This window comes from Zymoseptoria tritici, chromosome 2 (genome assembly GCF_000219625.1).
Source record: "Zymoseptoria tritici IPO323 chromosome 2, whole genome shotgun sequence".
NCBI classification, from domain to species: domain Eukaryota; kingdom Fungi; phylum Ascomycota; class Dothideomycetes; order Mycosphaerellales; family Mycosphaerellaceae; genus Zymoseptoria; species Zymoseptoria tritici.
In genome coordinates, this window is record NC_018217.1 from 1,260,270 (window position 1) to 1,494,273 (window position 234,004).

The 234,004-nt window shown below is 53.3% G+C and overlaps 79 protein-coding genes across 79 annotated transcripts; 37 read left to right on the plus strand and 42 right to left on the minus strand.

Annotated features, from left to right (window-relative positions):
- Positions 1 to 2,846: 2,846 nt before the first annotated feature.
- MYCGRDRAFT_103159 (uncharacterized protein) lies at positions 2,847 to 3,628 on the plus strand (the record flags this gene model as incomplete). The annotated part of the gene is made up of 2 exons (XM_003854820.1): positions 2,847 to 3,262; positions 3,356 to 3,628. 2 exons carry the CDS (start codon positions 2,932 to 2,934, stop codon positions 3,574 to 3,576), a joined length of 552 nt encoding a protein of 183 aa, XP_003854868.1.
- A 636-nt stretch (positions 3,629 to 4,264) lies between these two features.
- On the minus strand, positions 4,265 to 6,559 carry MYCGRDRAFT_90616 (uncharacterized protein; the record flags this gene model as incomplete). The annotated part of the gene is made up of 1 exon (XM_003855595.1): positions 4,265 to 6,559. One exon carries the CDS (start codon positions 6,557 to 6,559, stop codon positions 4,265 to 4,267), a length of 2,295 nt encoding a protein of 764 aa, XP_003855643.1.
- A 639-nt stretch (positions 6,560 to 7,198) lies between these two features.
- MYCGRDRAFT_30411 (uncharacterized protein) lies at positions 7,199 to 7,924 on the plus strand (the record flags this gene model as incomplete). Its single annotated transcript, XM_003854821.1, has 1 exon — positions 7,199 to 7,924. A coding segment is annotated over one exon (726 nt), but the record flags the coding sequence as incomplete, so codon positions are not given.
- A 494-nt stretch (positions 7,925 to 8,418) lies between these two features.
- Positions 8,419 to 9,251, plus strand: MYCGRDRAFT_68113 (uncharacterized protein; the record flags this gene model as incomplete). The annotated part of the gene is made up of 3 exons (XM_003854822.1): positions 8,419 to 8,476; positions 8,593 to 8,972; positions 9,104 to 9,251. Coding segments are annotated over 3 exons (586 nt in total), but the record flags the coding sequence as incomplete, so codon positions are not given.
- A 616-nt stretch (positions 9,252 to 9,867) lies between these two features.
- Positions 9,868 to 10,886, minus strand: MYCGRDRAFT_107972 (uncharacterized protein; the record flags this gene model as incomplete). Its single annotated transcript, XM_003855594.1, has 1 exon — positions 9,868 to 10,886. One exon carries the CDS (start codon positions 10,786 to 10,788, stop codon positions 9,868 to 9,870), a length of 921 nt encoding a protein of 306 aa, XP_003855642.1.
- A 241-nt stretch (positions 10,887 to 11,127) lies between these two features.
- MYCGRDRAFT_68116 (uncharacterized protein) lies at positions 11,128 to 13,002 on the plus strand (the record flags this gene model as incomplete). Its single annotated transcript, XM_003854823.1, has 1 exon — positions 11,128 to 13,002. The coding sequence occupies one exon, from the start codon at positions 11,161 to 11,163 to the stop codon at positions 13,000 to 13,002; it is 1,842 nt and encodes a 613-aa protein (XP_003854871.1).
- Positions 13,003 to 13,157: 155 nt separating this feature from the next.
- Positions 13,158 to 13,907, minus strand: MYCGRDRAFT_103162 (40S ribosomal protein S20; the record flags this gene model as incomplete). Its single annotated transcript, XM_003855593.1, has 3 exons — positions 13,158 to 13,414; positions 13,501 to 13,710; positions 13,835 to 13,907. 3 exons carry the CDS (start codon positions 13,890 to 13,892, stop codon positions 13,389 to 13,391), a joined length of 294 nt encoding a protein of 97 aa, XP_003855641.1.
- Positions 13,908 to 14,112: 205 nt separating this feature from the next.
- MYCGRDRAFT_37446 (uncharacterized protein) lies at positions 14,113 to 14,772 on the plus strand (the record flags this gene model as incomplete). Its single annotated transcript, XM_003854824.1, has 1 exon — positions 14,113 to 14,772. One exon carries the CDS (start codon positions 14,113 to 14,115, stop codon positions 14,770 to 14,772), a length of 660 nt encoding a protein of 219 aa, XP_003854872.1.
- A 945-nt stretch (positions 14,773 to 15,717) lies between these two features.
- On the plus strand, positions 15,718 to 19,863 carry MYCGRDRAFT_117732 (histidine kinase; the record flags this gene model as incomplete). Its single annotated transcript, XM_003854825.1, has 4 exons — positions 15,718 to 15,889; positions 16,108 to 17,897; positions 17,999 to 18,185; positions 18,242 to 19,863. Coding segments are annotated over 4 exons (3,771 nt in total), but the record flags the coding sequence as incomplete, so codon positions are not given.
- Positions 19,864 to 21,357: 1,494 nt separating this feature from the next.
- On the minus strand, positions 21,358 to 23,271 carry MYCGRDRAFT_107974 (uncharacterized protein; the record flags this gene model as incomplete). The annotated part of the gene is made up of 3 exons (XM_003855592.1): positions 21,358 to 21,431; positions 21,490 to 22,800; positions 22,853 to 23,271. 3 exons carry the CDS (start codon positions 23,202 to 23,204, stop codon positions 21,358 to 21,360), a joined length of 1,737 nt encoding a protein of 578 aa, XP_003855640.1.
- A 2,861-nt stretch (positions 23,272 to 26,132) lies between these two features.
- MYCGRDRAFT_90621 (uncharacterized protein) lies at positions 26,133 to 27,942 on the minus strand (the record flags this gene model as incomplete). Its single annotated transcript, XM_003855591.1, has 2 exons — positions 26,133 to 27,572; positions 27,625 to 27,942. The coding sequence occupies 2 exons, from the start codon at positions 27,940 to 27,942 to the stop codon at positions 26,133 to 26,135; spliced, it is 1,758 nt and encodes a 585-aa protein (XP_003855639.1).
- A 6,318-nt stretch (positions 27,943 to 34,260) lies between these two features.
- Positions 34,261 to 35,243, plus strand: MYCGRDRAFT_99059 (uncharacterized protein; the record flags this gene model as incomplete). The annotated part of the gene is made up of 3 exons (XM_003854826.1): positions 34,261 to 34,574; positions 34,634 to 34,954; positions 35,039 to 35,243. The coding sequence occupies 3 exons, from the start codon at positions 34,261 to 34,263 to the stop codon at positions 35,241 to 35,243; spliced, it is 840 nt and encodes a 279-aa protein (XP_003854874.1).
- A 151-nt stretch (positions 35,244 to 35,394) lies between these two features.
- CYP-32 (putative P450 monooxygenase) lies at positions 35,395 to 36,968 on the minus strand (the record flags this gene model as incomplete). Its single annotated transcript, XM_003855590.1, has 2 exons — positions 35,395 to 36,660; positions 36,723 to 36,968. 2 exons carry the CDS (start codon positions 36,960 to 36,962, stop codon positions 35,395 to 35,397), a joined length of 1,506 nt encoding a protein of 501 aa, XP_003855638.1.
- A 541-nt stretch (positions 36,969 to 37,509) lies between these two features.
- Positions 37,510 to 39,377, minus strand: MYCGRDRAFT_68129 (uncharacterized protein; the record flags this gene model as incomplete). Its single annotated transcript, XM_003855589.1, has 2 exons — positions 37,510 to 38,549; positions 38,603 to 39,377. 2 exons carry the CDS (start codon positions 39,051 to 39,053, stop codon positions 37,510 to 37,512), a joined length of 1,491 nt encoding a protein of 496 aa, XP_003855637.1.
- A 7,868-nt stretch (positions 39,378 to 47,245) lies between these two features.
- On the minus strand, positions 47,246 to 48,677 carry MYCGRDRAFT_35500 (uncharacterized protein; the record flags this gene model as incomplete). The annotated part of the gene is made up of 2 exons (XM_003855588.1): positions 47,246 to 48,508; positions 48,570 to 48,677. 2 exons carry the CDS (start codon positions 48,675 to 48,677, stop codon positions 47,246 to 47,248), a joined length of 1,371 nt encoding a protein of 456 aa, XP_003855636.1.
- Positions 48,678 to 48,871: 194 nt separating this feature from the next.
- MYCGRDRAFT_99061 (ABC transporter domain-containing protein) lies at positions 48,872 to 49,821 on the plus strand (the record flags this gene model as incomplete). The annotated part of the gene is made up of 2 exons (XM_003854827.1): positions 48,872 to 49,049; positions 49,103 to 49,821. The coding sequence occupies 2 exons, from the start codon at positions 48,923 to 48,925 to the stop codon at positions 49,819 to 49,821; spliced, it is 846 nt and encodes a 281-aa protein (XP_003854875.1).
- An 86-nt stretch (positions 49,822 to 49,907) lies between these two features.
- Positions 49,908 to 52,475, minus strand: MYCGRDRAFT_68137 (uncharacterized protein; the record flags this gene model as incomplete). Its single annotated transcript, XM_003855587.1, has 6 exons — positions 49,908 to 50,511; positions 50,564 to 50,876; positions 50,935 to 51,504; positions 52,053 to 52,163; positions 52,225 to 52,251; positions 52,348 to 52,475. 6 exons carry the CDS (start codon positions 52,351 to 52,353, stop codon positions 50,111 to 50,113), a joined length of 1,428 nt encoding a protein of 475 aa, XP_003855635.1.
- Positions 52,476 to 53,753: 1,278 nt separating this feature from the next.
- Positions 53,754 to 55,768, plus strand: MYCGRDRAFT_84542 (uncharacterized protein; the record flags this gene model as incomplete). The annotated part of the gene is made up of 10 exons (XM_003854828.1): positions 53,754 to 54,048; positions 54,110 to 54,199; positions 54,330 to 54,609; positions 54,663 to 54,803; positions 54,864 to 54,949; positions 55,000 to 55,098; positions 55,154 to 55,201; positions 55,256 to 55,324; positions 55,377 to 55,448; positions 55,506 to 55,768. 10 exons carry the CDS (start codon positions 53,754 to 53,756, stop codon positions 55,766 to 55,768), a joined length of 1,443 nt encoding a protein of 480 aa, XP_003854876.1.
- A 101-nt stretch (positions 55,769 to 55,869) lies between these two features.
- On the minus strand, positions 55,870 to 56,562 carry MYCGRDRAFT_36885 (uncharacterized protein; the record flags this gene model as incomplete). The annotated part of the gene is made up of 1 exon (XM_003855586.1): positions 55,870 to 56,562. One exon carries the CDS (start codon positions 56,560 to 56,562, stop codon positions 55,870 to 55,872), a length of 693 nt encoding a protein of 230 aa, XP_003855634.1.
- Positions 56,563 to 56,764: 202 nt separating this feature from the next.
- MYCGRDRAFT_107981 (uncharacterized protein) lies at positions 56,765 to 58,803 on the plus strand (the record flags this gene model as incomplete). Its single annotated transcript, XM_003854829.1, has 3 exons — positions 56,765 to 57,113; positions 57,168 to 58,633; positions 58,700 to 58,803. The coding sequence occupies 2 exons, from the start codon at positions 56,793 to 56,795 to the stop codon at positions 58,254 to 58,256; spliced, it is 1,410 nt and encodes a 469-aa protein (XP_003854877.1).
- A 528-nt stretch (positions 58,804 to 59,331) lies between these two features.
- MYCGRDRAFT_90629 (uncharacterized protein) lies at positions 59,332 to 61,482 on the minus strand (the record flags this gene model as incomplete). The annotated part of the gene is made up of 3 exons (XM_003855585.1): positions 59,332 to 60,368; positions 60,424 to 61,230; positions 61,473 to 61,482. 3 exons carry the CDS (start codon positions 61,480 to 61,482, stop codon positions 59,332 to 59,334), a joined length of 1,854 nt encoding a protein of 617 aa, XP_003855633.1.
- A 1,552-nt stretch (positions 61,483 to 63,034) lies between these two features.
- Positions 63,035 to 63,883, plus strand: MYCGRDRAFT_107982 (uncharacterized protein; the record flags this gene model as incomplete). Its single annotated transcript, XM_003854830.1, has 2 exons — positions 63,035 to 63,737; positions 63,796 to 63,883. 2 exons carry the CDS (start codon positions 63,205 to 63,207, stop codon positions 63,881 to 63,883), a joined length of 621 nt encoding a protein of 206 aa, XP_003854878.1.
- A 338-nt stretch (positions 63,884 to 64,221) lies between these two features.
- Positions 64,222 to 65,742, minus strand: MYCGRDRAFT_90631 (uncharacterized protein; the record flags this gene model as incomplete). The annotated part of the gene is made up of 1 exon (XM_003855584.1): positions 64,222 to 65,742. One exon carries the CDS (start codon positions 65,740 to 65,742, stop codon positions 64,222 to 64,224), a length of 1,521 nt encoding a protein of 506 aa, XP_003855632.1.
- Positions 65,743 to 66,478: 736 nt separating this feature from the next.
- On the plus strand, positions 66,479 to 67,796 carry MYCGRDRAFT_55061 (uncharacterized protein; the record flags this gene model as incomplete). Its single annotated transcript, XM_003854831.1, has 2 exons — positions 66,479 to 67,628; positions 67,689 to 67,796. The coding sequence occupies one exon, from the start codon at positions 66,720 to 66,722 to the stop codon at positions 67,500 to 67,502; it is 783 nt and encodes a 260-aa protein (XP_003854879.1).
- An 836-nt stretch (positions 67,797 to 68,632) lies between these two features.
- On the plus strand, positions 68,633 to 72,845 carry MYCGRDRAFT_90633 (uncharacterized protein; the record flags this gene model as incomplete). The annotated part of the gene is made up of 9 exons (XM_003854832.1): positions 68,633 to 68,974; positions 69,063 to 69,170; positions 69,226 to 69,571; positions 69,632 to 70,281; positions 70,334 to 70,668; positions 70,812 to 70,836; positions 71,167 to 71,317; positions 71,367 to 71,729; positions 71,782 to 72,845. 9 exons carry the CDS (start codon positions 68,633 to 68,635, stop codon positions 72,843 to 72,845), a joined length of 3,384 nt encoding a protein of 1,127 aa, XP_003854880.1.
- A 1,487-nt stretch (positions 72,846 to 74,332) lies between these two features.
- MYCGRDRAFT_68144 (uncharacterized protein) lies at positions 74,333 to 75,691 on the plus strand (the record flags this gene model as incomplete). The annotated part of the gene is made up of 2 exons (XM_003854833.1): positions 74,333 to 75,361; positions 75,425 to 75,691. 2 exons carry the CDS (start codon positions 74,333 to 74,335, stop codon positions 75,689 to 75,691), a joined length of 1,296 nt encoding a protein of 431 aa, XP_003854881.1.
- Positions 75,692 to 75,785: 94 nt separating this feature from the next.
- Positions 75,786 to 76,415, minus strand: MYCGRDRAFT_35653 (uncharacterized protein; the record flags this gene model as incomplete). Its single annotated transcript, XM_003855583.1, has 1 exon — positions 75,786 to 76,415. The coding sequence occupies one exon, from the start codon at positions 76,413 to 76,415 to the stop codon at positions 75,786 to 75,788; it is 630 nt and encodes a 209-aa protein (XP_003855631.1).
- Positions 76,416 to 77,207: 792 nt separating this feature from the next.
- On the plus strand, positions 77,208 to 77,826 carry MYCGRDRAFT_103183 (uncharacterized protein; the record flags this gene model as incomplete). Its single annotated transcript, XM_003854834.1, has 1 exon — positions 77,208 to 77,826. One exon carries the CDS (start codon positions 77,427 to 77,429, stop codon positions 77,610 to 77,612), a length of 186 nt encoding a protein of 61 aa, XP_003854882.1.
- Positions 77,827 to 78,729: 903 nt separating this feature from the next.
- On the minus strand, positions 78,730 to 80,670 carry MYCGRDRAFT_37261 (uncharacterized protein; the record flags this gene model as incomplete). The annotated part of the gene is made up of 2 exons (XM_003855582.1): positions 78,730 to 80,377; positions 80,492 to 80,670. 2 exons carry the CDS (start codon positions 80,668 to 80,670, stop codon positions 78,730 to 78,732), a joined length of 1,827 nt encoding a protein of 608 aa, XP_003855630.1.
- Positions 80,671 to 81,415: 745 nt separating this feature from the next.
- MYCGRDRAFT_55066 (uncharacterized protein) lies at positions 81,416 to 83,906 on the minus strand (the record flags this gene model as incomplete). Its single annotated transcript, XM_003855581.1, has 1 exon — positions 81,416 to 83,906. The coding sequence occupies one exon, from the start codon at positions 83,904 to 83,906 to the stop codon at positions 81,483 to 81,485; it is 2,424 nt and encodes an 807-aa protein (XP_003855629.1).
- Positions 83,907 to 84,081: 175 nt separating this feature from the next.
- Positions 84,082 to 84,911, plus strand: MYCGRDRAFT_103184 (uncharacterized protein; the record flags this gene model as incomplete). The annotated part of the gene is made up of 3 exons (XM_003854835.1): positions 84,082 to 84,138; positions 84,195 to 84,359; positions 84,410 to 84,911. 3 exons carry the CDS (start codon positions 84,104 to 84,106, stop codon positions 84,525 to 84,527), a joined length of 318 nt encoding a protein of 105 aa, XP_003854883.1.
- Positions 84,912 to 86,750: 1,839 nt separating this feature from the next.
- Positions 86,751 to 88,930, minus strand: MYCGRDRAFT_68153 (uncharacterized protein; the record flags this gene model as incomplete). Its single annotated transcript, XM_003855580.1, has 2 exons — positions 86,751 to 88,593; positions 88,644 to 88,930. 2 exons carry the CDS (start codon positions 88,928 to 88,930, stop codon positions 86,751 to 86,753), a joined length of 2,130 nt encoding a protein of 709 aa, XP_003855628.1.
- A 3,141-nt stretch (positions 88,931 to 92,071) lies between these two features.
- Positions 92,072 to 95,449, minus strand: MYCGRDRAFT_35747 (DNA polymerase delta catalytic subunit; the record flags this gene model as incomplete). The annotated part of the gene is made up of 2 exons (XM_003855579.1): positions 92,072 to 92,810; positions 92,865 to 95,449. The coding sequence occupies 2 exons, from the start codon at positions 95,447 to 95,449 to the stop codon at positions 92,072 to 92,074; spliced, it is 3,324 nt and encodes a 1,107-aa protein (XP_003855627.1).
- A 197-nt stretch (positions 95,450 to 95,646) lies between these two features.
- On the plus strand, positions 95,647 to 96,979 carry COP9/CSN5 (COP9 signalosome complex subunit 5; the record flags this gene model as incomplete). The annotated part of the gene is made up of 3 exons (XM_003854836.1): positions 95,647 to 95,882; positions 95,940 to 96,743; positions 96,801 to 96,979. 3 exons carry the CDS (start codon positions 95,861 to 95,863, stop codon positions 96,977 to 96,979), a joined length of 1,005 nt encoding a protein of 334 aa, XP_003854884.1.
- A 712-nt stretch (positions 96,980 to 97,691) lies between these two features.
- On the plus strand, positions 97,692 to 106,403 carry MYCGRDRAFT_68159 (uncharacterized protein; the record flags this gene model as incomplete). The annotated part of the gene is made up of 2 exons (XM_003854837.1): positions 97,692 to 105,541; positions 105,620 to 106,403. 2 exons carry the CDS (start codon positions 97,692 to 97,694, stop codon positions 106,401 to 106,403), a joined length of 8,634 nt encoding a protein of 2,877 aa, XP_003854885.1.
- A 1,522-nt stretch (positions 106,404 to 107,925) lies between these two features.
- On the plus strand, positions 107,926 to 109,920 carry MYCGRDRAFT_68164 (uncharacterized protein; the record flags this gene model as incomplete). The annotated part of the gene is made up of 2 exons (XM_003854838.1): positions 107,926 to 109,584; positions 109,750 to 109,920. 2 exons carry the CDS (start codon positions 107,926 to 107,928, stop codon positions 109,918 to 109,920), a joined length of 1,830 nt encoding a protein of 609 aa, XP_003854886.1.
- A 137-nt stretch (positions 109,921 to 110,057) lies between these two features.
- MYCGRDRAFT_30397 (uncharacterized protein) lies at positions 110,058 to 110,711 on the minus strand (the record flags this gene model as incomplete). Its single annotated transcript, XM_003855578.1, has 1 exon — positions 110,058 to 110,711. A coding segment is annotated over one exon (654 nt), but the record flags the coding sequence as incomplete, so codon positions are not given.
- A 385-nt stretch (positions 110,712 to 111,096) lies between these two features.
- Positions 111,097 to 112,495, plus strand: MYCGRDRAFT_68166 (uncharacterized protein; the record flags this gene model as incomplete). Its single annotated transcript, XM_003854839.1, has 2 exons — positions 111,097 to 111,659; positions 111,723 to 112,495. 2 exons carry the CDS (start codon positions 111,101 to 111,103, stop codon positions 112,493 to 112,495), a joined length of 1,332 nt encoding a protein of 443 aa, XP_003854887.1.
- A 50-nt stretch (positions 112,496 to 112,545) lies between these two features.
- MYCGRDRAFT_68169 (uncharacterized protein) lies at positions 112,546 to 114,416 on the minus strand (the record flags this gene model as incomplete). The annotated part of the gene is made up of 3 exons (XM_003855577.1): positions 112,546 to 114,098; positions 114,155 to 114,213; positions 114,290 to 114,416. 3 exons carry the CDS (start codon positions 114,315 to 114,317, stop codon positions 112,851 to 112,853), a joined length of 1,335 nt encoding a protein of 444 aa, XP_003855625.1.
- A 365-nt stretch (positions 114,417 to 114,781) lies between these two features.
- On the minus strand, positions 114,782 to 116,662 carry MYCGRDRAFT_99072 (uncharacterized protein; the record flags this gene model as incomplete). The annotated part of the gene is made up of 7 exons (XM_003855576.1): positions 114,782 to 114,822; positions 114,889 to 115,105; positions 115,158 to 115,595; positions 115,652 to 116,010; positions 116,070 to 116,287; positions 116,342 to 116,512; positions 116,571 to 116,662. The coding sequence occupies 7 exons, from the start codon at positions 116,660 to 116,662 to the stop codon at positions 114,782 to 114,784; spliced, it is 1,536 nt and encodes a 511-aa protein (XP_003855624.1).
- Positions 116,663 to 118,291: 1,629 nt separating this feature from the next.
- Positions 118,292 to 118,960, plus strand: MYCGRDRAFT_90647 (uncharacterized protein; the record flags this gene model as incomplete). The annotated part of the gene is made up of 2 exons (XM_003854840.1): positions 118,292 to 118,376; positions 118,440 to 118,960. 2 exons carry the CDS (start codon positions 118,292 to 118,294, stop codon positions 118,958 to 118,960), a joined length of 606 nt encoding a protein of 201 aa, XP_003854888.1.
- A 1,685-nt stretch (positions 118,961 to 120,645) lies between these two features.
- Positions 120,646 to 122,845, plus strand: MYCGRDRAFT_68176 (uncharacterized protein; the record flags this gene model as incomplete). Its single annotated transcript, XM_003854841.1, has 1 exon — positions 120,646 to 122,845. The coding sequence occupies one exon, from the start codon at positions 120,803 to 120,805 to the stop codon at positions 122,843 to 122,845; it is 2,043 nt and encodes a 680-aa protein (XP_003854889.1).
- Positions 122,846 to 129,592: 6,747 nt separating this feature from the next.
- On the plus strand, positions 129,593 to 133,096 carry MYCGRDRAFT_68179 (uncharacterized protein; the record flags this gene model as incomplete). The annotated part of the gene is made up of 1 exon (XM_003854842.1): positions 129,593 to 133,096. The coding sequence occupies one exon, from the start codon at positions 129,605 to 129,607 to the stop codon at positions 133,094 to 133,096; it is 3,492 nt and encodes a 1,163-aa protein (XP_003854890.1).
- A 983-nt stretch (positions 133,097 to 134,079) lies between these two features.
- Positions 134,080 to 135,657, minus strand: FBA1 (fructose-bisphosphate aldolase; the record flags this gene model as incomplete). Its single annotated transcript, XM_003855575.1, has 3 exons — positions 134,080 to 134,487; positions 134,547 to 135,480; positions 135,541 to 135,657. 3 exons carry the CDS (start codon positions 135,584 to 135,586, stop codon positions 134,388 to 134,390), a joined length of 1,080 nt encoding a protein of 359 aa, XP_003855623.1.
- A 569-nt stretch (positions 135,658 to 136,226) lies between these two features.
- MYCGRDRAFT_107996 (uncharacterized protein) lies at positions 136,227 to 141,156 on the plus strand (the record flags this gene model as incomplete). The annotated part of the gene is made up of 11 exons (XM_003854843.1): positions 136,227 to 136,239; positions 136,292 to 136,336; positions 136,390 to 137,301; positions 137,353 to 137,790; positions 138,010 to 138,083; positions 138,154 to 138,384; positions 138,483 to 139,622; positions 139,681 to 139,834; positions 140,325 to 140,612; positions 140,663 to 141,022; positions 141,080 to 141,156. The coding sequence occupies 11 exons, from the start codon at positions 136,227 to 136,229 to the stop codon at positions 141,154 to 141,156; spliced, it is 3,732 nt and encodes a 1,243-aa protein (XP_003854891.1).
- Positions 141,157 to 141,563: 407 nt separating this feature from the next.
- On the minus strand, positions 141,564 to 142,538 carry MYCGRDRAFT_17006 (uncharacterized protein; the record flags this gene model as incomplete). The annotated part of the gene is made up of 3 exons (XM_003855574.1): positions 141,564 to 141,636; positions 141,705 to 142,046; positions 142,102 to 142,538. Coding segments are annotated over 3 exons (852 nt in total), but the record flags the coding sequence as incomplete, so codon positions are not given.
- A 1,096-nt stretch (positions 142,539 to 143,634) lies between these two features.
- Positions 143,635 to 146,719, minus strand: MYCGRDRAFT_55107 (uncharacterized protein; the record flags this gene model as incomplete). The annotated part of the gene is made up of 2 exons (XM_003855573.1): positions 143,635 to 144,406; positions 144,468 to 146,719. Coding segments are annotated over 2 exons (2,985 nt in total), but the record flags the coding sequence as incomplete, so codon positions are not given.
- A 450-nt stretch (positions 146,720 to 147,169) lies between these two features.
- Positions 147,170 to 147,895, plus strand: MYCGRDRAFT_99074 (uncharacterized protein; the record flags this gene model as incomplete). Its single annotated transcript, XM_003854844.1, has 1 exon — positions 147,170 to 147,895. One exon carries the CDS (start codon positions 147,170 to 147,172, stop codon positions 147,893 to 147,895), a length of 726 nt encoding a protein of 241 aa, XP_003854892.1.
- Positions 147,896 to 147,943: 48 nt separating this feature from the next.
- Positions 147,944 to 148,860, minus strand: MYCGRDRAFT_103191 (60S ribosomal protein L32; the record flags this gene model as incomplete). Its single annotated transcript, XM_003855572.1, has 4 exons — positions 147,944 to 148,278; positions 148,335 to 148,456; positions 148,589 to 148,753; positions 148,819 to 148,860. 3 exons carry the CDS (start codon positions 148,751 to 148,753, stop codon positions 148,170 to 148,172), a joined length of 396 nt encoding a protein of 131 aa, XP_003855620.1.
- A 578-nt stretch (positions 148,861 to 149,438) lies between these two features.
- Positions 149,439 to 150,956, minus strand: MYCGRDRAFT_22011 (uncharacterized protein; the record flags this gene model as incomplete). Its single annotated transcript, XM_003855571.1, has 1 exon — positions 149,439 to 150,956. A coding segment is annotated over one exon (1,518 nt), but the record flags the coding sequence as incomplete, so codon positions are not given.
- A 219-nt stretch (positions 150,957 to 151,175) lies between these two features.
- On the plus strand, positions 151,176 to 151,908 carry MYCGRDRAFT_108001 (uncharacterized protein; the record flags this gene model as incomplete). The annotated part of the gene is made up of 2 exons (XM_003854845.1): positions 151,176 to 151,342; positions 151,397 to 151,908. The coding sequence occupies 2 exons, from the start codon at positions 151,312 to 151,314 to the stop codon at positions 151,906 to 151,908; spliced, it is 543 nt and encodes a 180-aa protein (XP_003854893.1).
- Positions 151,909 to 152,575: 667 nt separating this feature from the next.
- MYCGRDRAFT_29060 (uncharacterized protein) lies at positions 152,576 to 152,983 on the minus strand (the record flags this gene model as incomplete). The annotated part of the gene is made up of 2 exons (XM_003855570.1): positions 152,576 to 152,611; positions 152,666 to 152,983. Coding segments are annotated over 2 exons (354 nt in total), but the record flags the coding sequence as incomplete, so codon positions are not given.
- Positions 152,984 to 153,373: 390 nt separating this feature from the next.
- On the minus strand, positions 153,374 to 155,974 carry MYCGRDRAFT_68201 (uncharacterized protein; the record flags this gene model as incomplete). The annotated part of the gene is made up of 3 exons (XM_003855569.1): positions 153,374 to 153,622; positions 153,675 to 155,761; positions 155,808 to 155,974. 3 exons carry the CDS (start codon positions 155,944 to 155,946, stop codon positions 153,374 to 153,376), a joined length of 2,475 nt encoding a protein of 824 aa, XP_003855617.1.
- A 164-nt stretch (positions 155,975 to 156,138) lies between these two features.
- Positions 156,139 to 158,107, plus strand: MYCGRDRAFT_108003 (uncharacterized protein; the record flags this gene model as incomplete). Its single annotated transcript, XM_003854846.1, has 2 exons — positions 156,139 to 157,186; positions 157,629 to 158,107. 2 exons carry the CDS (start codon positions 156,217 to 156,219, stop codon positions 158,105 to 158,107), a joined length of 1,449 nt encoding a protein of 482 aa, XP_003854894.1.
- A 734-nt stretch (positions 158,108 to 158,841) lies between these two features.
- MYCGRDRAFT_36820 (uncharacterized protein) lies at positions 158,842 to 160,376 on the plus strand (the record flags this gene model as incomplete). Its single annotated transcript, XM_003854847.1, has 5 exons — positions 158,842 to 159,612; positions 159,676 to 159,746; positions 159,800 to 159,932; positions 160,091 to 160,234; positions 160,293 to 160,376. 5 exons carry the CDS (start codon positions 158,842 to 158,844, stop codon positions 160,374 to 160,376), a joined length of 1,203 nt encoding a protein of 400 aa, XP_003854895.1.
- A 126-nt stretch (positions 160,377 to 160,502) lies between these two features.
- MYCGRDRAFT_90661 (uncharacterized protein) lies at positions 160,503 to 161,866 on the minus strand (the record flags this gene model as incomplete). The annotated part of the gene is made up of 3 exons (XM_003855568.1): positions 160,503 to 160,716; positions 160,840 to 161,538; positions 161,811 to 161,866. 3 exons carry the CDS (start codon positions 161,864 to 161,866, stop codon positions 160,503 to 160,505), a joined length of 969 nt encoding a protein of 322 aa, XP_003855616.1.
- A 661-nt stretch (positions 161,867 to 162,527) lies between these two features.
- MYCGRDRAFT_55128 (AAA family ATPase CDC48) lies at positions 162,528 to 165,418 on the plus strand (the record flags this gene model as incomplete). The annotated part of the gene is made up of 2 exons (XM_003854848.1): positions 162,528 to 165,151; positions 165,203 to 165,418. 2 exons carry the CDS (start codon positions 162,712 to 162,714, stop codon positions 165,229 to 165,231), a joined length of 2,469 nt encoding a protein of 822 aa, XP_003854896.1.
- A 389-nt stretch (positions 165,419 to 165,807) lies between these two features.
- On the plus strand, positions 165,808 to 166,970 carry MYCGRDRAFT_68213 (uncharacterized protein; the record flags this gene model as incomplete). Its single annotated transcript, XM_003854849.1, has 2 exons — positions 165,808 to 166,112; positions 166,174 to 166,970. The coding sequence occupies 2 exons, from the start codon at positions 165,830 to 165,832 to the stop codon at positions 166,968 to 166,970; spliced, it is 1,080 nt and encodes a 359-aa protein (XP_003854897.1).
- Positions 166,971 to 167,146: 176 nt separating this feature from the next.
- Positions 167,147 to 170,779, minus strand: MYCGRDRAFT_90664 (uncharacterized protein; the record flags this gene model as incomplete). The annotated part of the gene is made up of 1 exon (XM_003855567.1): positions 167,147 to 170,779. The coding sequence occupies one exon, from the start codon at positions 170,777 to 170,779 to the stop codon at positions 167,147 to 167,149; it is 3,633 nt and encodes a 1,210-aa protein (XP_003855615.1).
- A 1,089-nt stretch (positions 170,780 to 171,868) lies between these two features.
- On the minus strand, positions 171,869 to 173,570 carry MYCGRDRAFT_90665 (uncharacterized protein; the record flags this gene model as incomplete). Its single annotated transcript, XM_003855566.1, has 7 exons — positions 171,869 to 172,147; positions 172,200 to 172,415; positions 172,465 to 172,866; positions 172,940 to 173,010; positions 173,075 to 173,241; positions 173,294 to 173,337; positions 173,526 to 173,570. The coding sequence occupies 7 exons, from the start codon at positions 173,568 to 173,570 to the stop codon at positions 171,869 to 171,871; spliced, it is 1,224 nt and encodes a 407-aa protein (XP_003855614.1).
- Positions 173,571 to 177,029: 3,459 nt separating this feature from the next.
- On the plus strand, positions 177,030 to 178,540 carry MYCGRDRAFT_68217 (uncharacterized protein; the record flags this gene model as incomplete). The annotated part of the gene is made up of 1 exon (XM_003854850.1): positions 177,030 to 178,540. The coding sequence occupies one exon, from the start codon at positions 177,078 to 177,080 to the stop codon at positions 178,254 to 178,256; it is 1,179 nt and encodes a 392-aa protein (XP_003854898.1).
- A 347-nt stretch (positions 178,541 to 178,887) lies between these two features.
- MYCGRDRAFT_108008 (uncharacterized protein) lies at positions 178,888 to 179,937 on the plus strand (the record flags this gene model as incomplete). The annotated part of the gene is made up of 1 exon (XM_003854851.1): positions 178,888 to 179,937. One exon carries the CDS (start codon positions 178,888 to 178,890, stop codon positions 179,935 to 179,937), a length of 1,050 nt encoding a protein of 349 aa, XP_003854899.1.
- Positions 179,938 to 180,596: 659 nt separating this feature from the next.
- MYCGRDRAFT_103199 (uncharacterized protein) lies at positions 180,597 to 181,114 on the minus strand (the record flags this gene model as incomplete). The annotated part of the gene is made up of 1 exon (XM_003855565.1): positions 180,597 to 181,114. A coding segment is annotated over one exon (493 nt), but the record flags the coding sequence as incomplete, so codon positions are not given.
- A 962-nt stretch (positions 181,115 to 182,076) lies between these two features.
- Positions 182,077 to 183,747, minus strand: MYCGRDRAFT_55137 (uncharacterized protein; the record flags this gene model as incomplete). Its single annotated transcript, XM_003855564.1, has 4 exons — positions 182,077 to 182,350; positions 182,418 to 182,499; positions 182,546 to 183,322; positions 183,374 to 183,747. 4 exons carry the CDS (start codon positions 183,709 to 183,711, stop codon positions 182,126 to 182,128), a joined length of 1,422 nt encoding a protein of 473 aa, XP_003855612.1.
- Positions 183,748 to 184,303: 556 nt separating this feature from the next.
- MYCGRDRAFT_68224 (uncharacterized protein) lies at positions 184,304 to 186,343 on the minus strand (the record flags this gene model as incomplete). The annotated part of the gene is made up of 1 exon (XM_003855563.1): positions 184,304 to 186,343. One exon carries the CDS (start codon positions 186,341 to 186,343, stop codon positions 184,304 to 184,306), a length of 2,040 nt encoding a protein of 679 aa, XP_003855611.1.
- A 5,755-nt stretch (positions 186,344 to 192,098) lies between these two features.
- MYCGRDRAFT_28674 (uncharacterized protein) lies at positions 192,099 to 192,575 on the minus strand (the record flags this gene model as incomplete). The annotated part of the gene is made up of 2 exons (XM_003855562.1): positions 192,099 to 192,206; positions 192,273 to 192,575. Coding segments are annotated over 2 exons (411 nt in total), but the record flags the coding sequence as incomplete, so codon positions are not given.
- Positions 192,576 to 193,860: 1,285 nt separating this feature from the next.
- Positions 193,861 to 195,212, plus strand: MYCGRDRAFT_90672 (uncharacterized protein; the record flags this gene model as incomplete). The annotated part of the gene is made up of 3 exons (XM_003854852.1): positions 193,861 to 193,950; positions 194,060 to 194,164; positions 194,217 to 195,212. The coding sequence occupies 3 exons, from the start codon at positions 193,861 to 193,863 to the stop codon at positions 195,210 to 195,212; spliced, it is 1,191 nt and encodes a 396-aa protein (XP_003854900.1).
- A 554-nt stretch (positions 195,213 to 195,766) lies between these two features.
- Positions 195,767 to 196,780, plus strand: MYCGRDRAFT_90673 (uncharacterized protein; the record flags this gene model as incomplete). Its single annotated transcript, XM_003854853.1, has 1 exon — positions 195,767 to 196,780. The coding sequence occupies one exon, from the start codon at positions 195,767 to 195,769 to the stop codon at positions 196,778 to 196,780; it is 1,014 nt and encodes a 337-aa protein (XP_003854901.1).
- Positions 196,781 to 197,541: 761 nt separating this feature from the next.
- Positions 197,542 to 198,485, plus strand: MYCGRDRAFT_37538 (phosphatidylinositol synthase; the record flags this gene model as incomplete). Its single annotated transcript, XM_003854854.1, has 3 exons — positions 197,542 to 197,605; positions 197,662 to 198,038; positions 198,096 to 198,485. The coding sequence occupies 3 exons, from the start codon at positions 197,542 to 197,544 to the stop codon at positions 198,483 to 198,485; spliced, it is 831 nt and encodes a 276-aa protein (XP_003854902.1).
- A 491-nt stretch (positions 198,486 to 198,976) lies between these two features.
- Positions 198,977 to 199,447, minus strand: MYCGRDRAFT_37523 (uncharacterized protein; the record flags this gene model as incomplete). The annotated part of the gene is made up of 3 exons (XM_003855561.1): positions 198,977 to 199,030; positions 199,120 to 199,235; positions 199,414 to 199,447. Coding segments are annotated over 3 exons (204 nt in total), but the record flags the coding sequence as incomplete, so codon positions are not given.
- A 555-nt stretch (positions 199,448 to 200,002) lies between these two features.
- MYCGRDRAFT_103202 (uncharacterized protein) lies at positions 200,003 to 201,402 on the plus strand (the record flags this gene model as incomplete). Its single annotated transcript, XM_003854855.1, has 6 exons — positions 200,003 to 200,111; positions 200,173 to 200,311; positions 200,427 to 200,493; positions 200,616 to 200,789; positions 200,860 to 201,171; positions 201,232 to 201,402. The coding sequence occupies 6 exons, from the start codon at positions 200,068 to 200,070 to the stop codon at positions 201,270 to 201,272; spliced, it is 777 nt and encodes a 258-aa protein (XP_003854903.1).
- A 441-nt stretch (positions 201,403 to 201,843) lies between these two features.
- MYCGRDRAFT_108013 (uncharacterized protein) lies at positions 201,844 to 203,659 on the minus strand (the record flags this gene model as incomplete). The annotated part of the gene is made up of 2 exons (XM_003855560.1): positions 201,844 to 202,266; positions 202,482 to 203,659. 2 exons carry the CDS (start codon positions 203,523 to 203,525, stop codon positions 201,844 to 201,846), a joined length of 1,467 nt encoding a protein of 488 aa, XP_003855608.1.
- A 547-nt stretch (positions 203,660 to 204,206) lies between these two features.
- MYCGRDRAFT_90676 (uncharacterized protein) lies at positions 204,207 to 205,532 on the minus strand (the record flags this gene model as incomplete). The annotated part of the gene is made up of 3 exons (XM_003855559.1): positions 204,207 to 204,371; positions 204,468 to 204,602; positions 205,368 to 205,532. The coding sequence occupies 3 exons, from the start codon at positions 205,530 to 205,532 to the stop codon at positions 204,207 to 204,209; spliced, it is 465 nt and encodes a 154-aa protein (XP_003855607.1).
- A 581-nt stretch (positions 205,533 to 206,113) lies between these two features.
- MYCGRDRAFT_108014 (uncharacterized protein) lies at positions 206,114 to 208,231 on the minus strand (the record flags this gene model as incomplete). The annotated part of the gene is made up of 8 exons (XM_003855558.1): positions 206,114 to 206,303; positions 206,403 to 206,776; positions 206,899 to 207,103; positions 207,353 to 207,623; positions 207,692 to 207,725; positions 207,788 to 207,939; positions 207,995 to 208,095; positions 208,181 to 208,231. 3 exons carry the CDS (start codon positions 207,037 to 207,039, stop codon positions 206,114 to 206,116), a joined length of 705 nt encoding a protein of 234 aa, XP_003855606.1.
- A 632-nt stretch (positions 208,232 to 208,863) lies between these two features.
- On the minus strand, positions 208,864 to 210,825 carry MYCGRDRAFT_68232 (uncharacterized protein; the record flags this gene model as incomplete). Its single annotated transcript, XM_003855557.1, has 2 exons — positions 208,864 to 210,608; positions 210,673 to 210,825. 2 exons carry the CDS (start codon positions 210,713 to 210,715, stop codon positions 209,077 to 209,079), a joined length of 1,575 nt encoding a protein of 524 aa, XP_003855605.1.
- A 415-nt stretch (positions 210,826 to 211,240) lies between these two features.
- On the minus strand, positions 211,241 to 213,133 carry MYCGRDRAFT_68234 (uncharacterized protein; the record flags this gene model as incomplete). The annotated part of the gene is made up of 4 exons (XM_003855556.1): positions 211,241 to 211,839; positions 211,896 to 212,605; positions 212,660 to 212,695; positions 212,757 to 213,133. 4 exons carry the CDS (start codon positions 212,957 to 212,959, stop codon positions 211,241 to 211,243), a joined length of 1,548 nt encoding a protein of 515 aa, XP_003855604.1.
- A 586-nt stretch (positions 213,134 to 213,719) lies between these two features.
- MYCGRDRAFT_36968 (uncharacterized protein) lies at positions 213,720 to 216,046 on the minus strand (the record flags this gene model as incomplete). The annotated part of the gene is made up of 2 exons (XM_003855555.1): positions 213,720 to 215,004; positions 215,061 to 216,046. The coding sequence occupies 2 exons, from the start codon at positions 216,044 to 216,046 to the stop codon at positions 213,720 to 213,722; spliced, it is 2,271 nt and encodes a 756-aa protein (XP_003855603.1).
- Positions 216,047 to 219,262: 3,216 nt separating this feature from the next.
- On the plus strand, positions 219,263 to 221,112 carry MYCGRDRAFT_90679 (uncharacterized protein; the record flags this gene model as incomplete). Its single annotated transcript, XM_003854856.1, has 5 exons — positions 219,263 to 219,331; positions 219,403 to 219,470; positions 219,531 to 219,573; positions 220,121 to 220,181; positions 220,235 to 221,112. 5 exons carry the CDS (start codon positions 219,263 to 219,265, stop codon positions 221,110 to 221,112), a joined length of 1,119 nt encoding a protein of 372 aa, XP_003854904.1.
- Positions 221,113 to 222,229: 1,117 nt separating this feature from the next.
- MYCGRDRAFT_68239 (uncharacterized protein) lies at positions 222,230 to 224,153 on the minus strand (the record flags this gene model as incomplete). Its single annotated transcript, XM_003855554.1, has 3 exons — positions 222,230 to 223,407; positions 223,460 to 223,990; positions 224,044 to 224,153. 3 exons carry the CDS (start codon positions 224,151 to 224,153, stop codon positions 222,396 to 222,398), a joined length of 1,653 nt encoding a protein of 550 aa, XP_003855602.1.
- Positions 224,154 to 234,004: the final 9,851 nt, after the last annotated feature.

Below are 234,004 nucleotides of genomic sequence, written 5' to 3' on the forward strand. Positions count from 1 at the left end.
ATCGTCTGTCCCTTCGTAGCCCTTCGATCCTTATCGTTAGGCATTAAGAGGCAAGCTAGATCGGACTGCCTTAATCCGTACGCTGTTGCGCTCTTCGTAACTAGGATAGCTCGTTGTTGTGTTCTTCGAAACTAGGTTAGCCTAGCTTAGGGGAGATGAGGCCAGACTGCGCTCACGTGAGGGGATCCTCACACTCTATATTATAAGCAATCTTAATGCAATCGCTCCTCTCCCCTTAGGCTTCCTAATGTCGTCTATAACTAGCTAGTATACAGGGTTATTAGCTACTAGATAAGGGTTGCAAGTCCGATTGTAATAGACTTCCGCCGGTACTAAGGGCGGACGCTTAACGCACTCGTTCTCTAATAAGAGGTTATCCTATGCTGCTCGCCTATACAGAGCGTTAATAATAGCGTGCAGGTCGGGGTCTATATACGCCCTCGATTTAGTTTAGCTCTTGTTAAAGAAGCGCGGAGGCTTAGGAATAAGCAATCTTTGCCGCGACGGTGCTAGTAAAGTAGGCTAGCTGCCCCCGTAGTTAGAGTCGCTAGCGTCGGTTTCGGGGTTAGAATTATTACCGTCGTCGTCGCTGCTATTACTCTCTACTAGCGGCGTAGTACACTCGTCGTAGTAGTAAGCGACTAGCCTACGCCGCTGCTAATACGTCCTACGCTTGCTTTTCGGGGTGCTTCCTAGCGCCGGATCTCCTAGTCTCTACTGCCCTTCTAAATCGAATACCTACGTAGGGAAAAAACCATAGCACTGCGTACGATGCCCTACCTGTAGATCTCGCCTACCCTGACCGAATCGCTAGTAAAGGTTTATAATATAGTGCTCTAGCAGCATCTTCTACTAGATAATGCAGTATATACGCGGGATGTTAATGCTTATATATAGCGCGGTAGTAGCTACGAAGATTCGAATAGTAGAATTATCCGTGTAGAATGCCTTGTACCGAAGGGTCTAGTTATAAGCGGATATACTAGACGAATACATCTGCACTACATTAACAACATAACGAGGGCTACCGGCAGAGTCCTAGACGTATCGGTCTCCTTTAGGGGAGGTAGCGGTTATAGCAACTAGCTACGCCCGGATGTAGTTTATTAATACTACGACTTTAATGCGACTGTCTGTAAAGATAATTGTGCATAGGATACCCTACGGCGTCGCTATGCTGTTAGTCTTATACCTAGTAATAGTAAAGTACAACTAGGCGAACTTAGAAGCCTTGCTACGGATAATTAGCTTAAAGATATAAGTATAGTCGGTGTAGTTAATCGAACTCCTATATAGCTAAGTCTGCCGTACGCTAGCCCCGAAAGGGCGGAAACCCCTATTAGTAATTACATAGTTCTAAGCCTTCTTTGTTAAGGTCCTAGTGCAACCGAACTACTAAGTATCGGGGGAAACAAGCTGTCTTAGCTAGCCTAGCTAAAGGAACTATAGCCGGAAGGACTCGCCCTACGAGTATAATAGATACACCTCGTCGATAGATACTAAGCCGATCTAGCTATAGATATAGTTATTCCGAAGCATAGCCTTAAAGTTATTAGAAACCGCCTATTTAGGCCTAAGCACGATATAGTTATACTTGCTAGCCTCTATATTAGAGAATAGGTTAGGGTTGTTACACTTCGTAATAGCCGTAATTAAGTAGGACTTTAGTAGGTCGGGGGTAATGCGAGTAACATCTAGGTGCTGCTCTTTACCGAGCTTACTAAGAGGCTCTACCTAGAAGGTAATGCAGCCGGTAAGTATAGTAAATGCTTAGAACACGAGGCTTTTGCTAATACTAGTGCGGGCTACGAACAGTATATCCTAAGACGCGAAGATTAAAGAATAGAGCACATTAACCTGCTCGCGATAAGGCTTTTAGGGCGGCGTAGTCGGATTTAAAGCAGCTAGTATCTAAGTAAGACCTGCTTTAATTACTTAACAGTAAAAAGCGTAGTATCTAGGCTTCCTTATATAGGCAACGAGGGTACGGAGCTCGACTAATGTTATCCCCGGCACTGCGGCAATATGTGCCCTAACGTCTGCTACCTCTTCTGCCCCGAGGGGGTTATCCTGCTCTTCTGCCCTAAGGGGGTTATCCTGCTCTTCTGCTACTAGTAGTAGTAGTTATAGGGAAGGGTTGTAGAAGTTGCCCTATAGACGCTACTTCGCCTACCTACGCTACTTCTTAGTAGTCGACTCGAAACGCCTAAAGATTCGAATCTGCTCGCTAGTACGACCTAGCTACGAGGAATAAGGGTTGCGTAGCCTAGGGCGGGGGGTCCCTTCGGGGTTAGCGGTTCCTAGGTTAGGGCAGCGACGAGAGCCGTTAGCTACAGCGGAGGAACGTAGAGGCAGTCGGCGGACGTTAGGATAGATAGTAGCAAAGGCTACGCGGGTGTTAGGGGTCGCTATAATATGCTAGTGTTACGTAGTCGTCGTCGTCGGGGGAAGGGTAGTAGCTTTCGGGGCAAAACGCGCTTAGATAGTAAATAAGGACTAGGTCGGGGCGCGACGAGCAAGAGGGCTAGCGCTATTAAACTTAGTATATACGTATATTAGCGTATTTTATAAGGACTTACTATAGGGTAGGATGTTACCTAGTTGTCGGAATAAGATATCGCGTATATAGTGTCGATTTTAGACGTGTTTAGGGCGCTTAGATAGTTAAAGTATGCAAAACTAGCTTAGACCCTATATAGAGTGTTCTCTCGTTAGTCCGTGCATCCTATCTATACTACTTTCGGGGCTAGGTTAGAGTCTATCGGGGCTAGCTATAACTTAAACCCTCCCTACTTACGTGCTGCTGTTGCACGTAACGACGACGAGAGAAAAACGCTCTGTATGGCGGTTCTGATCTACATAAGATAGGGCGTAGGCGGCAATGCCCCGACGTTTCGCCAATTCCAGGACACCCACAACGACTTCCGCACCATGCGCATCAATAGCAACGACTTCCTAGAGAAGCTGGACTTTATACTTCCGGAGCAGTACTATGACGATACTGGAACGCCCACGGAGGATCTTCCCATCGACAAATATGCCGACATTGAAAATCTCGTGAGGGATACATCTCCTACAGCGAGATGCGGGAAGCCAGAGAAGCCGCGAGAGCAATGGCTGTATCTGACAGACTATGGCTCTCGTTACTTCGAATGGGACGAGGACTTTCGCGACGCAGTACAGTTTGCACAGGGTGATCTTAAGCTCAATCAGACCGGGTTGTACTTTGCACAATGCGGGCGTAGTGCAAAGTTTCTCTGTGGTAAGTACAACAGCTCAGTAAGCATCCAATTTTCATGAGCGGACAGCCTAGTGGAATCACAACCAAGTCTATGCTAATTCGGGTGGCACTCAGGTGTTTGGAATACAAGGAAACCAGCTCTGGTCCATTTCCTCGTGGAAGACTACCCTCTCGATGCGTTGGAGACGGAGGAAAAGGGCTTCTCGTATGCAGGCGATATGCGCTATCTGCGGCCTGTCACTGTTCGCATCATCGAGTTTCCACTCGAAGGTCAATATACCGGTCTGCCCTGGACAACATTTCCCAGCAACGAACACAAATGCTATCCATCATGACTGGAGATCATTTGTACGAGCAATTCGAGCCATACGACCCCTTACAGCAGATGATTACACGATTCTCCGAGCACATGGACAAGGCGTACTGGAATAACAACTGGCACATCCTTCACTATCTGAACGAGCTCGAAGATCTCGTCCAAGAATATCTCGCGGCTCCGTTGGGCTTGAGCGGTGTTGTGACTTCGATATACCAATTGTCGTTCATTCTGACAGGTAATGCGGTCAGCCTGTGCATCATAGGACCGCTTGGACTCGTGAAGGAGATCATGGGCGCGTTCTTGGGCAAGCCGGCCAGAGGCGATGCGATCCTTGGCGACGCTGGACGAGACTATTCAGGAGAGCCCACGAACATACTCAACGACTGGTTCAGCGGTCTCCTCGGGGCATTCATTGCCAATGTGTCAGACGAGCTCGCTGCTGAGTCGAGCAAGAGTGTCATGCAAAGCGCTTCGATGACTGGACATTCCACTAGTGTAATGCCCAGGACGAGTTGAGAGGAAGTACTGGAGGATCACAGACCATGTACGAGATACTAACAGATTGAATTCAACAGCACAGATGTAGACGAGCCAGGGGATAAATAGCATGTAGAGAATAGACTGCACAAAGGAGACAGCACAGAAGACATGTCCGTGATCATGAAGATAGATTCGAGAGCTGACCTCTAAGGCCACGGATCAGCTCAATTACCCGCGTTACCTCTCTTACCACCCCTCTTCGAACGATCAACATGTGCCTTCAGAATCCTCTTATGCTCCACCAGACTTCGCTTGCCCTTCCTCTTCGCCTTTCCCAGCGTCATGAGGAAGTTCTTCTTCCGAGCCTTCTCCTTGTTCGTAGTACTCTTTCCTTCGCTCGCCTTCTTCTCCTGCCGTCTGGCCGCCGACGATCTGTGATCGTTCTTCTCCTCATCGTCGCCTTTGGCTTTGCGGATCTTCTCCTCCTTGGTCATCTTGTGGCTCATCTTGGCGAGACCTTCAATTTGATCCTTGGTTACTCCATCCTCAGCATGACGAGCATTCGCGGCGGCGATCTTTTGCAGTTCGAACTTGCGACGTTTCGCTGAAGGCATGTTGTTCGTGATGGCGGCCGTCGCACGCAGCTCATTCAGCTTGGCCAGATCGGCGGGCGTCAATATGCGCGTTGTGGCCAGCTTCGATACACGAGCTTCTTCGCGTTTGAGGGCAGCTTCGGGTTCCAGTGATGCCGTGTTGCGACCGTCGGACTTGGATTCATCCATTTCGGCATCTTCCTCATCCTTGTTCTCCTTGTCCGATTCCTTACGAGCCGCGGCTTCAGCTTTCGCCTTCTTCGCATTGGGCTTTTCATCCTCTGAGTCTGAAATCTCAATCTCCTCACCATCACTCTCTACAGCGACCCACCCTCCACTGCTTTCACTGTCGTCACTCTCGGCCTCCCACTTCCTCCAGGCCTCTTCATCATCATCACTTCCGATGCCCTGCTCCTCTCTCCACTTCTCCAACAGCTCGATACCCTCGATGCCACCATCGCCGACTACCTCTCCGAACTTTGCACCCTGCCTCTCGCCGATTCGTAGTCCCATCGCTGCATCGCGACCTCGATCCCGCTTCCTCAACATTTGTGCGCCAACCTCACGATAGAGCGATAGCAGTCCTCGTGCAGCCATTTGTACGCCCTTGTCCTTGCTCTTTCGATATTGCACCAAATCTTGCAGCAGTGTTTCCGACATGGCCAGCGGCTGACGCACGCAAACTTCGCGAATACCATTCAATCCAGCGGACGCCACTTCAGCGGCCGCAGCTTCCGACACAAACTCATTCGCAATCTTCTGCACCAGCGGCTCCAGGACATCCGGAGGCACAAGATTGTGCGTCGCCTGAGCTAATGATGCCAGAAAGCTCGTGACTGACGGCTGCTTCGGTGTGAGGAATTTGATGAAGTAGGAGTATAGCGGGATGAGAGTCAGCTTGTGCAAACCAACAAGTCGGCTGACGAGCTGCAACACGTAGAGCTTCTGCTCCAGCACCAGTCGCACCTTCGGTTGTGAAGGCTGTAAATGCTGCTGGAACATCTTCTCTGCGAACCCTTGGGGATCATTGAGCAGATGCAGCGCACTGAAGTTCAACGATGTCTGAGAACCCTTTTTGCGTTCTCTGCGCTTGAGCTTTGCGGCAGCCGCTCGCACTTCGTTGTCACGCTTCGCCGTCTTTTTGTTGATTCCAGCTTGATGCTTCAGCTTGCCCATATCGATCTTCTCTTCGTCACTGTCCTCGTCCGCCGCATCTTCACGTTCCTGATCGGCTCCTAGGAAAAATCGCACACCAGCCGTCACGACCTTGGCATCCTGGCTGAGTGCAGCAATCTCCATGACGCTCACTGCTTTCGCGTCTGTCCAAACCTGCCTCTTCCAAAGCTCTCTTGTCAATTTCACTGCCCACAACCCTTTCGGTGACGCCGGATCCGTCGCGATGAGATTGTAACATATCGTCTGAATATTGCGGTTCAGCTTGTGGTTCTTCGTCTTGCTGTTGGATGCCCGCAGCTCAGACACAATCTTTTGGAAAAGCAGTTGGCGAAGCGCTTTCGACGGTGTTGATATGAGAAGCGGCCAGAGTGTGTTGAGCAATGTGTTCGAGTCGATGACATCCTTCTTCTTCAACAAGACTAGACTGCCCACGATTTTGTCCCGTAGCTCAACGTTCAACGAGGCATGATGTTGCTCGATCAGCTTGATCAAGTCTTGCGGGAAGTCGGCCGTGAGCTTTGGATAGCAGTCGGATACATGAGCGATGAAGTCGATGAGGTCGCGTAGACGGACTACACCGGTATCGTCGGTAGTGGTGGGCGACTGGAGGAAGAGCTCGAGCATCGAGGCATATTGCGAAAATTGGCTGATGAAGTCGTCGCGGTAGGAGGATGGATCATTCTTGATCTTGTGTTGAAGATTGGGCAGATCGGCATCCACCTTCTCCAACGCTCCGATCTTTCGCTTCATCGTGGGCTGCGTGAATGAGATTTGATGTCTTGTCCGTCTGGTCAAAATGTCTGAGAATTCGTGAAGGCGAGCGCTCTTATCAGCCTATCTAGGTTCGGCCCGCTGCCGTTCGCCGTCGAGTTAGCAGGGGACTCCGTAATCGATCTGCGGTGCAGATCTGCTTCCATCGTTGACTACGGTCTTTGGAGATCAGGTGTCGAGCCGTTGTACTGCGACGTTGCGTGATGAGCAAGTCATAGGCCAGCATCCGAGGCCGAGACGACCGAGGTTTCCAGGAGAATTGGACTCCCAGAGGTAACATCAACACACGACAACACGCTCATGTACAGACGAATCCTGTCTCGACGACTCTTTTCCTGTCAGACAAATCTTCCCGGACATTCCATTACAAGTCCTGCTCGCTCTAGACCAGGCACCTCACCAAGACCAAGCCATTGCAAGCCATTGCAACGCAGCAGACCGATCTCGTTCTCTATCAAGCCTACGGAAGTCGCGTCCATCGGTCCCACATTCGTACATTCTATCGCCAAGATGTCCAGCACTTGCGCATCTGCCATTGATGGCTTCGATCGAATCACAGACTCCATATCTCTTCATCGACCCGAAGCGAGCTCGAAGCAACGCTCGATCTCGCACGAGCAGCCATCTTTGATCGTTATCTGCTCGTGGATGAATGCTGCAGAGAAGCACATTGCCAAGTATACTGCGGGCTATCGACGACTCTATCCCGACACGACGGTACTCCTCGTCCAGTGTTCTCTCGCCGGATTCTTCACCAGTAAAGCCAAGCAGGAAGTCCTTCTCAAACCAGCGTACGATATGATCATCAACCACAGATCCGATGGCAACCAAGGCGGACCTGTGGTCCTCCACGCTTTTTCGAACGGCGGTGGAACGTTAGCGAATTACATCGCAGGTTTCCTGAACGAACGCAGTCCTGGGAAGAAGGTCGTATTCAATAAAGTCATTCTCGACTGCTTGCCTGGCATCCCAACTATCGCAGGTGCGGTCAGGGCAGTTTCTTTCTCTCTGCCTCGCAATCCAATTCTGCGCTTCCTTGGCCAGTGGATATTCAGGATCTGGTTGGTGGCTTATTCCATATTCGCGTACGCCCTCCGTCGGCGCGAAGACAGAGTTACCCGACTACGACGACGGTTGAACGACCCCGAGAGATTCGATCTAGGCGCTCCACGGTTGTATCTGTACTCTAAAGCGGACGATCTCGTGGAGCATTGGGCCGTGGCTGAGCACGCCGAGGGTGCCAGGAAGAAGGGCTATCGTGTGAGAGAAGAACTGTTCATCAATGCGCCTCACTGCGCCATTGCGAAAGATGAGCCGGAGCGATATTGGAAGGCCGTGCAAGAGCATATCGCTGGCTCGAGCATTAAGTGAGTCTGAGATGGACACAGCGCTTAAGGGCGGAGCTCGCAATTCGCATATTAAGCAGAGCGGCTCTCAATCGTGAAGCGCATGAGTGCAACGGCACGAGAAATGCCGGTTCTCGGAATCTGTTGCCCTTGTCCCAGTGCAGAGCATTGACGTGTAGTCGCTGACCGGCTCTAGCTCAAGCCTTCAAGCTGGACCGTCAAGGCTGAGCCGCAAGGCTGTTTCAGGACATGTCCATGGCTAATCTCCAGCAAGTGGGGATTCAGATGGAGCTTGGTGAGCTTCGCTATTCTTGTCCCAAGCCCCAGATTTGGAAGTGCAGTACCAAGGAAGCTCCATGATTGTCCATAGCACCACCCACCTTCGTCATGTACAAACCTTACTTCTGACAGCATCTCTACCGATTTACATTATTCCTCGGTGAGGACCTTTCAACAAACGAGACACACAGCATAGATCACTAGATCAATCAAGATGTCCACTGCAATTCACTGGCCAGATCGCTACACTCCTGGCACCACGGACAACTACGTAAGAAATTGAAGTGCAGAAGGCCTCCAGTGCCCGAGACTGTCTCGGACGCCGGGGTCTTCGTGAATTCCACACTGTCTACGACATCCGCTGACCTTATACGCTTTGCTTTGCAGGTATCAAACGAAGTCATCGCAAAGGACGTAACCGCCGCACAAATCTGGGCACTTCTCGCGGACATCACGAAATGGGAAACCTACTACTGGAATTGCACTGAGATCACTCCACCCAAGTCCGGACCGAAACTCGAGGAAGGCAACGATTTCCAGTTCTCCACCTTTGGCTTCCCGCCTCTGCCCTGCACCATTCGCGAGTCAGTCGCGCCATCTGCGTCTCAGCCAGGCCGAATCGCATGGGAAGCAGTGACTGATGGAGAGGGCGGCAAGACCATATACGTCTATCATGCGTGGATCGTTGAGGATCTACCTGGAGGACGTGTCCGTATCCTTACGCAGGAGTCGCAAATCGGGGATGTGTTCAAAGATTTCGCAGGCAAGTAAACCAAAGGGCAGAAGGCCTGCAGCTGTCCGAGATTGTCTCTCGGGCTATGCTGCCGGGTCTCAGACTGCCCATATACCAACTGAGTCCGAACCACTGCTGACCCTTTCGTCCTTCTGTTTTAGGCAGGAAACCGAACCCCATGTTGAATGGTCACCAGGATTGGTTGGACGGATTGGTCAAGGCGGCGAGAGGGGAGAAACCTGACGAGCCTGGGGCTTGGAGCAGATTCTACCGCCGCAATGTTGATGATGATTTGACGATTGCTACGGATTGAAGTGGAAGGGCAGTCAAATACAGGGAGAATATCAGCTAGGATGAGAGAGGGCGGATATCCCATAGCAAGTCAGAGCATACAGACGCTTTCCGATGAGCACAGCTATAGCTTTCAGTCCGCCATCACTCAGATTGCTGCTAATGATACTTCTGCATCTCAGGGAGCCTGAGCTTGAGGATCTTTCAGGTCGCTCTTCCAGCGACCTCTCGCGCTCGCCCCCAGTCCAAAAGCGACATCTGTCTGATCGGTATCGAAATTAGGTCACCTATTAGACCAAATATATCAGTCCGGAAAGCATGTTTCCGTTGAGTGATATTTCTGTGCCAGAGTCAGCAGACTGGGCGGGAGCCAGGAGTATTCCAACTTCTGGCAGCTAAGTACCCTGATTCTGCGGCCTCGATTTCGATGGAAGAGCAAATACCGGCTCTAGACTACCGCCTGTGCTGCACATCGATATGTGGTCAGAAGCGCGTCCAACGCATGTGTATTCGCATGGGTCATGCTCCGCTATCGTTCCCATCGCCATTGGCACGTAAGTTGCTAAAACCCTCTAAGCGGCTTGAATATCTTGCTTGAGCAATGCGGTCTTGAAGAATTGTTCAGACCGCTTGCTCTCTCAAACTGCTTGCTCTCTCAAAACTGCCTCAAGAAGGCTGCCAATCTGGTGTGGCTTGATTCTACCAGTCGCATCGCCCTGGTTCGAAGCTCGATCGTAGACTTGCATCATGTCGTCTCTGCTGACTCGGATCACCCAGCCCGTGCTCGTGACTGTCGTAAGTGCGGACCCGTCATTACTCCAGCCGAGAATACCTCCCGCGTTCAGGATTCTTTCGACCCAAATTTCATCCGCATCGCCACCAACTCTACTGGCGACATCGAACAGATTGACCATTCTCATCTCTTCCAGTTCCCTCCGTGCGATCGAAAGAACCGTATCTCTCCGGCTAATCTCACCCTCGCGAGCCTTGCGCTCCTGCTCACGTCTTTGCTCCCTTTCCTTGGCTTTCTTTGCCTCCACCGTCGCTGCAGCTGCTTTGCGCCTTTCACGCTCCGCCTCCTGCTCGGCTTCACGTTCAGCTGCTCCCTCGGCGTCCTTCGCTCTCTGAGCTTCGCCCTGAGTCCGCATGAATTCGTTGTATGCGCGCTTTTGGTCACGTCGTGCCAGAGACTTTGCTTTCTTAGCTCCAACATTGCGCTGAGGTGGCATCATCGGGGCATGCGCTGGACCGGCCTCTCCTTCGTTGGGAACTCGTGGAGCTTCCTCGTTGTCAATGATATTATCTGCATCGTGCTGATCGTCGACATCGTCTGCTTCTGGTTGCACTCCCGCATCCGGTATTGGATCATCTTGAATCACTTGCGGCTGCTCTCCTTCGTGGCGCTGTTCAGGTAGCTGCTTTTGCAAGCGTTCTTGGATCTGTGGCGCAAAGTACAACAACGCGCATATTACTCCCAAATGGACCAAGTCTTGCAAGAGCGGAGTTCCCGGTGTAGCGAATGGTAGTAGCCGGTTCACGATGCGCATTAAAGACGCCATGCTCGCTGATCTTGGAATGAAAGCTCAAGTCGAGAATTGGGTCTCATGCATCGCACAGGTTGAACACTCCGGTTGCATAGGCTTGCAATATTCAGTCAACAGGGCGATATCCCTTTGATAGGTAGGTAGGCAGGTAGATTTACCATGTCATACGCTTTTGAGGAAACTGGAAGGCATATCTGCCCGGGGGATCATTTCTCCGATGCCAATCGATGACCAGCACCGGGATCGGCTGACACTTTCGGTCTCGACCGTAAGCTTGGTTTGGCAAACAGTTCAGTCAGGCGGGCGCCGGAGCATTTCTCATATGTGCTAGCACGTAGACACATTTCTCTCGGCCGCCATGTCATTCTCGTCATCTAATAGCTGCGGATGAAAGAGCGGATATTCCTGACGTCTCACGCACGATCACACGAGTCACGACACTCATCGAACGACCAGCACACCCTTGCCAAAATGGAGAAGCTCAAACACGAGATCGAGACCACGGAGCCGGACGTGCCATTCCGTGCGACCGACAAGCATGTTCACTACACCTGGGCGAAGACTTTCCAGTCCCGACCGGAGCTCTACATCCAACCGCGATCGCTCGAAGAAGTTCAGAAGATCGTACTGCTTGCACGCAGGTGTCGCAAGCGGATTGTAGTAGTAGGATGTGGACACTCGCCGAGCGACTTGACCTGCTCCTCGTCATGGATGGTCAATCTGGATCATTACAGCAAAGTGCTGAAGGTGGACAAGGCGAAGAAGACACTGCTGGTGGAGGGTGGCATCAGGCTCGCTCAGCTGAACGCAGAAGCGAATCGCCATGGCTTGACAATGCCGAACTTGGGCAGCATCGATGAGCAGAGCATCGTGGGGGCAATCGCAACGGCGACACATGGCAGCTCGTTGAGACATGGCCTGCTGAGCGACTCTGTGCGTAGTCTACGGATTGTGCTTGCAAACGGAGCTGCAGTCAGATGCTCCAAAGACCAGAACCAGGAGCTCTTCCGCGCTGCGCTTATATCTCTCGGCGCCCTGGGAATCATCGTGGAAGTGGAGTTCGAAATGACCGATGCATGCCACATTGAGTGGGAGCAAACCCTCCTCCCTCTGAAGGAGATCCTGGAAACCTGGGACAACACTTTGTGGACACAGAAGGAGTTCACCCGAGTGTGGTGGATGCCTTATACGAAGCGTGCAATCAAATGGTCCGCCGAGAAGACATCAAAGCCGCTTCGAGCTCCAATAGAATCCTGGTATGGTGGCTCTGTTGGTTTCCACACCTACCACAACCTTCTCTGGCTCTCAAACTACATTCCGTGGATCCTCCCAAGCATTGAATGGTTCGTTTTCGGGATGCAATACGGCTTCTCTCCGGGCATCAAGACCACCGCCGTGGAAGAGCTCAGAACAGGCTTGCTGATGAACTGCCTGTACTCTCAATTCGTCAATGAGTGGGCCCTCCCGCTTTTCAAAGGACCTGAAGCAATTACACGTCTCTCGGCCTGGCTTAATGGCGAGTCGGGTGGTGGTGGTATCCCTTTCAGCAGCAAAGGACTGTGGGTGCACTGTCCGATCGAAGTGCGAGTTTCCGACACAAGCACACGTCAGGGACCAAGACCGCTCCTGGACAACACCAACGAGGACGGTCCAACTTTGTATCTCAATGCCACTCTCTACAGAGCACATCTTCGAGACCCGCCATGTCGTGCTCGCTACTACGAAGCGTTCGAGTGGTTGATGCGCGATCTTGGCGGCAAGCCACACTACGCGAAGAACTTCGTAGCGACCGACATTGGCGAGTTTTTGGGTGACAACCTGACGCAGTGGCTCAAGGTCCGAAACGAGGCCGATCCAGACGGCATGTTCCTGGGCGAGTGGCATCGTCGGTCCCTGGGACTAAGAGATTCTCGCTTCTCACTTGAAGAAAAGGAGATCTCGCGCAGTCCTGCCCCCAATGGCGGACAGATTTGGGTTGGTGAGATTGCTGGTGGTGGTACCGCCGCTCGGTGTGAGGCTTCTACTGAACAGAAGCCGGCCAGTCCCAGTGCCAGCTCGAGTGCTAGCAGCTTCGACATGATGCACGGTTCCGAGGCGGAGAGGAGTACACTTTTCAACGGATCGGATTATGATTACGATGATGGCGAGGAGACCGACAGGGACCAGAGCAGATATCACGGTCACCCAAAGACTAGGCTCACAGGCACGGAGGTCTTTGATAAAATGTAGTGCTCCTACGAGTTGAATGTGACGGCAATTTGATGAAAGATCCGATATGAGAGCGATGGGTCCACACTTATGCTCCTTCTCTCGCTGGAAATAGCTTGCATGATTTGCACGAGGGCGATGGCTCAAGCCCGCGACGAACATGACCATGAGACAGACGCTGCTGGAAATGTGAAGATTGTTGGGTTCGTGAGGGCTTCGCATTCGTTGACTGCAGTCCGGAGAAGTATCGTATTGCACACTTCCGCCTTGAGTGGCAAGAAACAGTGGTCGTTCCGCTTTCCCGTGTGCTCCTTCGACCCTATGAGAACCAGTTGTACGCCATCAGATATTCATATCAATCGATTCCTGCAGAATGTCCCTGCTCCACCGCGCGCGAGGTTGTTCGTTTAATCGGCACCACCAACAGCACGAGCTGCGAAGAGGAAGTCCATGGTCAGCACACGGCTGCATCAAGAATATCACCGGACTTCGATCCGACTCTGGTATGGCTCCACTCACTGTAAATCTTGCATGCGTGGTGGTTGACCACCTGCTTGATCACACCCTTCTCCTCCAAATCGGCGAGGCACTTGCGCGCTAATGATCCGTTGATCTTCAGTCTGTCGACGAGAACGGCGACTGTGACGAGGCGGTAGGACTGGACATCCTTCTGGAGCTTATCGTTCGTGGCCTTGTCGAGGAGGACGTTGTGCTGGGCCTTGTCCTTGACTGTCGGAAGAAGATATGTTAGTATATGCTCGGTTGTCGCCGTCATATGGTGCTCGATGTGCGCGGTGGTGTGCGGTGAATTCGATCGGACGGATGCTGGGGGGTAGAAATGGAATTGGCATACCCTTTCCCTTTGACCACTTCTTCTTTTGCTTCTTGCCTCCGGTTGCTGCTGGTGCCATTTTTGCGGATTGTGGATGGTGAGGTGAGCGCTGAAGCTGCGGGTCAGCGAGGAGCAAAATGGTGTGTCCCGGCTTTCCTTGGCGCGGCAAGCACGGGAATGGTTCCTGCCTGAATGCCTGAGAAGATCGACGAGCGCGCGGCGTGCCGTGAGACTATTGATCAACAACCGCCCTTCTTTACTCCATAGGCAATGAGATTCGGCGATCACCGATAATACAAATGTACCATCTCGCGCAAGCTCTCTGGCTGCATGCTACAAGTAAGGAAGAGTACTCCATCCTCGTTCTTGGTCTCGACAACGCCGGAAAGACGACACTTCTCGAGCAGATCAAGAGTCTCTACAACGATGCACACCAGCCAAACTTGAAGACTGTTCCCACGGTGGGACAGAATGTCAGTCTCATCGATTTACCAGAGCTCTACTTGCGCATTTGGGACGTTGGCGGTCAGCATACCCTGCGTGGACTCTGGCAGTCCTACTACCGCAGCTGTCACGCCATTGTTTTCGTGATTGACAGCACAGACGTGGGCGACGCAGACATCGAGCGACTCGGCAAGGGACCTAGTAAGGAAGACGAGGAAGGACGCCTGGAAGAGTGCAGACTGGTACTGGAAGACGTGCTACAAAATGAAGAAACAGAAGGAGTGCCAGTGCTGGTGCTGGCCAACAAGCAGGATCGGGAAGATTGTGTCGAGGTGGTGAGGATCAAGGAGGGATTGGTACGAAAAGTGTTCGAGGGCGAGAAAGGTCAGAACGTGCGGGATAGCAGAGTGCTGCCTCTGAGTGCATTGACAGGGACGGGCGTCAAAGAGGCTGTTGAGTGGCTTTGCAGCAGAGTGAAGTGGAACAAGGAAGGCAGACCACCTGTCATGAGGTGATGCATTCGCGATGCAGTCGAGATGGACCACCTCAGATCGAGCCTACCTCCCGACGTTGACCTTGCCGAGGGAATGGCATTCGCCGAAATCCACACCGCTCCGTTGAAGCAGTTACAAACTAAAACTTCTCGACCGTGGGACGTTGCTTGCCGACTCCGCAAGTATCGGCCCGTCAAGTCACGGTTTCCGAGATCCACGAGGAGGAATAGGTGGAAGCAACAGGCCGGGCTGGGTGTGCCGCAATCATCCACACCTCGTGCTTCGCTTGTCGGTGACCGCACTGTGAACAGCACACACTGTTGTGTCCTCATTGTCTTGTCATCGCAGTATTCCTTACACTTGGCCAGAACAAGCACTGATTCCTAAGCACACAACCTATCTATATGGAGAAGGCTCTCCCCGCGAAAGCTATCGACCAAGCCTCTGGAGTCTCCGGCATCGCGCTCTGACCGGACGATTCCCTCGACGCGATGGCCGCTTCTCTCAGTGAAGCGGGCGATGCATATACTGAGCCCGAGGACGTTGGAGAAGAGAGGGCAAGGGAGCTATACCAATACTACCGACCACCGAAGGAAGTGAAGGACCAGTCACTCTACCTACCATACCCCGACACGGTACTCCAAGCGCACGCTCAGCTCGCTGCTTATCGCCTCAATGTCAGGCGGGCTTTGATCGGACTTGTGGACAGAGACAGCTCATACTTCGTGGCAGAGGCTACCAAAACGATGGACCTGGAGGATCACAAAGACTTTGAGCACGCCGACGATGACTTATAGTATGGCAATATCAGCGTGCCCAGCAAAGGTAGTCTGGTGGAATGGACGCTTGCACACGCACCACGCCTTGCTGACGACGGAAGCGAAATACCTGCATATTACGAGGTCAGCTTGTCCAATGTGTTGCCTCGAGCCACTCATGATACATTTGATCTGATCGGTCTTTCAGGTCCTTGACATGGCCACCGAAGCACGCTGGCAAAGCATCTACACTAGGTCCGAGCGACGCTTTCGCTACTATCTTGGAATTCCATTACGCACAGAGAACAACATCAACATCGGAGCATTGTTTTTGCTGGATTCCCGTCCGCGGCCTCATATGGACACGCGCCAAATGAAGGGTACGTCGAGGGACCATGCGGGCCATTGGCGCTTTGTTGACATGCCACAGTTCTGCACACATTGGCCAACAATATCGTCGCGCATATGAAAACAGTGAAAGAATCCCACGAAAAGCAGCGAGCCATTCGTATGAATTGGTGCGTGGCTGAATTCATCAGCCTTGAGCGAGGCTTCCGCACCCGGCGTAGTCACAGCTACAATGATGAGACTCGTGCAGGCCAAGGTTCGAATCTGGCAGGCTCTTCACAGCTGCTGACTCCTAATCTATCTCGTCAGTCATCTGCTGTCGAGTCCAGTGGCGGTTTGCCTTCAGGATCGATATCCACGCTCACGACCGGATGCAACCCCCGATTTGCTGCATATCAGACTGTGGATGTGTCCGTAGCTGGGCTTCACTCCAGCGCTGATCAAATTCAGAGCACACAGACCGACTCTGCATCCGTCAAACCAGGTCGTGAACAGACTTTCGAAGGTATAGCGCGCGGGCTTGGCAACGGCGCTGCGCCGTCTCAGGAGTTGGAGGAATCACGGGGGCGACAAGCTTCGCGTGAGGCGAGGTCATCTAGCTCGGGAATCAGTCCTTCGAAGCCAAGCGCCACGGAAGCAGGCCAACAGAGCGTGTTCGATCGAGCGGCGTACCTCTTGCGAGAAGCTCTCGATCTGGAGCCTCACGCAGGAGGCGGCGTAGTGCTCTTCGATACGAATGCACTCGCAGACAATGCACGACCGACTGTGCTCAGTGCTAGCTCGGACTATGGCGATCCACGTCGTATGGAACTGCCCCAGCGAAACTCATTCGAGTCTGTCACCGGCACAGGTGTCGGGGCAGCAAGATCTGCGTACAGCGGTGCTATACGAGAGCGTGTTGTTCTGGGCGCAGCGTCCATCAACCGATCCAGCGGTCGCCCGCCAGCCAACTTCGGCCGTGCAGACACTACCTTCAAGGTCACTTTGACCCCACCCGAACTGCAACGCATGTGCAGGAGACATCCACGAGGCCGCCTGTACAATATCCCAGACAACACAGGCACTACCTTGTTCGACTACGAAGGTCGCCACGTTTCCGGTGCACTTTCTGCTCAACTGTATGAAATGGTCCTCATCCGGCGCCAATTTCCGGATGCGAAACAAGTCATCTTCATTCCCATCTTCCACGCCAATGTCAACCGTTGGACTTCCTGTTTCGCCTTCACCACCTCTCGATATCGCGTTTTCTCGCATGAGATGGACTATCTTCCCATGCTATCATTCTGCAGTGTTGTCAAAGCCGAGATGGTCCGCCTCGGGACTTTCGTGGCCGACGAGCAGAGAGGCGATTTCATTGGATCCGTTTCTCATGAGTTGAGAAGTCCGCTGCACGGAATTTTGGCCTCCATCGAGTTATTGCAATCGACGGACTGCGATGGTTTTCAAAGGTCTTGTGTGGACACCATGGACGCCTGCGCCCACACACTGCTTGACACAATCTCAATGGTACTCGACTACAACAAAGTGAGCAACATACGACGAGCCTCTGCTTCTTCATCGAATGATTCTGCGCACCGGGACTCCAAGATGCCTACCACGACCAATCTACGCCAGGAGCCACTGTTTGTAACGGATCAGTCTGTTGATGTTGCTTTATTGACGGAAGAGGTTGTCGATGGATTAGCAATGGCCCACCTGGCCAAGGTCCGGACACACATGGACTTCGACGATACATCTCCATCGTTCAACGGAACATTGCATGATGTTGGGGTACGACCCAGCATGAAGCGAGTTCTGAACGCCATGAGACCGCAGGTCGAAATGATACTCGACATTCAAGGCACGACGGACTGGTACTATTCGACTCAGCCGGGAGCGATTCGGCGAATCGTGATGAATTTGTTCGGCAATTCGCTGAAGTACACCAAGCACGGGAACATCACTGTCTCGCTACGTACGTCTCGCGTTCAAAGATCTGCGGATCCGTCGGCCAGGTCTGCAGAGGAAACGCCGTCCATCATCAAGATCATTGTGAAAGACGTGAGTACCCAAGTATGCAAGGCATAGAGCATGTCTTGAAAGCCTTTGAACCCTCACGAATGTCTGAAACATCGGCTGACTTCTATACTTCGCCGTTGCAGACAGGGCATAGCATGTCCCCAGAATATCTCAAGACTAAATTGTTCACCCCCTTTGCCCAAGAGAACGCCAAAGCAGCAGGTACTGGGCTTGGCCTACCTATTGTCAAAGCGATTGTCAATATGCTTCACGGTGAGATTGACATCAAGTCCATCGTCAACGTTGGCACTGTCGTGGTGGTCACTATACGTGAGTAAGAAACGAAACGTCGTTTTTGACATCCATGATCTGACCCCGTCTCACAGCGATGAAGAAAACAACATCTGGCGTCACACGTGGTCGAACTGCCAGCCCCTCTTCTAGAGCTCAAACTGCTGGACATTTCACGAAGGACTCGATCATCTCTGAGCTTCAATCCCTAGAGGCCCCACCGCAGACTGCCATTTACGAACCTGCTATGGAATTTGACAGCTTTGGTCAGACACAAGGCGCCGCCGCCGTTCACTCCGCTCTTGCCCAATACTTGACCGGATGGTTCGGCTGGCCTGTAATGCAGACATGGGACTTCGACATTCCGGCTCAGATCCTTTTAGTGGATGAGATGCACTTAGCTACGTTACTCGCCCAGCGACCGCTCTTCCTGGAAACGCTCTCCCGACAAAGCATCATCATTCTTTGCGCCAATCCCTCTCGACAAGCCATCATGTCGAGAGATATCCGCAGTAGTCAAGTCGAGGCGGTTTGCAAGCCGTTTGGTCCCCACAAACTCGCCAAAGCGCTCAGCCGGGCACTTGAGAAGTCTTTGAACCAGCCTACGGATGCACAACGTGCGCTCTCGCCGCATTGTAGATACTTTTCCGCAAGAAACAGCGAGCAGAGCCCAGGCAATTCCCGAGCATCCTCACGAGCCAGTGCAAACACCGACTATTCTGGTGTAGCTGGCAGTATAAATGACACTCAGCACCGACATCTTCAACAAAGTCGACGTGGTTCATCGTCTCAGCGAATACCATTCAGGAGCTCTTTGGAAGCCTCCAAGCAACATTTCAAGGAAGTAAGCGCTGGAACAGATGGTGGCTTCCCGTTCCCAAACAGCAGTGAGGGTAGAGGTCAGCCTCAGGAGACTCGTCAGGACGAGTCTCCTATTTCGCCGAATACCCAACCTCTGCAGAAGAAGTATGAGGATAGGCCGGCATTCTTATCGCCTCCATCATTTACCTGGACTTTGGAAAGAGAACAGAACAAAGGCAAGACCGAGGATAGCCGTGCTTCTCGAGATGCTCCAGGGACAGAATCAGCTTTGAGTTCCAGACATCTGGTGAGCACCTCCGGCCATAGTGAAGAACTCGCTACCAGTCTTGTTTCGCTGCCGCGCGAGAAAAAGAAATCCGAAATGGAGATCTTTAACTCAGCGTCCCAAGCAGCCCCTTTCCACAGCACGACCACTGGATCCACGGATCTCTGGACCGCGCCCTCGTCTCCTCAAACCCGCAGGCCACGGCTTCTTCTTGTCGACGACAATAAGCTGAACCTTCAATTGCTTCACACGTTTGTTAAGCAACGCCATTACGGAGAAGATCTCTGCCAACTCGCGGAAGACGGCTCGCAAGCCGTCACGGTGTTTGACTCCTTCGCGCCCGATATTGTGTTCATGGACATATCCATGCCCGTCATGGATGGCATTGAAGCCACACGCTGCATCCGCCGGATCGAAGCCAGCCGGAGGGACAGTGACAAAACTCCGGTTGACGAAAGTGGGCCTCGGCCTCCCAAACCTGCGCTTGTGGTGGCCTTGACGGGGAATGCGAAGGGCAGCGATCAGGCAGAGGCTTTGAAGTCTGGAGTTGATGTGTACATGACGAAGCCATGCTCTTTCAAGCGCGTCGGGCAACTGTTGGACAACTGGAGGGAGGAAGACAGGCCTTGATGAACGCGTCGAAGTGTGGCGCACCAAAATGAGGCTGCAGAATCGCGGTACACTGCGGTCGAGCTTGAGATGTGTCCTAGATTCAATACGTGTATATACCTACGAGAGATGGCCTGCACCCTGCTCACTCCTCTTTGGTATTTGTGCGCCGGGCCCCCGAAAGTCTTTCAGTCAACTTCGTCGACAGAGCGTTTCCAGGACATTCAGAGGCCATCGGCTACATCCCTCCGTGCTTCCGCTCAAAGTACACCGTCCAAGCCAAGCGAGCGAAGCCTATAGGGTTCAGAATGCGCGCAAGGTCGGGGAGAGAGGCATCGCAATCCGTCCTACAACGACGATAGAGTCCTTCCAATAAGACGTTTCCTTTTGGTGGCTTACATTCCACTGGATCAAGTGTAACCTCCGTGAAGCTGCTCGTACGTCTCGCCTGTAAGTAGGACGTTCTTCACTTGCCTCCTCCAGATACACAAAGATACACATCTTGGACATTGTTCAGCTTCATCTGCGCCGTACCTTCCCAATTCGGCCATGGGATTCAACCTCAGCCGAACCGAGGCTCGACATCAGAGACTTGACTAGACTCCAGACCACTTGTACATTGCATGTCCATCCTACCGTTGATCGAATGAGACCAAGCGTGCCTTGATTGTGCAAAGTCTGACTTTACAAATGCCTCCTCCGCACGATGGAAACGAGTACATTCCCTTTGACGGCGTATAACCGTGGTCTGCATCCTCTCGACAAGCGGCAACTGGTTTTCTACCGCTCCATCGGCACCATGTCCAAGGATGATCCCAATATGCATCTCTGTGCACAGCTGTACGCTTCAGATCGGAATAGTCTATTTCACGTGGGGAATGCGTACGGTATTGGAGATCTGTACACGGGACTGGGGAGTCTGGTGCATCAGGTCATTTTTCACTCGGGAGCGGAGGAACTGATGTTCGCTGAGGATGTCGGACCGGAAGAAGCGAAGTGGTTTTGTAAGGAGGACTGGACGACGAGGTATACGAACGGGAGAGGGCTGTTCGTGAGTCGGGTCTGGAATCCGGAAGGGGGGCATGTGGCTACGATTACACAGGATGGGTTGATCAGGCTGCCGAGAGATGCAGATGCGCAAGCGAAGGAGATCGAGAGGGAATGGGGAAGCATACCGCAAGAAGACACGGAGGTTATTCGGCGGCGAAAGGGGAGACTTTAGGCGTTCGGCATAGATAGACAGGTACCAGGGACACTCCTCAAAGATGACTTCAGCAGCAGTCAGCAACTCGACTCGAGAGTATTGCATTGCTAAAACTTCAATCCTGTCCCGCTACTCAAACAGATCTATCGCTTCGTCGCGTGTTCGGTGTATCACTCGTCGTCCTCCGTCCTATCGCCCAGGACCAACGCCGCTCGTTGACATCCCCAGTTAATGTATCAGGTCTCAATCAGGTCTCAATCAGGTATGTATGGGCTGCCAGCATATGCATGGCACATGTGGAAGGCTGGCGTTTACTCTCGTGACACATCGCGGCCAAAGAGGTAGGACTTGAACCAGTCCACGAAGACCAGAATCCTGTTGCGAGCTGCGAAAGAAATGTCAGTTTGTGTACCATCTCGCAGCCATCGCGACGTCGAACTTACAGCTGAAGCACATGCTCAAATACGCCGATCTCCAGAACAAGTACGTGAGCTGACCACCACTGGCGAGGTTTCCAGTCAACCAGCTGATGTCGGCCACAGCCTTTTCACTTCCAATGTACGCCATGGAACCCTGATGAGAGTACTCGAATGGGCCCATCTGCTTGACGCGGCGCAACCGTTTCTGCAGGTCCTTGATGTCCTCAAAAGCCTGTTGGCGGGCCTCCTTATTGGGAGCATTGCCTTGAGCTTCAGACAGTGATAGTAGCTGAGATTCAATCTCCTCGGTCTTGGCCATTTGGTTGAACAGACGTGCAAGGAAAGCGCCCTCCTGACTGGCGACTTGAGCAGTGGGTGCATAATTGGCTATTGCGCAGTCACCGACCGCCCAGATGTTCTCAGTGCCCTTGACGACCAGATATTCGTTCACGGCCAGTCCACGGCGGGACTCCTTTTGAGCAGGAATCTGCGACATCAGGTCCTTGACGAGAGGTCGGAGAGCATTTCCGGTGGCCCACACGAGCAGGCCGTATGGGATCTTCTCGAGCACCTTCTGTCCGTTCGCATCCACATACTCGGCCTCGATGTACTTCTCAGTCACGTTCTTGACCATTGTCTTTGTCCGGATATCGATGGTCTCCTCTTTGAAAGTTTGCTCGGTGTAATCGATCAGGCTCTTGGAAAAGGATGGCAGAACGTTGGGAAGTGCCTCGACGAGTGTAACGTGGAAGTTGTCCTTGATTTCAGGAATCCACTTGCGAAGGTCGTTCTCGAAGAAATCCTGCAGCTCACCGGCAAACTCCACACCAGTCGGACCGCCACCGACTACAACGGTGTGCAGCAGACGCTTGACTTCATCCGGTGATTGATCCTTGAAAGTAGCAGTCTCGCAGCAGTCCATGATCTTCTTGCGAATCTTCTGTGCGTCACCCACCTCTTTCAAGAAGCAACCGTGCTCGCGAACGCCAGGAATACCAAAGGTCGCGTTCTCGGCGCCGACACCAACCACCAGCATGTCGAATGGAACCTCGCTGATAGATGTTGAGCCCTTGACGTCGGAGTCATCGCTGAAGTAGACCATCTTTTTCTCTGCATCAATCTTGGTCACCTCGGCTTCGTAGTACTTGACGGCGGTCTTCTTGTGTCGTAGGAAGTTGCGGATCGGTTCCATGATACTGCGGTGTTCGATCGTTCCAGTCGTGCATGACGGTAGGAGAGGCGTGAAGAGGAAATAGTTTCGCGGCGAGATGACGATGACGTTGTAGTTTTCGGTGTCGAGTTTCTTCAGCAGAGAGACAGAGCCCCAGCCAGTGCCTGTCTGTGAGTTAGCATCTCGTCGTTGCATTGCGCAAACCTCGTGTCCTACCGAGCACAACCAGAGTCTTCTTGGACGGATCAGGTTCAGCCTGCTCAACAGGATTCCGGTTGATGTAGATTCCGTAACCAACATATCCCAGCCCACCCAACAGCGACAAGTATGTCAATCGCCACGTCCATCGGAAGAATCGAAATCTGCGCTTCTTGACCGGCGCTGCAGTGTCGGCAACACCTCTTCGGAAGCTGGTCTGTAGCTGTGACTTGTTGAATTGCGCTCTCGCAGGTCGCAATGGCCATGAGGCTGATCGTGAAGCTGTCACGAAACCACGGCTTCCCGTCTGCTTGAGCCCAATGGCGGCAGTCAGCTGCGCGAGCGGTCGGACGGCAGCTCTGGACGCCATGACGGGTCGAAGAGAGGAGGATGGAGAGGGTGATCGCGAGGGCGAAGAGGAAGGCGAGGTCGAAGTTCTCCTGGCTGATAACGAGAAAAAGAAGCCGGACCGATGCGTGAGATGTTGTGTCGCTTGATTCGTGATTTAAGGTTTTTAGCGTCAGATCTGCTTCAGAGCTTGGGCTTGCCGGATTGGAGACTGATCTGAGTCTTTGGGTGTTGTCTGGATGGATGAATGTGACGGAGGATTGATATTCGCACACGCGTAGAGACAGTGATCAATTCGAGACCCGTCCTCCGTGGTTCCTGTTACGAGCCTCAACAACTCTTATCGTGACGACAATGTCTCCAGCTGAATCGCTGACGAGACGCCTCGGCAGGATGGGGCTGGCAAACAAGAATTGCCCAAGACACACTAGCTGGCGTCGAGAGCAAGCAGGTGTCAACGCACTCGAAGGCTATGCAAATGATTGAGAGTGTCGATGTCTGTCGACTGATACGGATACTCGTTGTTATGTACATCAAGCTTCTCAAAAGGAATGCCCTTCGACCGGATGAGCTCCCTTTACGCCGCACCCGGACCATATTCGTACAAGGTCCTGATATACACGTTCCTGCCCGACACGGCAGTCACTTTCTGCTGGCCTTCCCACGCGCCAATAATCTTGTGAATGTTCCCTCCCTGCGGTACTGATACTGTCGGTTCATCGGTCCGTGCGATGACAGCTCGCTAAAACGCTGTTGAAACATTCCCCTCCCTGGTTGTCTGATCATTCACTGCGCCTGGATGCTTTCAAACACGGCTTGGCTCTGCTTCCCTCCGCCACTGCTCATGACTACCGCGCCATCGCAGCAAATACCAGCAGTATGAAAATCCCTGTCGCCGTGGGCATGGAGACTCTCATGCCACATGCTTCGGAACCGGCTGGGGTATCGAATGGACTGCCTCCGCCGCTGTCGCTCTTTCGACTTGATGTGCTCGTAGTTGATGAAGTAGTCGAGCTGGCGGTGCTCGATGAGTCCGTTAGAAGATCGCTAGTTGTGGATGCTTGCGTCGAATGTGAAGAGCTTGCGGAAGTGGTTTCGCTGTCCGTTGATGCCGTCGCCGATGCTTCTGAGCTTGATGTGCTGGTTACTTGTGCGCTTGTGCCTTCGCTCTCGATGTCACTGTTACTTGAAGGTGCTGCCGACGAGGTGGCAGGCTGTGTCGCCGGCTCCGATATCGAGGCGATGAGTGAATTGTAGTTTTTGCACAAAGTCTGCGGCCCAGTACCTTGGATGAATAGCTTAACCAGATTCGGACCATCGCCGAAGTCTTCGCTCGCACAAGCTGCGCGTACTGTCGGAATCAGTGTCTGCAGACCTTCCAGACAGTCTGCACTACATCCGAATCCGTTGGGGTCAAAATCCGTCTTCGAGCATGAGCTGACCTCCTGGTTGTATGCAGCATTGCATTGAGGTCCAAGGGAGGTGATCCTGGGCTGGAAATCTTGTAGTTTGGCTGCCAGGAGTGCCGGCGGCAGCACGAAGAGGATTGTTCTTGAGTATCGCATGCTTGAGATATGGTGTTGTTGATTTTCCTTGTGGTTCGTTGTGTTGAAAATGTCCCGGCTTCGTTGTCACGGCAAGCGTGTTGGGATGGCAGCCCGGTCGCCTGGTCGCCGATCCGCAAAGAGAGAGTCCTTTCCAAAGCGAAGAATCCGTGTCTGGGGAGCGTATCTCGATGCCTTCCTCGATTGAACCAGACCCGTGAGGCGAATGGAAAGGACGACTATTACGGACCAGCCGCGATCCCAATATTATGCCGGGGTGGACAAATTAGGCAGGTTTCCTTCCGGGAGAGAAGCCGTATACGCAGTCCGAAGGAACGATGATGGCCTCTGTCGTCGAAACACGAAGCAGAGAGCAGCAAAGGAATTACGCGACCTGCGTTATTCCCTCCTTGTGACCCGATATAGCGACTCAACGCTGACCCTGCATGCGTCGACGATAACGCGATGTGATCCGACAGTTAATATCAGCAGCAGTCAACGTACACCTCTCCCTGCGCCACGATACAAACATCAAGCAATGTGAAAGAGCGGGAAAGAAGATAGGCGTGTATAGATCTCACCTTCTCGAACTTTTGGGCCTCCGACCACTCAACCTATCACTGTCATCGCGTGAGCGGCGACCACTCCGTGGCGACGCGGAGCACCTGAGACCGCCATAGGCCACCCGCATGGGAAGAGCACGACGGTGGAACGATCGAGGAGCGAATGAAGTGCACCGGTGAGGTATCGCAGGTGGAAAGGGTTCTCCGGCCTAACCACAAGTGGGCTTTGAAACGTGGAGGGTCCGTTTCAGAGCCGAGCTTTGGGCGGCTGTGATCCAACAGCGTCACACTGCATGCACCTCGCGTTGCTAAGAATGGACATCATGCGGTTGAAGGGGTGGCTTTCTTGTTAAGATTCGGCAGATTCTCAGTGGTCAGAACATAAGAGAGGGGAGAGAGATGTCATGTCAATACTCCGTGAACCTTAAAGACTACCCTCGTCTTAGTCATGCTGTCGTTTTAAACACGCTCATGCATTGTGTGTGTGATAACGAAACGAGACGTTGCGACTGAAGGCACTTGGACAGGAGATATGAGTCTCTTCACATTCAATGTCGAGAGGACTTCCACTGCTTTGACAGGGTGAAATGTCTTCCGTGCCTTAGCTATAGGCCTTTCGCTCGTCACAATCATGTTCTCCGCCATTCTTCGCGTAGCCTCGCCGGGCTCACTTCTCATCATACGCCGGTCATGATGCAAAATTCGTTCCTCATTGCCTGGCTGCAGCTCTCTGTGAAAGCCCGCTACGCCAGCAAACGCCAGTGTACCCCCGCTATAACGCAAACAAAATCAGAAGAAAGAGTCGAAATGTGGATTCCAATCGGGTAGTGATCACCAGCAATTCTATTGCGGTGAAATCACGTGCTGCTGATGAGCACTTGGAAGCCATCGGTGAATCGGCGTCATTTCTTGTGGGTGATTGCCATCGAGCCATAGGTTCTGGCCCACGTATGGGAGGCGACCGGTGTGTTGAGTCGGCTTGCCCAGCGGTTGGTAGTGCATCTGATTCAGCTCAATGTTCATCGGACGACTCTGAATTGAGCCCGATGGTGGCGGGTATAACAAGGTTGACACATTGTGCACTGGTCGGTATGGGGAATTCCGCTGTTGAAGAAAGTACGATGGTGAGATCTGAGTGGGTGCCTGAAGAGATGAAGCCGAGTGTGGCAAAGTGCCAGAGGGCGACGTTCCATTCGTGTCGGCGTATGGACTCGTATGCCGTGATGTGTTCTGCGAGTGTGGCGGTGGCGGTTGCTGGTGGGAGGACGAAGCATACGATGTAGGCGTCTGAGAGCTCTGTGCCTGAGCATTCGTGGGAGGATAGACCATCGCCATCGCTCTGGCAGGCACGTTCAACGGAGGGAGTTGGTGACTCTGCGAGAGATGTGGAGGTCCACTGTTGGACGACTGAGGAGGCGGTATGGAAAGACTGGGCAGCGTGAGACGGGGAACGGGCTGTCCAGGATATTGCTGCGGCGCCATTGTCGAATAGCGGTGCGGTGAGGTATAATTTTGGTATCCATGCATCATCCTCTTCGCGGGCAGGTCAGTCGTCGACTCGTCACGGCTTCGTTTCCTGGACGCTTGTTGTGACGGTGCGTGAATGACCTCACCGAACGGACCAAGAGGAGATGGAGCTGGAGTCGGTCCATGCTGTCCTACCATGCTTTGAGCCACTGGATGCGGTGCAGGGTCCGGGTTGTACGGAGGCGAGGCGTGGTTCGATACTGGCGGTGAAGGGAGGGCCATCGGAACATGGAGAGAAGACGCCGGTGGTAGAATTGGCACTGGCAGGTTTGCTTGTTGTGGTCGAGCGGCTTCGTCGAAGAATGCGGCGAATTTGCCCAGCAGTGCAAGCCAGCTTGTCCAGTCTTGCTCGGATGTGAATAGGCAGTACTTCATATTGCTCAAGAACTCCACCTCCATGATGTGCACTTCACCAACGTTGATGCCAGATACCTCGGCCCAGGTCTTGTTGGTGTAAGTATTGTCGTCCAAGAATTTGTTGCCGAGCATCAACGCCACCGTCAACAGCCTGTATTCACTTCCAGGCTTGCCGCGGACAGTTGGATTTTGCTTCTTCAGCCGGTAAATGAACAACAGAGCAAGTAGGACCACATTTTGTGCTACGCATGTTGTGGAGAGTATTGTCGTCACCCATTTCCGGAACCCAGTGGTAGGCTTCGCATCCGCGGATAGCGGTTTCGTCGGGTGAATCGCAACAGGTGAGTCCGCGACTCTTTGGAGGACGTCAGAGGATTCAAACCAGAACAAACAAGTGATCTGCTGCCAATTAGAGCTGATCCAATTCTCGAGCCTCTGGACTGACACTCACCTGAGCGGCTAGTTCAGCCAGGCTTCCACCGCTGTCGTTCACATCACGAGGGATCTGAAAGTTGGACGCAATTGCATTGGCGTGTGATCGTCTTCTCTCCTCAACAAACACTGGTCTCGCAGGTGACGTTCGAGCAGTGGATGTGCCTGACACCACAGGTCGTATGTTCTCCTGTGTATGAAAGCTCATATCGACAGGCGGGTATGGCGGCAGTACTTGTGAACGTTGTGTCTGCTGAGTGCTGGTGATATCTCCATTGAAGTTTCCATGCTCTTGACGTTGATAGTTTGATATGTGGGTCTGAGGAGCAGTGTTCATGTCGGGTGAGGGCGTTCTGTGCCTGGCGAAAGCGAGTTGGCCAGTTGATCGATGTGAGAGGTGGTGGAAGCTCTTTGAGGAGGGAGGAGAGGAGAGCTTTTTGGAGATGCGAAAAGGATCTCTAAAACGAATGGGCTCGTTATATGCCGTGGTGGTCATACTGCTGTCGTAGTGAAGTGAACCGCAGCTGAGTTGCTCATGTGTTCATGATCCAGGTGTGTCTTGCACTGGAAGAAAGCCAGGCGCAGATGACGGGGGGAAGGGAAGGTCGATGATGAGAGGAAGTGGTGAGTCGAAGTGAAGTGAGCTGATGGAAGAGGACAGCGAAGTCGAGGTGAGTGTAGCGAGGTCGAGGAGGCAGAAGTGGTGGGAAGGTTGTCGGCGCCAGTGAGGTGGAGTGAATGAGAAGGACAATAACGGAGCAAGAGCAATACCAAGGAAAGAGCGAGAGAGACAGTTACCGAAGAGGCATCAACCCAACGGAAGCGGCGGCGACAGCCGTTGTTGATTGATTGCTCGCTCGCTCCAGCTCCACGCAAGGGCGGCGGCAGTGAAGTGCAGAGGCATGCGCGAGGGCGGGCAAAACTTACGATACGATGCGGTAAGATAGTCAGGTATGGGAAGGGAAAGTGGCACCTCCACCAAGCAACGCAACCTTGGAGTTTGGAGCTAGCCTGACTGATGATTTGCACTGACCCGAGCCACCCAAGACCATCGCATCGGACCAAGGACGGGATCGACCGACACAAGGCAAATGGGCAAGGAAAGGACGAGACAAGACACGGACCGGAGATGGAAGGGTACGAGGGCGGAAAAGAGGAGTAACAACGGCAGCAGGCGCAGACCCAGACCCAGATCAGACCAGACCAGACGCAGGACCAGGCTTTCCGGCTGAGGCTCCGGCTCAGGCTTCATCGCCGTCGTGAGCATGAGCCTCTCACATCACATCATCGCGAATCCGACCCGACGAGACGAGACGCAGCAGCAGCAGCAGCGGCGGCACGATGAGGATGGACGCCGCGCCGGTGCATGATGATGCTAGCGGCCAAGTGGTCCCCCGGACTAGGTTGGCAAGTGTCAGGTATCAGGTATGGAGCAGCAAATGGCAGTAATAATAGCGAGCCAGCCATGCGACCGATGGCGTCGGAGGTACGAAGCAAAGCACCAACGCTTGGGCGCAGCCTGAAGCGTGACAAGAGCCAACGGCCGGCCGGCCAGCCCGCCTGTCTGCCAGGAGTCCGCCATTCTTGGGTGATGAGATTATTGAAAATGCTGGCTGGATGGATATGCGGATGCGGATGCGGATGGCAAGGAAGGAGGGAACGAAGGAAGGGGGGGAACATGCTTCTGGCTCTAGACGCTAGTGATTAAAATCTACTGGCGCTGGTTCCATGCGTCGTCCATGGAGCTGTGCCTTTCTTTGGCTCGCTCGGGGCTCGGGCTGGGCGAGAGCCTGCGGGCTGGCCAAGTCAGTGCACATCTCGGTCAGCCAGTCCTACCACTGCCATTAAATTGTTGTGGTGTCTCGACTGCGGTCACGCCGTTTTATTGAATACGCACACGCATTGCGGCAGGGTGGCCACAAGATTATCGCGACTGGTACTGTGCCAGAGTTCAGACTTGTCCAGGGCTAGCATAGGGGAGGCCAGACATACTACAAACACGACCGCAGACGAGCTCACGGTGGCCGGCAGAATTATACTCGCCGACCGCTGGGGTGTGTCGATCAGCATCCGTCCGATCCATACCACCCCTTCCATTCCCATTCATCGCACATACCATGCATCCATTACTCACTCCGTCCACTGTCTGGGCTGAGTAGAACGCGCATGCAGACGGTCAAGGCTTAACCTTGCTGAAACGCTGACAAGTAGTACCCATATGTATCGTAATGGGACAGTCGTGACTGGGTTGGACAGCCTGGCCGCAGCAGTTGGGACGTACCTCATCAATCCGTGCCGTACACGAAGGAGTCGGAAAAGCCATCTTCGCCTCGTGACGCTGACGAATTCTCGTTGATCGTCGGCAAGGGGAGACATTTCCGTCCTCTCTCATGATGGAAGGCAGCTCCACCGCGGAGCACATGCACCCACTGCGCTTGCACAAGAGCGGTCTGCGATGTTCCTAGCCGCTTAAAGTGCAAGGTATCGCGGGTCTACAACGTCGACGATGGGCCGGCAAACTGCAGGTGACGACGACATGCGATCCAAAGACAAAATGGGAACGGGGAAGCTTTCGCGTCGCAGGCTCAGCGCCGACGAATGATGGATCGCCAAGGGAGACCCGGCCGAGGATGGACGACTCAGCTTTCGCCAACCTACTGCAAGCGGCACTCTCGGCGCCAGCTATTTCTCGCACGCCTCCGCGCCCATCTCACACTACCTGACCGGTGGATTCTTTGAACCTTCATCATCCCACAACCTTCTCATCACTCGCATCAGACCAGGGGCGAAGGGAAATTTCTGAATCTCACACGAACCCGCGATCGCCGGCATTTTGGCAGCTTCACCAACCCCTCCACGGCGCAATCTCGAATCTTGTTACCCACGCGCCATGCTCTGCTCGAGACGTCCCACAAAAGTCTCGACGGACGCAGACAGGGTGTGTGGTGGTCGGTCGTAACAGGCATCCGATGGACTATCACTAGCGAGACGTGAGACCCAGCATCGCTTGCGTCGAACACTGCACACCACGTCGTGTTGGTCGTACTGGTCTCCTTCGCAGGAATACACTTCCCGCCCAGCCATGGGTATCACAGCCCATGTTCTCCCGATACTGACAACGTAGCAAGTTGATGATGATCAGTACATCCACTTTACAGCCTTGTTTGCATGAGACGCAGGAGGGTTTCGGCCTTTCACCCGCCAAATACAGCTTCAGCTCCAGACATGCGCCACTAAGCGAACTATCCAGAAGAAAATACTTCACGTTCAGCAGGATCGAGATTTGAGCGTTCCGCGCCCGGATGCACGTTGTCCTCACTTGATCGTGGTTTTGTGGAATGCTTGTCCAGAATGTGAATGCCAATTGGTGGCTCATAATTGAATGTCTTAAGACCGGATCACTTTGCCTTGTCTCGAAGCCAGCCTGGCCCAGCCAGCAGAAACAGCGGCGTGGGTGTATAGTACCTCCGACTGATCCACCTTGCCAGTCAAAAATAAGCGATGGCCCACTGGCTTGCTCCATTTGATTTGCTGGCGGTGGTACTAAATCCTGTGTCAGACGCGCAGCGTGCCGAAGCAGGTTGAATGCATGATCGCGGTGTGAGAAAACTCCGCGAGAGTCCTGGCATCCAGCGGAATGCGATCCCTTGTCAAGCGGCAAGCCCATTCTTGTTCATCTCAGTAATCCCGAGGCTGTGGAGCGTTGATTGGCGGAGTAGGTACAATCTGTACATTCTATCAAGGCTCTGGTGGCGCTGTGCACGCATGTTCAAAGTCAAATGAGTCAAATGGTGAACAGGTCCAGGCCGGTCAAATGCCTGCTCCGCTACTGGAATCATGGAATGCCACCTGATGAGATGATTTCGACAAGCGAGGAGATCGCCGCTCCCAAGGTCCTTGTCAGACATGATTACGATAGTCGCGGAGCTGTGCTTGCCAGTTTGCCCGCATTTGCTGTGGACTTGCGCGTCTTAGAAAGGTCTGCTCAGGCTCTGGCCAGGCCAACGACAACCTAGCTCTTTCACCATGCACGCAGCGGATGATGAGAGTTCGCGCAACAGCGGCGCTCCGCCTTTGCGGTACCATGCCAGACTTTCCGACCAATCAACGGTAAGCCGTAGCAAGCACTTGTGGACCGCCCAAGATCTTCCTGGAGCTAGGGCACAACGGCATAACCTCGCGTCCTCAAAAGCAACATGAGCGTGACGTGCGCCCTCCCGTCTTGGGAATTTCGAGATGATCAGGAGAGTGCGCGGCAGAGTCGCAGTGCGCTGGGTTCTACTTCCTAGCTCACCCACATGGACCACATTGCATCGCATCACATCGTATCGCACCGCAACAAGCTTTCCACGATGGAGCCTGCATGTCGTCCCAGGCTCCCAGCTGTGGGCTAGCACGCCGCAGGCATATCCGGCCGCATGTTCGACCATCGATTGGCTATCCGCATTGCGTTTGACGTGTGCATGCTCGTCTGATCATCATCATCTTCGTGCAAACTTCGAAAGCAGTGTTGTTGAGTCCAGGAAGCATGGCGCCACGCCGGCGAGGCGCAATGTCCACATTTGAAAGTTTCGGCGGAACCAGGCAGGAAAGACCTGGATTTCACTGCGCACTGGTACTGTACAGTAGTCAAGATCGCTCGGCGGAATGTGGGAGGCGGACTAGCTACCTAGCTCTTCAGTTTGTCCTGCACAAGTGAAACTGCATGGTCTGAGAGAAAGTTGATTCTGACACCCTTCCTTGAATGTCATTGACATCAGCCTATTGGGAATGGCTCTCCTGGGGCAGGAGGCACTCGGAAGCGATCATGATCACAGCGTCACCAAACGTGACGGCTTTGGAATCACGGCGCATTCTCGTTAGAGTCCATGCATCTTGCTTGCTCATTATTGCTAGGTGAGGACCTGGTGCTTGCCACGGATAGCCGTGGAAAATTGAGTTGGTGTCGCCGGAAATGTCCCATTTCGGGACTGAACTTGTTCCTTTTCAGCACGGTGATGGGTGAGATGATCGATGACAACAAGCTGCACTTGTAAACGAGCTGCCACTGTGGTGATGAGCATGGATGCAAGGGCATCGGTTGCATGGGCTGACACGAGCAATATCGGGGAACGTTGTCTCATCACTCTCGTGTTCTTTTATCATTGACGACGAGTTGGTCCGCACATCAACGCCGGCATGAGCGGGTACCGGTCAACCGGTCTGGGGTCCAGCAATGTGCTTCGCGACTCGCGCCTGAAATAGTGACAAGGCCTCTCTTGTGCTACCCTCCGAGCGGGCAAGATTCGCATCATAGCCGTGAGGGGTTTCTGGACTTACTGCGGGGACGAGGCCGGCGAGGACCGAGTGTCTTACCACTCTCCGCCACGATCACCCATCTCTGATCAACTTCGCACTGCTAGCCGCACACATATTCGCATGGCGCAGGTGTTGCACGCCCGCCTGCAGGTGAATCTCTCCGGCAAGCGACTAGGATGTGCCAGCCGGCCTCCCCCGAGAAAGAACAACGCAGCCAGACATCTAATGGATTGTCCGTCCAGCGTCCCTGCAGGCCGCCTCGATTCGTGTCCTTGTGCCCCTCGGCCATCTCTTCGCAATGCGAGGTTGGCAGCAAACCTGCCGACCCACGCATTATGCCTTCAGAGGTGGAGTATTCACTATGACAGCCGTCTCCATCCGGCCAGCCGCTTATCACTTGTGTCTTCCTCGGCGGACTATGGACAGGAACATGGAGGAACGGCATCCCAGCTGGTGCTCCCTTGTGAGAGCTAGCCGCTGGTGACCACGCCTATTCAAGAGCCTTGAACATGCTAGTGCAAGTAAGCCGCGCCAGCTTGAGCGCATGTGACACGACGCATTGCAGCTCCTCGACCGACACTCCAGGTCGTGGGTCACGAGATTTCACCAGCTCTCCCATATCTCATGCTTCCCACCGCGATTGCTCGAATCGTTCACCAGATCAGGCTACATGGCATGTTGGGACCTCCTCGAGCTTCACCTTTGCAAAGACAACCGGTCTTGGGTCTACAGCGTCGTCGTAGTAGGTGACGAGAGCAGGGCATACTAGGTAGAACAGACAGTGACAAAGCCTTCGCGAGGGTGATCCGCCAAATGGTCTCGACGACATGCCTCACGGTGTCCCTGTACATGCTGCTAAGCTGTTCTTGCAACATCACTGGATCTCCTAAGAGATCCTGCTACCTTGTCCACAAGCCTCATTCAGCTTTCTCGTTGAGGTATCTGCACATCTTGTTCACACGTCGCGCTTGGTCACTGGAACGCTTCAAGAAGGTGTCCTGCTCAAGTTCCTTGAGTATAACAGCTCGGCTTCGATTCTCAAGGTGTGTTATGTCCGGCAATCAGAACATTACTGCTTTTGTAACCTTCTGTGCACAAACAATGAAGCAGCCTTGCTATCGAGCTGGGCTTTCGGCGGTCAAGGCAGCCGGATATGGTATCGCAGGCGTGAACCCACTAAGCACCGAGTTGTTGTAGTTTTTCGAGAACTGCAGGAGTGGATTGATATTCAGCATGGAGCGTGAAGTTCAAAAGCCGGCAGTCGAAAAGAAACGCCGATGTTCTTCCGCCCTGCTGCGACTTTCACAGCTCGTCGTTGATCAGAGCACACGCCGCACTCATCACCACATCACACACCATGCCTCCCCGATTACAGCTCCTTCGACGGGCATGCGTCGCACTGCCGACGCAACAATCCTATCAACCTCTGGCGCCGTTCCTGTATCCTTTCATCACCCAGCAGCGCTCCGCATCAATCCTGTCCTCCTTGTCCGATACCAAGGGAGCATACAATAAGAAGATCCGACGTGGTCGCGGACCAGCAAGCGGCAAGGGAAAGACATCTGGGCGTGGTATGAACGGTCAGAAGCAGCATGGCAAAGTTCCGGCAGGGTTCAATGGAGGACAAACACCAGACTGGGTGGTCTCGGGCTCGAGAGGATTCGAGAACCAGTAAGTCGACGACGAACGTTCTATGACCGTAAAATGCTGGGCGCTGACAGTCGTGTTAGCTTCTCCGTGGACATGAGCAAGGTCAACCTAAACCGCATACAATACTGGATCAATCAAGGCCGATTGGACCCGTCAAAGCCCATCACATTGAGAGAGCTGAACAAATCGCGCTGCACACATGGCATCAAGGATGGGATCAAACTACTAGCGCGTGGAAAAGAGGAGCTCACAACACCCATCAACATTGTCGTATCTCGTGCCAGCGCCGATGCGATTGCTGCTGTTGAGAAATTGGGAGGAACCGTTACGACCCGATACTACACCAACTTCGCCATCAGCAAAATTCTGAAGGGAGAGATGGACCCTATCAACAGCTTGCAGTCCCGCGCAAGCACAGCGGCTGCGACTGGCGTAGTGGAGGAGGATGCTGCGCAGGTGTTGGAGCAGGACAAGAAGGTCTACAGATATAGGCTGCCCGACCCAACCAGCCGAAAGCACCTGGAATACTACCGCGATTCCGCGCATCGTGGATACCTGAGCCATCTCGTGGAGGCTGGTCAAGGACCAAGTTTGTTCTTCAAGACGCCTGGCTCTGGGAAGAAGGATGGGAAGAAGACACCAGGCAAAGCGACCAAGACGCAGCAAAGGGCCGAGAACAGATTATGGTAACTGTGTTGTGTATGAGACGTGTATACTGGTCTGATTGAGACACTTTCATATCAAGTCCGTTTTGACATTGACTTGTGTAGAGCGGACCCAGTTCAGGTCAGCAGAAAGCTTCGCCGAGACATGGAACAAAGCTTTTGCTGGTCCGGCCGATCTACGAAACTACAGGTTTGCAGAACGCACGCGTGTGACTTGCGTTGAAATGCGGCAAGAAGCATTCCCTCCAAGCGAGACTGTCCGTTGAGGCTTCATCGAGCTGAATGTCAAATCGACGGAACAGTCCCGCAAATGCAACTTGCAGTTCACACATCGCAAGAGTCTGACCCAGGCAAGCTCTTGGCCCTCGAGAAAACGGTACAAGCCACCTCTCCAGCGAAGAAGCCTCCCTTCCCAGCCAACGTTCGGGGTCGAACTTTTCAGGAGAAACGAATATGTCAGGGTTCGAGTGCACCATCACCTGAGCCACGCCTACGATTGCTCCAGGAGGAATGTGGCGACCGCTGATGGTTGCGCCGCTTGAGGGTACGACTCGTGGCAGAGGTGCCGTGACCCCAGGAGCTAGGCGGAGACTCTCTTTGATGACTGCGGCAAGGAAAGGCAGCTTCTCGAACACTTCCACTCGAGGCTGGCTCTGTAGGTCTGGCCAGACACTCAGCAGCTCCGCCTTCAGCCGAGATATCATCTTCGGGCTCTGCAGTACATGATAAAGGCCAATGGTGACCGTGTTCCCGACCGAGTCCGCTCCGCCGAAGAGAAGCGCTTGGGTCTCTTCATATAGACTCTGCTGACTAGGCACGCCTGCTGCTTCATTGGCCTCGGGATCAAGCAGTCGGTGATAGATTGTCGGATGCGATGTCTGCTTGAGTAGCTGCGGATTGCTCGCGACCTCCTTCACCTGCGCGCCTAGCAATTGCTGTAGATCGACTAGACCACCCAATCCCGGCGCTGTCATCTTCGTCAGCCATCCAGGGAAGCTAAAGACCAGCTTCCTCACGGCGGAAAAGTGCTTGAAGACAACGAACGTAGGAAGACTGGCGTCCATCGCAACCACGACTGGAGCTTGGAAGTCCTTCGCCTCCGTAGCGTGGATGTCCTGCGCGAAGCAATACGTGACAATCGTATCCAGAGTGAAACAGCGTAGCGCGAACAGCATATCCGAAGACTTTCCCTCTGCATTCTCCTTGGCGAGGTGAACACAGAGGCGGTCCATGATGCCTCTCACGACTCTCTGGAGGTCCAAGATCGCACGACGGGAGAAGAGCGGGGCGAGCACGTCTCTGCGTTGCTTGGCTTCGCGGTAGTGGAGGAACCCAAAGGAGGATGCATCTTCGCCGAAGGATTGGTAAAGAGTCGCTTCTTTTGACCAACGGTTGGATGCATTGTAGATGTCTAGGTACGCTTCCGGGTCGGCGAATTGAAGCTGTATAGACGGTGTCAGTGTTCGATTCAGCAACGAACTCATGTCACTATGTGTTCGCATGCCTCGTTCGGTCCGACGCGGACGACTTCGCCGTACTGTGCGTGCAGCTCTCGCAGTACATCGATCCAATTGCGTCCACGAAACACCTCCTGCCAGGTCTTGTACCAGCCGGTCGATGCGAGAAGTGGTCCTGGAAATTGTGCAAGCGGATGGCGGAAGACATTCGTTAGGAAGGTCCAGGCGAGTTGAGTGACCGCGGCGGCCACAAGACCGGACAGTAGAAGCGTGATACTCACAGCCATGGACGAGCTGTGTAGCAGTGGCTGTATTGCTCTCGAGGCATCCGGGGTGGCGATGCGCTCTCTATAAATACACTGAGGTACCCACCCGATGAGCATGCACTGAGGTCACAGGAGAACTGGCTCTCGACGAATCATACTGAAATCCCCTGTGTCAACTCGCACTGTGACGTGAAGTTCGAACCGCTCCTTCAGTCGCTGGTGGTGGCCTAATATGGTCAGCGGCATACATGCTGCACCGCGACATGGATGCCAGCAGACTGCATGACAAGCGTGTTTGGAGAGTTGAGACGTGTTGTTGGCAGAGTGTTTTTCTGACCAAGTTCTGACTCTGTTTCTCGATGCTACCAACCATCTCATGCAAGTCATCATTATGTATGCTGTGCTGTAGCAGTCTGTCCCTTTACTTCGGGAGGGAAGTCCATCTTCCAAATTCAATCGCTGATCGCCTCGCTAAATGGCAAAATTTCCAATGCATTAATTGTAAACTCCTCGCCAGCTGTTGCTGTGCGTAATTTCAAGCGTGCTCCATGGCCTGCCCGGCAGGCTCCTACAGCTCGCGCTTAGACGTGGTAGGCGAGAAGTTGAGGTTGCCGATAGAACACCAATTCGAGCCTCCGACCTTGATGGGCAAGCATGACAAGTACTTGCACCACGAACAGGTGTTCTTCCAAACGTAGAAGTTCTTCAACAGCAGAATGAAAGCAATCAAGGCGCCCAGTAAAGCAGCGCCGCGGATCGCAATCCAGAGCCACCATACTCCTCGGCGTTTCTGGAAAAAACCAAGTGGTGACTTGGCGAATCTGCGAAGCCCGTCGCCGCGCTTTTCCTGACGAGCCACAGAGGTGTATGCAACATCGTCTACGTCGTCCTTGCGACGTGCAATCTCACTGGGTGATCGCAGTAAGCACACTCCCAAGACTAATCCCATAAGGAACCCGCCGATGTGGGAAAAGTTGTCCAATCCCGGGAGGAGTCCAAGCGCAAATGCGATGACCATATCAACCAAGATGAACATGAGATCCTTGACAGGGCTGGTACGCTCTTTCCAGGTGTAGAGGAGGTCAAGCAACGTGATTGCCAGGATTCCAAACAAGCTGCCGGAGCAGCCTGTAGATGCGATGCCCGTCGCGGCGAAGTTGCCGCCGAGTACGAAGCCAAATATGCCGGCCGCGAAGTAGAGGATAGCAAATCGAATGCTTCCAACCAATTTCTCCACATCTCTTCCGAGAGTGAGCTGCAGAAGCAGATTAAAGGCGATGTGGATGATTCCGGCATGCAGGAAAATTGGCACAATGAAGCGCCACCATTGATCCGGCGCAGGCTGATCGTCAAGGCTGCCTCCCACTCGAGGGTTTTTGTCGGCGCTGAAACCGCAGAGGTCTGAGAGCTGACAGGAGACGCTGTCGCCGGTGGTGGAAGTGGCATTCGGGCAAGGCCATGATATCTGAACATTATTGTCTTGCACATTATGCATCGTGTGCATGCACGGCTGCCATCTCGCTCCCATGTTGATGAGCAGGTATTGTGACGGTCCGATCATCGGATTGAACGACGGCTTGATCTGGATAGGGGTGCCCGTGAGTACAGCTGCCAGATATTGTCAGTCAAGGTCCACTCAATAAATGTGCTCCCAAACCCACCATTCCTTGCTATCTCCGCGATGAAGACGATCAATTGCACCGCCGAAAGCACGTAGACTACCCATGTAATCTTCCCTCTGAACCACCCATCCTTGCTCTTGCGCCGCTTCTTCCTCCTCGGGTCAGCATCTCTTACAAATGGGTCGTCCTGGTCGGCCGGCTCAATGGGCGACACAATGTTTGTGGAATTGTCCTTAGCCTTTCGACCGTTCAGCGGTATCGCATTGTGGTCTTCAAAGGGATCTGCATGATCGTGTATCCTCCCACTGGCTCCTGAATATGAGTGTGAAGGCAGCTCGTGGTGGTACGGATGTGCGCGGTCGTCGAACGGCGACGTCGGAGAAGAAAGATTCGGTAACGGAGCGTCGTTTCGGGAGGAGTAGTCGTAGTATGGCGAGGGGTATGCTGGAGGATGCGAGCTTTGAGCGTGGTAGTAGTCGTTGGCGGCCATGCTAGGCGAGGACGCAGGTCGTCGGTCTGTTGTCGTGGTGGCGCTCCCGGTCTGCGGATTGATCGAGCGGCGTCTGTGAAGGAAGGATGCTCGAGAGAGTACGTCGAATGAGCTGCTGCTGGGTATCTTTCTGCGCCGCCGATGCCAACGTCTGTTTCAGGTGCTGGATCCCGTGGCTGGTGGATTAATGGAGACGCGCGCCGATCTCCAAGCGAAAGAAGGGTCCTCCGGGGCTCTGGGCTCCGCTGGGCTCGACAATAGGGAAAGAAATCAAGATGAACAAGAACGAGAACGCGAGGCCGTGAGAAAGAAAGGAGAAACTGGTCAAATTATGAGAAGATGCGTGTAGAGCTTAAGGTACGTGAAGCCGTGACTTGTCGCAGGTCGACTTCGACGATGATGTAAAAGCGGGCGTGATTGTCGCCAGGAATAGAGCGGCAGCAAGTGGGTCGACTACAAGGACAAGGCGACAAGGAGCCCGCCGGTGGTGACGAAGCTCGTTACGCATTTTCAAACCTCCATCGGTCTGTTCTTTCTCTTCTGAACATGCATTCGATCGATCATCGTGGCCTACGAAAGCACCACGTCAACGCTCTGGCATCTAACGGCACCGCAGACAGCTCTATAATTTAACAGGATCAAAATCGCCTCCGCCTCTTCTGGCATCACACCTGGAAGAGCAATTCGCTCGACATGTCATGCTCGCAGTTGGCCGCAATGACCGATGAAGGCACTTTCACGGCACTTCTTACTGAGATCGTCAATAAGATTCATGTACTCCAGCTCTTGGTAGCCTGAACTCCGAGGATGTCTACATGTCCGAACAACATGCTTTCCAACGCATCTGTACTGAATATGAGCCGTTTTGTCTGGCATCTTGAGGAGGGCCAGCGCGAACGGAACCCAACGTCTGCCGAGATGAAGCCCGTCGATGGACTCTAGGACGTCTTTGTCTCGACAATCAGGACTATCTTAGGTTCTTGTCATGTTGTCGAGCAAAGACAAGAGCTGAACAACGGAGCTTTGAACAATGATCCTCGAAAGCACAAGGAGCAAAGCTGGCAGTTCGACTTGCAATCTTAAGGCTTTAAAGTATTGATTGTCCATCTTTCGCGCTCCTCGCTCTACGCGCAAGTCTTTTCGAGGATCTTCATCACTCACGTTTGTACAGTTTCATCGACGAAGGCACGAGTAGCTCCGGAAGCACTTGTCACATCACACGAATTCACCTCCATCAGTAAACATGTCAGACAAACAACAAACAGCTGCGGTCTTGTCGCCGACGACTCCTCCTCCTGGACTCAGTTACATGGACTTCTATACCGCCAAAGCTCAGGCAAAGTTCAAGGCTCATCCTGAGCTCATCGAGACCGTTCAGCTTCGGCAACCAACGCAGTCAGACCTCGCACGGCAGCAACACTCCGACAATCGTCTCGATCAGGTTATTGAGACTTCTAACATCCTCACTCAGGAGGCTCTTGCCCAGCTCGCCGAGCCTTGCACGACGACTCCTGAGCCCACGTTACACGAGATAGTCGAGATGACCAAAGCCGGAAGATGGATGACTGGTTACCGTGCGGCCGAGCAGGTCAATCGCGACTGGCTCGACCGCAACCAAGACGATTTCGAGCAAGTCATGGCCTCTATTGACGATCTAGATGCACTTGGCGTCGATCTGGCCAGTCTCGACGTCGCTACCACTCCTACCATGGCTTGCGGCCCGACGATACCTACCGACCAAGTTGCCCAGGATTGGTTTGCGGGTACATCGAACTTTCGCGAGGCCACGGATGAAGAGTTTGAGACTGGCCGTCCAACCGAGCTCGGTCTCCTCAGGACTTTAGCCGTGTCCCAGATCGAGAGACCCGCGTCTAGTAACAGCACAGTCATCCGTCGCGACAGCCTCATGAAGCCGAGTCAGCCACGATCAAGCTCAGTGCCCTCGCTTCGGTCAGCTTCCTCCAAATCATCGCGGAAACGACGGACGTTCCCAGCGCCCAAGAAGACAAACCTCTTGAGTTTTCAGGCGACGTTCTCGTGGTAGGTCTTCTCCGATCTCTCGCTGTACAAATGAAAAGTTGGTGCGTTTCCATGATATCCACTCTTCAATCCTATTCCCAACATCAATATCAACGTTTCCGGTGTACACCTCTTCTCGTGGCGTGCTTCTGTCTTTCATTCGATTGTTCCTTGTGCGCTAATTAATCTCGTAACTTCCAAATCCGGCACAAGCGTCGTTTGTTCGCTTTAGCCTCGAGAGCCTTCAGAAACATTCCTTTGTGATCGATTTCCACTCCCCAACATCGAGCAGCCAGTCGAGCATTCTTCGAATACACTCCAACATGGCTCCGACCAAGAAGAACCGCGCCGCTTCGCAGCGCAACGTGTTGAACACTCTCTCGACATTCAACAGCAAACAGGCGATGTAAGAGAACAATGTCTCGCCACCTCACAAGCCCAGTGCTGACAGATCGACAGCACCGATAGGAACTCGAACGAGTCCGCCTTGCTCCGTTTGGCCCCAGAGCTACGGAATCGAATTGCGGAATTCGTTCTCCAGCCAGGAAGCATCCATGTATATCCTACCGAATCCGGAAAACCCTCCTTCCAAGTCGCAATCTGCAGGCACGGCGTTCCTGAGCCTGAATTCTTCGCAGACTCCAAGCTCCGGGATTCCGAAATTATCGAAGACCATGACGATCGCCACAGCCTATGCATAGGCCAAGAGTCTTTCGCTGACGTCCCGCGCGAAGTGAGCACCCTGAAGTCTGGTTTTGGATATTACCAGAAGCCACGGATCGAAACCCCTGAGAGACCGTCCCTAGCACTACTCCAGACCTGCAGACAGTTGAACTTGGAAATGCGCTTGCTGCCATTTACTGGAAACAACTTCGTCTTCGCCACCGACACTAGCAGCACATTCAAGGCCTTCATGCCGAAGCTGACCAGGCCACAGAGGAGGGCCATCAGGTCGATCTCCATTATCACCGAGTCCTGTTGGCCTGCTCGGAACGAGTTCTCGAGCACCCTTCTGCCAGAGCTGACGTCCGTGGAATCCCTGACAGTGCGCATCAGGAATAACGTGGGTCAACGGTGGAGGGGACAGGATATCACGGCGTTCAAGGCGCTGGAAGATCTGGCACGTCTACCGCTCCGATCTGTGTCTGTCGTGTACTGGAATGTTTTCGGAGAACAGGAGGAGCTACAGGCCGATCGCACTGCTCAAGAGCTGCGGACGTTCCTGCTGCGCGATTGGGCTGACATCAGCGCGGAGAGGAAGCAAGCGGACCGAGACGCCAAGCTGGCGGTCCAGCAGAGAGAGACGATGGAGATCCTGCGCAAAGCGACAGAGCAGGGTCGCAAGCTTCGCAGTGAGAAGTCGAAGAATCTGGTTGGAGGCAAGTTCACTCCAAGGCTTGCCGGGCGTTAGCACGAGCTGAGATCTTTGCGATTGCTTTGCGTACCTGTCCTGCTAGCTTGTCTGTACTTTCGGCTCACGCATGTACTTGTATTATTTGAAACGCCTGTGCCAGTCGATAAGGGCACGTTCGGAGAATCCTCACGCCTTATTCAACCTTATATATATAAGGTTACCGAACGCCAAATTGCAGCTAATTGATATAGCGTTAGTTAAATGTAGTTACCGAACGGTTGTGAGCATGTAAGGCTGGCGTGAATAAGGCTATCTTACCGCTGTATATTATGTAGAGTTTGATTTACTTCGGCTTGCCCTTTTAGGCAATCCGGAGCTAATATAAGGCAGTTGCGTGAACTGGACCTTAACACCTCTATTTCGCAGTAATTTATGGCTATTCGGCTATATTGTAGGCCCTTGCAGGGCTATATATTACCTTATGTTACTACTACTACTACCACTACCTTCTAACACTAACAACACTACGCACACCCGCTTTCTTACCCTTACCGGTAGTAGCCGCCCCTCCCCCCCCCTTTAGCCGCCGACGACGAGAACGACGAGAACGACGAGAATCGCTTAATTGTGCGTCTACGGCAGGGCTCTTAGCTGTATATATATTATTACTACTACTACTACTACCCTCTAACAACAATAACACCACGCACACCCGCTTTCTTACCCTTACCGGTGGTAGGGTGGTAGTCCGGCCGACGCACTCTTACTCTACACCGGTAGTAGTAGTCCGGCCGACGCACTCTTACTCTACACCGGTAGTAGTGCTGCCGCCCCCCTCCCCCTCGACGAGAACGACGAGAACGACAAGTTGAAGGGGTTTCTAGCGCTCTTATTAGCCAGCCGTTTAACACCGGATTCGGCGTTTCTAGCGTTCGTACGAGTCGTTTGCGCGAGTAAGAGATATCCGGCGGTCGTACTAGTAGATACTACGAGAAATGGATAAGATAGCTCGTTTAACCGGTATCGATAAGGTAGTGTTAGAAGCGGCTATTACCGCGGCTGTGCACGTTGTTAACTACTATAGCTATAACTATCTTAACTTCGCTAGTAACAGGGCTGCATATAAACAACAGACGTACGCCGGTACAAGGATTACGAGCTATCTGTTAAACAACAAGGTGGACTTGTTTAAGACCTGTCGAATTAGTACGGCTACATTCTATACGTTGCTATAGAAGCTCGTCGACGCCGGTAGACTAGATTCGAGCTGTTATCTAACTACCGCAGAGCGCTTAGTGCACTTCTTATATATCGTCGGCTATAGCATTACGTATTACAGCGTCTACCTTATATTTAAACGGTCGACTTTTACTGTTAGTAAGAGCTTCTATATAGTCCTTAAAGCAATCCTTTAGCTGTACGACGAATACGTAAAGGAGCCGGATTACTAGCAGCCTGTGCCGGAGCGTTTAAGGGCGGCTAAATATACCGAATTCCGGTCGGCAGTTAGAGCCCTTAATAGCACGCACATTACTGCTCGTGTGCCGGCAGCAGAGGCTATAGCATAGCGCAATCGTAAGGGTGCCTTAACGCAGAATGTCCTCGCTGTCGTCGACTTTAACATACTGTTTACGTATGTCCTTACAGGCTAGGAGGGCTCTGCGAACGACTAGCGTATAATAAACGAGGCTCGATAGAGTAACTCGTTTAGTAAGGAACTGCTGGCTAACAAGTACTACCTTGCGGACGCTAGATACAACAACACCGGACTTACCTTAACGCTATATCGCGGCACACGTTATTACTTAAAGGAGTAGCTTATAGGTAACTAGCGGCCGACGTCTAAAGAGGAGCTGTTTAATCTCCGCTATTCGTCGTTAAGGAACATCGTTAAGCGAGCGTTTAGTATATTTAAGATAAGGTAGGGGATTATAAGAAGAGCCGGTAGCCCTTACTTCGATATAGACTACTAAGTAGACCTGTTCTTAGCCTTAGTAGTGCTTTATAACTTTATCCGGCTTTACAACCCCTCGGACGAGCTGTTCGCGGACGAGGAGCGTCGTATAGCTACGAGACAACCGCTAAGGGCAGGAGCACCGCACTACAATTAGATAGCTAATATCGATAATAATACGGATAAGGGCTTAATAGACGACCGGCGTAAGACTATTGCGAAGGCTATGTAGGAGCAATACAAGGAGGAATTAGCAAGGCGTGGTCATTCGATCTAAGAATTGCCGCTCTAAGGGGGCTCTCGTCGTCCGAAATTCGAGCATTAGGAGGAATCTGCTAATTATTAAGAACATTACTAATATACAACCGTTTATTACGATTTCTTTATCTGCGCGTAGCCCTTAATGTACATAACAATCGCCGTCGTGCAAATGTGTCGTAGCGGTAGCCGTATAGTGTTTAATATACAGGGGGAGGTTGTTATTGTTATTAGAAGATTTTTTAATAATTATTAAAGATAAAGTTCGGCCGCCCGGAGCTCGCTCCGGTGGAGGATAACCCTACGAAGTCGATAGATTTTAGTACGCGACGGGCGCAATATGGATTTTAGCTACGGGGCGGGGAAACCTTGGCTTAGCTGGAGCTAATAAGAGCACTAGAAATCTTCAAAAACTAACAACACCCTTACTAAAACCATTAGTATAGCCCTACTTTAATCTAGCTTCAAAATTCGTCGAATCTAGCAGAATCTCAGCTGTATTTACTACATTTCTAGTCCTCTCGACGACCTTTTAATAATGCGGGAGCACCCGCGTAGTCGACAACAGAGATATATTAATAAACTATAAACACTTTACGGCCTAATTGCTTAACAACTATACGGTAGAATGTTTCTATATTAATATCTAATATATAGATGTATCTATTAAAGACGTAGTAAAGTCGTCGTAGTCCGAAAAAAATCGTATAGCGGATAGTTGAACACCTACGAACGAACGCCGCTACTAGTTTGCTCCGCGCTAATTGCCCCTTAAACCCTCCCTTATTTTATAGAGCGCGTCGACGTCTAGCTCTATGTTGTCGCTAATATCGATAATGTGCGTTAACTAGCTAAATAGCGAGCTGTTGCAGAAGTACCTAGCCGACGTAGGGTTAATGTCGAAGCCCTAGCTAATATTAAGATATATGCGCTAAGTTATTAGCAGTCGCTCCTTGTCGATTAGATCTATTGCTCGACAAGGCTAGTCGACCGGCACGAGGCTGGCAAACGCGTCCTTAAGAGCGTTACTAAGCACCTTCGCACTAGTACTTCGTTGCGCTCTAAATAAGGGCGGAGGTGCCGGAGTTAGTAGCTACTTGTTGGACTTCCGCTTCTTACGAACGAGGCTATTCTCGTCGACATCGAAGGGGTCGTTATCGTCGTCGTCGTCCGCTAGAGCCTAAGACTTGTCTGCTTCAGCTAAAGTCGCTATTGTTGTTATAGCTAGAGTAGCTATTGTTATTGTAGCTAGAGTAGTCGGTAGTGCTAGCTCGTCGTCGTCGTAGGTTACTATCCTCGAATTGCGGTCTCTCTTCGTTCGCGCGTGCTTGCCGGTAGCAATCTTCTTATTAAAGATTACCGCATACTACTTAACCTAGGGGCATAGCCGGTGCCGCAGCTTCGCAGTATACTTATAGCTATTAGCTATTAAGTAATCTTCCTAGACCCTATTAGATGCCGTAATAGTTCTATCGCTCTTAACGCCGAATCCAGAGACATCTTATAGGATAACGTATGCCGAATATACGCTCTTAATAGCCGTTATCTTGCTCTAAATAGCCGACTATGCTACTAGTTGCTCGGCCATCTCGGAGAGGGTGCTAACAAGGTGTTGTCTGCCCTTAGGCTTAAGGTTCTAGTCGGTGTAGTTGTTTAGCTCGATCTACCGCGTCTAGTAGGTTACTAGGAATGTCTCTATTGCGATCGTCTAGTTTACTACCTTAGTACGCTTACCCTTGCTATAGCTCTAACTCTAGCTCTACTTCTAGCTCTAAGCCTAGCTCTAAGTAATAGCTAATGCAATAGCATCTGCGGCGATAGATGCGATCTTCTTATTATCCGTAAGAGGCTAGCTCTAGCTCTAGCTCTAGCTCTAAGTACTAGCTAGTAGCTAAGAGCCGACCTAAGAGTCGTTAGTGCGTTAAGAGTCGTTAAAGGCGTGTAGCGACTACGTGTTGTCGAGAAACTCGTCCTTAAATAGCTAAGAATCCGGCTCTCCGAGCAGGTAGGGGTCGATCTAAGGCTTAGGGGTAGAGTATTAGGAGGTTATGTTAACTAGCTCGAATCGTAATAGAATTACGGCGGAAAATGATAGTTAGTAGCCTAAACGAGAGCGCTTAATGTCTTCTGTCGTTCTAGCATAGCGCTAATATTTATATAGGTCGTAGTAGTAGATGTTTGATAGTAGGAGTGTTGCACAAGAATACGTAAATCCTTAAAATGTGACGAATTTAATATTGCGGCTCCACCCGCGGAGTACGGCTAGACCCGCTTTTAAATGAATTCCGAGGTTTACCGAACGACAATAGCAACAACATCTACCTTCAGACCTCTTAGTGGACGACGAGGCGCCCTCAATCTCACAGCATTATATCACGCTATCTGAGGGTGATTTAGTCCGCGTTAGACAGCCCTGTGGCCATATGAGGCTGTCTCATAAGATCGCTGAACGAGGCTTGAAAATTCTCCGAACGAGCCCTAAGCTATTCGGCATGATTGAGGTACCCTTGCTTCTATCTGCGTGTGCTCGCGAGTAGGCGTCCTGCTCACTTGTCTGTAGTCGTTGAAACGGTGTTTTGATTAGGGTTTCTTCCTGATAATATAACATCAGTCACTACTTCTCTTGGCCGAGCCTTTCGCGCAGAGCTTTTTGTGCGCCTTGCTCCGAATGTGTTGCCGCCACTGCTCCGGCAAAACACAAGTGACATTGCAAGCAGCACAGTGTTGCTTCGTCCACTTCTGTCCATCGTCCGTCCAATCTTTGTCGCGCTGGACGCCAAGGAGTTCCGCGGCGGCAGAAGAGAGTGAACTTGGTTCTGGCATGCTTCCTGCCTCAAGAAACCGCTTTGTGAGATCTGTTGCAGGTCTGCTCACGTTTTCGTCAAATTTGTCAACCTCTGTACCGTCGAGGAGGTAGAGACTGTCGCTCGAGCCCGCCTCTGCAAGCGCATCGATCAATTTAATCTTGATCCATCGCACCTGCCGTTTGGAGTACTGCCGGGTCGCGATCTTTGTCCGTTCCAAGCCCTCGGCCTTCAGCTTCTGGAGTTGCTTCTCATCCTCCATGCCTGCGGCCAACGCGGCAGAATACGTTTTGAATTCCTTGTGCCCTATGCTGACCCAAATGCCTCTTGTCTCGTCGACGGGAGTTCCCTGAGCAGCTTGTGCATTGGCGAAGGCATTGAGTGTCTCGACCTCCCGTAGCAGGCCTTGATCCAGCATCTTGTCCACTCTCTTATCCAGTCGCGCTCGCAGTGTATCATTCTCCGCATGGATCCAGAATAAGAGTGTGTCGAATCGCATGGCAAAAGCACCGGCATCAGACTGACCGGCCTCGTCGATCTTTCGCCCTTGCCGCTGTTCAGCGTAGATCTCAGAGGCTTTCCGTCCAGTCTGCAGGTATATCTCCAAGCTCCGCTGAATCTTCCGTCGATCGTTCGGATGCCAACGATCTGCCATCTCTGGATCGACCTTCGTGAGCTCTTCCAAAAGAACCTCCGTCGACTCTTTCAATATGGGATACTCGTCCGATGTATCCTCCACAAAATCCCTCTCATCTGCAACTTCCTCTTTCTCCGCCAGCCGATCTTTGAACAGCAGACTCTGCGTGTAGTAATGCGTTCCACCGACCAGTATCGGCAACCTGCCTCGTCCTCTTATCTCCTCGATCACTTTGAGCGCATTCCTCACAAACGTGCCCACCACCCACGTCTGCTCGTGCAATCCTATACATCCCAGCAAATGATGTGGTATGCCCTCTTGCTCCTCCACTGTGATTTTGTTCGTGATGATCGGTAGGCCGGCGTAAAGCTGCATCGCATCGCCATTGATGATCTCGCCATTGTACCGCTTCGCGAGTTCCACGGCCAGCTACTCTTGCTGTAATTAGTCGGATGAATGAAAACGATCTTCCTCACATGTGTAGTTTTACTTGAGATTTGCCAGTCCCTGTCGCGCCGATGATGGCTATCAGAGGGTTCCTGGGTGCTACACGCGTCATGGTGGTGAGCGACCGACTCCAGCACAATGCGCGCAGCATACGGCAGAGACGATAGCAGTAAGTCGCACGAGCATCTGTAGGGCGTGGTGTGAAGAGGGGAGACGCGAAATTCGGCGTCGAAAAGAACGGCGCCGCGATCGTCATTGGAAATCATGACCCTCATAACTTTCTAGACCTCGAATCGACCTCATCCGCTTGCTACTGTTCTTAATCTACTACCTATCCTCCTTTCAAATCATCCAACCATCTCCTCTTCGTCTCCCAGCGCTCCAAGCACCTCCATAATGACGAAGCAAGAACCACCAACAATCTCCACCAAGGCACTGTACTATGCCTTTCCCGACGGCAGCAAAGGTCTGCAAGACATCAACCTCGACCTGCCCGCCAATGCCCGTTGTCTCTTGATCGGCGGTAAGCACCTCTTCTCCCTCTCTCAGACATGAACCCGGACTAAATCCTCAGAGCGAACGGCGCGGGCAAAACGACCCTCCTCCGCCTCCTCTCCGGCAAACGCATGGCGCCTTCTGGGACCGTGAGCGTGGCATCCGTCGACCCATTCGACACTGGTCTCGAAGGCGTGACATACCTCGGTCTGGAATGGGTTCTCAACCCCATCGTGCGCTCCGACATTGCCGTGCCGGAACTCCTCAAGTCTGTCGGAGGAGACCACTACCCCGAGCGTCGGGATCAACTGGTCAAAATTCTGGACGTGGACCTGAGCTGGCATCTGCATGCCGTGTCTGACGGAGAGAGGAGACGTGTGCAGTTGTGTATGGGCCTGCTACGCCCATGGACAGTTCTTCTGCTGGACGAAATTACCGTCGACCTGGACCTCCTCTCTCGGCACAACTTCCTGCAGTTCCTTAAACAGGAGACCGAGACCCGGGACTGTACGATTGTCTATGCGACGCATATCTTGGACAACCTGGCGCAGTGGCCGACCCACCTGGTGCACATGTCGCTGGGCAAGATCAAGAAGTGGGGCGGGATTGACGAGTTTGAGGTTCCGACTACAGACGGCGGCGTGGAGGGGAATAGTCGCTTGGGCCATCTGGTCATGGGGTGGTTGAGAGAGGATCTAGAGGAGAGAGGGCCGAGGAATGGGCCGCGGTCGGATGGTAAGACGTATGAGAACCATGAGGGTAAGGGAGGGTACGGAAACGAGAAGAGTAAGGGAAAGTGAGGATGGGGAATGCACGCTCCGAGCGTAGTATGAGGTTTCAACACAAATGGTTGTTTCGCTGGGTTAGCAAGGCGTTCAACAGAAGGTAGAAAACATAAAATCAGATTCGTGAGGCATCGAGGCAGCTTGTCCTGTAAACTACGTATTCTGCGAAGCGCTTTACATGTCCGAATCAAACGCCTTTGTCGTGTCAAGTCGTCAGATTTTCTGTTCGGCGTGACTTTGCCGCAATCCTTTCGTATGCCTCCACTGCTCACTATCCGAGCGTCATGCGCTTTGCTCAAGATCCCTAGTATCTCGGCGGTCCTGGAGGGGGAGCGCCATACGGCTGTTGCTGTCCGGGGTAGCCGCCCTGTTGTGGAGGTCGTTGTCCTTGCGGTGGCGGTTGCCCGTACTGGCCCTGAGGAGGTGCGCCGTATTGAGGCGCGCCTCCGTACTGCGGCGGCTGGCCATAGCTCTGGCCGCCTTGTGGCGGGTACTGCTGTTGGCCGTATCCTTGCTGCGGAGGACCGCCGTATCCGCCACCGCCCTGCTGCTGAGGAGGCATGCCGGGAGCCATGTGAGTCTTCTCGTCCTTAGTGTCGTAGCTGGGATCGATGGCACCCAGAATGAGCTTGATCATCCAGAGATCGGGAGTGAGATCGACGGGTGGAACGGCCCTGGCCATCTCAGCGGACTCGTTCTCGTAGTCTGTACACATGGTCAGTATGAGTTCGCGCCTTTCTTCAGAATTCCAACTTACTCGACGTGCAGTCGACTTCCTTGCCGACCATCGGATCATTGTCGAGCTTGGCCAGGAACTCAGTCGCCTTTTGATCGTTGCCAACTTGAGCGAACTGGAAAGACACAGCACCTGGTCCGTACTGAGAGCGCTGAGCGGCTTGACACGCATACTGCACGGTCTCGATGAGGGTGTTCTGGTTCTCGCCCGCTGGCTGGCCGTCCGTGATCGAGATGATGAGGAGTGGCTTGCGCATTTGACCGCTGTTCAACTTCTGAATGAGGATTGGGTCGATGACCTTCTTCCTCAATTCTGTGCCGAATGGAGTGAGGCCCTGGATGCATTTATCAGTGTTTTGAAATTGAGAAACCGGAGCACGTTGAGAAACCCACCTTGTAGCGCTTGCTGGCAAGAAGCTGCTCCACCTGCTGCTCGTTCCTGATACCGGAGATCTGCTGGGGTGGCAGGTCCTCATTCATGAAGCGGAGCTCAATGCCATCGTCGTCGAACAGAGTCGCGGCAAAGACTGAGCGCTGGAGAATGAGCTGGAGATCCTTGATACGCTCGCCATTCTCCTCGAAGGACATGGAACCACTGTCGTCGACGTAGATGATCACATCGTAGAGAGCCAGCCTGACAATATCATTGGCAATCTCCTTCTGAATGCGCCACGCTTGGCACAGACGATCGACCTGCTGGGCAGCACGAGCTGCGATCTGTGGCAGCATTTGTGCTCCTTGTGTCCCTGGTCCGTAGAATCTATGCAACTGCTTCTCTTGAATGGCCCTCTCGAGCTCTCTCTGGTATCCTTGAACGTCGTGTGGGCCGCTCATTTGTCCGCCTTGTGGAGGTCCACCATATCCTTGTTGTTGCGAAGGATATTGCTGACCCTGCGGTGGAGGTGCTCCATATCCTTGTTGACCTTGAGGTGCACCATACTGGCCTGGCGGCGGAGGTCCGCCCTAAGAAATATCACTTGTCAGTCGAGTCCTTGAAAAGTGCAAAACGTGATCGAGTCCATGAATGACGAACGTAGCCATAGCCGCCTCCAGGAGGACCTTGTTGCTGTTGAGGGTAAGGAGGAGCCTGTTGCCCGTAAGGCTGTTGGTTGTATGGCGGTTGTCCGGGATATGGACTTCCAGTTTGTGGTCGGTTTGGCGGTGGAGGCGGCGGCCGCGAGTACTGGCTTTGAGGAGCGCCGTAACTTGGGGCAGGCGATCCGTACTGTGGCTGCGATCCGTATTGTTGCTGAGGAGGGTACGCGCCGGGTTGAAGAGAAGGCGGGACGCCTGGCGGGCCTTGCCCACCAGCTGCTAGTCTCGAGGCCAAAGGCATGTGATGTGTGGTGTATGCGCGTTCAATTGCGGGTGTCGGGTTTGGGTTACGAGGGTCGGATGGTTGTATCGTTGTATGGTTGGCGGTAGGGAAGTGAAGGCACAAAGGAAGATGTTGTAGGTATGTTTGCAAAGAAAGGACGCTGCAGACAAGAAAGATTGCGTAATGCACTCACCTGAGGAGGTCGGCCGCCTGGCGCATAGGCTTGGTACGATTGCTGCGGCTGAGCACCTGGCTGCTGACCAGGTGGACCGCCGGTGAAGTTGGCCACAGCAGCAGCTCCGCCCTATGAAGCAACATGTGAGTCCTCGCGTCGTGTCTGCTGATTCTGCTTGTGCCTTCCTTACCTGTGCGGCGGCGAGTTTCGAAGCCAACTGTATCGTCGTGGTCAGTGAAATTGCTCACAATGAGGCCGACGTCATCGGCGGGGAATGAGACAAATAGTGGGCTGTGGAGGGGAAACAACGTACACCCATCGTGCTTTGATGAAGGGAAGACTTTGGTCGTGATGTGGTGGAGTGTGTGCGTGGTAGTCGACTGTGTCAAAGATCTGAGGTGTCTAAAGAAGTCAAGTTCTGTGGTGGTCGAGGAAGGAGCGGTGGAATGGAATGGTGTTGAAGTAAAAGTTGCGTGAGAGGATCAGAGCTGAGAAGGAGCTCCCGTCGCTTGTTTGCTTCCGACCTGCACAGCCACCGCAGATCCGCACCGGACACCTCACACGTGGGGCCCAATGCCACGCAGTGACCCGATCAAGGTCGTAACCGATGGCGCAGGCGTCGACTAGGCCAGGCACCGATAATCATCGACATCTTAACCGGCATGGGCACCACTCCGCAGGCAGACCTCTGCGTCAGCCACAGGACAGTTGCCGACATTGCATCTCCGGTCCATGTGAAGCCGGATGGCAGAGAGAGTCCAGAGACGAGACGACAGAGCAGGCCAACCTGAAGTGGTCTGGAGATACAGGCGACGCTGGCGGGATGAGAAAGTGTACTGCTGTGCTCGACGAGGTGAAGCAGAGCAGCCAGTGGAAACACCTCTGAGCGCCACGGGAGAGAACTCAGGCCATGTGGCACGCAGGAGCAGCCACTGTCGACGTGACGCTATGGTTTGCTTGTTGATATTCGCACAACTGACATTGATGTGCCTTTTGTGCTTACCGCAAAGGCAACAAGGGTGGACAGGGATGGTGCACCCGTGTTCCTAGCCGGCGCGACATACCGAACAGCCTCATGCACTGTCTTCGAGAAGACACATTGCCACTTGCCATCAGGCCTGTCCTGAGATACCGATGGAATCTTGCCCTACATCCGATGCGAGAGGAACGGTGAGTTTAGGGATCAGGACTATGCTCAATGATGGCGACACATGATTCTTCGTCGGGATCACCAAACGATCGTAAGCAGGTCCTTCACTTATCATCGCCAAGAACATCTCCTCTCTTCATCCATCCGTCTTGATACGCATGCGATGTCTGCTATCAGCTTGCTTAGCCAAGCATGCATTGTGGCATGCAATGCAGTACTTTCACCTCAACATCAATCCTTTGGCAGACACCTGCAGATAAGCGGTTTCCTATCGGCTTGGCTTGGGCAAGTCGTTGGCCGCTATCCACGCGGGAAGACTGTGTGTACCATGGCTCGCCACAGTCTCTTAAAGCTACCTGGACCATTCCACCTACGCTGGACTTGCTATCGCGCTGCGACTTTCTCAAGTCTCACAGTCTTCCTCCTCCCCCATGGCTTTCGACACAGAGTCCAAGACTCCCACAGAGGACGTCAAGTGCAGCAGTCCTACACCAAGCCTACCATCCGACGAAAAGAAGTCGTCTCAAGCCGCGGACTTCCAACTCGTACCCTCCATCGACGAAGGCCATATGATCTCAGGCGACGAATACAGCCCAGCGGAATACAAGCGAGTCCTTCGCAAGATCGACCGCTTCCTCCTCCCCCTGATGTGGTGTTGTTACGGCGTGCAACAGACAGATAAAACGTCACTTGGCGTGCAGGCCATCTTTGGTCTGCCCAAAGATACAGGTTTGGTCGGACAGCAGTACAGTTGGCTCACGACGATCTTCTATCTGACGTATATGGTCGGCGAGTTTCCGTCGAACTTCTTGTTGCAGAAGTGGTCCCTGGGGAAGACGTTGAGTATCTACATGATTTGCTGGGGTGAGTGAAGCTGGATCATCTTTCGAAGAGTTCCATGGTACTGATCAATGCTATCATCTAGGTGTCTGCGTTACATGCATCGGAGCAGCACAGAATTGGACCCATCTCATGGTCCTCCGTGGTCTTCAAGGCTTCTTCGAATGCACCATCAGTAAGGACACCAAAGGGCAGCAGGCCTGTAGCGGTCCGAGATTGTCTCTCGGACTATGCCTGCGGGTCGTAGACGGCCTCATACCTTTTGTACTCCAGCCATCGCTAACCCTTCCACCCCTCTGTTTTAGGTCCAGGCTTCGTGCTGGTCATCGGAAGCTGGTACAGAACAGAAGAGCACAGTTCTCGCTCGCTGTTCTTCCAGTCGGCGAACGCTGGCTTCGGGATCATTGGCAACCTGAGCATGTACGGCATAGGAAGCCACACGAAGAAGCATGGTGGTCTGGCGGCATGGAGGTCCATCTCGTTCTTCTTGGGCGCTGTCACTGTCGTGCTGGCGCTCATATGCTTCATTCTGCTGGGCAGCCCGAAGGAGGTACGGTGGTTGAACGCCGAGGAGAGGAAGGTTGCGTGAGTCTCTACACAGTCCGTCCCGAAAAGAGACCATGCTAACGACTCTATAGCCAATCTCGCGTTGTCTCGAACAAAGCTGGAAGAGATGTGACCGGTATCAAGTGGAGCTGGCCGCAGGTCGCAGAGGCTTTCAAAGATCCTCAACTATGGTTCTGCTTGGTCAATGCCTTCCTGAGTTCCGTACCGAACGGGTATGTCGTGCTATTGCCGCCATCAGAGGAAAATCTGGATCGTGCTAACCCTTGCAACAGCGGCCTGACGACGTTCAGTGCGATCATCATGAAAAGCTTCGGCTTCACCGAGCTTCAGGTCCTTCTGCTCGACATTCCGCGTTCAAGTATGGTGGATGTATCATCCCCTTGACGGCCATTGCTGACCTGATCCCAGCGATTTCCGTCTTAATATTTGTCGCTGTCGGCTTCTACACTCGAAGGGTACCCAATCGGCGCATGTATGTTATGGCCGCTTCGTGTGTCCCAGCTTTCGGTAAGATCTCTCTGAACACATCTGGCCAGTGGCTTCGGGAGCTAACGCAGCATAGTCGGTCTGCTCGCCATGTCGCTACTTCCCAACACCCCTGAATACCAATGTAAGATCGTGCTATCAGACTCTCTCCATGAAGCGCAACGCTGATGCCTCCCAGGGACGAAGTATGCAATGTATGTCATCACGGTACCTTACGTCCTTGGCTTGTTCCTGGCCTGGACATTGAGTGAGTTGAACTTCGAGGACCTCACCTATCGCCTTGTTCTGACCTTGTACAGTTCCCTCTAATGTCGCCGGACGAACGAAGAAGACAATCATCAGTTCCGCCACATTCATTGGCTATTGCGTTGGTAAGCCCATCGCCGCTCTCTGCGAACAAGATCAAGAGTACTGACACGTCACATTAGGCAACATGTCCGGCTCCCAAATCTTCAAGAGCAAAGACGCTCCACGCTACGTACCAGGCACCATCGGGGCTTGTGCTTGCTTCGGGATTCAATTCGTCCTGGTCATCGCATGGCGATTGTACTATGTCTGGCAGAACAAGAGACGCGACCGTGCGGCGGCTGCGAGTGGCATCAGCAAAGAGGAACAGGAGAGGTTGGGGCAGGAGATGGGCGAGAGGAATATGACAGATCTGGAGAACGTGCATTTCAGGTATAGCATGTAGATGGAACCCGAGAGATCGTGGGATGTCAATACAGACAAGTCCCGGCAATGGATAGATATAGAAGGAAGGAGTAACAGTCTCATTGTTCGAATTGCTACTACTCAGGATCTGCCCGCGGATCCCTTCGGCTCCCTCATCATGCAGTAAAGCGTAATAGCATCGCCATCATCATCACAAATCATCTCCTTCGCCAGCCCGAATCCCATGCGCCGGTAAATCGCCATATTGGGCTGGTTCCTGCTGCTCTCCAGATAGCACTTCCTCCCCTCTGCATCGGCCTTGTCAGTGACGTGCTTGAACAGCAGCTTGCCCACGCCTTTGCCTTGCGTCTCCGGCAAGACGGTGACGATGTTGCAGAAGTAGTACCCCTTCTCATCAGTCCACAACGCTTTCTGCGCTTCTGCTTGGGCTGCCTTCCATATCCAATATCGCTTGACGTTCAGCCCTCCCCTGCCGTACGACAAATTCATCCGGACTTGCTCGAGCCACAGCCACCAGCTTCCCCAGTAGTCACTCCAGGACTGTGGTGCGAATGGATTGCTAGGAGCCATCCAGCAGGCTACGCCGAGCACTTTCCCCGACGGGTCGGCGGTGTCTTTGGCTACGTGGAACAGGGCGTATCTCATCCCCCAACGACAACGAATGGCTAGACTTGTGGAGTTCCGTTCCAAGGAGAACTTGTCGCGATCGTTGAAGATCCAATTGTTGTACGGATCTGTTGCGAAGGCATCTTGGATGCAGGTGATGGCTCCAGGGATGTCTCCTTCAGCGAGGGAGCTGACTTCGATGGGCATTTTGGGCGGGAGATTGGACAACTCACAGGAGGTCACTGCTTACCTTCTACGGGAGCGTAGGGCATTGGGTTGTCGTCTTTTTACAGATCGATAAGGCTGTTATGTTGGGAAGAGGAAGGTGCAGCCGAAGACGTGCAACGTGAAGCTGAAATTTAAACTTTCATCCGAAGCTCTCACTCCATCAGAAAAGTTCCGCTCATGTCCTCCGCAATGATAACGACAGCCGTCCGATGAGAGCGTCTCCAAGCCGATTCTTTCCTTCGCCTCGAGTTCTCGAGTTCCTCATCCGTCGCGGACGTATCCCTCACAGCATGGCTCTCGTTCCAGTCCCAGAGCCGCCGCCAAAGAAGGCAGAGGTCATGACTCCACCGCCCGCAGTCGCGATCACGCCGTGCGATCCATGGCCGCGACCGTACGAGATGGACGGGAATCTGAGAAGAGTTGCACCATATCACTTTACCTATAACACGAATTGCAAACAGAGATGGCGAGGAAGAGGGATCTTGGAGATATTCAAGGACGAATTTCGAGATAGGCCGCCGGAGTACTATGTATGTCTGAGGAGTACGGGTACGGAATGTAAGGGACCTGACTGATACTTCCAGGAAGATGCGATGGAAAGAGGAGCAATACAGCTAAATGGACAACCGGTACCTTCGCCAGAGACGAAAGTCCAGAACGGAGATATCATCAGCCATACTTTGCATCGACATGAACCTCCCGTGACTGCACAACCGATTGGAATTGTCCATGAGGACGATGGACTCATGATTATCAACAAGCCAGCCGGGGTGCCTGTTCATCCTGCTGGAAGATACAACTACAACTCGGTCATCGAGATCCTACGATCTGAGAGAGGGCACGAGTTCAACCCGTTGCCATGCAATCGACTTGATCGATTGACCAGCGGAGTCATGTTCATTGCAAAGAATAAGAAGGCTGCAGAACGCGTCACCGATCAGTTGATGGCGCGAACCGTCCGGAAAGAGTACGTAGCCCGCGTCAAAGGAGAGTTCCCTGAAGGCGATGTTGTCTGCGAACAGCCCATTCTGCAGATCTCGCCCAAGCTTGGTCTCAATCGTGTGCGAGCAAATGGCAAAGAAGCCCGGACCGTCTTCAAACGCCTGGCATACTATCCTGCCTCTGCGCCCAACGACACCGACAACATCAACGGCCGCCAGCGAGAAGGCTACAGCATTGTCCGCTGCCGCCCTCTCACCGGTCGGACCCATCAACTCCGCGTGCATCTTCAATTCCTCGGCCATCCCATCTCCAACGATCCTATCTACAGCAATCAGCGCGTCTTCGGTCCGGATCTAGGAAAGTCCTCCAGCACAGACGAGGACGATGAGGATATCATGACCCGCCTCGCACGTATGGGCAAGGAGGATGTCGCCGAAGCAGTGGCGTACCACGACGAGATGGTCGATGAGTACAATCGCAAGAAGGCAGAGAAGATGACGGGTGAGTTGTGTACATTGTGCAATACACCACTGTACAGTGATCCTGGAGCGCATGAATTGGGGATCTACTTGCATGCGAGGAAGTATGCCGATGCGGAGGGAAAGTGGAACTATGAGACTGAGTTGCCAGAATGGGCATTGCCTCCGCCTGGATCGGAGGGCCCGAAGGAGACGAATGAGGAGTCCGATCCGTTGGCCGTGGATGTGGAGAAGTTGACGTTGAAGGAATGATGTGATGGATGTTTAATCTCAGAATGGCATGGACTGTCTTGTCGGGTGAGCAACTTTTGGCACAGATCGCCGTCATCTGGTTGGCATGGACCTCCAACCAGATGAGAAGGACTACGCTCGACGTTCGGAGCCTGGACAATCTGACATCGAGCCTCGCGCGGATTTCAGATACGAGAGGGTCTCAATGCCATCGAAACGAACGGTGCGGAGCCGGGCATCTGATCAGGTCCACGGACAAGTGCGAGGTTCTCTGGCGAGATCTGTTCCCGACACCTGGAAATTCTCTCACAGGCACAAACGTCACGCATTGACTTGCGAGTCAGTGCTTGACGCAACCCCACGCCACAAGAGACCAGCACCTACCACCACCTGCCACGGTCAGTTCGACGACGCGGAGTGACAGCGGCCGCGCCAGGCAACATATGTCGCTGATCCCAGCCAAGTCTAGACAGAACTCTTGTTGCGTCTTGGCGCTGGCAAGCATCGCAGCATTGCGTGACGGAATCCTGGCGAAAGTGGAACGCGTCTCACGCCATATGACCGATGTCTCCAGATCGGAAACGTCGCGATCCTTGCTTAATCGGGAATGGGGAACACGTCAATGTCCGGGGTTGGGATTTGCTGAGATGTGAGAGTTGGGAGGGGAAGGATGTGAACTCAGTTCGCCTCGGTTCCAAGGGCCCTGGGAAGAAGACGAAGCCTTGGATTGAGATTTGATTTGGAGGGTTGAGAGACAAGGACGACGGTGCCTGAAGTGTTGAGTGTTTCGCATTTGCTCGGCGTCGACACTGCGATCGCACAATGGTGATAGGGTCCTGGTTGAGGAGAATCTGGACCGAGATTGATCAACAATCGAGGGAACATGTAGATTAAGTAGTCACTCTGAACATAATCCAGAAAGGCACTCGACGTCTCTGATGTGAATGATGGTTTCCATATAGATCGTAGTGGTAGCGGAACAATTGGTGTTTTCATACAGTATCAGAGTACATTGGACGTATCAGGCATATCTCATGGTATCTATACATTCCCAGAACTTCAGATCTTATCGCACTCCAGCAATTGAGTCCAAGGTCTAGGTCAACCTCCTATCGCCGCTCAACGTGACTCCTCCCTCTCTGCTCGAGCTCGAGGCCGTTGTGGGCGTGCTCGGTATACTAGATCTGAACACATCGGACACACGCGGCCGGGCCGGTGATGGAACTTCTTGCTGGACGAACTGCGTCGGAGCCAGGACCGGTCGCTGAGCGTGATTCTTCAGCAGCGGTTTGCTGCCTCCCCTGTCAGGTAAGGAAAAGTTCTTCTCGTTGTCGTTGGTGCTGCGACCGCCACCTCGGAACCAGGCTGCTACGGCGCGGATGTTGGACACGGACCCCTGGGGAGAGGGAGCGGGAATGCGTGGCGTAGAGGGTGCTTGGGAGTTGGTCCAACTCCAGCGGCCTGGGTCGCCAACTACCGTGTGGGACGAACCGAGGTTGTCGAGCCGGACGCGCTGGTCTGCTGGAGATGTATCAGGGGGAGTAACAGTCATTTGAGGTGTTGAACGAACTGCTCTGGCGACTTCCACGTCATCCTCGTCATAATCACCATCGGTCTTGTTGTATTCGAGACCTGCTCGCGATCGCCGCCCATTGGGCAGGTGGGCGGGTTGCGGTGGGGAAGGGGAACGTTCGAGTGAGGCTGCGCTGCGGAGACCAACTCCGCTCACATCCTTCGGGGCGACGTAGGGAGGGTTTGAGGACTTCCAAGCTATACTGGCCGCTCGTCTTTCGCCTGGAGAACCGGACTTGTTCCTTGGGACTGGTTTTGATTTGGCAAAGCCGTAGCATGAGTTGCGTGCTGGAGGTTCGGGAGATACGGGAGATACGGGCGAGGGTTCCTCTGGCGGAGTGTATTTGGGCAGCGCGGTGACGGGTGTACTTATAGCGAGAGACGGTGGTATCGGCGGTCTGTCCGCAGGTGGTGAGATCGGTCGTCTGTCCGTAGGCTGGGAGATTGGCCGCTTCTCGTGGAATCCTTTACTGTTGGATCCCGTGAGGTTGGACCACTTTCGCTTCTTCTGCCGTCTTCTCCAGAGCCAGATTGCAAGTATGACCAGAAGTAATGTGCTGACTACGGATCATTTAGTTCGTGGTCCATGGGCATGCTCGCAGCCAAACTAACTTACCGACGCTTACTGACGATGCGATGATGACTGAAGTTGAAGTGGACAGGCCTGACTCTCCGCCACCACTACGGTTATTGCCATCACGATGCTGGTCCCGATTGTTGTCGCCAGATTGATGTCCATTGCGATCTCCTCCACGGTTGTTATCGTTATTGTTATTATTGTCATTGTTGTCGTGCCCAGATTGCTGCCCATTCTGGTTGTTCCCTTGCCCCTGCTGTCCTTGGTTTTGTTGACCTTGATCTTGTTGACCTTGACCTTGCTGGCCTTGCTGGCCTTGCTGCTGGCCTTGGTCCTGACCTTGGTCCTGACCTTGCTGCTGGCCTTGTTTTTGTTGCCCTTGTTGACCTTGTTGGCCTTGCTGCTGGCCTTGGTCCTGACCTTGCTGCTGGCCTTGGTTTTGTTGTCCTTGTTGACCTTGTTGGTCATTCTGCTGCCCATTCTGCTGGCCGTTCTGCTGCCCATTCTGCTGGCCTTGCTGCTGGCCATTCTGCTGGCCTTGCTGCTGGCCTTGCTGCTGGCCTTGCTGCTGGCCGTTCTGCTGGCCTTGCTGCTGGCCGTTCTGCTGGCCTTGCTGCTGGCCGTTCTGCTGGCCTTGCTGCTGGCCGTTCTGCTGGCCTTGCTGCTGGCCTTGCTGCTGGCCGTTCTGCTGCCCTTGCTGCTGGCCTTGCTGCTGGCCGTTCTGCTGGCCATTGTTCCCATTCTGTGGAGCCATTGGATCAATTGGGTTGTTCCGGGAGAGGATGGTAATCCTGTGAGGTGCTTCTCCTGGCGGAGTGGGAGACCTTTCCAACCGGAATGTAGGTACTAGATACTGATGATAGCAACGATGAGGTGGTCTCACATAGCATGCATGTTCAATGGAACGTCCGCAAAGAAGCCGCCAATAAACAATATCGTCAAAGATCGGAACAGAAATCTGGCAGTTCAAGAGTCGACGTGGGTGTATAAAGTATTATGCAAGGTCATGAACACCAAAGCCCGAGGGCGGTCAGAGATCAGGTACCACCATCGTCACCGAGGACCAGGACAATGGAACCATCACGCACGATCAGGCATGTTGATTCAAGCAGAGTCGTGGGTATCGCTTCAAAGTGAGGAGAAAGGCGAGGTCGGGCGATCCTTTGACGCGAATGCGACGGGCATGATCCCAGTACAGAATATCTTGAGACATTGAAGTCGGGTTCACGTCGCAAGGATTTCCTGTATCGTGAACCCTATCGCCGGCGCAACCTGACCATTGCTGTTCACTCCGTTCGGGAGACAAGCCGTCATGCCCGTCGTTGCAGGCTTGATGTGTTTGAGACGTTGGCGAACGAAACAAGCTAGTCGATCTTGGTCGTTTTCCATCATGAAATAAGAATGTCCCGAGGATAGTCTCGATCGGCGGAGCGCCTGTGATCGTGCACAACGTGCGCATGCAGATGCGAGTTTATGAGGGTCCGTCCCTCGTTCGGTCGCTCTTGAAAGTTGAGAGTCGCGGGCAGGGTGATTGACTTTATCGTTTGAGATTCGAGGCCCTTGACTCGTTTCACACGAAATGAACGTAGCAGCAGATCGGCTCGCCAGCAGCGAGACCTGCATTTGGCATGTTGCGATAGCAATGGCCATGCGACTGGTAGATGGTGCCTGGATGAGGCTGATGATACAGCACGATCGGCCGATACTCGTGCTCCAAATGGAGCAAAACGTCCGGTTAGTAAAAGTATATGTAATTCAGTAAGAACAGATAAATTGGGAGCTACCACTGGCAGTTCCCGCTACCTGCGATGCTTGCACGTTCTTTGGCAGCTCAACCTCTTCGATGAAGTCTTGAGCATGCAACACATTTTGGAAATGGCCCTCGTCTCCGTCAGACGCAATGCTCATCTTGGTCAGGACATTTCTGCGTCAGCTATGAGCCTTCCAAGGTACGGGCGTTCCACGGATCCATAGCACCATTCCCGGGTGCGCAATGCGAGATCGCGGACAAGAAGACGATGTCGATGTCGATGTGATGGAGAGGAAGCCGGACCAGGCGGCTGCGCCACGTCGAGACAGCTGAAGAGGCGCAGTGGAATTACTCAGCCCTAAGGTATTCGCCAATCCATCGCCGACGGTGGCGTACGTCTTCTGGCACTTCTTCGGATCTGCAAACGTCTCTGCAAACCACTCGGCAGTCTGCAGGTCTGACGACGCTGACGATGAATGAAGTGCAGACGCCTGGACCGTGAGAAGCTGATGACCGACCAGCCACAGTGATGTACACGATTCCAGGTTTCCGATGTCGCCGCGACAACGACATCCCAAGGTATTGCGTCGAGCCCCTCCTCCACGGCGGGGTTCTTCACGCATTGCGTCGAGACGAGTAGAAAGAGATGCCCCAGTGATGAGTTTCAGGATCGAGCGGTTTCCATCCCATCGTCGAAAAGAGACAGACTGAGCGGTTCATGCATGTTTACTAGACCGTCCGGATCTTCAGGAACTCAAAGGTACTGTAAGGAGCAGCGTTCACCAAAGTTTCCATTCTTGGGATATGACGACGATTCGAAGGGACTCGGCCGTGAAAGGCCTCCGCTCAGCCTCACACCTCGCTCTGTTGCTCTGCTGATCAGGTCATTCGCTCCACCAAGACGGCACCTTCGCCTCAACGTGCCGAGGAGGGGTTACGCACTCTTCACTGTACTGTCAGCAGCGAAGGACCTATATCTTTGCCTTTCGCCATCCTGCACTCCTTCCTTCACTTTCCACTGACTTACCACAAAACCCTTCAAACTCTACGTGCAACCACCACACAGCAGAATGTCTGGACCATACGACCAAGGCTACGGCCAGCAAAATTACAACAATCAGTCCTATGGTTACGACACGAACTACCCACCGCAGGGCCAGGGCTACCAGCAAGGCTATCAGCAGCAAGGCAGCTACCCACAACAGCAGCCACAATATGGACAGGCACAATACGGACAACCTCAATATTCTCAACCCCAGGGCTACGGCGCACCACCAGCACCCGACTACACAGGAGGCCAGAGCGGAGGCTACAATCCAGGCGCACCGCCTCAGCACGGCGGCTTTCAACACAACCAGCAGCAGCAAGGCTACGGAGGAGTGTCTCAATATGGTGCGCAACAGCACGACCCTTACGCACAGCAACAACAGAACACCTATGGCGCCCCACCGGCTGGCAGCGACCCGAACAACCCCTATGGATACCAGAAAGATCCGGCTGATCCCAACCACCCACAAGAAGGCGAGAGGGGTTTCATGGGTGCGGTAGCGGGTGGTATCGGTGGACATCTCTTGGGCAAGCAGGCAGGACACGGCATTCTAGGGTAAGCATAAAGTCCTCCTTCACATCTGACGTAGAACGTACACTGACTGTCCGAACAGAACACTGGCCGGCGCATTCCTTGGATCGAAAGGCGAGGACAAGTTCAAGCAGAGCCACCACAACAAGCACAGCAATCAGCGCTGGTAGAAGGTGAACGAGCCAGAGCAGCAGAGCATGACAGTACCATGACTTGGGATGATACCTTTTGATCTGCATTTGTGTCTCGGGGTGTCGAGGATTCATTGACAGAGGTTCGGCGTTTTGTTAGTCCATGCTTTTGTAACCTGACTCCTGATGAATGAATGACTTGCATTTGACACACCGATCTGCTGCCATGTTGTCATCTCGCTATCTCCTGACATGTCTGGAATGCCTGTAATATGCAACATACGAGGAGCAATTGTATGTCCATCCTACTGTGCCTGCCAGCTCAAGATATCCTACTATGTTCCGATCGTTCGCCGATTGATTCCATTCGCGGCAGCCTACGGACTGTCCCCTCCATACCGCCCCATCTTCGCCGACCGCGCCACCTCCATCGCACTCTTGTACTCCTGCCACAACTCCTTCACTCGCCCGTCCCTCTCCATGCGATCCACAATGCGGTTCGCCTCCTTGCCTCTCTTCTTCGTTTTCAGTCCATCCCTCCGCACAATCTCCTCCGGCGTGAGATAGTTCTCCCGCGCGAGGAAGTTCTCCACCCATTCGTTCAGGTGGTACCGCCAGTGGTTGAGTTTGTGCGCGGTCTCAGCGTTGGACATGCAGAATTTGCCGAGGTAGAAGATGTGTGAGGTAGGCACGACGCTCTGACCGTTTTGGTTGATGGTCTCTTGAGAGGACGAGTTGGTGCTGCCTTCGTCGTCGGAGTCGTCAGAGTCTTCTTCGTCGTCGTCGTCATCATCGGCGTCGACGTCCTCGAGGGTATGGCGGTTGTACGGTTTGCCATGGAACTGGACTTCGTACTTGCATGGGTGGTTGGTGCGGCCGCAGGCATCGCATTTGTCGCGCAACCAGTTGTCGCCGGACTGATCGAGGCGGTTAAACAAGATCTCCGGCCGAGACTCCAGCGCAATGGTAAACTCCTTTCTCCATACAGACGACTTGAACTTGGAGCTCGCTAGACCGGTGACTTCATCGTCGAGCTTCTTGAAGGTGAGGTTGTAGATCGGGTCGTTCATCTTGAAGCCCGGATTGATCTTTCTTTGGACCATCCATTCCACGGCGTACTTGAACAGCTCTTTCGTCTTCATGGAGGCGTATCGGGTGAATTCGAGGGGAATGCCGGCCGGCACGCCGAGCGTCTCCTCTTCATCAGCTTCTTCAACGAAGTCGGCGTCTTCTTCATTTTCTTGGAAAAACGCTCGGCTGCTTGTGTACGCCGGAGCTTCGTCTTCGTCGAGGAGACCATCATCTTCATCGGAGTTGAACTTCTCACTGTCGCTGAGCAGATCCACGATGTTGTCCTGTTTGTCCGCCACCTCCTGACCAGCTCGTTTGCGCTTCAGCTTCTCCAGTGCATCCATTCTGGCATTCTTCTTCGTCGACTGCGTGTTTCTGGGTGTTCGTTCTGCTGCATCCTCCTCGTCGTCGCTTGGCTTTAAGAAGTCCAGGTCATCTGCGAGATCTTCTTGCTCTTCCTTAGTCATGTTTCGAGGTCGCTTCAATTTCCGTGTAGCTGGAGTGTCTGGCTGCTCTTGCTCCTCCTCGTCGTCCTCGCTGTCCTCCTTCCCACGCTTCGCCCGCTTTCTCTTCTTTGTAGACATTATGACCACATCGTCGCTGTCGCTTATCGGCGGCGGCGAGACACTCACAAAGCTATTCCGGCGCGCGGCTCTTTTCCTTCGTCGCTGTGTTCCCTGAGTCGTTGGCATATCGTCGTCCTCGTCAGAGCTTCCCTCCTGTACCTGCACCTGCGAGCGATCATTCTCGACTACGATCTCCTCACTCTCGGGCCCTGCTTGCTCTTGCTCCTGCGCTTTTCGCCGACTCCTCCACGACTGTGACATAGTCGCCCGTGGTGTTGGAAGGATGTCGCTTTCAGAACCGGAGCCATCACTAGCTTGCGTACCGGCCTTGCGCCGGGCTTGTGAACTGAACATGCCTGCTTTCGTAGATGCTCGTGTCGATGCAGAGGATGAGAGGCGGATAGGAGAGTCGAAGGATGATGGATCACGAGCATTGTCGAAGTTTAGTCGCTTCTGCTTGGGTCGAGTGAATGGCGCATTGTCACGTCGGCGTTGTGTTGAGCGCACAGGCTCGCTGTCACTGCCGCTGTCTTTTGCATGTGAATCGTCTGGCACAAGCTCGAGTGAAGCAGATGGATCTGCTGCATCATGTCTGACATCCTCGTCTCCGCCAAGCTTGCGTCGCTTTGCAGGGCTCGGCGAGCCTGCAAGTACCACCGCAGCCGCTCTGTCTTGTATCTGCTTGTTGAGACCTTTGGCGGCGGGGGATGAGGAGGGTAAAGGTGTGAACGCCAGGCGCTGCTGTCGTTTGCGCGATGATCGAGGAGGAGGCATGTCGAATGCGAACTGAAGATTGCGAGATTGCACTATCAAGTGTTCTGCCACATTCGAGCTCTCTGGGTGAGATGGCGACATGGACAGTCTGCATTTGCGGCCGTTAGCTCAGTGAAGATGAAGTTTGTAGAGCCCTGAGCGCGCCTTCCAATTCTCGGGAGACGCGCCGCGACGCCGATTAATATGACGGCGACTGACTCGATCTTCTAACACGTCTGCCCTCATCATCCTCGGCAGCCCTCCTGATCCTGGTCTTGTTGTATACATCCCACTTTCTCTGTGAGAACCTCTCGTCCTGCATAGAAGCTGAGAAGCTGGCTACGATTCTGCCATCCGTCAACGCGCCGCAATGTCGCCAAATCTGGCGTCTGCGGACGACTTCGAGGACGGCTCGAGCACAGCTATGCCTGTCAACAATAGTTCGCTCTCGAAAGATTCACAGTCCGGAGGAGTTGAGAAGCCCAATGCGTGTACGGAATGCCTCTCGAACACGGACGGCCAAGCCTGACAACGATAGGAAAGTCACAGAACTCATGTCCCGAAAGAAGGTGACATCGCCCGTCAGAAATGCGGACCGACCTACTCAGCGTACGACCAATTTCGGGCGAGATGGACTCGGTGCCTACACAGCCGACCCACAATCCTTTCCACCAAGCCGTGTCGTATACCACAATGAGAAGTTCGTGGTCATCAACGACCTCTACCCGAAAGCTACCGTGCATCTCCTCATACTGCCACGCGATCCAAAGCGGAATTACCTTAGGCCGCAAGAGGCGTTCGACGATGCGGAGTTCCTCGAAGACTGCCGCAAAGAGGAGGTCAAGGTGCGACAAATCGTTGCCGAGGAGTTGAGAAGGAAGTTTGGACACTATTCGCAACAGGATAAGGCGAGGATAACAGCTATGGAATCTGAGGATCCTCCTGAGAAACTGCCCTCCGGCCGAGACTGGTCGAAGGATGTCATCTCTGGGATCCACGCGAACCCGAGCATGAACCACCTTCATATTCATGTTCTTAGCAAAGACATGGTCAGCGAGCCTATGAAGAAGCGGAACCACTACCTCTCCTTCACCACCGACTTCTTCGTTGGACTCGAGCACTTTCCGCTTTCGGCTGAGGACCATAAACGGCATTACAGGCACTTTCCAGAGGATATGCGCTGCTGGAGATGCGACAGAACGGTGCAGGACATGCCCAAGCTGAAGGAGCACTTGGCGAAAGAGCTTGAGCAATGGAAAACTGAGTGATTGCAGCCAGATCTAGGCGTTTTGCAATTCCAGTCAACATCGACATTGTGAAAATGATTGGCGTGCCAGCACCCGAGCACACGGAGCTGTCCGAAACTGTTTCAGACGATTGTTGGGGCAGTAAAAGTGAGCAAAGTCCAATTACTCCGCTTTCATATTCATTCGCTGATACACGACGTGCGGTAGGCAAAGATGGCCCGATGCTGCGTTTGGACGGCTAGGTGCATTCCAGGGGAGGCGGTCTGATAGACTGGCTAGAAGTATTCGGCTTCATATTGGACGCAATTTCGATTGCTGCTGTGCGACTCATAGCATTTCTCATGGTGAGTGAACCGTCTTCATGCCCCGGTCTTACCTATCGTGTAATTACGACGACCTTCATCATCGTCTACCAGAGCGCGACATGATTAGGAGCGTATGGCGCATCGGCCATTTGCATTGTCCTGTCGCTGAGTGGCTGGGAAGCCAGACGATCGAGAATTGGTAGATCTCACAGACCGACCCTTGACCGGACCATGAAAGCTGAGTATTCTGGCCCTGGTAAGCGGAAGAGGGAAGAGAAAGAACCCAGTAAATTACTCCTTTCCTGCGCGCAAATCGACGACTGCCCGACCATCTGCGCACTGACGGCTCCTAGCCTCCTCTTCGTCGCACAGCCCGTCGGATTGTGACTTGTCGTTTTTCTTCGAGCAGCATCGCGTCGACTGCAATTACCCGTCGCACCAAGTTGCCGCCTGCTACGCGACCCCACATTGCATGGACGAGAGATCGTCTCATTACCACCAACGATTGCGTCGTTTGTCGGGCACACTGCCGTCGTCAGCAATTTGCTGTGCTCCCGCCGGAAGAGGTTCGGCAACAGGTAAGATCCATGCACTGATCAATCGGACAGGACTTGGCATCGATCCCCGGCACCCGCATGAGGGTCGCGACAAACGGCGAGAGAAGAGAGACACGACAATACGAATGATCACCTCACTTGCCAATTCACCTGCCAGTCTGCCACAAGACCGCTGAATCACTGCCTAATCGGTTGACTCAGAAGGCGCGGCCACTAATTTTCACCTTCTCTCACAGACGTTGCGCCGCGATTTTCAACACCTTTCATAAACTTCATCATCAACTTCGATATGACACCTTCCGACTTCAATCCGCCTCGATCCATGAACACTCCCATACGATCAACTGTCCGCTGCGACAGCAATTACAGCATGACTCCATCCGCACTGGCACCCTCGTTGCCAGACATCGATTCACCGCTGAGAACGTCACTCGATCCAGTCGGCACTCCACGTCGTAGCGGCTCAAGCTCGAGCTGTGCCAACCCATGGAATACCGACTCGCGCGCCGGCAGTGTTCGTACCTTTAGCGGCTCTAGGATTGTCACCGACAGTGATCTGCACGTTGCCAGCCTCTGGGCACGTTATGCGCAAATACAGGCGACTGAAGGCACGAAGAATGAGCTTCTCGAGGTGGGTAGACTAGCTGCTACGCTATCACAACACCAACTGACAAGCTTTCCGACAGGAGGTGCTCACTCGCTACACCTACCTTCAACAGACGCATAATGAACTTTTGGCCACCACCGAGCAGGAACTCATCTCCAAAGTCGCCTCCGTCGAGCTCGAGAATTCAAAGGCCGACGTCGCTCGTCTCGTCGACATGCTGGTAAGTGCAGTCGCCCACACAAGGTCATCCAGGCAGTACTCTAATCATGCTTTAGCAAGTCGATCCCTTCGCTCTTGTTCTCATCGACGGCGATGGCATGTACTTTGATGACCACCTTGTTCGCCACGGCGAGGAAGGCGGCAGACAGGCAGCCGCCCAACTCAACAAAGCAGTCACTGACTGGATGCGCGGCAATCTCGACTCCTACTCCTCCGACTGCCAGATTGTTACCCGCGTGTACGCCAATGTCAAAGACATGGCCGATAACTGCTTTCTCGCTGGTGTTGTGTCGTCACCCGACGTGGTGGAGGAATTTGTGCGCGGTTTCATGCGTAGTGGAGACCTCTTTGACTTCATCGATGTCAGCTTTGGCAATGACAGCCCAATGACCAAAATCAATGGTAAGTCATGCCATAGTTCTCCGTCCGCCCGCCGCAACAATCACTGACTTCACTGCTTAGCGATGCTCAAACTGCATATCCGTGGCTACCAGTGCCGTCATATCTTGATCGGCTGCGCCGAGACCGAAGGCTATGCTCATATGCTAGATCGCTACTCATCCGATCGTGCCGCATTGCAGGACATGACACTTCTGGGAGCCAAAGCATTCGAACACAAACTCGCGCATTTGCCAATGAGAAAGATCACGCTGCCACCTTTGTTCCGAAAATCCCACACTGGCTCCGAAGCCAAAGGCGATCCTACCCGCGAGCGCCACGACTCAAAGACCAATTTCAACCCGACCAGTGGTGTCTTCACACCGTCCTCGCGAACACCAGTGCCAGTTGTTCTACTTCCCGACGGACGCAAGGTCGGTGGTCGGGCCGTCAGCCCTGCTGTCTCGTCCGCGCGTGGCAACATCCGCAGCAGCTCGAGTGCATCGTCTTCTGCGATTTCCGACGCTGCACCACGCTCGTCGACTGTCAAAAAGGCCGTGCCTGTTGCCCCCAACGCATGGTCGAGTATAGCCCAACGCTCTGCTCATCTGCCATTCAAAGATCTCACTCGGCCCGCACCAGGGCCAAAATTGAGTGGTCCTCTCATTCGCCAGAACAAGTACGAACAGCGTCTTGATCAGCATATGGACTACGATCACGATCGCGTCTACGAGGTCAGTTTTCGTGATAGGCTGGTAAAAGCGATGATGCTAACAATTGCCGCAGCTCAAGAAGCTCAAGCTGTGCAACCAGCATTATATTGGCCGCGGCTGCTGCCATTGGGAAGCCGGGAATGGCGCATGCCCGCACAAGCACGACTACCCGCTGAGCGCCAAGGACAAGAACTGGCTTCGCGTGGTCGCCCGCGAGACGGTCTGCAAGAAAGGAACATACTGCTTGGACTTTGAGTGCATCTACGGACATCACTGCCCTTACCCGAAAGCCAATGAGGGTTCCATGCGCGGAATCGGCTGCATTAACGGAGATGCCTGCCGCTTTGGCCGCGAGATGCATGGCATGGACATGACTGTTGCAAATGTCCTTCAACCGAAAGACCTGGAGTACGACTGATGTCGAGTGGAAGTCGCCTGTTCTCGCCATTCTCCACTTGTTACAATACCGGAGCGCTAAAGTATGCTGCTGTGTGATGTAATGGATTCGGTGCTGGCGAGCGGAGCTGCAGTCGTGTAGCTCTTTAATCCAGAAGTCAGAAAGTCCGTTCTCCTGAGGTATGTGCTCTTTCAAGTCTTGTCATCGTTTCGTTGTAATAGCATCCGTACGCAACGCAACGTCAACGCTGAGGTGATGAAGTGGGTAAAGTGAGTAGAACCAGGAATATCTGGTGAAAGCGCACAAGCACTTCAAGGGCGACAGCAATGTTATCACAAGTACCATTGTGAGCACGTGGAATGTGCATGGACCATCAGTTTCCCATACTGTCGGATTCCAGTGTTCCACTGGCACCATCGCTCCTGCCTTCCGGTATTCTGGATGTCCAAGCTCAACTTCGACCTCACTTCAACGCACTTCACTTCATCTCTTGACTTCTCATCTTTCAGCACAGCATCTCGAAGACATGCTCGACCCGCCACAATACAGCCTTGTCAATCACGAAGATGCCACCCACGATAACGACAGCACCGAGCAGAGAAGTCATCGCTCTCGCCAATGCAGTGGTCCATTCAAAGCCCCCCGAAATAATCATTGGCGGTACGTCACCGGGCATCACCCAATGCATCTGCCTACTCACAAACCTCAGAATACATCCGTCTTTTGAGACTTCACATCGCCAAGGGCAAGCGACAGGATGCCCTTAGCTCGATACACCATCACCTGGACCGGACTTCCTACTGGCGGGCTGAATGTGAGCGATTGAAGGCAGTTGCAAAACAGACAGAAACGGAGACCATCACCCTTCGTCTCGAGATCGACGCGCTCAATGCGAAGTTGGAAGCAGCGAAACCCGCAGCACCGAGCAAGAAGCGAAAGAAGCAAGATGCCGATGTCATCCCATACCCGCGATCACCGAAGAGAGTGAAGCATGATACCTCGTCTGGCTTGTCATCAACGCTGGCATTTGATGAAACGACGGAAGCGGCTCTCAGCGAAGGCGGAGATGTCGGTAAGTGGGCTCTCAGTAAGGGAAGTCTTCGGACCACTGTTAACGCAAACAGGAATCACTCTTCTGCGAACGTTGTATCACCTTCACACGACACTCAAGCAAAAAGGGGATGCCGACGTCTCGACATTGTCGTATCACATCATTGAGGCAACGTCCAACCTGACAGAAATCGTCTTGCAAGAGGCTCGCCAATTTGCCGCTAAAGCCTGTCAATACGTCGATGAACTAAAGACTGCTCTGACCTTGTGCAGGCGCGCAACGGCGTCCATCCTGGTTGCCTTCAACCGACTTGAGAAGCCTGAACAGGACAACGGTGCTCACGGGCAAGCAGCATACGCTATCATTCACATGTTTCGAGAGTTCCTCGGCATGTTCGCTATACTGTCCGACGCAGAGGCATTGAAAGCCATTGCAGCTGATTCATCAGTCTCGACCTCTTCAGCAAAACCAAAGCCCAGACCTCCGCGAGTGATCAACATCAAAGATCTTCCGTCCATGAGCCTCTTTACCAACTTCCTCGAAGGCATCGTAAACACGCTGGACCCCAATATTCATTCTCACAAATCCTTATTCGAAGGGTTCGCGTTTTCCGTGCTGACGACCTTGGGCGGGCGATTACATCAGACGGTCTTCGGCCATGTCCGAGCTCAAACAATGGAGGAAGAGATCATGATGAGCAATGCTGTCGATGAAATCGAAGACGATGGCCCTTTGACATCCCTCCCACCGCAGGATCGAGAACAGAAGCAGATCAGGCTCGAAGGACCATATCTCATCCATCTACTCAACCACATCATGAAAGCCGCGCCATCATATCTCGGTCTGATCCCACCCACGAATGGCAGGGCAAATGTACCCACCGCCAGTGGCTTGAAGAGAGGGACACTCGCGGTCGAAGCGAAGACTTGCTTGCAGAGGACGCTGGTCAATTGCATCTTCGGGACGGAAGGCGTGGACGAGAGTGATCCCCTGGCTCATTGTCTCAAGATGCCGGTGAAGCCTGCGCCGTCGATCACGATGCCGAAGATCAAGGAGATCGAAGTACAGGATTGGTTCAAGGGCGAGATGTGGAGGTTGTTGGCGTGGGATATCCTGTCAAAGGAGGGCGAGTGGTGAGGTGGGATGACTGATGAATTGCGAGATATGGGTATGATTTTCGATCATGGTAGCATTTACAACATGGAGGGGACGAAGGACGTGGTCTCTTGAAGTATTATCATGTCCAGGACGAGGCAAAATCGATGCAGATGTAGACGTCCGGACAATATCTTAGAAGACATTGACGTAGAAAAAAAGCAGTACCTTATCCACAAGAGGAACCAATCACCATAATCTCCAATGTTGCGTCATATTGTTCCATCTTGAAGGTTGTGATTCCGAACAAGCCAGCGCCGTCGCTTTCATCGCGTACTTACTCACTGGTCAAAGATTAGCGTGAATGAAATCTTGGCATATCGTGGGTAGCTTAAAGTCAATATTCGAAGTCGCCTTGCAATTTTGCAAAATGTTGTTTGTGACCAACCATTGTCGACAACAGTTGCCGATTAGATGCTGTCACAAGTTCGTGACCACTCCCACTGTCGTCAGCTAGATGCTGCCACAAGTTCGTGACCACTCCCACTGTCGTCAGCTGATAGCGTGATTCACCACCCTTGAAGAACAACAAATCTAAGATCGACCACTGTATGCTCAATGTTGGTCCAAAAAGGACACCGAGTAGCTCGGAAGAAGCGTCAAAACATGAGGTCGACCCCGGAATCGAACCGGGATTCCCAGAATCAGAATCTGATGTGATGACTGTTGTAACGTTAGACATTGGATTCGAATGGTAGCCACTCAGCCAATGGAGGCATTGTTGTAGCAGGAGGACGCTAACTAACCCATTACACTAGTCAACCGGCTGTTGTGATGTACGGGGAGCTTGCTGGCTTAATATATACCTCACAGCTTGTATATTGGCTGAGTTATGGTCGATTTAGTAAAATTTTGGAAAGACGTCTACTATTGTCAAAATAATGGCTGACGACAGCAGCTCAGCTAGAGGAGGGTGCTATAGGAGCACTAACTCTTCCCTGAAATCGTCATGGAAGCAGCGAGACAGGCTCATGAGTATCAGCTTCTGAGAGCAAGCAAATTTCTTCCAACTCGCTATTGTCCCTCCAACCCTGCACATTCTACACTGGCATCATGCTGCAGCTTATCCATTGCTCTTGATGAATCGAGCCCATTCCGCACTTCAGCTGGAACGACCTTGACACGGCGTGCAGGACGAATAGGAGGCACTTCCATTGACAATGTGAAGCTCTTCCGATCTTGCCTAAGGTATCCCACAAGGACTTGGTCGAAGCCGGATTTCTGCTCATGTAGATTTGAGAGCAGGGAGGGTCCTTCTACCAGATTTATACGCCGCGAGGCCAATAGAGGAATGAATGTCGTGGTTCGATTATGTTCTGGGCGAGGTTGCCAGACTCATAGTCGATTCCTTTTGCCCATGTGTCAAGCAGTCACTGGGCGCCCAGCATTACATCATTCTCAGCTGCATCGACCTTCGCTGTTTCTGCCTTCTCTCCTGGCGAAAATAAATCAACAATATTACAGCAACCATGAGAACCCCATCAGGCTTCCTCGGTGGACTGCTAATCATCGGCACTCTAGCAGCTCCATCTCAGCCTCAAGAACAAGCAGTTCTGCAACCCTCCAAGATTGCACCCGCGAATGCCATCGAAACAGGAGTAGGTCACTTCAGCGAGTGGAGTCGAGAGACCAAGAAGAATTTTCTCATCGATTGGCAAGAAGGGCGATCATCGCAATGGATCATTGTGCAAGGGAACGAGGGCGGTGATCTCGACAGCATGACCGCCGCCATGACTTGGGCCTACCATTTGGAGCACTCGACTGCCAACACATCGCACCCCATCAAAGCTATCGCACTGCTGCAGACTCCCTCCGACGCTCTGGATTTACGACCCGAAAACAAGCTTGCTCTGGACAATTCTCAGATGAGCACTGGCCACTCCGACTTGCTCACAACCGATGAACTTCCAGAGGATCCGGAGAGCCTTGCGTTGGACATCAAGGGCATCGTCATCGTCGATCACGCGGTTCCCCTTCGAAAGTGGGAGAAGGCGACGATTTTGAGCATTTTCGATCACCACGTCGACTCTGGTGCCGGGATGGGCGCCAAACCACGAATCTTCGAGAAAGTCGCCAGCTGCACGACTCTCGTGGCACGCCAAATGCTTGATGAGCTGGAGGATCTGCCTTCAGAGTATCACTTGCCACATGAGCTCCTTGAGTTGATTTTGAGTGCTATTGCAATCGACTCGGATGGCCTCGAAGACGCAACGGAGGAGGACCGTAAGATCTCGGCGCGAGTCCTCAAGCGCAGCAACTGGCACAAGAAGGATCTCGATGAGAAAATGCAGGATCTCGGTAAGGAGTTGAAGGACGCGAAGAAAGATATCGGCCACCTCAATCTTCGTGACTTGCTTCGCCGCGACTGGAAGGGCGATCTGGTCGACACGCCATCGCCACGAACGCCGACTGTCAACCTGGGCTTCTCTTCCATCCCTTACTCCATGGACGAGCAGATCGAGAAGACGGAATTCCACGCTCTCTTCGACTGGTTCGCCGTTGAAGCCGCCTGGACAGCTCAAGTGGGCACAGATATCAGCGTAGCCCTCAATAAGTACAAGATCCACGACAAGGACGGCAACAAGCAGAAGATCCGCGAAATCGTGCTCGTTGTGCGAAGTGATGTCAGAATCACTGAAGAGCAGGCCGACGACCTCTTCCGGACCGTGTCCAAGGCTATCGAGGACGAGCCCACGCTCAAGGCGAAGAAGTGGCACCGTGCGAATGAGCTTGGAAAGCGACAGATGGTCTGGACCCACGAGAGGGAGGACGCAGGCCGGAAGGTCATTCGTCCTATCATTGAGAAGGCGGTCAAGAATTGGGATTAGGTACAGCGATCTGCTTACGCTTATGCACAGAATGGCGTTGTTAGAAGTGTCATCTAGATCAGAGCAATGGAGGTGTTAATCATCCTCCTGAGTGTTATCGATGTACCTGAAGCCAAGCACTCCATCCCTTGCCTCCACCTGTAAGCTCTTCCGAGAAAGGAGGAATGTCTGTACCAGGCGGACTCGTCATGCACATCTCCAAATATCTTGCATAATTGCCATCTCCTATACTTCCTTGCACCACTGCCTTGCCCACACCTCTTACGTCTTCGAACATCTTCAGCGTGGTGAAGTCACAACTACCGTACATCGCTTGAAACACCTCTATCTCCAACGCATCAACACCCGTAAAGCTCTCCGTAACCTGATTCTTCGAGAACCTCGGATCCACGTCCAGCCTCACATGGATGTAATACTTCCGTATCAACGACGCAACTCTTGACTTGACCACAGGCGGTAGCGTTACGCGATCCCGCGGCGTGAGTAGGAAAGCAGGTAGCGCCGCCAAGAGGCTCGGATGCGCCATGAAGGTGTTCTCGGCGTAGAGGATCGGTGTGGCTTCGTGGTTGATCTGCTTGCACGTTTGCAGGATGTTGGCACAGAAGGATCGGTTGTGCTGTCGTTGAGGTGGGAAGGGGATCGTGTGGACGAGTAAAAGCTCCCATATAGCATTTCGAAGCTCTGCCGGGAGGAGGAGGAGACGCGATGCGGTTTGGTCTGCCATTGAGGAGAGTTCGAGAGGTGGCTGTTCTTTGCGGAGGAGAAGGATCATGGCGTGACCCAGTGTCGAAACAACGTGCTGTGAGTATGAGAGAATGGAAGACCTACGGTGGAACAAGGAGGATATGGCGCCGGCGACGTCTACCCGCTATCATGCTGTCGCGTGATAAGGTTCGAGCAATAGGAAGCGATGGTGTGTTGAAGGCCGAAGAGGTACATCTCGAGCTGTGTCTCGGGCACGATCGGCGTATGTCTGGTCCCATCGACCATTTTGACGATTTGACCTCACCTTGGAATGATCCGTTGTTCTTTGGCAGCATCTATGTCACGAGCAGCAGTGGAAGGTCGATGAAAGCGCTCGCTAGACGAGATCAATACGATTGAATTGGACTGCGTGTCGTCGGCGTGACGAGGGATGCCGTCCGTGACTGAAGAGCCATTGCGACGTTGGCCAAGTCGGCCGCTGTCCTCAAAAGGTATCGGGCACAGGTAATGGAATGCACAGCTCATATGGAGAGATCAAGAACACCTCTTTTTGATACAGGAAACCAGCTATGCAATGGGCGAAGGAGAGCTCTCTTGATTCTGGAGATGATGTTCCTAGACCGCGATGGTGACAGGTATGGCTGGCGCAAGATCAGCAAGTGGATCATGACTCATGGTGGAACTGCAAAGATCGAGACCCTCGATCCTGTGCCATTGCACTTGCTCCCCAATTCCAAGGGCACAGTAGATGAATTGACCCACCGCGGATCACTTTTGACGGATTGCTGGTACATCCACCGATGTACAAGTCGTACGAAGGGTCGATACGTTTACATCGGCTTTTTGACATCGAAGGAATACAGCTCTTCATCGAGAGAAGAATCATGATCGATCCCGAAGGCCACTCGCAGCAAGACGCTCGCTATTGCTCATCCGTCTCCACAATACCGTACAGACTCGAATATCTGCTAAAGAGAGACGCGGACACAAAGCAGGCAACGCCGAACGAGCCCGACGATCCGCTCTCGTCATGGACGAACTCAATCAACATCCCGTTCTGAGCAGGGGTTCCTTCAAACTATGTCCCTTCAAACTATCACCCATCGACCTAACATGTAGCCTTGACACGACTCATCTCCGATGCTACCGCTGGACTGAATGTCTCTTCGGCCCCCGGCCTGATTCTGCCTCTCAGTGGTGCGCGGGTACTGCTTGACTTCCAAATCCTGGGCGGAGTTCGAGAGCGACGAGATCGTAGAGATACAATGGAACAAGCAAGGCTTTGACGCTTTGGTCATGCCTCCACCTCGGACACGACTCCTTGAAGCTCTAGTCAAGCAGGAGGAGGCGCACAAGACAAATGCTGACTTGGACGACGTTGTCAAGGGTAAAGGCCAAGGTCTGATAATGTTGCTTACAGGTCCGCCGAGCGTGGGTAAGACGTTGACGGCGGAATCAATTGCGGATGGGTTGCAGCTACCGCTTTGTGCGGCAGTGCGAGCGAGCTGGGAGACAGTGCAAAAGCAATCGAAGAGAGGTTCGGAGAAATATTGAGGCTTGCTGCGGCTTGAAATGCTGTGCTCTTGCTGAACGAGGCGGATGCTTTCCTGGATCGTAGGGTCGACTGACCTGAAGCGAGAGATCGGAACGAACTTGTTGCTGGTACAGTCGTCTCCCCTATCCAGGAAGACAAGGCAACTGACGTCGATGACAACAATCCTTCGCATTTTCGAGTACTGAAAAGGCATTCTCATTCTCACCACAAACCGAACCGTGACTCCCGACGACGCACTCTACTCCCGCATCCACTTGACCCTCAACTTCAAAGCACTCGACCGAGTTTCCCGGAAGTGCATCCGGAACAACATCCTGCGAGGAGCCGAGATCAGCGCCAAAGTTTTGGCGACGTTTGCGGAAGAGAAGCTCGACGGACGGCAAATCAAGAACATCATGAAGATGGCAAAATTGTTAGCCAAGGACCTTGAAGAGCCACTGAGCGCAGAGCATATTGACTATGTGCCAGCGGTGGTAGGAGACGACATTGGACCCGTGGCTTAGGGTTAGGGTTGGACCGTCTTGGAGTCTTGGCCGCATAACACGCTGCACTGCCATCCGACGCAATAGGGCAGCCAATGAATATAGCTTTCATTCGTTGAGGTCGTGGAAGCAGACGGGCCTGCGAGCATGAATCTTCGCGGCCAAGTGTGTGCGATGCATTGCTGACCTCCCGCTGCGCTTCGGAATTGACAAAGTGGTTAAATACATCCCGGAGACCAGTGCCAATAATCCGAATTACAATACAATTGATTGGTGGTGCGTCTCTTGTGTGCGTCTCATCGACCCTCATCACCAAATCCGTTCAAAATCTGCGCACCATTCTCTTGCGTATAGTCAAATGGCCAAGGCCACCCTCCCGTGAGACTTCCTGGCAATTGAAACTCGTCCATAGGAGTGTGCATACCCAGGTTGTTCATCGGGAGCGGAAGATTACCGTTCTGAGCTTCAGCGACTGCTCCATTCGGAAGGCTCAGGTCAGGCAAACTTCCAAGAGGCGTTGATGTCTGAGGGAAGGATGACAGCATCTGCCGCTGAGCGTTCATGAACTGATCAATCTTCTCGATCTGTGCGCGGACACCTTTGCTTGCGCCGGTCGCTGGCTGGAGGCCGGACTCGAGACCTTCGAGTAGATCCGCCATGGAGCCTAGCAGGCTTACGACCCGCTGGTATTTGTCTTCCGTGAGGATGCCCTGCATGACTCCCGCGAGGATCTGCCCAATGCCGCCGAGGTGGTATACCAGTGGTGTCGATATTGCTCGGAGGTAGTGTGGCGAGATGTTGTGGAAGGAGGACAGAACGGACTCTGCGACCTCGCACTTTTGGTCGACATCGTGCCAATTGCTAGATTCGAACAAAGTGATCCGGACTAGTTGCAGTGTAGCTTGGATATTGGCCGCTTGAAATCCGAACACGTCTTGACTTTTGTCTCCAGTGACCGCGACCTGGTACTCTTTAAAACGCGGAGGTAGCTGGTAGTAGAGATTGAGAATGTTCTCCATGACCTGAACATCCGGAATGCTGTCGGCAATGAGAAGCCGGACAACGGACGTACGATCGTCCCTTTGCTGCTTGTTGCGTCGCAACCTCTTGAGCGTGTGCTCCAGCACGCGGTACAGATCTGTCGTGAAATTCCAGCCTCTCAGCCAGTGCAGCTCCTCTGACGGGGATGCACTCCCAGCAGAGATCTGCTCATCGCTGATCTCGCTCGGGTAGCGGACGTTGGAGTGAGTTTCTTGCGATTTTAGTATCGTGCCGAACACGGCGCCCGTGTAAATGTCCATCGTATACATGGACCAGAAGAGACGCCGGCGTTCCTCTTTCTCGACCAGAGACAGATTTTGCGGCCATTTCTCCTCGTCGTGGAATTGTTGGATCGTGCTCAGGGTCTGAAAATGCCCCATGTATTGGTGCATCGTCTGCAATTGACCATATTGAATGCTGGTCACAGCCAACAGCGCGCATGCACGAAGATATCCGAGTCCAATGGCTTTGCTCAAATCCTTATAGATGGCGTCCTGCGCCGCGGAGAAAAACATTTCAGAAGACTTTGCTGCACTCTCGTCGAATTGGTACTTGTCACCGGTAGCGCCATCTCGACCTCTCGCAGCTGTAAGGGCACAAGCCGCCATGACCGAGGCGAAGAAACCCCTATCGGTAAGATGGTGTCGCCGACGGATACGTTCCCACAATGTCGGACCGTGAAATAATGGGAATAGCGGGTAGATGAACTCCATGTAGACCTCCAGGTACCGCTCAATCGTCGGTCCGCTGGCTGCAGCGAAGGACCGCCATGCCACACCCAGTTGATCCTCCGGACGTCCTTCCCGTACAGCCTCGAAAGCTCCTGTGAAGTCTGCAGAATGGCCAGTCAAGACGCTACCGCTGAGTGACGCATTGCGGCCTTCGGTTTTCGGGCCAGGTGAGCTCGGCTACAGAACTTGTCAGCCTTGGTCGTCAAAAAGGATAGCGTTCGGCAATTTCAGTATTACCTGTTGCTGCGATGGCAGTAGATTCGGAGGTGATATCTGTGGCAACGACTGATTCCGTCGCCGCCGCGATGGCCGCTTGTATGTGCAATCGACGGCGAAGTCATAGCAGTTCTGGCATTGTTGCTGAGGATTTTCGGTACTCGGCCGACAGCGAATGCTCCTGCGGTGGCACAAATCGCAGGCTTGTGATATCCGCTGTAGCTTCTTCGGCCTCTCGCTGCTGGCCATGGGATGACCGTGGTGACAGGGAAAGGACCTGACTCCGTGAAGAAGCCGCCTAACAGCTTAGGATCGTACGCTGGAAACAGCTTTGCCAAAGCTGAAGAGCAGACCTGAAGGTAGTTAAAAGCAGAGCCGCGTAGCACTGTAGCACTTTTGCAGTTGCAGATGGAACAATGTGGATGAAGGTTGATTGGAGCCTTCCGCGAGTGATAGCCGTCCTCGGCTCGGAGTAGGGAGGGGCAGATCTGAGGTTTGGATAGACCCCAGATTCCACCAAGTAGGCTTCAGTGGAGAGGGAAATAATTTGCAGAGGCTAATTGGCTGGTCGAGAGAGATTCCAAATAGGTAGCGTTGCATTGCCGAGACTATGGCAGGTATGGCTGCTCCCGCGCATGGGGCAAAAGCTTAGTGACAGCTAGCTTGATACCACCATTCATTGAAGATCTATGTTCTTGCGCTGCAGTCGACGGAAGATCTCCAATAGTTCAATCCGTATCTGGCATATGCTGCACCGGCGAGAGCGGTCCGCGCGATACGCAATAGCCGCACTATTCCGAGGGCCGGCTAGGCTTCCAACGACACTCGTGTGTTGCTTATTAGAACGTGCCACTGCTGGTACCTCGTAGAAAGACCACCCCGCGGGAAGATGCAAATGTCGACCTCCGCACGGGATAGCTGTGGCGATATGGCCCTGGCCGGCCTTCATTGTCGCATACTCGCAGTCAGGGAAACCTGGTCATAGACATGATTTAGGAGAGATTGCGAGGCATTTGCCACAAGCCCTACTCGGGTTGTCGACTGTGGCCATGCATCATGCCTCATGTCACCTCAACGTTATAGATTCGCACCGAGAAGTCATCGCTCGCCGAGGCCAGATGACAAATTGTTCTTGCAGTGCTTTCAGCTCTCGAAGGTCGTGGTCGCCATCGAAGAGTATTGATCGTTCCGCTCGGCGATATGCTTCGATCCAGTCGCTCTGTTGACAGCACTTCGTACGACCGACAGTCGAGTGATACTAGCGAGATGACTCCTTCTTCGTTGCCGTATGCAAGAAGCAGCGCACCACTTGGGGTTGGCTCAGCCTCGAAGGCTACAGCAGTGACAGAGGCACCAGCAGCAAGCGTGGCTTTGCACTCAGCATTGCCGTCGTCAAGACGCCAGATCTTGACGGTCTTGTCGCGCCCAGCTGTTGCGAAGACATGACCCGCTCTGAGAGGCGCCCAGCAACAATCCAAGATCATGCGACTGTGACCCTTCGGATTTGCTGCGAGCGGAAGGTACGTCTTGAAGTCGTCTTTGGACCTCTCAAAAATGGCCCATTGTCTGTCCCGACCGACACTCAGCAGGAATCGATCGTCGCGCGAGAATGACAGACTTGTGACAGTTAGGCTGTGGGCTGTAAGAGCCGGCTTCACTTCTCGCCATTCCTGCGTATCGTACAGTCGAATGACGGCGTGATCGATGGAGCTGGCTTTGCACGCGGTGGCCACTATTTTCCCATCGCTGCTCGTAGTAACAGCCGAGATTTCGTACCCATGACCATACAGCTTCTCGTGCTCAGGCCAGAGGGTATATCGAGCGAGATGGTCCTCCAAGGGGGGATGAGCGAGGTCCAGCGTGGTTTTACGAACACCTGATGTTGAGTCAACGTTGTCATCATCCTCAGCGTCGCCATTATCCACGCCGTTGATTGTTTCACCTGCTCCAGTGGCAGCAACTGCTTTATTCGAAAGTCCAAGGACAGGAATGTTGGCGGCGTCAGGCAGATCGTCGATGACCGAAGCAGCGATGCTACCAAGTTCAGCGATCAACGCATCGACAGCCTTGGGCTTGTTGAAAACTCGCAGCAGCTTCTCGTCAGCACCAGAAATGAAGCGATTCTCTGAAATCGCATCAACGCAATTCAGATCATAGCCATGGATCTGCGGCCTGGAGAACTCATGCCACGACGATCTCGCTTCTCTCCTCCATTCCGCGATGAGTCTCGTCGTCTGATCGGAGCTTGTAGAGAGTAGCCAGTTCCCAGCTGTTGACCAAGCTATGCCTTGGACCTCCAGAACGTGACCGCTGATACCAGTCTTTTGAACCCACATGTCGTTAATGGGATCGAAAGTCCAGCAACGCCAACTTCCAGTACGTCCCAGACTGACGACCGATTGCCCTTCCGACTGCCACAGGCCTGTCCAGAATCCACCAGTACTTCCTGTAGCTGACGTGGAGCCTTTCAGCGAGCTGATTTCGCCCAGCCTACTAGTACACACCCAAAGGCCAGTGGCTGAATCGGCACTCCAAATTGCAAGAGAGTTGTCCGCCGAGGCTGAAAGCAATACGGGCGCACTCGTACGAGAACCACGTGGACCCCATCGAGCTGTGTATACCCAATCTTCGTGTCCAATCAGAAGAGCTTCGAAAGTCACCGAATATTTCGAGTCTGGCCTTCCCACTTGGTGCGCCTTGTTCGACAGACTTTTGGCGTCGGTCTGAACTGACAGTCCACTGGCAATGTCGTTGCCCGCTTGCATGACGTTTTGACCTTGTCGGAATCGCCATAGACGAATGTATCTATCCTGGCTGGCTGAAGCGAGCAGGACGTCACTGTGTGGCGCATTGCATTCGTGCGTGAAGTCTAGTGATCGTATCCAGCTCTCGTGTCCGCTAAGTGTAGCCTGGAACTCAAACCCCTCAGCATCCTTGGATTTCACAAACAGTTGAATGACAGTAGATGTCCCAGCGACAGCAAGTAGGAGATCCTCATTAGGTAACGATGTCACTGCCAGAGCCAAAGGCAGATATCTCGGCTTCAAGGCAATGGACTGGACAAGTGAGGCTGCGCCATCCTTGAAACTCCAGACATTGACCGTCCCGTCCGCAGCCCCGGAAACGAAGATATGGCGTTGCTGCAAAATGGCCAATGTGTTGATCGAACCGGCATGCTCGGACAAGCATTGAGTCTCACGGAATCCGGAAACTGTGCTCGAAGTATCTGACCAAACGCGGATCGTCTTGTCGGCACTACCACTGAGTATGTACCGGTCTGAACCGTTTTCGTAGATCTTGACTGCATTGACAGTATCCGAGTGGCCGGCCAAAAGTGAGCTTACGCCAGCTTGCCGTTCATCTTCAGGATTCCATAATGCTATGTTGTTGCCCGCTCCGAAAGCCAGAAGTCCAGTCGCCCAGTCGGCTGCTGATGAGTGCCTGTTGCCACCGGCAGCAATATATTCGGTCGTCGTCCGCGTCATCGCAGTAGCGTCATGGTTGTTTATGAGTTTCAATTCAAAAGTTCCATCGAAATCTCGCAGTCTCGAAAAATCTCGATCTAACTGCCTCGGGTTAGAACTAGCCTCTCGGTCATCAGAAGACATCGCCCTTTCCAACGACCGAGCATCACGAACATATGTAACATGCATCGAGCTTCGAACGCGTGCAGATTGTGATCATGGCGGAGAATATCAACATCGTGGTCGAGTTCACGTAGGTGAGGCCTCAATACCGCGCCTGCAACGAATTTGTACTAAAATCAGTTCTAGCGGCGGCCTCGAACTTCTATTTTCCGATCAACGGCAACACAAAATCTCGTTACCAGCAAAAGACCCGAAAGGCGAAGCTACGAGTGTAGCGTATCTGATCAAATGGCTATGCGACAATCTCATGAAAGACCCGAGGAAAGACATGTTCGTACTTGATGATACAGTGTACGTTACCTCAAGATCATTCCGTGAGGCCCATGCTTACGTGGTGGCAGACGACCTGGCATTCTTGTCTTGATCAACGATGCGGATTGGGAATTGGAGGGCGAGGACAAGTACGAGCTTCAGAATGGCGACAACATTATATTCGTCTCGACTTTGCACGGCGGATAAAGATGGAATCTCGCAACGCGGGATGGCGAACCAAACAGACCACTCGGCGTTTGGACTTTTGGTCGTTCTGGAGCGGCGAAAGCCCAGCCCAGCGGAAAAGGGGCAGGGCTCTGTCGGGAAACCGTCCGAGAAGTCGCCCGATTCTTCCGAGTGCAGTCTCATGTCGAGCTGCATCCCCCACTCTGTCCCTGGACGTATATCCACAAACCAGAGCCATGTCTGAGGGTGCGCTGGAGGAAGGAGCCGGCGGGCGAGCTGAATGAAATCCATGAGGAGGGGCTGCCCAGCGCGTCGTAGCATTGGGATCATCACGTTTCTTGTTCCTCCGGCTGTCAATTCGTGCAGGAATAGACTTCGATCGTCCCTCACAGAGGAGGATGTTACAACAGTCTTGCACTATCTGATAAGACGTAGCTCGAGCAAGCGACATGGTCCCTCGCCCTTAAGGTCAATCGAGGAACAGTCACCTAGATGGCGACAGTTTCATTTAGTGCTCGCCTTCTCCACACGGCTCATCAGTCATCGTACCTTGGCCGGGCATGCTTCAATCGAGGATGGCTACGCTGCCGAGACAGCGGTATCAATACCGTTGGAGAAGTTGGCATGTCGGCTTCGACGGCTATTCAAGTGAGTCAGTGGAAGTCGTCCATGGACGTTCACATGTCGCCCAACGGAGCTGGTCAGGTAAGTTGATGAGATAGAAGAGACTCCGTGCATGTACGCTGGCACGCCGACGCACCCAAAGAGTACTGTAGTACGTACCGGTAAGGCAGTCGACCACCTACTGTGTCATGCCCTTCACCAGCAAGCACTGAACCAAGTGCACGAGTAACGTCGGCGGTAGGGGCGTCGACAGGTATGTCATCGACCTATCGATCACATGCGGCCCCGATGCATGTCATCGGACGTCCACACACAAAAGGCAAAGTCGCAACGTCCGGAAGCATCGCATATAAATCACCACTCCACCATACCAGCCCTTGTGCAGAACGTCCGATCTCCGGCCGGACTCGCTCGCTATTTTTCCGGTCCGAAAGCAAGTGGGAATCTGAACCAAGAGTCTCGAACCATCGTGTGGCTTGTGGGTCGCGGGTGCGCTACGCATGCAGGAGGTTGACGATGATGTATGGTGAATCTGGGACAGACGCGTGAACGCGTGAACCGCATTTGGAAAAAGAGGCGTTGTTTCGCAAAGATGGCGGCTGATGCAGTGTGCTGTCAATCGTGGTCAGTAGACTTGACTTGTCGCTCAAGGAAGGCACTGTAAGAACTCTTCTTACAAGGACAACGTACGGAAGAGAAAGATCATCGCTGTTCAGTCTTTCATACAGTAGCCACAACAGCCGTACTATATAGTCCTTCGCCTCAACTCTTGACGTTCCTCGCTGCCAGAACGAGAATTCAACAGTCAAGGCTTCCACCTAGCTCGAAGACATTATCATAAGGTATCCTCCATTGGCACCAAAGCTTTCAAGAACGCGGGAAAATGATGACAAGTAGAAACATGAAACGTAGCAACCATAAGAAAACTCCATTGTTTTTGAACGTTTCCCTTGCTCCTCTGCGATTCTCCTCGCTTTCACATAGCATCCTCATTCTTCCCAGTAGGCTCCACTCCGCTCAGTTGGGTATCCATCCGTTCCGTCCATTCGTGCAGTCCTTTCCAGAGCAGACTCCATTCCCTCACAAGGACGTTGATGGGAGGGGTCTTCCTATGTCTCTCCTTTTTCAGCCCCACGTCCAGCGGAAAGGGCAAAGGACGTTTCCCATTGAATTACGTCCTGGCCCTGCCTTCCATATCCCCGTCGCCAAAGTATCACAACGCCGACCCAAAGCAGATGTCGCTCGCGCAGAAAATCAAAAATGAAAAAGAGAATGGTTTGTCGTGAAAGACATGTGCACGCGCAAAGAGGCGAGCACTTCGATCCAGGAAGTCTCAAGAGACGATTATCCTTTCACGGGCAACTCAAATCACTGTCTTCTCTCCTCACGCATCACCATGCTGCTGTCCCACAGGAACAAGCATCAGCCGAGAAAGGCAGCGAAGCAGCATCCGTCGAGAGTCAACCCGAATTGTGGGTCTGTTATGAGTTGTAAGAGGAGCCAATGGGCATGGCGGCGCTGGTCTGTAGCAGCGTTCATTTCAAGGCGCCAGTATCGTTCGTCGTTGATTCTTCAGAGCGTTGTCGACACTGAGTTAAAGGTATGTCTCGTGCTTGTTCGTTATTGCTGTTGTTGCTGTCCAAGGGAGTGCGGATCCACGTATAACATCTGCTGCGTGTTCATGTCCATGCCATGACCCGGACTGGTGAACATCTGCTGATCATCGGCGAGTTGTTGCATGTGCCCAGGACTCGAATAGGCTTTCGAGTCCTGGTACAGCATTCCGTTGTCCTGAGGGCTATTGAACATGGATGACTGGTCGTGAGAAATGTGCGATGGAGTGGAAAAGGAGACGCCGCTGTCCTGGTGCATTGAGCTTTGGTGCTGGGATGGCGACTGATAGTTGCTGCTGTCTGCGTTGTGTTGAGGACTTGATTGGAAGTGCATTTGCTGCTGGCCGGACATGTTCATGTTGTTCTGAGAGTCTTGGCCGCTGTTGGATGGCGATTGAAAATTGAACATGCCATCGTGCATGGGCGATTGAAAGTCCTCCTGCAGACCCGGGCTTCGGAACGGCAGCGCCATCTGCTTGTTGAAGGTCTCCGAGAGGTAAAGACCTTCATCGCCAAGTTGAGACCCTTCACCGTGGTTGCCAAAGATATCGGCGCTTTGACTACGGCCAACTCCGTTGAGAGGAGGCGAGTGATCCGCGATGACAGGATCACCATGGCTCGACATTGAAAGCGGAGTGTTGCTAGTGCCGATCATAGCGCCAGCATCAACAGACAAGAAGCCATTGTTGAACGATGAGTTGAATTGTGCAGCGTGCATGCCCTCCGCAGAAGGGGCAGCGCTGAAGAACCCTGGAGTGCCGAATTCACTTGGCGAGTTGGCAGTGGTTGCTGAGAGAGCGCCACTGTACGGGAGGCCCATGTAGCCAGCCGAGGTATCGATGCTGAGATGTGAGCCAGGAGGCCCGTTGGCAAAAGCATGTTGATGTTGTGGAATCGGCGCAAAGATGTTTGGATCTTGCATGGGCTGCGGTGCAGACTGACCTTCGTGCTGGATGAGGAATGAAGGCATGGGTCCATTCCGCAGCATGTTGAAATCAACAGCGACTGGCACGGACCGACTTCGCTGGCGTTTGTGACCACGCGGACCAGGAGGTCCCATTAGTCCAGCATTGGGCTCTGGCGGAGCTTGAAGAAACATGCCACTGTGAGGATGCATCAAGTGGTTCGGTTGACTCGCAGGACGGTGGCCAACGGGCGAGACGGGAGCAGAGACAGCAAATACACTTGGATCAAACATGTTGTGAGCATGTCGATTCTGGTATGACTCGAGAGACACCAGCTTGGCGAGTTGCCCGCTGAGGACTTTCGACGGGCCGCCGAGCTGGTGCACCATGACCTGACTCGCTTGCTGGTCCTCGGTGAAATCACCACACTCGTAGAAGCCGCCGCTGCCGGAGCTGTCCATGTAGAACTTTGGCGGCCTAGTCAATTCGATGATCAGACCGCCCGAGCGTTGCGATGCACCCTCAGCAGCAGCCAGAACATCTCCCTGCTCCAGTGTGATGTTCTTGATCCAAGCGAAGGGGTATTCGATCTTATATCCTGCAGAGTCGTTGTTGATGTAATAAGTGATGCACGCCTTGTCTGGCGAGTAGAACACGACCAAGTCCATGGTGCTCTGACCTACTCGACGCCAAGTACCAATGGAGAGTGACCGGCAGTGGAAATGCTGAATCACGACCTTGCCAGAGGACGAGTCGGTGTTGAGTGAAAAATTGCCGCCACCATAAGGAGCAAAGCCAGGTCGCCCGCCCATCATCCCAGCTGGAAGGCCTTTTCCTGGACCGTATGCCTGCATTGCCAGATACTGCCGCATCGATTCCGGGATACTATCGCAGTCCTCGCCGCTTTCGATACTTCGCTTGGCAATGTTCTTGATTTTTGCACGCCTGTAGATATGTTAGTAGTTGTCCCAGTCGATCATCCACCAAAAACCCACCTGTTTTGGAACCAAATCTGCACCGAACGCTCGGTCATGTTGATATCTGATGCAATCCGCTCTCGAACTAATGCCGTAGGTGTGGGATTCTTGTTGAACTCAACCTCGAGGGTCATGAGCTGATCTTGCGTAGCTCGCTGGCGTTTCTGGTTCTTTTGTTGCTGGGTGAGGGTGCTCTTTCGGGGAGGTCGGCGGGCGGCATTGTTCGCGCTAGAATTCGAGTTCGTGGGCGTGGTCGAGCCATCCTGCGAGAGGGATGACGAAGACTGTGAGAGTTGTGGTTGCATGACTTCGGCCATGTTGTAGCCTTGCAGTCCGTGGACTACAAGACGTTGATTGTGGTATCGGGTTGTCCTAGAACAAAGAGATGTCGGTCGTCGGTTGCGGCGCAGGCGCTGCGGAACTGAACGTTTGACGGCCGGCGGACAATTGAGTGTGAAGCGGACGAAGTGAAGTCGAGTCGATGGTCCAGCAATGGGGTGGTGGTGCGTGGCAGCCAGCTGTCGCCGTGAGATTCGAGCCGTGGTCGTAAAAGGTATGTACCAACGACCAGGCGCGGAGAATGTAGTCGGAACTCTGCGCTTCTGCTTGGTCCGATGATTAGGCGCTGCGATGCAGTGATGCGGTGCAGTGCAATGCTCGGCTGTAGGCGAGCAGATCGATGAATGGAATGCTGGAATAGAGGCTGATTCGTAAGAGAATGGACGATTCGACGTAGCCGATCAATGAATGAATGAATGGATTAGGGACGCGGTGCCGGAAAGAGTGACGGCGGGCCAGGCGTGCTCCTTGTTCAAACCAGGTCAGAAAGGGAGTTGAAAGGAAAGACAAGTCGAATACGCAACGTCGTGAAAGAGTGATTGACGCTGGTATCGATAAGAAGACGACGACGACGACGGCGGAGATGAGGAAGAGGGTGTGATAGTATGAGGTGGATTAGGTAGAGGGCAGGTCGAAGTAATCTCCTGAGAGGAGGACGGGCGGCTTGGTAGTGGGCGAGGGGAAAGCGAGTGGAAAGAATCGCGCTCTCGCTCGGCAGCTCTCGCTCACGAGTCGATACCCCTTTGACGGATGCTCCCGTCTCACGCTAAAAGTAGGAGGTAGACCCAAAGACTTCACACTCTACGTTCCAAGCAGCTACTGCATCAGATCACCACCAGGACCCGCGCTATCACCAATGCGTCCGCGGCGCGTCGACGGCCGTCATCGCCTGATGGTGTTTCCCGCTCCTTACCATAAACCATCAAGTGCTTCCTCGTGCTTGGTAATCATGGAATGACCGGCGAGCGCTCTCCGTACCTGATCTCGCATTTGACAGTCCACGTCTCCCGTCTATGGCCCGGTGTGTTGCAGCGTGCGTGGAGTGAGTATAAGCGGCTATTGCATGGCATTCTCACTGTTGTCGGAGTTGTTGACACTCCCAACTGCTTGAGTATAGCAAGTTGCGACGCCTGAAATGGCTTGCATCGATTGGTCACGAAGATGCCTTGGCCACGTAGAGGGACTTGACCTGCTCGCCTACATAGATGGGTCGCCGCCATCTGCACCTTTATTGACTTCGATCTGCTCATGGCCTCTACGCCCCAGTCTGCCATTCCCCTTACAAGGTCAGCACGATGCTCCTCTTGGATATCGAAATCACACACGTGCCACACTGCAGACCGCTGTGGTGCAGCTGGAACATCCAAGTGTACTGGTGGTGAGGCAGCCAGTGATGTGAAACCTCCAGTCCGTGCTACGGAACGCGCTCTCCACGTTCCCTGTGATCGGTCCATGGTCAGCAAAGACTGTGCAACACTATCCCTGCCCCCAAGTGCCCCGTCGGCGGGATTTATGGGAGGCTTGCGTCTAGTTGGTCAGCATTTGCAAGGGCTAAGGCAAGTACCTCGGACGGCACTTAACGGTACATCCTAGCTAAGGCATCCGGAAAGGGGAGGGGTGCAAGAGGAGACACCACTACTCATCACTGTCATCAGGCATGACACTCACAAATGCTTCCGCGGCGATTTTACTTTTTGTATCAATGCCGTCGCCTGTCTTGCCAACGAGGCTGTGACAATTCTCGGTCGCAGATCACAACGGCTTTAAGTGCGCGCACACCGGCGAATGTGAAGCATCCTAGCATGTTCAAAAGCTAAAAATATTCACCCTTGTTCCTGATCCCCTCGGATGTATACAGTAAACTTGTTACACATCGGCTCACTCGGGAAGTTGATTGCGGTGTCAACGTTCGTAAAGCCGTCCTCCAACCCTTTCCAACCAAGCCACAGGAAGCGTCTGGATCTCTTCGCTTCGACCTTTTCCGCATGAAGAGTGAACAAGTGGTCGGTTCCTGAACCTGAGGTCTAGCGTACCGTCCAACACGTATGTAACGCGTCCCGGGGAGACAAAGGAAACCTTGAAACGCAACAAGCACTGCCCGTCCAGACCGCCACATATCGATCGGCTGGCAGCGATGGAGTTTGGATGACAGACTAGGTCCGATTGCTGAGCCGTGCGTGCGCAGTCTCGATCCATCGTGATGTTGAAAATGATGAAAGCAGCACACAGCTTCCGAGCGCGCAAAAACGTGCGGGACAGGGCGGTTGTCAGCTCCGGTCGTTCTTTTAGCGCCAGGAACAGCCGCTGCAAGGCCGCGCCGCGCCGGAGCTTTCGAGCGAGCACGGCGGAGAGGATCGGGTGACCTCACTTCCTTCCATTGTGAGAAGAAGCGGGGGTCAAAGGCGGATGAAAGTTGATGATTCCAGCCTCCAGCTGTGCAACGACACATGTTGACATGTTACCACAAACGGGAATGGCATCACTTTCGCCAGTCGCCATACATGATGCACGACATCGATCGCGCCACGCTCTGTGAAACTGTGGCTGAGAGGTCCCATCTGTTTGCCGTGGATCTGAGACACGGAGGCAGTGCATGAGCTCTTCTCCGGACTCAGCTTCCGATTCTCCGAATGTCCTTTGTTTGATCCTACATCACAAATCCTGGAGTGCCCGTTTCCATCACTTAGTGTCCATACAACTTCGCGGGACATCTCAACAAGCTAACGTCTTAATAAGCTGAGCAGGTAAGTCAGTGGAACAACTTCGTACAATGTTCGAGTAATATAGAAGGCCGCGTTGTTGGCAGTGCAGACAAGTCATTGGTCTTCTTTGGAAAGTCGTTTTTGGGAAGTGGTATTGCGTGAGTACCTGTACTGCAAGCTGGTCATTTTCTGCGGCGTACTACTCTATGCCTCGATGTTCACTAACTGATATTGTCGGGCTTCGCCCTTTGATATTGCCGCTCAGGTCTCGACAGTAGCCAACCATCGAACCACTCACAGACAGTATCTGTATGACCTGTCAAATAACGTCATTCATCCTCCTCCCGGCGGACTCGGTTTCTATTCTTAGGCCGACTCGAGACGAGACACGCCAATACAGCGCCATTACCACAACGCACTGTCCTTATCGAACCGCTCAATCTCCTTGCCCGCATCCTCCACATCCTTCTTCGCCTTCATTCTCATGTAGAAGATTGGACAATCGCGACTCGAGCAAATGACTTCGTTGTGCATGCTGCCCTGACAGCGCTGGCATTGTGTCCACAGCCGAGCGAAGCGGACCTCGAGCTCCGACACTTTCGTCAGCGATCGTTGATACAGCTCTCCGAAACGTGGACGACACTCGGCTCCAACAGCACCACCCTGCTCTTCCTTGGATGACAGAGGCTTCTTGCAACCAAGGCATGTCTCGGTCTTCTTGGCAAACTTCATCAAGCCACCCATGGTCGGCGCTGCGACAGAGATGGCACGCGTGTGATCGCCAGTCAGCAAGGACCCAGCCTTCTTCTCGCCCAGGATAGGCTCGAAGATGCGACCCAACGGCTTCGCCAGTTGGTTGTCCAGATAGTACTTCGTGTCGATGGGTAGGTTGTGCTCCAGCACGAACATGGGGTCCTCGGACTTTTCATATCCCTTGGCGCCTGCAGCACCCTTCACCATCACATAGGCCACACGATCGCCGAGAGCTGGCGCTGATCCGGCGTCGCGTTTCCGCATGCGTTCTGCCAATTCGGTATGGGCTTGTTTCGATGCGTAATCAACCTTGCTCAAGGCCTTTGTGATCACGAGGTTGGACATGTCGATCCGATTTTGGAGCAGCTCTGAAATGGTTTCCTTTACGTAGCTGCGGTCGTAATTAGCATGGTGATTGTCGAGCGCGAGGGGATACTGGACCTACTCTTGAGCTCCCTGCACATCCTGATCGATCAGAAGCATCTTCAAGCTCGTCTCGATCACATTTTGAACCAGCCGGCAATTGTCGCGACGAACCGTCTCGATACCTTTGGTGTCCATTTTGTCGTACTTCTCAGTGTTGGTCCAGTACAGGCCAGCATAACGCTTCTTGTTGATCAGCAGGTATGGGTAGTAGACCTTCTCGAACTCCAGCTTGATGGGCTTGATGAACTTGCTCGACACGTACTCGGCCGCGTCCTGCCCGAGTTCCATGGCTTTCGCGAGATCATTGGGTCCAAACTTCACCATGACAGAGTCCGTATCACCGTAGATGACCTGGGCATCATGGCTGTATCCATTGGCGATGGTGTAGCGGTTCTCCACCTCTTCTTTCGTTCTCTCAATCATTTGACGGCCGTAGGAGGTGGTACTGCTGGCGATCGCCAGACAGGGCAGCTTTCCGTTAGTGGCACCCGTCAGACCGTAGACGGAGTTGGCACTGATCTTCAAGGCCAGTTGTCGACCGTTGAGAACTGCCTTCTTGAACGGATCGGTCTCCACTGCCAGTGCCTTTTTCGCTCGCTTTCTGGCACCCAGAAGTTCTTCGAGAATCTGTGACAGCAGACCCTTGCGGACTTTGGTCGTGCAGAAGAGGTCTCCATTAGGTGTGACAATGTAGTCCTCGTCTTTCTTCAGATTGAGCTTCTCGACAGCATTCTTGTTCAGGAGTGTGGTGTAGCACAAATTGTGCGCTTGCATGATACTGGGGTACAGAGATGCGAAATCGAGGGTTGCAACCGGAACGTCGTAGTAGCCTCGAGTAGGCTCGATGACCGTGGCGCCTTCGTACTGCTCATCGCTGCCTTCCGGTTTGAGGTTCGGTACGACCAGTTGCTGCTCCAGAGCTTTTCGGAATAGTTGACTGATGAATTTGACTTGTTGGCCTCTGGAAAGGAGCATATTGAAGGGAACACCTGTGACTCTTGCCATTTCTGTGTAGTTGACAAGACACATGAGCTTGTCCATGAGACGTTGTGGCAAGTAGGCGTCTTTCAAGCAGTATACAGCAAGTCTGCGGCGCGACTCTGGAGTGCCGTTGTACAACTCGGTGATCATGGTGTGATGTACATCTTCCTTCTGCTCTTTCAAGAAGTGAGCAGAAACGGAGTTTAGTGTGTAGCTTCGCAGTTGATAGTCCCGTTGAATCAGTTGCAGCAAATCCAGCTGCAGACGGCCATTGGTGTTTGTCGCTTTTGTGTCGCGATTTCCCATCTGCTTGCTGGAGAAGTTGGCGTCTCTAGCAGCAGACTTGACGTTCTTCAGCCGCGTCCAGTATGGGAATTTGCCCACCTTGAGATGAGCAGCTCTGTCCAGAAGGTATGGGAAGTCGAAATTGGACGTGTTGTAGCCGATGATAACATCCGGGTCAACCTCCTCCAAGAAATCGCGCCATGCCATGAGCATCTTCTCCTCGCTGTGGAATTCGAACACTTGCGTGTTTACAATCAAGCTGCACGTGTCCATGCAGAAGACATTCCGAACGAAGGGCTTCTCTTCACCATATCGGGTGACGACGTTGGCGATTTGGATAACAGGATCGATGTTGGCTTCTGGGAAGACGCCCTTTCGTCCAGCGCACTCGATGTCGAAGCTCAAAATGCGAAGTGGAGCCATTTTCGACCATTCTGCGTCATCTGCTGGGTGCGCAATCATATCGCGAAAATGGCAATGTGCCTCGATCTGACAGTTTGACTGCCGATCCCGCATTGGGATCATGTGGTATTTGCCCGCATTGACCGAAACCCAGGACATGCCCGAGATCTCCGTGTCGACCATGAAACGAAGCACGTATTGGATGCTGTCAAAGGTCAAGATCCCACCTTCAGCAACCTTCCAGAGGCCCTTGTAGTTGGCATTGCCAGATTCGATCGTCGTGCGGAGACGGTTGATGAACTTGGGGTCCGTCACTGTGATCTTAAGATATGGACTCTTGGTGTTGCCTTGGAATCCGAACATGTTCTCCCGCATGACCATTTGCACTGATTGAATGGCAGCGGAATGTTGAGCAAGGCTGGACTCAAGGAAGACTTTGAAGGGCTCGCAGTCATTCTTCGTGAAGGCGATCGGAGCCGCGACGTAGAGGTAATGCAGGAAGTCCGTAACATGGAGAAGTACGGAGTGTCCTTCCTCTGTCACGCCAAACAGCTTCACAGTGGCCTTGCCACCATGAAGAGTGCCCTCCTCGGCATCGATGGACTGAAAGCTCACGGTGTCCGTTTTGTCGTTGAAGCTGTCTAGACTCGGTCTTGCCCAATGCTGGTCCTTTTCTGCATTCTTGTGCTTCAAGGCGTCGATGTCTTGCGTGAGTCGCTCAAGAACCTCCTCTTCAAACTGGCTCTTCGGCTGACTCGAATTAATGGGCTTCCCATCAGGACCTCTTCTCGCAGGAGTCTTGAACACCGGCTTCGAGTCGTCCAGTCTGCGTTTCTTCTGTGGCGAGGCCTGCTGATTCCGGCGAGAGTTGGTATTGTCCTGCAAGACTCGCTTGCTGGGTACCGTAGCAGGCGGTGGTGCTACGACTGCGGGCATGTTGGGCGATGTGGTGTGTAAAGTGACAAAGTCGTAGGAGAACACGAGAGAAGCTAAGGTAGGTACCTAAGTGACGCGCTCGGCTCGTGTACTAGCGCGAGTTCCATAGATTGGTGGGGTTGATACACTTCATACCAGCCAGAGAGCTCAAATCAACATCCATCTTCATTCTCCACCACCAAACACCGACGCATTTCACAATCAACCCAATGATCATGTGGCAGCAATTCATCGACATTGGAACGTGAGAATATAGTGAAGAGCTCCAGCTATATCGACTCCACGAGCACCTCCAGATTCATCACTACAGATCTACAGCGAACGCCTCCGTCACTGAATACAGGCCAAGTATTGCGCAGTCTTCATTGACCTCTTCCTGTCCCAAGTCTCAACACCGTGACAGCTGCAACAATGGACTCCGAGAAGGCATGGGGTACGTGCAGCGATTCAAACCGTGCTATTGATGTCAACCCACTAACGCATAACACAGAGACCGAAGGCGCCGCCAAACTAGTCGACCCACACCGCGATGCACTCTACAACTACAACGCCGACGAACAGAAGAGGATAGGGACCGAGAAGCCATGGAAGCAAGATCCTCACCACTTCAAGTATGTGCGCATCTCGGCGGTGGCGCTTGTCAAGATGGTGATGCATGCAAGATCGGGAGGCGAGATTGAAGTGATGGGTCTGATGCTCGGATACGTTGAACACGAGACATTCATCGTCACGGATTCAATGCGTCTGCCAGTCGAAGGAACGGAAACACGGGTCAACGCGCAAGACGAGGCGAACGAATACATGATCAACTTTCTTTCACGGTCGCGAGAGTCGGGACAACTCGAGAACACAGTCGGCTGGTACCACAGTCATCCAGGCTACGGCTGCTGGCTGTCCGGCATCGATGTAATGACCCAGCATACTCAGCAGATGTTCACCGATCCTTTCCTCGCCGTCGTCATCGATCCACATCGGACGATCAGCGCTGGCAAGGTCGAAATCGGAGCATTCCGCACATACCCAGAAGGCTACAAACCTGAGGGTCAAGTCTCAGCAGCAGAGGGGATGGCAGCAGTTCCAACGGCAAAGGCGCAGGATTTCGGTGCGCACGCGAACAGATACTACTCTCTAGAAGTTTCGCACTTCAAATCTACCCTGGACAACAAGTTGCTGGAGGCGTTGTGGAACAAGTACTGGGTGCAAACGCTGTCTTCTTCTCCACTCGACACGAATCACGACTACGTGACGGCACAGATCGAGGACCTCACAGCCAAGACGAAGCTTGCCCAGGAGAGTACGAGACAGCGATCCGGTGTGACGACAGGACCGGCACGAAATGGCAAGGGCGGAGACGAACAGCTGAGTAAGCTGGCCAAGGCAGCCGAGAAGATCGCAAACGAAGAGAAAACTGGATTGATGGCATCGCTGGTCAAGGAGAAGGTGTTCGCTGGCCACGCGCCTCACGTCGCACAAGTCTCTGCTGAGTTGGACGCGAATGGCACTGATACCCAAATGTCTGAGACTTCGTAAAGGTGCAGATGGTCCTTCAATCCCATACGAGAACAATGCGTCTTCTAGAAGCCATACATTTGCATCCACTGAGGCTGAGAGGGCCATAGATGAATGAACGAGACGTCATGAAACAGTCCAGAGGTGGACAGAAAATGATACCACCATGCTTCCGCTCAAATTGCACACTCCAAGCTACCTCGGTGCACTTTGTCTAGTCAAATGTAAGCGACACAACAAGGAATTAATTTTACCAGTAGGACTGTGTCGTTGTCGCAGAACGGATTTCGATACCGAGCTTCACCGACATTCCGCGCAGTCCTCGCCCTACGAAATTCGCTCGATTAGCTTGTTCGGTGCAGATTGAGCGGAAGCACGGAGGGTAAAGATGGGAAGATCATCAATGCCCGGAGGTAACTCAAGCTAAGCCCGATGAACCACGGAGCCCGGCCCGCTTAGCGGACGCCTCATGCGATGCTTCAATTGGTACTGTACGAAGCGATGCGAAATATCGATGGATGCTCGGGGAAGCTGTGACTTCATCGCAGCATCGTTGGAGCGTCTCACTTCGATTGCATGTTAATCCACTTAATCTCACTAATGACAGCCTAATTCACCGAGGATTAGCGGAGAGTCACTTCGCGTACCTTTAACGACTCCATTCCGAGCAACTCAGGCGCAAACACATTCACGGCACCCGAGTCCGCCGCGCGAACGACATGGCGGAACAGTCATGCCTGTGCCAACCCTCACCTTGCTACTCGGCGTAGTCGTCATTGGATACCTTTTCACCTTCGTTGTCTTTGCGGTCCTCCGCATCGTTACAGGTGTCTCAATCCAGCGCGTGGGCTATACCGGTTTCAGGCGCATCGCATACTCTCCGCGACCCGGGGTTCGCATCAACATCCGCGGCATAGGTCTGTCAATACATCGACCAACTTTTGCGCTCCCAACATGGTGCAGCCTGGTGATCACGGAGCTCGCAGTGACGGTAGATTTGAAAGCTTTGGATGATGCGCGCAGAAAAGACGTCGGAGAAGCTGGGGAGAAGAGCAATGGGTCAGTCCAGAAGGGCAAGAATGTCTCTGGGACGACGACTCCGGATCGCGAACCGGTAAACGACGAGCACGGAAAGCTATGGCGGACGTTAATGAGGACGAAGGAGAAGGTCAAGCGAGTACACAGGGAGATTGGATGGCTTCGCTTGATTGATGTGGTCGCAACTGGCACGACATTCAGTGTGGAAGGTGTGGGAAAGGTAAGTCTTGAAAGGCTTACGGTCTCAGTGGATACCAGGAAACAGACTGTCGACCGGAGCAGACTATTCCAGCACCACAAGCATAAGCCAGAGACACAGACTCCGGCGGAATGGAAGTCGCTGATTCGAAGCATATTGTTCACTCCGGAGGGCAGAGACTCGACGGAGATACTCGACTACGGCACACTGAACGTTCATGGTATGCTCCATCGCGAACGCGAGGGCCTTCGAGATGCATCCATATCGCTCAAGCTTGGCCGACTGACGGTGCCCTACGATGACCTCGAATATGCAAAACGATGTGCGGATCTCCTGCGTGGTAGATACGCTCACCCGAAACCAGGCCGCAGTCTCTCGGATACAGCGCTCACCGATGCGTCGAGAGGAGAAGCTGAACGGGACAGCCACGATGAGCACCTCGTTCAGGCTGTTTCCGACTCAAAAGCTTTCATTTCCTCAATCCTGCGTGGCATTCAGGAAGTTCAATTCGCGGTCGGCTTCGTTGGCTTCTCCAAAACTCTTGCCATCAAGACGACTGGAGAAAAGGACGTCTACTTTAATTTTGCAATGAAGGAGCTGGGCTTGGATGTGCTTCGCCTGGATCCGAAGAGCCCTGCTCACAAGATGTATTTCTCCTCCAAAGATATCGCTCACCAAGCGCTGGTGACAGGCATAGCCATCTCTGCAGGCATCGATGATGGACATGAGCATCCCGAGCGCATGCTGTACATTCCAATGGTCACCGCTACTGTCAAGACGACGTTGCCTTCGAGAACGATCCACTACTCCAAGAAGGACGATGCAACGGACCGCAATTCGAATATTTTATACGCGAACTTCGTGTGCACCTCCCCATCTATTGACCTGGACCCAAAACATCTGCCTCTGTTGCAGGAAACACTCAAACAGCGATCTAGTCGTGAAAGTTCCAGCCCGACTTCATCGCATCATCACTTGATCTCGCAACTCCTTCCCAAGGCTGATGTCAAGCTGTCCGTTCAAGAGCCTGTGCTTCGCATATCGCTGCCACCGATGGACAAGAAGAATGCCACCGACGACGATTTTGATCTGCTGATCTCATCAGTATCCTCGATAGCGTTGGAGTGCGAATCTTCTCACGCTCTGAATGGCCAAACGCATTACAGCTTGCAGTCCTATTATCGACACTCAAGACATCGCCTGTATTACCAGACCGCGGCTGGGGATCGCCATGATCTGCTTCAGAGCGACTTTTTCGAAGTACAGGTTGATGTCAACGCCCTTCCGGAAGTTTCGGTTGTGGCCGCTGGGAGAGCTCAAAAGTTTACAGTCTTCCTCGTTCGGCCGGACATCTGTGAAGGCGTCCGCCAGATCGTGACGCAGCTTCGAAGGAACGTTCTTGCACCGAGAGACGGTGAATCAAAACCACGAGCCAGCTTTTTGCGTACGATTCCTGGCTGGGTGGAGTCTCTTCGGCTGGAAGGGTCAGACTTTGGATTGGAGCTTGCAGGTGTCGACGAGCAAGTATCGAAAGATACACGTGGGTTCGCTTTGCACCTCGAATCATGGACCACCGAGTACAAAGCACATCGTGATGAAGCCCCAGTGGAGCATTCTCATCGGCGCAAGCCTACGGCAACTCCTGCCTCCCCAACCAAGGATAAACGCTCGCGATTCGCAGATCATTTGTCCTCGAGGAAACGCACTCAGACTTTTGCTGACGGAAGACGACTGACCTTCCACACCTCGAACCTAGAGGGTCTCATCATTGATTCAGTTGAAGATTCTGATGCAGAATCATTCATGTCTGTGCCACGCTTCGAAGTTGCATTCTCGACGTCGACAGATTCACACGGGCCAATCTTCCATGTCAATTCGTTCGCGAAAAGTGTACTTCTGCAGTACTCGCTGTACAACCATTTCGCAATCGGGGTCGCGACGATGGTCATCAAGAAAACGTTTTTGGACCACGAAAGGGACGACCGTCCAGCTGCAGTACGGCGAACGTCAAGTATGGGACTCACCTTTTCCGACCCTACATTGGAAGAAATTGCTAGCCGAGAGATCACCGCCGTCGACTTCAAGTCAAACTTGATCCAGGTCAAAGCTCATATGCCAGCAGATCCGCCAATGATGCTACAGGCGTACTATATTGAAGCAGGTCGACATCGCTGGTCGTCACCATTCCTCCGCAGCCGTCTGACTCGCGTGTACGTGAGAGCGCCTGCGACCAAAGCCGCATGGAGCAGAATTGCTAGCCTCAAAGCTCTTCGCCTCGACCTTCGCGATCTGCGACGCAAAATTGGCAACCGACAGACAGTCGAAAAGTCTCTGGACATCGGAGCTGACTCGATACGAATCTCTATACCTCACTCTCTGGTGGTGCACACCATATTTGACAACATCACGAACATCATCAAGACCACGAAGCAGCTTCAGCATCATTTCGTAACGGGGCGCAGCGATTACATCCTCGCAAAGGAGCCCGAAGGTCCTAAGCACGTTCCTCGAATAGTGCTGCGATCACAAATTTTGCTGTTCGATATTGAAGACAGCAACTTCGAGTGGAAGCTTGGCGTCATCTACAGAGCTGGGCTCGAGGAACAGAAGCAAAGACTTGCTCGAGATGAAGCGTTCAGACTGAAAGAGAAAAGGCTCTCCCGAAGTTCGAAGAATGCCAACTCCCGCTTGCGATCCCAGTCTGCACATTTGGACGATCGGTCAAGGGCCGGAAAAGACAAGGAGCCGTCAAACAAGCAACGAAGCCGCAGCAGCAATCGTCCTGGTAGAGAAGATGATCAGCGCGACCATAGTCATGCACGGCGTAGCATACGTTATGATGCATCTGGCAGATGTGGCATCAGCGACGCCTCATCGCTGTCCATTGAGAAGGCGCGAGAAAAGCTGGATCGTCTCAACTCGCAATCATGGAAGACCCGCATCGACCGAGTGAAGGACTTCCAAAGCAACGCCATCAGAGAGATGAGGAGAATGTTCGGAGTCTCTGATGAAGTTGAAGGCGTTGAGCAAAGCGAACCCATCCTGGCCAAGAGTCGTCGGCCTGACCTCATGATCTTGGCCATAACGGATTTATGTTTGACGGTCGACAAGCCAACCTTTCCAATCGAGGAGTGTCCCAATTTTCTGCACGATGTGGGCAAAGGCATGCCAAAGGACATGAAGTACGGGTTGCTATTGCCCATGAACCTACATTTGACTATGGGAGAATCCCGCATTCAGCTGCGTGATTATCCACTTCCTCTGCTGCATGTACCGGCGCTGGCCAATGGTCAATCTGTGAGACTACCGTCACTATCGATGCGCACAGACTTCGTCATTGCGGAAGAGTTTCGAGACATCGAATCTCAACGCAGTGTCAAGGTGCTGGTCATCCCCCCAGAAAAGATGGCCGGTGGACGACCTGATGGGTATCAGATCGACGTACGCCGCACCATTTCAGCGGTCAAGACCTATTCGGACATCAGCATTGATATAAACACGAGTAACCCCACGAGGTTCACATGGTCAACGTCGTACCAGCCGGCCATTCAGGACATGATGCAGATCGTGGAGAGCTTCACCAAGCCGCCTGTGGATCCCTCTGACAGAGTGGGTTTCTGGGACAAAATCCGTTTGTCTTTCCACTCGCGAGTCAATGTTTCGTGGAAGGGTGATGGTGATGTCCACCTGGTGCTGAAAGGCTCTCGTGATCCATACGTAGTGACGGGCACTGGCGTCGGTCTCGTGATGGTCTGGCGAGATGGTGTGAAATGGAGTATTGCTCAGGACGACGACCCACGCAAGTTCATGGCGGTGGATAGCGGCGAGTACATACTCGCTGTTCCTGACTTCAACAGCTATGCAAGATCCGCTCTTGACATGGAAAAGGGGGATTCGGGTAGCTCTGGGTCTAGTACTTCGAAGCGCGATGCTGCCTTCAAAAAAGTGGTCATGAAACTCTCCGGCAGGGTCAGATGGCTTGCAGGATTGATGTTCGAGCGCGATCTTGGAAACGGCAAGCGTACCTTCGACTTCAAGCCTCACTATGATGTGGTATTGAAGCATCCAGACTTCGCGAAGAGCACTCCCGGAGAAACGTACGATGCCTACCGCGGACTCAGGAGTCACCACATCCACCTGTCGATTGCGATTGCCGCGCCCCACGACCGTGACTGGTCGGTGAACAATCTGAAGCCATCCAAGAACTACAATTCCGTCCACTTGACGCCCCGGTTCTTCTCCCACTTCTTCAGCTGGTGGTCAATGTTCTCAGGGGTTATGTCCTTGCCCATTCGACAAGGTCCATTATGGGGAATTACGGAGAAAAAGAGCAAGAAGTTCGGCCGTCATCTTGCCACGATCAAGTACAACTTGCTATTATCTCCGCTCTACATCAGTCACGTGTATAAGCACAAAGACGCCGAAGATTATGCCGCCAACTCCGTCTCTGCCACCGGCCTGAAGATGCGGCTCGACAGTTTCATGCTCGATCTGCATCAGCGTAGGGAGCACTTTGATCTGAAGGGCAGGGAGGGAGAGCGCACTAAGACCACGAGTGGTATGCGGATAAACCAGGCCCAGCTTGATTTCATTTCCGCGGACCTCCGCGCACTCAGTGCCAACATCGAGGGCACCAGCGCCGAGGACATTGACAAAGCTAACGAGGACACTCTGGCATCCATGCACGGACAAGTTCCACTGATAGACATGTCGAAGTTCGACATACCGGACAACGACTTCTCGTGGATCGATATGGACGACTTTGTAGAGCTTGACTGGGTTTTGCCCGCGGAAGCAGACCCAGTCACCAAGATTCTTCCTCTGGGATTCGCTCCAAGGTTTACCTACTTCAGACAGACCGACCACAATGGGACAATAGCCGGCGATGCATCAAGAACGAGTCCTTTCGGAGATGAGCCTACACATTACTGCGTCATGTCTGGGAAGAACGATCCTCGTAAGGTTCAGTCTGAGCTCATCCAGAGGCGGCTGGACTTGATCAAGGAGAAGCAGGCTGTAAATGTCGAAGCAGTCGGAGAGGCTGAGTTGAGAGTCATTCGGGATACTGGTGACGATAAGGCGGTCCGACAAGCACTGGAATCGAAGCTGGCTACTCTGAGGGGCCATACCGAATCTCTACAAGCGAAACACAACTTCCTAGCATCTATGCTCGATGAGCTTCTGCAGCGCCTGGACGAGGATGATCCCTCTGCGGTACCGGATCTGGAAACCAGCGAGAAGTTCTTCGAAGCCCAAGAGAGCGCGAGCCGTCAGAACGGCGACTCTGTTGATCTCCACGCTGCGCCTCTCGCCGACTATACCAGCGAGTTCAACAACCGTTTCATTGTACACAATGCGCAGATCAAGTGGAACAATTCTCTCCGCAACATAATTCTGCGGTACATTCACCAGAATAGTCAGAGGAGAGGATTTGTGTACTACATGTCCCGGCGCGCTGTAAAGTTCATCCTCGATGTTCTCGAGGAACGAGAGAAGGAGGGCGAAGTGATGACCCCGTCGCGGAGCAAATCATACTCAACGCAGTACAGCACAGTATCTCCTGACGCTGACGACGATGCTACGATCCAAGATCGCATCGATCAAATTCTCCGCGATGGACGAAGCTTTGTCAATGCGGATGAGCCAGCCAACGAGACATGGGACGCTGAGGGTCCGAAAGATGACATCGCCGTCGAATTCACGCCTCTGAACACGTACCATTTCCGCCTGATTGCGCCCCAGGTCCAGCTGCAAAGCGAGAAGAACTCAAAGTCGGCGGTCCTCTTCACCGCCAAGGGTATGCAGCTCAAAGTGGTTCAAATCATGGAGAAGGACAAAATCGACGACGATGTTAGCGGCCTGGTGCAACGACGGTTCACTGCGGCTGCCGACAGCGTGCAGATGTTCGTGACCAGCACAAAGACTTTCTCCACGGAGTACTTACACTTCTACTCGGCGAATCGCTACGGCGTCAAGGCTGGGACATACTGGCCGCCGTGGGTGCCCATGGAAGTCATGTTCGAGTTTCATACGAATCCATATGGGTTTCACCGCATTGTGCAGCGCACGTCGGCCAGTCTTCGCTACGACAAGTACAATACTTTGCGCTTGAAGCACAACGACGACATTTCTGGTAGCGATCCGCAAAAATCACAAGACGGCGAAGCAGCAGAGAGTAGAATGGATCATGTCTGGCTCGAATTTCCGCGGTTCAGGGCGATATGTGATTCTGCGCAATACTTTGCGCTGTACATCATTGTCATGGATCTCTTGCTTTACAACGAGCCGCTCGAGAAGACGCGTAGTGAGCGTCTCGAGAAGATCATGCTTGCGTCAGACTTCAGCGACTTGACTGGAGCCCCGGAGATGGTACAAATGCTTCAAGAACGAATCCGACAGCTTGAGGAGATCAAGATGCACTTTCAAGTGAACGAGAAGTACCTGGATCGACAAGGCTGGAAGGACCGGATATCGATGGAACAAGATCTTGCGAGCTGCGAAGACGAACTATTCTTCATGATGAAGGCCATCACAACATCGCAGCAGCGGCCTGAGGACCGAGGAGAACAAGACAGCGCCGGCGGTTTCATGCACCTGCACATCGCTGCGAAAGAGATTGCATGGCATCTCATTCGAGACAAGGGAGAATCTCTGATGGAGGTCCAGATCAAGGATGCAACTTTCGATCGTACCGAGAACTATGATGGCTCAAACTACAACAGCATGGAGATCGCCCGAATCAATGGTTATAACCTCCTTGGCGACGCGCTTTACCCCGAGATCATCTCCCCCTTCACAGACGAAAGCAAAGGCGGTCGTCATCTGGGCTCGACGAAGATGCTGCGTGTGCACTGGCTGATGCTCGAAGCCATTGCCGGAATCCCTGTTGTCGACTACTTCGAAATCGACCTCGTGCCTCTGAAATTGCAGCTGGAGCGCGAGGTGGCCAAGAAGCTCTTTGAGTACATCTTTCCGGGCGTCGGTGGCAACGCTTTTGATGGGAGTGGATTCTCACCCTTCATGGTGAAGAACATGTTGCCAACGCAAGACGAAGACGACGACGACGGTACAAACGATGCCGCGGACTCGAGGTCTGTCATGACTGTGGACACTCCGGATCCGGATCTCGAGATGCCAACCGCCGATGGCAGCGGACCTGGATCTCTTGAGCATCGCTTGAAGCCGACCATGAATTTGTCGAAACAGAAGAAGGCGAAGCCTGACCAAAAGGGCCTTGGCATCAATAGTGGCAATAGTCACGGTTTTCACGGCTTCTCCTTGTTTCAGCAAAGCGACAAATCGAAGACTTCGCTACCAAGCAATAGGCAACCGCTGAAGCAGCCACCGTACCAGACTAAGCCGTCAATGATCCGCTCACCAAGTGAGCGGTCAGTCAACACCATGCGAAGTAGCGCGAGAACCAGTAGCGACGGCGGCGATGATAGGCACAAGCGTGCCTTGCTTGCGGCTAACCGCGCTCATAATGATGACAAGAAGAAGAAGGGCAAGGATAAGGCGGACAAGGAGAAGGATCAGCCATCTGACGATCTCACTCAAATGATGAGCCGAGCTTCCAACTACATGACACTGGCGTACGTCAAGATTCCGAGCATGGTTCTCTGCCTGTCGTACAAAGGCCAAGGCAAACGCAACATCGAAGATGTGCATGGTCTTGTCTTCACCATGCCGACCCTTGAGTACCGAAACAAGACTTGGTCGAACCTGGACCTTGCGCTGCAGCTGAAGAAAGATGTCATCCGAGCCCTGATCAGCCATGCTGGCGCCATCGTGGGCAACAAGTTCAGCCAACATAAGCCCAAACGGGAGCAGCAGTCGCGGCTCAGGGAGCTCGTCAACAAGAGCACGTTCATGAGTCCGAGTCCAAGTCAGACAGCTCTTGGCCCACCTGACTGGACGATGAAGTCGGATTCGAGCAGCTTCATGGATTCGAGCAATGGCGCTCCCACTTCAGGTCGCCCTTCGACCAACAGACCTCCTAGTAGCGGGCTGGCCCAAAGCATTAACTACTCATCGGCATCGGGCTCGACATCGGACATGCATCGTGTCTCGCAAGATCTGCCGCCTGACGGGCAGAAGGGACAAGAGTATCCGCATTCAACACAAACTCCTGCACAAAGGCAGAACAACAGACTTTCTCCGGGTCGAGATGATGGATCAGAAGTAAGTGACTTGTTACCCAACGCATAACGAATTGAGCTGACCTGACTGTTTAGCATTTTCGCCCACGAGCCGTCTCAATCTCTCGCCACTTGAGCGGGTTTGGAGACCGCCTACGAAACCGTCAGTCAGGGAACAGTCCTGCGTCCGGTAGCCAAAATGGCGCGGAGTCGGTGAACGAGGACCCAGAAGATGCGAAACGGAAGAGCAAACTTTTGCTGGGAGGGCAAAAACTGCTCGGTCGCTTGAGGGACTGAGTGTAGCGCTTGACACTACTTTTCGCTATGTTTGCCGGCGGCATTGCGCGGTTGTTATACGGCTGCATTGAGCATGAATATTTAGGTCTTGATGACCCGGGTCGGATGACACTTTCTGAGGGATTGGCACACAGTTACAACACCCAAAGCCGAGCCCTAGCCCTTAATGTCTGACAAGATGGACTCGCTTTTGATATCCCCAGATTTCCGTGGTGACTGAACAAGATCGAATGAATAAGACCGCCTAGTTGGCGAGATTGCAGCAAACAGTGGGCATCAACCCGCGCTCAAGGAGACGCTTTCGACCATGTTCATATTTCATTCAGCGGTCTCGCTAGCTGGTACTCCAGTGGCCTTCTCGGCAGATAAGGTATCGTTCCCTTCAGATCGCTTCACCGGCTTCCCAAGGTAGACCAGCTTAGCCACTCCGCCAATTTTCCCCTCCATGTCTCCCTTCTCCTTAGCGCCCTGAACCTCCCCTACAGCTGTTCCAATCCTGGCCAACAAAGCTTCACACTCCTCTCTCGTGGCTTTCCTTCCCTTCTTCTTGCCTGCTAATACGACCTCCACTCTTCTACCCTCTTCCAAGAACTGCTTCAGCTTCTCCAATCGATGCCCAAGGTCATTCTGATCTATCGCCCAGTTCAGCTCCAACGTCTTCATGCCCTGTTCACTGCTCTTGAAGTTCTGCTTCCTCTGCTCTTTCGACGCGGCTTTGCGTTGCTTTGCCTTTTCGTACTCCTGCCGCTTCGAGATGATCTTACAGACAGGTATCCGAGTGTCGGCGTGAAGCTCGAACTGGACTAATCGGTGCGTTTTGGGATCTAAAGAGTCCAGGACATCGGCAAGACTGCAGGGTTCCGAAATCGCTTGTGTCTCGGCATCGACCAGGTGGATCTTGTCGGCTTTGATCTCGTCATTCTCCGCATATTTTCGGATTTCAGGCGCTCTTGTTTTCGCGGACCGCACAGCAGATTGGGAGAGAGGTCGTCGCAGAGAGCGGTTCCATGCTTGAGAGCAGGTAAGGTTCGTGGATCGAGAGGTTCGAAGCGCCGGTTTTGTGAGTGCTGGCAGGACAAATACGCGGAACAGTGCCTGGCATGCAATGCCAGTGTGGTTGTAAGGCATCTCGGCAAATGTTGGGGAGAGTGTATGTCATGTAGGTGAAGCTGTGAGAGCAACAGGTACTTGGCTCCACCAAGATCCCAATCTGGTTAGCGCATTGCCTCGATATGTCTGCCTCGCGATGCAAGTTACGGTATATCAGACCGGATCAACACAACCGAAGACATCACATGCTTGTCGTCCCGGCTCTTAAGAGCTCGGCAAAGTCCGCTGAGGCTTGGATCTGTGCTGCGTGTCTTCAGCGTCGACAACGACTTCCATCACGGCGTTTTTCGCATGCCAGTACCAGGACCGCAGCAAGACGAAGCCAATATGCCGTGTCGCAAGGACCTCAACAAAGAAATGTTTCCTCGGACAGCAGTACGACTTCTCGGAGAAACTACAAGCTACCGGGCACACCAGCACGAACTCGTTTTGCCCCTTCGCCAACAGGGTACATGCACATAGGGGGCCTGAGGACCGCGCTCTTTAGCTATCTCCTGGCTAAGCGGACGGAAGGACAATTCCTCTTACGAATCGAAGACACCGATCAGAAGCGCCTTGTACCCGGCGCCGAGGAACGTCTGTGTCAGGATCTTCGATGGGCCGGTCTGCAATGGGATGAAGGACCACAAGTCGGCGGTCCACACGGGCCTTACAAGCAGTCCGAACGAACGCATATATACCAGGAACACGCGAAGCAACTGCTCGATTCCGGTTCTGCATATCGATGTTTCTGCACTCCCCAGACTACCGCATCAAATGGCACGAAAGCAGCCTACGTTACAAGCGGTTGCTATCAGGATTGCTCCTCATTGCCTGCCGAACAAGCCGAGGACCTTGCCCTCGATCAAGCGAAACCATACACAATACGCCTCAAACCTCCTCCAAATGCCCATAAGCGCGTTTACAGCGACCTAGTCTACGGCAGAATTCAACGCCTAAAGCGTTCTCCGAGCGGCAATCCCGTCAGTGATGATGGTGATGCTGGTATCGATGCTGCGGACACGATACTGGTCAAATCTGATGGCACGCCCACATATCACTTCGCCAACGTGGTGGATGATCATCTCATGCGAATCACGCATGTTATTCGAGGCTCTGAGTGGATGGCCAGCACTCCTCTGCATTACGATCTGTATTCGGCTTTCGAGTGGACACCGCCTACCTTCGCGCACGTGGGCCTTCTGCTCGACGAGACAAAAGCCAAGCTTTCGAAGCGCAGCGATTCTGGATTGGTGCTGGATGTGAAGGGCATGCGAGAACAGCAGGGCATCTTGCCGGAGGTGTTGTGCAATTTCCTTGCGCTTTTGGGATGGAGCAACCCGGGAAGGAACGATGTGATGGAGATGAGGGAGCTGGTGAGAGACTTCGATTTGAAGTTCACAAAGGGCAACTCGGTCGTGAAGAATGAGAAGCTGTGGTTCCTACAGAAACAGCACGTCGCGAGGAGATGCGAAGTCGCCCGGGAGACAAGGTCTTCGGAACCGCTGACGGGCTTGATCGATGCCATTGGGTCGAAAGTTCGGCAAGCATTTCCAGGCCCAGTCCACACGCGCGGTCAGAGTCTGGAAGCTTACATTGGCGAGGTATTCCTGGCAGACTCCAAGTCCTACTCAACGCCGCAGCATTATGTGGACCGCAATCGCTACTTCTTCCACTTCGATGCGTCTGAAGTGCCAGCCGAGGCGGAGACCTACGACAAAGACGTGCACATTACCGCGGGAGCATTGTCAGAGTTCATGGCGGACCTCCTGGCGCACTTCGATTTCGCGCAGCCTTACCGCGATTCTCGCTTCGCAGTGCCAAAGCCTGAGCGCGAAGACGAGGCCGTCTTGACCCCTATCGATGTTGCTTCCGGCCATATACACGCGGCAATGCACCACCAGATTTGGCGAACGATCATAGCATCGACGAACACAGGAACGGAGGACATACCTTTTACCGATCGTCCGGTCGATGTTCACGCCGTAGCAGCGCATCTGAGCAAAAGTACCGATTGCCCCACCGATGAGCTAGTCAAGCAGTACAAGTCCTGGAACAAGGCCCTCATGCGATACTTGAGAGAGAAACTGAGCTATGGACTTCCTGGACCAGGCGTGGGTGCTATCATGGCTATCCTGGGGTACGAGGAGTGCCGTCGTCGACTGGGCGTCAAGATGGACGCCGGCAAAGGTGGATGGTGAAAAGGCATTCAAAACGTGCGTTTTGTAATATTACTGTACATCATTTAGACTTATGCCCTCGTCTCGGCAGCTACCGCCTTGAGCATCTCGCCCTGCGACCACGATCTCAGAAAAGGCCTCAACCTGTCTTTCGGCGCTAGGTCTTCCTCATGCTCCCTGAACAATGCCTCCAGCGCACTCTTCTCGACCACAACCCTCCCACCCGCCAACAGATCTTTCACATCCACCCACTCGACCTCCATCGCCCTCGCTTTGTTCTGCATACCATCCGCCTCCAACGCAGTGAACAACCCATCTCTCCTCTCACGCGACACAAATAAACTCCTTTCCAGTCCATTCCAGCCCAGCACATCCCTCACATACCTCTCCATCGAATTCTCATGCACGCCCGCAATCTCCAACCCCAATCCCTGCGAGTCATCCACTACGATCAGCTCCCCCTTCTTATACCGATGACTCAACGCCGTGCGAAAAGCGAGGTCGTACATCTTTTTGGGCAAGTCCGTTCCAAAATCGCGAGGCTTGGGTCCGAATGCTACACCTCCACCGCGAAGCATGGGCGACTTTTTATCTCCCAATCGAGCCTTTCCGGAGCCCTTCTGGGGCCGGATCTTCCGCCCTGAGCCGTGCACTTCGGATCGCCATTTCGTTGACGCTGTGCCGGAGCGGGCGTTGTCGCCTTCGAAGGTGATGGCTTTGTGGAGGATGTCTTTGCGTGTGGGGAGGAGAAGATGCGTTGATGGGTAGGTTGCGAAGCCGGTCGGTTCGAGAGTTGGGAATGTGTATAGTGTGCACTGCGTTGGTTGGCGGAAGGGGTTTAGTGGAGGTTGGTGTATTGTTGACGAGGATGGCGGAGGTGATAATGTCGATGTGCCGGTTGGAAGAGGTGCTTCGGTGGCCATGCTGCGAGTGAGAGTCGGTTGTTGTGCGGAGAAGTTGGTGAAAAGGTGCTTTGCAGGCACAAAGGCTCGTTTGGACGCCATGATGTGTGACTGTAATGGATCCTTGGGATGATGTTGTTGTTGGAAGGTGAGTTTGTTGGACAGCGAGGTGTAGATTCGACCTTCGGGAGTGTCGCCGCGAAAAGTCCGCGGAGGAGAGCGAGCATTGGTCGACTACCACTACTTGCACCTCACCTTGTCCTTCGACCATACATAGACATCGCATTTCCGCATCAAACATGGCTCTGGAACGAGGTGCTCGACCGCTAGCACGATGTCTGCGATGTACACGACACGAAAAAATAACAACTCTGCCCATCCGCGCATTCACCTTGTCCGCACCGAAATGTCTGGAGACAGAGACAGCAGCAGGATCCTCAGAACCACCTCCGCCGCCTCCCTCATCGAAGTCCGAGAGATTGAAATTAGATCCGTTCAAGGTCTCAACTCCTCGACAAGAGAAACGATTGCTTCGCACACAACACCTCTTGCCGGTTGGATCGCGTAGGCGAAGAGCGGCCATGAAGTCTACGAGTCAAATACCGTTCGAAGAAATACCATATCAATGCTTTCAGGAGGCGCGAAAGGTGTTGCAGGAGGATAGAGCAGTAAGAATGGAGGAGATCCGGACGCAGCGCGAGAGGATAGAATTCTTGAAGGAGAAGGTGGTTGTGGGCGAGGAGGAAGAGATGAAGAAGGCGACCACGCTGCGGGATATGCAACAAAGATTGGAGAAGACGAAGATATGGGCAGACATCAATGATCCATTGGTGAAGAAGAAGTTCGAGGACGGTCTGGGTAAGTCGCGAATGAAACTACAAAGAAGCGAAGCAAAACTCTCCAAACTAACGATCCTCGCAGGCGACATGACCAAGCCCATCTACCGCTATCTGGCCGACCGGAAATGGCGAACTTACGAACGTCCCCTCCTGGTCCAACGTATAACCCAGATGAACATCATCCCGGACCTCCTCCCCGGTCTCGCACCCACCGTCGCCACAAGCCTCGCCTTCCCACTCCCCACCCTGCCACACAAACGCAAAAACATCCCCCACGGCGATGTCGTCGAAGCCCGTATCTCCGAGTCTCCCGCCATCCTCTCCATCCAACCCTTCACAGCCGGCGAGCAACTCGTCACCATCGCAGTCGTGAATCCGGATGTTCCCGACGTCGAGTCCGACGGCTATACCTCCCGCTGCCACTTCCTGGCCTGCAATGTGCCCATCTCTGCGGTCAACACACAGGTCAAGCTCGCTTCGCTGGACAAGTCGTCGCAAGTCGTGCACTCTTGGCTTCCAGCTTTCGCCCAGAAGGGGTTAGACAAGCAACGCATGGCCATAGTCGTCCTTGCGCAACGACAAGCTGCAGATGGGTCGTCGACCACCATCGATACCGCAGCTGTCAAGAGCGTCGATCAAGGACGATTTGGGAAACGTAACCACTTTTCGCTGAGGAGTTTCTTGCCGAAATTCGGCTTGTCGCCAATTGGTGTGGATCTCTTCCGGACGACGTGGGATGCCAGTACGGCCGAAGTGATGAGGAGAGCGGGTGTGCAGGGATGGAATTTGGAGTTCAAGAGGAAGAGGGTGGAGCCGTTGCCTTATCAGAGATTGAAGGAGGAGAGGTACAGATAGATAGGGAAATGTATGGTCGAAAGACATGTCCTGAGAAAGAGAGTAAGAGAGGGAAAAGCTGCCGATGTCCTTTGGTTGGGATCATCGGTGCATTGTGTATTATGTACAGTACTGTATCCTCCTTCTCTGAAGATCTTCGAAATCGGTTTTGTGAATCCACAAGAAGAGTCTATCGGCCGTGATTCGGAACTGTTTAGATCCACCAGCATTTGTGTCCGCCCTCACATTCTGTCTCCATCTGGTCGTCAGGTTGAAAGCAAACCGCACCCAACGCCCACGCTATGCACTCTCCTCTTGTCTTTCTCGCGTGCCGCCGCCACGCGTCGTTTCAGATGCCCTCTTCTTCGGTCATTCATTACTGCTGCGCACACTGCGGCCCCTCTGCACCTTCATCATCGTCCTCCCACTCCGCACCCGCCGCTCTAGGATCATCCGATCCCGCGCCAAAACCCTCCAGATCCTGCACGACCTCCCAGTCAAGCACCTCCTCAATCACCTCCGGAGTCTCGCCAACCTTGTACTCCTTCTTCTCCACCTTCGGCAGCACTGCTCGCACCTTTTCCACCTCCGCCGGAGTCTTCAACCACCCGTCCTCGGGAAAGTTGATCTTCAACGTCAAATACAAATCTCCCCTCGCATCCGACTTCTTCATCGGCATCCCCTCACCAACAACCTTAATCACATCATCCGGCCGTAAGACTTTGCCATCCGGCTGCTTCACACACAACTGCAGTCCCCGTCCGTCCAAATGCGTCAGTACCACACGATCGAACCCTGTCAACGCCTCGACCAGAGAAATCTCCACTTCCGCTTGCAAGTCGCTGCCCGCACGGTGGAAAACTTCGTGCTGTGCCTCGACCAGCTCGAACACGATATCGCCCGGCTCCGAGTCGTCGGGTGACTGATCTGCCTCGCCTGCCAGAATGATCTGCTCCCCTTCCCGTGCGCCTCGTGGGATGTACATTTCCAGAATCTTCTTCTCTTTCACCGTTCGCACGCCCTTGCAGCGTTTGCACTTGTCCTTGTCCGCGTAGAAGCTCCCTCGTCCAGCGCAGGTATTACAGGGAACCGTCTGCTGCGTGACCATCCCCGGTCCGACGGGTTGCAATCGAGTCGTCTGCCCACGACCTTTACACGTCTCGCAGGTCTTTGGTTTCGTCTTCTCCGACTTGCCGCCAGAACCGTGGCAGTGACTGCAGATGATATTCTTCGTGCTGGCGAAACGAGTCGTCTTTCCCTTGTAGAGTTCCTCCAGCGTGACTTGGTACTGTTGTCGTTCACTCCTTCCCTTCGTCTTGCGCTGCGGTCGGCCTGGTCCTCCTCCTCCTCCTCCCATACCGCCCATACCGGGAAATCCCTCAAACCCACCTCCCATACCGCCGCCCATGCCGCCGAACATTTGAGCGAGGAGATCGTCTAGGTCGGGTTGTCCGCCGCCCATGCTGGAGGACTTGTCGAAGGCGGCCATGCCGTGTTGGTCGTAGAGGTGGCGGGTGTCATCGTCGGAGAGGATTTCGTAGGCTTGCGAGATGGATTTGAAGGCGATGTCGGCTTGTTCGCGCTCTTCGGGGGCGACTTTGTCGGGGTGGGAGGAGAGGGCGGCCTGGGAAGAGTGGTATTAGTGGGGAGTGCTGGAGGTGATGAGATTGATGGTCGTACTTTGTGGTAAGCTTTCTTGATCTCGGCTTTTGTTGCGCCTCGTTGGATGTTCAAGACCTCTGCCGGGGTATGTTAGATCTGACTATGGTTTCTTCCAGAGCATGTCCCATCAAGGTCGTCGGAGGCATTACTAACCATAGAGATCTATCTCTTCGGATGCCATGCTGGGCGATGTGGAAAAGAGCGTGAATCAGGTATTCGTTGCAAGCAGATCGTCGCGACAGCAAGGAATTCTCTTGCACGAACGACTGTTGAAGAATGCGACTAGTTGAAAGCGATGGAAGAGTGTTTGTTGAAAGGCTGAAATGTTTCTTGTGAAGAGACAAAGCCGAACAAAATCCGCGCGAGCTGAGATCCGGGGAAAGACCCTGTTCGTGCCTGCCCTTTCAGGATTCTGTCACATGCAAAGCAAACTCACGCCCGGAATACCACAACCGCCACGATATGGTTGTCCAGACAATTCCACAAAGAGTCATGACATGTTCACGCCGCGATAGTATCGACAAACTTCGTCGATTGTCATTCCATACGCTGCATGATTCGTGATGTTTGTTTCCTGTTCTCGACGGCTCCTCCAGCCGTCATCAGGATGACCTTCCCAGCTACTGGCCAGGACCATAATCGACTTTAAACTTGCATCTTCTTCGAGTCGATATCCTCGACCCGCTCTGGAGACTGCTCCCCGACATCCTTGCCCTCCAAACCTTCTCCCTTCTCTAGCTTCTGGGCAGTACCCGTGAAGTTCTTCGTCTTCCACGCCGGAGTGCCGATGTAAGGAATACCATTCGGATCCTCAAACATCTCTGTGATGTCTTCGAGTGGTTTACCGCCGGTCTCGGGAAAGAGGAAGAACACGTGAATAGTCATGGCGACGCAGAAAATGGCGAAGACGAGGTAGGTCTTCCATTTGATGGAGACGAAAGCTGGCGGGACGAAGTAGCCGAGAGCGAACTGTAAGAGGAGGTCAGGATCGATTCAGCTGGACAAACTTCATTGCACTTACATTGAAAGCCCAGTTGGCCGAAGTAGCGAACGCGGTGGCTTTGCCACGGAGATGATTCGGGAAGAGCTCTGGAGGGTAGATCCACGATACCGGACCCCAGGTTGGCGCATACGATGCGACGAAAAGATAGCTGCAAGCAATGACAGCCTTGGACGGCGGACCGCTGACTTGGACGGAAGCCTCCTTGATGCCGCCGACGCCCTTTGGACCAGGATCCGTGCCGTAGCTGGCCAAGAGACCGGCATTTGCGAACAGCCAGGTAGCCATCAAGGTCGAGCCTACCAGTAGAAGTGGACGGCGACCGATACGATCCACGAGGTAGAGACCTGGAAGAGTCATGACGACGTTGATCACGTATTGAATCGATGAGGAGACCAGAAGGGTGTTGCCAGTCAGGCCGGCCATGGCGAAGACGTACGTGATGTAGTACATCATCACCTGCGACAAGGGTCAGTCAATACTTACGAGTGGAATGAGGCACAAACTGAACTCACATTCATCCCAGTGAGTTGCGACCAGATCTGCGTGAAGGCAGCGATGTGCGTCCGGTTGATGTATCGAGGAGAGAAGAGCTCGAGAAAGCTAGCCGCCTGGGCTTGACGCTCGATCTCGACCCATTCCTTGATCTCCTTGAACTCGTGAGCTACAAATGGGCTGTTCGGGTCTCCGTGGCCGTGCGTGAGGATGAGGACTTGCTCGCACTCCTCCCATCGATCTTTGGTCGCGAGCCAGCGTGGCGTCTCGGGGAGGAACATCATGCCGAAGAAGAGGATGATCGCAGGAATCATTTGAAGAGCCCATGGCACGCGGAAGGCGGCCGGACCATCCATGAAAGAGCAGCCATAGGAGATGTCTTGTTGAATGAGGTCAGTTAAAGGGGTATTGGGGTCAAGTTCACCGTGGCCAACGTACAAAACATGATCAGGATACCCCAGGTGATGGCCCATTGTTGCGCCCCGACCAGACGACCTCGCTTTGAGGGAGGTGCAATCTCGGAGATGTACACTGGAACTTGAGCGGAGCAGATTCCGACACAGAATCCGTTGATGATGCGACCGATGATTAGCATGGGAATGTTCTGCGCGGCGGAGACGATGATGCAGCCGATGACCCAGATCATGGAACCGATCCTGAAGAGTTGTCAGTCAAAGAGCGCGAATGAGCCTGTGTTGGTGGACACTCACATGATGGCGCGCTTGCGACCAAGGCGGTCGGAGAGAAAACCAGACAAGAGTGAAGCGAGCCAGGAGCCGGCCGCCATACTGGCGGTGATACCACCTTGAGTGCTGGCATGGGGTCCCAAGCACTCGCCTGGACCTTGGTGGAAGTAGCAGAGGTAGCCCTTTCCGGCGATGCTGTGTGAAGAGTCAGTCATATCATAGCGTCGTGAAGTGAAGTGACAAGCACACTCACATCGCACTCATCGACGAGATGTCGAAACCGAACAGACCACCTCCAATGACGGAGATAGCTGCGATGAGGTAGATGTTGCCAAACTTCTTCATGCTGGGCAACGAGGGTGTTGTTGTGTGTGATGTCAAGGGAGCGTGGGAAGGTCAAGTTGGGGCCGCGGTGAGTGAAGATATTAAAAGCTCAAGATCGCCATACAATCTGGGGTGGAAGAGCGGTGCCAGGGTCTCTGTGTAACGGTAGTGTGGTAAAAGTCATTCACTCTTCTGGAAGCCAATCACAGCTCTCGGTATGGCGAAGAAGGTTGCATACTTTCCCGCCAGTTCAAGCTATCCTGGTCTTTGCTCTGGGGCATATCACGATATACCCTTCGTCGCCATGCACTGTGACAGGTGAACTGTTGCGCCCACGAGTAAGGCAGACTGATGGCTTGACTGAAAGCCTTCCGAGCCATGCTGCAAAGTTGACTGCACCGTTTGCATGACCGTCTTGCTAGCTGTCGCCCTCGATGAATTCTCACCGTGAGTGGCTGAAGCTGACGAGGTCGGAGGTCTTCATTGAGGTCCTCCCTCGTCACTCTCCTCCTTGCCTCCTGCACGAGCGACCTGGAACCCGATTTGTGACAGCCAATACGTCTCGTTCTTATTGCATCAGTCCCACAATTGAACCCGACGGATCGGCTCTGACTGTCCGCATGATCAAACGTGGCCGCTCAATCTGCAGACTGCACGTGTCCATGCACCGTCAAGTCGTACTCTTTCAGGATGTCTGCGACATGCTCCAATACTGGACCCTCATCCTCCAGGAAGATCCTCGACGCGCGATCCTGAATATCATAGGCCATCCCACTTTTAAGCCCGACTACTGGCATCGTTGGACCATCATCTCGCGGTGACACCCATCGTTCATTCTGTGGTTCGTTTGATGGTCCTAGCAGGCAGGTGAGAAATGTGAGGTGAAGTACCAAAGATCCGAAGAAGAGTGACCCGACGTTCGACAAGCTTCAGCCCCATTCTTAGCGCTCTGGAGAGATGGCCCGAGCGCTGTGCCGGCTTCCGAGGAGATGCTTCCACCATTCGTCGAGTCGTTTTTCCTTCTTCATTCGCTCATCACTCGAGGCACGCCCTACCTATGCGTGAGAGCAAAGCAAACGAGCATCGACACTCACGAGGGTATCGCTTGCTGCGCTCCGTGGCCATCTCCAAGTCTTGTCAGCCCACGGCGCTAGCATCAACTGCACAGCATCACCCTGTCCGACATATCGACCAACGGCGAACGTGGCTCTCGCAGTCCGGTGACCATCTTCTCCTCCGTGAAACTCACAAACCCCCGCTTGTGCATTCTCTCACGCTCGCTCAGGACGCGGCGAGCCAAGAACTGGTCCCTCGATTGCGATTGCCGGGAGCTGTTGTGCTGCCAGTCTGCGGCCGCGCTCACAGTCTTGTGGCCTGTCGTACAAGCGTAGCGTGTTGCGCAGAGAGCGACCTTCACGAGAAGGAGGAGAAAGATACGCAAGGTAAGGTAGCTTTCAAGGCGGTGGATGGACTGGAAGAATATAGAGAGCAAGTGATTGGTGCCATTGCTGACGGAGTCCGCCCCGCATTCACATGAATGACCTTCAAGCTTCCCTCAACTTTCCGTATCAACACCTTCCATCCTCTCCATACCATGACTGATCGCAGTAGTTTCCGGAGCTGCAGCGGCCCATCATTCCAGCAACCACCATGACCGACTGGTTAGAGCAATACTCCGCCGCGCTAGCAGTCCGCGATGCTCGCGAGCAAGCCCACAAGCCATACATAGACGCCTGTACGTCTGGACCTCATTCACTGGATCCAATCCATATTCGACTCTGCTAACATCGTGATTAAGTCACCCGTCTCGCCGATCGTACCGCCTCCGCCGCTCTCACACCCGCGACGACAAATCCACCCCTACCTACCTCATCGTCACCAGCATCCCTTCCAATACGAACCTCGACCCCTTCGCAACCCTCGTCCACCACCAGCGACAACCTGACCACTCTACGCAACGACCTAGCAGCCAATCAGAAAGCCCGCGCCCTCCTGTCCACCCAACTTTCCTCCCTGCAGACCGAGCACACCGCGCTCCAGTCCTCATCGACCCTCCAAGCCCAGTCCATCACACGCCTCACAACTCAAAACCGAAACCTCACTCGTTCCCTCCGCGACCGCGAAGAGGAACTGAAAGGGAAGGCCAAACTCGTCCAGGATGCGCAAGATGAAATGGTGAGTCTGGGACTGGCGCTGAGTATGGCGGAACAGAAAGCGGAGCGCTTGGAAGGGGAGAACCGTGAACTGGTGCGGCGGTGGGTGGAGTACAAAGAAGGGGAAGTGGAGAGGGAGAATCAGAGGAGAGGGTGGGGAGATTGAGGAAAGAGGTAGTAACAGAGCATGCAATATGAGAGAAGGACTGAGAGAAGACGATTTGATGGTATACACGACATAGATGACCAACCACCCATTAACGGGTAGGTTCAGTAAAGGGCAGACCGGGAGATATCCGAACTCCGTTGCAAGACCTTCATTTCGTAATGGTAAGGTGATTCACATCGGTCTGCGACTCCTGAATACTCATTCCGGATGCGTGGCGTGAACATGTCCCTATGAGGCAAGCAAATACGCCTGAAACCACAAACAGCCCATCCACCGAAACTCGCTCATCAGCCCACCACGCGACTCCAACGTGCGCGGCAGCCTCACATCAGGAACCGAACCGGGAGGCAGGGCTGGGAAACGGTATCGGCATATGCAGCCAGCATGAATCAGAGTTTCGAAACAGCAAACGGGCGGGTGTGGGTGGTGCAAAACGGTTCATTCACCAACGGGCGTGATCCATGAAGCCGGCACATGGCAATTTGTTTTATTTCGATCCTTTCTCATTCAATGCGAATAATAGGAGGGGGAGGAGGAGGAAATGTTTCAGATCTTCCTGCTACCGTGATGATGATTTGAGGGAATTTTGGTGCGGCGGATGGACCGGGGTGTTTGGGAAGCCGGTTCGCGTGCTGGGGAGCCGACCTATAAGGGTTGGAGGAGTAATAAGCGGAGAAGAGGAGACGGGAGGTACAAGAGTATATGCGCTGTGAGCTGGATTGAGGGCGGGGGCGTTGTGGATTTTGAGGAGGGGAGTGCGACGTGGTGGGAGAGGAGAGGAAAGGGAATTGCAGGAGTGTCATCTCAATACTTAGTGTATCGTGATTGAGGTTGGAATAAGATTCGAGAGTTGCGTGATGAGGCTCCAGCTGTGGAGAGACAGGGTGACGAGAGAGGAGATTTGACGTTTTGATGAGGAGAGATGATGGCTGACGAGCGGATGGCGGATGGCGGATGGCCCTTGCCTGTGCTGGGGCTGGGGCTGAATCAAATCGAATTAATTGATGGAGCTTCGATGCTTCTTTTCACGGACATGACAACAACAACATTGTGAGTGAATTCACCTCTCATCTCAGGCATCTCATCGGACACGACATAGGCGAGGCAGCATTCTCCAATCAATCCAGCAGCAGCAGATTTGTCGCCTCTCACGTGCGACTTGCAACGGTGCAAGGATCTACATTCAGCAGTACTTCCATCTTCTTCTCCAGCCCAGAAGTTGCCAAGTCCCCAGCTTAACCGCCTCGACCCGCCACAAGAGAATAACGCCCGACCGACAGACTCGGATGAGGAGCGGGCCAACTCCTCACTCTCTCTGCTCTGCTCTGCCATCATCTCAGAGACATACCAACCAAATCAACCTCGACTCTTCTTCAAACATACTCTTCACACCTTTTCCAGAACATCACATCCCCACTTTGCGCCACCTCAATCTTGACCCTTACCGGGCTGCCCTAGTTCTAGTTCTAGTTCTAGCGAACCGAAGCGGAGGCAGGACCCGCCGACTCTCCTCGCAAGTCCCGTCTTCCATTCTCTCCTGGCCGGCTTTGTCACCACAAACAATCCTCCTCCATCACCCCAAAGAACTACCATCCACTGCCCGGTGGCGCTCTCAATCTGGCGTCGACGTGCTTACGAGTCCAGCGTCTTGCATTCGCGGTGTTTTCTTCGGTTATTTGCTAGTTGACCCATTTGCGAGACGCCTGCACTCCGAGTCCTCCTCCTCCGTCACACCCCTCGACCGACCGCCTTTATCGACTTTGCTCCCAACCATCCATCAACCACGACTCCTTTCCCACCGTTCGCCGTTCGCGGCGTTCGGTCGACGCCACAGCAAACATGCGCGAAGTCAACTTCAGCATCCCCAACGCGAACAAGGCCTCGGTCGGCATCACCACCGCCCTTTATGACCGACGAGCGCTCGACTGTACTTCCACCCTCCCTCTCATCAACTCCTTGAATAATCTCGCATACCTCACCACATCCTCCGGTCGAATTCGAGACATACTCACCGTCGATGGCGGGATCGAACGACTGGTATGCATCCTCAAAGAAGGGAGGAGCAAGGACATGATGGAGATGTGGAAGTGGAATCTGGCCTTTCAATGTATAGTGAACATCGGCGTGAGAGGTTCAGAAGCCGTGCGGACACGGGTGGTCGAGGCGGATATGGTCCCTGTCATTGCGACGATACTCGACAATTACTTTCAGGTCATTGAAAAGAGCAAAGAACGACACGAGGCGGAGAGCAGGAAGAAGTGTCCATTCAGCAGCTCTCGGAGCTTCTCACGGTCGGGTCACCACCGTACGGAGTCTAACGAGCACCGCTCAGGGAGAAGTCGAAGACACGCACCACCTCCTCCGATTGCCATTCCGGAGACACCGACGCAAAACGATGCAGAGGAGCCATCCAGCGACATCACGCCCACAGCGTACACCGCGAATCTATCCCTCAGCTCACCGCCCGAGCGGACGGTGTTCCCTCGCCAACACGGACAGCACAGGTCGATTGGTGGTAGGGCGCAATACTCTTCGCCCAGCATACCCAGCACGAGCCTCGCCGAATCATCGGTATCATCCAGCATGACATTACAAAGCACTTCGGGTACGCCATACGTCCGTCCGGTCCGCGATGTCGACAGGCTACCCTCGATGGTCACGACGGAACTGAGCTCGCAACCTCAATCTCCCACCACACCTGGCGCAACGATCATTCGCGCGGAAAGTCCACGAGTCGCGGCCAGTGGAAGCCGTCCACGACGGAGGCCTTCCATCCGCCATCAACTATCCATCTCCGGGTCTGATGATGATGGTCAGATTGAAGAGAATGTTTCGGACGATTCCAACGGCAACGATGGAGAGCCGATGGTTGGCATTCAATCCGACATTACCATGCAGGATATTGTGAACGATGATGGCATGCTGGACGCGGAAGGCAATGCCATCACAATCACTGTCCCCGATGTATCAGGAGAGGAGAACGAAACGTTCAACATCACCCATCGATCATCAGTCGACGGCAGCCTGGTCAACCCCGGAGCAACACCAACTCAAGCACAAATGAATCTCCCACAAACACAACTCCCTCCACCGGTCAACGTTATCAACACAACCCCGCCCAGCCTCCAGAACACAACCTGGTTCGCCTCACAATCTCTTCCAATGGGTCGACCCGCCGCACCCGCCAGCGTCCTCGCCGCCATGCCCCGCGACGAAGACGTCCTCATGTCCCTTCAACTCCTCGCTTACGTTTCCAAATACTGCAACCTCCGCGCATACTTTCAAAAATCACACCTCGTTCCTCGCCTCAAAATCGGCAACGACCTCAACCTGCTCGATCCAGACTACAATCCCGCCACCCATCCAGCCATGACCGAAGCCGAACTCGAAGAAGAATGGGACAATGAATTCGTCATCAAACCCGGCGAGAAACCCTACAACATCTTCCCCCTGATTGAGAAATTCACCGCCAAACCATCCTCTTCCTCCCGCTCCTGCTCCTCCTCATCTACCTCCCCTCAACAAAACGACATGCAATACTGGGCCGGCGTCGTGATGCGCAATCTCTGCCGCAAAGACGACTCCCGAGGCGGTATCCGACAGTGCGCGTACTGGCAATGCGGGAAGTGGGAAGAGTACACCCGACAATTCGCGAAATGCAGAAGATGTCGACGGACAAAGTATTGTAGCAAGGAATGTCAAAAGGGCGCGTGGGGCAGTCATCGATTCTGGTGTGTCGCGGCGGAAGAGCATGCGGAGGGAGGGAGTGGGAGGGCGGATCGAGAAGGGGAGAGGTCGGAGAGGAGGAGGGAGAGGCATCATCATCATCATCATCACCATTCTTCTTCTGCTCATGGTCAGCAGAATCAGAGTCATACTTGAAAGAGGGGAGGTGGGAGGGAGACGAGGGAGTGGTAATGTGTACACACTTGAGGAGTTTTGGACGGTCGGATGAAGGCAGCGGCAGACGAGAGGGTGGAGAGAAAGGATAGGATACCCCCTTTTTACCTTGAATTATTGATTAGGAGTGGAGAATGGAGAATGGATGGATGGAACGACATGACAGGAACAAGGGCATAGCGAGCATGGCGTTGAAGATTAATGATCATGTTGTCTCTGTTCTACTTGATTTGATATTCTTGTCTCTCCGTGCCTTGTGATGAAGAGGACTAGCGAGACCAATGCATCAACCAAATGAAGCGGTAGCATGACCACATATGTGAGCTGAACTTCTAGCGAGAAAAACGAAGTCCATGTACAAGAGTGAAAGTAACACTCAACAGAGCATCAACAACGATCGCCCACTCGAATCAATAACAACGACCGGCTCCCTCTTCTCCCCGAAGCTCTCAATTCTCTCCTCCTGCTCTTCCTCCATCCTCTCTCTCAGTTCACAAACCCCACCTCTCAACGACAATCAACCTCCCCTTTGATCACGACGATGCCGGCGGTGCCGGCGGATTCGCATTCCCCGCCGCCGCTCCACCCCGATTCCCCATCTTCTTCACCTTCTCCGCCGTCCTCTTGGGCAACGCAACAATGCTGTCTCGGGCACGATCCCACAAACTCGACCTTCTCCTCGAATTCGCAGCCGGCGCCGCATTGCGAAGCACAAATTCACGATGCCGCACCCATAACGTGTAACGAGACCTCCGTTCCGCTGCGGTGAGAGGAGGATTGGGATTGTCGCCTTCGTCGTGGATTCGGTTGCTTCTGTCGGTGAGCGGTGGTTGATCATACAATGTCTCAATCTCTGATGCTGTTAGTGCGTCAATCTGCGTTGCAGGTCCGGCTGATGCGCCCGTTCGTGGAGCTTGAGATGCCGAATCGGAGGGTGATATTTCCATGTCGTCGTTCGGTTGTACTGGAGCCGGTAGGATCTGCATATCATCGTCGTCTTGTGTAGTCTCCGCAGGCGCAGGTCCAGCTGATGTGACTGTCATGTCACTCTCGCCTGGTACGGTGTACGCGGGTGCAGAACCAGCGGGTCTGTTCAACATATCGTCCTCGCCTTGTGTAGCACGCCATGCCCAGTCGTGTACATCAATACTCTCATCCGGCCGACGCAGCGAGCTTGGTTCTCCTGACCAGTCCGATGGCAAAGTACCCACAGCCGCTCCATCGATAGGAGTAAGAGGACTTCCAGATGGACCCGCGCCCCCCTGAGTTCGTGGTCGCAGATTCTCATAGTTGGGGAGAGCATGGAGTCGTGGCACATATTGTTCCCCGATACTGGTGTATCCAGTCGTTCGTGGAGGAGGACCTAGCTGTTGAGATGCTCCTGGCAAGATCACTTCGCTCATCTGTCGAGTTCCTCTGGGCGATGTAGGCTCGCTCATCTGGCGACTTATTGCTTGAGGAGGCGGCACAGCGTTGTTCTGCCGTATGGTAGCCACAGAACTCGTTGGGGGATTCGCGGTCTGTATCATAGTTCCGGGCGTCACTGCATTGTTGTTCGTCTGCACAGTCAGCTGGCTCGGGGATTGGGGTCGTCGCACATCAGTGGCTTGTTGCGCGGTGGGCGAAGACGAGGTAGTAAGGTCTGCACGCTGCAATGTACCTCCTGGTGACACGGGCTCGCTCATCTGGCGACCCGCGGCTCGCGGAAATGACGCATCGTTCGCTCGCTGTGAAGTTGGGACAGAAGTCCATGGGAGTTCAGCTGTTTGAGCTGTGGCTCCCAGTGTCGCTGCATTGGTAGAAGTCTGGATGGTAAGCCGACCCATGGGCTGGAGCGGTTGCGCATCCGCGGCTTGCTGTGCGGCGGGCTCAGACGATGTGACAAGGGCCAAAGTCTGCAATGTAGCTCCTGGCGACACTGGATCACTCATCTGTCGACCGGCAGCTTGAGGGGACGGTAGAGCATTGGCTTGCTCAGTAGATCCTTCAGAAGCCACTGCATTGCTGTCATCTTGCGTAGACTGCTGTCCAGTGACTTGAGGAGACGGCATACCGTCGGCTTGCTGCGTTACGGTCCTCGGTGCTGTAGCAAAGCTGGCAGTCAGTCGCATACGCCCATTGACAGATGTATTTCTGTGCGTCTCGACCACAAGTGGAGTCCGTTGCCTCGCTCTGGAACTCTCCCCGTTGTTCATGTTGAACACGTCCGATAGTATCCTCCATCCAAAACTCGACCTCCTTCTTGCACGAGAAGGCTGTAGATACTCGGACGCTTGAACGATGGGATTGGAGGCGCGACGCAGCATCTCCCGGCTGGTTGGAGGGTTATTGACGTGCCAGGACCAGTTCGGACCTTCAGGGACGGCGCGGTAGAAGGCCTCGTCGTCCTGAACGTGTGGTCGTGGAGCAAAGTCAACATTTCGTGGATGGCCTAGAGACTCAAGGTGATCGGAAGCGTTGCGTGGAGGTCGTAGAATGGACTCTGGTTGTGCTTCTGGTTGAGAAGAAGACTCGTTCTGCGGGCGGTTGGCGAAGTCCTGCAGTTGTTGTGCAGCGCGGTCGAAGGGTCCCCGCGCAGTGTCGGAGGCGATGGGGTCGTCGGCTTCTTGTGTCACTCGTGCAGTGTTCCCTAAGGGATCGTCGACTTGTGCGTCAGGCGTTCCACCAGGCGATGGTTCAGGCAACACGCCCAGGTTGCTGGGAGAGAGCAGTCGCTGCTGGTCTGCCGGTGTCTGGTGTCTACTCGAGTCAGACGAAAAAGGACGGCCCGCGCTTGCACCACTCCGACCATATGGAATTGGATGCTGTCTGGTTGGACCAGACGATGACGGAGATCGCGCGCTTGCACTGCTCCGACCGACTGGGATCGCTTTTTGCTGGAAGGACACCGTCTAAGCACGCTTCTGAGCAGTCGCAGAAGACTCGGCAACGACAGGCTGTGATCCAGGCGGCGGATTCCCCTGGATACGCCTCAGCGTCTCTCCCGGGATCGAGGAGGTTTTTGGTTTGGCAACCTTGTCTGAACGCAGATCTGTCAGCTGAAGGTACACGCGACTCAGAGATGATCCATCACGTACAAGGCCTTTCACCGTCTGGCAGGAACTCGCGCTTGCTCCCTCGCATTTCCAACAGCTTCGCCTCATGGCGATGATTCGGGAGCGCTCGCTCTTTTCCTTGTATATGGAATTTATAGAATTCCGCTTTTTCCGCTGGACTCATGAAAGAATCGCCGTGGCCGATGACGTCGCTACCAACGACAGCCGCGAGGTCTTCTAACCTTTCCAACGTTGACTTCTTCACCTGCTTCTGTCCGTGCAGGCGTTGAGCGCGAGCAAAAGTCGCTTCGTTCGAGCCGTCTAGACCAGGTCCAACGTCCAGTCTGTTTGATGATTCCGATCTGTCGATGTTGGCACTGGTAAGACGCTTGGCTTGTTCGCCTCCTCCGACGACCACGCCGCCAGCGGTCGGTATGCCACCCTTTCTGCGGATGGGGAGAGGACTTGGTAGGAGGACACTGGGATCTTCAAAGTTGATATTGACTCTGCCAGTTGCAGCATCCGTGGTGACAAGATCTTCTGATCTGCGAGCAAGAGCTTTGCTTCTGCCGTTCGACGCATCGCTGTCAGAGGAGTCACTCCCGGAGGAGTCGCTGCTGGTCGAATCGCGAACAGGAGCTTTGCCTTTATTTCGGGGCATATCACTGCTGGAGGAACTGCTGCTGGATGATGCGTCGTCACTCGGGTCAGGCGCGAGGGCTCTTCCCTTTCCTTTGTCTCGAGGTGCTTCCCCGTTGAATGTATCTTGATTGGAGGATTCACCATTGGAGCCACCTTGGACGGTAATCGCCCCGTTCGAGCCATCGCTTGTGACGACCACATTCGAAGCATAGCTGTTGAGAGCATAATCGCTTCGGCTCCTCTGGAGGATGCTTCCACCGGCCACGTTGTCCGCCGAGTTGACAAGAGAAGGGACCGCTGTCTCGTCGCCGCCTTCGTTGCTCACTCCATCTGTGTCCGTCGAGTCGATAGGCTCAGATTGGGCTGTATTGGTATTTAACGCCAAATCTGATCTCGATCTATCCTGGGATTCGGGCGGAGTGCTTGAGTTCGAAGATCGTGGGTAGTTGCCGGCACCTTTGAGGTATGGCGACATCCTTGTGTTGCTGAATCAATGAGTGCGCTCCCGTGTGATCGCCTATGAGGATGCAGATTTGGAAGAAGGTGTGTTGAGAGTGAATGGGACGTTTCCGCCGACTGCTTGAACGATTGCCACCGAGTGGTTGTCGGAATAGGAACAGTACACTGCGAGTGTTGTTGACTGGTCCCAAGAGGGCGAGTAGGCAGATGTACCTCTGTCGCTCAGTGTCAACACTCTTGTCTGGCTGACTGACTCCTTTGATACTCACTTGTATAGCCAAATGGAGGCTCGCCTGATAGTCCCGTGAAGATATTGATAAGTGCAACGCTACACAGCTAGAATATTGGATGGACTGTGCGCGATTGTCGGCGAGAGGATGAATGGGTGGGTGTTTCGAGGAGCAAAGCGATGGAGCCACCCATCTCGAGAGTCAAGCGCGTGACCGCCATGACTCCTTCTTGATGGTCGATTGTTTCTGTCGCGACTTCGCCAATTTGTTGTTCGACTGCTGCAAGCCCAGGTCAATGCGCAAAGAAAGGAAATGGAAATGGCTAGGGTCATTTGTGGTGGAAAGAGTGGTGAGGCGCGAGAGAGAGGTCCTTCCCTAAGGTAGCGCATGAACCCAAGCTTTCGAACTCAATGGGGAAAACGAATTTGGGAGAGCGGGACGACAAGGAAACGAACCAAATGAACTCAATTCGTCCCAGACTCACAACAGGTAAACTGATCCACCGATTCGTTCTTCAAACCGATGGTGGCATATAATCTCCCAAGGCTCATGCTGCGCCCACTTCTTCCGTGAATCTTTTACGCCAAACTCCTCGCTTGCTTCGAACAGTACTGCAAAACTCAAGCAGTGTAGCAATAATCAAGTCATGTTCCGTCGGCGCTCATTCTCCACGTAGTGCGTCTTCTTCATGAAAGCGATCGGGATGATGTCGTATTTCTTCTTGCCGGTGCGCGATAGGGGCTTGCGGCACACTGGACAGGTGCCGGTGCCGCGATCACTGTTCTTCTCACCTGCTAGGAGTGCTTGGATCAGACACTCATGGCAGTAGAAGTGGCCTGTCAAACGTCAGCACACGCATATCTATGTCATTCGCCCATAGCTTATACTCACCGCATGCAGTTGCCGTGGCATTAGTGTAGTTCTCCATGCAGATGATGCACTGTCTCTTGCCAATCTTCTGAGGTCCGGCAGCCACCTCAGCCTGCTGCGCCCTTATCGTAGCTTGCTGTTGCGCTTGTCGCAGCTCTTCTTCCACCGACGGATTCTCATCAAGCAGATCTACCTCTTCCACCGGACCCTGCATTCGCCGACTGCGCTTCAAGACTCTGTCTAGCCCATCTCCTTCTCCTGTGTTGTCTGCTGAGCGCTTCCGACCCCTAGAGCCGAGCGTGATTGTTGGTGGCTGTCTGGATACTCGCGCAGGTGCAGATGGTCGTGTGGCTTCCGGCGGAGAGTTACTCGTGAGGTCGACCACGCTCTGACGGCGGCTTGTCGCAGTGCGCCGTGCAGCGGTCGGCATGGCTGCTGATGTGGGATTTGCGGTGTGCGTGGTGTTGTCGGGGTCGAAGTCTTCCAAAGTGACAAATTCATCCGAGTCGGAGTCGTGGTTGAAGGTTTGGTCACGGAAGATGTCACCGAAGTTCAAGGGCGGGGCATGAGTCGGAGGACTGTGAGTGAGATCGGGCCCGCGATCGTGACTTTGCCCGTGATTGCCGGTGTTTGTCGTGACTTCGGGCGGATCGTCATTCAGGATATTGTGTATGGCAGCTGAGCCTGAGGCACGTGTAGGAGGTGGAGGTGGTTGAGCGGAGTCGGGTGGTGGTGGTGGATCTTGTTGACCACGAGGAGCGAGCAGCCGGTCGAGCCAGGCGCCCTCGTCTTCACTTCCGTCGAACTCGTCGCCGGTATCGTCGCTGTCCAGAAAGAACACATCTCGACCTCTGGGCCGCCGTGCCATGGCCGCCCTACAAGCTACATTAGCTGGTGCAGCGGACATGCACTTCCGCCAGTCACATACACTTCATCGTGATGGCGTCTTGTCCTTCTCGGATCTTCAGTATTCTCCTCATTCTCCTCCTCCTCCTCCTCCTCCGTCGTTTCGTCGTCAAAGATCGGAACAGCGTAATCGAGGACCTCCCCCCAATCGGACATCTCTTTCTGTGCTCACAAGCTCGAAGCCGGTCCAAGGAGGAGCACTTTCGCAGGCGGATGCGGGGGATTCTAACAACAGTATAATCGATGAGTGCACAAGTGTTATCTTCTCAGACTGCTGGCACCGCCTTCGCCAACGACATACGAGAGATGTGCAGAGCGACCAGCGCAGCAGGACTTGCGGCGAGACCTGGCTCCCATCACAGGTGAGGTAATCGGCGCCACTGCTGCACGCCAATATACACTTTGGTAGGGCTGAACCCGCCGCCGCAAGCTCTGCGCGTCTCGCCTCCGCGGTACCAAATTATGACGCCGACTAGTAGAGAGCGCGCGGAGGAGTCAGATTGAATCGCCCGCCATCGATGTGATCCTCTCCGCCATGTCGCCAATACACACTCGTATCGCAATCATCATTCATCGGGACATCTCGTGACCACGGAGCTATGCGATCACGATGTCGACACCACCTCGTCAACGCTCTCGAGCGAACACAGCAGACTTCTCTTCTCCGCCTGCGCCCACATTCCCTGAAGTGGCAGCGATGCTACGCGACCGCGAACGATCATCGATCAGACAATGCGTCGTCGTCGTCGCTCGCCATAGCCTCCGATGCGCGACACAATGAGATTGGCGTGCAGCAAGTCAGCGCATACGTGCATCCGCAACTCTTCCCACCCCGGACCAATAGCTCTACGAAGCCCGATGCCGAATTGATCGCATTGTCAAAAGACCATCTGCAACGCCATGACTTGCTCGGAAAGACCAGCGATAGTACGCCTCCGATCGGGTTCGATCTACCGGACTTACAGGGAACCTCTCTGGACGAGCACTTTTACCGATTGGGTATGGACAGTGCAGAGCCTTATTTGAGTCTATCGAAGAAGTACGCACGCGCATCGCCTCCTTCGAAGCCACGAAAATGGGTGCGAAGAAGTGGTTGGACAAAGTACTATGAGGATGGACGTTCAGAGGCTGTGCCATTCCCAGAAGAGAAGGTCTTGACATTCGATACAGAGGTAATGTGGCACGAGACGAGCTTTCCAGCTATGGCATGTGCAGTCTCTGCGACACACTGGTATGGATGGCTATCGCCGTGGCTGCTAGGAGAAAGTGAGAACGATCGGCACTTGATCCCACTCGGCAATGCTCAAAACCCACGGATCGTCGTCGGTCACAATATTGGTTATGATCGAGCGAGGATAGCAGAGGAATACAGCATGGATCAGTCGAAGAATTTCTTCATGGATACTATGAGTCTGCACATCGCCACCAATGGAATGTGCAGTAGGCAGCGACCTACATGGATGAAGCATCGCAAGCAGCGGGATATGGAGGACAAGATCGCCGCTGCAGATGAGAGTGCGGACTTGGCTGATTTGCTTGGAAATCATGCTGAGTATAATGAGGAGGAGGAGTTGTGGGTTGGACGATCGTCTGTCAACAGTCTGCGGGATGTGGCCAAATTTCACTGTGGTATTACTATAGACAAGGCGAGAAGAGAGTGGTTTGGCGAGCTGGATCGAGACGGCGTCATGGAACGACTGGATGAGTTGCTGGACTACTGTGCTGCCGATGTGGACATCACTCACAAAGTCTACAAGAAAGTCTTTCCACTATTCATGGAAACGTGCCCGCATCCAGTTTCTTTCGCTGCGCTGCGGCATCTCTCCTCGGAGATACTGCCAATTGACAAGGGTTGGGAGGTGTACATCCGCAATGCAGAGGCCACCTACCAGAAGCTGTCGACCGGCGTGCAGGAACGTTTGATCGATCTGGCGGAAAAGGCGCTGGAGCACAAGGCCGACCCGGAAATATACGAGAACGATCCATGGCTTTGTCAGCTGGACTGGACCGGGCAAGAAGTCCGAATGGTGAAGGGGAAGAAAAAGGGCGATCCTCCAAGGCCAGCAGCGAGGCAGAAGAAGCCTGGCATGCCAAAGTGGTACAAGGAACTGTTTGCCAATAATGATGCCGACATTGCCTTGACTGTTCGAACGCGGATCGCGCCGATCCTGCTGCGAATGGCGTGGGACAACAATCCTCTAGTCTGGTCGGACAAGTTCGGCTGGACCTTCAAGGTCGACCATTCGAAGGCTCAAAAGTACCGCGATCAGTCGATGACTCAGTGCGATATGCTTCAAGAAGAAAACTTTGCGCTTCGAGATGATCTGGATAACACGTACTTCAAGCTTCCTCACAAGGACGGTCCTGAGGTGAGGTGCACATCGCCGCTTGCCAAAGGATATTTGCAGTTCTTCGAAAATGGTCTGTTGTACTCGGAGTATGCATACGCCAGAGAGGCATTGGAGATGAACGCATCATGTGCGTACTGGGTCGCCGCGAGGGATCGGATTCGATCGCAGATGGTGGTCTATGCCAACGAAGAATCTGATGGAGTACCCAACGACGAGCAGAAGCTGGGCTACATTCTGCCGCAGGTCATCCCAATGGGCACGATAACACGACGTGCTGTCGAGAACACATGGCTCACGGCGGCCAACGCGAAGAAGAATCGAGTAGGATCTGAGCTGAAGAGTATGATTACTGCACCTCCCGGCTACAGCTTTGTCGGCGCAGATGTGGACAGTCAAGAGCTTTGGATTGCCTCCCTCGTTGGAGACGCCAGCTTCAAGCTGCACGGCGGAAATGCCATTGGATTCATGACGCTCGAAGGCACGAAAGCAGCGGGCACCGACTTGCACTCTCGAACCGCCAAGATTCTCGGAATCTCGCGCAACGATGCCAAGGTGTTCAACTACGGGAGAATCTACGGCGCCGGTCTCAAGTTCGCCCAATCCCTCCTCCGCCAATTCAACCCGACCTTGAAAGAAGCCGATGCCAAATCCATCGCCACAACCCTTTACCAGGAAACCAAAGGTACCAAGTCCCGTGGCAAGATCCTTCGCGATCGACAATTCCTCCGCGGCGGCACCGAAAGCCTGGTCTTCAATAAGCTTGAAGACTTCGCTGAACAAGAACGTCCTCGCACGCCTGTGCTCGGCGCCGCCATCACCGAAGCTTTGATGCGTAGGTACATCAGCAAAGGCGGTTTCATGACCTCCCGAATCAACTGGGCCATTCAGTCCTCTGGCGTCGACTACCTTCACCTCCTGATCGTGAGCATGGAATACCTCACCCGCCGCTACAACATCCACGCCCGTCTGGCTCTGACCGTCCACGATGAAATTCGCTACCTCTCCAAAGACGAAGACAAATACCGCTGTGCGATGGCTCTACAAGTCGCCAACGTCTGGACACGAGCCATGTTCAGCCAACAAATGGGCATCGATGACCTACCACAATCCTGCGCGTATTTCTCCGCGGTGGACATCGACCACGTGCTCCGAAAGGAAGTCGACATGGATTGCGTGACGCCGTCTCATCCTACCGCCATCCCACCCGGCGAGTCGATCGACATCATCCAACTACTTGCCAAAGGGGACGCCGCGTCCCTCGATCCGGCGGTCAAACCGTCGGACCCACCTCAACCAGAACGCTTCGAATACATCCATCGTGTACCCGTGATGGAAGGTCTGCAGACTCCCAACGCAATGCCGTATCTCCGCGCTCAGATCGCGTCCACGCCTTCTGAACTGGCTCAAATCCTCAAAGACCTCAAGCCTTTATCGTCTGTCACACGAACAGCAGCGGCGTTCGATACGGCGCCCAAGGCCGCTCGTGGGCGTAAGCCAAAGGCGAAGACGACTTCTTCTTCGATGGGGTCTTATGTGCGATCGCCGCGTGCGAGGCTGCCTGATTCTTCTGCCACGAGTTCCTCTTCTTCCGCTCGGTCGAATTGGGATGATTTCAATCTGGCGTTCGAAGCACCTTCAATGTGGGACAAGGAGAGTCAGTGTGATAGCCAAGCGTGGTCGAACTCGACTTCTTGGGGTGGGAATGGGTTCAAGAGAGCTGCGGGTGTAGGGAGAGCGTAAGGAGCGTTGTAGATGACGGACGGAATGGAAGGACATTTGAGAGAAGTATGGCGGCCATGTGCAATGTGCATGATGTTGATATCGATGTCTTTTTGTTCAAGACGACGTACAACTTGAGCGTTCACCTCATCAGCTGCCATTCCATCTTCCACAACCACGGGTCCGAATCCAGAAATTTGAAGAGCAACGCGCGTCGATTTGATGCTCCCGTCCTTTCGCTCCCGTCGTTTCGCTCCCTCCCCTCCGCTCCCAACAACGGCAAAGCGCCATACCTCCACTGGCCCTCAGCCCAAGCTGCAATACGTAGGCGTGAACGGGTGCGGCTCCGATCCATGTGCTGACTTGCAGAGCTGCCTGTAAGTTTGGACGGCCTTCGATTGTGCCGGGAGGCAGCAACCGAAGTCGTCGCCTTGGACGTTTGTCTGTGTGGCGAGCAGAGATGAGCGGAGAGCTTAGGATGGAGCACGGGCGGGTGATGGGTTTACTCACCTGAGTGCCGCCTGCTTTCTTGCACATGCTCACGGCTTCGTAGCCGGGGGGGCCGACGCAGTTCTGTGTAACGCCGATCCTGGCGCTGACGGCCGTCGACATGGTCGTGGCGAGGAGGAGATATTTGGTGAGCTGCATCTTTTTGATGTCGCGGTGGAGTGATGCCGAGTGGATGTGGTGGTGCGGCGTGGACGGAAATGAGAGGGATATCACAGAGAGCTCAGGGAACATGTCTAGGGATGGGCTGCGATCAACCTGGTAGAACTAGACCATTCCGACGTCGACCGGTCATCTTACATGGCAAGCATGAGCCCGCAAATCAATGCGGATCCGGGACCACGTTCACACGTTTGTGTCGTTCAGTCTGCCTACAGCCTTTGGACATTCGATCTTCGCTTCGTTCGAGCAGAGCAATTGTGCACGACTTTCATTCTTTCCATAGCGTATAGGGCATCGTGTCTGTTCGACGGTCATCTTGGGTCCCGGGAGTTCTGCTTCGTCCAGGAACAAGGATTATCATCGAGATGAGCAGTGTTTAATTAAACCTACAATGATGTCGGCCATGGCACATACCGGCCAATTACAACACCCTTGCACCGATAAGCGACAACATAACCACTAATCGATTCGACAACGAGCCCTTGCAACAGCGACCAAAGGAGGTTAGTAACGAGCGGCTGTGGCAATGGACTGTATGGCAGTTCCTTGGATACAAAGCAAAGACAACGTTGACAGTGCTCCCACTCGCTTTTTCATCTACTCAATCGGCAAGCTTCTGGCATCTACATCGGGACGAGCACATCTACAACTGGTTGGCAGTGTTGAAGTCCTTGAGAGCCACGGCGACACGCTTGCTCATGGTCTTCTCACCTTCACGGACCCACACTCTTGGGTCGTAGTATCTGAAAAAAATGTTAGTTTCAATAATGGCCAGAGCGGACAGAGATTCTTGTCAACATACTTCTTGTTTGGCTTATCCTCGCCATCTGGGTTGCCAACCTGCGAGTTGACATACTCCTTCTTGTTGATCATGTAGTCGCGAATACCCTCGGTGTAAGCGTATTGCAAATCGGTGTCGAGGTTGACCTTGACGACACCGTAGCTAATGGCGTCGAGGTAGTCCTGCTTGCTGGAGCCGGAGCCACCGTGGAAGACGAGGAACACGGGCTTCTCCTCCTTGGTCTTCTCCTGCTCTTGCACGTACTTCTGGTGCTTCTGGAGGAGCTCTGGGCGGAGCTTAACGTTGCCGGGCTTGTAGACTCCGTGCACGTTGCCGAAGCCAGCGGCGATGGAGAAGTATGGGGAGATTGGGGCGAGGGTCTTGTAGATGTTGTGGATGTCCTCGGGCTGGGTGTAGAGGGAGTTGTTGTCCACATCCTCGTTGTTGACACCGTCCTCCTCACCTCCAGTGATACCAATCTCCATCTCGAGGAACTGCTTCATTGGTGCGGCGCGCTTGAGGTACTGAGCGGTTGTGTTGAGGTTCTCCTCGACGGTCTCCTCGGACAGATCGATCATGTGGGAGGAGAAGAGAGGAGTGCCGTGCTCCTTGAAGAAAGCCTCGTCGGCATCGAGCATGCCGTCCAACCATGGGAGGAGCTTCTTGGCGCAGTGGTCGGTGTGGAGGACGACGGGAATGCCGTAAGATGGAGCGACGGCGCGGATGTAGTGAGCGGCGGCGACGGCTCCAGCGATGGATGCCTCTTGGTTCTTGTTCTCAACACCCTTGCCGGCGAAGTAGGCGGCACCGCCTTGGCTCATCTGGAGGATCACTGGTGCCTTGGCATCGCGAGCGGCCTCGAGGGATGCAACGACGGTGGAGGAGGAGGTGACGTTGATGGCGGGAATGGCATAGTTGTTGTCCTGGGCGTGCTTGAAGAGCGCCTTGACGTCGTCTGGAGGCAGAGTGTGTTAGCCGGGGCATTGGTAGGAGGGGATGTTTATTGGTAGCTCACCTCCGTAGATGACGCCGGACTTGGTCTTGAGGATGCTGGTGGCCATGATCGCTGGATTGAGTGTGTGGTATTGGTGGAAGTGAGGCTGAAGTAACGAAGACCTTGATGGGTGTTGCGGTAAGGTATGGTGATGTCGAGGGGAGAAAAAGCAAGTCGCCCTTTGTAGCAGCAAACAAGACAAAATGGGCTAAGCTCACCATTGAAATGATGTAAATTTTGGAGGGGTTGAACTGGACCTCTGCCCCTCCACCGGCGAGGACCGACTTGACCGACTTGACCGACCTCTTCCGACTTGGCCCTCTCTTGTGCTCCGAATGCGCCCGATCTCCTTACTGAATCCCGTCGTCGCCGGGGAATTGTCTGTCAATTCTCGTTGCTATACCACCGTCGGCCAGAACAATGCATTGAATGCTCTACAAGGACGCTGTTCGATGACTGAAGCAGCGTCACATCATGGTAGTGGCTCAACGACCATTTGACAAGGATACGAATGACCGCAGTTGCTCCGCCAGAAGGGCCGTCTGCGAAAAAATGTGTGGAAAGGAAGAGTCGCAACCTGATGCCTGAGGCCAAAGATTAGTCATCGCTGCTGGACATCTCCCATCGTCAAGAAATCAATCTTTAGCTTCAAAGATCACGCTGAATCCCATTGCGAACTTGCACTACTCCCACATACATACGTTATCATGCTTTGCGCAAGTAGGTACATCTGCTCACGATCGCACCGATGCCTACTAACAAATCTCGATAGTCTCCGGCGAAGCACCGCAGAACCCTGTGGCATCGCGCAAGTCTGGTACGTCGACTCCGTCCCTCGATCGACAGTTCTGAAAGCTGACATGTGCACAGGCAATGTCTTTGAGCGTCGCCTGATCGAGGCTTACATCTCCGAGCACGGTTCCGATCCGGTCAATGGCGAAGAGCTATCCAACGATGACCTGATCGATCTCAAGCAAGCGCGTTTGGTCAAGCCTCGCCCTCCCACACTCACATCTATTCCGGCTCTCCTGTCGACGTTCCAGAACGAATGGGATGCTTTGATCCTCGAGACATACCAATTGAAGCAACAGCTCGCCGAGACCAGACAAGAGCTGAGCACGTCCCTTTACTACAACGATTCTGCCCAGCGAGTAATTGCGCGTCTGCAAAAGGAGAGAGATGAGGCCAGAGATGCGCTATCAAGGGTATCCGTCACTGCGAACTCCAATGGCACGTCAAATGGGGATGCGATGCAGGTCGATGGACAGCCCTTGTCCGAGAAGGCCATAGCGAAGATTACAGACACACAAGAGCGTCTTTCGAAGACTCGACGAAAGCGTCCTGTGCCAGAGGACTGGGCCACCGCGGATACCATTCAAACCTATGACATTCGATCCACCGTGGACACACAATTCACCGGCGCAAAAACTTTGGCTCCGGATCAGACTGGTGCTCAATTCCTATGTGGAGACTCTGACGGTACCACGGGCATTTACGATGCGAGCCAGGGCGCCTTCACCACCAGGAGCAACGTGGGTGCGGGAGCGATCTTGGGCGGTGCATGGTGCAACGATAAGCAGGTGATCTCGACCTCCACCGGAACTGTGGTGGTCACTCAGGAGGGCGCGGTGCAGGGCAAATTTCAACAGCACGCTGGAGAAGCAACTGCTGTCGCTACGCATCCAAGCGGCGATATTCTGGTGTCTGTTGGGTATGACAAGAGCTATATCCTTTATGATGTCAGCACGATGCAGGTCCTCACGCAGGTGTACGGAGATATTGGTGAGTACTGCGAAGTCTGAACACTCGCTCCAAAAGCTGACTCTCCTGCAGAACTCACGACCGCAGCATTCCACCCTGATGGGCACTTGTTGGCTGTCGGAGGTGCTGATGGTTCCGTTCGTCTGTACGATGTCAAGGCATCTCAGCTCGCGCATACATTCCCCGCTCCTTCAGCAACGACACCCATCATCGCGCTCACATTCTCCGAGAACGGGACCTGGCTAGCATCCGCCAATCAAGGTCAAAACGTTGTGACAGTTTGGGATCTGCGCAAGCTTAACGCTCTCAAAACCATCGACATCGGCACGGCAGTGACGGGTATTGCATGGGATTACACCGGACAATTCTTGGCGGCTTGCGGACCGGGTGGAGTTGTGGTCGCTCAATACTCAAAGAGCAGCAAGGCATGGACGGAGCCTCTGCGCAAGGCTATCAATGCTGCGGATGTGAAGTGGGGACCGAAGGCGAGCAGTTTGGTGGCCCTTACGGGTGAGGGAGCCGTCAGCATTCTCAGCGTTTAGAAAGTGCCCACGGCGGTGATGGTTCCAGGGTGAAAAAGTCATTTGAAGCGTCGACGAGCAGGTGTAAATTAGGAGACATTCTGGAAAGGATCCAGGCTGGTCACAAGAATTGGGACGTGGATAGGGTTTGGTGCACTTTAGATGATCGTCTTCAATACAGAAGGCAGAAATTCAAAACATGATGCAGCACGTAGCTCTTCGGACAACGACGTCAGCGATCGTTGCGAGCGCATCGGCAACAAAGTCAGGCAAAGTGAGGTTGTGGGTCTGCGCGGTGGTTGATTTGGGTCTTACACTTTAATATCCATCAAGCTCCTGCACCCCCTCGTAGCGCCACTCGCCGCCAACACATCTCTCTCAACTCGCCGCTGAGAACACTCCTTCACCACACTCGACCACAAATCTTCGAACGCTGGACACCACGGGACATCATCCGCGAGCACGTTTTTGTCATGCTGCGTTGCAAACAGACACTTGCCTCATAGAAAACATGGATGATGGTCATGCCAGTGGATCTTCTGGTTCATGTCCGTTCTTTCGACCGAGAAGAACTAGTACCAAGGTGCGTTTCGCTGCCATTCACTTCTCGCCGCTTCCAACCCGCAGCCGCTTCAATTTGCTCGCCATCATCACTCTCGAATACTGACATGTGCTCGTTAGCGAAATTACAGCGAAATGACAGACCGCAGCAGCTCGCCCGACACACTCTTTGTCCGAGACAGCCACCACCACCGAGCGAACCCACACCATAACGGACTCGCATTACCTTCACTACACACTCGCTTTCCTGGAGACGGACTCGATTACAGAAGACCAGTCATGTCAGGTGGAGACGCGGGATCAGCAGGTGCAGGAAGCAGCAGCAATATGGCAATCGATCTGACGGAGGACGATGGCAACGAGCAAGAGAACGTGAGGAATACATCAGCAGAAGCGGCACGTGAAGTGGGAATCACACGTCACGGGCGGACAGGCTTAGGAGGAGCTCTTTACGGCGACACATACCACGATGCTTCGACGCGAACACCTGGACTGTCGATTTCAAGCTATCTCACTAGGCAACGCGAACAACGAGATCGAGAACGAGAACATCCGAGGTTTTCAGTGCTGCGCCATCTCACTCGGCAGCCTTCTGCAGACATGGACGACGTAGAAATCACCAACATGCGGCCTCGTCGACGATCACCACCTGCCATCACTCGCGGATCCTCACCAGGCGCTGCGCCCGCTCAAGTAACTGCCACTGCCTTTCCTCCAGGCCGCGCGGAACCGATTGATCTCACAAGCGACAATGAAGACGACGTCGTCCTCGTCGACACTCGCACACGACAAGGAGACAACCTCGCACGACCCGGTGCCACTGCAGGCGTAGGAACACGAAGCGTAGCAGACCAGCGCAGCACCATCAACGACCTCTTGAATGGCGGCACTCGACTGCTGGATAGGATGCAAAGATATGGGCATGCATTTACAGGCCTTGGAGAACTGCCGCCTCCAGCAGCCCGTCCGAATTATGGACCCAATCCAAACCGAGTTCCACGAGTAGCACATTTCCACCCGCTGGTTGGACAAGCGCAGACAGTTATGATGGATTACGCTATGCCTGGCTTTGATCTCGGATATGCGGGCGCGAATCGACCTCCAACTCCAAAGTACGAGCCACCGGAAAAAGCTGCTCCGGGGTTCACGCGAAGTCCGGGCGAGGATGAAGAAATCGTGTGTCCGAACTGTGGAGATGAGTTGGCGATGGGAGAGGAAGACATCAAGCAGCAAGTGTGGGTGATTAAGAAGTGCGGCCATGTAAGTGCACGGTCAGGAATGTGGGAATTTGACAAGATTGGAACTGACAGAATTTCAGGCATATTGCGGCATCTGCGCGCAGAACCGGACGAAAAGCGCAGCAAAGAGAGGAAAGGGCAAGCAAAAGGCGGTGGATACTTGCTCGACGTCTTCAGAAGTCCTGCCATTACCCTTCAAGAAGTGCGTTGTGGACGACTGCGCGGCACCGGCTGGTGTGTCTTCGATGGTTCAGGTATATCTCAGCTAGTACAGCACGCGGCAGAGCCAACAGGACCGGGACGACAGCAGTTTGGCGAGAGATCATGGAGGAGTGGTGATATTCACTGGACGGCATTACAGCGAGGATTTCGGTAACAAGCAAGCATTCACTACTTCGAGCGGGCATTTGATTTCATGATGCAGGATACTCAGCGTGGTGTTGTACAGCGTTGGCAAATGAACATAATGACTGGACCTCCATGGGCATAATTCGCATTGCAAATTCATCCCTCTTTTGATTCGCTTCAGTTCTATCAAATGATTTCTCTCTATGAATGTCATCGTACCTTCGTACCATTGTCGGCCGACGTCACGAACGCAGGAACCGCGGCTGCTTCCCGCCAAGGGTCCATCACATGTGAAGCTCAATCCCAGCTCACACTACTTCGACGACATCTTCCTCTTCCTCTACACGATCATCCTCTGACACAATGAACCGTCCAGCCGACTCCCAGCAGCTTCCAAAAGGGCAGGCAACGCGAAGTGCGAAGAAGTCCTCGCCCGCAAAGACCGGCTACCTCATCCTCTACAATGCCCTGTCCGCGGTCCTCTGGGCGGTAGTCCTTACCCGCACCTTGCAAACCACCGCGACGAAGGGTTACAAGAGCACGTATCTGGAAGTCGGCGAGTGGACAAAGTGGACGCAGACTTTGGCGGGATTGGAAGTGCTGCATGCTGCTACCGGTAAAGATTACACCTGCAATTCATTCTCAACGCACACATGTCCCACACGTGTGTATGATGATCGCAAGCTAAGTTCTCTCTCTTTTTCTTCTATACAGGTCTCGTCCGTGCCCCTCTCCTCACAACACTCATGCAAGTCGCCTCCCGCTACCTCCTCGTATGGCTCATCGTCGAACCCTTTCCACACACCACAGCTCTCAGCTCGCCAGCCTACTCCTCCATGCTCGTCGCCTGGTCGGTCACCGAAGTCATTCGCTACTCCTACTTCGCCGTCACGCTCACGACCGGCGGTGTTCCGGGATGGATGCTGTGGTTGAGGTATAATACTTTCTTCGTGCTGTACCCGTTGGGGATTGGGAGTGAGTGCTGGTTGGTTTGGCGGGCGTTGAACCCAGCGAGGGCCTATAATCCGTTGTTTGAGTGGGCTCTCAAGGCGATCTTGTTGATTTACGTGCCTGGTGAGTTGTGCGGCAGGCGTTGTGGTCAAGGAGCCAGCTTTTGCTGACTTGATATAGGTTCTTATGTGCTGTTCACGCATATGATGGCGCAGAGGAGGAAGGTAATGCGTGCAGAGAAGACGAAGACGAAGTGAACGGGAGATCGTTCAAGTATGCTATGCCCACCACCCAGAAGATGGCGACGTCTTCTACATGGCTTGCGATGCGCAGTCACAACGTACAGCAACTGGTCGCGGCTGACCTTACGGAAGCTCGCCAGGCCTTTGCTGCATTCGTATTGAACATCCTCGCTAGGAACCCATATCCTGCGATGAAAGCATTCCAGGTTTACTTTTTGCCTCCGGCGTCACATTTGGAAAGCGCAGAGCCGTGTCACCGTGACCATCCGGCCTTGAACTGGGCGCCTTGCTGGTCCATCACGTCTCCGCCATTATGATCGCCATCAGTACAGCCCAAAATCGCGCCGTACCGTCCTGCCCTCCGCTTTGATCGAGATCTTCCACAACTTGTACTCATGAAAAATATACATCCCGCCCGGCACGAAAGCAAAGTTCGCCACGGCTTCTGTGCCTCCCACCGCAATCTTGCCAATCATCTGGCCGTGCGGATTCCACCTGCAAGAAGATAAAGTCAGTCTACATCTCGTATCGATCAAGCACAGCACAGCTTCCACAATACTCACACATATACCCCATCATTCAACCCCGAATACACATTGCCCATGGTATCCGTATGTATACCATCCGGAATCCCACCGCTAGTGTACGCAAACACGTGCCGATTCTCCAGTCCTCCATCCGCCGCTATGTCGAAACGGTAGATGTTGGCAGGGTTGACATAGTCCCTTGTCTCGTTGCCTCGCTGGTTGCGACCCGTGTCCGTGACGTAGAGGTGTTTCCAATCCGGCGACAGTTCGATGCCGTTGGGAGCGACGAAGTCATCGGCTATGGCTTGCACCTGGCCGGTAGTTGGGGAGAAGCGATAGACTTGTGGGCGAAGGGTCGGGGTTGGGCCGAAGTTTTGCCTGTTTGAAGATGTCAGTGGGCAGGTCGATCAAGGAGGAAGCGAAGCAGTCATACCAGTATGCATAGCGGGCGTCGGTAAAGTAGAGGTCGCCGGTCAAGGGATGTTGAACAACGTCGTTGATGCTGGAGAAATTGGCGCCGAAGTAGTTGTTCAACAGAATGCGGGTGGTGTTTGTGGACGGATCGACGAGTGTCAGCTGGGACGGCGAGAGGTCTGTCTGGCCTTCGTCACAGAAGACAATCTGTTGGCCTTCGCTGCTGTTGGCTGGAGTGCCGGGTGGGTAGAACGCGGCGCCGCCATTGGCATTCTGGACGTTCTTGTATCGAACAGAGGCGATGGCGTCGTTGTTGTTGAGATCGATAGTTGTGACGTTGATTGGGTTGTTGAAGTCGCTGGCCCAGTTGCTGGTTGCATAGAGCTTGCCTGTAGCAATGTTATATACGCCGGCTTCGTGGAAGGCTTCATATGACTGATTGGATGCCAATGCTTCTGTTACATTCGTTCCCAGTACATCGGTAATGAAGCTCTGGTTATAAGATATGAACCCAACGGCATCGGTAATAGACTCCGCAAGTGAGTTGAGCTGCGAGGCGTATGGGATGCTCGATGCGAGCTGGAGCAGGTCGACGGCAGTGATGTTGACCATTGTGAACGATCGGGACTGATACTGTAGACAGATTTCGAGGACAAGACGACAAAGAGAACTACAGGCGACGGCGGGGTCGTCTGCGTTCTTTGATCCGTGAGGTAGTCGGGCCCGGATCCACATGTTGTGCCAATACTGCCGATCATCCACTGCAGCTCAATAGCGGACATTAGCCTGCTGCAGCGCCTTCGGCTACTCTGAGAGCTCAGGCAGGAGGAGTTTTGCACCATGATTCAGCCTGTACTCGACAGTCATATAAGACATTGTCGTCAATTGTCGTTCGAAAAATTCGACAGACCGAGTTGTACAACCTTGATGTTGATGGCGATGTAGTTGTCCATTTGCCGATTCGGGCAATAGACATTTTGTGACAGCCATATGGCATCATGGTGGGGGCTTTGGTCTTTTTAGTGCGTCTGTTGGCTCGAACACGCATAGAATGGCCGCCAGACAGTATACATGCGCCGCGGCAGGTTATCTTCGTGACAAGCTGAATTGGCAAACCAACCGGACGCGGTGATAGGTGTACAGAGAAGTCACCAGTATGCCTTGGTGACCGTGAATGTTAAGTCAGGTAGCCTCCACTGATCGTGCAGGTAACGTGATAGGTGTCTTGTCTTGGGCGTCCTGGTACCTTGGCCATGTGGGCAACATGGCGTGTAACTTGTGCGTACCACTAACTTCCGCCAACATGTGACTTGGGCGTACAGGCATCAGGTTCATTGTGCCGGCAGCGTGATCGAACGCCTATCCAACGAGGCCAAGTAAGTCAGCATGCCAGCTTAAATGAGGATAATGTAACTTACCAGCACCTGTTCATCGAGACGGACACACCATAAACAGCTGGAGGTTATGTCAAATTGAGTTCGATTATTGAGGAAGGTTTTCAGTCCTGCTTAGCCCGGCCGTCGCTATCACTCTTGCTCCGGGTGAAAACCAAAGTCTCTTCGGACTTCGTTCGAGATGGATCCGCTGTAGAGACGATGTGGTACGAAAAGTCGAGCTCGCCAACCAGCTCCTTGACTCCCTCCACCAGCGCCTTCAAGTCCTCGTGGATGTATTTCGTGCCAATCTGGACGACCGCAAAGCTCGCATATCCAGGTTCCGCAATGTGGCGTACGCTGAGGATGTCCTTGTCCATTTCTTGCAGCTTCTGTGATAGACCATAGGGCTCTGGCACGCGGAGGTACGGTGGAAGAGCTTGCTCGGTCGTGACAGATGCGGAGAGCAGAGCAAGTAGCGTCGTGACCTGCTCGGAAGTGTAGCTGGCCTCAGTGACGAGCTTCTGGAAACCGGCCAGCCATTTCAGACCGTGCTCGTTGCCGCCGTCCTCTCGCAATTCAGTGAAGCTCTGTGATGCCACGCTCACCAACGACATGAAGTTCAGGATGGATTGCATTCTAGTGATGAGACGTTGGTAGCGCTCCTGCGGAAACCGTCCGCCGATCGGTACATCCCAGGCTAGAAACGCAGCTTGGGTCCGTAATCCATTGATGTTCAGGTTTGTTTTTGAATAGAGCTTCATGCGAGCCTTCTCCAACTTGCGACCTGGACTATTCTTGTTGCTCATGTCGCCTTGCTCATCTCGAAGCCGAAGTCCTACTGTCTCGTGCATAACGGAGTAGTAGTTGGCCAGGAGGTACAATGCGGAGCCGAGATTCTTGCGGACAAGGTTGTGCTCAGAGATGGGGTAAGGAAACCAAGTAAAGATCCTGCGGGTAGAACATCAGTATAGTGACTTTGCTCTCCCTCTGGGGTTGGCAGTGAACTTACCATCCGACGAACATCCCTCCAAGCACTGTAGCCAGCCGAATGGGCCCTAGTTCATAGACCGGAAAGTATGCCTGTCCGTTAGACGTCGCCACCGCAACTCCGAGAGTGCGGACCTGTAGCTCATATCCGACAATCAAGGACATTGTGATTTGTCCAATCATGGCACCCGGGATATAGGCCGGCTGCTTTACCATGACCCACGCGAATCCATGTAAGAAGATGAAGTAGAAGACGATGATAGAGGCCGTGTGCTCATCTCCAATATACCATGCGATCCAACTGACAACAAGTGCAGCGGAAGTTCCAGCTATACGCAAGAAGAACCCTCTCAAACTCTGTCCAGCCGAAGGACTCATGGCGATGGACACCATGATCTGAGCCCAGAACAAACGTTGCTTGGTGAAGAACGTCTGTGTGTCGTGAAGCAACCCAACGATACCAATCGTGAGAGTCGCACAGGCGACGCGGAAGCCGAAGGATGCTGCGGAGGACTGGAAGAAAGATGGAATGCAACGAAGTTTGTCGCCAAACTTCTCCCAGGCGTTTGCTGGCGGTAGGTGTTCTGCATCGCGCCTCTTCGAGTACGCGCTGCCCAGGTACACAGTATTGCTGTTGTTACCATCTCCATGAAGCTCCTCATTGTCGGCAGTGTCCGTCCTATTGTTGAAGAGACTTCGAAACCACTTCCTCATCCGCTTGTAGCCTGGTACAACAAGGCGACTTCTGCTTAGCTTGCCATGGGCCTTGAAAGCATCGGCCACCTTGATCAGATGGCCCACACGACGACCGATATTGATGAGAAGAAATTCCATATATAGACACAGATACAACTGCTTTCGAAGCTGTCTGTGAGGCTCTGTCAGGGAGCCCTCCTGCATCCATTTAGGAGCATCGAAGTCGGCGTCTGGATTTGAAAAAAAGTCCTCTGGAAGGTTGATGTCGTGTATATTGCACCATCCGCGTAGCATCATCTCCTTGCTCTTGAGGAACTCCAGCCTGCGTCGTGCGTATGAGACTGCAAATGCCTCATCGCCAGGTCTCGGTTCTGAGCCACTCGATTCGACGTCGTCTGATTTTGGCTTTGGAGCGAGCTGGAGAGTGATAGCAATATGATCCAATCCGTCGAGAAGTGTGGCTGTGATTGCATTGAAGGGTTCTCGCAAGTACTTCATGAGTTCGTGCCATTCTTGAACGGTCTCAATCCGGATCTTCTCATCGGCATTTGCTGCGTCCTCGACCGATGCCTGAGCCATATCGAGCGAACTGTCCCAACCTCTCTCTTCTGCCACACGTACGAATATGTCTGCCATGCAACTGAGATTCATGGTCGGAATCATGATCGCGCGAAGGCGTCGGAAACATTCCTGCAAATCGTCGGGGCCAAGTTTACCGATTGCAACTTCTCTCTTTGCAAAGGCCAAATCGGTCGAGAGCTTTGCATGAACCGCGGTCAGGCCAGCCAACTTCTGTTTGAACACCTTTGCCTTTTCGCTCTTGGGCGGCCTATCTCCAATGGTGTTCGTTCTCGCTACAGTAAAAGGATCGTCTTCCTCCAGGCTGTGCATATAGTCCAGGTTGGCCTGTAGTGCACTTCGAAGTGAGGCAATGTAGCCGGCCATGCCCTTGAAGAATACCACGCGGCTTGTCAACGGAAATATTAGCAGCGATACCCCTGTGGCAATTCCAAAACCAGTAAAGCATGCGAGCAAGAGTCGTCGAACGAAAGCCTCCCCCTGAACCATGGTGTTGAATTGCGGTCCATAGATACACGCGATGTTTGCGACAACGGCCCACATAATACATGGGACATTGTACTGAGGTAGCCTGGCTCGGAGCACACTCACAATGAATATCTGGAAGAACAACCAAACTCCCGCAACGGCCGATGCCGACGAATTATATCCCGCTGTAGCGGCTCCTTGTGTCGCGAGACCACTCGTTCCAGCTCCACCTTGGCCAGGTATCTGATCTCCAGTGGTATTGATCCGCGCCGTGACCATGCAGTAGATGCCCAAAAGCGAGATGCTAGATGCCAGAGACACGAATATCACGCTTATAAGCATTGTCTGAAGGAACTTGCTCCGCGGCATGATCACCACGGGAAGGATTGTCATGATGATGACCAGGTAGCCAAGGGTGGTGAAGAAGTTGGCCCAGCCAGAGCCTTGGAATGCAGCGAGACTGATCGTCGGAGCCAGAGCTGATTTGAACATGGTTTCGTACGTGCGCAGATCGATACCAGTGCTTGTCCATAGTGATGCGACCCTGGACCGCAGCGAAGGCTTCGCTTCGCCGGCTGCATCTTTACTGAGTTCATGTTTCAAGGCCTGGTCCGAGGGTCGTTGAACGATCGTCTCCCGGTCAGACTCGTCCGTTGGCATATGTGAAGTCTCAGGCATGGCGCCGGTTCAGATTGCGTGTATTCGATACGCACGACATGCTCTGACTATTTGAACGACGCTCTGAGATTGTAGTGGCCAAAAGTCACGTTCGAGCACGATATTTTCAACCACTTCGTCACTCTTTCCAGAAAGTGCAGTTCAATGGCCCCACCCCCGGCTTGCGGGCCGCTCCGCTCATCAAGGTTTCGGCGATAAGATTCAAAAAACTGGTCGGCTCTTTCAGAGATTTGAGAGCATCGATCCTGCCACCATCTCGACCTTTCCCCGGATACATTCTCCTGAACCACCACAATCGCCAACATGCCCAAATCGAAGCGCTCCCGCGTGGTGCATACCTCAGTGGTGCAAAAGAAGCCCAGCAAAGAGAAGGCCTTGGCACTCTTCGAAGCCGTTCAGCATGCAGCCGATTCATACGCCCACATCTTCGTCTTCGACGTCGAGAACATGCGCAACACATATCTCAAAGACGTGCGCCAGCAATTCTCCGACAGCCGAATCTTCTTTGGCAAAACAAAGGTCATGGCCAAGGCATTGGGACAGACACGTGAGACGGAACATGCGCCAGGATTGTGGAAGTTGAACCAGTACTTGAAGGGCAGTGTGGGATTGCTGTGCACAAACAGGGCGCCAGCGGAGGTGTTGCAGTACTTCGAGGGATACGTCGAGGTGGACTTTGCAAGAGCAGGAACCGAGGCGAGCAGGACCTTTACTATTCCAGCTGGCGTGGTGTACTCGCGTGGAGGCGAAGAGGCGATCGAGGACGACGTTGCGCTGCCGCATTCACTGGAGGTCACGGTGCGCAAGTGGGGGATGCCGACACGTTTGGAGAAGGGCAAGGTTATGCTGGATCAGGAGCACACGGTCTGTCAAGAGGGCAAGGAGCTGAACAGCCATCAGACAGCGCTGCTGAAGCTGTTTGGCGTGGCGACCGCGGAGTTCAAGGTCGAGGTACAAGCGTACTGGAGCGCGGCGACGCAAGACGTTACGGAGGTGGCTAAGGCCGCCGGCGCTATGGAGGAGGGTTGAGAGGGCATTGTTCGATTGTCATGAGATTGCAAAAGCGAGTCGTGGGAGTTTTGTGTGGTCTTTTGGGTTGCTTGCTTTCATTCAACTTGATGCGTCTGAGCATGTATCAAGTACTCTAGCGAGGCGTTGGCGGTGTGTACGCAGATAAAACCGGCTCTTCAGATTTGGCCAGCTACGAAATGCAGTATCCTCCCATGCACCTTTGAGACGCCGTTCCGTTCCTGCTCGCCCTTCGCCATCCGTCGCCCAGCATAACAACTCCCACTCGCTCCATCTACGACTCGGAGGTGATCTTGGCCTTGCCGTTGGTGACCTTGACGCCGAGCTGCTTAGCACGAGCAACGAGCTCTATCCGCTTCCTCGATGAGACGGCGTGTGCGATCCTGGAGTGCAAGTCAGTACGGCTGACCATCATACCGAATGTCTCAGCGATACTCACTCAGCAGCGTAGGTGCGGTTGTGCATGAGGAGGAGGTCCAAGTCGCGGATGTTGTTGACGAGGAAAGCCTTGTGGCCGGAAGGCATCATGTGGCGAGTCTTGCGGTTGTTACCGTAACCAATCTGTATTCGCAGCATCCGTCAGCATTGATTCCTGGATTCCATCTTCCTGCTGTCCTGTTGTATCCTCCCGATGCCCTTGTTCCACCTTCATGTTCCCATCTCTTATCCACTCTCCCAGCATCTTCAACGCACCTTTGGCATGGCAGCCTGACCCTTGAAACGTCTGCGGACTCGGTTGTCGATACCCTTTGGCTTCCTCCAGCTTGGGTCCACGCGCATGAAGCGGTCACTCTGGTGGCGGTTGAACCGCGCGGTGACCTTCTTCACGATCGGGACATGCTTCTTTGCGGCGACCATCTTTGCGATAACGTTAGTATTTCGGGTATCGCGATCGGGGTGTTTCGTCGAGGTCGGAGTCGTACCGTGACTGCTGTGTGGGTGGGTTAGTTTGGTGATGTGTCGTTGTCGGTCGCCGAGATTTCTCGAATTGAGGTGGGAGAGACTTGGCACGAAATTTGGAAGTCACGACCGTGCACGCAGAAAGTTGGTGCCTCAGGCCTGTATTGGATCATCCAAGACCACTTCCAGGTTCTTTTCGCCTGTCCACGATGAAGTCTTCCTTGAAATGAATTCATGCAGAGTAAAAGTGAGACCCGTCGCTGGAGCTGGTCAGATGAGGATTGTTGTCATTATTTTCGTTACATCGTATCTATCACAGCAGTGGCGTCGCCGAGCGATATCGCTAGACGCTCATTATGGACCTTCCCATTCCCATTTCATGCCGAATGATTGTCGGCGACGCTGTGCGTAGCATAGGCGCGGGAGGTAGCGAAGGCTTTGCGGTCGCTTCAACGCTCACTCTTGCATCATCCTCTTCGAATTCAGTCTCTGCTTCTGACTCGGACACAACAGAAGCTGCAGAAGAAGCTGCAGTCCCGTCTTCATTGTCCACAGTGGCAGCCTCTTTGACAGCGTCGAAGGGTAGAGATTCTTCTACTGCTTCCGGAACCACATCTAGCAGTGTCGCACTGCTATCATCACTAATGCGCTCGTAGAAGAGCATGAACACGCCGCCTTGACCCAGAACGTCCTCCTCAGGCGCAAGCGACACGTCCTCATCGCTCAGCCGCCACCAGCTCTCCTTCTGCGGCACATCCTCATCAAGCTCGACCTCATCGTCTAGCCGGCGAGGGTGCTTCTTGTAGCAGATGTAGTGGCCATTCTCGTGTCTTCCGTAGTGCGTCACAACTGCTTGCAGAGCGTATCGCGTCGGCGTGCTGCAGAAACTCGCCATCCAGGGCTCGAGGTCCAGAATTGCTGGGTAACGAACATGTGCATGATTCTTCCTCTGGGCTCCCGTCAACTCGTCGAATATACTCCTGTTGATGTGAATAGCGAGTGACTCAGGCGCTCGAGCCAGAACAGCCTCTCGTTCCTTGGTGGTGCTGGCGTAGGCCTTTGGTGATATTTGGCAATCTTGCTTCAAGGTCTTGTCCGAGAAGTCGTCCATCTCCAAGGCGTGCTGAATAGCAAGTAGCCGGGCTTCGATCTGTGCACGCAATTCTGGAGGCATTGCGATGCTCTGCGGTGGAGATGTAGCATCTCCACTTTTGCTGGTTAAAAGCATCTGCTTCAGTTGGCTCTCCGCTTGAATGAGAGTGCAACTGTTGCACTCAACGCCTTCGATGTCCTCACTCTTTGTGTACTCGTCCAAGCAATCCTCAAGATCCTGGTCGAAGGAAGAGCCGAGGGGAACCGTGAGGCAATTGAACGGGATCATTGAGAATCCCTCGGAAAAGCCACATCGTGTGCAGGTGATTCGTTGAGCAGTCATGCCTTCGAGCGGATTCCTCAAAACGTCCTGATCGTTTCCGCCCTCATGCTGTGCATCCACCAAAGTTTCCAAACCAGGCTGTTTCTTCAAAGCAGCCGCTCTTGTGGCTTCCTTCTCCAATTCATCGACAATCTTCGAAAAGTACTCCTGTGCGTCCTGCTGCTGCCAACTGCTCATGTTCTTCAATTGTGCCGGCGTCCAGATATGGTTCCCATTATTTGCAGGATCTCTGAGTTTTGCAATCGTTGTCTGAAGAGCAGTATTGGTGCTTGTTTCTGGCCCTGCACCGGGAGGCTCGGACACACTCAGCCAGGATCTCAAGGACACCAAAGATGCCAACGCTTGCAGAACGCTATTCTGATAGCATGAATTGTCCCAGTTGCCGAGACCCGCCGGTGCGTCCGAAGTGACTACCACGGGGCGAGCTCCAGCTATCATGCTCGCTCGTCGCATGACACCTCCCATGCCGATAGACTCCCCCTTTTGCAGCAACGCATGTCCTCCCAGTCCCATGGCTCTGCGGAAAGCATCGCTCTTCGCCGCGTGTGTCTGCGACAGCATGTTGTTCTCCCTTAGTTCGTTCCTTCGGGCGGAATCCAATAGCAACGGCGTAGGGATGCAGTATACGACAGCATTGAAGAGAAGTTCCTGTGGAGATAGAATGGCTACTTCGAAGTAGTCTAGAAGTAGATGCAGTCCGTAGAGTATAAGTGTTCCGTAGACCAAGCTCGCCGTTATGGAGGGACGCGGTATGTCTTCAAGTTGGATTCGAGGTTCCATCGTACGTGTACCGTGGGACGGCTGTGGACATCTGCAGAAGCTTTTTGTGGAGTTGCGAGGAGCGTGAAGGGGCAGCTCATGAGAAGATGGTCCGGAGAAAGGGGCGAATCTTGGTGAGACGTTGTCTTGGACGGAGGAGCAAACTCAAGAACGAAGTGTGCATGCAGGACGCTATCAGCTGCCGTAGGGCTGACGGACCCTTGTTCGGACTTTTGGACTACCAAATTTATTTATTTCATTGTTTGACGATCGACCTTCTCTCCGTAAGCACATGAGTTTTGGGATTTGATATCACGATAAAATGGCGAAAACACCTAAGGTCAAGAAGCGCGGTAAACGAGAAGCCATCTGTCCTACAGTCTCACGTAAAACTGATCTTTCTATAGAAGTGAAAGTCAACTCACGCGCTGCCCGCCGTGGAGCGAGCCCAGCGCCCAAAGACGCCGAGGTGAAAGCAACGACGACCGAAACAGACTATAAGCCATGGCTACACACACCACAAGGAGCCGGCATTAGCAAGAAGAAGAAGACCAAAACCCTCACTCGTCAGCAACGAGCGCGGCAGGAGCGCGGACTCGAGAAGGCGGCTGCGATCGGCGGGAAGCTGGAGAAGAAAGTGGCAGACAGTACAAATCGAGGCAGGAAAGTCGATGCGAGGCGCGCGGATTGGGAAGAGCTGAACGAGAAGATTGCTGGGAAGAAATTGAAGAAGGAGAGCAAGTCCAAAGCTATGAAGAGCGAGGACACGGGAGCACCAAAGCCTATGGAGGATGTTGTGATCATGGCTGATTCAATGCACGCTCCGCCCAGCCGTGTGGATGTTCCGGATACGTTAGCTGGTAGTCAGCTCAGCGTGGGCCAAGGAGACGAGTGGGAGGATGTCGACGAGGTTACGTGAAGTGCAAGAAATGCGGCGAGGTTTGATACGCGTCCGCTTGGTCTCCAAACGAGCATGACACCATGACGCCAGCTCGACTGCGGGCGTCGTGAACGAAAGCGTTTCACCTGTGGTAGTGGAACTATTGCCTATCTTGATCGGAGTGCTGGAGGATCAGCCGAACGAAGAACACCATGGAGCTGGACTGTCCGAGACTGAGCCCACTCCAACAGCACTCCGGTCTGCACATGAGTGGACCACGGCATCTATGTGTTGGAACCCACTATGACCTTCCACGGAGCTTGCCTTAAAATAAGGGGCACGAAAACAGCCTGCCGATCCTTTGCCTTCCTCTGAGCTGGACTTTAGCTACGTAGTGGGCCCGTACTCCAAATGCTTTTGAGATTGGCATTCCAGTATCCCGTCGCGACACGGTAACCACGAACGACCACCAGTCCAATCAGTACACGGTTCCGTTGACAAAGGTTGTCGTGTTATATTCTCCCTCCAGCTAAATGGATCGAACGTCAGCACTCCAGACAGATGAATAGCGACGCAGCAGATCAAGAACCTACATGCCAAACATCGATCCTGAGGACGAAGCTATCCTCGCTAGCCTCCACCCTGTTCAAAATTCCAATGGCTGGTTTCGTCCGCGACTCGCTTGCTTCAGTACACTGCCTATGGTCTTACCGACGATGTTGTTGAGCCAGTAGTACGCTTTCTGAAGGAGATCAGTCCTGCATGAAAAGTGGCCTTCGAAATCGTTTCGACTCACATCTCCCGTCTCGATCACCACTCTCAAATGCAAACTGCCACTGGCGGTGCTCGGGCCGCTCGTCTGCAAAAAGAGGTTCGCCCCATCGTCTGTCTGAAGGTTGTATCTTGTGTCCGCCGAAAAGATTCCCGTCTGTGGATCCGTTAGGCCCCAGTCTGAACCCGTGGGCAACACTTTTCCGGCCAGTCTGGGACCGGTGAAGTTGCCTCCCACGATTGGGATTGCGGTCCGGATGCCTCGTGGCCCTTGAGTCGCGTAGATGGCATTGTTGCAGACTGCGTAGGCTGTGTAGAGGAATACGAGACCCGGAGCGGTGGGCTCCTCGTAAGGTGCGAGGACTCGCTGAGATACAGCGAGGCCGAGGACTGAGACAAAGGAGGCGAAGCGGAGCAGCATGGCTATTCACGGCTTGGACGTTACTAGTTCAATGAGGGTTCGTTGTTCTGGTATTTTCGATCCGCAGCACTGCGCTCGCCACTGAGTACATCAAAGAAGACGACACTCGAGTGGCTGGGCCAGCAGTTCTGCTTACAATGTCGCCATCCTGGTCCATCGAGGATGCATGCTTGCATCCTCCGCACCGGAGCCGGAAAAAGCAACCCCTGTCGCCATGCAGTGGAATCTTCTGATGCACTTGCTGAAGGCGGGGAAATGCAACGGCTTGGCGAACGACATCTTCTAGAGAGGCATACGGAAGATGGCAAGCCGCTACCGACCTTTCTGCAGCTGCGCAATCATACGATCGATGTCAAGCACTGAGTTCCCAGTCGCCTTTGTGCGCAAGTCCTCCAGTAACGCGCGGTCCTTGGCCTTCAATGCTTCCTCGCCCGCCTTTACGACCAGCCCGCACTTGACCCACATCTCAACTCGCTCGGCGATGGAAACAGATGTGATTTTGGGAACGAAAATAGATGCCACCTTGGGCTGGCCTGCTCCGAGAATCTCGTTGAAGAAGGGCTGCGGCTTGTCAGTTGGAGACATGATGTGAATGAAATGATCGACGACTCACCTCCCAGCCGATGGGGCTCTTCCTCACTTTGGCAATCTCCTCAAGTTCTCTCCAGTCCCTCCTGCTCACCAGAGCATTAAGGCGGATCCACCAGTACGTCTTCTCAGTGACTTTGAATTCGCTCTGCACTTTTTGCGAACGCTTCATGTTTCCCGCCTTGATCAACTTGCTCAGTGTCTCATTGACTGACAGCCCGACATATCGCTCATTCAGGTCTTTCTCGAAGGCTGCCTGGAAATGCAATAGCTTTTGTGCATCTTCCAATGCAGTGACCTGTACCGTATACTCTTTGCTGTCGCGGAGAAGCTTGGCCGCCATCTTCAGTTTATCTGCGGTTGGGCCAATGTCACTGGCTGCGAGGGCTTCGGATATAAGAAGATTGGCCCCGTCTAGTCGACGGTCGTCTTGATAATAGAGGTCTTTGAGTAGCTCTTGATCTTGGTCAATTGCCGAGGCCTCCACTATGGCGGTCGCGACTGGCCGACTGTTGATCGTCCGGAAGAAACTCGAAAGAGGGATCTTCTTCTTCAGATTCAGCAAAACGTAAAACACCAGATCTGTGTCGCCGCTTTCGATGGCTTTGTCCAGCGCAAGAGTCTCTTGGCCAACACTCAGCAACAGAGGAACCTGTTTGCCTGCTCGTGGCTCATGCTCGAGCAATTTGGTCGCCAGAGTATCTCTACCTTCATCGTAAGCCGCTCTGGCGACTTCCTCAAAAGAAATTCCTCGTTTGCCCTTGAGCTTTCGCACAATCTCCTCGCCTATCCCATCCTCGTCTGTGCTCGAGCTTCGCACCTTCTGTCGAGCCCAATGGACGTATATCCGATCGACTGGCAGATGGAGGTACTCCGACACCTTCAGCGCAAGCAGATACTCTTGCCTGTTGACCAAGCGCTGCACGAGCCTCTCCGGAGTGAGACGGACATATTGCTCATACGAGATTGGCAGGCCAATCTCGAAGAAACGGACAGCGTTGAGTACTCGCAATGCTTCAGTCATGTCGACAAAATCGTCGCTGTTATAGAGGTCGAGAACTGATTTGCCAAACGATGCCGCCTTGAGCAATTGCTTTTGCCAATGTATGCTGTACTCCTGACCAGCTGCACGGACGCATGCATCCACCGCTTCGTCCAGGTTCGCTCTGATCATTTGGATATTGTCGTCGGCCTTTGGTGACTTTTTGTTCAGCTGATCAAGCGCATCGAGCAGCACGGCAGGTGGCTTATCTGAACCAGGCCTGAAGACTTCCTCTGTGGTGTCGGGCACCTTCTGCAGAAATTCACACCTCTCGTTCGTCAATACTCGAATCCCGTCGATGTCTGGCAAGAGATGTACAAATGACTCGTAATCTGGATACTCTGCTGCGGCGCCGTTCGGACCGACCAGGTGAATCTCATCCTCCCATGCGAGCACTACAGCGTTGTTGCCACACCATTGCAAGTCTTTCGGCGGAGTCTTCACTTTCGATTCGTACTCGCTGAATCTGTCCTGAAAGTCGCTGCTGATGACCCAAACTTTGCTGTCATCCGTGTACAGAGCAATGAACTTGCCATTGGGAGACACGCTGATATGCCTGAAAGGCCCTGCCTCCAGTCCGCGGTCTTCACACTCCATGGCGTCGATCACGTATACTGTCTTCTCCATAGCGAGAAGCACTTCAACCGAGCGTGAGGACGTGTACTCCGGCGGGACGACTGTCCAGGAAGTGACCTGACCCGGCGGCGCAGACGCTAATAGCTGTGGCCGGGGTTCGTCGTAGCGAGTGACTGCTACAACAGCATTGTTACCCAACAACGCCACGAAGCCGTTTGACCAGAACCGGCAATCCTGAACTCCATGCTCTTCTGCGCCATGTCCGATCGAGAATGGGTTGAAGTCGCCCTGCAGGTCCGCGTACATGCGCACAGTACCATCCTCCGTCACAACAAGTAGTCTCTCATCTTCCGACCATCCGACGCATTTGATGTTGCCCTTGTCCCAAGCGATCTGTCGTATCAATTTTCCAGCGCAACTGTAAATATCGATGGTCGATTTGGCTGTGCTCGAGCCTCGGAGGGAATAGATTTTGCTCTCATCTCGTCTCAAGGCTGTGACAGTCAGTAGGGAACACCGAAAGCTATATGAAGTGCTTACCTACAGCACCACTGTAGGGAGCGCCGGTGACCGTGTAGTGTTCAAGCTCGATGCTGGGGTCGAAGACATCGGTGTACAGCTGGACCATGCGGTAAAAGCGATCACCGATGCGCCGCCAGTCTGCGGTGGGTTTTGACATTGTGCTGCTCCAGGTCACTCATCGCGCGGCCTGTGACATTGTTGAATATGTGCGATTGTTCGTGCCACGGTCGGCACGTCGTCGCCTTCTGTTGGAAGATCAGCGGTCCGTGCGCCGAAGCAGCTTCTCTTCGACGGCTCAACCTCACCTTTGAGGCCCGCACACAAAATGACCGTCAGACACTGCGGAGGTACCGTCAAAGAGGAATCTATCCGTACGAATGCCGTCTGAGATGATTTTGCCGTCGACGACTGCCTGAAGAGTGCCAGCATGGATCCTTCCACGGAGTCTCGCATACCAGAGCTGGGAGATGTGAACCTCGCATTACTCGTTTCTCTGGTGGCAGGGGAGCACTGCATCTTCTCCACGGTGGTCGAATCGGTCAAGAACCTCCAAGAAGAGATCCGCGTCTCTTGCGAGCGAACATTTGGCATACAGCCTGCCGTGATCGAATGCACGTCGAAGACTACAGTGGACGAATTCAACGAAAGTCTGCTTGTTGAAGTTGATGATGAATTTGAAGATGCGTCCGAACGACGAGATGGCACTAAATTGCCTACTTTCGAATTCGACCTCTCTCCTCCGGCAGATCGAACCCCTGGAAGATTCGAAAGCATCGGCAATACGCTCGACGATCGACGAATAGCTGATATAGTCATTGCCACGGGCCTGGACACTGCCGAGGAGAGTGTACAAGTTCAGGCCTTTGAGCTTCTGCGGTCACGACGAATCTTTACCCGCGCTTCTATGCATCTGGCGCCCAAGGACTTGCTCTTCGTTGTGATCCTGTCTAGGCCCACGGCCAGGCTATCGCGGCACCTGAATGACATGTTCTGCATGTCTCACGTCCACATGGATGAAGACGGGCTGCCATATACCGACGGTGTCATACAGAAACACGATGCGCCCACGCTACAACTTAAGGACCTTAGCTATCTGCGAGAGCTAGCCGCGAACGTGTCTTTGACAGCCGAGATGGCCCAGTACTTGCACAATGTCGTGATATTCATGCGCAACAGCCGCTACGTCAAAGGTGGAGTCACCGCAGCAGCTACCAGGCAATTCCGAGTCCTCAGCATGGCCCTTGCTCCACTTCACGGATTGACGTATGTGCCGCCTTCCCTTGTGGCACTGGCCGCACGGAAGGTCTACCTGCATCGCTTGGTTCTGGCCACTTCGCAGAACGAGAAAAGCTTGCTATGGGGCAGCGACCCGGAAGCGATCGAGGAACTGCTTGACGGTGTCACAGTGGAAGATGTCATTGAAGATGTCCTCGGCAGTGTCGAAACGCCCCTATGAGATGCTGAGTGCACGGAGCATGAGCTCCGGCAATATTCACGACCACAAACATGTGGCTCATGTCTTCACATGTTCATGCAGTGGATCGTGCTCTTAACATTATTCACACACGCAATGCACGTCCTCGAGGGATGCGCATGCGCCAGTGGCACACGACCTTACCAAACCGGTCCACCAGCTTCCAACGTCCTACTTCGACCATCGCACAACCACTTCCAACAGAGTTTCGTCTTCATTAAGATTTCAAGACTTCGAAGTCACTCACGACCACTCAAGCAAGACCTGTGCCTTCGACTACATCGACCACGATCAATTCTTTCAGAGGACTATCAAGAGTGCGTCTACAGTGATCAACTGAAAGACGTTCAACTGACAGAAAGCAGTGCAGCTTCCAACTTTCCTCGCCTGCCTCTTCTTCATGGGCTTCGTCGTCACAGCCTCCTCATGGTCCATTACCTTCTACGAGTCGAAGGCCGATTGCAAGGGTAAGGGAGATCGCGAGCGCTACACTTCTTACGTCGGCTCCAAGTACAACTACTGGACCCTCGCCGGTACCAAGGACCGCGATTCCGGGGATTGTCAGCAAACGAGGGATGGTGGACACAACTTCGAGGACTGCAACTCCGGCCCACTCGACACGCACAAGCTGTACTTCACAGTCGGATCCGGCACCCACTGTCGCTTCTCTTGGACCGCCGGTTTCTTCATGCCAAGCGACCTCAGGGGTACAATGCCAGGGGACGAGGGCAAGTGCTGGTCTATGACTAGTGCGATTGGAAGAATCCCAGACGAATTCTACTTTCAGTGCGGAGTGATTGATGATCCTTATTGGAACACGGCTGGCGGAGGTGGTTCGTCGTGAGCGCTCGTTTGAAGGAGAGCACATGCGAACCGATGTTGTCATGTCCTAGGAATCGCTCACCTCGGACGACATAAGCACTTCCAAAAGTTGCCTTTGCAGAGACACGACGAGAACACGGCCGTGGTACCAGACTCCCGTGCAACCAATAGTTGCCAGGCCGCATGGTGCGATAAAAACAAATATCGACAGCAGCAGAGCGAGATCCAAGAATCCCGATTTCCACTACCTTGGCGATCGGACCATCCGCGGTGGCAGTACCATACATATCAATCAGCAAGCGCCTCACGTCCGGCTTCATGGCAGCTGACAGTACATGCTTACAAGCTGTGCAGGCAAGTCGGCAAGACATGCTATCAAGGCGTACAGATAATTAAGCAGAACACATCCACAAGCTTTGCAGATAAATTAGCAGAACATAGGAGTACATAAGGTACCTGTGCAGTCAACTTGACAGGACATCTTGATAATGTCTTTATGTCTTAGTAGGACGTACTCGATCAGTGTGCATGTCACTTACAGCAAGTGAATGACGTTCCAACTCAGCCGAGGTGCACAAGCTTCAAACGCAGTTAACGTGTTATGTCCGCAGGAATGGTCAGAAGGCTAAGATATGCAAATGCAAAGGCAGGGTAAGCACGTCTGTAGCACTTGCCAACGATCATGCATTGACCTGCCTGAGATTCCCAAAGCCAACTCTCCTTCCTTCATCAACCACCGTATTGGCATCATCAGCCATGGCCGACTACAGCAGACCACCATCTGGCGTCAAGCTCCAGCTTACACCATTCAAAGCTCATGTCGATGAGCAGAAGCTCCAAGACTTCAAGACACTCCTCAAGCTGTCGCCCGTGGCACCGGCTAACTACGAGAACTCTCATCCGTCCGTCAATCGACGCTATGGAACTCCGCGAGACTGGCTCATCAACGCCAAAGACGAATGGCTGAACAAGTTCGATTGGCGCAAGCACGAAAATTACATCAACTCTTTCCCCAACTACACAGCTACAGTCCGAGACGATGCTGGCCACGAACTTACGATCCACTTCACTGCACTCTTCTCGCAGAAGTCAGACGCCATCCCCCTCGCTTTCTACCATGGCTGGCCAGGATCCTTCTTAGAGTTTCATCAGATCCTCGAGTTGCTCAAGAAGAAATACAGCCCAGAAGATCTTCCATACCATGTTATCGTGCCGAGCATTCCCGGCTATGCCTACTCTTCCGGCCCACCTCTGGATTTCGACTTCAGCCTCGAGAACGCCGCCGAGGCTTTGAACAACCTCATGGTTGGTCTCGGCTTTGGCTCTGGCTACATCGCACAAGGCGGTGACCTGGGCTCTATGATCAGCAGGTATCAGGCGGCGAAACTGGAGTCGTGCAAAGGTATGCACCTCAACTTCTCGCCTACAGCCAGACCGAAGAATGCGGATGAGCTGCCCATGGAGAAGATTGAGCAGGAGGCGCTTACTCGCGGCTTGAAGTTCAGAGAAGAAGGCATGGGCTACAGTGTGAGTCTCGCGAGATCGTGAGCTTCATCGGTGCGGCTACAGCTAACTCTTGCGATGGTGTAGCTGGAGCATGGCACTCGCACCGCCACAATCGGCCATTGTTTGAGCGCCAGCCCTCTGGCTCTCTTGAGCTGGTACGTCGACCATACCTTTGGATTCCAACTAATAGCTAATCGATTCGCCATAGGATTGGAGAGAAGTTCCTCGATTGGTCAGACGAAGACCCATCGCTCGAGCACATATTGGAAAGCGTGACTCTCTACTGGATGACCGACACGTTTCCTCGCTGTATCTATCCCTACCGCGGAGTGAGTCTACCTGTTTCACATATCTCAGCTTCCAGACTAACGCATGACTTCAGCTCAGTGGTGATGATCAACGTCCAAGGATCAACACTATCTCGGGCGTAAGTCATGTTTCCAATCCTGCACTTGTGAGGCATCTTCGAGAAGCTATCTCAGACTGACACCGTAACAAGCGTGGACGCGAACGACCATACGTCGAGAAGCCCTCTGGGTACTCCTTCTTCCCCAAGGAGCTCGTTCCGATGCCAAAGAGCTGGGTTGCTGACACCTGCAACCTTGTCTCGGCTTCGATTCACACTTCTGGCGGACATTTCGCTGTAAGTCAATCCATATCGCCACGGTGGTCTAGCGCAGCTGTGCTAATGAAATATTCAGGCTATGGAGAAGCCGAGCGAGTTGCTCCAAGACGTGGAGGAGTACATCAAGAAGGCATGGAAAGCGCCTAGTGGTAAGCTGTAGATCATACGCAGTTCGGTGGAATGATTCTCGTCGGGTATCTAACAACGCGAAGAGGTGTAATGATTTTGACACGGTCGATTGATCAATTGATCACGATGGATTTCAATGAAAGCTCTCCCGAAACCATCACTCCAACCAAGTGTCCCTCTCAAAGGAATAGAAAGCCGGTGCTTCGTGCTTCCCATTGACCTGCCCCTCTTCTTTGCCTGCCAAAGTAGCCACGCTGCTATCCTCTGTGAGCCACTCCTCGTGAGCTTCATCGCCCTTGCCATCCAACTCGATCCTCATTGGCATTTCTTCTTCCAAAGTGCCCGCCAAAGAGTCCTCAATCGTCCACTCCCTACACTCCCCGCCACGGCAGTCCTCCAGATTCCCTGACCAGATCCACGCGTGCGCCTGCACCGTCCTTCGCTGCAGCCGCCAGGGACGCGCTGCTGACTCGCCTGGTGGAGACTCCACCCACACATCGATCTCGACTCCCACTTTGCGCCGCTTGGCTCCGGGTCGGTAGTGCTGGTGGACAGCATCTCTTGAAGCCTTGCCTTGACCGAAGACTAGCATGCCTTGCACGTAAGATTGCGCGTTGTCGGCGCGAACGAGACAGGGCTGGAGACTTTCCTGATCAAGGTGTGCGTGGCAGCCGGGCAGGAAGGCTGGAGTCATGCGGTTGATCAGGTCTCCCGCGGACCCTTTGGAAAGGAGACCGGCAAGCGAGCCGGGTAGCATTAGTGCATCGTGAATGAATGTGGGCGTGTATCTAGTAAGGTCGTAGGTGTTGTCTTTCAAGAGCTTGGAAGCTTCGATGCGATTGCGCAGAGCCCGTTGGTAGGCGAATGTGGTGAGCCCTGGAGAGGAGGTTGGAATTGCGACTTGGAGATGTCTTTCAACGGGCGGCAGGCTTCCTTGTTCCGAGTCTCCCTGCGACGTGAGGCTGGCATTGAAGGATGCATCGTTTAGGATTTGGCGTTTGGAGAGACTGGCCATTGTCTGTACGTCGGCTGCATCGTCGTGTCCGTAGGGCGACACTTTCTTGGTGATGTCCACATTTCGAGGAGCGAGATGAGGACGATTCTCAAGATCTTGTTGAATTCGGGATGGCACATTCTCTGTAGAGGTGGACTCCGTTCTCCCATTCGACCGCTGGATGGCGTGAAAATGCATACTGGGCCGACGTTAGAGATGTGTGCATGAGGAGAGGACGAATGGTCGGGCACTTCGCCGTTGGAAAGAGAGGCTAAAGGGGAAGGAAATGTCTATGACCAGCCAGCATGCCGGAGCAAACCCATGGAAATTCGTCACCTGCGTAGAATTCACCAGGTCTGTTGCCATGCTTGATAGCCGTGAATTGCACCTCGTGCTTTCCCGTGAAGCAATGCGTCCGGCGTCTGCTGCCACCTACCATTCACGCTGTCATCTTATAGGTACCTTACTTACTGATCCATATCGGTAGGCAAATGGGCGTTCTGGCTTGGTTGCCTCTCGCCGGCCATCCTTGTCGTCTTTTCTGGCGTTGTCCTTCGGTCTCTGCGATGTTGCGTGTTGCATGTATTATCGTGAAAATATCAGTCGATACTGGGGTGTGCGCTTGCTTTCAACACATTCACTCTCTCCAAGATTCAGCTCGAGCGCTGTCGCTGCGTCTTTCAACAAGCACGTTATCAAAGGTATGCCTCGCACAACATTGGCACGGCACGGAATTGCCCAGCGATATCGAATCCAGCGCTCATTTATCGTGTTGCAGAATGCCAACCTACGGCCTTCGGACTCATTCTCCGTTCGTGCGTTCAGTTCTCTGCGATTCTCTGTTGGGCCTTTGCTGCAAGACGGTCCTCCGGGGTGGTACATGTGCTGCAAAAGATGCACCGATCTAGAATTCCGGCATATCGGTGTAGAGAGCACGTGAATTGCGGGCTTCCTGTGAAGCAGATGCTGAGTATCAGAAGTCTTGGTCTCCTCTGATCGTCGAGGTTCTACGCGCTTCCTTTGTGGCGTGCTTGTGCTTATTCACGAGCTTTTGGTCTGGAAAAGTGACGGCGTCAATTCACAAGCCAGCTGTTATGGACTAGGTCGGCGGCACTACCCGTCGTTGCAGCTCTCCATCATCAGTCTTCAACCTTCACCACTCGACCTTCATCGACTTTCTGTTCATCCGCCTTTTGCTTGATATCTTCCTCATCAAGCACTCCACCCCTCACTACAACATCACCGCCGGCACACCGCGCCGCACCAACAACCAACCTCACCCTTCCTCACGCCACCACTTCCTCCGCCATCGGCCTTCCGAGCAGCTTCCATCCGATAACATCACACGAGCTTCTCACAAGCAAACGCCATCATGTCTGGAGAGCCAGACCACGCGGCCTCCAAGGGCAAGGTCAAGCTCAACGACCCGAGCGGTGCCGAGAAGCGCGATGAGAATGAGACCGCCACAGCCATCCTCAAGAAGAAGAAGAAGCCAAACAGCTTGATTGTCACCGACGCCACCACCGATGACAACTCCATCCTTGCGCTATCGAATAACACTATGGAGCAGCTTCAGCTGTTCCGCGGCGACACTGTCTTGGTGAAGGGCAAGAAGCGCAAGGACACCGTGCTCATCGTCCTCGCAGACGACGATCTCGATGACGGCTCTGCACGAATGAACCGTGTCGTCCGCCACAACCTCCGCGTCAAACTCGGCGACGTTGTCACAGTCAACCCATGCCCCGACATCAAGTACGCCAAGCGCATCGCAGTCCTGCCCATGGCCGATACCATCGAGGGTCTCACCGGCTCCCTCTTCGACGTCTTCCTCGCTCCCTACTTCCGCGAAGCCTACCGACCCCTCCGACAAGGCGATCTCTTCACTTGCCGCGCTGCCATGCGCACAGTCGAGTTCAAGGTTGTGGAGGTCGACCCACCAGAATACGGAATTGTTGCACAGGACACCGTCATCCACTGCGAAGGCGAGCCTATCCAGCGCGAGGACGAGGAGGGCAACCTCAACGAGGTTGGCTACGATGACATTGGTGGCTGCAGAAAACAGATGGCACAGGTTCGCGAGCTCGTCGAGCTTCCGTTGAGACATCCACAACTCTTCAAGTCCATCGGTATCAAGCCACCGCGTGGAATTCTCATGTACGGTCCTCCCGGTACTGGAAAGACATTGATGGCTCGTGCCGTCGCCAACGAGACCGGTGCTTTCTTCTTCCTCATCAACGGTCCAGAAATCATGTCCAAGATGGCTGGTGAGTCCGAGAGCAATCTCCGCAAAGCCTTCGAGGAGGCCGAGAAGAACAGCCCAGCAATCATCTTCATCGACGAGATTGATTCCATCGCGCCGAAGCGTGACAAGACCAACGGTGAAGTCGAGCGCCGTGTCGTTTCCCAGCTGCTCACCCTCATGGACGGCATGAAGGCTCGCGCCAACGTGGTCGTCATGGCCGCCACCAACCGCCCGAACTCCATCGATCCCGCCCTTCGCCGATTCGGTCGCTTTGATCGCGAAGTCGACATCGGCATTCCCGACCCAACTGGACGTCTCGAGATTCTCCAAATCCACACCAAGAACATGAAGCTCGGAGATGATGTCGACCTCGAGCAGATCGCCGCCGAGACCCATGGTTACGTCGGTTCGGATATCGCGTCGCTGTGCTCTGAGGCTGCCATGCAGCAGATTCGTGAGAAGATGGACTTAATTGATTTGGACGAGGATACTATCGATGCGGAGGTGCTTGATAGCCTGGGTGTCACTCAGGAGAACTTCAGCTTCGCCCTTGGCGTCAGCAACCCAAGCGCTCTGCGCGAGGTTGCCGTCGTCGAGGTGCCGAACGTGCGCTGGGAGGATATCGGTGGTCTGGAGGACGTCAAGCGCGAACTCATTGAGAGCGTGCAATACCCCGTCGACCACCCGGAGAAGTTCCTCAAGTTCGGTCTTAGCCCGTCTCGTGGTGTGCTCTTCTACGGACCACCAGGTACTGGTAAGACGCTTCTCGCCAAGGCCGTGGCCAACGAGTGCGCCGCCAACTTCATCTCCGTCAAGGGACCTGAGCTTCTCAGCATGTGGTTTGGAGAGTCCGAGAGCAACATCCGCGACATCTTCGACAAGGCTCGTGCTGCTGCGCCTTGCGTGGTCTTCCTCGATGAGTTGGATTCGATCGCCAAGTCTCGTGGTGGCTCTCAAGGTGATGCCGGTGGTGCATCTGACCGTGTCGTCAACCAGCTTCTCACTGAGATGGACGGTATGACCAGCAAGAAGAACGTCTTCGTCATCGGCGCTACCAACCGTCCAGAGCAGCTCGACAACGCGCTCTGCCGTCCCGGCCGCCTCGACACTCTCGTCTACGTCCCACTTCCCGACCAGGAGGGTCGTGAGAGCATCCTCAAGGCTCAGCTCCGCAAGACGCCAGTCGCTCCCGACGTCGACATTGCATTCATCGCCAGCAAGACCCACGGCTTCTCCGGTGCCGATTTGGGCTTCATCACTCAGCGTGCCGTCAAGCTCGCCATCAAGGAGAGCATCGGCATCGCGATCGAGAAGGACAAGGCTCGTGAGGCCGCGGCCGGCGACGGTGACGACACCAAGATGGAGGAGGACATTGACGAAGAGGACCCCGTTCCGGAGCTCACCAAGCGTCACTTCGAGGAGGCTATGGCCATGGCTCGTCGTTCCGTTACCGACACCGAGATTAGGCGGTACGAGGCATTCGCCCAGAGCATGAAGAACAGCGGCGGTGGCAGTGCGTTCTTCCGCTTCCCAGAGGGTACTGACGGTGGTGCGGCCGAGCAGCAGAATGGTAAGCTTGACTCTTGATGATTCGGATCAACAAATTGCTAACATTCTCTAGGTGCCGCCGAGGAGGATCTTTACGAATAAGTGCTAGACTGATGCTACGGTAATGGGATGGAAGATATGAGTCTCTTCAGCATGTCATACAGGACTTCGTCGTCGCCAATGGGCACAGGAAGTGGACTTGCATGGAGGCAGTGACACGTTTGCGATGATAGAATGTTCCAATAGCTCGCCTCGAGGCGAACAGCAATTGAAAGCATGTGATCTTTCGATTTTCGTCGATGTCGCAACAGCTCAACAGCTGTTCCTTGTCACCGCCATGTAAACCCTGGTAGAACTACCTGATGCGCTGGACATAAGTTACCGTCGGTGAACTGCCGTGTTTCAAACGTGCCTCTCCAACGCGTCCTCGTTCTCACATCGTTCTGTCTGTGGCGGTCTTTTCATCAACACGACTGACAACCTCCGACCCATCCTCGAAGAAGGTGTGCACCAACAACGCCATTCACCAGAGCTGACCCTGGAGATCGCTTTGTCCCCTGCAGCTGCACGTCGTGGTGCATGCAGCATATCCGCCTCCACATTGGCGGTAAGATAAAAAAGCTCCGGCCCTTCCGCCTCTCAAGACCTGCTATTCGATCTTTCGCACGTTGTTCAACACACATATACCTCGAAAAGCGCAATGTCGCCCTCGTATGGCTCTTTTCGGAGTCCTCGGCCGTCGAATTCGCGGTCATCGACATTTCCTAGCTACAATACCTCCCGCAAGAAGCCTCGACGCTGGCCGTTGGTCCTTCGATTCGTCAAAGGAGCCGTGCATGTAGATATCGCTATCGCGGTAATTCTACATGCGGCTTTCACGGCGTTGATATGCTACTGGCAGGTGGAGAAGAGTGGACACTTGTCAATTCCTTCCAGCGTCGTGCCCAGTCTGAGTATTGTGGTCGGCTTGATGCTGGTGTTTCGTCAGTGCTACCAGTATACAGAGCGATTGTGCAACAGGTGTTCCCTAACGCATTTCTACAGGCAATGGAACAAGCTACGATCGTTTCTGGCAGGGCAATCAACTTTTCACAACCGTCGTCACGAACATCCGCAATCTTACCCGCAGCTTTTTGGCCTGCTCGCACACCTCCAAAGGCCCTCCACCCACGGACGTCGAACGCGCCGACACCGAGCGCACCGTCCGCGTGCTCCTGGCTCTCGTCTACGCGACCAAGAACCACCTCCGCGCCGAGTGGGGCGGCGCCATGCCTCCCTTGCTGCTAGCCCAGTCTGAGATCGAACGCCATCGCAGGGAGAGCGTCTCGGTGCATAAACCAGAGTACGCTGAATTGCTCCCTCCCGGAACGCGTGGGCACGAAGAGTCCGGGTTGGGATTGTTGCTGCAGCTCTCCATTCAAGTCGAAGCGTACATCAAACGCGCCCACGATCGAGGTTGGTTCCACAGTCCGCAGGCGTCACAGATGAGCGTGCAGCTCAATACACTCGTGGCGGCGTATGGAAGTATGGAGACGATTCACCTCACGCCACTGCCAGTGGCGTATCTGATCCACATGCGACAGGTGTTGAGCTTGTTCTGTTGCGTGTTGCCATTCGCATGGGTAGCGGAGATGGGTTGGTGGACGGTGTTGATGGTCGCCGTGGTGTCGTTCACGCTGTATGGCATTGAAGCTATTGGGCAACAGCTTGAGGATCCGTTTGGGTACGATCGAATTGATATCAAGGTCGATGCTATCGCGGAGGATTTGAGGGTCGAGACGACGGTCTTGCTGGAGAATTGGAGGAGAGGCGGAGATATGTTTCCGAAAGATCAGCTGTAATAGCTCGAATTGGGTACATCATGCTGGGTATCTAGACATTACATGCTGTTGATGAAATATGATGATGCTACAAACGAAGAAGATGTCAATTTGGTGCCAAAACGCTCATGCTCAAGCCATGCCAAACTCCACAATCGCTCACAAAGATAAAAAATACAGGGTATCCAACGCCTCGCTCAAATATCACCATTTGCGTGCGGTCGACTGCGACCATAAATCCTCTGCTGGCGCTTCGTGTCGCCGTGATATTCCGACATCAAACCGATCGAAATCTCGTCGCTGAACACGACCGACTTTCCCAAGAGAGTCCAATGCTCGTTCTGAGATACAACATCCGAGGCGCCATTCGTTCTGGGCACAGGTCTCGGCTCCAAGATCCATAGTCGTGCCAGATGGACGTACTCTGGATTCACCAAAACCGTCGGTATCGCTGCTCGGATGTTCTCGTTCCCTATAGGCACAAAGGTGAGCACTTTCCCATCGCCCTCTGTCGGAACCCAGAGAGGCCGCCATTTTTCCGGCTTGGACACCTGCCGCTGCGGCAGCCCGCGGATGACCAGGAAGTTGACAAAGTCCATGACGAAGCCAGCAGCTCGTTCACTCCACGCTTCCGCCGGCCATCGACCGCGTGTATTCTGCAGTGCAATCAGGAGCTCCCAAGCGCCTTTCAAGTCGACCTTCCAACGGCCCATGGAGTAGCGTTGAGCGACGTCGCTCATCCAGTCTGGTCCGCACTGGAAAACGCAGGCCAGAGTTTCCACATAGACCTCGGTCATGGGGCCGAAGAGCAGGTTTGCCTTTCGATCCTTTGTGAGGTAGCGTTTCCGGTTCCTGCCCCAATGCCGTTCATTGCAGACTTGTATGAAGTCGCGAGCTAATTTCATCGTTTCTGCGTCTTCGATGGGACGGAGCTCGTCTAGACTCGCGCCGACGAAGTGGTGGGCAAGGCCGGGAGACCCGATTTCTGGGATAGCTCGCACGTCAGTCAGAGGCTTCATCGGACTCAGGAACTTGAGGTCAAGGTCCAAGTGGTGTTCTGGGCCTGTTGTGTTGATGATGAAGCTGGCGTTCTCCGGAAGACGAGGCAAGGTCTTGGAGTTGTTCAACCCGGAATCTGCTACCGTTGGAACGCACAGCCATGAAGTACGATGTGATGTGATGGGCAGAGGCGCACCGACAGAGCACAACGCACCTGGATCTTGTGCAGCCAAGCCTAGCAAGAGGAGATCGTGGTAGCATTCGTTCGGCGAGAGGTTTTTCTTAGGGTCTCGGAAGTCCTTGTGCAATGCAAGGCCACACTCCATGGTGTTCAAGATGATCGCGATCTTGTCCTTTCTCGCGTCAGCGAGTCTCTGCTCTGCTGGGATACGAGGATCGCCTCCGGCCTCCATATCGAACACCTCAGCAACCACGGTCGAGAAGTTGCCATGGTGTAAAGTCATTTTCGTCTCGTCTGGAGCCATCTTGCTTCGATCGCGGAAGAACGCATGCAGTGCAGGTTTGACAGCTTCGACGTCGGACTCAAAAGGCACTTCGGTCGACAGGTCCAGTAGATGAGCGATAGTTTTGCCATTGAACCTCAACACATCGCGGCCTGACCATGTTCCCGGCCGTTTGCATGGGATTAGAAAGATGTGGTGCTTGCCCAATCGCATCTCATGTCTGCACCAAGCACGCTTGAACCAGGAAGACCTGAGAATCTTCCGCACAATCTTGAACATAGTCTCGTGGCTTTCCAAATACGGCGGCTGCTTCCGGCGAAACCGCTGTCTTGGCGCAACGTGGTTCATGGCGTTGTACTCGTCCATGTGCTTCTGAAGGATCTCGCCTTCGAAAGAGTCGAGCTCTATGTCGTCAAGAGCCACTATGACTCGCCGTGCACTGCGGTAGACCATATCCATTGCAGACATTGACACAGTGCGCTCGAAATCGGACTCCTGCTTGATGCATATCTGATCGATCCAGAGGCCTTCGGCCTCAGATTGGCGTTCTTCCCATACAGCTTGAAAGATTTCTGGCTCGAGAGGTAGCGTAAAGTGCGAGCCATTCTTCTCAACTTGCAATTTGCGGCGATAGCTCAGTGCTATATAGGACTGGTGAAGTGTACGAACAGGTGCTTGATTGCTGTATATCAGGCGAAAGTTGAAGCTCTCCTTAATGTCTTGCTTGACCTCAAACTTTTCCGCGACCTTGGGGTCCATGGAAGCGAGTCGCGCGAGCAGCATGTTCGGATCAAGCTCTGTGGAAGCCTCGACACCGAGCAATCTGGACTTTTCGGTGCCGTTCAGCTTGTGGACATGCTCCCTTGGGATGTTGTGGTGATGCGGAATCCCAATTGACTTGGTCTCGAACTGGCACCCATCGGCATGTAATTCGTGGCCGTTAGATTTAGTCGACAACGACGATAGCGAACGGCGATGACCCAAAGGGCTTGGAGACCGTGACCGTCGTTCTGGCGGAACCCCAAATATGTCGGCGGCGGTGCCAGGAGAGGGCAGCATCGTGAATCTGGACATCTCCATGCCGGTAGACTGGTAATTTGGAGATGGTTCGCGAGACGAGACTGAAGGCGTATCCCCACTCGAGCTGCGCTCCTCTCGAATTGCAGTCAAATCCGTGGGCTGTCTAATCAGTATCTTTACAGCTGTTGGGAGCCCTGTAAGCTGATCTATCTGCTCGAGAGGACCATCAATGGTGGGCTTTCGGTAAGTGTCTCTCGAAGTGTGTCTTGAGCGTCTCGAATCATGGCGCCAGTATGCTGCAGATGCCACGAACGATTTGGACCCATAGGAGTAGGCATCGCCCGAGTCATCCTCACTATCTGTCTGATCACCGCTGATGTCGTTGCTCCAGCCTCTTTTATGCATCGTCTTTTGACGAGTGATTGCATGTTCGGGTCTCAAGAACTGCGGTCCTTCGCCAGGGCCGGATACAGGGGTCGCGTTCGAATGGCTTAGACTCGATCGGTTCCGCTGCCGTGGAGTGTGGCCGTGGAACGCCGTCACAGCTCCCATCGCGGCTGCGAATGAACGCATACGCTCCGACATGCCACGTGGAGCTCTCTCGAGGTATTCCCGTTTCCACTTGGCTTCCTCGTACACCTCGTGCAGTCTCTCGGCCTCCTCTTCCGCGTCAAAGACAGCCACCTTGGCATCTCGATAGTCGATGAAAGCTTCGAGCTCTTTCTTACGAAGCTTATGCAATTTCTTGCGCCGTTCAGCAAAGTAGTCCGAGTCCTTCTGTGATTGTGCCGTGATTGGCTTCGAGGAGGTAATCGGCTTCGGCCAGTGAAACCGCTTTTGCTTTCTTGTAGGGGACGTCACAGAGGATGGCGAGCTGGGATCCGGATCGTCACCGAGATGTTGAGCACCACGGTTGTTGCGAGCGAGGAATGTCTGTCTGCGAGCCAGGCCCATGGACGGCAGGTCTTCGTCGGCATCGCTAGATATGTTTCCATCGTTGTCAGCGCCCATGTGCCCTTCGTTCCGTCCAGGATCGGGAAGCGATTCGTCTTGATCCGCAGCCTCATGAACAAGATCCATGAAGTGAGCATGCATCTCCTCCTGCAGCTCGAGCAGAGCTAACAGCTCTGCTCGTCGCCGCCGATTCTCTTCCTTCTCCAAGAGCCTCCATGCTTCGTGGATGTGGTGGAAATGGTCGGACAGGGTCTGCTTTGTCGACTCGGAGCCAGCGTGTCGATTGGGGTGGTACCTTCTCGCAAGGTGGTGGAACTGGGCTTTTATGGTGCTTCCCGAGGCGTCTCTCGAAACTTGAAGCGCTTGGAACGGGTCGAACGCTATTCCGGCCATATGTGGCGGTTGAGAATGTCAGAGAAACTGCATCGAAGAGCTCTCCTACACTCTCCCATTGTTATGTACCTTTCCAGGTTGCTTTGTCGGAAGGATGATGCATGGCATGGGTCCCAGCTCAGCTCCAACCCTTGCCGAGCAGTAAGGTTGATTGGAACGCCAAATGTCTAGGGGGAGTACAGTCGGAGAGAACACTCGAGTTTCCCCGGGGCGTAGGATGCATCACGACTGCGTACTTTCGCGTGAGGCATAGTCCCCTGCCCGCAGCGGCGAGCGCCTTAGCAGACTCTATTACAGAGGCGCGCAAAGTTGAAGTTCGCCCGCAATTCGAGTGTTCTTTCCGACTGTACTCCCCCGAGACATTTGGATTGGAACGTGCACCGCCGCAAGGCCGCCCCGTCCCACGGTTCGCAGCGGCATCCTTAACTTAGTCGACATCTCGACACGAAGTTTGCCATCGACAGCATGCATAGCATACAAGCCGTCGGGGAGCGCTCGTGGAACAAAGAATCGTTCTCAACTCGGTCACAAGAACACAGAGCTAGCTGACGACGACTCCTAGAATACTCATTCCTTGGGCATACTGTCTGATTCTACAACCCTCTTGCTTGCACGTTGGGAATCTGCAATCGCGATGACTGGGCCCGTGCTGGAATCCCTATAATTGTTCTCCGATGATGCCGTGCGAGGATCGTGAATAAAGCAGAGCGGCTTCCAGGTTGCAAGTTGAAATCCGTAACGCTGGGATGTTCTTCATCACAACGGAAATCTATCGGGACGTCCTGCAAGACGCACATATCGAGCGGAACTCAAAATACATGTACGGGCAATGAAACTGGATGTCTGCATGTATGTCAGCAGGACAGCGAATTACCGTGTACGAGTGACTTAGCATGGCAGCTTAAGAACCGAGCAGGACAGCCTATTAACGCGTACAGGTAACTTAGTAGGACGGTCTCATAGCATGTACAGATCGCTTGCAGAGCATCGTCACAGCCTTAGCAGTGATCGTATCCATACGGGTCTGTTGGTCACGCAGTTTCGCGACATTGTCATCTACTCGTAGCCATCCACCGTGCATGGTTCTTTTCATTGCCGAGCCGTCATCGTCGTTTGCTTCTCCAAAGTCCAAGAGTTCGTCGTCGTTCTCATTCGCCGCATCATCTCCTCCTCAGCTGTGGCAATATCGGAACCGGCGAACTGCTTCTGGAACTCCTCCCGAGTCTTGCGAAACCAGAACCACCAGGCAAAGTACACGAGAATGGTCAGCGGAATGGTCACGACGAAGAAGATCCAGATGTACGGGGACGCCAGCTTCTCGCCCGGTCCAGGATTCCAGTTGAACATCCCGTCCATGCCAAAGAACGACTATTGTATAAGGTCAGCAGTAACTCCAGCGATTACGGAACGAAGGACTTACTGCGACGGCTGTTCCTGGCAGGAACGTAAGCGTCAACACGGCGATGGTTTTCATGGCTGCCGAATCCTGCCGTGTTTCCTCTGCTAGCTGTGCCGTTGCTTTGGCAAGTTTCACATTGAGCAAGTTATCGAGACGACTCTCTTCAGCGATTCGACGAGAGCTTTCAGCCAGCTGGATGTTCAGCTTGTTGTCTCGCAAAGCGACAATGCTGAACATCTGAAAATTCGTCAGTGTCATTGATCTGAAAAGTCACCGGTAGACATACTGCTTTCGACTGGTTGTCGATCCTCCTGGGTAACATTTCTAGATCCTTCTGCACCTGCGTCGAGTACCGCATCTGCTGTTCGACCTTCTCCCGCATGTCCTCGATATAGCCAGTCCCACCTTCGAAGAGTACAGACCACAGCCGCTGGTAAGCATCCAGGTACTTGAGCAGATTCGAGCCGAGATCATTCTGGAAGTCGGACCTTCGCTGCAATCGGACATGCTCAAGATTCAGTCTGTTGATGAGCTTGTAGTCGCCATTGTCGTCCAAAGATATGACGCCCTCGGCGATACGCCTTTCGGCAGAAGTGATCAATCTTGTCAATTCTTGTACCGCGACAAGCGTCTCGTCTACATGGTGCTTGAGGATGCAAAATGGCAGGATGGCAAAGTCCCGTGGCACCTTTGGGTGTTTATTCAAATATTGCTGGCCGGACAAGAGTGCATTCAGACTGTAGTGTTCATCGGCCACGTACAATCCGCCGCAGTAGTTTCGCTCTCGATTGACGAGTGACAAGGAGCAAAAAGACCGGCCGTCTCTCGGAGTCTGTAGCAGGAAAGCTAGACACAATCAGCGGGTGATAGGAACACAGCATACGCTCATGGCATACTCAGAATGCCGTGGGAGGTGAGCGCAGCAGATCCTCCTTCGTCGCGGCGCCACAAGTGTGTGTACTCGTCGGATATCCACCCTTGATCGGTGATCGTTTTGATCACTTCCGAGTCGAAAGGCACATTTTGTGTATCCTTGAGGTTGGCTGATGTTGAGTTGCCGATCCTGAGGGTTCCTTAGCTTTCTTGTTCGTCTCGGTGAGCTCCAACGTCCTTACAGTAATTTGAAGCGGACGGTGCTATCGTCGTAGCTCCTGTCTATCTGTCGTTTTGTCAGAAAAACTTCGAGGGCGCTTTCCGCACAGGGTCCCCTTCACCTTATGATTGACAAGGAAGTCCTCCTCTTCAAGCTTCCTCAAGGGCCTGGTCTTGAGTGTCTGTGGAAATTTCCAGTCGTTGTGCTGCTTCGTCAGTATGTTTTGGTCAAAGACATGGTTCCAGGCTCTTTACCTCCAGCCGAGAGTCGCTGATCTCCCACTTTTGTAGCTCCGCCATTTTGTGGTTCGGTAGCAGAGCAACGTCCGACTGATTAACACGGTTGAGTCTGGTTCCTGTCGAGGCTCGAGAGGTTCACGCCTAGCAATCTATGTGCGTACACCTCACTCCATCGCTGAAAAGGTTGCAAAACCGGTGTGCGGAGGTCGCGATGAGAGCATGCCGGTCTTATGCAAGATGCGCTGGACCTTGGCTAGACTGGAGGATCTGCTCATGCACGCTTCGAGAGCGCGGCAGACGATTTCATCAAAGTTCCTGAACTTCCATCGCGGACGATGGATCTGGTCCTCACTGTTCCCTTTCGCTTGCCTCACCGCTATCATGGCGTTTCAGCGGACGACCTGTGCTACTCGAGAACATCGAGCGCGAGGCGAGATTGTCCATCGGGCAAACTCTTCTGGCCACGGTAGAACTATCGCCGGGCCGGGGTGGCTGTCGATCACATGCACTCCTGGACTCTCGCGCAGGTGGCTGTGCAAAACGATTCCAAGCGCGCGTCAGTTCGCATGCATTATTCGTCGAGAAGACTTGACAGATACTTGATGGTGTCTGAGCCTCGTTGCAAACTTTGTTCCTGAAATAAGGACGGCATGGCCGCTTCACGCCACTGATGAGAGATTTTGGGATGTGGTGAAAGGGATCTCGCCGTCTCTGTCAGCCTCGCAAAAGCTGGAAGAGGACAGCACGCCAGATGAGTTCTCATGTGTTGCTTGTCGCGGGACATGTTTCCTACGACCACTTGGTCTATCCAATGCAACCGGACCATCCTCCAACCACCGTGATCGGCGAGAGCGAAGATGCGTCTCAGCTCGTCATTAGAGCCGGCGGAGCTGAAATCGTGGCTCAGTTGCTCACCGCTGCCGCGCCGCAATGGCCGTTCGAGGTCATAGGACCAAAATTGCAACCGCCAGCATCCAACAGCCTTAAGCACAATGCCTCGTCCGTGGTAGACCTGGAAGCAACAGACACGTCTTTTCGAGTTATACGGAAAAGGCCAATTGCCAAATCTCCGCTCTGGCACGCTCCTCCAATTGAGCACATCAACGCGGCCAAAGCAAGTACGGTCATTATATCAGGCTCAGGCGAGGCTTTGAGAGACGTTGAACCTGCGCTCGATTTTCTGCAGCGCGTCCGCCCGAGATACATCATTCATTACATGACAAGACCTCTCGCGAGAGGACCTCTGTGGGATATCATCCGCGACGGACCCCGAACTCGAGACGGCATACCCGACCCTGATCATCTTGCCGTGATCATCGAAGCAGAAGACCTACGGGCAGAAGGCATTGCATTGAGCCGATCACTATCTTGGGAACAGACGACTGAGGACTTTGTTCGAAACTTGGGTTCCAACGGCAGACTGGACACCCTCGTGACCTGCCCAAACCTGATTGTTCGCTTTGGCAGCGAAGGAGTAATCTATCATCGGGGCCGAGACGCGGCGGATCCAAAGCTGTATTTCCATCCCCGCCAAGTCGAGAACGGCACTCAGCAGTCAGAACAGGGCGGCCACATGGTATGTCACAATACTGCATTCACAGGGTACATTTACTGATCACACGCAAGATTGGCCTTTCGTCAGCCTTCACGGCAGGGTTTGCTCTAGGGTTTGCATCAGAGTCGCCTCCCAATTGTGATAGAGGCATCCGTCTTGGAATCTCTGCTGTACGGAACATGGACAAAACGGGTTTCTTGACAAATGCAATCGATGAAGAACCAGACTACCCTATCGAAGCCATCGCTAAGAGCCTGACTCCCGAAAAGCGAATTTCGGTCGTGAGCGTACCATCGGGAAGAATCAGCTCTGGCGACACTTGGAACATTTTCGATGCAGTCACAGGCGATCACGCCGAGGTTGCTCGTCAAATCGTCACCACAGGCCCGGAGAAAGCACTGGCTCGATGCCCACTGCAACGATTCGGAGACCTTTACAGCGTGGAGAGGACCGAGCAGGAGAGTTTGAGAGCTGTCGTCGATGCAGTCCGCGAGCGTCTACGATCGAACAATCGACAGCCGACCTCCATCGGTCTACTGGGACCCTCAGGATCGGGGAAGAAGTTCGTGGCATCGAACCTAGCCAAACATTTCGCTGCCAACGCAAATGTGAAACAGCTGACTTTCAACGCTCGAATTCTGCGACCTGATGACCTCCTAGCGCTTTGCCATACCATACGGGATCAAACAGCAGCTGGCCTACTTACCGTGGTCTCCTTTGAGAACTTCGAGGCCGTTCTCCTGCCGGGGCACGAGCTTCTGAACGACTTCTTGATACTAATGCGAGATGGACTTTTCACAGACCGCGGCCACGTTCGAAGTCTGGGTCACCCACTACTTTTCTTCCTGGTAAATCAGGAAGTCCCTACAATGGACGGCGCGCCGACCCCGACAACACAAGATTTCGGCGGGCGTAAAGCTGTCGATGACTCCGTGCTACTGGACTACCTCCATGGCGTTGTTCGCATATCGGGTCCAAACCAGTCGAGCGTTCATGACAAGATGTTTTGCATCCGCAGAGCTACTATGCTGCGTCAGATGCTGATACAAAAGTTTCCACACCTGGAGAAGAATGGCACCATCAAGATCGACGAGGCGGTCCTCCACGCGCTCCTTCTTGTCCCTGGATACAAGCATGGTCTTCGGTCACTTGACAAGATCTTGAGCACCAGCCGACTGTCAGGAAGGACGAAATTCGACATATCAGCGTTACCACCCGAAGAACAACTGCAGCTCCATGTCGACGGTAGAATATTCATGAGCTTCTTAAGATCTCCCAAGCTCCCTGCCGCACTTCGAGAGAAGCTAGCTCATGGATTATTCGAGGCGTACAAGAAGAAGCGGATCGAAATGTCGCGCACGCCCTCTGAGAAGGAGGCACTCGAGTCTGATCCGTCCATGTATGATTGGGACGAGCTAGCTCCAGAACTCAAGGAGTCGACTCGTGCTCAAGCAGACGATATTCCTAGGAAACTGCGAGCAGTCAATTGCTTCATGCTCGGCTCTGAAAGGGGTGAACCTCTCATCCATGTCCCCGAGTTCACGGTTGAAGAGCTGGACATGCTTTCGGAAATGGAGCATGAAAGATTCAACGCTGAGAGACTACAGCGACAGTGGAGGATGGGCCCGAGAAGTTCGGGCAAGAGAACGACACCATTCTTGGTTCCTTGGAGAGATCTCAGCAAGGACTGGCAGGATGTCGACAGAGTCATGGTGGAGTGCGTGCCGCGGGTTCTGGCTACTGCGGGCTGGAAGATCTATCGCATGCAGGAGGAGATCTGATCTAGACTACTTGAAGCAAGCACGCATACACTCATATACCAACTGTTGTGTACCTCGTTCAAAGCGCCCTGCTCTTGTGTAGTTTTGATGCCTGAGGCAGAGATGGAGAGCTCCTTCCAAGGTTCCTTCAGCTCGAGCTTCCCTCGAACAGCATCTTCTTGCGACACGAGTAATTGTTCGCCAGCAGAACAATGCCTCCGCGTTCAACATGACAGCCCACTGTCGCCGAACATGTTGGATTTCATGGACTATGTCCAAGCGGCATTTTACCGCACATCGGGCTGGACCATCGACAACAGCTATGCCTCCCTGACCACGACCTCGACGAATCTCCTTGACTTTCACATACCCCAAGGTATTCGCCTACACATCTCGTCTTTGTCTGCGCCGAACTTTGCAACAAGCTATACGCTCGGGAGTAGAGGCGTGGTAGATGGTTCATTGAGCTTCCTATACTCAAGTCGCGGGCTACGGGTGACCAGTCGCTCGAGAGATGTATATCTTACCACTCTGGTGAGAGGATACAGACACCTGAAAGAGCTGCGTGCGCCAGAATCGAAAGAAGTTTTTCAAAAGCGGATTGCAGAGGGTTCAGAGAGGAAAGATGCGTTGCTCTATGGAAGGCTGTATCTGCCCGCCAGTACATTGGAGGCGCTCTACATTCGTCGCATGTCTCCAACACGACTACTGCGTTTGAACTGCGTGTCGGATGGTAGTCTGCCCAATGGTGGTACCGTGCTTGCATCGCTGCAGAATGACTACGGCAAGTATACGACAGAGTATTTGTACTCCACGGACTCCTCCTTGATCGGTTTTCGTGGACTTTACAATTTCGGCCACGACCCACGATATCCTGATCCACAATCCGCACATGTTCGCACGCCCGCCCATCCTTGGGACCACAGGAGCGGGCGACTGAGTGCAGGCGCGGAAGCGTATTTCAGCCCGATCAACAAGAGCGGAGGTGTAAGCACTGGTCTGCGTTTTGCAACCCTGCCAACTCACAGCGGCTTCCCGTACACGATGGCCTGCACGGTGAACCCTTTGATGGGGAATTTAAGCTCCACATATGCAGTCAAGGCCGGGCCGAACTTGGCACTTTGCTCGCGATTCGATTTCAACGTATACAGTTACGAGAGCGACGTGGTGGTGGGAGTGGAGTTGTGGCAGAGAAAGCAGCCACCCGCGGAGCTGGAATGGGCGGTCAAGAAGATGCGTTCTGGTTGGATCAAGGCGGAGGACGACGTCACTGGGATATTGAAGGCGCGCATGGACAACCATGGGAAGGTCGGGCTACTATGGGAATGCAGGGTGAAAGAACTGCTATGCAGCGTCGGTGCTGGCTTCGATCTGAAGAAGAGAGAAGACATGCTGGGTAAAGTTGGTCTTGAGATCAGCTACTCAAGCTGAGGTGGGACGTCATCACAGACGAGACTGGTCGACTGGTGACCACTATCCCGCTAAGCGCGAGCCCCTGCAGCGCCCGACATGAGATCGCTCGGACGGTCTTTGCTCAACCCGTTAAGAGGGCTTAATTGTGGCTCCTTCAGAAGAGCCGCAAGGCAGGCCGACGCGGTATATGATGCAAGACTTTCGATCGATCAGGCTGCACAGATGCAATACTAGGCTACTAGCCAAAAGAAAGTCATTCGACAGGCTATCTTCTGCTCCATTCGCGAGGTTGTCATTCGAGCAAACGCGTTCCCGTGCAGCCATCCGACGGTCCCCAGCCATCTCCAATTGCACCGTGAGCATTGGCCTTGAAGCATGTTTCACGTCAAAAGCACGCTAGTCTGTCGGGACAAAGGCAGAGTGGTCAAAGTGCCCTGTTCGCATGGCCCTGCGAAAGCTGATGCGAACGCTGCTGCGAACACTCTCCTCCGAACACCTAACACAGGTTGCCTGCAACTACGGTACTGCAGCGGCATTCTGACTTGTCGTGCGACCTGCTTTTGTGCAGGAATACATTTCTACTGAGCATCATCATCAGATCGATACAAGATCAAGCCGAATTGTCGGCTCATCGCCAATCGCAGGAACCATGACCGACGAAGAGAGCTGGCAGAAGCCTCTGGACGGCTTGGACGCTATCTCAGACTTCAACGACAAATTTGACTCCATCCAGAACGATGTTACCCTCGATGCGCTGTTAGGGTTCACCGATCCGGCGACTCCGACCAACACACAAGGCACCTTTGATAATGTCACCTACAGCGCCGGCGATAGCGCCAATGGGCTCAACCAACCTCTCATGGCGGACACCAATCCATTCCACCCATACCCAGAAGATTTCGGAAACCGAGCTCCCAGCAGTCCATACTTTCAGTCCGTGGAGGCGGTCCCGTCGCATCAGCAGGTCTATCAGCCTTCGCCATTCCACAACAATGCGCATCGACGCTCAGTCTCAGAGCCACCTGGAATGAACGCACCGCCGATGACCTTCCATCGCGAGCGTCACTATCTCGGCAACCCTGTGGCACCAAGAGCTATGCCTCTGAAGAGTCAGCCAAAGCCCAAGCAGCCACGCTCTCACCCGTACGCGCGCGGCAGAGTCCAGCAGTCTCCATTGCAGGTGTATCCACCACAGCCGCCGCAGTATCATCAGCAGCATCAGCAGGAGCAGCTACCACCGCAGCATCGTCCGCACATGCAGCGCTCGCATACGACGCAACCTTTCCATGGTCCAACCAGTGTGCCGTATACCGCGCCATCGCAGCACTACAACCAGTTCATACCGCTCGTGCAGCCGCATACAATTCCTACTTCGATGCCCGTGCCGATGGCGACGCCGGATGTTTCGCAGTACACTCAAGCTCGTTTGTGCACGCCAACGCCTCAGACGCCTCCTCTCCAGCAACAATCCATGATTGATCCGAGCTTGACCGGGTCGACAGGAGATCGGAGTATGGGAATGCGTAGCGACTCTGGAAAGACGATGAGCATTCCGGTCACGGTGGATGAATTGAAGGAGATGATTTCTGAAGCGGTGAGAGTCGCATTCTTTGGAGAGGATAAGTCGATGAAGGAGGAGAAGAACGTCGGCCGATCGGAAGTTGGGACTCCGAATGTGGAGAAGGATATTGTGGTGTAGGGAGAATTCGGAGAGAGCGTCAATGCTGGTGGTGCTGTCGCTAAGAGCGGCTAGATATTGCAGAGCGGAGTAATATATGGCAGCTCAAGGAATAGACACTGATAGATAGACTGGGCAGCATCACTGCTACGAGGAATGATTGCCACTGCTCCGACGTTCTCGAAATCTCGTGCCTTCGTTGCCCATACTTAGGAGGGCCAAACATCCCATTGTTCTTGACCCATCATGCTTCAAACGTGGTGCGATCTAATCATGGAGGTCGTTTGATTCGCCAAAGGATGTGTCAAGCACACTCCGCACGAACGATGTACGTCCTCGTGGGCTTTGATTGACGATTTTGTCGAGATCAGAGGATAGTTGAAACACTTCCCGTCGCTGATTGGGCGGTGGGTGGCCGTGATGTCCATCATGGACAGAATGCGGAAAACCTCAGGCTCCGATTCCGCCTCGAGCGTGAATGCGACGCAAAACCCAGTTTGGTCCCATTGAGAACGATGTACAGCTTCAGTTCGGACCTCAACCACGCCTGATTGTGCCACAATCGCGAGTGGCATGCGCATAAGTCCGAGATCTTCGGGGGTCCCGATGGGCGGTAAGGTACCCACATAGATCGCAGCTATCCTCGATTGTTGCCTCTCCTGGTAGACGTGCAATGTTGGATATGCATGACAGCACAGTGCTCCTTCAATCCTCATCTTCCTCTTCCTTGACCTTGCCTTGATTCCACACTTCCCAAATCTGGTCCATGATCATGTCCCCGAATCCTTTGCCCTCCTCGACATCTTCTTTGATCTCTTTCTCCCGCTGAACCTTCCATGCTTCACGTTGGCTCTGCAATGCACGAGCATCGTCTGCAGCTGACTCCCTCGCCTGCTTTTGCACCTCGCTAAGGACCGGACTACCCTGCGATGAAGCCTCCACCGCCATTGGCTGCCTTTGCTGCCGTACAACGTGTTGCCATATTGATCTCCCGCTCGATTCTTGTATCAGATGGTTCGCGGAGAATCCTGTCAGTCCGAATAGTGTGAATGTGTAGAGGTCCAATTTGCGAGGTGGAAGCACCGCGAGTAGCGGACATGCTACAAGGGCGACGAGGGCGACATTGTGGGCGATTTTCGTCGCTTTCTCGACTTCGGGTGGTATTGGATGTCGCCGGGGAGCTTCTGAATCTGACATTGTTGTGTATCGTAGTTGTTGAAGCTCTGTCTGGACAATTTATTTTGTCACATGCGAGCAGTCGACAGGTCATAGCTGTCCGCGCTAGTAAACCTTAAAATGGAAGGTGTTCATTTGGAACGAGAAGAGGCATATACACTTGCTGAACTTCTGATGCCCTTTGAAGGAGTATATTCTGGTGTAGTTGTAGCTCGACACAGATTGTAGCCGGCCGTTCCCCGTCGGTTTGAAGTTGGCTGTGGACGAAAGTCTGCTTAAGAACACCCTCGGCTGGCCGGCCCCTTCTCTTACGTAACAGTAGCACGGAGGATCATATACGGTATGCTGAGCATGTCTTAACCATCGGCGCTGTAGCAAAGTGGTTACTGCGATTGACTCGAACGATACGGGTCTCATTGGACCTTATATCGCTGATATCAATTCTCCTCGGAGGCGCAGGTTCGAGTCCTGCCGGCGTCGTGAAGCTATGCTTTTTGCCCGTCGAATGAACTACTTTTCGTCCTATTTGGTCAACAATTGCGGATGCAATGGCTGAAACCATTTTGCTATTGTGTAGAGGAGAATATCTTTTTGTCCGGTCGTATGGCGTTTTCCTGGGTTCCGACTGTTGATAACACCACAAATTGTGGACAAAGCATCGAATGTGCGACCCCATTGCTGAGTTCTTGTACTAATGCGTAGAGTTCGTGTACTGTTGCGTATATACGGACGCCATCGTCCCCTAATCTCTGAAGAGACGATGTCGACATATGGTCTTTTACTTTGACTTGACCGCTTGTAGTCGATGATCGCAGAATGAGGGAAGGAATACGGACAAAGGAGGCAAGAGGCAATACATCTTTTGATGGTCTGCACACAATGCCAGATGTGCAGACCATTCGCTTTTCATTTCGATACACTTCAAGCCTGAACCGAGCCGAGAATGTGCTGTGGAAGACAATCGAGCAATATACTCTCTCTCGTCGATGCATATCAAAATTGTAGCGGTAAACCCAAAGCAGGTAGTAAGGTCTCATACACTCCTCTTCCCTCTACTTTCAAATGGCAATGCCAGACTCAAAACAATCAGCAATCCGAAAAGTCCTGCGCAGACAAACAGAGGAGCCGTGGTCTCCACGTTCGCATAGCTTCCGATCAAGACGCCAATAATGCCTCCGACTCGATTCATAACAACACACAGTCCGTAGCCCGTCGCACGGTGTGCACTTGGGAGAATTTCAGGGGTGTATGCGTAGATCTATTCGCTATCAGTTTCGTACGCGGTACATTATTCCTACATCAACAATCCTGTGAGGTTGACTCACCGTGCCATAGTAGATATTGCTTGCGGCCGTGATCGTCGCACTCACGGCGAGATTCTGCGCCGGCGTTTTGATTTGTGTGTACCTGCTCCATGTCAGCCAGAGAAGCGACTCAGCGTGATAATCCTCACCCAAACTGCAACGCCATAGTCGACCCAGCTCCAATCGCAAGTGTCCCGCGTCGACCCAGCCAGCGTGTCTCCACCAACACGGCGGCTATGATGGGCCCAGCAAGTCCGACAACGTGGTTGATGGCATAATCACGCCAAGTGGTGTCCAGAGAGGCATCACCAACGTGTGCTCCGCGGGACTTCAGGTAGTAAGGCAGAAACACGGAGTACAGCGGCGACACCATGCCGATGACGAACCAATTCAAAATAATCATCACCGTCGAATAGGCCAGTATCTTCGTCTCAAAGAGGCCCCCGAAATGCTTCTTCAAGCGGAATGCCGACCACACGGACTTCTCGGTGTGCAAGACTTGACCTTGAGCTTGCAAGTCTTGAGCCGTCAGGGTGATGGGACGGCCGTATTTGTTCGATAGTGCTTCCAGCCCCTTGAAAGCTTCCTCGTCTCGATTTTGACTGACCAGCCATTTTGGTGTTTGGGGCATCTTGACTACCACAACCCGAAGAATGGACAAGCCCAGCACCAAAGATCCGATAGTGATGTGGATGTATCGCCAGCCCATGTTATCTGCGTTCGAGCAGGATGCGGGTGTCGCATCAGGTGGACAGCTAAACTTGCTCAAGAAAGCCCAGGCCAGCAGACCTGTGATTGTGTATCCCACAGCCCACCACACTGCCAGGAAGGTAACAAGCCAGGCATGTGACGAAGGCAGAAACTCCAGGAAATTTGTGGCATCTAATATGTAGTTCCCTCCAGCACCAGCCGAGTAGAGTGCGACCCTTATCATATTATCAGCAGGTGCATATCTCTTAAGAAGTGTGTTGCCTCACATTGCTGCGAAAGAGATGTAATTGGGCATGCCACCCGCTACAAGCACAAAAATAGCACAGGAGAATAAGGACGTATTGAAAGCAATCTTCCGTCCGATGATGTCCGCGGTAAATCCCCATCCCGCAGCGCCGACAAGCAGGCCAACTTGCGAAGCGAGGGCGATGCCCTTGATTCTCTTGGAGGGAGCGCCGTATTGTTGAGTCACAGCAGTCTGTGCGATCGAATGACACACGATCAGAGCGCTGTCTGCGGCATACCCAAATCCGAGGACGAAAAACAGCTTCCAGTGGAAGCGAGTCATGCCGATTTCGTCGAGTGCTGAATTGATGAGGGACATCTTGCTGGCAAGGACGCGATCGGTCGCGTTGATGTCGATCACCTCTGATTCTTTCGAGATTTCCGCGGTATTCTCTCGTTTTGTCTCATCAGAGTGGAAGCCATTGCTGTGGCTAGCATCGAGCTCTTCTGAGAAAGGCTCTTTCGACATTTTGCTCGACCTGTTGCGGCGAAACGAATGTCAGATGCAGAGTCGAGGCGAGTGGAAGAGAAAGCGGAGAAGAGAGCGGGTTTTATCGTTATTTTGCATGGATGAGTTGGAGCGGTTCGTCAGGGCTTGCATCATAATGGAGGTGTACCGCTGTTCATACACCCAAAATTTGGGAGAGATGCAGCCTTGCGCGAGCCATCCTGGTCATGGCGTTTCCTTTGCTGAACCATAGTTGGGCAATGTACAGCGTGCGAACGCATTGGAGTAATCGCCTAGGCGTGAGGGCTTACAGGCCTCCATCGTTCAATTTTCTTTCAAACAGGCCGTTGATCGCAGGCCAGGATAGGGCGATGACTTCTCTGATGCATTCGCATGCTATATGCAAGCAGGAAACCTTGGTAAGCTGTGCATTCGATGCCACACGTGCAACTTATTGCGGTATTCAATGAGTCTCACTCCACTGCTTGTAAAACTTCAGACATTCCGGGTTCGCGACACTGGTGCTCGTCTTGATATTCAACCCACACAGAATCTGCTTGACGCTTTTCTCAATCTTCTTTCCATTCGTCGTGAACGGAATGTCAGGACACTCGTCGATGACACCCGGCACATGTCTTGCGCTCAACTCTTTCCGCACCATAGACTGAATGTTCTGCACCAGTTCGTCGGAAAATGTGGCGCCCTCCTTCATCTTCAGGAAAAGCACGACCGTCTCATCGTCATCATCGGCACGCCTGCGGCCGATGGCCAGGCCGTCCTCGACCTGGTCTGGAAAGTGCTTCAGAAGCACGTTGTACAGTTCTGCAGATCCGAATCGTACGCCGCTTGGTTTAAGCACGCCATCAGATCGGCCGAGCATGATCAAGCCTCCTGTCTCTGGGTTGAAGCGGATGAAGTCTCCATGGTGCCAAACGCCTGGAAACTCCTCAAAGTATGATGCCTTGTACTTGCTCTCGCCGTCTTTGCCCCAGAACATGACAGGCTGACATGGGAAGGGCTTCGCGCAGACGAGATCGCCTGGCTCGCCTGATTTCGAGACGTCTTTGCCCTCAAAATCCCATGCTTGACATGCCATACCAAGACCAAGAACTTGGATCTCTCCCGTATAGACTGGATGGAGTGGGCATGGTGCTCCGAACAGGGAAATGATGTCAGTTCCCCCAGTGATCGATCCGAGATTCACAGCACCAAACGCGCGATATACGTATTGAAAGGTCGAAGGTGCGAGCGGCGAGCCAGTGGAGTAGATTGCCTTGAGAGTTTTCAATGACAGACCACTGTCGCGGGGCATGACATTTCGTTGCTCGAGCACTGACAGATACTTCGCGCTGGTGCCGAATTGCGCGATACCCAGCTCATCGATCAGCTTAGGCATAGCCAAGTCGTCCTTGACGCTTTCGCCATTGGAAAGATATTGGAACGGAGAGCCATCGTACAAGACAAGAGTCGCGCCCGCCGCAAGACCAGAGACTAGCCAATGCCACATCATCCATGTGCAGGTTGTGAAGTAGAACAATCGATCGCCGGGCCGGATATCAGATTGCAAGATGTGCTCTTTCTTGTGTTGAATGAGGGTACCAATTGCACCGTGCACAATGCACTTGGGCGCTCCCGTTGTGCCAGAAGAATACAAGATGTACACAGGCACGTCGGGATCTAGCTGCTCGAATTCCAAGCTGCCTGAACTTGACGATGTCGAGATGAACTTCTCATAAGTATACACCTTTTCCGCGAGCTCAGAAGACAGACCTTCAACATTGAAGCCCATTGAAGAGACCGTGTCGAAGATGATGGTTGCCTTTAGCGACGGGAGTCCCTCTGAAATGTCCTTCACCTTTGGCAAAACAGGGTGCGTCTTGCCATTGTACATTACTGCATTGTCCGTAAACAGCAATGTTGGCTCGATCTGCACCATGCGATCGAGGACAGCTCCAACTCCCGTATCCGGGCTCACAGCTGTCCAAATTGCTCCAATGCTGCTGGTAGCCAGCATAGCTACGAGAGCATTGGTGTGATTCGCAACATATCCAGCGACTCGATCTCCATGTTTCAATCCTAGCGACTTCATGCCGCCTTGACATCGCCTCACTCGTTCCCTCAGCTCTTTCCAAGACACGATCTCTCTTGTCGTTTCCGTCGCGGCTATGATGGCGGGAGAGGACTCGTCGACGGATTGTGTGGGAAATAACAAGTTCTCGGCAAAATTGAGCTTTGCGCCGGCAAACCAGGCAGGGCGAGGGAACATGGTCGTCTCACTGGAAATGACTGCGGTATAGGGCTGCGAGGTACGAACACCCACATAGTCCCAGATCTCGCCCCAAGAGTCTGCCACATTTTCTATGCTCCATTGATGTAACTCGCGATATGTGGAGAATGACTTGTTGTATTTAGCGTTGACCTTCCGGAGGAAATCGTGCAGCTTCGTGTCGTTTGGCGAGGGATGCTGCCAGAGCAATTCGGGTTCTGGGTAGGTCTCGGCCATGCTGGGGAGAGATAGGTGTGTTGTGTTGTTGTCGTTGGGAAGAATACCTCACGCTGTGCCAATGGCAAGGATTCATTCATTTTGCGGAGGGTTAAAAGATTTACCGCTCGTGCCGAAACCCGAATCCGAGCCGAATGCTTTATCCTTGCCAGGTGAACTGCATCAATTCGACTCGACATACATACCTTACGGACGGACATTTGCTGCAGGGCAGACATCATGATTGTTCCTGACGTCCGCCCCCGATAGTCAGGGATTCCCTCCGTCGGACCTGCGACCATTTCGTCCGTGGACAATACCATGGCGACGACGACAACTCTTGGTCACGCGGAAAAGGCACGCAAAGAGTTGCAATTGCCTGACTGTTCGACGACAGCTCGTGGGGCTCAATCGAGAGACGAGGTCGCTGCAAAACTAGAACATTAGAACTCCCCTGCATGCACATGGTCCGAATAAATTCGATGGCTTCCGCCTCGCTGCGCTGGTCTTTGCTAAAGTGTAGGAGTTCCACTGGCCCGGATGCCACCTGGATGTCTTTGTAGCTGTGCGAAGCGTTTGCAAGGTTATATCGCACCAAGGAAATATGCTAGGAAAATATGACAGCCACGTTCCATGATCGACGTTCTGTGCCGCAAGAAGTGCCAAAGTCGACCAAGCACACCAAGTTGAGGTCAAGATCAAGAAAGTGACTGGACGTGCCCGGCTCTCAAAGGTGCTTGCAACTGCATCCGTCCTTACTCAATATCTGCCGAGAACCGTCTTGAGTTCTCGGGAGAAATGAATTGTCGAAGGCGGTGAAATCAGAGTCTTGGTGTGCATGCCGATTCCTCCGATGCTGCGACCCGACATTACTCTACTTTGCAGCAACTTGCTGCAACTGTTACCATGCCTGACGGCTCTTCTTTGTCTGATCACATCGGCCTTCGCACTTCCAACCTCGGAAGATCGCCAGCAGACTGATGGCCGATTCACTTTCTACCCGATGAAAACACCAGCTGCCGGACCATGTGATCTTGTAGAGGCACCTGACATTTTGTCGATCAACACGGATTCTCGCGAGCATGTACTGATCATTGGGACTCGCAGGAGCTCTCTGGAGCCAATGGAAGCTATCTTGGGCAACTATATCTTTCGAATCGATCCATCCACTGGCAAGCTGGAGGAGTACCCGATCCACTTTACCACGCCGATCAGCAATCAGACGATCCCGGGCCTCAACAACAAGCTCGTCCAGGATCGCACGGCGCTCTCATGTGCCATTCGTAAAGGAGAGGATGGCCAGGTCTACTTTGCAAATGGTCTCCGTAATCAACTCGGACGCAGCGATCCTCATACCAAGAAGATCCAGATCTTTCAACCTCCTGGTACTCCGGCTGGCAACTTCTTATAAACTGCTAAGGATGGTATGTACCTCACACAGACTACAGGCAATGTGTTCATCTTCTTCTGCTTCGCTACTGAGCGATTCACGACCTACAATGTCCCTACACCGCTCGCCGTTCCGCTTGGTCTCCTGGTGGCGTCCGATGGCAAGGTGTACAATGCCGAGCTTGTCGGCAACAAGATTTTGGTCTCTGCTGGGGGAGGGCTGACTTCTGTTGTACATATGTCTTTGGAACCTCCAGCTGGATCAATCACCTGCGAGTGGCATCGACTTACATTCATGTTCACTCGCGCTTGGCTCATCTCGGCTTGAAATGCTTGTGCTGGCAACCAATCTGTTGAGCGTGGCCGTCGTTGCGCACGGCGAGTGGAAGGGGCAGGGGTATGATGCTTTTCTAGAGTATCTGTGCAACTATAGGCTTTCGCGTCGTCCACCCATCATCAAGCCGAACCACGCTGCAGCTCGACCGGGAAGTCGTCGTCCATCGGAGGTCCACCCGTACTGAAAGCATGATCGAGATACAACACCAATCTCAAGAACAGCCGCGGCCTCTTGTGCACTAGATTTCCCCAATTCAACTTGATCTTGTTCTGACCGTTCGCGCCGGCGCCGGAGTCGTCATTTCCCTCCTTGTTGTCACGCCAGGTCATCATGGAGCTAACGAATTTGGCGTCATCCTGCGCGTAGGCCGTGACGTTTGTGAGGATGTCTGCGCAGAAGTCCGAGCCATCAAAGTTCTGCTGCTGGCTCTTCAGCGTTCGAGTAAAGACATCCAGCTTTCGGATCTCCACTGCCTCCATTCCTGACCCACGAGCCGCTGCGACGTTGATGGCTTGCAGAGTGAGTGGCAACGCCAGTACGGCAGATGCGCTGATCGGCAGATATTTGACGAGACGCACTTGCACTAGCTCTTGCGTACGACGAGAAACATCGCTGTTAGCCGCCTCGAGGCCGTCTTTCGCTTCGTCTAGCGAGAATAACGTCCTTCCTGAGGGGAATACTTCGTGGAGGAGGATCAAGTATACGTTCAATCCAGACACTGCGGCGGCATGGTATGAAAACATCATGTTCGCGTAGACACAGATGGTCTCCGGTGCGTCGTCCAGACTGATTGGAAATGGGAAGGATCGTATCGAGTGATCGTGCCAAACCCGCAATGACACTAGACACTGCTGTATGCCAGAGACCGTCGAAGGCAATGACCGTGAGGCGGCTTCGAGTCGGTCATCCAGTCTTTCATGGCGATACAAGATGCGGCTAGCATGCGAGACGCACTGCATCAAACGACACGTCACCCCGATCATCTCAACAATGCGGAGTTGTGTCTCAACATCGTGGACCAAGGAATGTCCGAGCTCAGACTGAAAGTCTTCCGCGCGCAAGACGTGCTTTTCGCCCTCCCAATCGGGATCAAGGTCGACCTGGATGGACCTGCGTAGACCAAGAGATAGTATGCGATCTCGGAATATAACGCCCCACCACAGTCGTTTCAACAGCTTCGACCTTACGGGGTCCTTGATTCGGTGGTAGGAATTTGCCCGTTCAATCTTCGCGAAACGAATGGCGTTGGTGACCCAGTAGGTATTGAGGCGCAACAAGTTGTAGTTGGGAGCATTGTACGAGAGCAGCAAACACGTCTGTGCGCTGGCGATGGCATCTCGCTCGAGCCCAAAGTCGTAGACCAATTTGGCTAGCCTGTAATGTGTGTTCCTAGCCTCACGCTTGCTGACAAAACCTATAGTGGACAGCATATCGAGCTCAGTGTACTGAAGCGATGTCAGCCTTGTATCGTGAGCAGTCGGAAATAACACTTACACTGGTGGCCGCGAAAATCATGGCGCGCAGTAACAGGAACGAGTACTGCCCAACGTTGAACTCATCACCGTTCCACATTGCCCAGTGTTGATCCTCGGCTACGATTGGCAGATTTGGATGGACCATACGGAAGTACATGTGCATCATCTGGCGAAGGATACTGGCGGGCGGTAGCTCGAAGCAACCTTCACCGCGAAGATAATCATGATCTCTGGGATTCAATCCTGGAATGTGCACAGTCGACATGCTCCGCTGAGCGACACTACCATTGCGGTTCGTATGTCCGTTCATCGGTGGAGGTGGTAGCAGAGCTGGAGGACTGGCCGTGTGCTGTGGGTAAGCTGGCGTAAAAGAAAACTCTTGCGGAGTCGGCGGAATGAGGAACGAATTGCCGGTGAACGTGAAGATATCGTCGAGATCTGTCAAATGGCTGAAGTCACAGCTGGCTGAGGACGCATCGACCACGGGTGCCTGCTCCCATAGATTTGGCTGCATGTCGGCCCATGCGCGGCCTTCGCCATTTTGCGGAGACTCTGACGAGAGTGATGGGTTTTCGCGACGGCCGAAGCTTTCTGCTGGCACGCTGCCTATGCTCGGTCGAGGAGTCGCACTGCTAGTCCATGAGGAAGAATTGCCTGTAGGTATCCTCCAGGTGTGCGTCTGATCCAGGACAGTCTGGTAGCCTCCCACATCCGGTGGGGTGGAGTCACGCCTGTCCTCTTAGTCCTGATGAACGATCATAATCGAGAGAAGCTTGGCTCACCTCTGATTCTTCCTGCGACGGATGATACAAGTTGTGCCAGCGTCGACACAATTGCTGCATGGCGTCCCACTCTCCAATACGTTGCAACGTATTTTCCGGGTATGGCAGTGCTGACAGGCCTTTCTCGAGCGACGCTGCTTTAGCTTTCCTCGAGCACTCGCCCCAGGGCTGATGACAGCGTCCTCGGGGGGCATTTCTGACATTATGCCGTCAAAGATCGCCGTAATTGCAGTATCTGCCCGTCGGCAAACAGTGCGAGAGGGTGGATGGTGGTGATGAGCAGCCGCATTTGCCGGGCGACGGGACTATAAGCAGCGAAAAGTCAGGAAAGCCTCGAGCTGTGCACAGCTAAGGCAAGGCGACTGACAAACTTGCCTTTCCGCCCCTCGCAAGTCTGCAAAGAAGCCGAGAGGATGCCAGAGAGCAGGTAAGAGAGTCTCGTGGTGTGGTTCTTGGTGGGTAACGTCGGTTACGCCCCCACCAGGGACAACAGCCCAGACCAAAGATCGTCTGCGCTTCCCCCGCAGAAGCGTTTTCAATGTAGTGTCGCGGGGCCAGGCGGACAACGCCATGTCCATAACCGGAGAAGATCTTACCCGAGAGAGGGGCACCAGCGTGCCGACTTGGCAGTCAGCCCACCTTTGTGTGCAATTGTGGGCGCGCTGTCTGGGCCATTCTTGCGCAGCTTCATCGGTGGCAGTGCAAATTATGGATAGCAGTGTGGCTTGACAATCACACCATCATGGATCACTGGAGTGAATGCATATTTGGCGGACGCGATAGTGGTTGACTCTGGAATCCGTCAGAAGTGTCGTTACTCGAATAGTCCGTTGCACGGGAACAACGATGACGGGATCGTTTCGGTGACGATTCCAATTACATCTCGGCACATGTTGCCGGGTTCAGACGATGCCACATCGTCTAGAAGGTACTTCGTAGCGCACCTTGAGCTGGCCTATGCTCTGCCCAACGCAACGACCAGCTCTTCGCGTTCCAAACGAGTCTGTGTCTGACGAGGCGAACGTGATAGCGCCCGGAGGAAGGCGTAGCGCTGAAGATCCGTCATTCGAGGATAGCAGCTCATACAATGGAGGCCGTAAGGTGTCACGGCAGTGCGAGGATCAAATTGATCTGAGTTGATGCAGAAGCTCACCATGGTGATGGGTGCAACAGCGACTAGTGCTTCAGGTGGTAGTACACTGTGCTGATGGCGTCGGAAGCCATGTCTAATTCTGCGGCAAGTTGTACCAGCTGGAGCGCCGACATGCCGCACCAGAGATGCCACACTTTCACCGCTTGGAAGTGATCGTTGCCGTGGCGATCTTACACGCATCCTCCTCAAGCAGCGGACCTCCGCGATGTGTGGGCCCGGGCGTTAATGAAAGCAGGTAGTCTCCGCTGACCAGCGACATCTTCTCGATATCAGCGTGACGATCCTGCTGCAACACGGAGCGGTGTCGCGTTAACGAAGTAGCACAAGTGCGTGGGGCCTTTTGAAAGGCAGCGCGTGTTGTGGCCAGCACAGACTGGTAGAATGGATGTGCGATTCTTCGCCGGCGCCAGAGGAAGATATCCCAACAGCAGAAGCGCCATCATAAATTGAAACGACCTGCTGTAATGGCTCGATCCGGACTTCATCTCAGGTCCGGCTCCATCATCCAGGACGCTCGCTTGATGTTGTTGCGCTCCAAATGCTGTGCCTTTCCCTTTGAAAGCAATGTTAGACGTTTGGCGACAGTCGGTTTCGTGCTGGGCGGAGCTGGTCCTCTTGCTTGCTGGACATCGTCTCTGGCGAACAGCTGCACGGCCCGGAGATGCGTGTCCTTTCCGTTCTGATGGTTCTCGAGAATGCGGACCTGGACTAGAAAGGCTCGCAGCACAGGCCGTCTGCTCCAATCGACCTCTCTTCGGACCATGTCTTCGTCTTCGTCATCATCAATGACTGGTCCAACATTGCTGAAGTCCACATCGATCCAGCCGGTCGGCTGCTCAAAGCTCATTTCGGCGAATTCCTGAATGTCATGTACTCCCATACCAGCCAGGAATTGAATCTTCGTCGGAGTATACGATTCATCGCTCTGAAAGTCGAGGAAGATCCTCATGTGGACGATGGACACGAGCTTGAAAAAGTGAATACTTAACAGGTGAGGCTGGGGACCGTCTGACTGCCAGAACATGCTTGTATCGGGCGAGCGTAGAGCAGCCACTCCATTGCCAGGCTTTGCAGTGCTCACTGTCCATGATGCGAGGGATGAGATCTCTTTCAGTCCGGGCGGTGGAAACATTACTTCTTCCAGTTCAGCTTTCCAATCATCATTAGCCGCAAGGAAGCCTTGGGGACGAGCAAGATCTCACCTGGCACTTCGTCGTCTTGCTCTTCTTCTTCCTCTTCCTCCCCCTCTCCGTCCTCCTCCTGCTCTTCGCCTTCATTCTCGTCCTCGCCCGCAGCGTCATTTATATGTCCTTCTTCGTCGCCTTCGTCTTCGGACGCAATCTCATCGGTCGTGTTGGCTGTCATATCAGCGACATCGACGATGGGCGCATCGCGCTGATGGCGCGTCTGTGTTGAAGGACGAGATGGCATCGCAAGTGTGTCAATCCATCGTTGAGTGACGGTGGATGTTCTTCAAGATTGAGGTGCGACATTGGAAGACGTGAGAGATCGGCAAGCGCAACGCGAAGCGGACACGAGCGCTTGGACCACTGATGCCAAGCAGCCTACATAAACCTGGGAGCTCCTTCTTCACTTTCACTCGTGCATTGCACTACCATCCAAACCTAACCGGTCAACGGCGACCAGGACGCATTGCGATTATGGGCATGTCGAAGACGCTTGCTGCACCGGCTACGATATTATTGCCAAGCGGCGCAGCCCCACGTCTTCAGGCCAGACGGGATTGCTTGCATGATTCGCTGGACGGCTCGAATCAGCGCTGGGAATAGCAAAGGAGTGGCGCTTCCAGACTTTTAGCCCCTGGTCGAACACGCTCTCGGTTGACCCTGGGAATTACATCTGTTTGAGGTTATGGGGCACGTTAGCCCACGCGATGACAGGAGCAGCACGAGTCTGGGTGGAATCTGATTCAAGACTTTGCATGGCCGCGGAGTGCCTCGCTCTCTGACTCGACGGCTGTGGCCTCCGGATGATCGGCGCATCTTCAACGTCTGGTATGTCCATGCCTAGAGAGCCCAGCAAGCACCATACTGTCACATTGCAGCGCACCATGTTGCCGTAGGTCACGACGAGGCGGCATGCTGAAAGGCATGCCCTGCTCAAGGCACGAGGCGATTCTCGATGGGGCTGCATGACAAGTGTGATGGACATATCACACGCATCTGTGTTTGAGACAGGAATCGTTGACTCAGTTCTCTGATACTGCTTCAAAGATGCATCGGTAGGGATAGGAATGCGAACGTCTCGAACTGCCGTCCAGACCCCTTGACAGACTGTCTACACTCGAGCCAGGCAAGATCCCTTTTACCATTCCTCCACATCCATATCATCGACAATTCCATGTATGACGCAAGAACCACACTGCCAGGAGGAGCTTCATGATGCTGTTCACCGAGCCTCGCATTCCAGTTCTGACAGCGCTCAGCGTGCTCGTTGCGCTGACGTGGGTCACGCTATCGCTGAGGCTGTGGGTGCGACTGGCTGTCACTAGGAGCTCCGGCTGGGATGATGCCTTTCTTACCCTTTCTGCGGTCAGTAATCATCGAACTAGAGGACGTTCGACGGGACTGACTGGAACAGATCGTTTTCACTGGATACTGCACGTCGTGCGTTCTCATCGAGGGATCTGGATATATCCCGCGCGCCGACGACCTTGAGAATGCTCAACTGTCCAACCTCGTCAATGTGTGTACCCTACATTGTGCATTGTCACGCAGTACGCTGACGGATAGAGTAGCTGGTCATCGCTAATACGGAACTGTACATCGGTACTCTGGTATTTCTCAAGATCGCAATCGGGTCCATCTACTGGCGTGTCGCAACTACTCGTTGGCAACAATACACCGTCGTGACGACACTCATATGCAGTACAGCATTCGGGATCATCATGTTTCACCTGACGCTGTTGAACTGCGGCGATCCTACCAGATACTTGGAAAACGCCCAGCAGAATGCGTGCATGCCCGCGAGTTCTATGTACGCCATGCAGATGAGCGCGTACATCGCCAACACGTTGACCAACTGGATACTGGCCGTACTTCCGATTTTCATCGTTGTGAAGACCGTCATGTCGGTACCAGCGAGACTTGCCACGGCTAGCATCCTCACACTTGGGTCTTGCGCGAGCCTTGTGGCACTTGTCAGGGTAATATATCTGAGAGACCTCACGGAACGTCCGACGTTCTTTCACGCCATAGAGGAGCTCTCGTTCTGGTCTATTCTGGAATGCGGTCTTGGAACATCGGCCGCCTGCGCGGCAGCATTACGTCCTCTTTTTCCGAGTCTCACAAGTCACGCTGGGAACGAGCAATTCAAGAGCGAGGCTTCACACACACATAAAGTCTCGGCGGCATCTTCAAGCTCGAGCCAGCAATCAGACGATGTCAAGGCTCGTGACTGGACGACTCTGGAGCCATTGCGGATCCCCTTTTACGAAGCAGAAGGCCAGAGCAAGAGTCACTTCAGCGTGGTCAGCGTCACGCCAGCCATTAGGAGATTCCGTGTACTGAGCAGGCTCGGCTTGTCGTATTTCAATCTCACAGGCAGCAAAAACGATACCGACGTACCTGATGACTTCGACTCTGCGAATGTCGTTCGGCGGAGTACGCTCGAGAAGTCGCCCGTGAATGGCAGACTCGAGATGAGCCGCAAGCTCACCGTTCGCGAAAACTTTGGTGACGAGATCGAATCGACCGACGACGCATCGCGGAGAGAGCCAGCAAGATCTTCTTAGCGCCAGGTCCTCGACCTATTCCCAATGAAGTTGAATTCGTGGCAAGGAGGACTCCCTGGATGGCCCCAGTGCCTGATGAGTACCTGATGTTGTTGATGGTTTGCTGCATGTACGAATAGATGGCTTCGTGTTATGTACAATCAGATGTATAATTTTCAATGTGAAGCAATCAGCCCAAGGCGAGAGCTCGAGCAAAGATGACTCGCTCGCGAGATCAAGCATGTTAGCCATCTCTGCCGCATCCTGGGTCGAAAGGAGCTGTGAAACTTCTCGGCGCTGGCCTTATGGCTCAACTGCGCCAGAGCCAGATTGGAGCTCATACGTCTTGACCAGCTTGCTAAGGGAAGTCGTTGGCGTACATGGATCTCATAAGCAGATGTTCCATCTCGACGTGCTCGACTGCAGGTTCGATCATGAAGCTGTGTGGCATCTGCAAGCGCGGAGCTGCACGGTCCTGTACGATCTGCAACAGGGATCGCGCTAGTTTGGTCTCGTCTCGTACTCTTCGAAGGACGATCATCCATCTTTCAACTGCACACACATACACTGATCACATGGACGAGTACGATGAAAGAGAGGACGTGGAGGAGGAGCAAGAGGAGGGATATGACGAGAATGCCGACGAAGATTTCAACCCCGACAAGGCCGCTGACGAGGCTGCGAACTCTTCCTCTTCTGACGACGATGAAGAGACAGCAGTCGCAAAACCTGCGCCCAAGTCGAAGAAGCGGAAATCCGAGGCCGTGATTGAAGCCGACCTCGACTCGGGAGACGAAGCGACCATCAAAGCACTGCCGCGCAAGAAGCGGAGGAAAGATGCGGAAGACGAAGACAGCGGTGGTGAGGGTGGCTTTATTCGGACAAGGGCGCAGCGGGTATTGGAAAAGGAGGAGCGAAAACACAGGAAACGAGCACGAGATGGCGAGGTCACTGTGGATGTCGAGCAACTATGGGCAGAACTCAGTAGCGCGCCCATTGGTCGGGCAGTGGTGCCTCCACCGCAGGCGAGCAAGGACTCTATGGATGTGGAGGGCGAGGAGAACAAGGAGAATGAGGCGGCTTCATCTGCCGAGGACACGATCACAATAAAACGACGAATCGAGTACGCGGGCGAGGTGACGGAAGTAGAAGCACAGGTTCTTCGAAGCTCCAAGGAAGCGAAGAAGTACCTGGCCGAACACCCCGAAGCGGACCCCAACTATAAGAAGAACGAAGATAAGAACGAGTCTGGACTACAGCGCCCTCTCAAACGACCGTCAATGTTCGAGCCAAACCCTCTGAGCTTGGTGAAAGGTGTGGCTCCAGAGAAATTGCGACCACGAGCTCCCAGCCGTATGGATGTACTCATGGCGACTAAGAGAGCCGAGGAGAAGATTCGCGCGCAGAAGATGAGCACCGTGCAAAAGAGCGCTTTGGATTGGAAAGGCTTTGTGGATAATGAAGGTCTGCGGGAAGAGCTCGATGAGTATGGGAAGAGCAAAGGTGGGTTCCTGGCGAGAGAGGCCTTTTTGGACCGTGCTGCTGGGGCGAGAGAGCAGGCTGCGAGAAATGCGAGGTTGAAGTTGTGAGACCGTTGATGGTCTTCAAGCTAGATGCATATGATACCCCAGCAAGATGTCCTTGAGAAGCCGTAGCGAGCTTCCGATCGAGACGCCTTGTGCCAGCATCTCACAGTGCTTCCGATCTCACAGAACATGATAGAATTGTGCACATCTATGCTTAGAGTTTCGTTTTTATGCGCAATTCCAGCCGCGCCCGGATCTCCCTCCGCGCGAGCCTCGAGTTGCCCTGTGATCGACGACGAGAAACGGGGGCTCTCCCGGAAAGCGCGGAAGGGGCCATATCGCGACTTTCAAGATTTGACCTGCATGAACTCTTCTCCTCACCATCACAGTCAGCCGTCGCAAACATCAGCTTCTCTACACTCCTTTGCGTGCCTTTTCGACTCTTGTAATCTACTATAAACCACGACGATTGACCTCCCGCACGATTGTACAATCCGAAACATCCCGCAGAACCCTGCATCGAAACCTACTGCCTTGCGATAAGGCCCTCGACTCCATCCAGCAATCTCGAATCGAACAGCTCACGTGTTGGCCGAGATCCAACAGTATTCGAGCTTCTAGGCCATTCTTGAGGAGCATCCACCGGTAGCAAGCAGATTGTCAGCGTCCTGATCCAAAAGCCTCACGCAAAGGTCCCTCGAGTACGAACGCTACGATTTATCATGCCTCGGAAATCAGGGAATGAGCAAGAGCTTGCGCGTGCAAATGGAAATGCTGCAAACGAAAGACCGCTGAATGGCAAGCTGCGAGAGGTAGCGAACGAGATGGAAGGCACAGAGAGCGACCAGACGAACGAGAACATCTTCATGTTCATTCCCAACCTGATCGGTGAGATCTACCATTTCGCTGCTGCATAGATGCGTATGCTCATTCATATTTGGCAGGCTACTTCCGTATTGTCCTCTGCCTGGCATCACTATACTTCATGCCACTGCATCCACGACGTTGCAGCTTCCTCTACTCAATCTCCTGCTTACTCGATGCCCTCGATGGAATCGCGGCACGAAAGTTCGAACAGAGCACTCGCTTCGGTGCTGTGCTGGACATGGTCACCGATCGATGCACCACCACCTGCTTGCTCGTCTTCCTGGCGACCGCGAAGCCGGCGTACAGCATCATCTTTCAAGGATTGATCTCGTTGGATTTGGCCAGCCACTACATGCACATGTATGCTACGCTGGTGATGGGAGGACAAGATCAGAGTCACAAGAATGTTGATGCGAAGAGGAGTTGGATCATGAACCTATACTACACCAACAAGGTATGCGAGATGGGAACGATGTTCACTGCACAATTCCGTGCTGACCCTATGATTTAGACCGTGCTCTTCATCGCCTGCGCCGCGAATGAGCTCTTCTTCATTGCGCTATACCTGCTCTGCTTCAGCTCTCCACTCGTCACTCCAGCTCTGGCATACCCTTCGGGAACCATTCCGATCGAACCGCTCCAGCCAACACCATCAATCCTCTTCTCGAACCCGTTCAGCGCCGCAGCCATGGAACAAGCACGAGCGAGGAAGATGGACTCAATGGTCCCATGGATCCTCACCGTGGCCAGCTCGCCAATTATGCTCTTCAAGCAGGGCGTCAACGTGGTGCAATTGGTCAAAGCCAGCAAGTGGTTGGCAGAAGGCGATCGCCGAGACCGCAAAAGGGCAGGACTACCCAGACCACAGACTGGCACCGTGCAGAGGAAGAAGGAACTCTAGGCGAGGTCTGCTGGAATCGAGACGGTGCAACAGGTTGGCAAGAGAGCTTCCGCGGATGCGGAGAGGATTTGGGATGGGTCGAGCTTAGCACGGCGTAACGGTTGGAGGTCTGTCGCTTGAATTGTGATGTGCAAGACTGGTCTGCCTTTGCAGTTGCAAGGACCATGGAGATTGGGAATACTTTGTCGAAAGCATGCTGTGCAGTGAATGGTGGCTTCGAAGGAGGGATGCGGCCAAAGGGCTGTCGTAATTAATGTCAATAGGGCGTGAAGGTGTTACATTCGGACCCGCGGATTGTAAAGAATTGCATGTACAATTTCTGCCGCGCTTGCTCGTTGTCTCTTTCGACCCGTGAGTCTCCACCGCATCCAGCATCAAATCTCGTCCCTTGCAACTTCTCCCGTCTCTCTTGGTCTCTCGCTCGGTCTCTCTCTCGCTCTCTCTCTCTCCATCTCCCTCCATCTCCCTCCATCCTCCTTCTACCTCCACGCTCAGAACTCCACAATGGTATCTCCCCTCAGCTTCCCTCGCATATCCCACTTGCCCTGTTCCATCGTCAGTGTCTGCCGTTATCCCATATTCCACATTCACAAGCCATCTCTGAGTCAACCTCCATGTCTCGCGGACAACTCACCTCCGTCTTGAACCCCATGTACAGAAACGCCGCCGGCACAGCGATGACATATGTGAAAGTCAACCACGTGGTGCGCGGTGTCCAGCGGAAAAATTGATGCCTTCCCACAAACATATCTGTGATTGTCCAGCGTCAGTCGTGTATTCTCTCCCGCGTATCGTCTGCTCCCAGCCCAAGTCTCTGCGATGCCATCTCGTTGCCCCTCTCTCCACCACTTCTGCTCTTTCCTGTCCACTTTGAGAGTATCCAGATCGTGTAGTAGGCTCCCGAGTAGATCGAATAGGTGCTACTCACTGGCATATTTGACCAGCGCCGGGTCCATGTGGACGGCTATGAAGAAGTCCTCGTCAGTAATTGATTCGTGGTCCAATGCACGCTGAGGTCGCGCATACCATTGTGGCCTGCCCTTCGGGCGAGAGTCGGCAGCATCTTGGCTCGGTATGGAGTGGTGTTGTTGTTGGGCGGGGAGGATGTCTGCAGTGGTATCTCGCTGACGTTCACGGATCGAGTTCAACACGTGATCTGATGGACAAGAAAGATACGATAAAGTCGTGGGAGATTGAAGCTAAGCTACGATATCTGTCAATCATCCAGAAGCAAATGCACTGCAGGCAGAGCTCGTTCCGACATGCAGAGGATGTACATTATACTTCGCACGTAAGATTGAGATGTTGCGCCGGTTGTGGTAATGCTCCGCGATGGGGATGCTGGGACGTGCCTGCCCATCTGCTCGTATATCCCAGGGAGCGACTTTCTCCCTCTGTACGAAGCCTCGGTAGGCCGCAATAAGATCTAGCTCCGATTATTGGTTCCGACCAAAAAGATGTCGGATTGCGTGTCTGACTTGAACATCTTCTTGTTGTTTCTACCATCTCACTACCTAAAGGTACTCTTCTTTGATTGATCTATCTCCACAACGTACAAACCAACGTACAAATATCAACAAAAATGGCCGATACTCAAGCTGTAAAGCCTACCGTCACTTTGCACTGGTAGTCCTCTCTCCCATATCAACAACCCTAACGATATCATCGCTGACCGAACCCTCATCAGGCTGGAACTCTCCCGCTCCCAGCGCATCGTCTGGCTCCTCCAAGAATGCAAAGACATCGACTTCAAGACCGAAGTCTACAAGCGTCAAAGCGATAAACTGGCTCCTCCCGAATTGAAGCAGATTCACCCTCTCGGAAAGGTATCGTACATGCACCCGTCCATGTCGTCTGACTTTGACAAGCCATGACTTCTTACATGCTCTCCCGTACCTATTGTGGGGCTGGCAATGTACATGGCCGCTTACACGTCCGCAGTCTCCTCTCGTGACCATCTCGTCGCCAAACATCGCCAAACCCATCGTTCTGGCAGAGAGTGGTAACTGTAAGTGCATTCGTTCAGAATTCTCGTCAAATGCGTCGAGGAAAATCTCTTCGTGCCTCTCTCCGAAGTGTTCTTCGACCATACCACCCAAGCGACTTCCATGACTCTAACCCACTTTCCAGTAACGGAGTACCTCGCCGACCACTTCGCAACCCACCTCATCCCCACGAAATGGCAAGCCGGCAAAGAAAACCAAGTCGGCGGCGAGACGGAGGAATGGATGCGCTACAGCTACTACCTGCAATACGCCGAAGGAAGTCTAATGTCGCTGCTCATGGTGGGACTCTTCATCGATCGTACGTCTTCCCTCTCCTCTTCCCAAACCACCCACCCTTCTGTACTGACCCTTCTTCCCCTTCCCAACAGAAATCCGCAACGCCCCCGTCCCCTTCTTCATCAAGCCCATCACCAAAACCATCGCCGGCCGCGTCGACGCCGCCTACTTGACCGCCAACTACGCCACGCATTTCGCTTTCCTGGAATCTCAACTCGCCTCCTCCCCTCAGGGTGGCAAGTATCTCTGCGGCAAAGACCTCACGGCCGCGGATATCCTGATGAGTTTCCCGATCATGGCGGCGAAGGCGCAGTTGTTGAAGAAGGCCGAGTATCCGAAATTGTATGCGTATGCGGAGATGTTGGAGGGGCATGAGGGGTTTAAGAGGAGTGTGAAGTATATTGGTGAGTTCTTTCTTGTCGGTGTCAATGCGGTGGCTTTTGAGTACTGATGTTCTTCCGCAGAGGAGGTGACGGGAGAGCCGTTCAAGGCTACTTTCCGTTGAGCGTTGTAAGGCATAGGATTCAGGATGGAGAGAGTGTCTGCCTAGTCACGACATTGTGGTATGGAAGACTTTGCGGTGCTACTACATAGCAATGATCATGGGTCTCGGGAGAATTTGCACTTCATCGCTGAACCAATGTCTTCCTCCGTCCAGACGAATGCTGCATCACAACGAAGAAGTAGTTCCAAACGAGGCATGTACAGTCCATTTCATTTGTACAGAATGTACGTCTCATCTTCGTATGCACACCACCCACCATTGCAGACCTCATTCCGCCGAATCATGCCCGGCCATCCTCGATCATGCACACTCCGTACTCATGTCATTTGTGCATTTCCATCCACACGAATCTGGCTCATTCCCGTCTCGTGTGTTATCTGTGCATTTCCATCCACACACATCCCTCTTCCGATCGCATGGAGAATCCCTCAAAAGCAATAACGCCGGATAAACAGGTTCCGCACCCAGAAAGATCATCGCTCGCCTGAATGCTCGCTCGATCGCGTTGAAAGGAAAAAAAAGAAAAACAATCAGTGACAATGGTATATCGCGCCATAACGCATCGCAAAAATCAAAACGAAACATCACCCGGACTCAAAACCCCAACTCTGCCAGTATAGACTCGGCCATACACTCTCCCTCTCCTCTCTCTGCCGAGGGTGAGTAAATCACCGGCGACGTCGCGCTCGTCAGAAACGTCGAAATGGTAGGTAGAGGCGGCACGTCCTCGATCCGAGAAGTGGACAGGAGTGGGAGAGTCTTCGTGGAAGAGTTTGTCGTTTCCAGAGCGAGAGAGGGGAGGGAGTAGTTCATCGCAAAGGCGGAGAATGATGTTTGCCTGCTGTGGGTTGTGGTTGTGGTGGGGCGCGAAGGTTGGCGATTGCGGAAACGGTTGCGGAGAGAGGAGAAGCGGCTTGTTGAGGGGCGGTGGGAGAGTGAAGTCGAGTCTGCGGTTGGAGGCGCGGGTGGCGGTCGCGATGGTCGTTGTGGTATGCTGTATTCGTGGGAGTTGCGTTGGAATCGTTCGTTGGCCATTTGTGGCATTTCGGGAGAAGTGGGAGATTGGGGAGACTCATCGCCGTCATCTGAGCTGGCTGTTGAGGCGGAGAAGGAGGGAGAGGCGAATCCAAAGTCGAAGACTTCCATGTCATCGTGCACGGGGGTCAGGTCGAGATCTGTGCAGTCGAGTGGGCTGGATCGATCGCTGACACAAGACAGAGGTGAGACTGGTCGACTTGGACTCGCGGATTGGCAGAGTTCGACGGAGTGCGGGATGGAATATGTTCTCGGGCGATGCTGTTCGGGATCGTCGTTGAGACTGGTTCCAGGACGAGAGCCGTAGAATTGCACGTTGTGGATAGAACTGGGACCGATGCTCATTGCTGACTTCTTCTTCGTGCAGTGGATCGCCTGGAAACCGGAGTCGGAACGTTGGAGATTCGAGGGTAGCTGGAAGGAGGTCGACTGGGTGAGGTCTTCGAGGGAAGGTAGTAGTGCGAGACCTGGTGCTTGTTGATGTGTAAATGAATAAGCGTCGGATTGGTGGTCACTGTCCTTCGGTGAGATCGAACGTAGACTGCGGTCCGAGTACACAGAGCTCGAACGAGAGACATCATGTCGTTCAGGAAGGGCGGTTTCAACATCGAGAGTCTTCATCTGCTCCGAAGACGCTGTGCTCAGTGGAGACACAGGATCATCCACAACATCGACCGGCTGATTCTCCAACCTTCCACTCAGTGCATAGTCCGACAGACAGCGCACGTGAACCCTAGATATCGGCGGCGGTTCCAACATGGCATACTTGCTCGCGGGATCCAACGTTTGCGAAGTTTGCCATTTCAACAGACTCCCCATCATCTCTCCGTAAGCACTCTGACACCTCGACGGTAGCTCCACAATCTCACACGGGACTTCGATAACGTTCACCGGCTGGCCGGGTAATAGTGGACAGAAAGTCGTGCTCGGCTGTCGGGCATCATGCGTATCGATGTCGTAATTCAATCGATAGAAATACCAATACGTTCCACCCTGCTTGAGACCTCCACTGCGAGGCTGCTTCATAGGACGGAAACCATCGCCGTCGAAAATGATGTCTTGAAATCTGAAGCATCCCGACCAGAATCCGGTACCTCGTCGTCGATCGTGGTGCATCTGATAGGGTCGGTCAAAGTTGTCCCATGATCCGAGGAGTTCGACGGTGTGAACGTCCAGAGGAGCTCCAAAGAGGAAGGTCACCAGTGTGGTTGGATCCATTGTCGGGAAGTCCAGAGAAGGCACGATGGACGGAGAGGAGGATCGATCAGGTGGACATTGGAAGAGGAAGGAAGGTCGAGGTCAACAGTCCATGTCGTTGGGTGGAGGAGGTGAAGTCGATCCAGCGACTGTGTTGGTAGGTGGACAGCACGGTGGAAGAGAGAGAGAGAATAAGGTGAGGTCGGTGAGAAGAAGATCAACGTGACGGGACGGATTGGGTGGTCAAGGTGGTGTGGACTGTTGGAGGTTGGGGTCCCGAGTCCTTAGCGCGAACGGATGCCGTGACGCCAATTAAACGGTGCGCCGCAAGTTTATTTCCTCGCGTTGACGATAGTTCTACCTTGAGTTATATCGATGGCGCTGCACTTGCTCAATGCGGGAGATGAGATTACGCGAAGACATATCGCACGGTCCCATGATTCTCTTCTCATTGACAAATTGTGTTCACGCTCCGTCCATCATGGCATCACAGCGAAGATGAGCGGTGTTGTCGGCATGCCCAGGGTGTGTGGTCGATCATGACATGTCCCGCGACCACCATCATCCCGGCTGTCCACGGATTTCCAGCGCATGCGGGCGAGGGATTGGTTGTCATGCCCAAATGACGGCTGACTGTACCGTGATGGTCTGCAGGGATGCCGCGCGATAACGCAACCAACATATTCGTCCCTTCCCTGCCCGCTATTCCCACTTTTCATCAAATGCCGCCGTCAGCAATATCTTTGGAAATGCCGCATCAATGACGAAGCGGGCCTTGCCATTGTCTTCGTCGGGTTCCACCCACGACGAGAACAATCGCATCGTGTGGGTAGCACCACGAGAACCAGCAATGCTGCACGACCTGCTCTGCATCAACCAGTCCGCCGAAACATCGTGGGCGGAATCCGGCGTCGTGGTTCGTCGCTGGTGACACGATCATGCAATGCACTGCACTGCACGCACGGGCGAGTGTGCTACCGGGAAGACGTGCATGCAGCCTGCAGCCTGCACAACACCGTCGCGCCATATCCCATCTCTGACCGTCGGTCCTCCGCCCCTCCGCACCAACGCCGCCACCGCTGCCTCCCTGCTATAGGTCTCTCCACCAAGTATAGGTCATCGCAATCTCGGAGAAATCAGCCAAAAAGTCAAGACCTCGTGGCGTACAAAAGGGGCAAGGGCACCGGGCACGCGAGGTCAGAACAAGATCCAAAGACGGTAGAAAAACGCGCTGGACGAAACTCTGGGACACCACGCTGCACGGAGTGGATCTGGCGGGTCGCCTGGGTGGCTGACAACGGCGCGTTTTTTGGGACAAAAGGAGAATAAACTCTGAACTCTGATTTCCCGCGCGTTGCGACAGAAACCGCGCCGTTGAAATCGTTCGCGCCTTCCAGAACGTGTGGACGATTCGAAACATATCAAAGGTCAAGTATCAAAAGCCGCCGCACGCATCCTTTCTTCTCGATGACAAACATAATGGCCCGTCCCTGCTCATGCTGCGCCAGGTATCCCATCCGAACGTCTCCCCGCGCTCGAATTCCTTGATGACCGCGTCCATCCATTCTGGTGACCATGAACCAACATCTCCAGCTGACCTCCAGCTCAACACCGCAACTTGGCGAACATACAACCTGTCCATCCAGCCAATCCGCATCTCTTGTCCAACAGATTTAACATTTTTCGTACTCCGACGACGTTCCATTCCAGTGATCACAGGCATGCTCCCATTGAAAGAGAGCTTGCACGTGGCAGCAGCACTCGTTGGTATCTCCGCCGATCTGCATTGGAGAGAAGGGCCGACAAGTCAGCGACATCACTCGTCTTCTGGAACGCCAGACGGTCAAAGTGGACCAGACTTACCCAGTCGCCCTGCAAGTTGGAACAGATTCTGCGCACGTGGGCCGGGTCGGCGCCGACGCAGTTGAGTTTCGTGTTCTTGGGATTCTGCAGGTCCTGTCTTTCTTCGGCATGTCCTAGTGCGGCGAGGGTGGCCGTGGCGAGGAGGATGGAGGTCGTGAGCTGCATCTTGGAACGATGTTCTCTGACTGAAGGATTCGTTGCGTGAAAAGAGGAGCCGATGACGAATAGCACTCGATTTATGAGGCCACGAGGAATTCACGGGGATAGGTGAGAGGAAAGAACAAGAGAGGTGGGAACACGTCGCTTCTTTTACATCACGACGCCCTTCGCCTCCTCCATCCCCACCGCGTCCAATTCATCCCCTCCACGAACCTGCGACTGCACACGAAACAATCCACTCCCCTCCGGACCCGTACTGATCACTTTGAAATCATACCTCAAGCCATCGAACAAATCCAAATATCGACTCGGCGCAGCGGACGGACTGAAGAAGTGGTAGGTGACGTTCCGGCGCAGAATGTTCGAGTGGATGAGGCCGACGTTCCAGTCTTGCGGGGGAAAACAAGCTGGATCGAGTAGGGAGGCTTCGAGCGGGGAGAGGGAGAGGAGAGCGAGAGATCGGGAGAGGGTTGGGCGGTGATTAGGAGGTGGTTGGTGTGGATCAGGGATGTTTGGTTGGTGAGAGTGTTTTGGATGAGGAGGGTGGTTTTGCAGGTCGTTTCTTGTTCTTCTTTGGCCGAGGATCATTAGGAGGATGGGGAGCAGGAGCAGGATGAGGGAGGACGGCGAATTTCCAGGATGCGAGTGTTCAGAAGGAGGTCGGGGCCGAGCCAGGCTGCGGTTTTGGTGTACAGCTCGCTGTTCGAAGCGGATGTGGGCACGATTTCGCTGCCTTCAAGGAGACCTGTGGCTGCGTATGAGGGGAGTGCGAGGCCCCTGGAGTGTTCGGGTCAGTATCTTTCTCCCCGCTCTCTCCGCCAAATTCCGAAGCATCTCCATCGAACAAGAACTTAAAAGAATTTCACAAGAACTCACATGACATAAAATGCCGGCTCACCCCTAACATCCCCAACACTCACCGCCTGAATCGCATTCAACCACGACACTGAATTCTCCACCCCTTCCCTCTCCACAAACTCCCCAAGCGGCCTGACCAACCCCTCCGGCATTCCCTCCTCCAACTTCCAAAATCCCGGCACCAACACCTCATCATACCGACCCGCCACATCTCTCCAGTTCCTCGCCGCCTTCATCTCCGCCTCAATAGTCGGCGGCACATACCCCTCCAACTCGTTCCCGGTACAAAAGTCAACATACACACTCCTCAATCCAGCCGGCTGCGGCACCGGCGCGACGGAGACGTTAAATTCAGCAAATAAGGACGGCGTGATTCCGTGGTCCCAGTATCGCTGTACGCCGTAGTCGACGATTTGGCCCGAGAGCGGGTCGAGGTAGGTATTGACGTGACCGCCGTGAGCGAGGCTTGTTCACGGAGGAGGATGCTGGCGTTGTAGGCGGAGCGGAGGCGTACGGCGGCGTAGATTCCTGAGGCGCCGGCGCCGAGGATGGTTATGTCGCGGTGGTAGGTGGTGTGAATAGGAAGAGATCTGGCGGTGGTGGTGGTGAGGATGGGGAGGATGGCGAGAGAGAGGAGGGCGGAGCTGAGGAGCATGGTTTGGATCTTGTCGAGCGAATGTAAACGGAGTTTGGGAGAGACGAAGGTGGGATGAGATGGTCTGTGGATGGCGGGTAAGCGCTGCTATTCTCGAGAAGAGGAGAAGAGTCGCTTTGCACAGAAGTTGACCTCACCTGCCATATGCTCACCGATGTCGATACCTCCACACTAACGCCGTCAGCTCGAATCATGAGCAGTCCTGCATGAAAAACCAGGCCGGAAAGCATGGAGGTATTCTGCACCGGTCCTTGCACCAACATCTGGGGTGATGAATATTCTGCATTTCCGTAGGGGCGTGGTGAAATCTCACACGCATATGGCGGCGGATCGATTGCAAAATTGCAGAGGTTCCAACCAATCCGGGTCGACAGGGTCAGGTTGCGACGCTCCTGCCGATCGACTTGGAGAGATCGAGGCGAAGGCGCCATCCTCCGCGTGGTATTTGGTAGACCAAATGAAGATCAAACGATTGGGTGAGTCGCCAGGCTTGAAGAAGAGATCGCGATGGACCTTGACAGACTCGTCGCCGACGCGGACGTAGATGATCTCGGCAGAGAGGAGACGTTTGCTCAGGCGCGGTACTGTCGAGGCTGGTATTCAGCGCACAAGAGCGGAATCGTCATGGCTTCGTTTCCATGTATGTACTCACGACGATAGAAATGTGCATCTGCGATCAACCCGGCCTGTCCGATTTTCGTCAGCTTCCTGTCGACCTGTAAGCATTTCCGCAATCATCGCGACTCACGAATTCATCGCCATTCTCCGGCTCGACATGATAGCCCTTCAAATGCAGCACGATCTTTGGGAAGGTGACGGGATTACGATCGAAGTGCAGTGCGTATCCGGCGTTGCTCTGGCAAAGTTGTCCCTGAACACTTTGAGTAAGACGCGATGGGCCTCTCACAGCTGTCAATGGAGGGGAATCATGGAGCCCGTACTTGCCGCAACTCACCGTCCGAGGAAAGCGACGCTCCCGTTAGGCGGAACAGCTTGCGTCCGACCTGTACTGAGAATACTTGGTCGGCAGTAAGGCGTCCCGACGTTGCACCGTCGCTGTTGGAAGCTGCGGTCAGAAACGCATTGTCAAGCCCAGATGGCGGGCTGTATCGTCGAGCCTGACTCTGACCGTCGATCTCACCGGATGCTTTTCTTTTCGAACCCTTTGGGAGCCGATGATACATCGTTAACTTTCTGCTGAACTGTCATAGGATCCTGCTGCGGGCGACGTAAAGCCATAGCTGTGGACGGTGCGAATGTCCGGGAACAAGGAGAGAGCAGCGAACGCAACTTGTGGGGAAGAACAGGCGGCAGCTCCTTCCCAACGGACATGACATCGGCAAAGCTTCGGTCGCTCAATGGGGACGATGTATGATGCGAAGACATCCTGGACCGCAAAGGGAGGTAGTGCTTACGTCAACAACTCAATTGACGCGGACGAGTCTTGACGAATCTGCATTCGCGCAGAACCGTCGGGATCATCTTCAAGGGGCAGGCATTGTTTCCTGCTTTTGGTCGCACGTCTCTCATCTGCAAATTGCAGAACCACGCCGCCAAGGTGCGCGACGTGCAGTGCAGTCTGGGCGGGACCACGGAGGTACAGACAGGCCGATCAATGCTCCAAAGTCGTCCATTAAAGAGAGAGCAGGAGCTGCTTCACCGAGGCCATCGATGCGGCTCTGTGTCAGGACCAACCGGTCTTCTCCTCAACAAGGTCACCGCGCGATATGCATAAGCCGGACATAGGCAGTAATGCATGCAACGCAATAGAGCAGAGAGAATCGTAATCGTGATCAAATTCTAGCGCGAGTTCGATCAGCACACGCGCGATAAAAGCAAGTGGTATCTTCAAGGCCCCAAACCCATTCCTCTTTTCCAACCAACGCTTCATCCGTCTGTACACTGATGGCAACGCATCAGCAATGTATCGTCTCAATCGCACTGCTTCGCAACTTCGCGGCTCTCGCGCTTGGAACAGCATGCTCCGCTGACACTCCTCCACTCACGCACAATTCGTTCTTTCGTTCTTGTTCACTCCTAATAACCCCTCCCTCGGTCTGTGATGCTCCCGCCACCACCCTGCTGCCCTCCATCACCAGCACCGTGCATCGTGAATCCATTAGCCGCGCTCTGCTGCCTTCCTACATAACTCTGCGTGATGTCACTCTGACGGTCCGCGCCCAACGGCGGGCGAGGTGGACTCTGCGGGCTCACAGGTGAGCGCTCGGACGCAGGAGGGTGCGCATTTAAACCGCCAGGAGACGCATAGGCGTTCTCCAAGGCGCCAGTAGTTTGTGCGTTGATCTTGGGTTGGTGCGGAGCGAGGATGGCGCCAGAGTCGATGTTGAAGGATTGGGAGTGTGGGCGTTGGGAGGTGGTCTGTCGCTCGCTAGGGTCGATGAAAGGGTTGTCGGCTGGTTCGGATTGCTGCTGGATTCGTTGACTGGGTGGAGGACCGGATGGTGCTTGGTAGCCCTGATAGACACCTCCGGCTGAGCCGAAGGCCGATGTGGACTGCTGTTGTTGCTGAGGTATGAGCGGCGCGGGTAAGCCCTGCGCTCCATTGCTGTTGGAGTTGCCAAAGGCGGATGTGGTCTGTTCTTGCTGAGGGACGACAGGTGCCGGCATACTCTGCAGTCCAGGTGGAGGTGCAAACGCGCTGTGACCAATAGGCTCCACGGGCGGTGATGCAGAAGCCACGCCCAACGTCCTCCTGGCACTGAGCGTCGCCCGCTGATAACGACTCGTCGCCAAGCTGAGCTGCTCGTTGGTCTCGATCAAAGTCTGCATCGTGTCGTGGTCCGGCGACGGATTATCACAGTTGATGTAACCCTGCATGCTACGCTGGGCACTCTGACAGCGCTGGTTGAACTCCTTGATCAACTCGCTGTTAAGGAGCTCAGTCTCGGGAGTGGACGACACCAACTGTAGCAGTATCTTCGCCGTGTTCTTCGCTTCCTCCACTCGGCTGGCGAGCTCCACTGTGTCTGGCAGCTGTCGTCCTCTATGCGGTCCGTTCCCTCCCACGTTTCCCATCACCGGCTGACCACCGCCAAAGTGGGAAGCACGATTGCCTGCCAGCGACGCATTATTCCCCTTCTCTTTCCGCCACATCTGCATTAAGCCCTGCAAGTTCTCGTCGTCCGCCTTGTTCACCTCCAGCGCATCGAGAGTCTCCCTCATGATTTGTACCGTGCTCAAGTCCTTACTGTTCCGCACCAGCTCCTTGACAGTGCTCACGAAGCTCTTGTCGAAGTTGCGGGTGAACGTTGGGCCCGGGTTGTCGCACAGGATGCGGATGAGCATGATGGCATTGTACTGGACGTGCGGCTTCTTCGACCAGTCTTTGCCGAGAAACGTGCGGATTTGAGAAGCAGCATTTGCGGCGGCAGATGGGGAGGATTCGGCCGCCTCGACGATCACCGGCAGGTGAAGCACTTCCTCGCCGCCATTATTGTTGGAACCGGATTCGCAGAAGAGGCGGATGGCACGAGTGACGTTGGCTTCGGGAGAGTCGGCGGCGGAGCTTTCCGCGGAGAAGTTGTTGGTGCTGTTCGTACCGGAGTCGCCTGGAGTATCATTCAGCGGTTAGTCTCGTGAGGTGAAGAGAAGCCAAGTTGATGGTTTCCTTACTCTTATTGCGACTCAGGAAGCCTTTCATCCGCTGTTTGAGCATCCTGGACGATGATGTTTCAGGGATGGTAGAAGAGAGATGTCAGAGGTCCACGTGGTTGTGAGGGTGCAGGATGAGATTGACCAAAGTGAAAAAGAAAGGAGGACGGTCTTGTCAATAGCGCATCCTTCTCACCGAGCAGACTTGTCAAACGTCTCTCAAGAGGCTCAGACCAAAAGAGAGAGACACCCGAGCTCTTGGACCCTGCTGATCATCACCAGTTCCCCACAACGTGCTAGGCATCCGAGACTTGGCGACGCGTTGCCCGAGCACGTGTCGTTTATTAGATCCAATCTTCAAGACATCTCTCACTGCATCGCCACGCAAACCACATCATCTCGCCGGAACGCCTCACATCTGAACGCCACTGCTCTCACGTTTGCTGCCTAGCCATACGACATTCATCTCTAGAACACGCACGGCATTCGTAACTCATCATACCCGTGTATATCAATCCTGTTATTCTAGGGACCTTCTCAAACTTTTGTTCGTAATCCACACCTCCTGCTCAGGTCATATTGCCCCAATCTAACAAGGCGCGTGGGTCTTCCCGTGCTTGCCCTTCAAGCTGTGATCCTCATTCGAAAAGTGTCCGTTGGTTCTGATCTTCTGCACGGCTCTCTGTGCGCGCGCCCGGCGGTGCTCCTTGTCCTGCTCCAACGCCTTCTCGTCCATCTTCTTCAGCTCGTTCAACGCCATCTGCAGATCCGCCACGAGAGCATCGCATCGGCTGCGCGAGAAATCCTCGCGCACCACCACACGCATCATCTTGAGCTTCTCCGAGTGTGGAGCCATGGTGTAAGCCGGCACGACCCAGCCGCGTTCACGCAAACGGTGAGCGACGGCGAACTCGTCGAATTTGTGGTTCTGCGCAGGGTCGAGGCGGAAGGCAACGAGTGGGAGACCTTCGCCGCGGGTCTTGGACATGAGGAGGAATCCCATCTGCTGGACCGACGCGGCGAGATAGTCGGCGTTGCGGGTGAGGTTGAACATGATGCTACGATAGCCCTTCTTTCCCAGGCGGATGAGCTGGTAGTATTGTCCAATGACCTGACTAGCGCCACGAGAGAAGTTCAGCGTGAAGGATGCTTGATCCGCGCCAAGGTAGTTGACGTTGAAGATGAGCTCTGGAGTGGTCGTGTCAGTACGCTGTCATTCTTGGATATGCTTTGAAATCACGCACCCTTTGGCAGAAACTCCGGATCACGCCAAACGACCCAGCCGACACCTGGATACACAAGACCGTACTTGTGGCCAGACACATTGATCGAAACCACCTTCTCCAGACGGAAATCCCACACGAGGTTGGGGTTGACAAAGGGTGCAACGAAACCACCAGACGCAGCATCGACGTGAATCGGGCAGTCAATGTTCCTCTCCACGAGAAGATCGTTGATTGCTTTGGTGTCCTCGTACTCTCCCGTGTAAGTTGTACCGAGGATGGAGCAGATACCAATCGTGTTCTCATCAATCAAATTGACCGCCTCTTCCGGATCGATCACGTAGCGGTCGGGTGTGCAGTAAACATACTTCTCCTCGACATCAAAGTATCTCGCCGCCTTTTCCCAGCAGACCTGAACCGCCGAGTTCATGACGATATTGGGCCGGCTGAAGTCCTTGCCCTCGGCCTTTCGCTTGTTCGTCCAACGCTTCTTCATGGCGAGAGTGGCGAGCATGATGGCTTCGGAGGAGCCGACGGTCGATGTTCCCATGGCATTGGTGTTTTCGTCGTGCGATGGGATGTTAAAGAGGCGGGCGATCATAGAGACGCAGCGGTTCTGGATGTCGGCTGAAACGGGGTACTCTTCGTAATCGATGAAGTTTTTGGAAAAGGCATCGATCATGAGCTTTTCGGCTTCATCTTCCATGTAGGTGGTGACGAATGATGCGAGGCTATTGGTGTCGTCAGTGCGTGTCGTTGAGTCGATTTTGGGTGTCGGAGCTCACTTCAACGTCGGAGTGCCATCGAGCGTCAAGTCGTCTCTGTTTTGAGCATCGTTTGTCAGTTTGCGATTCCATAACCAACAGATCACCGTCGACATACTTGATCATACGATAGGCGACTTCCCGAGGCATCTCATCCTCTGGCATCTCGTGCTTGGGCAAATCTGCAGCCGCAAACCTAGAGCCGTAAACACTGCCGGTGAATTCATCTTGACCGGGAGCTCCTAGCTTCGACTCGTCGATGGCAGCGGGTGCTCGGTCGGCGACGTCCTTGTCGGTGGCAATTTTGCCCAGGTGAACCATGTTGAAGAGAGGAGGAAGTGTCCAGTTGGTGAGGGTGAGATAGGATGGCAGGGGTCGAAGGTGAGATACTGGTGGCTGGCGGACAATGGCCGGAAGGTAGACGAGAGTGATAAGATGGAGTGATCGAACAGTTGTGATGATTCCTCCTTTTGAAGAAGCGGTGAGAATGTGAGCAGAGAGTGGAATGTACAGAAGCAAGAATGGAAATGTCCCGGAAGCTGCCCTCACACGGTGTCAGGAACAGGGAGGGAGCTTCCATCCCACCTCTCAGGGCATCATCAAGCTTTCGTCACCAGAAAACCAAAGATCGGCGGGGTGATCGGATTGAGCTCAACCATTGGTCATGCTGCCCACGGAGACAGCTCCGGATCGCTGTGCCAAGGTCAAACAAGAGTTTCTGATCGGGAGCTTGTTCCTAATCCCGGTCTCGCATGGTTCGCGTGGGATGCACGCGCGTCGAATCACATTGAATGGATGAAACTGTGCGGACAGGGACATACGAAGCTGGTTGTGTAGAGGGTGCTTGGTGTGTCTTGGTGTGTGTGCTACAGGTATCGACTGCAGCAGGAGGGCACAAAGGTCTCTTTGATGTACATATATGCTATCATGGCCGGCTGGTGTCGTCGTGCGTGTGTCCGTGCTGTCACTGTTAACCCCGTGAAGTGCGACTGATTACCGCACGATCGAACGGTCGCGTGTATGCAGTTCCAAGTCGAGCCGCTCGATTTCATGCCATCCTCCTCATTACACCCCTCCAGAATTACATTATGTCCTTGATGCTAATGCGACTGCTAGCAGGTGCACCGCTGTTGGAACCGTTGGCCGATGTGGGAGGCTGAGGAGCATATCCACGAGAGGATGGCGCGGGAGAGCTGTACTGGCTGTTGGGGAGATGTGGCGGCGGCGGTTGGCTATGAGGCCTGAAATCCGGTCCTTGTGGCGGTTGCGAGGATTGTGCGTAGTGTTGTTGGTAATGTTGCGGCGGCGGCGGCTGCTGTTGTTGAGGTTGAGGCTGAGATGACGGCCTACCATGCTGCTGTTCGTGTAGCAGATGTGTCAATGTGCGGTGAATCTGCTCCCAGCCGCCCCATGCTTGCGCTTCGTGGTGGGTGAGTGTGTTGGCAGAGAGCTGCTCGTGGTCGTGAAGTTTCTTCGCAGTGGGCTGGCCATTTACAGCCGCATGCTCTGGAAACGTGCTCACGGAAGTTTCGCTACCAGCCCATGCCCACGCCTCGTCGATACATCCTTGCATGTCTGCGCTCGCGTACGCCAGCATCTCTTCGTCGGTCTCCAGCGACTGCTGTGTAGCTCCAGCGCGAAGTCTAGCAATCAGCTTGTCGAGGAAGAACGCGAGGAAGCGTCCACAGCTGACATTGATCCTTCGCATATCGCCAATCGCCGTGGAGACATGCACCAAGGTCAGCGCGGAGGCAAAGTCTCCCATGAGACTGCAAACGAGCTGGCATCTCCACAAATGCGTGCAGAAAAATGAGGGAGTGGTGGACCGGATCCGAGAGGCCCATTGTGACATGTGCGCTGGTGACATGTATCCTTGTGTAGGTGAGCCGGACGGGTGCTGCAGGGTTCTTTGTACATAGTGCGCTGTGTCCCGAGCAACGGAGACACATCTCTCAAGCGCGTCCTTTCTATCGTGCATCCTGCATGTCGACGACAGATTGTGTCGGTACAAAAAGAAACGCTGAGACTGTAGACTGCAAGCCGGTATGAGAAGTCGCGGGTCCAGAGGCGCTTGCGAGTGGATCGGATATGGGTCTGGCCAGCTGGCCATAATCGTCTTGAAGTGCTCATCATAAGTGCCAAGTGTAGATGGGGCAATGGTCTGTGATTTCAGCGACTTTTTGAGTTGGAATGTGGTCCGCTGCACAGGAATGACAGCGATCATGGCATTGGGCACGACGGAGCCCGGAGGCGGCATAGTAATGCCGTTCGGTCGTATGCAATCATCATCGACAGGAACAGGCTCGTTCACCTCGCAGTCGTCATCATCAATCAGGAGCGGGCGGCCGGTCTCGAGTGCGAGGAGTCTGTCCTAGTCAGCGATGTCGTCTAGAGTCTTCACACATTGCACTGGATCACATACCGGTCCCAATTGTAGACACACCACCAGACTCGCCTCCTCATCTCAGTCTCCATAGGAGAATATGCGCCACTGTCGGTGTGTAGCCCAATATCTTGTGAGATCCTCGCAGCCGCTCCGAGCCAAATCCATGCTGGTGACTGCATATTCACTTCGATGAAGAACACACTCAGTAGCAGAGCCACACGGACACGATCTAACGTCAGGTCGTCACTCCAGGTGTTGATAGACATGAGGCATGTCTCAATATATCTTGCTCCGTCCGTCTCGGCCACAGTTTTGTCCGGCTGGGGTTCCATGAGTGTACCACACGCCAGAACGGCGTGGAAAAGCGCGACCCAGATTCCAGGACACTGCGCAAATGTGCCAGCATGATAGACATCTTCGTAGTCCTGCATGAAGGTCGGGAAATGTAAGAGAGGCGCACTAGCGTGCATCCAAGAATGATAGTGTCCCAGTAATCGGTCGGCGACGTGTTTAGGAGGGAGCGGGAGATTGCTTTGAGTGATCAGGGGCTGCGGACCGGTGGTGCGATAAGGTGGAGGCGGCTTGAAGATTCCTTTGCTGTAATTGCGAATGTTTTTTCTCACATCATCGAATCCATTGATGACAGGTGGCGGCTCTCGACGCAGTTTAGGGCCTCGCTCGGGTAGACGCAACTGCGGGACATTCGCCGTGCCAATCCCTTGATCCGATGTGCCTCCGTCCTGCATCATGCTGCGGAGTTGATTGATCTGCTGCTTGGCCATGGAAAGCTGCTTTTCGAGATCCTGTACCTGCTTGATCGAAGACATGCGCCGGTTAGTCTCCTTGGTAAATTGGCACTTGACACCACGACTCGAGCACTCTGAACAGCTATTCGCATCGGTTGCATCGCACTTCACCTTGCGCTCCCTGCAAGCATCACAGCTAGGATCCTTACGTCGCTGGCGGTAGGCTCGCTTTTGTTGTGCGGACATTGAACCGTGGGAGGGCGAGTCATGGCTCATGTACTGTTCTGGACCCATACCGGGCGGCATCGATGTAGGTCCGTTCGGATACCCATAAGGGTGAGACATCCCATTTGAAAGGTGCGGCATCGCCCCGGGAGAGGCCGTGCTACCGGCGGAATGGTGGTGATCAGTCGGGTAAGATCCGCCATGTCCTGAATCGTGTGAGGATGCTGAAGCTGGATACGTCGAAGACATCCTGCCGGCAGCGGAGTGCGTGGGATAATGGCCGCGGTCCTCCATGAAGTGCGATCAGTCTCACTGATTCACGAGGCTGGGAAATCTCGTCCTGAACACATGCGGCGGTCTGACGATTCCGGGTCCGAAAAATTCGGGAGCTGTGCCAAACAGGTGGATTCCGAGTACACAGTCCGTGGCTCGAGTGACGGAAATTCTTGCTCTGGTGTCCAGAAGGTGAGCTTCGATACAACAAAGACCAAAACGACGCCACTTGCTGGCAATGTCGATCTCGGCCCAGAGGTGCTCAGCTTTTGAATGGTAACGTGAGCCTTTGCCTGATCGTTGTAGCGGCGGCAATAACGAGCGTGTGTCCAGGCGAAAGCTGGTGTGGCCGTCGCGGCGGGACGCGGCGGGAGTCAGCAGCGGGTGTCAAGGATGAGAGACGAGAGGTCGAGGGAGGTGAAGTGCAGTCAGTTCGGAAGAAAAGGCGAAACCGGCCGGGATCAGTTGAGATGCGGAGCGGAAGAATGTTGGCCACGCAGCATCCGAAAGTCAAGGCTCGTCGTTCATGGCTGCACAGACACGAATGTAGGTAGTGCCGGGACGTTTGTCCGGATGCGAGCGAGATTTCAAAGAAAGGTTTTGCGCAGGGCACGCCGGCAGGAGAAGGCAAATCGTTGTTCTGGCGGAGTGGGATGGGGATTGGGTTTGGGTTTGGGAATTGAGATGCGAAGACAAGAAGCGGTATCTAGCCCAAAGCTAAACGACAACCTTACCGGCGACCGTGGGACACCCCGGGTAGGATTTGCGAGCCGAATAGCACGCGGGCGGCGTGTGGCGGCGTGGTGTTGGGGTGTAATAAGGGTGCGCCGATCTCGTCGCCCAAGATGGAGGAAGCCAGTGCACTGCAGCAAGGGACCAGGACTCCAGGAGCGACTTCCGAAGAAAACAGTGGGGAGGACTTCCTTTTGCCGGCCATGTCCTCATCCGGTCCCACTGCGACCCAAATTGCCGGGCTGTTTGAGTTGGCAAGCTTGCCTTACCTTACCATCTGTGATCTCTTCCAAATAAGCTGAAAGAATGCCGCCTTCGGCAAACGCTGGGAGTGGGCTTGGCGACTCCGTATGCGCGCTTCGTTCACAGACCGGCAACGACATGTGAACGTGGTGGCACTGCTACACGATTCGTCTGGCCCCACTACTGAGGCCGGTCCTGTCCTGCCTTGTAAAGCCACCATGACCCTCGCATCTAGGGCTCGTCGGTACGAATGCGTGCGTGCGACAACGACGATCGCTTTCTCCACGACGAGTCGCACCAGCCGTGCAGTAACTATTGCCCGCGAGTCCACTCATCCGAACCATGTCTAGCCGTCGTACAAGCACTACGTAGCCACAAGCCCGAACCAGCGTGGTAGACTAATTCTACTACAACGGCTTCCTTGTTCAATCCCGGCTGGATGCCGAACCACGTCGGCGCACAGCATCAGTGGCGTAGAGGCTTCGGTGCATGGTGCTCCGTCTGGGCCGCGACGCCGCAAGTCGCCGAGGCGTCGTATGCGATCCTTCAAACAAGCCTTTGGCTGGGTCTTCAATCAATTGATCCTATTCACGCCATGCGGAAAATTCCTTTGAAGCTGGTGATGAGGATTTGTAGCAGCAACGTCCAGTCTTCAATGCTGGAACTTGTTCGCATCTCAACATTCATGCTCAGCTCACCACCCCACCACGCGAGTAATCTTGCTCCCCACCGAGGAATTGGCATCTCCGCTGCGGTCTTCCAAAGCTCATCGGCCGGCTTCCCGTGGCTGTGCGCTATAGATGGCGCTAGTGCGTTATCCGAGATGCATGTGAGGGTCTTTCACGATCTAGAACGCCTCTCGGCAGGAGCATCCTACTCCTTCGTTGCTTCCGACTCGTTGGCTTCATCAGCTTGGTCCTGAACAGCGTCATAGCCACATCCGAACCAATTCGGAACTTGCCTACCTCGTAGGCTTCGTGCTTGGAATTTGGCGATGGCGCGTTCCCACGATACTTGGATGTCGGCTGAGATATGATTGGCGCTCTCTGGTGTCCTCGGAGCTGACTTGACCAGCCCGTGTGCAGAATCTGCAGAGTCCATGATCGCGGTCGGCATTGCGGTGTGGCGTGAACAATGCCTCATCAGGCTCGAAACCTTTCCATTACTCGAAGCGAAGATCAGCTCATCAGGAGCATTGTGTGGGAGACATGGGCTGACATCAGCACACGATGGGCTCATTTCCAAGAGCCGTGACGAAGCCGAGAATCGCATATTCCAAATCGGGCCAGCGTCATTCAAAGTCCACTCTGAAACGGACGTGCATCTTCCGGTCAGTTTCGTATAGTGCGATCCTCGTGGGGCTGACTCTCTCTTACCACTGCCCAGGCAGAGTCTGAAGCCGAGTGATTTCGGGCACAGCAGCCGAGACGCGCTTGCTCGGAAGACCGCATTGGAGCCAGCGGGTCGGGCGCTGTCCATGTACCTACCTAAAGTATGCCTCAAGTGAATGGCTCGAGTCATCAAAATTTGATAGCTGAGTAAGGCGAACATTGAAGGGCGAGATCGAAACATATTGTCCACGATGAGAGATCATCCCTGCCTTTGTTGATGCAGAACCATCCCGACCCTTTCGGCAATGTTTACCACATCGGCGAAACAGCGGACATATGCGGGGAGCGTGAATGAAAGATCGACTTCAACACTTTCTCTTTAGAGCAAGAGCGCAGCGAGCAACCTCAAAAATTCGGCCAAGGAACCCGCTCTTCTTGGCGAGAGACCAACCACCGTAAGGAACCGATGATCCGGAAGCTCGAAGCGTGGTTGACATCCCTCAACGGGGGAAAGCTGTGCTGTCAATCTTTGCTTGGCCCGCAGACAATCCAGACGAGCAGCCCAATAGGTTGAGGGAGATCGACGCTTCGCTTCGGATCGATCTCCGCTCGTCGTAAGATCTTGATCAGGGTCCACTCTGTTCCATGTTTGGCTGAGCCTTGGGGATTCGACCCTGTCGTGATGAACATGCACAATGTGCAATGCTCCGATGAAGTCCGGATAGGAGTCCAGCATTGTCCCGTGGTTGAGCTGCTGGTGAGCCACGGGTGTCGCTGTCCCTCCCTGCTGCCGAGTCAACATCTTGCTGCTAGGACCAATTGATGCAGTGCTTTGTGTTCGATCGAACGTGTGCGTTTGGACAACCCCGAGCCAATGCCTGGTCGGTACCCAGTAAGTAAGTCGATCATATTGGTCCTCTTGAGAGCGTTCCTTGTGAACACTACGACTCGCTCAGCATGCAAGAGCAACATCGGACAGATTCGGTGAATGCTATTTCAGTAAGGTAGTCATGAATTGACTGTCCAAATCTTCGCGGCCTCGCTACCTGACCGCCGATATCGACCAGCCGTAATAGTGGACGACTGACAACGTGCTCACAACGTGGCAGTCTCGCACCTCAGTCCACGGGGAGCCAATCGAGGAGCATCGTGTCCGTGCATGCAGTGCGATCCAGCATCGCTCTTGCTCGTCGGAGGTGGCCGCCAAATGTTTCGGCTACCAGAATCTTCGTAGAAGGGCGGCTTAGAGCATGCACCAGACATCAACGGCCAGGAAAAAGCGAAATCGCAATCCCGTGACTTCGCACTGAAGCGAGCAGAATACAGCATCGACCTTGCAGCAAAAGCTCCGCAGAGAAGGACCACCGCCAAGCGCCGACCACCACTTCAACACCACCCCCCGACCATGTGTCAAGACAGCCTCCACGACCTTTTGAAGTCGCTGCCAAAATGCGAGCACCACATGCATCTCGAAGGCGCCTTGACGCCCAAGTTGCTCTTCCAACTTGCCTCGAAGAATAAAATCCAGTGACCGGCAGACGACCAGGCCTTCACATCAACAGAGACTCTGCTCGAGCGATACAACCACTTCACCTCCTTGGATGATTGTAAGTTTCGTGCAGCTTCACACGGTTGGACACATCTGACCCTTCTCTCCTAGTCCTACACTACTACTATATCGGCATGAGCGTCCTGATCGACTCCGCCGATTTCGAAGCTCTCGCCTTGGATTACTTCGAACACGCCGCCGCAGATGCGGTCATGCGCGCGGAAGTTTTCTTTGACCCACAAGCCCACCTCGAACGCGGCGTCTCCTACGAGACCGTGCTCGCGGGCTTCGGGCAGGCTCGCAAGCGCGCTCAACTCGAACTCGGTATCTCCAGCGACCTGGTCTGTTGTTTCTTACGCCATCTGCCTGTCGCAGACTCACTTGCCATGTTTCAAATGGAAGCGGTGCAAGCGAGCTTTGCGCGCGGAGAGATCATCGGCATTGGTCTGGACTCCAGCGAGAATGGCTTCCCGCCCGAGTTGTTCACCGACATCTACTCCCAGGCGAAAATGCTGGGTATGCGCCGTACAGCCCACGCCGGCGAGGAAGGACCTGCAGCATACATCCGAGCATCTCTCGACGATCTCAGCGTGGAACGCATCGATCACGGTATCCGACTTGCCGACGATCCGGCACTGCTCGCACGCATCGCTCGAGAAGGCATCATGCTGACCGTCTGCCCGATGAGTAATGTCCTCCTTCGCTGCGTGACGCAGGTTTCGGAACTTCCAATCCGCGCTTTCCTCGATGCCAACGTGCGGTTCTCGATCAACTCGGACGATCCGGCGTATTTCGGGAACAACTACATTCTCGACAACTACTGCGCGGTGCAGAATGCGTTCGGCTTGAGCGTGGACGAGTGGACGACGATCTGCCAAAATGGTATCCGCGGCAGTTGGTGCAGCGCGGCACGGAAGGAGGAGATGTTGACGAAGTTGACCGAGGTAATCGGCTTGTGGCGGGAGGCACAGCAGGGAGTGGATAGGTAAGAAGCGATGCTGGTCGATGGTCTCAGCTCCGGCAACGAGATATGCCGGGTGCCCCTGGATCAGGAGATTTCGTGCCAGCACGGTCTACGGAGCGCAACGCAGGGGTACCGTGCACAATCGAGACAAACTTCAGCTCCCCACACGACCATCCCTTTCAACATTTCCTCACAAGGGAATCCATGCCTTTCGATAAAACTTTGCCACATGCGTGGTCAGAGAACCGCCCGATCTAGAACATAGCAGGGTTCGCAGCCCTACCAGGCTTCCAGAAACGCCGACGACGACAGGCCAGGGCAGGGATGGAGCACGTGCCTGTTAATAGAAGTCCAAAAGTTTCTTAGCGAGATGCAGTCAGTCTGCAGGCACTGCGCCGACATGCATGTGCTGTCGATCTATTGAAGTGAGACGGCACTTCCGTTTCGTATTGTATGCAGTCAAACGAGGAGGAGTTCTAAATGCCACGTTGTGCTGCATGTTACAGGGTGGTGAGGCCTCCTGGCTGTTTGGATGTTCGGGCACATGGGACAGATCGAAGTCGTAAGGAGAGCTGCTGAGACGTGAGATATGAGCTTGAGTTCATTAATCTTTGGTATCGTGCGGTGTATGTACATTCATCTCCGCAGCGAGCCTGCTCGCTGCATGCCATTTATCCGTTTATGAATAGTCCTGTACAATGTGCGCTGCCTTTCCTCCGGCTTCCGTTTATGTTCAGACTCTGGCCAAAGTTTCAACCTCCCAAATCATTGATGATATCGCTTGCCATTGCTAGCTTTCCATGCTCTGCCATCATGCCTTCCGTGTCCAACGCTCTGCACTCGTGGTATGTTCGCCTTTCCTTCCAGCAAGCTCTTCCAATCGTCTCCCCTATCGCTCACAATCGCCCGGTCTCCTTTTCTGCTCTTCCTCATTCGTGCTCCACCTCACTAGTTCGTCTTTCGGTCTCGTCCTCCAGTTCACAAGCTCTTTCAAGGTTGCTAGCCATGGTTCGGTAGATGCGAATTTGCCATGCGATTTGATTCGAGGTCCTCAAACAATGCCCAGTTTCAAACCGCATCCTCCATCGCATGATGACCCCGTCCAGAACACGCACCTTCCAAATCGATTCGAATGCCGGAGCCAGGCCAGGTGATCACAATCGTTGCAAAATGTTTCCATCAATCAAGGATCTTGCTGCCGTTGATAATTCGAGGGACCGGCCCCATTTTGTCGCTGTTGTTGTTGGTAATAATCGTTCGCGGGAGTCCTGGACACGGGCAAAATTTTAGCTTCCGATCTTGGTCTCTTCAAGTCCACAGAGTATGCGCCACGAACCCGCCTCGAAATCCGCCAAGATTGGAGTAGTCGTAGAGCTGCTCGTTGGCCGGAGCTTGCGTCGTCGTCGCCGCCACGTTCGCCGCCCAATCCGATGCCGGGAACCCCGGTGACGGCGCGACACCCCAATTTTGCGTGCCGAGGGAGAAGCCTGAATGAGAGTCGCCAATGTCGAGATACGCTGTTGATGATGACGATGTCGAAGATGAGGGCACAACGGGAGTTGGTCTGCTGGTCCCTGTGGATTGATGCAAGGCCAAGGGCGCGAAGGCCGGGCTCATATTGCCAATGCTCGTGTAGTCGAGGGTGTTCGCGGTAAGTCGTGCCAGGTGTGGTGACTCTTGCTTGATGAAGTTTGTTTGCTGTTGCGCAATGCTGTTCCGAAAGTGCGAGGCCATGTGCTGCGGGTAGTTCATGAACGTAGCAATCTCGATGGACGTTTGATCCATTGACTGTGATTGCATGGCATTGGTGAGTAGAACGATGGCTTCAAGCGGCGCAAGTGACATTCTGGCGCAGAATGTTGCTCCCAGATCTGGGTACAGCGGCTCCAACGCCAGAGCGGTGGCATAGAAGTGGGCAAGAGTGAGCATAGCAGGGCCCTGTCCGCCTTGCCGTTGTAGCAGAAGAGAAGGGATCCAGAACAACCATTTCCTCAGCAGGTATAGATGGCTGAAGGACTCGTCGGCATTTTGTGCCGGAGTTGAAGCGTGCAACCGTTGCATATACGATAAGAGTTGTCCGGTCCAATATGCCTCGGCCTCATGCGTGGAGATCATGTGTTGCAGTTGTTGTAACGAATGAATGGCGGTTGAGAGGATGGCGTGGCGGTCTATCTGCGAATGCGACAGCTTCCTCGGAGGATATGCACCAGATGACAGGTCGTCCTCGTCAACGTATTCGGCGAAGATCGATTCGTGTTTCCACAAGTGCATAGTCAGCAGCACAGATCGAATGCCAGCGCGCAACGACGACCAGCTCTGCCTATTGAACATGTCAGAGTCTACGCCATTTTCGAGACATGATCTGGACTCACCAATCAGTAGCCTGCCAGAGCAGAAGCAGGGACGCGGCCAACACCGCATCGGCGTTGACGTGAGAGAAGTTTCCAATCGCCTCATGAAGACCGCGCAGCGCAATGGTTCCGTAGTGGATGTGTAGATTTCGAAATTCATCCGAAGACTGGCTCCACGCGAGGTGATTCGCAGAGAAAGAGAGCAATGCCTGCATCACGTAGGGGTACGATGAAGCAATGCTGAGGAACTTGGGTACCCTCTGTGCCCATAGTGTAAGACCCGAAGTTCCTTTGAGCTTGAGGTCGTTCGAGATGGTGCACAGATGGTATATCAGTCGTAGCTCGACCATCGAATAGTCCTGTGGTTGTGGTGGTGGGAAGACTTGGAGACTGGGAAACGGAAAGATGCCCGTTTGCGCCCAATGTTCGATTTGGCTATCGGAGCCATCCGAGAAAAGTAATGACTGCTGCTCGGGACTGTGCTGACCCTCAGTGTCGGACTCTACGCTGTCCATATAGTCGCACCGAACTTGATGCTTCGTGCAGTTACGACTGCCGGATCAGTTAGCTTGTGATTGGTCCATGTGTTCAGACTGGCGACGCACCATTGCGGAAATGTCTCATCGCAACGAATATGTCTTCGTTTGCAAGTTTTGCATCCCTTGCGACTCTTGGTGTGACTTCGCCGAGAAGGACCTGTACCTTGGCCTGCCATTGCGAGATGGATGATGCCCGGCAGTTACGCAAGTCAAGTGCAGCGCAAGGCGTGCCGCCTGGGAGAGAAGGCCGAATTGCGAGGATGCTTGTTGTCCACGATGCAGAAAGACGTCAGTCGATAGCGAGTGTTGGTAAAGGTATCGTTGTGGAGAGTTAATCGTCAGGACTGAACCACCGCACGGAAGGATCGAGGTCAGGCCGGCAGAGGTTGAATCTTAAGCAAGAGCGAGTGTAAACAATGCCAGATGGGTAGCGACAAGTATAGAATCGATTTAGCGACAGTGAGGGCCAAGACCTAGAAGTGAATGCGAGGAAAGACCAAGAAGGGGACCTCCCGACGACTACCGAGAGTGCTCTTGATCTCAGAGTGGAGGAGAACATCAGGTATAAGGGTCTGAGCGGATCGGACACGGTGCCATGTGAGCATGGGAAGGATGGAAGCGATCCCGCGAGTGAGGTGGTCGACAACGCTCGAAATAGAGCACAGCTGGACGGTGTGCTAGCCCCAAGAGACATGGCTCGTGAGCGCAACGGAATCTACTGGACTCCGTCGAGGCTAGGGACGACCCTTCTCTCCTTCTGCGGGTAAATGACATCGGTCGGCACGGCAGTATGGGTTGGTGGGTGTAGAGCCCTGCCAGAACTTGTGCAAGTGAAAGGTTCCCATGCGACAGCCCCGTTTCTTCTCCCAAGCGACCCATGCCTGCCTATGCCTGACTTTACCGACAAGCTTTTGCAAAGCGTGGCACCGAGGCAGCCTAGGTGCGGTTAATCAACGCCACTGCCAGACGGTGCATACTCTGTCCATACGTTGTTTGCTGCTTCGTCCAGGCCACTGGCCTGACTGGACGGAACATTTCCTAGGCGTGGTCTGCAATACAACGCTGCTTGACGTTGTCGGCTTGACCGCTCGCTTAAAAAAGGGGCCAAACTCTGCGAGGGTTAAATATAACCACTAGCCCTCGTTACCGACTGTGCAAGTGCCGAATGGATGACTGCCCGACGTGTGGTCCAAGCATCCCACGGCGTGTCCGAGTCTTCGTCCATGCCCTGGGTTTGTCGATGGTCGATCTTTCGCCATGCAATGCTTGCACATTGCGGCGCAGCTAGGTCCCTCGTGTCTGCGGCACATGAATCACGAGTCGGGTCGTATCTCACGGCATTTCGAAATGTCTACAGAGCATTTACATCATAGACTCCACCACTCTCAGGTGATGCTTCGGTGAGATTGTCTAATGTCTATCGTTCGCTCCATGCGAGGATCGGAATATTCGTCTCTCCTTACGACCGCTGTTACCAGAAAAGTTTACTTCAGCGACAATCACAGGATACCACCGTCGCCACTCCAAGGTGTTGCTGTTCAATCCATTGCAAATAATGCGTCCTGATGCCACTCGGCCCGATGCGGGGCGTGTTATAAATAGCCACCACATGCAGTCCACTAGTGGAACGGGAAGGAGTGACGTCGAGGCGAAAAAACGGTTGTCTACGCTAAATGTTACCTCACATCCAATTCCTTGACAAACCTCCCCGCCTTACCTCCGCGGAGGCTAAAGTCTGTCCTCTTAGCGTTGTTTACTACGTTTGTTTTAATACCTTTATAAACTTCCTTAATTAATATCTCTACAACTATATGTCGGAAATACCTTACGATAATCGCGTCTTAATCGTATAATATAGGGCTGTTTATAGGTAGACTTTTAAAAGGATTACGACGGTTATAGATAGTATAAGTGCCGATGTAGCTAGGAAGCTATATACAAGGGCACGTGTTCGCGCCGGTAGTAATATTACTCGAGATATTCTTTAATATATTAATCTAGTACTACGGAGCGGTAGACTAAAGGTTATTATACTAGGCTTAAAAGAAAGTACGTAGATGCGACAACTACTACGTAATAAATACCGTCGATAATACTAAACTAAGGCTAGAAATTACGCGATCTAGTAGCTTCGATAGACTCGACAATCCGACGTTTCTACTACTACCTATATAATAATAATAAAGTCTTGTATTGCTGATCCATCCCTCTATGTAACTATGTACAGGGCAAGCAGCCTTCCCTAAATTTTACTAAGGGCAAAAAGCTATAGGCATAAAAACCCTCCTAATCTCTTTCTGCTTATGTCTCCTAGGACTATTAGTAGACACCTTTTATTTTAGGTTCCTCTTTTGGACTCTAGAAGGATCTGTTATCCTATCCTCTTACTAGGTTGTGTACCTAGGCTCCCTTAGCCCTCTCCTCTCGTTCCTGCTCCTCCTTAGCTAGTAGGAACTAGTCTAGGACTTCTTCCCCAATTATCTACTTTGCAATTGCCCTAAGACCCTTCTTTGTTAATATTATGCTTTTCTAGTTAGATGTACCTAGCTGCTAGAATGTTCTGTCTCTCCCCTAGAGGAGAGGGCAGAACATTACTATATACTTTACTATCTAAGCCTAACTTCTACAGCTACATTCTAGTGTCTTCCCTAGGACTCTTCTCTTTGTTAGGTAGGCATTAAATCTAATGTGCTTAGTCCTTATCTGTGTAGCAATTATGCTCTGTGCTCTTGTCTAGTTCTAATGTAGAGACCTTCCTTTTCCTCTATTTGTCTATACTGTAGGTAACCTCCTATTACTGTATTATCTCTTCTTTCTAACTTCTGCCTCCTATCTTGCTTTCTATCTCTCCTAAATAAAGGATCTGTTTAGGGGTATTCTATCTTAGTTTCCCCCCTCCTGTTAGAATTTTTCTAAGAGTCTTTCCTATATAGTTTCGTAGGGTGCCCTCTAGTTTCTTCGATGTCCTTATCTTCTCTAGGCCCCCTGTTCCTAATTTAAGAGTGCCTAACTTACTGCCTTTGTGTACCTCCCTACATCTCGCCTATCCTCCTTCCTTGCCTAGTTCAAAGCTAGTTGCTGCATATATAGCTTAAAGGGTAGTATCTCTGCCTCTTATTAAAGTACTCCTAGTAGGACACTCTTATATGCTCTAGTAATCCTTCTTAGGGCAGCATTTTGGACTGCTTTAAGCTCTTTTGTCTAGCTTTTAGATCCCTTCTAAACCCCTTCTACCTTTGCCTACACTTTACAGCTAAAGGCTATTGCTAGCCTTACAACTACAGTGTAGATGTGCCTAGCCTTCTAGAAGGATGCTCCCCAGGTTAATTAGCTAAGCCTATGCAGGGAGTTTATATGTAACTCTGCTTTCTCTGCAACTTTCCTAATATAGGGTTTCTATATAAGTTTAGTGTCTATTTGCACTCTAAGAAGCCTAAGGTTAGGAACGGGTTTGCTATTAAATCCTTAGATATTAACTGTAGCTTGTAGGTTGTGTTTCCTTCTTAACCTTGTAAAGTAGATTAGCATGTACTTTTGTAGGGACTAGACTGCTCTATAAGTCTTTACCTATTCTGCACATTTTTTATAGGCTCTCTTAAGTTTTCTGCAGTTCTCCTCTATGCTTTTTCTAAAGGCCAGAATGTTTGTATTATCTACAAAGCCTATTACTAATACTCCTGTTTCTTTAATTAGAGGAAGTAGGGTTCTTGCAAAGTATAGGAAGAGGATAGGTAACATTATTAATCCTTAGGGGATTCCTGTATACTAGGGCCTTAGTGTGTTAAGGTAGTTCCCTAGCCTAAGACATGTTGTCCTGTCCTAAAGGAAGGATTCTACAAAGGCTACTAGGTTTAGCTATATTTAGCACATTCTTAGGTAGTAGACCAGTCTTAGGTGTAAAACATTTAGGAAGGCCGCTAAGATATCCAAACACAGCATTAAGGCTACATTCCCTAGGCCTTTTCCCTAAATAGAGTAGACCTGTTTAGTTACTAGCTCTAGTGCTAATGTTGTTAACCTTTTTAGTCTTCCTCCTATCTAGTTTAGTAGGAACAGGTTTCTTTCCTTAGCGGCCCTGCTAAGCCTTATCGCTACAAGGGCCTCTAGGACTTTAGAGATTGTATTTAACAGGGCGATTAGTCTGTAGGCTCCTGCCTTTAAGTAGTCTAGTTTCTAGGGCTTCTTAAGGACTACTGTTGTAAATTCCTTAAAGGGCCTAGGGAGGTATCCTTGTACTATGCAGGCTTACAGGAATAGTTGTAGGAGGTCTGCTAGCTCTTTCTTTATCTTCTTTAGGAATAGGTTTAGGATCTAATCTAGTCCTAGTGCCTTGTTTGGTGCAAGCCTCTAGATTGTAGCTAGGATTTCTCCCTAGGTAATTGTATAGTCTATAGGGATTAGGGCTAGTATAGATCCTGTTATGTCTGTAAGGTCTACCTCTGTTGGCTAAGGGAAGAACTCCTCTGCAAGGGCCTTAGCCTTCCTAGATATTGTTATCTAGAGGAGTCCAGCCTTATTCTTAATGCCTAGGAACTAGGGGAGAGAGGGTCCTTTGTTTGCCCTTTCTCTTGCCTACCTTACAAACTTCTATATCTTGCTCTAATCCTTTAAGATCTCTATAACTGTTTTCCTCTAAGCTAGGTTCCCGCTCCTTTTAATATGCCTCTTCTTTGTATATGCAGTTCTAAGTGCAAGTAGGTAGTTTAGGAGGGATTTGTTCTCCCTCTAGGCTCTCCTAGCCTTCCTCGCTCTCTTAACTAGCCTAGTGCTTTCCTAGTCCTAACTTATCTTTGCGTATAGTAAGGGTCGGGCTTGTGGTACTAGCTCCTTAACTAGCTGCTAGATTGTCCTCTAAAGCTAGAGTGCCTATTAGTCTAGGCTCTGCTTTCCCTCTGTAGGTAGCTGTTTAGCCTCTCCCTTTGCTTCTAGGATCTTAGATCTAATTTGTTCCTATAGTGCCTTCTTCTACTGTAGCCTTTTCTAGTTCTCTTGCTCTATAATGCCTTAGGTAAAGAGTAATGTCCAGATTAGAAGGTAGTCTAACCCTGTTTCCAGTTTAGTGCAGGTCCTGCATTATGTTATCTAGTCCTAGATTTCCTTTGTCCTAAAGACTAAGTTAAGGGTTTGAATGCTTAGTCCTCTCTCCTATATTGTTATACCTGGTTCTAGGAGGAGCTGCATATTAGCCTGTTCTACCGTCTTAATTAGGTAGTCTGCTGCCTAGTGCTAGTTTGTTGCTGTTTGTGCTCCCTACTTCTAATAATGCAGATTAAAGTCCCTAACTAGGATGTGCTGGTTTTCCTTTGTGTCCTAGAGAGCCTTCCTAACTTCCTAGAGGGTACCTAGGTCTCTGCCTATTATTAGGCTACTTAGGTTGTAGTAGTTCAAGATGTGGAGTTTTAGCTCTATCTAGAGGAGGGTAATCCTAATTAGGTCCTTACAAATTAGCCAGGCTTCCTAGGTTTCTAGCTGCAGTTCCTTTAATACATATATAACAACTCTTAGTGTCTCTCCTTCTAGAACTACTGTATAGTATCCTAGGTATTGCTTAACATTCCCTCTAGTAGAGGTGTTTACCTATAGTTCCTAGATTGCAACAATGTAGTGGGTTCTTAGGTTCATTTGTTGTATAAATAGGGTTTGGATCTGGTTGCTACTCTTGTTTATGTTGTACTATAGGATGTTAAGTTCCTTTAGTGTGTTATTTATCCTGTGTTAGGAAGAAGTGGTCCTTAATGTCGCTCTCTCCTATTTCTAGGTCCTCCTGTCTAGGGTCCTAGGCTTGGTCCTACTGCTGCATTCCTGCTTGTACCTAGGGTGCTTGTTAGTAGCCCTCCTATATAGAGCTCCTTAGCATTATGTTAATCTTATTAGCCTAGCTTTGTCCTGCTTTTAGGATAGCTCTTAGTCTCCCTACTAGATTCCTAATCTAGTTGCCTTTAGTTTGCTTACTATCGATAGGGCTAGCCCTTCTTTTCCTTATGTTTGTTAGTTACACTATTGTCCAACTCTCCTCCGGCTAGGTTTAGGAGGGTTTCCCACATAATCCCTAGGCTATAATGCTCCTAAACTGCCTTGCCTTCAAGATTGCCGCTTGCTTAAATTTGCAGGTTGCTAACTAAGATAGGTGCTCCCTCTAGCAGTTGCTATACCTTGCTTTAGTCTCCTTGCATGTGTCTGTTCTATAGTTTCCTAAGCACTTTCTACAGGTTTGTGTGCCTCTATAGTGCTTTGTAATGTGTCTAAACTGTCTATAGTTAAGGCATTGTGTTAGTCTCTAGTGTAGGTAGAACTCTTCTACAACCAGAATGTTCCCTTAGAGAACTAGTCCCTTAGCAACGATTTCCTTTGCCTATGCTGTGTTCTAGATATTTAGGATTAAGGAAGAGAAGTCCTTACCTTCCCTTCCCTTTTTGCTTTTTAGCTATCCTGCTCTAAGGACTTTTAGGTGTAGGTAGAGTCTTCTATTCTCCTCCTTAATTTAAGTGTTTGTTCCCTAACTCTTAGTATTAATAGTCTGGATCTTAACACTATATACTAGCACTTAGAAGAGCTGCACTACAGCTTTAGCACTAGGGTATTTGTCCTAGGCCTACTTAAGGTCCCTTTCCAGCCTTTCCTAGGAGCTCTGGCTGTAGGTAAAAACCCTAATATCTCCGCTTTCTAGCTTCTTTACTACTAGCACTACTAGGTCTTTTAACTCCCTAACAATCTCTATGCTTATCTTCTTTTAGATCTCTTCTCTTTCTGCTAGGTTCTAGATCTTAAGGAGGAAGTAGTAGCTTTAGGGTAGGGCTAGCTTTATATACACCTAGCTAGATATCTGTTATTTAGGGAGGGCTGCAGCTTGTGCCTAGGTCTTTAGCTAGGTAGCCTAGATAGTCTTCTAGATTTCCTAGACTCTCTAGATAACTATCTGCCCTTAGAGAGTGTATAGGAGGGTAGTTTGTGCCCTCTAGAGGAGGGAGAGGAGGAGAGACTTTAGGGTTTCCTCCTAGGGGGAGGATAGGACCTTTGCTACTTTACTAGTTAGTTTTTGCATATCCTTGTTAATTTCTAACTGTATTTGCAGCTCCTTAAGGTGCTGCTAATAGCCTTTTAGGCCTTTTAAGTAGTTTAGGGTAGTTAGGGGGGCTTAGGAAGGCGGAGGATAGTCCCCTCCTCCTTCCTTTACTCCCTAACCTCCCTGAATGTTTTGCCTCCTCTAAGGGTAGACTGCTGCGTGTTAAGAGGCCTGGAGGCCTCTCTGTTCGTGTAGTGGCTGCGTTGGCATGATTTTTATGTTCGCTATAAGTTACTACTACCTATATACAACGACGACTACTATAAGAGCTAGATAACTGTTAGATATATAATATCCTTCGATCTAAAGAGCACTACGCGGTAGATCCCTTCGATAAACGCCCTATTAAGCCCCTTAGAGGCATCGAGAAACTAGCGCTCTTAAAACTCGATCTACTAGACCGAGAGCGATATTACGACGTTATCGAAGGACTTAATCCTTATACTACGATCCTTATTACCTACGACGAGATACCTATTAATTTTAGAGGGTCCCTTAGTTACTAACCTATCCTCGTACCTTAAGGAACAACACCCTACGTAGATTAGTATAATCCTCGTTATATACGGATATAATAGGCTAGTGCCTACTTTAATACCTTAATTAAACGGCTATAGGCTTACTAGGGACCTAGTAAAGACGAGGATAGTCTATAGTTAATATAGAAGCTAGCGGCTTTATAGAAGATTCTAGATAATAAGGTAGAAGAATAGAGGGCTCGTTGCTCGATATAAGGCTCGGTTAAACACTAGCTCCTTACGTAGAAGAACGACGAAGTTAAGTAGTTTAATGCCTCGTTGCTAGCTAGTAAGAAGCGCAACAAACGTAAGCCCTTTACACTAGAGCGGCTGTTTAAGAAGGAGCGTCTTATAAGGGCTAGTAAGAAGGGTAGTATTAACTTCGTATAGTATATATTCGAGGTATATTAGAAGAGGCTCTTCCCCTACTACGAACGCGTTATTCGTAATAACGCTTTTAAGGATGTCTATATCTATAAAGACAACGTAGGCCTTTACTACAAGGTAAGGAGGTTATTAGTACCTAAGATTAAGGCTCGTAGTATTAAGTTTCTCGACATACTAACGAACTTACTAGACCTTAATCCTATCGAGTAGCTCTATAAGGATTAGAAGAAGATTCTAAGGCTATACAAAATAGCTATAACTAGTGCGAGCAAGGAATTAATAAAGGAAGGTAAATAACGGATAAGAGATGTTTAGTGTAATAATAGTAAATTTAATGCCCTTGTACGTAGAAGAACGGCTATTAGCTACTTCTAAGGACTATGTAATAGTTTAAGACATACTAAACTACTATTCAGCAATAGATATAAGGACAGTAGCTGAATAACAATACCTTTTAACGTAAAGAGCCATGAACATAGTAGTAGAAGGGCGCCAAGAATACAGACTTTAGCCTCCGCGGAGGTAAGGTCGATCTCTTTGTGCCGGACTGGACATGTAACGAAGCGATGTACGTGCATGTTCGTGCATATGGATCCTTGTTGTCGCACGATCACCCACGATGGATCGCCCTGCGTTGCCGAGACTTCCGAGTGCATGCCAGTACATCACGAGTCGCCCGACCGCTTCGCAGTCTCCTTCAGGTTCATCGACTTGTTACAATCATCCTCATGGAGGAAAGCTCTCTAGAGTTCGATACTGCTCGCAAGCTCAGCTCAGTCCTTGTTTGACACGTTCGGAAACCTCATTCCGTCCAACCCTGGTGGTCGCTACCTCATAGCTCTACGAGGCATGTCAGACTCTCTCGCCGCATCAGGTCAATGGCACGGCCAACATGCCAGTAAAGGCTTCGCTCCCCATGCAACCGAAGAGCGAGCGTACCTCTAGCAGACCACAGGGGACGGGTAGCCTTGACCATCGCAGCGGGAAGTGGCCAGCGTAGTGTTATGGCGATCACCTTGTCCAGAACGGGCGTCACGCTCCTGATCGCCATATGCACCGTGTTTGCACCAAGATTCGGTTAAAACTGTCACGAATGCTGTGGGGATTAACATGTGCTATTTCGAGACAGATGACATGCATGAGCTTTGCCTCTCAAAGGCTAGGTAGGTACATAGCTAGCCAAGATCCCTCCAAAACCGTCGACCAAGTCTTGAACCTCGAGAGAAGATGCCTTCTTACACATTCAAGGTTCATGTCGCGGCTATTTTGTGAACGGGTCCAGGAAGAATCCGACAGCCGAAGTAACGTGTTTCAGAGACACATGGCTCGAAACTCCAAGAACACAGGAGGCCACCAATGCCTGTCAGTACTCGGGGAGATCGCCGCTCGAGTCGGTGGTATCTATCGGACACTGCACCGCTTTGTAGCTCCGATAGCCCGCCCTCTCTCGTGACAGTTGCGCCTCACAGGCGTGAGTGCAAAAAGTAATAATGCTGCTCTCTCTCCTTGATCTATCCAGGTACTCCAGCTCACGCAGACATGACGTGACCAGTCAGCTCATTGCGTGTTGCACCCCGGGCCTTGCGGCGCAGAAGCATGACTTCGGATGCGACTGCCCGGCCGAGCAGCGTTCCTCTGTCTTCACTTGCAATCGTGATCAGATGGTTCTAGATCCTGGCTAGCTCTTCGGGCTTGCATTATCCGCCCGCAGCATCTGGGCGTCCTTGGACGTGTTGCAGATATTCACCGATCATCGGATCTACTTGAGATCGCCCTCAAGCGCCGCAACCGTCACATTTCAGATGTGTACCAGCCTCTGGCCCATCATCACGCCATGCAGGCGAGCAGATAATGTGTGGTATGAGGCAGTGTTGTTCAAACCTTAGTGAAAGTAATAGTAAAAGAACTATTAGTAGTTGTTAGTTAGCTTACGTAATACTTACTATTACTATAACTATTACTATTACTATTAAGATTCTAGAAGACTAACTATTACTATTACTAATTACTATTACCGTTTTTAGACTAACTATTAGTTACTATAGTAGTAATAGTCTAT